The sequence below is a fragment of the Ptychodera flava genome, chromosome 8 (genome assembly GCF_041260155.1).
Source record: "Ptychodera flava strain L36383 chromosome 8, AS_Pfla_20210202, whole genome shotgun sequence".
In the NCBI taxonomy this organism is placed as follows: domain Eukaryota; kingdom Metazoa; phylum Hemichordata; class Enteropneusta; family Ptychoderidae; genus Ptychodera; species Ptychodera flava.
Window position 1 is genome coordinate 12774072 of NC_091935.1, and position 279791 is coordinate 13053862.

General features: G+C 37.3%; 13 protein-coding genes across 19 annotated transcripts in view; 7 read left to right on the top strand and 6 right to left on the bottom strand.

The window, feature by feature from the left end:
* The first annotated feature begins 2689 nt into the window (after positions 1 to 2689).
* LOC139138518 (methylcrotonoyl-CoA carboxylase beta chain, mitochondrial-like) lies at positions 2690 to 13250 on the top strand. Its single transcript, XM_070706923.1, has 10 exons — positions 2690 to 3304; positions 4145 to 4323; positions 5749 to 5829; positions 6153 to 6331; positions 7228 to 7423; positions 8770 to 8861; positions 9523 to 9802; positions 10360 to 10422; positions 10807 to 10884; positions 11107 to 13250. Exons 1-10 carry the CDS (start codon positions 2860 to 2862, stop codon positions 11182 to 11184), a joined length of 1671 nt encoding a protein of 556 aa, XP_070563024.1. The 5' UTR covers positions 2690 to 2859; the 3' UTR covers positions 11185 to 13250.
* A 1719-nt stretch (positions 13251 to 14969) lies between these two features.
* On the top strand, positions 14970 to 32638 carry LOC139138519 (DNA methyltransferase 1-associated protein 1-like). 2 transcript variants are annotated; one of them, XM_070706924.1, is made up of 13 exons: positions 14970 to 15041; positions 17096 to 17213; positions 17503 to 17591; positions 18292 to 18412; positions 18838 to 18912; positions 19446 to 19604; positions 27727 to 27897; positions 28209 to 28409; positions 28992 to 29060; positions 29760 to 29884; positions 30671 to 30983; positions 31562 to 31612; positions 31781 to 32638. In XM_070706924.1, the coding sequence occupies exons 2-13, from the start codon at positions 17112 to 17114 to the stop codon at positions 31847 to 31849; spliced, it is 1545 nt and encodes a 514-aa protein (XP_070563025.1). In that variant the 5' UTR covers positions 14970 to 15041; positions 17096 to 17111; the 3' UTR covers positions 31850 to 32638. The 2 variants fall into 2 exon arrangements, with proteins under 2 accessions (XP_070563025.1, XP_070563026.1); XM_070706925.1 differs by lacking the exon at positions 14970 to 15041 and adding an exon at positions 16480 to 16564.
* On the bottom strand, positions 32486 to 44535 carry LOC139138521 (ciliary microtubule-associated protein 2-like). Its single transcript, XM_070706926.1, has 10 exons — positions 44317 to 44535; positions 43080 to 43167; positions 42375 to 42545; positions 39092 to 39214; positions 37618 to 37755; positions 37085 to 37228; positions 36382 to 36549; positions 35617 to 35745; positions 34994 to 35118; positions 32486 to 34407 (listed from the first exon to the last, which is right to left on the bottom strand). Exons 1-10 carry the CDS (start codon positions 44364 to 44366, stop codon positions 34299 to 34301), a joined length of 1245 nt encoding a protein of 414 aa, XP_070563027.1. The 5' UTR covers positions 44367 to 44535; the 3' UTR covers positions 32486 to 34298.
* Positions 44536 to 59567: 15032 nt separating this feature from the next.
* On the top strand, positions 59568 to 94170 carry LOC139138522 (dihydropyrimidine dehydrogenase [NADP(+)]-like). The gene is given in 17 exon segments (XM_070706927.1): positions 59568 to 59726; positions 69791 to 69895; positions 70476 to 70649; positions 75729 to 75890; positions 78680 to 78958; positions 80977 to 81172; positions 82561 to 82662; positions 82665 to 82711; positions 83234 to 83444; positions 84158 to 84342; positions 85504 to 85719; positions 85892 to 86125; positions 86620 to 86824; positions 87607 to 87869; positions 90315 to 90494; positions 91098 to 91244; positions 92201 to 94170. Coding segments are annotated over 17 exon segments (3051 nt in total). The 5' UTR covers positions 59568 to 59693; the 3' UTR covers positions 92513 to 94170.
* A 2036-nt stretch (positions 94171 to 96206) lies between these two features.
* Positions 96207 to 107334, top strand: LOC139138529 (CMP-N-acetylneuraminate-beta-1,4-galactoside alpha-2,3-sialyltransferase-like). Its single transcript, XM_070706938.1, has 10 exons — positions 96207 to 96632; positions 97472 to 97724; positions 98333 to 98437; positions 99468 to 99562; positions 100170 to 100233; positions 100656 to 100751; positions 101119 to 101314; positions 101962 to 102105; positions 105359 to 105905; positions 107255 to 107334. The coding sequence occupies exons 1-9, from the start codon at positions 96539 to 96541 to the stop codon at positions 105602 to 105604; spliced, it is 1293 nt and encodes a 430-aa protein (XP_070563039.1). The 5' UTR covers positions 96207 to 96538; the 3' UTR covers positions 105605 to 105905; positions 107255 to 107334.
* A 4053-nt stretch (positions 107335 to 111387) lies between these two features.
* LOC139138535 (sodium-coupled neutral amino acid transporter 9 homolog) lies at positions 111388 to 121530 on the top strand. Its single transcript, XM_070706948.1, has 11 exons — positions 111388 to 111428; positions 113178 to 113257; positions 113745 to 113902; positions 114796 to 114966; positions 116076 to 116225; positions 116591 to 116695; positions 117172 to 117278; positions 117749 to 117853; positions 118235 to 118383; positions 118631 to 118720; positions 120037 to 121530. Exons 3-11 carry the CDS (start codon positions 113764 to 113766, stop codon positions 120209 to 120211), a joined length of 1191 nt encoding a protein of 396 aa, XP_070563049.1. The 5' UTR covers positions 111388 to 111428; positions 113178 to 113257; positions 113745 to 113763; the 3' UTR covers positions 120212 to 121530.
* Positions 121531 to 122627: 1097 nt separating this feature from the next.
* On the bottom strand, positions 122628 to 149746 carry LOC139138530 (neutral amino acid transporter 9-like). 3 transcript variants are annotated; one of them, XM_070706940.1, is made up of 14 exons: positions 149506 to 149746; positions 146854 to 147030; positions 145603 to 145735; positions 142823 to 142911; positions 135567 to 135724; positions 134723 to 134890; positions 133944 to 134114; positions 133115 to 133264; positions 132331 to 132432; positions 129250 to 129356; positions 127298 to 127402; positions 126259 to 126407; positions 125783 to 125872; positions 122628 to 125289 (listed from the first exon to the last, which is right to left on the bottom strand). In XM_070706940.1, exons 1-14 carry the CDS (start codon positions 149586 to 149588, stop codon positions 125112 to 125114), a joined length of 1860 nt encoding a protein of 619 aa, XP_070563041.1. In that variant the 5' UTR covers positions 149589 to 149746; the 3' UTR covers positions 122628 to 125111. The 3 variants fall into 3 exon arrangements, with proteins under 3 accessions (XP_070563041.1, XP_070563040.1, XP_070563042.1); XM_070706939.1 differs by lacking the exon at positions 129250 to 129356 and adding an exon at positions 128584 to 128690 and having other exon boundaries at positions 149506 to 149740; XM_070706941.1 differs by lacking the exons at positions 129250 to 129356; positions 149506 to 149746 and adding exons at positions 128584 to 128690; positions 147168 to 147204.
* A 414-nt stretch (positions 149747 to 150160) lies between these two features.
* Positions 150161 to 173080, top strand: LOC139138531 (phosphoglucomutase-1-like). The gene is made up of 9 exons (XM_070706944.1): positions 150161 to 150628; positions 157970 to 158132; positions 158851 to 159111; positions 160045 to 160235; positions 160629 to 160783; positions 161489 to 161740; positions 163805 to 163988; positions 164527 to 164661; positions 165340 to 173080. Exons 1-9 carry the CDS (start codon positions 150386 to 150388, stop codon positions 165427 to 165429), a joined length of 1674 nt encoding a protein of 557 aa, XP_070563045.1. The 5' UTR covers positions 150161 to 150385; the 3' UTR covers positions 165430 to 173080.
* Positions 173081 to 173324: 244 nt separating this feature from the next.
* Positions 173325 to 178157, bottom strand: LOC139138534 (cyanocobalamin reductase / alkylcobalamin dealkylase-like). The gene is made up of 4 exons (XM_070706947.1): positions 178028 to 178157; positions 176856 to 177050; positions 175795 to 175950; positions 173325 to 175301 (listed from the first exon to the last, which is right to left on the bottom strand). Exons 1-4 carry the CDS (start codon positions 178112 to 178114, stop codon positions 174999 to 175001), a joined length of 741 nt encoding a protein of 246 aa, XP_070563048.1. The 5' UTR covers positions 178115 to 178157; the 3' UTR covers positions 173325 to 174998.
* A 14-nt stretch (positions 178158 to 178171) lies between these two features.
* On the top strand, positions 178172 to 183927 carry LOC139138533 (gamma-interferon-inducible lysosomal thiol reductase-like). Its single transcript, XM_070706946.1, has 5 exons — positions 178172 to 178378; positions 179104 to 179295; positions 180593 to 180766; positions 181239 to 181385; positions 182981 to 183927. The coding sequence occupies exons 1-5, from the start codon at positions 178265 to 178267 to the stop codon at positions 183101 to 183103; spliced, it is 750 nt and encodes a 249-aa protein (XP_070563047.1). The 5' UTR covers positions 178172 to 178264; the 3' UTR covers positions 183104 to 183927.
* On the bottom strand, positions 183646 to 193314 carry LOC139138532 (cystinosin-like). The gene is made up of 7 exons (XM_070706945.1): positions 192971 to 193314; positions 192236 to 192345; positions 191238 to 191378; positions 189954 to 190053; positions 189272 to 189391; positions 187296 to 187475; positions 183646 to 187017 (listed from the first exon to the last, which is right to left on the bottom strand). The coding sequence occupies exons 1-7, from the start codon at positions 193172 to 193174 to the stop codon at positions 186715 to 186717; spliced, it is 1158 nt and encodes a 385-aa protein (XP_070563046.1). The 5' UTR covers positions 193175 to 193314; the 3' UTR covers positions 183646 to 186714.
* Positions 193315 to 205749: 12435 nt separating this feature from the next.
* LOC139138523 (cystinosin homolog) lies at positions 205750 to 219314 on the bottom strand. Of its 3 annotated transcripts, XM_070706928.1 has the most exons (9): positions 219172 to 219314; positions 215686 to 215950; positions 215175 to 215278; positions 214579 to 214719; positions 212669 to 212768; positions 212040 to 212159; positions 208099 to 208269; positions 207382 to 207499; positions 205750 to 206633 (listed from the first exon to the last, which is right to left on the bottom strand). In XM_070706928.1, the coding sequence occupies exons 2-9, from the start codon at positions 215905 to 215907 to the stop codon at positions 206413 to 206415; spliced, it is 1197 nt and encodes a 398-aa protein (XP_070563029.1). In that variant the 5' UTR covers positions 215908 to 215950; positions 219172 to 219314; the 3' UTR covers positions 205750 to 206412. The 3 variants fall into 3 exon arrangements, with proteins under 3 accessions (XP_070563029.1, XP_070563030.1, XP_070563032.1); XM_070706929.1 differs by lacking the exon at positions 214579 to 214719; XM_070706931.1 differs by lacking the exon at positions 208099 to 208269.
* Positions 219315 to 221829: 2515 nt separating this feature from the next.
* LOC139138524 (neuronal acetylcholine receptor subunit alpha-9-like) overlaps positions 221830 to 279791 on the bottom strand; it is an 87470-nt gene continuing 29508 nt past the window's right edge. Inside the window, exons 2-7 of one of the 2 annotated variants that reach the window (XM_070706933.1) lie at positions 269302 to 269365; positions 253755 to 253900; positions 251438 to 251482; positions 245651 to 245760; positions 226433 to 226965; positions 221830 to 225843 (exon numbers count right to left, since the gene is read on the bottom strand). In XM_070706933.1, the coding sequence (XP_070563034.1) occupies positions 225311 to 225843; positions 226433 to 226965; positions 245651 to 245760; positions 251438 to 251482; positions 253755 to 253900; positions 269302 to 269365 (1431 nt within the window). In that variant the 3' untranslated portion in view covers positions 221830 to 225310. Of the gene's footprint in view, positions 225844 to 226432; positions 226981 to 245650; positions 245761 to 251437; positions 251483 to 253754; positions 253901 to 269301; positions 269366 to 279791 lie in introns of both variants that reach the window. The other variant, XM_070706932.1, reaches the window with a different exon arrangement.

Sequence of the window (279791 nt, forward strand, 5' to 3'; positions counted from 1 at the left end):
GTACTCAGTGTACTTAAGTCAGAATGTCACCTGGTGAAAAAAAAACCAGCAGTATGACAGACCTCTCAAAATTTCTTCTGGTTGTACCCGCTGAATAAAACATTTCACAGTCAGCCTTTTTGCTGTTTTTAGAAGGGAATGCTTGACTCAGAGAAAATGATAAGATGCTTTTTTCAGCATTTTACATTGATCACGTTGATTTATGATGAACTAGTGAAAGGAGTTAGTGCAGGGTTTTTGTTAGGGCTGGGTACCCTGGGAAATTTCACCAGGGTTACCCACTCATATTACTATGGTTTCCTGGGAATATCAATGCAATCCCACTGGGATCAATAGAAATGGTACAGGGGTTCCCAAATCACTTACTTTTGTATCCCAAACCTCTGCAAAAATATTGTTTTTGGTATTTTAATCACTAATCGTTCAAATCTTGTCACTCAGTAATCAGTGTTCTATTTGGTAAATGGATCTTGTTATTTTACAGCACATTTGACAAACTCTTAGTGTGACAAGAGGCTGAGTAGACGAGGCTTGAAATAATGTGCAATGTGACAGGTTGAAATCTAAAACTGAAATGTACTCCGGATTTGATTTCTGTAAGAATTGTCCACTTGAATACTGCAACAGTATCATTATCATGCATTAAATATCTTTTGTCCAACATTATTCAATTGAAAATGTTATTTTATTGTGTTATTTTTAAGCAATGACCTTATTGCCAGGGGTTACCCTTTGTCACTATGTTTTAAAAACATTTTTCTAGAGATATTTATGCTAAATATGGTGAAGCATCTACAGATAGGATTCAAAAACACTTCTGATTATGAGAGTGAAATTTTACCTTTCATAAAAAAAAGAGTTATGTTTGCCTTGATGCTTGGAATACAGTACAACTTAAATGTTCATCTCACTAAAACTACATTACGTTTTCTCTTTTATTCATATAGTTCTTTGTTGTTGCTTTCTCTATGCCAATAAAAACAGAGAAAAAAAAAGACCAACTTTGATCTCCTGTCCAGTCATTGAAATATCATCTCAGAGCAGTATCTGTAATTCTTGGTACCTTAAATATGATTTTGCCAACGATTAAAGTGAGTCATACAAATCTCAGGCAGTCAACCATATTTTCAAATGGCGGATTTGTCCATGTGAAACACGTAAGATTACAGAAATCAAAGTAAAGTTTTAGGAATTTCATACAGAAATGCCTCAAAAGATGAAAAGATGCATAAGTTTAGCTAGTCTCATGAACATAGAATTTTCTGTCATGAAAATGACTATACTTGCATTAAAATTTTGTTTTCAGTCGATCACTATCTCAAACTCGTGCTGTGGTGAGAAGTTGGCCCTTTTACCCACAATGCATTTCAATATCCTGTAGTTAGCCCCTCAGCACAAGACAAAAAGCTGTTTGCAGTAAATCCTGTCAGATGCAAAAACTTGGCAGGCAGCACTGTCAGAGTCAATTGCATGTGTATCACTTTAAGTTCATATGGAGAATATTTCTCTTATGTTAATGAGTAGTTAAGATTTAGAAACGAGTTTGTTAATACAGCTTTTGTTGTAATTGATTTGGAAGGAAAGGGCTTCTCCTGAGAACTTTAAGGATCCTCAAAATATCGTTGCGACCATGTAGTATCTACTTCTATATCAGATAAGCTTTCCTAGTTAACTTTCAAGATACAGCTTCTCAATTGTCTTATCTTGATTCAGAGAGAACGAAAGAGGAGAGAGATACAAGCAAACTTTTTCATAGGATTTTTAAATGATACCTTTGAAGGTGTGGTTTCAATCATACACTAGTCTCAATAGAAATGAATTAAAGATAAAAAGTCATCCCATCATATATATATATATCAACATAGCTCTTTCGGTGATCAATTTACACTGAAGTTTCTTTAGTGATGGTATTGTCATGTTCACAATTACGGAAGTATCTTAGAACAATAGCTTATGATATGCATGCAGTTAGCAGTTCATGAAGTTTTTTATGAAAACACAACTGGTGTCTCTGTTTATTCTGAGTCAATTTAGTGCAGTATATGCATGGCTACAGTACACTCCTGGAATGTCCTTGAATTTTAAAGCCTCTTTGAAGGTACTGGAAAAGACCATGAATAGTGAATTTGAGTCCTGGAAAATCGATAATCCCATCCACAATTTTCAAAAATGACAAGATTAGTCTTGATAACATAAAAATTATATAAAGGGGATATTTGCAAAAATGATATCAGGAAAACTGTATTTTAGAAATCAAGAAGTCCTTGAAAAATGCTGAAAAAATCTTAAAGTAACTTTCAGTGTGTGGTGGACGTGTGCACATATGCAAAATGTAAATTAATTTGTTACCACCCCAGCAATAGGTATAGCACAAGATTTTGACCAGTTCACAACATAAATGCACTGTCATATAGCTATTAAACTGGGTGGTATATGCATTGCTACGGGGGTTTGCCATTAAATTATGACAGCTATTAAAATTCTAGTGTGAAAGGCCTTGACCTATTGGGTTGCTGTATTTTCACCATCATTATATACTGGTTCAGTGCAATTCATAGCAGTTGATATTCCAAGAGTTGGTGTCAATGACTTGTGGTGTGAAATAGAGGATGCAGGACAAGATATCGATTGGAACGCCCTCTATTGATAGAGTTTGGGGTCCACTCTTAAAGTTCAAAGGTCAACTAACAAGAACCCGTAAGGTGTTGTACACTGAGCATCGCGTCGCCGGCTGCAACGAAGCAAAATCAGTGTACAATGACCGTTTTATGATGAACAGTCAGGTAATTTTAGGCTAGTTTCAGTGGAGTCATATGCTCAGACTTTCGCGTTATGAAATATACTGATTCATAGCCAAAAATGCATGCTTTGCGGTCCCTGAATTTTCTTCGAAGTCGGGTTGCCGCGGGATTCAATTGCAAAGTTGTGCTTGCTCAGCACCCTCTTGTCGTTGATCGGCAAGTGCAAACCAGAAGTGAACGATCGAAACACACTACCGAACATGTTCGTGGCCGTAGAGGCAGGATTTTGGACGGGACGATCGATCTGACTTCCGAAGTGTACGCCAAACGCCTTGAATACAGCAAGCAACTTGAAGCCAAATATGAACAGTTGATGGCCGTCATCAGGAGAGGGGGAGGGGACAAAGCACGAGAGAGGCATACTCAGAAGAACAAGAAGGTTCTTCCAAGGGAACGACTGAAAATGCTGGTAGATAATGACGGCGAAGACTTCATTGAGTTTTCGCCTTTTGCGGGGTTAGGATTGCAGTATGGGGATGTTCCTGCTGCTGGCGTGATCACAGGTAATGCAGATATGTCAGTTCTGTACAGTGACTATAAACCTTGCATGCAATGATGCATGCAGTGGAGCGGACTTGAGCTCTCCAATGTCTGCACATGACATCTGGTCGGATTCTTTGGTTGTTATGTAATTAGTTGTATTATAAACTGCAAGTTTAACTCTCTGCACTGCATTCTTTCCAGCAACGTCATTGCATTAGCAGAAATCAAATCTCCGCCTTCTTTGACATATCACCTCATAAACAAAACTTTAAAAAACCGGGGAAGTGTTATTTCGAATTTTTCAAATAGAACCATGCATCCTTATTATTATTCAGTTAATGAAGGAGTAATCTGAAAATAGGTTGTTCACAATGAGAATTGACAGGCATTCACCAGATAATTCAGAAAGTGGCAGTTGAAGCTCATGGGTCATGTGAAGATGTAAACCTATTCAAAGCCAAGGTATCAAGAGCATGAAGCATAAATCTTGCTGGATATATACACTTCATCCTGTATTAATCAAAGTAATTGAATATCAAGGAGCTGCTACTTTCTCACCAACTATTAAGATCAGACTTTGACATTGAATTTAACCTCTAAAGTTATACATGATGATTTCTGATATAACAGCAAATCTAAAATTGGCTAATCCATGTAATATTGGTTGAATGTTGTTGTAAATAGTAACCTCAATACAAAGACACTTGGATTTAGATGAAATGTCTCTTTCTAAATTTCATGAACATCAGACATTTCATTTATTCAACAAAGAACAATTATTTACCTTTTTAATGGAATTGATGTTGTAAATAACTTCTTTCTGTTGTCAACACTCATTTTCCCTGTCTTACATACTATAGGCGTAGGCTGGATAAATGGCGTGCCTTGCATGATAACAGCAAATGATGCAACAATCAAAGGTGGCACTCTCTATCCCATTGGAGTGAAGAAACAACTGCGTGCCCAAGAGATCGCCACGCTGAACAGACTGCCATGTGTCTATATTGTCGATAGTGGGGGTGCTTTTCTCCCATTACAGGTAGGAACAATATGTTTATGAACTAACCTCATAATGCAAGCACTGCGGACACAACCATATTAGAAGACTGTTAAATGTTCAATGTAGTGTAAGATTTTGCAAATAAGAGCGAGACAACCGGGTAGTTTGGAAATGAGTTCATTACATCAGAGTTCCATGCTTCACATTCTTCTTTGAACTTTGACCATTTGGTTGTTGATGTCATTTTGCCTAGCATACGTAGTAAGGTAGTTTATGTCTCAAAAGTGAAAGGCAAACTTTTGTTCAAATTTTTTTCAACAACACTTTTAACCTTTCTCTTAACAATGCAAGAATAAAAATCAGGATGACCATGCAAATTACTTAAAACATTTACTGATATTTGAAATTCAAAAATGGCAACCGTCGTTCTCTTTGTCAACTGTATGCAGAAAATTAAGTTTTTGTTTTTTAAGAGTGTGAAAACTTTACTTACTCTAAGAGCTTCTAAATGAACTCCCACAAGCAGTAGACTAGAAAAGAATTTGTGAAAATTTGAGAGGCAGAATAACTGTGCATGAGGCACATTCAAGAATAATACAGAATGGAAGACTCTTAGCCAGAGAAGAGAGCCAAACTTCAACCACCATATTTCAGCTAAACTTGGTCAGTGGACATGGAATCTGTAAAGAGTTACTGAAAAACCTGTCCTCTATTTGATACAACAGTAAATGAACTCCCCCCCCCCCCAAGCCCTGCAGGGTTACATCGGAGATTTGGAAATCAGGCTCATGAAATTTGCTATTGAAATGGCCCAACCCCATTGGCAAGACTATCAAGAAAATACTAATCAGACTCTCCCAGATATATCACATTTTTTCGGTGGAAAGAAAAAAATATTGATCCATGAAACAGACAGAATACACTAAACGAAGTACCTCACCCCTTTAGGTTCAGTTTCATGGCAAATCCTGTCTAATATATTAAAGCTCCATAAGCTGTATCTTTTGGCTATTTTTTCAGAACTTTTGTTTTGTGGTTTTCCTACACTTTCTGCATTGAATCCCTAAACTGTAATTTAATGCCAAGTATTTAGCATATCAACACAACCTATATGAATATAATCTCCATTGTTATTGTTAAAAATTGTATTCAAGTCCGGACTAGAATTCACTTGTAAACAATAAACAATGATGACTACACACATACAAGCTGTGTTGACAAAAAGAATACTTGAAATTTCAACATGACAAATGGATTAGGGTCAGACACGGTAGTTGATATACAGAAGCAGAATACTGGAAAACTTGCCACAAGTTACAGCTTATGTCCCTTTAATAATTCCAAAGGTAAACCCCCTCCAGGATAACATTGCTGCATTGCCTTTGTGTACGGATCTAGGCCTACGTTTGCAAGAGAATTGAATGCTCAATGATGTTTTCATATATTATTCACCTTTTCCAACAGGCTGACATTTTCCCAGGTGAAGACCATGGTGGTCGTACGTTTTATAACGAGGCAGTTATGTCTTCAATGAAGATTCCTCAGGTAAGAAAATAATGATGTTGTCTGTTGAATTCACTGAAATTGCATGTGTCATTTTGCTACAAATTTTAAAAAAAAGGATCTATATAATTCAAAGGATTAAACTTGAAAATGCGTCTCACTTCAGGAAATATCAGTCATGAGGCTCATTACCAAACACTGAACAAATTGAACAGTTATTTGTTAGTTACAACCGCATCAAAGTTTTTCCCATCTATGAAGATGCTATAACCTCCCTTCTCTAAATGCATTTTAATAACAATTTGTTGCCTTTAAAAAAAAATGTGTGTAACACCATACTTATTGTTACAATCATTGGATGACAGGTAGCTATTGTCTGTGGGTCCTGCACTGCAGGAGGGGCGTACGTTCCTACCATGGCAGATGAAGCTGTGATTGTCAAGGGTATAGGGACTATATTCCTTGGTGGTCCACCTCTAGTCTATGCTGCAATCGGTGAAGTGGTTTCAGCTGAAAAGCTTGGGGGTGCAGATTTACATTGCCGGTAAATATTCTGTGTGATACCTTTCTTTTGACATTATCATTGCACAGCAAGAGAAATCTTCGGTTGCATTGACTTGTATATTATAGTTTTTGTAATGAGTGATACCTAAGTAAATTTACCGGAGTTCCTGTATCATGTTACAGGGATTCCCAATGGTGTATATCAATGCAATCATATTGGTGAATATTGTATATTATTGCCCCTAGGTACATGACAATTTGCCTGATGTAAGGAGAGCAAGTTGTCTCCTGCCTCGAGGGTACATAGTCCCTTGTTCGGGCTGTTTTTGTTATATGCCTCTTTTACGTAGTTCTCACTCCAAACGTTTTTCTTCATTTGCAAATGACAATTGTAAGCTTAATTACCATGTTAGATGAAAATCAGTTTAAAAATAGAATGATTTTCATCATCAAATGGCTCATCGATACATGTAAGTCACTGCTATGTGGTTTATCGATTTTTCATGCAAAATTTTGTAAAACCGGATTTCTCATGTAAAACATTTAATTTGAATGTTCTCAAATCCCAAAGTTTTCAAGTTGCAAATAGTTCCAGTTCACTGTCAGTCAAATGATGACTATTAAAGCGGCCCATGACAGCATCAGTAAGTTACCGTTGAATCCTATGGAGCGTGTGACATTCAATATATGAAGCATGTAATAATAAAAATGGTACCAGGGTTCCCCAACCATATACATGTACCTATGTGTTACACGTGTGTGCCACAATAGACTGTGAAATCACATATTGCGATGCAAACTTTCTCAGAACCAAGAATTGCTTCTCACATGTTTCTATAAAGGATGATAGAAAGCCTTTCAAAACTCTTAAAGCTTTTTTATTTCCCCAAGTCAACTTGCCAGGATGTAAAACTTGTGTCTGTGTGGTATTTGCAGAGTCAGTGGTTGCACTGATCATTATGCTGAGAATGAAGAAGAAGCTTTCACCATCGGTAGGGACATAGTGAACACCCTCAATGTACCATCCATCTATGACACGCCCTCACCACAGTATGAAGATCCACTCTTCCCAGCTGAGAACCTGGCAGCATTTGCAACTACAGGGCCAAATCAAGACATCGACATGCACAAAGTGAGCTTTGTCACGATCAGTCTCATTGAGGCATATCAAAAACAATGACCGCCAGAGAGCACAAATTGCCATAATTTTACCTTTATTCTACTGTAGAAACTTGTTGAAACTTGGTTTATTCATGAACTGTGTTTTTATACTGTCCAAGGTTGTTCTGTTCATGGTTTAGTGTGGTTGTTTCTTATTACAAAAAAACAAAACCTTTAATTATAACTTTTTTGAATGTAAATGCAGATCAGTGTGATTAGCTGTGCCACAAATCCAATGATCAATTCTATGTACATTATTGTCGTGACATGATTCTTGATTACAATAAACAGCAAAATTAGAATTACATTTTTGAAGTTCCCCATTTTAAAAAATCTTTAATTTGAGGATTACATTTAGTGCTTTTGTATGAACAAGCAGCAGGCTTCATTTCAACTATTCAAAAAAAGTATTTCTGATGTTTTCACTGTGTAGCTAACCTAACGTAAAGACCAAATTTGAGTTTTCTTTGGATAAAGTTTTAAATGCAGACACTCTTGCAAAACCACTCGCTCCGTGAGCTTTGCAGGCAGTGCAGAGACGTGTGACAATGTCAGAAAATGCTGTATAGTATTAACCCTTTGAGCGCCAAAGTCAATTTTTGTCGCCTTTATAAAATTTGCCCTATTCAATTTTTATCAGATTTTTGCCAAAACTTTGATAAAAAACTGTGGTCAATGAAATGTTGTGTTCATTTGGTCTCTCTTTCAAACTGTTAAATCACCAGATTTTTGAAGGTTATAACTTGCAAGGGCGCAAGATCTTGTCTCTACATTCAAACGCTTTTTTGGCAGGTATCGCAAGCTGGTTGATAAATACTATATCTCTCTTCGACAAATGATCACTGATGGCATCGGTGACATGGGGCCTTAGTTAGTGACCACTACCTATCTGACTTACAGATTGATATATGGCGGGTGCCATATGTGGGGCAGGATGCGCTTACTATTTTCAAAACACCTGACATCACTTCTTGGTCTTTTTGCCAGAGGTCCATATATCTTTCTTTCATGAATTTGACTTTGTTTGTGTACCGTCTATTTACTGTCTGTTCTGTGCTGTTTGTCTATGTTTACAACTATTGTCTTACAAATTTTGACCTAGTGTTATTGGATTATGGATTGGTATGATTGCGATTATTATCAGAAAAATTACATAAAAGTTCATAAAAATTGGTAAAATGTTGCACTAAAATTTTGGTGGGAAAAAATACAGCACTCAAAGGGTTAAACAGACCTATTTTACCATCACCTGTGGTCAAACATTTTGAGACGGTGGTGTTCATCATTGACTCATTCTCAATGATTGTTTCTTTGCAGGTGTTGGCACATATCATCGATGGCAGTTACTTTCATGAATTCAAATCCCTGTACGGACCAACACTGATCACAGGGTTTGCACACATCTGTGGGTAAGGATCATACTTCCATCGTGTATTCCCATCCCTACCTACTTTTTTCATGTCATTATTTTAAAGAACTTCATCCTTGATGATACTGAAAAATCTTATGTTGCCAATGGTATTTTGCAATATGAAATGTGTGCATTTAGACAGTGTTGAAGCAGAGACTTTGACCTTGATAAAGTCAAAGTAATTTGTTTCCTCAACATGACTTTACCATTGCTAGCAAAATCTCAGCAATTGAACTGAGAATACACAATGCAACCCTGTCAACTTTGGCCAGAGAAGATGCCAAACTATGCCACCTCCATGCAAGTTACCTTTGAATGTGAACAAGAGAGTGAGAGGAAATAGTGAAGCAAAAATTATTCATATTTTCTGATACTGTATACCGTATGGCAGAGATATCCAGCATATTTCAGATTTTGTTGAACAATATGGACAAGTTTTTGTTTTTCAAACATGTAGAGATCTTGCGCCCTTGCAAGTTATAACCTTCAGTACAATATATGTTCTGTGCATTTTTTTGTTTGATGTTTTAAGTTGCCTTCATCCTTTCACTCAGGGGTTGTTCGCCATTTCTTCTGTTAAACATTTTCTTTGACTACCCATTCCAGAAATCAGGTACTTGCATTCTGAAGTTTGACTCCTTTTCTCTTTACATTCCAAGGCATCTTGTTGGAATCGTTGCCAACCAGGGTTCCGTATCCCACAATGCAGCGCTCAAGGGGGCTCACTTTGTGGAGATATGCTGCCAGCGAGACATTCCAATCATCTTTTTACAAAATACAACATCAAGTGATTCCCCTGAACCAGCTGACCAGCAGAGAGGGTCTGAAGGCAACGCATTGAGAGCCAAAGCAAAATTGATGGCTACCATCGCATGTGCAGAAGTTCCAAAAATCACTGTGGTTGTTGGGGGAAGTTACCATACCGAAAACTTACTAATGGTAAAGCCCTGTGTTTGCATAAGGTCTTTCCTGTCATGTTTTCCAGCTTTATAATGACAACCGCTGTGCTTTTCTTTAGTCTGGTTTAAACTACCCGGTAAATCTAATGTTACAAATGGATGTTTAAGATTGAAACAAGATTTTTGAACTTCACATGTTAACAAGTCTTCACATCAGTTTGTCACATAGTGTAGCAAATAAGCAGTGTTGCCATAAATCTCAATTTGAACTTGTAAGATTATTTTCATAAAAATTCTATGCTTACTCTAATAAAAAAGTCACATGCTGCCAGGTATTTTTCAGTGTTCTGTCAGTGTCTGCATTTGAGCAGTCACTTAATGTTGTAATTGTATAAGCAAATTCTACGTGCAGGATAGTTGTGTGTGTTATGGTGCCAGCAACTGATCCTGATTTTAAGTATGAAAAATGTGGCATAGACCAATAGCACAGTCCATCTCTGTACCATTTATATAATATTGAATAATTCTCTCACTGTACTGTTGAGGAGTCTAATTATCACTGAAAACATGTACTTTTTGTTTCTTTCTCCCAAACAGTGTGGGAGATCCTTTGATCCAAAGTTGTTATGGATATGGCCCAATGCCACGCTGGGAGTTCAGGTAGTGACCTTTCACCTTTATCACCAACCATTCAGAGTAAACAAACTGTCATTTTCAAGCATGTATAGTCTTTTTACTTGCGCACTCTAATATGTTTAAATTGATGTATATTTTCTAATAAAACATCAAGGTGCTACCCTTACTTTTACACCAGACCAGCCTGTACATATTTTGCCAGCGGTTTGCTTCTTAGACCAAGGGTTGTATGATCTTGCAAGTTACACTTATTATAACTTGTAACAGAATAATTAAAAATCTGTTCTTGTAATTTTTTTAGAAAAACACAAACAGCAAAGATAAAATCAACAGATAAGTGGAATTGATGTTCATGGACTTTTTTATTTCCTTGGTTTTATAATTTGCTGTTCTGTGTTCAAATTTCAGGATGATCCCAGAGATGCGTTCTACTCAACAGCAAGGCTGTGGGACGATGGCATTATACTGCCTCAAAACACCAGACAGGTAAATGTGTTTGTGTTTATGTTTGGTTTGGTTCACAAATTTGTTTGTGTTTGTATTTCATCAAGGTACTGTTTCTTTTCATTAGGTCACATTCTGTTCATACTGTTATACAAAGGAAAACAATTTGGTAAATTACTTTCATAATTATAAAAGTATTGTCGATCATCAAACCAGTCACCATACATGCATATCATCTGTGCGTTCTGTTTGTTTTGTTTTCAGGTATTGAGAAAATCCTTGTCCGTAGTGAAGCACTTTTCAGAATCTACAACCACCAAATATGGTGTCTTGCGAATGTAGCCGAAAATGATATTCTTATCAGAACACAGCAGGAACCAACGACTTTGGTTTCACTTTTAGATGCTAGGATCTAGAATCAGCTGAAAGGGGAGAAGCCAATGAACTAACAGAACAGAGTACCCATGACATTTGACCGTTTCACCCCCATTTTATATTGTAAAGGTCCAATTTATTCAATAGGGATGTACCAAAATTGGTGCTAGATGGCAGATTGATAAATATTACTTCTCACGTAAAATCAATTTGTCAAGGGATACAGTGCATTTCACCTAGGTACCACAACTCAGTGTATGAGACTGACACAATCCACGTACAAAACACACGATTAGCTTGGGTATCACAGACACATTTCAAAGCCACCGACTCGTCGATTAATTACAGTAAACCAGCATGGGGCAGCCGATGTCTGGACTGAGAGATAAAAAATTGACTTGAATTGATCTACAATGTAACTGTTTCTTTTACAATTTCAGCTAAGAGTTCAAGAGGTGATGGTATTCTCAACAGAAACTAACTAAAAAGCCACACGTTGTAGATCAAGTGTATCTCTCAGTCTAGACAGAGCGACTACCCCATGCTGGTTTACTGTAATTAATCAATGAGTCGGTGACTTTCAAATGTGTCGTGATACCCAAGCTAATTGTTTGTGTTGTATGTGGATTGTGTCCGTCTCATACGCTGCGCTGAGTTGCGGTACCTAGGTGAAACGCACTGTAATTGCAAGCCAAATTGTTAACCATGAAGAATGGTCACATTCTATCCAGCAGGGTTATATGGTATCCAGGCAAATTAACTAGCATGCCTGCAAATTTATAACACTTTCGCATGCACCAGTATTTTATCAGACCACCAAAAGAAAAAGACAAAGTTTGGGATTATAGTTTTGGCACAATTTTAGATGTTGAAGGTTTATAGTTGCACTTTTTGCCAAATGTATGATATCACAAGTGGGCAGCAACCTAGCATTCAAGTATTCTTTAGTGATTTCTAATAACGTCAAGATACTGGAAGGACTGCTGCCATCATTCTGCTAATTGGTCGATAAAAAAGATAATTTTTCTTCAAGTAGGATATTCAGGGATATTACAAAATTTATAGGTGGATACTTCATGTTTAATGACTAACATGAAACTACCATTGTATAAGGTTTTGCTATCCCTGAGTAGCCTTATTTAAAGTTGCAAATGTTTCTTCATAAAAGGGATATCAAGAAGTTAGTTTCTCTCTGGATGAGGAATTTTTCATTATCACTTCCTTTGAATCAATTTGAATATTGTAAATAAAATTACCTCCCTCTCCCCCCTCAAAAAAATGGTGAAACCAAACCCAAGTACCATAACTTTGATGGGTGATGTAAAGGATATTGGTGGAAACGGTTACCCAGTTGCACCTCAAATTTTAAATATTGGTACTCTAATGATTATTGCCCTGATTGTCGAAAAAATCAAGTCAAGAGACGGGTTACCAACACTTTGTATCATCAGACACTCCAATAGACACACAAACTTGACCCTGTTTGCACAATGTCAGAAAGATGGAATTAATCTCACAAGCTGTTAGAATCAGACAATTTGTGTGAACACAGTGAGTCTACTGCTTACGTTCAGGGAATATTGTGCACCTCCAAGATTTCTCTGAAATATTTCACATGTGGAATGACAAATGAGCATACTCATGTTCATGTGCATCAAAATACACAGTACATGTAACTTTTACCAAACTATTGCAAAAAATACAAATTTCAACAAGTTAATAATCTCGAATGATGGTTTCTACAATTGCAGTGTATTCTCCACCGAGGTTACTTTTAATGTGTATATATAGCAATGTTGTAAGCTTTTGAGCATAAATAGACCAGTTCTGAAAGGGATGTTATTGGTGGTGCCATATAAATAATAAAGATAAATTAGAATCCTCTTTTTTCTACCTCCACACTGGTATGACACAACCTCCTGTCTTTTGACAAAAATTATCAATGCAAAAGTAAAAAGATTGGAGAGTTTTATGCATGTATTTCAGTCTTTATTTTTCAATGACAAAATAAAAGAGTACAATACAAGCATTTAGCATGTGTAAATGTTGCCTTACAACAATGAGCCCATTTGCATCATTAGTAATTTATTAAGCACCCACTGTTGAGCTGAATATCCTACGATGTGCCCTGCACTATGCACACTGTACGATTAAAAATAAAATGGCATTTATTGTGAGCCAAACCTGGTTGTGCTATTGAAGTCAATATGCTTTTTGTAATTTGGATTTCCAAAATTTTCATATTGTTAACATTTGCTGAAAATCAAGTTGTAATAAATTTACTGATGACATGAATTAAGCTTCACAAAAATGCAGAAGCTGATACACATGAATATACCTGTGGCCTAGGTGCCATTGAACTTTGAAGAACAGGTGGTTAGGGGTGGACCATTTGATATCCAAAGAGGGGGGTCTGGCAGATTGATGATGTGCATTTTTTTTTACCTGATCCATTTTACATTGTTTACCTCACACCTTTTCTTTTTGTCAAGCCTTCTCTGGCAGATTTTTTTTTCATCGACATTTGCTGGGAAACTTTTTTTGAAAATCTTCCAGACCCCCTCCAGGATATCAAATGGTCCACCCCTTAACATGCATACAGTAGACCCAAGCACAGCCCCATGGCCATGGCCCATTGGATGCAAAAGGAGAAACTGGCAGTGGTTGATGGGAAGGATTACTGACGACAGCCTGTATTGTTGATGAACTATAATAATACAGTCACAGTGCACTTATGGGGGAAGGTGCATTGTACATGTTGATGTAATTAATGAAAAACTGCAGTAAAGAAGTCTTAGTCCCCAGGTAGGGTATCAGTGCTATTATCAGGTTCAGTCATAATGCATGCATATTGTATGAGATGTTCGCATATGTGGAGAAAATGAAAATTGTTTAATTCAAAAAATGTTCATGTGTTTTTGTAACAAAATTTCATACATAGGTTGGCGTGGGTGAGGCTATTTCGGGTATACAGATTCTCTATGGAGACTGCACTGTGCTGTTGGGGTGATACATCATATGACAATAAAGGGGTTACAGCATCAGTAATACATATACTGTGGATTACATAGTGTGGAAGACCTAATGCTGACATTGCGATCGATGGCTATCTCTGTTGTGTTTGTTGGTCCTCATGAAACAATTGACTGCAGGGAAAGGTGCCGAAACAGGGTGTTGAAACTCACCATGACCTGCAGCTAGAAATGCACATATTTTATACATGGTCAGAAACACCATGAAAATATGAATTATACAGGTGTAAAATGTTGTGTTGAATACGTTTTCAAATTTTAAAACAGTAAAGTGACATTTGGTACAATGACAACAAAGAGAATTCCATCAGAACTGTTTTGTTTGTTGATCACAAATTTCACTGACATTGAAAATTAAACCATAAAGTCAGTAATTTTTTTTCATTCTACACCCAAAGTAATGCATTCATCCGAGAAAGTAAGTTTAGTACCAAGTTACCCTGTACTTGTATCTCTCATCTAAGCATGCTATCCATTCTGAGTTCAGCACCCGCCCTCAATGAATATTGGCAAGACCCTGACTCCTAACATGACCTCTCAAGTAAACGGCGATTCTGTAGGCTTCCATTTGAAAGCAAGGAAACGTACATTATTGTGGTTCCAGAAGTGACATATGAAGACAGCAGGCTAACTTTCGAGTTGACGTTGATATTGGAGGCTTGGAATTCTGTGTATTCTGTTTTCTTTAATCATAAAATGTTTAACAAGTTAGGTGGTCTCTGTAAGGCGCCATATTGGATTTCAGAGCTCGTTGAAGCAGAGTGCATACTTCTCGTTTAGCCTAAGAAAATCGTAAGTAAATGGTAGTTTCACTATATTTTGAAGCAGGTGAAAGGTTTCTGATTTATACGAGTGTACAAATCGTCATGGATCACAAGAAAAGATCCCAGATAGCCATTGCAACAACGGGTTATTCAATTTGTAGTGCCATGCCATCGAGTGTGTTTTTGTTGTCATTCTCAGTTCCGGGCATGGCTCGTCAGAATTTATCACCACTGGTGATGGAGCGGTGTCAATGGAGGCAAACTTTACTTACTGTGGATATTTTGGCTCATGATTTATAGACAACGTCCAAGCACACAATTGCATATGCCTGCAAATTTTGTAGAGCCGTTGCCTCAACACCACAGACATTCACTACATTGACCTGTGCAATAGTAGGGTGACCGGACGAGAGGCCCTCCTATTCCCTACAATGGGGCTGACACAAGTTTTCTGAGAGTGAATGCTCGAAATCGAAGGCATAAAGGGGGACCCAGGTAGTGATAAATTGTACAAATTCACCTTAAGTATGCAACAGTTGTGCACATTTATGTCTATGAACAAGGTAATGACGTGAAAATCTTGAAGTTTATGAACACATTTTGTCAACAAACGTCAGACGGGACGCCATCTTGGAAGTCGTCTACTCGCACGCGAATGGTCACTATGAGAGATCGCGTGAACGGAAACACTTGCATTTCACAGTGAATGTTGTGAAGACTAGGAAGTCAAGATGAGTGCAAAAATTTCCTAAAAAGGTCTTTTTTCTTCCGAGAAACTGCTGACGAAATTTTTACTTTGAAACGGCTATGACTTTTGGCATCATTTTCCAGGAGGGAAGGAATGGCCATGCAGGCAAATTGTACCTTAGATATTTTTCTACTTGTTTTGTGCTCTAAAATAGCTCAGCTATGCAGCGCAAATTAGCGCCCACGGTTTTTCCAAAGCAGGAAGTAAAGTTCGCAATAGTGCCGTACTTGAACAACGTGCTTTTTCACCGGTGCGCACCTGTCTCTGACCAGAAACAATGGCTTGTATCCATGATACTGGAAACACAAAGGTCAGCGTGAGGACAATCTTCCATTTTCTTTCACTGGGACTCATCAACCCATACAATATTCTCACAGAAATAATTTGGAAACTATCAATGCACCTTTCACCAGACTCAATATTGTACAGTTAGTCATCTTTGAGCCATTTTAACAATATTTGATCCGATTTTTGGTCATATTGTCTCATTATTCCTCATTACAATATTCTCAGGGAAAGAATTTGGAAACTTTGATTTTCCAGAGGCTGCCAAATTGTGATCATGCTAATTAGCCAAATTATTTTTTCAGATTTGGACTTTGTACCAACACTTTCAACAGGTGCCATCAAGATTTTGGCAAAAAATTTCAGTTTTAAAAATCGTCCGGTCACCCTAGCAATAGAGGTGGAAGTGACGTCCACCTTCATAAAATAGTATTTGTTGAGAGGTCGTGTGGTCAACAATATCTGGATTTAATATTGTGTGGTTTTCCCAAGACCACCACATTCAAGGTCAATTACTAGTAAGTGGTTATCGGTCTGTTTGATGAATTCACTGTAAGAATGCTCCAGTCCCAGTGTTTGTTCCTAGGTATATGTACGACTTTTGACATAATCATCTGTGAAATAGTACCTCCAGTATTGTAGCTCGAGGTCTTGCCTGGGTATTTGGGTCGTCTGGTTTTGCCGTCCGACCCACATACCCAGGCAAAACCTCATGCTACAGCATGACAGCTATGAAATATGTTGAGTCCCAGTCTTTATCTGCACATGATTTGAACTTTCAAACTGAAAACATCAAAAAGTGCAGTGAAACTGGAACTGTACTGCTGCTTCATAGTTCAGTATCTCATAACTTACGTATCATAAAGCTAACAGTTGCTCGAATGGGTCACCCTCAGACTTAAAACAGTTGTTTAGTTTAATGTGGCAATGAAAGGACAATTATCAGTCAAAATGACTAGTGCAAAGAATTCAGTGGTGGAATGTTCTTTTGATAAGAAACATCCCAGATTTATATCACATAACAGCATAGTTGTTCTCACTCACTCCAGCACAGAATACGCCACAATGAGTGATGTACGGGACATCTTGGACCTTGATGGGACGGGTTCTATGCAGAGAGAATCTGTCACCAAAGCACCAACAAAAGAAGATATCCTTGGTAGTCAGGTAAATACATACTACTGATACGACATAAGTAATTTCTAACTAACATGTTGATGAACCATTAGTAAGCCCTAACGCTTTCCAAAGATATCAAGGTTTTTTATGCACTCTTTCCCTTCATGAAGTTGAACTACATATCCATTTATAGATTAATTCAATACAATCCAGAAGTCAAGGTATATTACACATTCATGATAAGTTCATATTGTACAATTTCCTGACATACTGTAACCTTCAAAGTTTTGGCGTTATCATGAAAGACAGTTGAAAAATACCATCTGTTTTGCTATAGCCCAAACCAAAGAAACTGATAGAAAACACATTCAAGAGACCGGAAGGAATGCACAGAGAAGTCTATGCTCTTCTCTATTCAGATAACAAGTAAGTTGTGCTGTCTCTGTTGCTGTAGTCCAGTGTACCTTGTGCATACAACGTACATATGGCTTGAGAATTTTTCCCTTTGTTAATGCAAAACACAATAACTTCTCTAAGTCGAGATCATTTCACTTTATACATGCTGTTTCAACCGAGAAGGGTCCTTAGCTGTGACCAACTTTAGTGTACCAATTTTACTGTGTACAAGAAGAAGCATTATGAAGATGATCTGATTTGTTGACATGTGTCTTTGAGAACACTGCAGATAATCATGCGTAAATCTTATGTATGGGGGGAGTACATGGAAATATGTTTTATGAATGTGTATCCTACCATACTACATGTATTTTCAACAAGTAGTTAGCACTGAAAAATTTTGTGTTGTGAGGTAAGAAACACTTGGGTCAGTAACACTATGCACTGGTTCACCTTTGGCATGGAGCAATACTAGGAACAGCTGAAGATGAGTGGGTCAAATCTTCATTGTTGTGGTTGTTGTTTCAACTAGGGATACCTTTCATTTCAATAATGCTGAATTGTAATGCAGCTTGCATAGAACCATAAAACAAGTCTCTGTGAATGGGTGGGAAATGAAACAACTATTGCCATAGGTAAATCCATAGAAATTGATGGAAAGTGATGTGTTTGTAACATCTGTCTCTCAAAAGTTATGGAAATTCTGTGCTTTGTGATCATTACGTTGCAGAGATGGTCCACCGCTCATTCCAAGCGACTCGTGTCAAGGTTATAAACAAATGAAAGCAAAGCTTGGACGAAGTAAAGTACGTCCATGGAAATGGATGCCATTCACAAACCCAGCCAGAAAGGTAAGTCCATCAAGTGAATTTCCTTGTATGTTGCAAAATAGTAAGAAATGACATCAACATGTAAGAGTTCACCATTATATTTGATTTTGATATAGACAATCTTACAATGAAGTCTAGTATTCGTGTGTTTAACAAAAATTCTACTTTGCATTTCCATGGGGAGGAAAAGACAAGAATGTAAAGTCACCATCAATAACCTTTTCATCCCCCACCCCTCCTTCTCTCTCTTCAAGAGGTTCATTGTTGCCACCTGTGCTATACTTGCGAAAGGTTGAACATTTTCAGCTAATGGCTCAACAATATTGCAAATTTCCAACAAAAGCTGAAGTGTGCTGAAACTCCCCATGTCACCTAAGTTTCAGTGTCACATACACCATAAGTGCAAACTGTGATATGATGACTGTTTTGTATGTTGCCCTCTTCAGGACGGTGCAATATTCTACCATTGGAGGAGAGCAGCTGACGAAGGCAAAGATTATCCATTTGCAAGATTCAATAAGGTAATGTGATTTCCTTTGAAGCAGATAGTGCAACCCAGAGGTCAGTGGGTTAAAAGTCACAAGATGTTGCAGGGGTTACTCGTCATAAGATGTGGGGAGCACAAACCCATATCCCACTTCAGACTGTTTTCAATCCATAAGCAGGCCCCATTTCAGATCAATTTGTGCAAACAGGGAAGTGAAGTATGTGGTTTTGTAACCTGCAAGGCTAAGGTTGTAAGCCTAGCAATGATGGAATGAAATTTTGAAGGAATGCCTAATATATTAAGTGCAATTTTAATGGAATGGATAATAAGCCCATTATGTCGATATAACGAATTTACATGTGTATGAATGATATGAGTTTAGTAACAGGAGATCCCATTTTAGACTGCAGCCTGGAAAGATTTGAATTGGCTGAAGGAAAAATTACCAAACTGATCAAATACATTTTAAGTAAACTTGCTACTCGGCACATCTTGGATAATGTGACACTTTGGTTAAAGCCTCCATCTTGATACAAATGTAATAATATTTTCTGTCTCATCGCACAGACAATACAGGTACCAGTTTATTCTGACCAAGAATATCAAATGCACATTCACGATGACAGTTGGACACGTCAAGAAACAGACCATCTCTTTGATCTCTGTAGGAGATTTGACCTGAGATGGTTTGTAGTACATGACAGGTTTGACCACTCACAGTATCAGGTAAGTTTACGGTGAACATCCATATCAAAATTCTAATGACCAGCTTACAGTAACATCAAGAGTTCAAAGGCAAATTTAAAAGTGCCAGAGTAAATAGGTGAAGTTCAAATATTGAGAGCGGGCCTTCAGGGAAATATATGTCACAGTGTTTTTGCTAAGGTTTAGGAACATTGAGAAATTCTGAACGCTTCTGCTGTCCTTCAGTTGGATTGTACTGATATACCAATAGGCGAGCGGCAGACTCACCTATTTTTCACACTTAATGTACCCACCTTACATACGGCCACATCATACGTCATTTGAAAGCTTATTATCTCAAATTCAAGAAAATTGACGATGTGGAGCTGCCAAGTAGGGCCATACCCCCCTAATTTGCATAATTCACACGGGTATTCAATTTGCATAAATGTGATATAAAATTAGAAATGTCATTGTTAACTATTCTAAACATACTTTTAAACTATCGAGTGATATATCAAATGAAAGGTATTTGCATGTAGAATACAACATGGATATCCAAAGAGATATTTAAATTGATTTCACTGAAATATTTCCATATTTATTGTGAAAAAATTATTTTCCCCTTTTGAATAACAATATTTTAAAAATTTTAACACATGCAGCCACATCATACAGCCACATCATACGTCATTTGAAAGCTTATTATCTCTACTTTATGAAAATGGACAATGTTGAGCTGTCAAGTAGGGCCATAGCCCCTAATTTGCATAATTTACATGGGTACCCAATTTGCATAAATGCGATGTAAAATCAGAAATTTACTGTTAACTACTCTAAACATACTTTTAAACTATCGAGTTATATTAGGTATACCACACGAACATGCTACGGCTTCTGAAAGCGCTCAGTGTGTAAGCATGTGGGAATTTTCGAAGCATTTTTTCTCGTTTAATTTGGCAAATTATCAGCAAATACCTCAATACTTCAAGGTACCCCTTTCTTCTCAATCGTTTCCTGGAGTTTCAAAGTCATACGAACGAAATGAGCGAAAATTTCGATGCAAAAATCGTGCATCAGCGAGAGCGGCGGCCATGTTTTCAACTCGCTATTTTTAGCCCACTGAGCCTATGCATACACAGCGTTCTATCGCAGTTGAGCCTGAGCGTAAAGACACTGAAAGTATTCATAGATAGATAGCCCATGATTCGACCTTTATTTTCGTGTTTTTCGTTTGAATTTTGGCCAATAGTCGCTTTTTTAGCGGGTTTTGAATTTTTCTAAAGCATCTAAAAACATTATAATGACTTTTAATTATCAAACGAAAGAAAAAAATAAGAAATTTAATTAATTATTTACAAAATAAAAATAGTTTTGACAAGGTGAATCATGCAGCTCAAAAGCGAACGATCAATGTTTTGGACGAGTGTGAGCGATTTTCGCGGGGATTCCCCAGACCTATCGTTCATAGCTACGGCGCTTGAAAACACGGTCAGTTTCTGTGAAACGGGATGAAATTTTCTTTCAGGCGAGGCGTTTGAAGTCACTCTTGAGAAAAATTACTGATTTATCAGTGGTTGTTTTACCGTTTCATGAACCATTTTTTCGATTCAATCACTTGTTGACCTGAAAACAACGATATTTAGTACTCTTTTTCAACAGACTTTAGTAAGTAGCTGCCGATACGGCTGTCAAAATACTATCGTTTTCAAAGTACATTTTGAGCGAACTTTATAAATTAACATTCTGAACCACAGTGTAATGTTATGCTTGGAATTTTGTTGCTTTTGAGGTTCATTCGTAGTTTTTTATAATGATTCTGTTCCTTTCCATCATCAAACATCGACAAGACTAATTAGCCCTAATCACTTAAATGAGAATTATGTGTTTCCTTTCGGTTTTGTAATATGTAACGAAATAAATAAGTTGATTTGTTTTGATCCTTTCCACGTATTGGTATTTTTTCCTGGTTGAAAGTTACTAATATCCTTTAATAGTCCTTAGTCTCTACAATCTCAGAAAAGAATGAAACGATTGATTTATAAAAGAAACTTTATTGCGACACACTTCAGTCATTTTCATAACTCTGAAGTTCAAAATTCAGTGTGCTGTACTCATCTTGGCAGTGTTGAACTCTTCTGTTGTAGTATCTGCAATCGAAACTGGTACTTCACATAGAATAATTAAAAGCATTTCATCACAGTTTTCAAATTCCACTTACTTTCAATTTGAATGTTTCCAACGACCAAAAATATTGTTGATCATGGTAAGATTAAAACCTCACATATTCTAAAGGTACAGTAAATCAAATTACATAATTGGAGGCATTAATAAAAAACAAGAAATGTTTAGGAAATTATGAAATGTAAATCAGAGCTGTTGAAAATTATTTAATTTTCAGGGTGTTGCCAAATCATGTGTGTATATAAGTATGTCTGGTTCTGAGACGAGCTGTATTGGCATACCGAAGGAATTTGTTGATAACTAAAAATTTAATTAAAAGAATGGTTGCCATGGAAACACTTGGTATAGGTTATTTTCAATAAAGTAGATATTCCTTCATCAAAATTTTGCTATGAACTTTATGAACATTCAAAAATTTCCTAAATTTTCGTAGCCGGTGGTTAACCAACAATTGTACATTCATGCAGGCTCTCGATCTCAGGGCCAGTGGCGACTCATTCAAAGCGAGAATTTGCATAAATGGGTTTTTCTGTCACTCATTTTTTAACATTTAGAGTAGTTTTGTTGCTGAATGTTCATTGGTGCTCATAACAAAGGGTTTTCTAGAGATAAAAACCCAGAAAAGATGGTTTGACACTATAAAATACTTGCTCAGACATTGCGTATACATTTGTACATGGTAACTTTTCATATTTCATCATCCGATGTGAATGTCATTTTTTGTACAAAAGTGACATTTTTGGTCAAAATTACAGTGATCTGGGAAGTAAGTTTACCATATTTATATTTGAAACTTGTTGAAAAATTGTTTTTCTTTGCTGATATGCTTAGGTTGTACTTTTTAAACATCAATGCTCTTGGGTAGACTTTACCAAACATAGCTAATTTTCATATTTTACCCTGTTTTGGTGGCCCGCAAAGGCACAATTTTGCAGTAAAGTCAAACTTAACACTGCATTTCTGACTATCTGATTACCTTTCCTGCATGAACTTTCCCTTTTTTTAATTACACTTCAGTAGCACTGCATATAGATTAAGAATGCTTTGTAAGTTCACCAATTATTTTGCATCAGAATGACTGTAAATCTGCCAAAATTTGTATTTTTCAGTCATTTTGTAAATTTTCCGCGATGCAGAATTGGACAAACTGCCATATTTGGATATGTTTACATCAAAAGTAAATTTCCTTTGGTCAAAGATTAAATTATTTTGTAAAAAGAATTTACTTTTAAATACTTTTAGCATCATATTTGTTACAGAGTCATGTATTTCAGGAAAACAAGCCTATTAAAATCTATGATTTCATCATTTTAACTTTTTTCCAATACTATGACCTTCGGCCGCGAGGTTTTACATACACAAAAATCTTCATAACTTTTGAATGACTGAACCGATTTTGACCAAATAAAAAGTATTTTTCATCATTTCCAAAGCACTCTTTGGAAAATGCATCAAAAAAGCAATTAGTGATTTTAAAATTTTCACTTGGAATACCTAGTTATATATCAAATGAAAGGTATTTGCATGTAGAATACAACTTTGATATCAAAAGAGATATTTAAATTGATTTTAATGAATATTTTCATATTTATATTGAAAAAATATTTTCCCTTCTGAATAACAATATTTTAAAAATTTTAACACATACAGCTACAACATACAGTCACATCATACGTAATTTGAAAGCTTTCTGTCTCTCATTCAAGAAAATTGACAATATTGATCTGTCAAGTACGGCCGTAGCTTCTAATTTGCATAATTCACAGTGGTACGTAAATTACAGAAATGTGATATAAAATTTGGAATTTATTACTACTCTAAGCATACTTTAAACTATCGAGTGATATATCAAATGAAAGGTATTTGCATGTAGAATACAAATTAGATACCAAAAGAGATATTAAAATGATTTTATTGAAATTTTTTCATAATTATATCGAAAAATATATTTTCCACTTTTGAATAACGATATTTTAATAACTTTAACATATACAACTACATCATAAAGCCACATTATACGTCACTTGAAAGCCTATTACCTCTGCTTCACGAAAATTGACTATACGCAGCTTAAAAATAGAGCCGTAAGTCTTTAATTTGCATAATGCACACGCTTACCTAATTTGCATGAGTCTGATATAAAATTATAAAAATGCATTGTTATGTATTCTACACTTGCTTTTAAACTATCGAGTGATATATCAAATGAAAGGGATTGGTATGTAGAATAGAACTATGAATTCCAAACACGTATCTAAAATATTCTTATTGAATATTTTTATTTAAATCGCGAATATCATGACTTATTTTTAATATTCATAAAATTTTGCAGTAAATACTAATAATGCCCACATTACGAAAAATAAGAATAAAAGATATACAAAATAAGAATAATTCAGTAACAAACAGAACAAATATCGCTCTGACTGAGATTCAGAGACAATGATTTTCATTGGAACCCAACACGAGCTTAATAAATTAATATCAAACATAAAAAAAATGCATCCTACTCTGTAATTTTCGAAAGCTCTTCTCAAAAAATCACATCTTTAGACCTCATTATCTGTGAAGGTCATCGATGCAACAAATTAACACTCTCGACTTACGAACACACACACAAAACCAACAGATACCAGATTCCAGTTCATGCAATCAAACGGCAACATTACGATACATTAGAACAATTATGCCACAACAATACGGTACAAAATACAAGATTTTTTCGAGATAAAGGTAATGAAGTAAAAATAAAAAGTAGGAGTAATTTTAGATCTTGTTTGATTATTACTAACTTTAGAACAATCGGATGACATTTAATTGTTATTCGATTTTCATTGAATTGCCTTCGAAACCTTGGAATCGCAAAAAGTAAAAGGGAACCAAAATATTTTCAGGTCCCCTATAGGCAGATCAAAACTTTCAAGTGCTCCTCTACTATCCCTCAAAATTTCGATTCCACCCCGAATTCCTCCGCCCCTCACCACCATTATTTGTGAACGCAGCCTAATCACATACATATGAAACAGAAATATAAGCGTTACACCTATGCCAAACAAAACCTACAACAGCTCGATCTCCGATTCACATGAGCATACACAAACACAACCAGACCGAAACGGTAGACATTCTAGCTTCCTTACTTGAACAAACTTAACTTCAGTGAAACAACGTGGCCAAGTAGTGCACACGTTTCACCGACCGAAATGAATTTTAAGCGACTGATGAAGACAACTCTATTCTCGAAAGGTAGCATCAAAGGATCGCAGTGCAGTGTCACAGTCTCTCCACCCCAGTGCGGATTCAGGGCAGGATACGTAGATTAGGGGTACGTCTCGCCAAGGCAAATCAACACTTTACACAAAACAGCCAAACATAACATACACAAAATTCAAACAACTATAAGATATGAACGATGTGTGGAGTTTGCTTTCTTTTATTACATGTCACCAGTTGTGTCTGCTGTCAAATTAATCTTCCATGCACAAGGCAGCTATAACTGTGGCAACCCTTTTACTCATGACAAAACTGTTTAAGAAGAGGATGATGAATTTGTAGAATTACTAGATGTACTGGAAATGCATGACACCATATCGCCATGAATGACTTGGATCATGAATCATGCCATAACTTTGACTACAGCTTACTCTCACACATTGTTTCGGCTACATAGTTACTTTTCAACAACTACAATAGTGTCGTTCATGGGGATCTTTCTTTATGTTTAGACTTAATAGTAATTGGTGATATTTTCCCAACACATCTTTACGAAAAAATGTCGGCGTTCAAATCATTAACCATATATGTAAAAATTATATATATATATATATATATATATATATAATATATATATATATATATATATATATATATATATATATATAATATATATATATATATATATATAACTTTGTGCCAAGTTCAGAGGTTGCCATAAAGCCATATATATATATATATATATACATATATATATATATATATATATATATATATATATATATATATATATATATATATATATATATATATATATATATATATATATATATATATATATTAGTGCTGTTGCCTTGGTTACAACATTACAAGAAAATGTTGCTGTGAATGGGTATATAATACTCCATATAAAGGGCATGTTTGGAGAAACACTCTCTGACCTATAAAAACAGACATCAGTATCGGATAATATGCAGACAAGAAGAGCTATTTATATGTTTTGAAATATACATTAAACAAATGGGATATTCATTTCCAGACCTCATTTCAGCTGTTTGTTCTCCGTGTTCTATGCACTTTTTTGCACATCATAATGCATGTGGTTGCATTGATACTGCTGTTAAAATTTTAAAATACCGTTATTCAAAAGGGGAAAATTACTTTCACTACAAATATGAAAATATTTCAGTAAAATCACTTTGTATATCTCTTTGGATGTCAATTTTTTTTACATGCAAATACTTTTCATTTGATACATCACTCGATAGTTTAGAAGTATGTTTAGAATAGTTAATGAATTTTCTAATTTTATATTGCATTTATGCATATTGCTTACCTGTGTAAATTATGCAAATTTAGGGATACGGCCTTACTTGATAGTTCAACATTGTCAATTTTCTTGAATTAGAGATAATAAGCTTTAAAATGACGTATGATATGGCTGTATGATGTGGCTGTGTATGATAAAATATTTATAATATTTTTATTGCAAAGGGGCAAATATTTTTTTCAATATAAATATCAAAATATTTCAGTGACATCAATTTAAATATCTCTTTCGATATCCATTTCGTATTCTACATGCAAATACCTTTCATTTGATATATCATTTGATTGTTTAAAAGTATGTTTAGAGTAGTGAACAATGAATTTGTAATTTTATATCACATTTATGCAAATTGGTTACCCTTGTAAATTATGCAAATTAGGGGCTATGGCCGCACTTGACAGTTCAATATTGTCAATTTTCTTGTAGTAGAGTATTAAGCTTTCAAATGATGTATGATGTACTGTATGTTGTAGCTGTATGTGTTAAAATTTTTAAAATATTGTTATTAAGAGAGAAAAATATTATTTTCAATATAAATATGAAAATATTTCAGTGAAATCAATTTAAATATGTCTTTGGATATCAAAGTTGTATTCTACATGCAAATACCTTTTATTTGATATATCACTCGATAGTTTAAAAGTATGTTTACAATAGTTAACAGTGAATTTTATTATTTTATATTGCACTTATGGAAATTGGATACCCGTGTGAATTATGCAAATTAGGGGGGTATGGCCCTACTTGGCAGCTCCACATCGTCAATATTCTTAAAGTAGAGATAATAAGCTTTCAAATGACGTATGATGTGGCCGTATGTAAGGTGGGTACATTAAACTCCTAAAATAAGGCCCTTTTTGTGGATTCGCCGCTCGCCTACAAGGGGAACCTGATGAAATGACTGGAGAACCCTGGTAACATTTACCTGTTTAACCCTTTGAGCGCTGTAATTTTTCCTACCAAAAGTATAGTGTGCAACATTTTAGCAATTTTGTGAATTTTTCTGTAATTTTTTTGACAATTTTGGAGCAAATGAACATCACATTTTATTGGCTTCAGATTTTTATCAAAATTTTGGCAAAAATAAGAAAAAAATTGACTGGTGTATATTTTGATATAGGTGACAAAAATTGACTTTGGCGCTCAAGGGGTTAATGCCATTAACAAAAACACTGTATCGTGTGTCCACACTAGGCCATGACATGTCTGGTGCTGTAAAGAATTTCCATCATTTATGCACATTTGGCCATGTGATATAGGAAATATGGGAAATATCTGTTGTTCATTCACATTAGGCCATACATGTATCTGTGCTGTCAGTCTTTGCAAGAAATATTTGTCATGCGAGTTTTTCTGTACTATCAACCTTTGTTAGAAATATCTGTTGGTTATGCACATAAGTACATGAGGTTGTATCTGTACTCATCTTCTTCACAGGAACGCAGTGTTGAAGACTTAAAAGAGCGGTACTACACAATCATCAGCAAGTTGTCCAAGATCAGAGCTGATCCAAACCTCAGCCAGAGGACGCCACCAGTGTTTGATGCAGACCATGAACGGAAGAGGAAAGAGCAACTTCAGAGGCTCTTCAGCAGAACAAATGAACAGGTACGTTGTGATTAATAGAAGACAAACCTGCCGTTTCAAAGGGGAATTGATGGCAGAAAGTTTACTTCACCGAACACAAGGTATGAGTTTGGAGCAAAGAAGTTTGTCCTAGTATCCAATGAATTTCAGACTGTTTCTGACCTGTGTATACCAAAACCATGTGTGCAACTTCAGTGAATATGTGAAGGTTACATGTGCATGTATGTCAACAGCACATGCAGAAAATTTGTATCAGATTCGGAAAAGCAGATTTGCCTCAAATTTGTGCATTCTTGACGCCAAGTTTCACATTTTTTGAACTTGCAACTTAGGTTGAAGAGGAGCAGTATCTGATCCAGGAACTGAAGAAGATCGAACTCCGAAAGAAAGAGCGGGAGAAGAAAGCACAGGACTTGCAGAAACTCATCACAGCGGCCGACAACAACACAGAGGTCAGACGAACGGAGAGGAAGACCACGAAAAAGAAAACTTTACCACTACAGAAGAGAAAGGAAACAGACGGCAGAATCAAGGTAAACAAAATGTTACTGTATGTCTGAAGGTTGCATTTCCAAAGTTTAGAAGTCAAAATATCAGCCATACAACAGAACTGTATTCAATAAAACCAGCCTGGAATGCACAGATACAAGTTTCAGACAGAAAAAATCTTATTCATCAGTGGAGTCGAATCTCTATTCAAAGTACAAAATGTAGATAATCAATAACAATTATGTTATTGTATAAGCACAGTTTGGATTATTGTGACATGTTGGACTTTTTAAGTTCAAAAATAAAGTCCTATTAACTGTATTTCAGTATATCATAACATTTCTTTTGTTGTTGCTGTCATTACTACACCGACCATATATTTTCGAACACCATCTCATTCAGACACAGCTGGGTATTAATGCCTTGTGGCACTGTACACCGATTGCAGTACAGTAAAAAAGTCTTGCAATGTCTTCAACATGACATTTGATGCACTCTCATTTTCCATGTGTGATTTTAGTTTTGACATTCTCAAAAAAATCTGACACATTTTTCAATTGTTTCTCCATTTGTCCGTTATTTTCATGTCTTTTTCCCCCCTGATTTCCTATATTTGCTACTTTTAGATTCCAGAGACAGCTGGAATCAAATTCCCAGATTTCAAACAGTCGGGAGTTTCACTACGGAGTCAGAGGGTAAGCTATGCTTCCAACTTTTTCTGTTGTAGTGATGACTTGTTCAAAGCTGGTATTGTAGAAGCAGTTCCACCAGGACAGACAGAAAAACATACTCCTTCCAGTCAAATTCCTCTCTGATAAAACAAATTCTTCATCAAAAAGTGAGAAGAAATCACTTAATCTCCACTGTGATGTTTGACGTATTTTTCATTAATTTTGTTTTGTCTGTAAAAATTTGGTTTCTTCTTTTGTTTTTAACTCCAAAAATCATTAGGAAATGCCTGGGGCTCAACATGACATTACAGCCTGAATGTGTCACAATGTCTCATGTTATTTTTGACATCTGAATTTCAGTCAAGATTGTAAATTTTTTGTCAGCAAGAATTGTATATTGTACACTTTCAATTGGCAAAAGCAGTATCTTGTATTTCAACGTAGTGTGGGAATGAAGAATGAAAAGGTATATGTTTGTTTTACGGAGAAAAAATAGTGAAAATGTCATCAAAACTCATTACTATTGTCGCAATAATTGAATCGATGTGAACTGGTTGTGGAATTTTCCACAAATGTGAAAAATTGAATTTGTTTTATGATGAAAATAACGGATCGGAATAGCAGTCTGTACAGGTAGTGTGACTGCAATATGAATCATCAGGTCAGTATGTTTAAAGCATTAATAATCTCAGTGTGGTTACTATTGAACCTTTACTTTCACAGATGAAATTACCATCATCAGTCGGACAGAAGAGAACCAAAGCGATAGAGCAACTTCTAGATGAGCTGGGCATACCACTGACACCAATGCCAACTGAAGAAATATGCTTCCAGTTCAACGAACTCAGGTCAGTTTGTGTAAATATCTCAAATGCGATGATTATGATGTGTTTATTGACTGTAAGCATTTGTTTAGGATGCATTGATCAGACATTCATCAGTTTTAATAATGTAGCAGATTAAAAGGAGGATTTAGTGAGAGGATATACAGGAAATTTGAAGAACGTTAAACTTGATTGAAGTTTCTGGTATCCACACACGTAGCTGTTGACATGCGGGGTTTTCTGTTCAAATTTTTCTTGCAAATTGCGCATTTTGAACCACTTTCTGCCCTTTAAAAGTTACTTACATCGCGAAAATCGCGCACAAACACAGCAAGCAAATATGCCCATATGATGGCGACCCTAGCGCATAGTGTAGTGACCTGTGAATTTGCTGTTCTTTCTGCCCCCTAAAATGTCAAGTCTGCCCCCTAGTTTTGATGAATGGGGCAGAAATTGCCCCCTTCAGTGAACATGCAGAGAAAACACTGGACATGTGCATTATTCCATTCTAGAAATAAAAGTATGATTAATTTTGCCGTATGAATTGTGGCGTGCTACATATTAGCAGAGAATTACGTAACAGCCACTGACATGATGTTCATAGTCCATTCCAAGGGATGATTTCAGGGATGCATGGATGAGACAGTTGTAGACACACATGTAACACATTTTCCAATCAGGAATACTTTGCAAAACAGTACCGGTATAAATAATGAGTTGACATAAATGTTGTACACCACAGTCTAGAAAAGTAGCATACAATAATTACATAATGTGCTTGCACTGACAACAAACTATATTCTCTTTCAGGTCTGATATGGTGTTACTCTATGAACTCAAATTAGCATATGCAAATTGTGAATTTGAATTGCAAACCATGAGGCACCAGTTTGACACCCTAGCACCTGGTAGACTCTTCACTCCGACCACCAGCAAGACCACTGCCGGTGGGAGTAACAGTGCAGCAAGTAACAGCAATGGACAGAATGCCATGAATGATATTGCCAGCAGTATCACAGCGGGAGTTACTGCGGAAGAGTCAATGACGCCGGATCCTGCTGGTGTGGATGATGACACTGAAAGCCTTGATCACCAGCCACAGTCTCCCTCCAGAACTAGAAAGGTACATAGATTTTCTTTTTTCCTGTAAGAAAGCGCTGCATGACCAAATTGAAATATTACAACCTCCAAACAGATAAGAAAAACTGTGTATTGCAAGCATGTTACATCCACCGTTGAAATTTTGGTGTCCAGTGAACTCACACTTGTTGTTACAAAACTGAAAAGTCACAAACTATACTTACAAAGAGATGTCCCATCTTTAATGGTAGTTTTCCTGTCGCCAAGACATTTGAGTCAAGATATCTGTGTTGATATCTAGCTGAATACTTGAAGTCATTTGATACTATGCTGTTCTACACCTGTGTATGCAGCAGATTCCTGGCCTTACAAGGCACCTTAGCATTTTACTGTAATATGCCATAGTATAGGTCTAAATGATACATAGGCTAGTGCCGTGCTTGTGTGTCAATCACATAAGATAAATCAAAACGAGCTTGAGAATTCATTCAGTTTCTGGTATGCACAAGTAAAGCACGGCTAAAAGAAAGATTAATGAAAGACACTTCTAAGCAGTGAGTTTTCCTCTAGATATCTTAGATGCAATCTCATCATTTCTCCAATTATCTTTTTTTTTTTCAGATCTCAGAAATTATAGATGTTGTATCAACAACACCCAGTACACCAACTGCTGTAAGTATGAATGTATTTTGACAGACACTGTATACCTAATTCTTCTGTGTTTAAATGTTGTCAACATACTGGATATTTTACTTGAGTGTTTGAACTCTCTACTGTCTGTCTTGCAATAAAAAATTTGCATGTGTAAAACATGAGTTTGTGTTTTGTTCACTTTTGCAGCAGAGGAAACGACGCATTGAACCAGCAACTGCAGTGGCAGTGAAGAAAATTAAGAGCTCCAGGACCTGATAGTGGTTAACAGAAGGTAGATAACAACTACATATTCTTCGCATGAATCTGACATGGCTGCATCATCAAAGAGTCCAGCCACGATGAAAAAACAACGAACTCTGCCGAATATGTGTCTATATAGACAACTACATATACTATTGTTACCAGTGAAGGTTACATGACTGCATCGTTGGAATGTTGTACTGCATTCTCACGTAAATTTCAATTTTTTATAACATTTTGCATGGCTTATGATTGACTACTGCCAAAACGCCCAACTGACAGAATTTGTGTCGTCCAGACCTTAACTTTTGACAGGAGTGTTGAATACTGGGACCAAGCCCAGCCATATTGCAATTTAACATTATGCTAAGGGGTATGTTTCTGTTGACTTAGTGGGGAAACCCTTAGCGAAGTACAGGATGATTTGCCCCACCATTGTACAGGTGTGTCCGAGATTGAATGACAAGACAGTAGAAGCTGGCGTTCTTTAAAAAGGGTCGTTTACAAGGACAAGAAGGTTGGAAGTTTCTTGTTGAAATTTATTTATCCGTTGTTTCTTATGTCAGGTGCAGTGAGCGTTCAGAATATCTGTGATATAGTCGAATGATAGGCATTTAAAGACGAGAAAAAACTTCAATATCCATTTCCAAGTTTTGTACAAAATATTTTATTTCAACACATCACTCCATTAATGTACAAAACATTGCAGATAATGTCATTTTGAGATGAAAATTCTCATCTGTTGAAAATTGTCTGCGGTGCATTCCTTTATAGAAAATAAACCAACACAATGTTATATCATAATACATGTAGTCGTGTGTGTTTTACAATGATCCATAATTGTAAAGGAGTATTCAACAGGTTAGTCCCCATATAAAATTCCAACACAGTCAACCGGCCACCTTGAATACAGCAACTTTCAACTTTGACCCATTGACCCTTGAACTTTGGCTTTAGGTCATCACCAGCATCCGATATATTCAGCTCTTGGCATAGGAATTTGGCAACATGTGTTTCAAAAGTCCTCAGAAAAAGATACAAAAATCCTTATCAAACTTTGTAAGCATTTCTAGCCTGTGGGTCAGCAGTAAATACTGTTGTTAGTTTGCTGTAAATTTCTTCCTTATCGCTCAAGCTGTGCATTCGTATCAAAGTAATAACTCAATCAGTCTTTAGTATATTCTCCATGCACTGCTCCCTGTTAAAACTCTAAATAGCCAAGCACCATTTTGTCCTTGTTGAATTGTAAATGGATCAACAGTGACAACTTTTCATTGAGCGCAATGCTAAGACCTATGGCAGCATCCTAGTTATTGCATTATTCATGACAATTATGAAATGAACCAACATTACCGCTTGCATTTTCATCAAAATTACATCACAGTGTATGCAGTAAATCCCCCTGAAAACCATCTGCAATTGACCATGCTCAACATGCAACGCCATTCCTTTCTCAAGCCCCAATAACTTTTAAAGCTCTGCCACAGAGGGCGCTATTCTCAACATATTGGTGGCTTCAAAAAGTGCCACAGTAGTGAACACATGCTGAACATGGCAGATGATGTTCGGACAATGTAAGAGATTGCATCATTATTATAGACTTTCTACTGAGCTGATCAACTTGAAATATGGATACATACATAGTTTAGAAAAAAGTGGGAAACTTGCACAGGTCAGTGTCAATTTCACAGAAATACTGCAGTGGTAAAGAGTAGACTGTGACAATGCGATATAATATACAATATCAAAGGTCATAAGTCTGAGTATGTTTTGCAATTGAATGACACTGCAGATTAACATGTAAACAACTATTCTGTGAAAAATGAGCCATGGAACCACTAGATTAGAAAACGTTCTTTTTTATGATCATGTGTTTGTATCAGGATTATTCTTCCAGTAATTTCCCAGAGCAATAAAAGAAAAATTTAGTGAATATCACATTTCATTCAAATGTTAATTATGGCAAAGTTCAGTATTTCGAACTTTGTGATTACAGGTAAAACTGCGATACCTGAAATTGATTTCTGGACAGCCATAATGGACGGAATCGAATTACATTTTGGCCTGCCTGACAATAATTTCAGCAAACCATAAAGTAAATGTCCACTGATCAAGTGAAATGGAAACATCAGATTATTGTGGTCAAAGAGATTTCCTCAAATTTTCCTTATCAGCTCCACTGTATAAAGTCTACAGTAAATACATGTAATTTCTTGGACCCTCCAAAAGAGTCCTGAATCGTAAACAACCGTACCAGGTCCTTCTCATTATGAGTAAATACCGCTGTATTGCCTTGAACTTCATTGCAAGGTCCTTGATATAGACGGAGATGTACAATTCAGGAGAATTTTCCCCCAAAATTTGTTTCATTTCAGCAATATCCAATATGTACAAACATTATCAAACTTTATAAAAAAAATGGACAGAAATACTATAAAAAGGCAGTAGTTTCAGCAGAAAGTGTTCATTGTGCATAGACAACCCGTCTGGCTCTGATATAGTCCTCCTGGTTCTGAGGTGTGGGTACAAATACCTTCTCCATTGGTCTTACATTTTTAGGGTTGATACGTTCCCTGTAAGATGGAAAAAAGCAGAAAAATATTCTTTCAGAATGTGAATGAAGACATCCTGATATTTGATAATCTCTATCATGTGACAACACTGGACCAATAAGATATGTATGCATAAATGGTACATGCCTCCCAATTGTCAATAAATGATTATATTTATTGATGTACCAACTATTTCTACCATGATACATGACGCAAATGTAGTAACCATCCATGTTGATGAAAGTTTTGGAAGCTTTACAGTTCATACAGCTGACATTTTTCAGGTTCTACAGGGTATACCAGTATATTGTAAGTTAAACCAAGTTACAGATGCTGTTTGATAAGCTGCTTAAGATCTAAATCTTTACCACTGGAGAAATAAGAAAAAACTATGTTGTGCTACTTTTTAAGACTACGTAAATTATATTACATTGGAATATGATCGACTGTCAACTATTGTTTATACCATAAACTCAAACATGCCATCAAATTGCTTTTATAAGCTTCCTGTGGTTTATTCCCAGCGTCTCCATTCTGTTTTACAGCACTGACCATTTTCTGACAGCAAGTTTACAGTATCGATAGATCGAATGAGAGCAATACTCACTGTAGCATGTTGTCCCGGACAGTAGGTACTCTCATGACCTTGGAATTGAATACACTGCTGTGTCCATTCTTATGCTGGGCCTCTTCCCAGGAGTTAATGTCATATCTACCAGCTCCAACAGGATTCTGTTCGGAAAGATCAGAAATGTAGGAAAATTGAAACCTTTAATAGAAGGAAAAGAAGAAGTTTGGATGCTCCATGTAAATAATAGTCTTGAAGAGCCTAGCTGTATGTTTCCTAGCACCCAAAAACTAACTGGGTTCACAAGTAAGGATACAGACTATACAGATACCAAAATCCTTAGGGTAGTATGCACCTCTAAAGAAAAAGATTTAAAATTTTGCTCAACTTTCCTAAATGAAACATTTGACCATTATCTTTTTTTTGATATTTGAAATTGAAAATGGCTGCCATCCCTGTGTTAACTGTATGGGGAAAAAAAAATTTTGGATTTTCAAAAAACTAGGACAACGAAAGTTTTCCTTTCTTCAAGAGCTTTAAAAAGAGCCCCCTCAAGTGGTAGATCAGAAAAGAATTGTAGAAATTTGAGAGTCTGAATATCTGTCCCCGAGGTAAGTTCTACATTAAAGAGAGCAGCATCTGATAGATTCAGTGACACTTACTGAACTTCCTGTGAAGAACTTCCTGGCTCTCTTGTCAAATCTGTCGGCTGATGAAATGAACGGCGGTGGATTGTGAGCTTCAATTCTAGAGATGTCCTTGGCATTGTAGCTACCGGGACCTGGTTCACTCTATAAGGGGAAAAAATCCATGTGAAAAGGTCAGGACAAAAGTTAAAGAATTAAAAAGAATGAAGAAGTCCATTATTTTCGAACACAATGGGTGTAGTTTTCTTTGCCTGAATTTGCTGAAGTATTGCTGAAAGAAGACTAGGTCACGTTCACAATGCATGTCAGTGAAATCATAGAGAGTGGAGCAGAAGGTTTAACTCCACTGTCTGTGGTTGAATGCACTTTTGTATACTTGTTTTATAGTGCGATGGGTTGCTGGCATTTTGATAAACAAAAGTGTGAAAAATTCACAGAATCGGTTAAGAAAAGTCACTGAGGGTGTAATTGCATAGTGCACGATATATTGATTAGACCAGTGATCAGGACATGACCTTGGTTCTCTTGGACTACTGACACGATTCAGCACAGGGCAAATCTGGGTATACATCAACATAAAGTCATTTCTACTCAGGTACTATATCTTCTTGTTAACAGATTACTTACAGGTTGATAAAGAGACTGTTCCAAACCATTTTTCACCAGTAATTTATGGCATTTAACATCAATATACTGCTTATGTAACTATGATTGCAAATATCATGTGACCATCATGTGACAACTCTGCACCAATGAAAAGCCCCGATTCAAGATACTGACCTGCTTTTTAGGCCACTGTGACAGCGTACTGCAGTACATTCTCTCTGATGGTCTGGTCGGGTACTGTTCAACTTTTCCAAGCTCTCCGTGCTTCAGCCAATGTTCATCTTGCCATTTGTCCAGGAAAGTGTCCAGGTTGTACTGCCCTGGTCCGAGATTTGGTAAATTCTGGCAAAAAGGTACGACAAGCGTAGCAAGTTTAAACATGAGAACTGGTTGTGTCCAACTTGTAATGTTACCTGGGATACTACTGTGCTGATGCAAAAAGTATCTCCCGAACAGATCGCTTTCTTTAATACCACATCTATTCACACATATACTTTAGCCATTCAGATAACCGTGTGTGCATTACGTAGATGGCAAACATCATAACATATTATTACCATACGCACTCAGTTTTACTCTGTGTACATAGAGGACCAGTTTTGGCAAAGAAAACCATAGGGTACATTGTGATAGGTTTTAAGCCATTAACTAATAAGCCACAATTGTAAGTAGTAAATACTTAATTAACTTAATTACTTAAATATAACCTTTCTATACAATCTTTTGACTCATGTTTCCCATTACAGAAGCCCTACTTTCGGGAGTACAATTGAGGCAATACACCATAATGTGGTGATGAGGTGAAATCAGTCACTCACAAAATGATGCAAGAAATGAACTTGAAGTCGCAGAATTATCGTTAATTTATTCAACTCACAGGTACTGCAAGATGTCCTGTTTTGATAGGTGCATTCCTGTCACCGGTGAAGAGATCGTACGGACCCCTGACACTGGTTACTTTACTCGTCACTTCATCGGTGAAACTCTTCTTTTGGTATGTTCCCGGTCCAAGCTCGCAACCCTGGGAGACAAAACAAAATACACAATGTCTTAATACAGTGTATTTGATGAAATGCTTGCAGCATTCAATGAGATGTATGAAAGATTTTGTGACAAGTTTAAAATTTCAAGCGGTGTACGACTCTGGAAAATAGTGTCAGACATTATAGTTAAAGACCTTTCACTTCAGAGCATGTGATATGAAACAATTTGTTTACTCTCTTCAGTGCATGAACTTGAAGATGTTCCACTATTGACATCCTTAATTATTTTTTTTAAAATTAAAATCATTCAGTTTGGGTTCATCCTTCAATATCAGCCAAGTTTGTCTGTCTCCAATTATTTTACCATCATGTAAAATATAAAGATTAAGTATTTCAGTCTGTATCTCGAACACATTCTCTGACTCACCACAGTGGGTAGATTCCTTGGTGTTGAAGATCCAGCGTCCAACATTCCCACATTGCTCATGGATTTTGTTGCCTTCTCTTCTATTGCTGAATGTGGAATACCACCTTTTCCATATGTACCGGGACCAGGAACTCCACTCTAGTCAAAGAAAATGATATTTCCCACATTAATTCTTCTTCAATTTTTGTAACCTTTAGCCTCAAATTTAGTGAGTTAATTCTCTTCACAAAGCATGGTTGACCAAAAACCTCTTCATCATTATCTTGAAGATCAAATGATGGCCCCAACTTTGTAACGTTCGAAATTTTCCTATCACCAACATTTTTGTAGTGAATTACTTTGATCCTCATTGCAGTAGACATGAACTTCATACTCTTTGAAAGTAGCAACTGGCATTGGAATATGAAAATGTTATGAAAATAAATGTATTTCCAGACTGCAGAACCAAGTAGTGTACACCTTGAACCAAAATTCAACCTGGCGTTTCATTGAGTGTGCATCAAAAGTATGACAAGTTCAAGATCAAAAGAAGCAGATACAACATCAAAAGTCGATAGAAATATTGTACAAGGTAAATTCCACAACAGAAAACACTTTTTATCATAATTTCAAATTTGTCTTTTGTCTTTTTATGTTAACTTTATACCATATGATATTTATCGATATGCATGACTCTAAACATGAAGTTTAAAAAATACAGAGTTTTGTAAATCACAGTTGGGACGTGATAATCTGGCCTGCCGTGTTTCATAGAATTGTTTAAATGTGCATCATGCCATGTTGACTTTATAAGGAATTAAAAGACACTTGTCTTGAGTTGGACTGTCAAGGTAATCCTGGTTAAATAAGTACAGTTGGCAATTACTTTCCTTGGAGAACCAGGTCGTAATTCCCCGATTGTGTCACACCATTGTGTAATTAATGTCATGTGTGTGTCAACATTCTTGGAGTCACATTTATGCACTGGGTCTTTTCATGCTGATGCATAGGGCTTCATTCAATTAGCATTGAGGGATAAGCCATGCTGCTGAATACATGTACAAAGAAAATTAAGCTCCCTTGTTATTGATTCAGTGTTCGCCGCTCTGAAATAATTGTAGTTTTTCTTCTCATTTTACGTCCCAACCCCACTTGTGGAAGGACTGTGCTTTGGCCATTACTTTGAACTCAAATGGTAGCCTGACTTGGTCAGCAAGACCAAACAAATGAGCAAAAGAGGACCATTATCGATATTGCTGATGTTTTGAAACATTTTTCTTTTCAGGCTGTGGGTAATTCCCCATGTCAACTTTTGTTTACGAGATTACTGTTATCTCCGAGGCAATGACCTTTGACACACATCACCCAAGACTGTGATTTGTGATAAAATTTCATTGAACATTCAAAACAAACCATGTTGACCTTTGACACCATTGTATTGATTTATCTCCTGATGACAGGTGTTCAATTAAAGTCAAACTTTGATAATACTCACCACTGCAACACTGCGGAATCTTCGGTCCCTTGTCTCACAAATTCCTCTGGTGCTGCGAGGCTTCTCGTCCGCGCTTTGCATGAAGTCTTTTATGTTGTAGCTTCCAGGCCCCAAATTCCGTTGCTGTTAAAACAATAAAATGGCTTGTCAAAAATAAGTATAATGCAAATCACATAACTTGATATGAAAGGACAACACTATATTGAAAAATAATTTAGTTACAACTCAAATTACCATTTCCATGTCATAATGTTCCATGTTCTAATTTCTCCCATGAATGACATTGTCATAACTGTGCCTCATTTAATCACTGATACATTGTGACAACTTTAACAAATGCCATTTACTTGCTCCGGGCCCAGTCTCTGGGCATATAAATATCAAAACAGAATAAATTGAAGAAATAAATAAATTGAAATAAATTGAAGAAATAAACTTGAACGCGCTTGGCCAGCCAATACCTGCTGCCGAGAAAAGCCAAGCGACTACTACAAAAATGTCACTCTGATTATTACAAAGCTTTCTTTCCATTTGCTGTCCAATTACATGGCAAAGTCATCCCACTTTACAGTCTTTGTCTGTGCTACACATGAAACCACTGAGATCATGGGGGTGATATACAGAAGCAGGATGATTTTGTCTGCCTCCTGTAGATGTGACATATATTGGGAACATCTACCCATTACTTTCCCATAGACCCTCCAACAGGGTCTATGACTTGTTCCTTACTCGTCTTTTTCAAAAGTTTTATGCTCATTATAAATTATGCCTGTGATGTCATAAATTTACTTCAGAACATAAAACGAAATTGATTTTGGGAACAGTACCAAAAATTATTATAGCAGGTTTTGCCTATTATCTTGCACATTGTCAGAGAGACCTCCAAGCGAATGCACAACTTTGAATTTTCTCCAAAAGTTTCAGGATTTAGATTTGCTCTTGACCTTCCTTGTTTGTGGAAAAACATTGACTGGTCTGTTGATTATTTTCTTATGTTTACTGTACTGGTGACTTCGATGGCCGCCACTGTTAGATCTCCCCAGTGTGCACGTCATGTTCACAAGATGTGTTTTCATTGAGAAAAAGCTTTACAATAGTCGCTTCAAATCATGTTCAAAGAGTCTATTGTAAAAGTCATTGAAGCATCCTGGCTTGAGACTTGAATAGAGCGCTATTGCTAGTCCATTGCTTGGAGTGCACGCCCTCTTTTGAGTTAATTACAATGGTGGATCTTGAAAAGATCTCTGAAGTTTATGATCTTGCCAATTAAATGACCCTACTTTCATGTGACAGAAGTACACTGATGCCATCAAGTGCTCTGTAATTTTATAGTCTCTGTCATTATGTTTCAGAAATTCCAATGTCAGTCACTTTGCTGCCTACCAACAAAATTAACATCAAAATGCCCATGGTTTGATTTTCCTAATAATATATTATTTATCTAATTTCTACCAGAAACACGGTAAATGTCAACTTTTGATGATTGTTCTTATGTTCCTTATGACATTACCTGTACAATTAATTATATAGATCACTACCACTTTGCTTTTGAATTTATACCTGTATATACCCAATGTTGGACGCTATCAGTTTGTAAAGTTCAAAAAAGTAACAGTCTTGGAATGTGTTGATAGAGAAATAAAACTCCAAATTCAGATGTCTGAAGTCATCAGTTGATATCAATTATAACTTTTATTCAAGTTTTGCGATTTCTAACAGCAGTAAAAAATACTCATGCTACAATTTTTCATCAGTCTAACATCATCATCATTATAAACCATTTCCATGATGATAATTGTTCTTATCACAGAGCAATTTCCATTAAGTTTATTTGTTAATCACAAACTACAGGGGTTATATTTTGTTTTTACGTACAACCTACCAGCTATAACCTTTTGCAATTATGGGTAATTCATAATTTATTTAACAATGAATGCATGTGTAATTTACTAAGCCAGAGCTTTGATGACCTGACGATATTATGGACAATACTTTGAAAAGATAATAATACTTCTTGTTAAATGCTCAGTAGCATGGCTAATATATTCTCTGTTTCAGAGATATCAATTTTTCAATGCAATTCAAGGCACTTTCACTGAGTCAGGTAGCTTGGCTGTAATCTAGGATATCATTGATTTTATTAAACATTAAAAATATTAATTATGTTATTTTTTTGTTAATTTATTTACTTTTTTGAAAAGGCACGGTAGAATATAAATGCAAAAGCAGACCTTGACATGATTCACAGGGTAATGAAAAGAACGTGACACAGTGCGGTATAAGTCACACATAGTATTTCACAAAATTGCAACTTCTCCCAGTAGTGCCCAGTGAGACGTGGTATTTGCTCAACCATAACGCTGTCACGGAATACACTTGTGGAATATAATTTTCCAGCGAATTCTATTTGGGTTTAAATAACTAAACACCATCAGAACCAGCCAGTAATCATTCTTCAAAATTACAAATTGTAAATTATACCAGAGGAAAAAAATTATTGGTGGAAAAGTTATTGGTAATATGACATTGTATATATCTACAAAATGCTGTTTTTCTACTCCCAGATATGTAAGTTGTTCATGTGGGTAGTAATTTGAGGACACACATTTGAAACCCAAACAGCCATTAATGCTTAGCAACAGTGTTATTAATTTTGTTTGAAACACACACTTCTTTTGTCAAACGCCAAAAATATAATGAACACGAAGCAGATTAATGCAAACAAGGGCATGTGTCACAGTTGAGTGATGGGATCTGTGTCTTGGCAATACAAAACCGTGACAATACTGGCTATCTTTAAGACTTGTTACTATTCAATGATGGCATTCTTGCCATGCTGACAACTGAACACACAACGCAACTGTGCGACTCGTATGGCTGAGTCCCCAGTATGTCAAAGGGTCTGCAATGCTTACAATATGGAGCAATAGGCTAGCAAATTTGAAACTCGCGTATTTTAAAAAAAAGCATTTACCAACATGTACTGGTAAATTAACACTCCAGTTTACCGTGGCAATGCTGTAATTTCTCATTCAAAATCCTACAACCTCCCATATTTTATCGACATTAGATTCAAAAGTCTGTATTTTCTCTGTTAACCTCCATCTGAACTCAAAGAGCTGTAAAAATTTGTACATGCAGAGATGGGAATAGATAATTGGTTTTTGATTAGTTTTTCTGCTGGCCTATTTAATTTTAAATTCTCCTTATTAGATTTATTGTTACCCGTAAGTGAATTGTGAAAAAGGACTTTTTGCAATGGTATTGAGTTAGGCAATTGTACCTGTGCTCGTTTCTTTTCCCATTGGTCTTTGTAGAGTAGATGAGGTAACGCTGCCATTCTTGCTACTTCATACGCCCTGGCCCAACCCGGACCTGATGATCTTTCCAGCACGGCACTCTTGCTGAAACCGCCAACCAGGACATCGTACATGCCGGGGCCTCTACGCCGATTCTGTTGATGAATAAAACACAGTGTAGCATTACTTTAAGTGAAATGTGTGTATGTGAACAAAACAATTAAAGTGAACAAATTAAATAATGTAAAATTTGTGCAAATTTTGTTATCTAATGATAGAGGGATCGCATTGCCAGAGCTGAATGAAGAAGATGCCTACAAACAAGCAGATATGTGAAGAAACAACACTTTGTTTTCAACCTAAGAGGTAAGGTTACAATAAACCATGTTATGTATGATTGATCCAACAAACACAAACAAAATAAATGAGTATGTGAACATATTTCTGTTGGTTGTACCCATGATGCAACACTGCCTTATCATCAGATTCACTATATTCATGGTAATCACACTTACGATATAGAGTCAGGATTTACTACATTAATGTCACATCAGTGGAAATGATTATTTCAGAATATTATTTCAGATGTCTGACTGGTTTGTAACAAGATCTACCCCTTTCAACCCTTTTAAGCTGAGTAAACCTTGACTGTTGCAACAGGAAATATACACAGCAAAACATCAACCTACCAATTCATCCATTGATTTAGTGCAGTAAGGCACTTCTGTAAATGTACCCGGCATTTTACTTGCTGGATGCACACCAGAAGTATCAAATCTGTGAGGTAAAAAAATACATATTGTTAGAAACAGTAGCCGATACCTGTAGTTGCTGTCACATATCTATATTTGTCACTGGTGATAATTGTGTTTAATTTATTACACTGCAACCAGCAGATTAATTCAAACTATCGAATGATGATGTATTAAATATAATTTGAGACATATCATCAACAAGAAAAACTGTTTAATATTGTGGTCCAACAATGAGGAAAGAAAGGTCAAACGGTTTTTTTTATGCAAAATTCAATTTTTATTTCTTTTGCTATCACTCACAGCTATGTGCAAATAAATGGTTTTTTGCAAACAAAGACGTATGTCTTCTATTAAAATACGTGCGAGTTCTGAAACTTGACCTTTAAACTTTACGTAATAAACTTTGATGGGAGGTTATTGCAAACAAAACACTTATCGCCCCAACATGGGAGGCAGACAAGAGCACTACACGAGGCTTCTTTTGTAATGACCCATGACACTAATTGCCAACGATACACGATGTTTAGTACAACTACCTAGGTTCGGCATGAACCTTGTGATATCTGCAGTTTCAGTGGCATTAAAGATAACTATATATGACTTAAACATGTTTATCTTACATTGCAGAATTTGAATTTTATTTTTTTGGTGAACAACGGGACGATCATTTCGTTCAGGAATCTCTCCAACAGATAGTTTTCGAGACTTTGCTAAGAAATATCCACATTAACAAACAGTGTTTCTTTACCACGACAGTACATTTCAAACGATAATCTGAAGTGTGACGGTCACAGCGACGGCCACACGAGACGCATTTCAGACAGTGTTTGCTGTCACCATGCTAATTATGCCTGAGCCAACCTGTCGAATAAACCCCGCGGTATCAGAATTACAATGAGAATTTACACAGTGCACATAATAGAAAATGACCAGACGAAAGAATAATATCGCATGCGCCAAGAGTGTTAGAAACAAATTATGTGCTGACTATGGCACTAACTCGCCTGAGCGTTTGAGACTGACACAGGATAAGCGTGTTTTACGACTCTTACGGGGCGTCAATAACAAATTGTCGGAGCCATTTTGTCGGCCGACACAATGACCCACACGCTAAGTCAGAACACGAAACTTGAACAGGTGGTTGGTTGTGTCGATCGCGCGCAGAACTCACCTCGATTTCTGAGTGCCGAACGGCGCACCCGAAAACTTCTTTGCCGACATTGTAAGAGAGTCGCTTATGAAAAATTTCAAAAGTTCCAAGTTATTTCACCATTCGAGTCGATCGGGGGCTCATTCTAATGCAGGAAATCTGTATCTAAGTGTTCAATAAATTGACTTAGTAAACACACTGCGTCTCGACAATGGCGGATCGCGTTGATGGTCGTTATAGAAACCATAATTTGCATATTGACAAGCGAACATCGCAAGATAACTTTAGCAGGCATGCCTTGCGCCGACGCTCTGCCCCACGACTGCGTCCGAAAGGTACACTACTGTCGTTTGCACTTGACCGTTCGTATTTTATGTACTGTGGCTTTTTATTCAACTGCACCAAAGATGTTAGTAGACTTGTCGAACTATCAATGTAAAAGTTATTCTTACACTAAATAAATGGCAAGGGTAAACATGAGATCGATAGTTTTGGATAATTGGTTTGCGGTAATCTATTTCCTTGAAGTCTATCACAAGAAATCTCTCCGAGAGTCTCTCTCTCTCTCTCTCTCTCTCTCTCTCTCTCTCTCTCTCTCTCAACTACACGGATATAACCATTATTTACAAACAACTCAGACTGTATCTCGCATAACCTCTTTGAAGTGTAGTTGTATTTATTCTTTATTCTGAACACTGGAATTTCTCATACTTCTGTCATAGTTCGAACGGACTCGACAACGAAATAACAATAAAATCGTATAGATGGGCAAATTTAACTGCGATACACACCAAATATCATACTGATGACCAAATTGTAAATATCAACTGACGGTTTACATAAGCAAATCCCAAATGAAAATTTTGCAGTAATTCATAATGACGTCGACTATATGTAATATGTTACATGGTTTTCAAACACGCTTTCCAAACACCTTCATTTTCGCAGAACAGTGCGTGTCTGCGTCGAGACAACTTCGCTGGTCGAGGATTTTTTTTATCGCGAGCTGTGACCCTCCTATACTACTCAGACCTAAGGCCAAAGGAAAAAGATTGTCCTGTTCCGATAACCCTACCTACCCAAATTTTTGCCTGCCGACCCTAAACTTTTTAGAACTACGTATAGTCCGTAGGCTGGAGGGGCCCACCGTGCACCCCCCCCCCCCACATCCCTACTTCTTGGGTATTTTTTTGTTCTTTAGGACCTGCTGAACAAGAAAAAAGATGTTAACATTGGATATTTTGGGATGCACTACCTATCTGGCTGGTGTTTGATTTGCATGTACCGCAAAAAATGGCGAAAAATGGATAGGGGTAGGGGGTACTATATCCTCCCATACATTGAGTAAACTAGCATGAAATAGCACAAACCATACATTTTTGGAAAGCTGAGATTCTGCTCTTTATGAGAAACACCAACTTTAGCAAAATTAATTTGTGTACATAGAATAGGACGACTTTAAAATGAATTTTTTTGACAATTTTGAAATTTTTTACCCAAAATACCATGTAACAATTGTGATTTACTTGTTATTAAGCAAAATTTTGACAGCTTTTTGTGTTTGAATTATTTATTCCCACATATTAAACAAGAAAAAAAGTGTTAACATTAGATATTTAACTATACACTACTTCTCTTGAGTCAATTTTGAATTGCGTGTATCTGTATGGGGTGTGCAAAAGCTAGGGGTAGGGGTACAACATTCTTTCCTTGATGAAGTAAACTGGCTTGAAATGCCATATACCTTATAGTTTTAGAAAGCTTAGATACTGGTCTTTCTAAAATGCATAAAGTTTTTGTGAAAAAATATGACGTCATAGAATTGGATAACTTTAAATCGATTTTTTCTGGTAATTCAGTATTTTTAACCGGAAGAAAATACGATAACTATTGTTTCCTCCTTATGAAGCAAATCAAACAGATTTATGGATGTTATTTACTAATTGCAATGTGCTGAAGAAGAAAATAAATGTCAAAATTGGGTATTTACCATGCATTATTGTCTCTAGTCACTAAAATAGCAAGTTTTGTTACATTGGTATATCGTGAATGGGCATTTTATTGTTATGCAATGAACTAATGCACAGCCTTAAAAAGAAGACTCGAAAACGTGCACACATAGTCATATTGCCATTTTCTCCTTCAAGTAAATAGATTATTGACGACTGTCTATTGTTATCATTTAATTTTTAAATATTTTTCTATTAAATAATTTTGTTAAGGCGTATTTGGAAAATTGTCTATGCCTCCTTGTCTTACTTAAGTTTATATACAGCAAGCATTACTAACAATCTATTAGGCCGAGGCTAGAGGGGCGTCTACGTGCACCTCCCCCTCACCCCACAGGATAACAAACCTGTAATTTTCAGAAGCCTTGGGATCCCTAAAATAAGAAATGGGATTTTAACAAACAAAATATAGGGACTCAATAGCTGTTACGGTCATGTTTTGAAGGGTACCACAAAATCACGATTTTGTGACCCTCGTGGATTTTTGTCAAACCTGTCTTCTTGTACGTGATCTGCTGAGCTTACTGTTTAACATGACCTAGGTTATGGGGTATCATTAGAAAGGTGATTTATTCTTCTTGTAAATGGTATATAGCAATATGCAATATCTTCTATAGTTTTCATGAAATAGGGCCATAATTTACCCCATACCCCAAAGTTTTATGTCACAAATTACTGTCAAAACTAATCTAAATTCCACCAATTATTTACCTATACATAATACAAAAGGCAATACTGTGTATTAACTTTGCGTTATTTGCTACAGGTACATGTTAGAAACTTGGAATAAACTTTTAACAGAAAAAATATTGGGATCCTGTAGCTGTAACAGTCATATTTTGAAGGGTACCGAAAAATCACAGTATTAATGACTCGCATTCGTTTTTGTTAAACCTGTCTTCTTGTAAGTCTTCTGCTGAGCTTATTTTGAATATAACGAGGCCAATGGGGTACCATTAGAAAGTTAATTTACTCTTCTTTAAAATGACATGTTGCAATATGCAATATCTTCTATAGTTTTCATGAAAGAAGATCAAAACTTACCCCATACTCCAACGTTTTATGTCGCAAATTACCATCAAAACTAATCTCAAATTCTACCAATTATTATCCTGGACACATTACAAAAGGCAATTCTTTGTATAAAATATTTTTATTTGGTACAAGGACATGTCAAAAATAGAGTTAGACTTTTAAGAGACAAAATATTGGTATTGAATGACTGTTACTGGCATGTTTTGAAGGGTACCGTGAAGTCATAACCTAGGTCATGTTAAACAGTAAGCTCAGCAAATCACGTACAAGAAGACAGGTTTGACAAAAATCCACGTGGGTCACAAAATCGTGATTTGTGGTACCCTTCAAAACATGACCGTAACAGCTATTGAGTCCCCATATTTTGTTTGTTAAAATCCCATTTCTTATTCTAGGGATCCCAAGGCTTCTGAAAATTACAGGTTTGTTATCCTGTGGGGTGAGGGGGAGGTGCACGTAGACGCCCCTCTAGCCTCGGCCTAATAGATTGTTAGTAATGCTTGCTGTATATAAAGTAAGACAAGGAGGCATAGACAATTTTCCAAATACGCCTTAAACAAAATTATTTTATAGAAAAATTTTTAAAAATTAAATGATAACAATAGACAGTCGTCAATAATCTATTTACTTGAAGGAGAAAATGGCAATATGACTATGTGTGCACGTTTTCGAGTCTTCTTTTTAAGGCTGTGCATTAGTTCATTGCATAACAATAAAATGCCCATTCACGATATACCAATGTAGCAAAACTTGCTATTTTAGTGACTAGAGACAATAATGCATGGTAAATACCCAATTTTGACATTTATTTTCTTCTTCAGCACATTGCAATTAGTAAATAACATCCATAAATCTGTTTGATTTGCTTCATAGGAGGAAACAATAGTTATCGTATTTTCTTCCGGTTAAAAATACTGAATTACCAGAAAAAATCGATTTAAAGTTATCCAATTCTATGACGTCATATTTTTTCACAAAAACTTATGCATTTTAGAAAGACCAGTGTCTGAGCTTTCTAAAACTATAAGGTATATGGCATTTCAAGCCAGTTTACTTCTTCAAGGAAAGAATGTTGTACCCCTACCCCTAGCTTTTGCACACCCCATACAGATACACGCAATTCAAAATTGACCCAAGAGAAGTAGTGTATAGTTAAATATCTAATGTTACACTTTTTTCTTGTTTAATATGTGGGAATAAATAATTCAAACACAAAAAGCTGTCAAAATTTTGCTTAATAACAAGTAAATCACAATTGTTACATGGTATTTTGGGTAAAAAATTTCAAAATTGTCAAAAAAATTCATTTTAAAGTCGTCCTATTCTATGTACACAAATTAATTTTGCTAAAGTTGGTGTTTCTCATAAAGAGCAGAATCTCAGCTTTCCAAAAATGTATGGTTTGTGCTATTTCATGCTAGTTTACTCAATATAGGGGAGGATATAGTACCCCCTACCCCTACCCATTTTTCGCCATTTTTTGCGGTACATGCAAATCAAAAACCAGCCCAGATAGGTAGTGCATCCCAAAATATCCAATGTTAACATCTTTTTTCTTGTTCAGCAGGTCCTAAAGAACAAAAAATACCCAAGTAGTAGGGATGTGGGGGGGGGGGTGCACGGTGGGCCCCTCCAGCCCACGGACTAGTAAACACGGAAGTAAAAAATGAAAGAAAAAAACCGTAAAATCACGTGTTCGTTACCTGGCATTTGATTTTTGCTTGAACGAGGACGTCTTATATGTTTTTATTCCTTTTATATGTATGATACGTTTTTCTGGAAATGTTGTGGCCAGTGTTTGACCGCCCTGAATCCCTGAAAAGTGCATATTTAAAAATAAAAATATCTTGGGAAAAAATCCCTGCCGACCTACCTACCCTATTTTTGAAAACCATGTTATCGGAACAGTACAATTTATTTTTAGCCTAATCAGACTGACCTGACGATGGTGTCAAGGTTGCAGACCTGTTCTCATCCGCCAACTTGCTAATAGCTAGCCAGTACTGCGCACTAGGCCAGGATCAAGTTTAAAACAATGTGATTTTGTTTATACAGGTCTGTTCCATTGGTCAAAAAAAGGAGGGGCGGGCACTTCAAAAACAATAGACGGAGGAAATGCGACTTTTATGTCTCTTTCCCCCTTTTTATTAGGGATAGTGGATATGTTTTTTTTCAAATCTGGATATGCTTGCGAACTTGTAATTATCTCATTTCTTTCCGTTTTCGCTCACGAACAACACTGACTTTGACGCTATTTCCCTAAATGTTCGTGGTTTAAATGAACAGAAAAAGAGGCGTTCCATCTCAATTGGCTTAGGAAGCAATCTGCAAATGTTATCTATTTGAAGAAAACACACAGTTCATATTCTGTCGAAAATATTTGGCGAAATGAGTGGGGTGGTAAAATAATGTATTGTTATGGAACCAGTAACAGCCCAGGTGTTTCGATACTTGTTAAAGATCATTTTGATGGCGAGTTTTAAATTCTCCAAACAGATATACAGACGGCAGGTTAATTGTGGTCAAAATAATGACGCCAGCCTTTCTCATCTTCAATATTTATCTTCAAACTACGAGAATACACATGATACAATCTTATAGCATTGTGAATAGTTTGCGTATTGACTTTAGTAGTAATCACATTTTGATTGGAGAGGATTTCAATGCAGCGTTGGACAGACATCTTGACAGAAAAGATAGGGCATGAAAAAGAGAAAGTTGTAACAATTAAAGGGAAACCTAAGTCCAGCGACATTGACCGTTTATCCCTTCCAAAATCACCCTTGAATAAAATGCAGCTCAAATTTTCAACATAATTGCACGCGCCGACGACTACGGAGCGACGAAAAGAGACTTTGAAGTAGACGACATTTATGGAAATGAGCTCGGAATCCCATGGGCGCGAAAGGGCTCATGGGAGGAGCGTGCGTGACGTCATCGGCGATACACGAACGTGTGTGACAGCCTACCAAGCATTGGAGTCTATAACTGCAGGAGTGCAGTTCTGCACGTTACGACTCTTTGATGCTCAGTAGCATAAAAGATAATTAACTGTTGTTCAGCTGAGTGCAAAAATCACTCAAGGAAGAACAAACGGAGTCAGCTTTTACCGTCTTCCCACATAACAGCTTTTTCGAAGAAAGTGGCTAAAGAAAGTCGGGCGAGTTTAAAAATCTGTAAAAGATACGACGTTATGTTCTAATTCTTTCAGGAGGATTGTTTTATAAGGGATTTTGGGACTCTGATACCGATACAAGACGATACCACACAATGCGGTTCGTATCTTGACATGCTGAGTCAGCCTACTATCGCCGGTTTTAACCAGATAAATATTAATATTGGCGATTTCGGGACTCTAAAATCCGAAGACGAAACTACACAAAGCGTCTCTTATCTTGACATCCCGGGTCTGCCAAATCTCCGATATATAACCAATAAATATAGGCAATTTCTGGACTATACCTGGTAATATTGATATTACAAGATACTGGAATGACTTTTTGCCTACTGTGTCTCGGCACGCCGGGTCTGAGAAATCGCCGATATTATATTTACCCGATAAATATCAATTGCGCCGGAACTCCTAGGCTAATATCGATACCAGACGATCCTAGATTTACTTGCACTGTGTGGTGTTGGCATGCCGGGTCTACGAAATCACGGATATTTATCCGATAAATATCGGCGACTTAGGACTTTAACTCTGATACTAGACGATACTTTGTCAAATCGTGGGTAAATATCCGATGTATATCAGATGATTTCACCACCTAACAGATCTGACCACCCGAATACCTCTGTCCGACTCTTAGTTCAAAAATAGCATCCATGGCCGGAAGTCAAGAATACTGTATGTTTTACATTATTAGATTTATTAATGCAGGAAATACATTTTTTACATGTAAAGCATTTTTTAAATGTCCACACGGGACTTCGTCGTGAGGGCCGATCGGATATCATCGGGACTCGGGAGGCCCTTGCACAAATTACATTCTTTACATGTAAACATTTTTACTTGGCGATCGGGACTTGAACAGAGGACATATCGGAAATCATCGGGACTTTGGGCTGGTCTTGTATGAAACACATTCCTTACAACAAGCTTTAAGACGATACTATTTTTTTAAATAGCGGGCAAATATTCATTATATCGGCGATTTCATCACTTTGTAGATCTGAGTAAGCCCGACTTCTAAGTTCGACACCAGGTTCGAAAAATAGACGGCACTATAATTAGATTTTTCAAATCGCGTATAAATATTTTCCGATACATATCGGAGATTTCGCAACGTTAAAGATCTGGCCAAGCTCGACTTACACGGCAACACATACAATCAGTCAATCATTCCGTATCATTCACGAACCAAAAATTAATTTTAAGCGACTGATACAGAAAACTCTGTTTTAGAAACGTAGCATTGAAGGATCGCAGAGTCACTCAGTGTCTCCAATCCAGTTCGGGGTCTGTACAAGCACAGTGACTCCCTCAAACGCAAGCAAACAAGATATGAACGATGTTTTGAGATGCTTTCTAATTATTACATATCTTGGTTCAAATTAGTATGGTTTGATTTCAGTCAGGGAAAAGTAATACTCGATGTCAGAAATATCGCTGTCCGAACTCTCCATAGTCGTCTTACGTACGCGCTGAACTGTACACAGTACTCCTCCAGCTGCAAGCTACAATCGTCTGTATCGCCAATGACGTCACGCAAGCTTCTCCCATGAGCCCTTTCGCGCCCATGGAATTCCGAGCTCATTTCCATAAATGTCGTCTACTTCAAAGTCTCTTTTCGTCGCGCCGTAGTCGTCAGCGCGTGCAATTATGTTGCAAATTTGAGCTGCATTTTACTCAAGGGTGATTTTGGAAGGGATAAACTGTCAATGTCGCTGGACTTAGGTTTCCCTTTAACAGATAATATGATTGACAGATTCAGTATCAGTCACTGTCAGTGATATTTGCAGGACTTGGGGAGAGGATCAATTCGGGTACAAGATCCTCACTGCCTTGTCATTTGCATTCATACATACTATCCTCAATGAGTTGCCTGGCTACCAGTATAACTCTGATTACTAGTAACGATCACGTAAATTATCCTATATGAGTCTTTCCACAGTAAAGCGCAACATTGACATTCCCAATTTTGGAGCTCTAGCTTTTTCAATGAAATACAGCATTCACACAGAATGATATTATTTTTAGTAAGTACTACATATGAACATATATAAAAAATAATATTAAAGCTGTATGTCCAGCTCAACAAAAATTATAGATTTTTATCTTTGTAAATATGGCCTCTATTTGCTCACCATTTTGTGACATTTTGTACCCTGTAACATTAGAAAGGGATATTTACAATATTTATACCATTTGAATTGATTTCAAATGCAAAGTAGTAATGTATTATAAGCAATTACGAACTAAATTTATTCTTAGGGATGGACCATTAGACCTTGGGAGGGGGGGTGGTCACAATGAAATTGTGAAAATTTTTTTTTTACTATTGTAAATTTCTGAATTTTTTTTTTCCAATTGAGATTAGCTGTGCAAATTTTTTTTTTCAGAGTAAATTTTCAGATTTATAATTTTTTTTAGTTCATCGCTGTCTGAAGATAAAGAGGGCAAAGATGTGGTGCCAAGCACCACAAGCGGCCACGCAAGCGGTCACGGAGGTCAGGAGAGGGGTGTCCCCCTGCTGCTGTTGGAGCTTTGAAAAATAGAGATTACGATGGTGTTATTTGGTGGCACTTGGGGAGTATTTTTGCGGGGGGAGGTCAGGAGGGGTGTCCCCCTCCTGCGTTGGAGCTTTTGAAAAATAGAGATTAAAATGGTGTTATTTGGTGGCACTTGGGGAGTATTTTTGCGGGGGGTGGTCAGGAGGGGGTGTCCCCCTCCTGCGGTGGAGCTTTTGAAAAATAGAGATTAAAATGGTGTTATTTGGTGGCACTTGGGGAGTATTTTTGCGGGGGAGGTCAGGAGGGGGTGTCCCCCTCCTGCCGTTGGAGCTTTAGAAAAATAGAGATTAAAATGGTGTTATTTGGTGGCACTTGGGGAGTATTTTTGCGGGGGTGGTCAGGAGGGGGTGTCCCCCTCCTGCGTTGGAGCTTTTGAAAAATAGAGATTAAATGGTGTTATTTGGTGGCACTTGGGGAGTATTTTTGCAGGGGATGGTCAGGAGGGGTGTCCCCTCCTGCCGTTGGAGCTTTTGAAAAATAGAGGTTAAAATGGTGTTGGTGGCACTTGGGGAGTATTTTTGCGGGGGGAGGTCAGGAAGGGGTGTCCCCCTGCTGCTGTTGGAGCTTTTGAAAAATAGAGATTAAAATGGTGTTATTTGGTGGCACTTGGGGAGTATTTTTGCGGGGGGAGGTCAGGAGGGGGTGTCCCCCTCCTGCGGTTGGAGCTTTTGAAAAATAGAGATTAAAATGGTGTTATTTGGTGGCACTTGGGGAGTATTTTTGCGGGGGGTGGTCAGGAGGGGTGTCCCCCTCCTGCCGTTGGAGCTTTGAAAAATAGAGGTTAAAATGGTGTTGGTGGCACTTGGGGAGTATTTTTGCGGGGGAGGTCAGGAGGGGGGTGTCCCCCCTCCTGCTGTTGGAGCTTTTGAAAAATAGAGATAAAATGGTGTTATTTGGTGGCACTTTGGGAGCATTTTTTTCGGATTACACATCTTCCTCTGGAACATGGTCTTCTTGCTCCTCATCAGCTTCCTATAGTTTTGAAAATTGACTATTTTGGTTTCCTGGCTTCCCTTTCTACTGCGTGGTGAAATGGCTACATGCACCCCACCAAACATCATGCATATCTCATGATTTACAATTGATTTTGACAAGCTGAGAAGCTAAAATAAGCTAAATAATATAGTTAAATTTGAATATTTGTGTTTTTAGAGCAATTGTTGCCCTTTTTTGATCAAAACATCTATTTCTCTGTAGCAGCATGTCCAAATTGATAGGATGTGTATAGATGTGTTGAAATTTCAATATTTGTCTTTTTAGGGAAATTTATGCCATTCATGGTTCAAAAAATCTGTATTCTCTGAAAGGCTCGTCCAATTTCTTTGAAATTTGCTACACAAAAACGATTATTCATGCAGATTTATTCAGTATTTGCTATCGAGAAACTTTCAAAATTCAACCCCTTTTGTGTGTTTTTGTGTTGGGATTTGTTGGATAGATGGCATTCTACGTAGTGTATTGTTGAATGTTAAAACATGTGTTGCTGTTGTTTTTTGAGGCTGTTTTTTGAGAAAAAAGAATTGAAAATGCCTTTTTAAAAGCAAAATAATACATAATGACTTGATATGTTGTTTTATCATTATTGACGTGTTTCTACTTGTTCACCCATTCTCGCATTCATCATTGCAATAAAATGCTGTGAAAAAAATGAAACTGATGTGGCCTGCATCTGTTTACCTTGATCTTAAAAGGCAAACAACTTTCTGTCTTGATAACCATACCATAGTTTCAATGTTTTACCTGGTGTACCTGCTTGGTTTGTACGCAGGAAACAAGTAGAAAACAGGTTCTATAATTTCATATTTTCAAGTGATCAGAATACAAAAGTCCTGAAAAGATAAGATAATCACAACTTCCAGTATAAGGGATACAGTCACTCTAAATGTATAAATTAAAATTAAAAATGTGCCGGGAGGATGTACTAAAAAATACAGAAAGTTGCTTTCTGTCGGTAAAATCTAAAAAAAATTCAAAATTTTAAAGACTTTTGCAGATTTTTTTTTTACACCTTTGTCTTCTTATTTATTTTTTTTTTATTTTGCAAACTAGTTTGAAGATTTTTTTTTTCCTAACTTTCTGCTCTGAAAATTTTTTTTTTTCTGTTTTTGACCACCCCCCTCCCAAGATCTAATGGTCCGTCCCTTTAAAAAAAGCACTAGGGAAAGGGCCAAATATTATGCCCAAAAATATTGCTAACGCGTGTAACAATGTCTGTCCAACTCTATGCGAATTGATAATATGAGAACAATAAATATAGTGAAGGCTGTAAGCTGCAACAAACCACTCATACATTTGACTAACAATGAAATCTTCCACTATGTAACATTCTTTATTCTGTCTTTATTGAAGCTTGGGTTCTCTTGCAGTTAAAATATTTCTGGAAGGCGTGTGTCCACATGTTACACGTGTTAACTCATTTCCAAAATCAAGATTTAAAAAAAATTCTTTTGGTATACATTGCTGAAATTTTGTCATTTGAGGGTGCCCTAAAGTTCATGTTTTATGGCGCAATTGAATATAAACCGATGGCCACCATTACAGAGAGCACCTGAATGGCAGGATGTCTGTCCTCTTTGTTACACGCGTTACCGGTGTTACACGCGTGGAAGTAATTGTAGTTTAATTAAATACTGGATAGAATAATGTTAATTTGTTTTTTTAGTGTGACAATTCTATCTGTATCAGAAAGTTACTGAAAGCTTTCTTTACAACTATTGATGCACCTTAGATGCCCATATCGTTTATGAACGAATTGGACAGAACTGATGTGTCTGTCCAATGTTACATACGTTATCCCATAGACAATACAGGGGTCTTCCCTCTGTTGTCTATATGGTTATCCACAGAGCCAATTTATAACAATTCACATCATAATTCTGAGGTATTTAACTTCGTCATGACATATACATATATAAATCAATCAAGTACATTTATTCAGAATGGAACACACACAATTTGTGTATAAAGCCAATCCAGTGTCTGTATATGTTACATACGTTGCCAGTTGCCATAACGTTGCATCAGATATCCTCCTCTTCTGATAATATTAAGATTAAAACATCTTCTGAAGTGTGTTTCTAGTTCTTGTAGACTAATGGGTTTCTTTCAAACTTGGCACAGGGATGATAATGGGATACATGTGATGAAATACAATACAATGTCATGTCTGTCCATGTTACACGCGTTACTGTTGCCGCGACAATTTGCCCTCCTTCTTAAACAAAGAAATTATTTATCTTAAAAAAAATATTTTAGATGACACACCTGTAGTACTGTCCACCCACTCAACTTTTAGATTCAGATTAATAAATTTAATTTTTGACCTTATTGTCACAAAAGTGGTTGCACTTTACTGTGGAATGACTCATATATTGCTTATCGCCGTGACGGCAGTCTATTATTGTTGAGTTTTTCTCATCGAGATGTCTTTCTTCTGCAGGTCAGGTGCCTCTGGTTTGTCGCCAAAAAACTCGATGATGATGTTCTGGATTTCGCCACGAAGCGCTTAAAAGAAAAGACATTGTCAAACGCCAAAAGACGGATTAATATCAAAGCCATTAGGCCCGCAGCCGAAGACCAGATCATCTAAAAGTATGGTCAGATATACAACAGACTTGCAAGTTCTCAATCCAAGTAAAACTAGACCTCTGACAAGTGTACATGTTTCATTACTTTTTTTTCATTGCATATCAACAATCATTCCAGCTCCATGCAACAGTTTGAAACATCAAGTATTAGGTTTGTCAAAAAGAGAGTACTATGAACTGTGTCACTATCTATCGATATTTGATATCGATTGATATTTGGCACAGTTGGCAAAGGCTTTTGCCACATGGTACTGCTGGCATTATTCGTCTAGAAGTTATGAATATGATCAATAAATGATGTTGTGCATTATACTTTTTTTTTCATTATACACGCACTACCTGTGTCGCGTGTGTGCCTATTACTTTGCCCTCGCTATCTCAGTATAGCATTTCAAAGAAAACAGTTTATATATGACTCTTAATTACCCTTCCTAATCCCCTTAATTAAATTTGATCTGCTGATCACCAACGCGGGGGGGGGGGGAGGCTTATCGCCTGACCAAATAACTCGTCAGCAGCTCATTAGGTAACCGTGGTTTTATGAGCTGCTAACGAGTTATTTGGATATGCAGGGCGATAAGGGCCCCCCCCCCCGGGTCGGTGATAGGTTGAACAAATTAATGAAGGGGATTAGGGAGGGCAATTGACAGATATGCACTGTTTTCTTTGAAATACTATACAGAGATATATAGCGAGGGTAAATAGATACACACTTAGTAGTTTGTGCCTAAAGAGATGACTCGCGCGCAAGCATCTGAGTAAAAATGAGCTCACACACGATCGAAGTTTTTTCTTGGCTGACAGATTCGAATCCAAAGTTTCTACCTGCCGATTACGGAAAAAATAAACATAACCTGTAAAATTGGTATGCGAGATTAGTGTTATAGGGAATGTAATTGCGAGTTCGTACTAATGATTACAACCGGTCTGGCCATTACCAGATTCATAAAGACTGAAACGTTTGCGATTTCGCCAATAGTTGGCGCTGTCCACACTCTCTTCTAGGCGTCTTTCAAAGCAAAGTGCTCACAATTCTCCCGGAGATCCTGTGCAATTTCTTACTGTTCAAAAAAGACTGAGCTCTACACATACATCATACTTTTTATCCATACCACAAAATGTTACAGACGATGCACTCTATACGTTTTCATCAGTGTTTCATTCTCAAATAAGTCACACGTCTGTTGTGTCAGCTTGCAAATAAATTACATTCAGTCGTGAGAGAGAGAGACTCACGTCACGACAAGAAAACTCCGAATCATCTGAATCATCGCAACCTATCTTAGTCGGGTCACATCAACCTTTATCTTCAATCGTCGCATATGCTAAACTTAAGCGGGGTTGACTATAGTTAGGCGACTATCGTCAATCGGGAACAGCATGCAGCAAAGGAAAAAGAAAATATTGAAACGTCGCCATCTCTATATCTGACTTTAATCAGATTACGAGAGACCAAAGTGAATGACTTGAGTACGTCAATACAGGTGCGTCTAAATTTTAATATGGACATCCAAGAGATTGTTTTAACCCCTTTTACAATTATGCCTGCATGGTGGAAGTTCATTTTTGAAATAAGTCATTTCTTATTGCGTTAATTTTTAAGTCCCTGATAAGAGATCGAGCGTTGGCTAAATCGTTGTGGGTATTTTTTTGAGTCTGGAGGTTTTGAGGGCGGTTAGGAATTTTCTCACACCAGTGTATTTCTCCCTCCTTCCTGTTTTGACGTCAAAGAGGTGAGGTTCCTCGACAGGCGTCATCATTTTGGGCTGGAGAAGACACTTACCCAGCCAAACGAAACCATTGACCAGTATCAATTACCAACTCCTATGATTACAGAAACTATGAGATATATTGACACACGAACATATTTAAAAAACAGTGTCATCATTCGCCTGTTTTAGAAAATGTTTCTCTCAGAACAGTGTAGATGACAAATATATATGCAGATTTACATCATAAGCTTACACGGGTCATATACTCCCTCATATGAATTATATAATCATGGGAGTCGGCAGTTGATACTTGTCGATGGTTTCGTTGGCTGGGTGAGTGTCTTCTCCAGCTCAAAATGATGACGCCTGTCGAGGAACCTCACCTCTCTGACGTCAAAACAGGAAGGAGGAAAAATACGCAAGTGTGAGACAATACCTTACCGCCCTCTCAAACCTCCATACTCTCGAAAATACCCACAAACGATTAAGCATAGGCGCTAGGCTCCCTCCCCACCCACTCGGCATTTGTTGGAGCCTCGGAGCTCTTCTAGCCGAGAAATAAGTAAAATTTTACTGCTACGAGGAAATATTTGAATAATTAGTCTCATTTTGAATAATTAGTTTCGTTCATCACAGATTTGCTATTGATGGCGTCACAGTACTAACGGATCGACGCAATGCACAAGTTCGATCTGAAAAAACAATATGATCATGTTATTATTATTTCACATGTTTAATTGATCCTTTGTGTCACAAGAAAATGGTGATATGATATAGTTAAAATAATTTGTGTAGATTTTCTTAATCTTTATCTTTATCCGATTTCCCGGCACCTTCCTCATCGACTTTGTAACTATTAAAAAGATTAAACTCATCTCTGGCATGGTCAAATTTTGATTGTTCTTTTTTTGAAGTTTTTTTATTTCATCAAGTTAGCATTTTTTTATCCTGACGCTGCAAAGGCCACGCTTTCCAATGTGTAGATAGGTTTGATGTGTTTAGTGACCTGATAAATTACTTTCAAATGTAACACTTACATAATTTAATTGATAAATGTTATGTACAGAGAAATGAACAGGCTAAAATAATATACCTAGATGATAATAACAAACGCTTTCGTCCTGCTGTCGAATGGCGGCGCGGTAACGACAAAAGTTGTTTACCATGTGTGAGCGCGCTCATCATATTGATTGGTTGGTACTGATCGCGGTTCGCGGGTCCATCAGTCGACGTAGAACGATAATAACATATCACAGGCCACGTGGACGTATGTGTGATTGCAGTGTCACAGTCAGTGCACAGTACACTGTTCCAGTGCCATGGCTCTTAGCAAGGATTCAGTTGATATCGAGGTAACTAACATCTTTATTCCTTAGCCAAAGTTGTAAGTCGGGAGAGCTGACCACAAGTTTCGTCGCTTTTGGAGCATGAGCGCGATGAAACCATCTACGAAGTATGTGCTTTACGCCAAAGTGCAGTCCCTCCGTCACTATCCCACTGTTAATACCAAAGTCGTAGTCATGAATATTACACACACACTGTTACCTAACCGTAAGTATGGAGGTAGAAAGAAAGACTTTCTACCTCTATGCCGTGAGCGACTGTGGTGGAGGGACTGTGGTTTGATGTACACTAGCTACGTGACGCTTGTGCTTGTGAACGAGTACAGCAGTAGCGATTTTTGGGTAGTTGGGGAGATGCATATGGGAGGATCGAGGATGCCAGTTGCGTACCGTCCGACCCCAAAACCCAGCCCAAATGACATCGAGCCTAGGATACTGCAGTTTCTGAACAAAATGATAGCTATATCTCGGACGTGGAATTTAGTTCTCCATGCAGAACTGCAAATCACTATTTGTACTGAAATGTTGCCAGCTAGTGGCTACACGCTTCAGATCATACACCGTTACACGGCAAAACTTCGTGGTATATGGCATCCTGATAAGTTTCACCATGTACGCACGGGTGTCAAATGTGGTCACCCCATCTTTAAGATCTGAATTCTGTCCTGTTTCTCAATTTTTCAATGCCCTAACTTCTCCTCACCATTCACAAACAACAGCAAATAACTTTCTGTATCACTGGCAATCGATTACAGTGAGGTTATATCACAGTCCCCGGGTGGAGGGACTAGGTGTTGTTCCCTCCGATTGAAATTCCAAACTTCACACTGACATGAAGCCTTGAAGGGGCTGAATGTGGAAATGTTTTAGATACTCCATCTAGTACACATTATTAAACTAACAACAATAAACAACAACAAATGCTGCCCTTTAGGCGATTTGCTAACATTGGCACAATAATACAGGCTCACACTTACATTCAAATTCAAGCTTAAAATTCAAAACAAATCCAAGGACAGTTACCTTGTCAATCAATGATTCACAGCCAACCCCCTCTCCCTAGGTTTTGTAAGACTGTACCACTGTTCACCTTTATTCTAGCAAGACACCCACTTTAATACTGTAAGGCTTTTCATGTTTGCTAGATCCCAATGGACAAGCACTGTCATTGCTTGGTTCTATTACTTGCCGCAGAGCATAGGGTGAGTTATTTCAGGTAGGGTTACTACTGTATCCACTGTATATTGGAGATGTAAAGAGAATGATACCTTTGTCATTTAAATGAGTTTCCTGCTGGCAGCATGCCAGACATGACATAATAATACCTTTGTTGTGCAAAAACAAAAAGCAAAACAAAAAAAACATGATACTTTTGTGATGTTTTTGAACTCTCAAGAATTCATTTCCCTATTCAAGCCAAGCAGTAAATTTCAGTGTCTCCCTCATCACTTCCTGTAGCTATGTTTCTCAGATAAACCATGGCCGTTTGAGGTGGAAAGTGAAACCATACAGATAGACCACTGTCCAAAGTGAAATAATGTTTATCAGATAAAGCACTGTCATTTGAGGTAGTAATAGAAGCATAGATAGATCACTGTCTATAGTGGGACGCTTACAAACCACCATGGATAAACAGAAGCCTCTGTAAACTACAGGGAGTCTAATTAGCTAATTGTTACATGTTGATAGCACATTCTTTTCACAAAAATTGATACTATAATATTGATATGGCAGCCATAATTTATGCATACGATTGCAATTGATTCAATCAATCAGTCAATCAATCAATCAATCAATCAATCAATCTTTTATCAAAACACAATGAGAGAGTGTGGTATGGTACATTTAAGATGAGATGATTGACCATTTGTCTGAACTGCTTTTCATGGACAGCCAGTTTTGATGTTTTTGAAGAGAAACTGTACATTTGTATTGTTCATCAATACTTATTAACATTGCACTGAGTAGAATTTTTTACCATTAATGGCCTGTGAGTAAAATATCATATATGTGTAAACAGAAAAATTGTGACATGTGCATCCAACAGCATAACGGTATGCTGTCTAAAACTGCTATAGCCGTAACTTTTGATAAATTTTTCAGTATTTTTGTACTGTCATTGAAACTCACTTTCTAAAGTTATCTTCAATGTCACACTTACTAAACTAAATCAGTACAGCCTGTATATGTTTTGTGTCCATTGTTATTGTTGAAGACTAAATGAAAACTTTTTATAACTCGTTCAAAAAGTTTAATGCATCAGGGGACAGATATTGATCTACCACTTTTGGGAGCTCATTTTAAGCTCTTGGAGTAAGAAGATGTTTACCGTCTTAGTCTTTCAATAAATCAAAAATTTAATTTTTTAGTCCCCACCGTCCGGGGGGACTTATAGTTTGGTCTGTCCGTGCGTGCGTCCGTGCGTGCGTGCGTGCGTGCGTGCGTGCGTGGTGCGTGTGTGCGTGCGTGCGTCCGTTCACGCAGATATCTCAGAGATGCAAGGAGCGATTTCATTCAAACTTGGTACAAGGATTACTTCTATGTCATACAGATGCACGTCGATTTGTTTTGTGATACGATCCAATATGGCCGCCAGGCGGCCATTTTATTACGATTTTTTTCATGTACAAAGCCATAACTCAGACATGTTTCAACCGATTTATTCAAAGTTGGTACAAGGACATTGACCAATGTCATAGATATGCATGTCAATTTGTTTTGTGATACGATCCAATATGGCTGCGGGCGGCCGTTTTATTACGATTTTTTCATGTACAAAGCCATAACTCAGACATGTTTCTACTGAATTTATTCAAAGTTGGTACAAGGACATTGACCAATGTCATAGATATGCACGTCACTTTGTTTTGTGATACGATCCAATATGGCCGCCAGGCGGCCATTTTATTACGATTTTTTCATGTACAGAGCCATAAGTCAGACATGTTTCAATCGATTTTTTCAAAGTTGGTACAAGGATATTGACCACTGTAATAGATATGCATGTCACTTTGTTTTGTGATACGATCCAATATGGCTGCCGTGTGGCCATTTTGTTACAATTTTTTCATGTACAGAGCCATAACTCAAACATATCTCAACCGATTTTATTCAAAGTTGGTACAAGGACATTGACCTATGTGATACATATGCACGTCAATTTGTTTTGTGATACGATCCAATATGGCCGCTAGGCAGCCATTTTATTATGATTTTGTCATGTACAGAGCCATAACTCAGACATGTTTGAACCGATTTTTTTCAAAGTTGGTACAAGGATATTGACCAATGTCATAGATATGCATGTCAATTTGTTTTGTGATATGATCCAATATGGCTGCCGTGTGGCCATTTTGTTACGATTTTTTCATGTACAGAGCCACAATACTCAGGCATATCTCAACCGATTTTATTCAAAGTTTGTACAAGGACATTGACCTATGTCATACATTTGTACGTCAATTTGTTTCATGATATGATCCAACATGGCTGCATGGTAGCCATTTTGTTACAATTTGTTCACGTCCTTTGGACACGTACGATTTTATTCACCAATTTTATTCAAACTTTGTGCAAGGACATTGACCTATGTCATACATATGCACATTGATTGTTTTGTGATACAATCCAATATGGCTGCCGTGTGGCCATTTTTTTCCCGATTTTTTCATGTCCGGAACCATAACTCAGACATGTATCTTAGCGAATTTATTCAAAGTTGGTACAAGGACATTGACTTATTTATACATATGTATGTCGATTGGTTTCACAAGGTGGTCAAATATGGCCACATGATGGCAATTTTGTTATGGTTGTTTCATGTCGAGAGCCATAACTCTGGCAAGTCTCAACTGATCCTATTCAAAGTTGGTACATGGACATTGACTTATGTAATACATATACGGTACGTGTTGATTTTTTAAACAGTAAGATCAAATATCGCTGCATGGCGGTGATTTTGTTACAATTTTCTAATGTACAGAGCCATAACTCAGACATATTTCCACCAGTATCATTCAAAGTTGGTACAAGGACATTGACCTATTTCATACATATGCTCGTCAATTTGTTTCACGTCATGTAGCAGTAACATGTCAATTATTGAAGTTTTGTAAGTAGGCTGATATGTCAAGAAATACTGCACCAAATTTCATGAAACTTTGCACAGATGTTAAGCTCACATTGCTTTAACATTGAAAAAGACATTTATCAGTGTCATTTTAATTAATTTGTAATTGCATATGTAATGAACTTTCCTAATTAGAGTGATATAGCCACAAATTAATACGTCAAATTTGATGAAACTTGATACAGATGTTGATCTCATAGTTTGTTGTAAATACTGCATCAAACTTCATGAAATATGGTACCAGTGATAATCTATTAAGTATTAGGATTGTATGCAAAAATTTTTTGCAACACCCTGTTGATTAATTCCTAGTTGACTCATTTTATGAACTTTAGGATGGTGGCCTACATTGGTTTTATGTTTTCATCACCATGGAACTCATTCTTGGCCATTGAGTGCCATCTGTATCAAAGTGTTTTTATCACAGACCTAATTAATGAAGAGGACTCTATCCTCTCTGAGGACTTGTAATCAAAGTACCCATTAACAAGTGGGGACTGTGTCATCAACGATGACTTGTTCCCCATAGAGTTAACATAGGGATGGCGACCATTTTGAATTTCAAAAATATCAATAAATTACTAGAATATCAGGTAGAACAGTGACCATTGATTTTTATTCTTGATTTGGAGAGAGAATGTTTGAAAGTTTCATTGAGAAAAGTTTATAGAAAAGTTTGAAGAAGTCTTTCACTTTCAAGTTGCATACTACCTTAATCTGACCAGGTAGTTTATGAACAATGGTACGATATTAAAAATCTCAATTATGATACCCTCAATATGAAGATTCAAATTAAATCTTCCTAGGATAATGGATGAATTTCCTTGTAACAGATGCAAGTGTTATCAGAAATCACCATTCTGAAGTTCCTTCTGCTTCGGGGTTGCTGTCATCATTTGTAATGCTTTTGTTAAGGTTGTCGTCTTCATCGTGTGCTTGTAAGCCACAGCGATAGCATGAATTTTTGCACTAGTCTGTCTGGCCATACACCTCAGAGGAACAGTCTATAGTCTGGTCAAGTGCCTTGTTAAAGTGTTGATTGCATAAGTTTCATAGACAAAATTACAGCTTCGTAAGTCATCGGTTGTACACATTCATTTGTAAAAGTTGCACCTAGACTCAAAAACGGTGTCATCAGTCGGGTTCGAACTCACAACCTACAGTATCCAGTCACCTAGCGGAGAAATCATATCCAAATGTTGAGCTGATAAGTCTTCAATTTTGGTTGAGTCTGTTCTGTAGGTCATAGTTCATGAACTGAGATGAGATATAGGTTGGAATCAGAGCGACATTTTGTATCAGAAACCAGGCCATGTCATTTAGCACAGTTTTGAATTGACATCTGTGAAGATGGATGTCTCCGCAAATTGGGTAGAATTCACCAGACTTTGATATTAAAGTCAACGCACATTCACTGAAAGTCAAATATGTTCTGAGCAAAACGAACGGGTAGACTTGGATCAGAGTCCCAGCAAAATTATCTCTGATGTTAAAACAATCCTCAGCACTGGAGTGAACTCTATGGTAGGAGTGACCCAGAGACGAACAGATCAGGCCATTTTGAACTGTTGAATGATTGGATAAACACATGATCTGCTGCTGTGGATGTGTTTACATGGCCAGGGTTCAGAGAGTTGTAATTTTCAATGATTTACAATTGGCCATGATTGTGACCGTGATAATGACAGCTCAGTGTTGGAAAAATGTAGTCAGATAGTTTACACATGAGAGCATGCATGGTTTATCAGCTATGCTTGTTGCCATGCCGTAGTTTAGCATCAATAAAAACGTAAAATGGTGTATAAAATGATATAAAGCTTTAAAATGATACCTTAGAAATTGTATTATTTTTATTAAGGGATGGTCTCAGATCATCGCATAAGAAACAAAATTTCTGTGTTTTGATCATAAGCCATCCCAAAGTGAAAAATGTTGATGTCTGCCTGAGAGTACAATCTAGCATTTTGCTATGTTAATACATGCTACTGAAGAATCTCCCGGCCACATTATATCGTCAAGTAATCGGTGAAATTTAGGTACTAACTGTTCGTAAATTGTGTTTGGGGTTGAACACAGTAGCAATTTTAAGTTACATGAATGAGTCGGAAACAGTGACTGTAAAATTTGTTGGTACAAATATGCAGGTTTTTTTTAGAAACAATGTAAAGAGAACTTGTGATCACAAAATAAAAGTACGACAGTGAAGTTCACTAACTGAATGGGGGTTTAACCCCTCCCCCTGTATATGAACAGTCCCTGTAAGGTTCATAGTGGTAAACATTGCTTTTGTAGTGAGCTGTGAAAATTGTTCATGTCATGACTTCAGATAGGTCATCCCATTGTGGTAAACATGGAAAACTAATTCTTTTCTTTGTATGTCTTAATGTTTGCTTTGAAAATTATTTTCTATAACCCATCAAATTGTCAAAGGTTGGTCAACATAGACAGCGGAACGAGAAACCAAATAGAGTCGAGTACCAGATTAGCGTCAACACTGACATCAATACAATTTGAATGCTGATATATTTACTGGCAGTCTTCCAATTATACAAACAATTTGTAGATAATGATTTGCAAATTTCAAGATTTTAAATTTGATGAATTGCATGATGTACAGGGCAAAATCTGTTATCGGCAAGTGTGGCACAGCCATGGGAAGTACAGGTTCCACAGACTGTCACAGTTACTATATCATGGGTCACAGTAATCCTATTGTGTCACAGCCATGGGCCCAAGCTGTCACAGTCCAAGTGTGTCACATCCATGGGCCATAGCTGTCATAGTCCTACTACATGTATGTCACAGCCATTGGCCAGAGCTGTCACAGTCCTAGTGCATCACAGTCATTGGTCAGTGCTGTCACAGTCCCAGTGTGTCACAACCATTGGCAATAGCTGTCAGAGTTTCAGTGTGACATTGCCATGGGCCATAGCTGCCACATGCAGTTCCATTGTATAACAGGTATGGCCAATAGCTGTCACAGTCCTATTGTGTCACAGCCACTGGCAGTAGCTAGTCCCATTGTTAACAGGCATGGGCCAAAGCTGTTACAGGTCTATTGTGTCACAGCCAAGGGCCATAGCGGTAGTCTTATTGTAGAAAAGCCATGGGCCATAGCTGTGACAGTTGTAGTATGTCACTGCCATGAAAAAAAAAAGATGAATTTGTTCTTGCAGCATAACTAATATTTTGTTCATTGCAGAATGATTTTTTGAAACTATTTTTAGCCATTCATGTACCATAGCATTTATAATATCCAATCGCTAGTTCTAGATTTTTACTGCATGAATGGTTATAAATTTTCACAATACTAACTGTTACTCATGTAATTCCTATCTAAAATGATGAACAAAAATTCGGAACAGTTCATGTTCAATTAAAAAGCTAATGTCAAACAGCAGAGTAAATCAAAATGTTACTCAACCCTACCCCATCCCTACTGGCAGTCTAACAGTGGAGATTCTTTTTGCACATGTTGTCATTTTTCATGGCCACTGGGGACAAATCTCTGATTGATTTGTTCCTATTTTGAATGGAAGTGGAACATGTGTGCAAAACGTGGCAGCCTTTGCCAAATTTAAACAGCCACAAACTCAAGTATCAGCTTGGCAGAAGATTAATCATGACAGATTGTAATTTATAGTGCAGATTATATCACAGGGAATTCTGGGAAAGGGATTCTGTAAAATATAGCTTGTACAGCATTGACAAAGCGACTATGCATAGCTCTCTCACATGGTGCAGATTTATTTTTCGTGTAAATATGTACACCAGTGCATTAAGATTTTGTGAGCCCAGAAGTGCCACATCCAGAGCAGAAGAAATGCAATTTCTTTTCTACACAATTTCTGGTAGAAATTGCTATAAACACATAAAAATGTACAATCAAAATATAAAAGTTGAAGAAAAACATAGTCTGATATATGCATCAGGTTTGTTAGATAGACACCTGGAAACAGAGAGATTTAAACAGAGAGAATAAAAGTTAGGGGTTGTAATGGAGAGTGTAGAATTAAAAAACAACTTGCCTAAAATATGCAGGTACCATGATACCAGTATTTTAAACAAATTCAAAATGGCTGCCATAGCCTAGGTTAACCTAATTGAAAAAAATGACATTTTCTGTCGTAACAAAAATAAGAGTATGAAAACTTCATTCACTTGACAGGTTTTACAATTGGTCCGCCCAAACAACAGTCAAGAAAAGTATTTTAATATATTATATGGGCCAACTTGAGATAAATTACGGTAATTCAGATTTAAAATAATGTATGCATATATGATGTTTGGTAGTGATTTAGGTATGTTTGTGCAGATGTTTAGTACTGAACAGACTCAAGTTTAGTACTGAACAGACTCAAATTTAGTCTTCAGTCAAGCTTGTGACCTGGTCTTTGTGTCCTGTACAGTTTTGGTTTGGGTTATGTACATTAACTGTAAAGGCGGTGTTTTGCTTTACTTTAAGATGAACCTACTGTATGGTTCATGTTATCTGACACTCTTTGAATTTCTTACATCTAATAATTATGTTTTTGCAAGGAGACATGAGTCAAACCTGTGAATAAGCTCAAAGAGGCATGTACCTGCTCAAATCTATATGCTCAGACAGGTACAAGCCAATGTGACGCATGACTGTATTGTATTGTCTTGTATTGTCTTGTATTGTATGGTATTGGATTTTGTGTGGTTGACAATTTGAATACAATACAGTCTGAACTTTTCTGAGCTTTAGAGTAAAGCCCTGTTATCTGTTTTGTTGAAATTTTCACACCATTTGCAGTATTGTCAATTTTATGTCCCATGATATCAATAATGCAAGCCAATTTTAAGTCTAACAGTGACATTAGCAGAAGGATTGCAGAGGAGGAAAGTGACTCCTCTCCCTCTTCCTTTAATACTCTTGATTTTCTAAATGTAAAATTACACCTTTTAAGTTACATTGTTTGGCAGGGAATACAAGAGGGAAACCTTTGCTTAACCAGAATTGAGTTCTTTGAATAGATTAAGTCATGGGATTCCTGCACGTAATATATTCAACAAAACGACACTTGGAAACGGCCAAACGTTTGAAAGCTGATATCTGCAGCCACTTTCCCATTATTTTACTCTGACTAAAGACACATGAACTATGTGACTGATTCTGATGACCTAAATATTCCATCATGTCATGCAAAATAAATATTTGCAAAGTTTGATAAAAACGTTCTGACATATTTTGCCTACAGGAATGATCACCCGGTTTATTGTGACGATCCATGTTGTTTGTGAAATGGTTTAGTGAAAAATGGAAATCAATTCTCACATGATCCAACCACTAACTGCAACAGTGAACACCGGTTAAAATACAAAGTTTGTGCAATTGTCCTGTCATGAGTAGCCAATGTGGCGGGCATGTCACTATATTTTATGTACAATCCCAGTCAGTGCAGACACCACTGCACATTTACATTTTAATATTTAACTTTAAGGTAGAATGCGCCTCTGATACAGATTTTTAGACTCTCCGTATTTTACATTTCTATTGTGGTGTACGGTGTATAGGGGTTTGGAGTAATTAAAGTTTTCATCAGCTTAGTTTAGTGAAAATCAGGAATTTTAGTTCTCCCCATAGAGATAGCACAGGGATGGCGGCCATTTTGAATTTCAAATATCGGTAAACAATGGGTACTTGGTTTCTCCAGTGCCAAAATTTGGATGATGACCCCTGATTTGTATTCTTGATACTAAAAGAGTGAGTACTTGAAAGTTTGCTCGAAGAGAAATTGAGCAAAAGTTCAAGTCTGTTGTTTTCATTAGTTCAGAGAAAGTATTATAATTTTGTCTTACACACTTCACATCATCCTGTTCTCACATAGATAGAGATTTAAACATTTTTTTTATAGGTAATAATCATACTTGTTTTCATGCACTCCTGAAAGATTCCACTTTTTCTCTTTGCATTCAGAATATTTTAGCTTTAAACCCCAAAACTCCAAGTCACGCCAACTTAGTTCCCACGGCAACCACCAAGAAAAACAAAAAACACTGGAAAAGGAACCAAGGATGTTCAGTAAGTAACTTTTTACTCTTACAGTATTACTGTTTGCATTTATTCCAACTGGCTGGCTGCCAGTAAATTGTGTGGTAAAGTTACATGAATAGAGGTTGTAGGGTCTATATTCACTTGATTTGTTGTGGACCACATTTTACCCACTCTTTTCTATTTTTGCCACAACATAAAAGTAAAAATTACCTGCCTAAGCAAAAAGAGGACAAAGTTTACACTAACAGCACACAAACTCATAATTATTATATTACTTTTTACGGGAGGACGTTAATACTGTGGTCTCACATTAAAAACCATGGATATTTGTTCATTACAAGAGAGTATTTTCTGCAACCTACAGCCTATTAGAAGATACAGCTGTATGGTTGCAATATTTATGCATCTCTTCAGTATGTATTCACAGCTTGGTCTGACAAAGAAGTGAAAATTTAAAATGATCTCTCATCCTCTGCATGTCAACCTAACAATTTGATTGAACCACCATCACCACTTGAAATTAATTAAAATGCTGTAAACTACACTTGATCTTGTCCCTCTCTTGTGTTTGTTGTTGTGTACACCTGACTTTTTACCGTCTTCACAGACATGTGAAGGGAGTTTGGCCAAGAATTTTGATGACATCAAACACACCACACTGAGCGAACGAGGTGCCTTAAGGGAAGCCAATAGATGCCTGAAATGCGCCGATGCTCCGTGCCAAAAGAGTTGCCCTACCCAGCTAGACATCAAGGCTTTCATCAGCAGCATTGCTACAAAGGTAAGCGGTGTGTAGTTTGAGGCTCCTCAGGTCAAAGTTCATAAGTTACATAACTTTGTGATATGATACAGGTGCCATCTAATACACTACAATAAGGCAGTACGGTATAAGATTTGCTTTTTTGGTATACTGCATATACACAGGGCCTCTGGGCTCAAAAGTTCTTCTTTGGACCCCGTGTCAAATTTTAAGACAAATGTGCTTCTCTGTAAACCCATACAAGGGTCAAATGGTTCAGACACGTGAACTGTGCTGTTATATTTGGATAAATGGTACACAGGTTCAGTGTTTCCCCTAGGTTTCAAAATCTTGTAGCAAATTTGCCTAGAAGCCCTAAAAAACTATTCGCCAAACCAGATATTCAATTAGCCAAACCGATACCACTGATTTCAAATGACGTCATTTCTTTCTCATTAATATGCGAAAATAAATATTTGTCTGCACATCCGTAAGAATGATGGAAATAAACCCTGTTAGTGCTACTATGGATACTAAAAGTAACACCATTTTATGGTTCAGATTACAAAGTGCCAACATCAGCCGCGTATACAACATGAAATTTGTCCGAATTTCAAGTGACACTTAATTGTCCAAAGTTAGGCGTATGCAACTATATTTTGTAACAAACCTGAAATCGCTATCGTGCGAGACTGTACATATCACTACAGACACCGGCACGAAACCTAGTTCAGCATACTAGTTTTTTCAAACGAATCAGATATCCATTCTCGTAGCAGTTCAAAAGTAAAATACTCTCAGACTTGAGAAATATGTGCATTTTAGACAACAATACATTTGCTTTACGCTTGAAGTTTAGCAAGCGAAGTTCGGACAGTGCACAGCGTATCAATGGCGCTTGGGTCAGGGGTCATCATCAAAAACGTCAGTGTGTAGTCACAGCCAGCTTGAATCATGCCATGGATCGCGGAAATCACGGATCATAAATCCAAATGTTTACGTCTATTATGTAAACAGAACCGTAAAATATCAAATACATACCCTGTTGATATGGAGAAACATCTTTTTGTTTCACTGACGATCAAGTTAAATGCTCAAATATCGCGACAGGACTTTGCGTATTTATTTGCACGATATGAATGCGGAACAAGGCCGACTCGGCGGACGAGCGAGCGCCTTCTCTGAAAGTCTGTATACGATGTCACGTCACAAAACACCACAGTCCGTGATACACTGAAATTTGTCGCGAATTTGTCTTTAAGGAAGCCAATTCACACAAGTTTGTAACGCCAGTAAAGGTATTTTCTTGTTGGCAGCAATACACCCGAACATTTTCGCTATTCAGGAGTGCCTTACTCGCTCTACGTTCTAAAAAAATGTCATGCGTATGCTTTTGACCGCGCATGCACGCCGCAACCTTCCTTTCCAAATTAATGATTGACTTTCCTACACTGATCATGATCTTTCTTTCCATTTCATAGCTTTACTTGCGCTTAGAATGTGTGTTGTTGGGGTGCCCCCCATCCCATATTGGTGGAGCAGCCAAAGTCAAAAAGGAAAGTTTGCCGTTTTTGCTTAGTTTCACCGTCACTACGATCCTTCAGTGTTGACGACGACATGGCTGTCACTGTACGGAGTAATCTGTAGGCACACATTGCATGTAGTCCAACCCAAAACTTAGCAACATTTTAGTCAAATAGTCATGGTAAACATATGGGTACTTTTGGTTTGTGAGCTATTTCGTTACAATTTTATTCTGATATATAATCATTACTGTATGTGTTACAAATACGATCTCCTGACGCATAAGGTCAGGGATGCACAGAGATAAAGCATTACGTCTCAAGTTGAATGCAGGACAGCGCGTGGACAGACAAAGTGATGACGTCATAGTGCAATTTCGATTCGCAAGTGTGGCTAATTTTTGCCAAAATCTTCTCGCCAAACGCTACTTTTTTCTCGCATTTGCGATTTGGCGAGCGGGCAGCGGAAACACTGCAGGTTACCTCTTGCTTAATTTATTAACAAATTCTAATCCCATAGTATATCCCCATGGCTAGCAATAGGAAAGGCCCAATAGGAAACCAATTACCAGCCTGACCAAGAATTAAATATGCACATAACAAAAAAGGTACATAAAACTAAAGAAATTGTACTGTCTCGTTGGCACAATTGTAAATCTGACCTTCTGCTGGACATTTTACCTTTCCACCCTTCCGCCTCACATGTTTATCTTTTATCTATCACACTGAATATCAAATTTTGGACATAAAACAGATATTATATCATAGCTTTGTCAATACCAGTGAATTTTAATGTCATCCCCCAGATTATAACTGATAATGTATCTGATTATCCAGCACTGTGGCCCCAGATGTTTTCTACATCTACTAAGTCCCTGGCATTGCCAAAACTATAAAACAATAATGTACCTCCTTCAAGTTCTTAGAGGAGTGAAGTAAACTTTGCCCTCTATAACGTACTCAGGTTCACCTCATATATGTCATGCAAAGTTTGCTTTTGTACATCATGGGCCAGGAGGGGCTAGATTTTTGCTTAAATAGTGAAAGACTGGTATCGCCTCAAAATGAACAATTCCTACTCTACTTTCAACGTGTCAAGTTGAATGTGGAGTCAGAATTGTTATCAGAATTGAAATGCCGAACATCATAGCCATCAAATGAGTGATTTTTAGGCAAGTTTAAAATATAAATTTTGACTAAAATCCTTAACAAGTTACTTTAAAATGATTCGATAAAAAAGTTAGAAAAATCAGTCTGAAAAATCAGCCTGGGCAGCATTTGCCCATTACAAGTAATCAGTTACACAATGTTTGAAAAGAAGTTGCTGAACTGTTTTTGAGATATCTTTGTTTATGGCATAGGGCATATGAAAAGTCATGGCATTAGCCCGTTGGACCTTTGGTCCAAAGGACTAATATACCACTAATTTTGACCCCCTTTTTTCATTCTTCACATGTAGACCCATGATCCTCAAAATATTGATAAAATTTGGATTTTTGACCCCTGTTTTTTGACTCCAGAACAACTGTTGACCCAAAATAAGCACTTTTGACCTAAGATTTTCAGAAACGTAGAGTTTTGTCTTAAGTATATGGCTGCAAGTGTAGAAATTTGAAGCCCCGTGTAATGAAAAATTGCAGAGTTTATGCTTTGTAGTTTAAACTGTCTAAGGTACACATTTACACGTACTGTACCCATGTACCTAATTTATGGAATTTATGGATGTATGCCCACGCTAACATTAGTTATTATTTCTTCAGTGTGACCTTCAAAATACAGAATGATGTAGAGAACGCTAATGCCATCACTACTAGTACTGAAAGGGTAAACTGATATGATTTTTATTTCTGCTTGAGTTGAATTCCTACTAATTGTAGGGAACACAGACTGCAAAAAAAAAGTCAGCATGACAGTAACTATGTCGAGACTACATCCTTATCTAACAAGCATGAAGTATGAGCATCCCTGTATAATAGTATACAACTCCATGTAATTATTATACATCCAGCCATACAAGTTCAGGTTAAATATGGTGAGACATCATTACACGGAAAGTTTTATTGCACACAACACATTCAAGTTTTAAAGTGAAAATTTTACGTGTGATGGTTTTTAAGCTTTTGTCATTCACATTCCTTTGACAAAGTATGGCTGTGTGCATTCTACACGTTGTTCTCACCTTGTTTCTTGTAGATTTGTCCAGCAGTGGAACAGTGTATAAATCAAACAATATCACCGGGTTTCACAAATATGCACAGTTCCAGTAATATTCACAAGCTATAGTACAGTTTGCCCGAAGATCATGCATGCAAATGGCAAAATGAAGAAAATAGTTGATAGTACCTTTCTTTTCATAAAAAGGAAATTTGAAACTCCATTTATAGTGTAGTAACGGTAAAAATTTCTGTCAAGGAACTGATTCAAAGCCAGGAGGATTAAAACCGCAGCTCTAATCACGGTCACTCCACTGTGCTCTAATGTAAAAAAACGGATGCCCACCAAAAGATTTAGTTAATATTTAAGTGAGTGTAAAAAGAAAGTCCCAACTGTACTTATACTTTCAAGAATTTTATGAGTAACATGGAGAAAGTAGATTTTATTGCCATCTGTAAAAACAAACAGGGTAAAAATTAATGAAATGAGATTTCTCATAAACGTTTACTGGCGAAATTTAAAATTTGATGTATCACAGTATTTTAAGGCACACTGTATCAGCTTTTCTCACTTTTGTGAACTTTGTTTTTACTGCAATAAAATACTAATATAAAAAAAGATGGGAGAAAAAAGAGAAAAGAAATAGATGTGCCCAAGTGAAATTTACTGTATGGCCAAAACAGCTGATGATGTCAATACTGGCCATCAGAGACAGAGCACGGAGGCCCTGTAATGGCAGTAGTACTTGCTCATGGCTTTCATGAGAAATCACTAACATTTGAGCATTACTACCAGTACTGCTGGAAAGTTTGTGGGAAAAGTACTGTAGTAAAACGGCAGATCGTCCATGTAGCCGACACGAACACGAAGTGTCTGTTACCGGCTACCGAAAACTATGAAAAATGGTAAGAATGAGCTACAAAATCACTATCAGTTTTAAGTGCAGGTAGAATAAGTCTGTGTCTTTGTATAAAATACTATAAAAATAGTAGAAAGTGTACAACCAGCTGAAAGTTAGTTGAGGAGACCTTAACTGCATATTATTTGCATCTAATTGTCGGCTACATGGACTGTGTGCCAGAAAAACTTGCTGTCTTGGCCTGTGAAATGATAATATGTGGTGTAGTTTTGAACACTTGAATGTAATTTCAACAACTTGTCACAATTGAATACAAGTTGGACTCTCAAGAGTCATTTTGAGTTTGAAATTGTTTGTCTAACCCAGAAAAAAAATCCAGAATGCTGGCCTTCTAGCTTGTGTTTATGGTGATGTGAAAATCTCATGGCTACGGGAAAATCTACGCACTGTTTGCAGTGCTGAGATTGTGTGCAGAGCAGTACGTGACCTGCACCAAAGCACAGCCTACCAGTATTCACACTTCAGTAGCATTAAACAGGAGACATTTTGACAGTCAAACAAGTGAATCTGTATTTCTTTTGTCAGAATTACTATGGAGCGGCCAAAGCGATCCTGTCGGACAACCCACTCGGCCTGACCTGTGGTATGGTATGCCCTACGAGTGACCTCTGTGTCGGAGGTTGTAACCTCTATGCATCTGAAGAGGGACCAATCAACATTGGTGGACTTCAACAATTTGCTACAGAGGTGAGGAAATAGCCTATAGTCAAGAGGTTAGTCAAGGGTTACCCTTGATTATGCCTTGAGTGATTTTTCAATTTGCATGTTTTCATCACACTTTGTTTGGTAGTTGAGATTTATCAGACAAAGCGATAAATGATGTTATTTTGTACTTAAGGTTTTGTAATCTTGATTTATTTTTGTCAGTTTACGACATGTGACTAGTATTCTCCATAACTTGAAAAAACCCCAGAAACGGCTAATTTAGATAACGATGCATAATTTGCATATTCTTTTGTTATGAAAATGTGTTATTTTGAATGGTTACTAACAAAGAGATAATTTGCTAAAAAAGCTGGAGATTGTTCAATGCTCAAAATCCTCTTGTGGAGAACTCTTGTGATGATATTGTCATGATCCAAATTCATCCTTTGTCTTGTATGTATTGCGTATTGTCAAGTAAAATGTTGAAAGACAAAGGTTTCATCAAGCTTTGGTCGCCACAGGTGACTTGTAATGTGAGTGCATGAATTAAGATTTATAAATATCATATACCAGGTTGCTCCATTGATAATGGGTCATTATCATGATATTTGCTTAATAAGCCATCATCATAAAAATTTGTATAAACAATACAATATAGTCATACTTCATTCATTCAATGTCTCTGGCACTCCACAGACAGTGATCTACCGCTTCACTGTCTCTGGGTACACTCAGGCAACCTTATTTTCTTGTTTTCAACCAAGAACTGTTCACTTATTAGTTTCAAGTATTTACATAGTGATAAAATTAAGGATAAGGTCAATTGTGTTCTGTTTGTTTTTCATAATCTAAACAATCTGAAGCCATTTCAATTGTTGACCAGGGGTCAAGGGTCAGTTCATCAGCCTTGTAATTGTACTCAGTTATCAGTCATCTGGCATTGGAGTGATGACGAGAAGAAACATATTCATATTCATGTGATTGTTACCCATTCTTATGTTGTTGCCCGCCTTCTCCAGACACTTTGATGTAAATCTTTGAATTGCATGAAAGTCCACTGAATTTAATGACAAACCTTTGTCCAAGGGGTCAAAGTTGGCATTTCAGTAGGGGTAATGAAACTTTAGAAATGAAATTGTTTACGATTATGCACAGTATCAAATGCTGCGCAACATAGAGAAACCGTAAATTCTATAGATTCAAAGAAAGGACAAAGTTTCATGGGTGGTTTCAATTTGTGTTTGTCCTCAGTTGTGTATCTGTCAATAGTCATGCCTGTTGTGTTGTGTTGTGTGAGTCTGGTGCCAGGAGTGTATGTCATGCAGAGGTCACGATTGATCTTTGAAGCAGGCATTTGTATTAAATAAAATTGAACGATTGGTTGGAATCAAAAAAAGAGTGCACATAACAAGCAATGGAAATAATAACCTCTGAATGAGTTCACGGCTTTTGACAAAGATTGTAGATTTTGTGCATGGTTATTGGTCCAACTCTCTTCCAGCATATTAATTCAGTTTAAAAGCAGTGTTTCAAACCTAGTGTCCAACTTATACACTGTTGATTGCTGTTCTATACTGTTGTACTCTAAAACAAAAGACAAATCAAATCTAAGTTTTCTGGAAGCAAGAATGCACTCTAATGTTAACATCAGATTCACATTGATGTCAGATAACTTTAAATCACTTTGAGGTGGCTACAAAAGTATAAATCACCACCATCTTTGAAAGTGCCCTTAGTAATAGCCAGCAAATTCAATGGCATGAGGGACCGATTCTGCTCAGAGGCACTGCAGTGTTTGTGTATAATGTTGTTCCTTAACAGCGTAACCATATAGCTTCATTTGGTCAGTCAAGTAAGAACGATGAGTAGTCAATAGAACCACTTGTTCCAAGAAAGACAATATTTACAGAACTGTAGAGATATTTAGTACTGTCATTTACCAAATCTGATTGCATATTGGCATTCTGACTGTAGGCAAATCTAGTTTTACTGGCGCTGTACTGCCAGAGTTCCACCTTTGAAAATTCACTGAGAACCAATATAATTGCAGCTATCTCCATGTCAACTTTGTAAAGAAAATTTGAACATTGGATTTTTGCTAAAATTAGATGGAGAGAGAGACTGCATTTACTCCATAACCTTCAAAACGAACCAATGCAAGCAGCATACCAACAAATTATCGTAAAAAGATTTAAAAGTCTGAATATCTGTCCTCAAGGAGCACTCTACTATATAGTGCCTTCGGGATTCTACAGCTTATGTATAAGTTTGTCCAATTCTCTCTAACACGTTGACTTACAATTCTGCAAGATAACCTGTTGATTGTTGCATGTTTTTCTGTCACATGTCTCAACCATTTCTTGTCAGCAATGGCGACGATGCTAGTTTATAAATCTCTTTGTAAAGTTGTGGCAACGTTGTGAAAGACATTAAACCTCAGATTTCTGCATGAAATATTGTTTTCACACTTTGTTTCTTTCCAAAGGTAGTGTTAAACAGATAGACAATCATGATAAATAGTAGACAATCTTAATAAATAGTGACACTGTGTGACTATTTGACTGTATTCTGTGAACTTTCTGGTACAGCTGTATCAAAATGTCAAAGATCAAGAACAATCAGCCCATTATCAAATTTTTATTCATCAGTATTGAGGTTAAATGTGCCTGAAAATATAAATTGAGTACTTGATAGACTTGTTCCCAAAACACTTTCCAAAAGTTACAATGATTTTGGCCTTAAAATAATAGCAACTCAGTAAGATTTATAAAATGTTGTTGCATTTTCTCATGTATGTATCCACATAATTTCCTTAAATCTCTTCCTTGCAGATGTACAAGAAGATGAAGATTCCACAAGTTAGGGACCCAAATCTTCCACCCGTGGAGGATTTACCGGAAAGCTTTCATTCCAAAGTTGCCCTGATTGGATGTGGTCCAGCATCCATCAGCTGTGCCACTTTCCTTGCCAGGTTGGGCTACACGGATCTCACCGTCTTTGAGAAGGAAGAGTATATAGGGGGATTGAGCTCCTCGGAGATTCCTCAGTTCCGACTGCCCTATGATGTTGTCTCCTTTGAGGTGGATTTGATGCGCGATCTTGGTGTCAAGGTATGTCGTGTAACTGTGGCAGCTGCGGAAATCCGTCAGGGACTGAGAGAAAAATGTGGAGTTTATTTGCAAAAGATTTGGAAACCACAATCGTTAGAGGTCAAAGTTTGGTTTCTTCTTTTCTAGGTCAAGTAGGCACTGTCATTGTGTGAGATTCTGTCAATGATAGTTTTCCGACCTGTTTTGTATTCCAACTCAAACTGAAGCAAAGAGCTCCGCTAGTGTCGATTCTTCTCTCTTCATTTATCGATCTTTTACTTAACTCATTCCAAAGTAAATATAGAAAATTTGATAAAACGCAAAAATCTGTTCACTTGTGAAATTATTCTGCTGAAAACATAGAAATAAGAATGTCATAAAATCAGCAATTTGCTGACATTTGCGATAGTTTCAAGGACCCCTGCTGCAAGCTCATTATCTCTTTCAGAGCTGTAAATGATCCCACCAAAACTTTAGTGTAACATTTTACCATTTTTTATGAAATTTTCTGTATTTTTTTTTGATAATTTTAGACCAAATAGATGCAAGTTTTTATTGGCTACACTTTGAGATCAAAATTTTGAGGAATATCTGGAAAAAATTGTCTGGATCTGAAAAAAATTGTATATGTTATATTTTCAGTAGGTGACAAAAATTGACTTAGGCATTCAAAATGTTAAGTGTCTAAATGCAAGGAGCAAATTCACTTTTTGCATATTTTAACGGTTCCTTTTTATTGATGTTAGCCAATACAGAGTTTAAAGGGTAAAGGTGATACTGACAGACAAAAATACAGATTAAAATAAATCATTTGTAGTATTAATAAAAAAGGAAAACAGACTTTCCTGTAAAAAAAGCAATATTATGCAACATTTAACATTTGTGACATTAGCTGTGCAACAGATTGTATAGTTGTGTTTGGCAGGCATTTCAGTGTATTTACTTTTGGATGAATGCCAAATTTTGTCTCATGATGCAAAGGCTGCTCAACATGACAATTTTAAATGTGTAGCTGTAGGCAAACGACAATGGAAATTGCTAGAAAAAGTAGCTTTTTCTTTTTTTATAAATGTCTCATGTTAGTCATCATTGATTATAATTGCATCTTTGATTGCATTAAAGAACACATAGAAAATTTTACAAAACATGTTTTTCAGTTTAGAAAAGGTAAAAAAGGCCTGAAGTGCTTGTGGGCTGATAATTTGCAGATATTTACCCAATTTTGTAACATATCTAAGCAGTTTTCCATTTTAAGTCTAATGAAAGATTCGATGTTATGTGCATTCTGTACAAATGCTCTGAACTTGGTGAAGATGCAAATTTATTTTACACTTCTGACAGCATGGAGTGATGCTTTCCAGGTCAAGTATTAGAATATTCACCAGAATGAGCAAGTCTGAAATGCTCAGCGAGACCTTTGCCGTGAAAAGTGGATGTGGTACGCATGAAAACTGTGACAAAATATATACAGATGTATACCAAATGTATACAATGATAAGCATGTTGCTAAACTACAGGGAAATGCTTCTATTAAGGACATGCGTAGGTAGGCTTCAGTACCCTTGAAGGTATACTGTCACCTGTTCCAATTTTGCCACAGTTACCATGGAAAGAGAAAATCTAACCAATCATAGATTTTAAGCGGGTGGCCGCTTTTTAAAAACAGCGCCCTCACATGGGCATTTTGAATACCAAGCAACGCCCCTTTGACCATATATGGGCATATTTAGATTACAGGTGACAGTATACCTTTAAGGTAGAATTGGCCACAGGGACAGATATTCTGACATAAGTATGTGGCACTATTGGTATCACGAATACATTATGCTACTTTCATAATATATCACAATTATTTTGTTCTTCTGGATTCTGGGTGTATATACAGTTCACTAGTAAATTTTTGTCACATTCATCTTTCTCCAATGCAATATTCCTGTATTTCTCTGCATAACTATTTCTTTTGTTCATTTTTCATGTTATGGAGATCTCATAATATAATATGCTTCTCTACACCATTTCTTGATTGTTGTTATATTCAGCTTGAACTTGGCAAAGGCATCGGTATCAACGGGATGACATTGGAGTCTCTTCGCCAAGACGGATACGAGTGTGTCTTCATTGGCATCGGTTTGCCGCAAGCAAAACGGATCCCCATCTTTTCAAATTTGACCACGAAGCAAGGATTTTATACATCAAAGGATTTCCTACCGGCAGTTACCATGGCTAGCAAAGCAGGTAATTTGTGACTTGCAGTCTCCAAACACCCCATACTTTGTTAACAAAGGAACTGTAATTCTTACTAATACTTCTGATGGTTTTCCCCCTGTTTTTGTTTTTAATGTCAAATACAGTTTCCTGTCCTACTCCCCAGTGTATGTTGAGATACACAGTGTTCAACTTGTCAATTTAGCCTGTACATGTACAGACCGGTATTGTTATTGTCGACTAACGAATTTTCATCTGGACTAGAATTCAACTGTAAACATTAACAGTACACTTTCCACATACAGTCACTATGTTAACAAGCTAAAAAGTTGGTGTTTCAACATTCTTTTGGAAGTAGAACAAGAACTTGCAAATGAGATACAAAAAAAATGTGAAAAAAAATCCTTGAAAGTTAGAACTACTGTCCCTAACATCTGTCATAAATCTAACTTTTCACAAAAGGAAAAGCAAGAACCCTCCAGTAACTTTTGCATGACAAGCGTTGACTTGGGAGCGCACCCATATCTCTGGTTACGCGTTAATGGTCTCATGGTTATAAAGCATCGTAAATTTTCTGTTCACCTTCAACCCATGCTTGTTGGAGCTGTGTCAGAGATAAATGATACTTGTACGAGGAGTCTGTATCATATGCACATTCCCCAATGTTAGAAATGCCATTTTTGTGAATCTTCTCGTTGAAAAATATGCTGGGCATTTGTTCTTCTCCCCATCCAAGTTTAAGGTTTGCAAGTTCTCTGGCAAATTGTGTTGAAGTCGACTTATTGCTTCTCTGACAACTGACAAGATGTTACTTTCTGATGAGAAGAAAATCTAAAATAATGCAGCATCTATAAATGTCGGAGAATCCGTCACTGACATTTCACATTGACATGCACCAGTGCACCCAACTCATAAAGTATGTTAACTTTTAACCTTTCTTGGCAACTACAGCTGGTAAGAGCATGAGATCAGCAACATAAGTAGGTCGGGGGTCGAGAAAGTAGGTCATAAAACATGAAATGTGTGTCACTGTGGGATCTAAACAAAAAACAAGAGAATTTTCCGTTTGCCAGTGAGGGTGCTATAACGCTTCATTACAAAACCTGAGGAACTTTTTTGTCGTCTGCCCCATAAGTCCTCATATTCATGTATCAGTGAGTATGTCACATACAAATTCTTGTTTTTAAAGGATACTAGAGTGCAGAAGGTGATTGTTTGATGTCTGTACGTTCTGTTCACTGAGGATGTCTTACAATATGTCTCTACGGTAGGAAAGATAAAGTATATCCAAAATAAATGCAAGTTACACTACTGCTGTACAACAGCAATATTAAAGCAACTTAACAGCAGTCTCTTCAAAGTGACTCTAGTGGATACTTTTGAAAACAGAAAATGTTGATATTTTTGATTACCCGTAGGAATGTGTTCCTCTTGTAAGCCCTCGCTGCCTCAGCTCAGTGGGAATGTCATCGTCCTTGGTGCTGGAGATACTGCATTTGACTGTGCTACTTCAGCTTTGAGTCGTCTTTCAGGAAAGGTTTTACAACCATCAGAGCTGTGCCAGAAGAGGTCAGATATTTTTTCTTGTGAAACCCAGTTTTATGTTCGTAGATTGTGTACTCTCTGTTTTGACAGCAATATCTCTCAAATGTTTGCTGTCAAATGTTGACCTTGTTTTGATATGTTGATTTATACATAATCAGTGACCTCATACCTTACACTGGCAGATATTAATATTCAGTAATACTTCTTGTACCTTTCAACGTAAACAACAGGTGCGTATGCCAAAAGCTAGTGAAATATATCATCTGTTATTGTAGTGAACATGTATCTATTAACTCATGGTGACTGTTAATTTTTGCGAAAATAAGCCCATTATAAATTTAGTTACACAATGAGCTTCAAAATGAGCTGCCACAAGTGTTGTACCAAAAATGTAAATGTAAAAGTTTGAGAGTTTGGTGCATTCTGCCGTAGTTGTTTTACATACAGACAGACAACCTCATTGAGCAGTTTCAATATTGTGCAAGTCTTATACTTTCAGGCTGTTGTGTTAAACTTATATCAGTATCTTTTTCTGGCACAATTTAGATGGAGCTTGCCAAAGAAGAAAAGTGTGAATTCATGCCGTTTCTTGCTCCGAGGAAAGTCATCGTCAAGGGTGACAAGATCACAGGTTTGGAACTGTGTCGTACTGAACAGCTGGATGATGGGACTTGGTTTGAAGACGAGGAGCAGACCGTCAAACTGAGAGCAGACTTCATCATTTCAGCATTTGGATCAACACTTGCAGATGAGCAAGGTATTCATAAGTAATATAATTTTGGTGTATTCATTTAATATAATGTGAAGTATACATAGACTTTATTTCATAGGGAAGCGGATGGTGGCTAGGCAAGATGGACTATAGTTCTAATGTGCAATCCAACTAGGTCTACTTATGCAAGATTTGTCTGTGAGTGGGTAGCAAGTGTTGGGTTCAGTTTAGGATCAGGTTACATTTACCCTTGACCCTCTGAGTGCAGATGTCAATTTTTTGTCACCTGTTAAAAGAATTTATGACTCAGGTAATTTTTTTCATATTTTTCCCAAAATTTTGAGCAAGAACTGTAGCTAATGAAAAGCAGTGTCCATTTGGTCTAAAATTATAAAAATATCACAGAAAAAAAAATCATAAAAATTAGTAAAATGTTGCACTAAAATTTTGCTACTTTAGAGTATTCCTACAGTAGTGTTTGGCTTAGAAGTGGATACAGATTCAGGTATAGAGTGTACAAACCGCTGCCTGAACTTTATTCAAGTACGCAAAAGAAGTACCATCCACTGTGTTACTCACATTATTCTGTCATTACATTCTATATTCTTTATTTTAATGAAGGATGATAGTATGTTGGCCTTGTTTTGTCAGGGACTCTATGTGCAAAACTCAGCTGACAAGTGCAGTGGAAGTCTGTGTCATTTACCGAAATACAACTCTCAACATAGCGCATTTTCTCTCGCCTTCTTTCTTCCCAGTGAAAACAGCATTGTCTCCAATCAAGTTCAACAAATGGGGTCTGCCTGAAGTGGACACTATAACCATGCAGAGCAGTGAGGAATGGGTATACTGTGGTGGTGATGTGGCTGGTGTGGCCCAGACAACAGTAGAATCTGTCAATGATGGCAAACAAGCAGCATGGCATATACACAAATACCTACAGGTGGGATTAAGACGTTTTCTTCATATGTATTTTTTGGCAACGAGACTCTTATTAGCTCATATTTGGTTTTATATATAAATACCAAAAAGAGCTTATATGATGAGTCTGAGTGGCGTCTGAATGTCTGTATATTTGTGGGTGTTTGCGGATGTATGTCCGTCACACACAAAGGCTCCCATACCGCCAAAGCTACCATCTCAGTATTTGGTGTACAGGTAGATGTAGGGGTTGAGATGTGAATTTGTTCAAATGAACAAATCAGTGTCAAAAATGTGCAAATGAGGTAAGAAAAAGGGAAATTCTGCAAATGTAGGAGTGGTACACGTGGCATGCTACTCCACTGAGCTTGAGTCATTTCCTGTCATTGTTTATGAATTGTTACATATTAACAGACCTGCTCAAACTAAGGGACGGACCATTAGATCTTGGGAGGGGGTGGTCACAATGAAATTGTGAACATTTTTTTACAATTGTAAATTTCTAAATAAATTTTTTTTCCAAATGAGAAAAGCTGTGCTAATTTTTTTTTCTGAGTAAATTTTCAGATTAAATTATAATTTATTTTAGTTCGATGCTGTCTGAGGATACAATGTACATCCATAACACTAGCGCAAATAAGATTGCGTGCTGTAACTACAACATACATATGGCCCAGTGATTTATATTGCTGATAGATTTCGCGAAATGTTGCAGATCATCTTTTGACAAGCTGAGAAGCTGTTTGCAAAAAATGTGGTGAAATTTCAATATTATTTGTGTTTTTAGGACAATTTTTGCCCTTATTTGATCAAAACATCTATTTCTCTGTAGCAGCGTGTCCAACTTTTGTCAACTTGTTTTTCTGGTTTAAATATTTCTTGTTGTTTTTCTGGTTGTACTGTGCAGAATCCATTGTCATAACATTGAACATAGAATTTTCCTGCACTGAACAGATAGAAACACATTTATTGTTGATCTTTGGTACCCATTCTGGTATGTACCAATTCTGATCAAATGTGAGCGACACCGTATAATTGCGGTATTTTATTAATTTGATGTGTCTGTCTATTTCCATGTCGAAATGTTCAAAATTCTTTGCCTGTATGTTTTCACTAGAAAATTGTATCACAGATTTCTTCATTTCTTGCTTGTTAGACTGTTGTAATCTTGTTTTTTTTTCAGTCCTTGCATGGTATACCGATCCCTGCAGAGCCACACCTGCCTAAATTTTACACACCAATCGATTCTGTGGACCTCAGTGTTGAAGTGTGTGGTCTGAAGTTTGAAAATCCTTTTGGACTGGCAAGTGCGCCCCCAACGACAACATCCGCCATGATCCGACGTAGCTTTCAAGCTGGCTGGTCATTTGCACTGACCAAGACATTTGCTCTAGACAAGGTAAGTTCAAGTTGTCAGGTCAATAATATTTTAAAGGAATGTGCATCTGATATGTAAACAGAAGAGCTATAGGCTAAGTACATATCGTACAGCAATGAAGATTTATATTAATAATTTTTTATCAAATTGCTCAGCATATTGAAGGATTTCTTTTGTTTTCTTGTTTTCACAGGACATCATCACCAATGTGTCTCCACGTATAGTACGTGGCACCACATCTGGACACACTTACGGACCTGGTCAGGGTGCATTCCTCAACATTGAGCTGATCAGCGAGAAGTCTGCTGCGTACTGGTGTCGCAGCGTCAAAGAACTCAAGGCCGACTTCCCAAATAAGATCGTAATTGCGAGCATCATGTGTAGTTACAGCAAGGATGACTGGACAGAGTTGGCCAAAATGGCCGAGGTCAGCGTTCTCACTTATTACGATGTATTTTTATCAGATGTCATGTGCCAGTTGGCTTCTTTGAATGTCTACCATAACTTTGTAGATCATGAACTTTAACCCCTTACCCCAATGTGTATGAATCCAACATTAACAAGAAAAAATTTGGATGAGTAGTTAGGGTTTGAAGGACATGTTGTACGGTAGATGGGAGTTAGCATATCCATATGTTCAAGGCCCAACTGATGTTTTAGTCTGCGAGGACCACGGATTTTGACATTCAGTAGTTCAGTTGTCTGAAGTTGCTGGTACAGCACAGTAGCAGGGTTACAAAACTAGATTTCAGGACGCTGGATTTGCTATGATACAAGTCATAGAGACCACCACCAAATTCAGAGCGACCTTCCTCACTTATTTGTGTCACTAAACGTGTCAAACACCTTCATTCTTTTCCTAACACCTGTGAGGTTTAAGGATAAACTGTATCATTGATAGTTTTGTTCTTCTTCATCCAGGACTCTGGTGCCGACGCTTTGGAATTGAATCTTTCCTGTCCGCACGGCATGGGAGAGCGCGGCATGGGTTTGGCCTGTGGCCAAGACACAGAACTGGTGCGAAATATTTGCCGCTGGGTACGTGATGCTGTCAAGGTGCCTTTCTTTGCCAAGCTGACACCAAACGTAACCAACATAGTGGATATTGCTAGGGCTGCTTATGAAGGTAAAGTGTATGGAAACAAATAAAAAGCAAGAAAAAGGACAACATGAACGAAATCTTTTCTGTCTAATTTGTTGGTCTCTCTGAGGATGAACTGATGTCTTTTACACCTTGTCCACATGTACAAAGTGGAAGAGGACATAACAAGATCTTGTGTTAATTCTATAAACTTCCAGTTCCACGTCGATTAGTCATGAAATGTGTTCAAAAAGTGTGCTTTTTCAAAAGTTGATGTTAAATACAATAATTTCAGTCAACTGCCAATATTAGCTCTGTTCTTCAAAAGCCATACTCCTGTCTTGTAGATTGTCCTGATATGAAATGTGTTTTTGTGGATGTAACGTTAATGTGCCTGATACAAATGCATTGTTGTTCAGAAAGTGTACAATATTCAACCCATTTTCGTGTATACTAATCGTAACTATCCAATTAAAAGCTGCTGACTTAATCCCAGGGACCAAGTTTGTTCTTTTCTGTAAGAGGATTATGGAGATGTAATAGCCTGTTGTTTTCAATTGAAAGTGTTATCTAGTCAGTAGATTTCATTGCAAGACAATCTGACGCCTCACACTGGGCTTTAAAGCAGTAAAGGTTTCATTGAAATGTTGATGTTAAACGAGTGAAGAATTACAAAGATACCCTCTGCTCAATGATAGATCTCAAATTTTTAATAATGAGAGTATTTCAGATGAATTTCGACTATTCTATCAAAGTAATTCTACTATTTGTCTGTCAGTGTCAGATGTTTGCGAAGCTGCTTACCTTGGTCCATTTGATTCTTTCAGGCAATGCATCTGGAGTGACAGCCACCAACACTGTATCTGGCCTGATGGGTCTGAAAGCCAATGCCACAGCCTGGCCTGCGGTGGGCAAACAGAAGCGCACTACATATGGCGGAGTGTCCGGCAATGCCATCCGACCCATAGCGTTGAGGGCAGTGTCGGCCATTGCTAATGCACTGCCAGGATACCCGATACTGGCTACCGGTGGTATTGATTCAGCCGAGTCTGGCGTACAGTTCCTTCATGCAGGAGCGTCACTGCTTCAGGTGATTGCCAATCTTGATCAACTTCCCTGTGTTTGATTTGATGTTGTCTTTTAGAGGCAGAATCGGATACATTTAATTGTGTGTGTGTTAAAGGCAAGTGTGTATCTATGTTCATCAACATACATCATTCTTTTACCCATTCTACTGCGCAGTGCACAAAGTCTGTACACTCAGAGGCAGGAAAAGATTGCAAACAGAAAACTCTGTAATGTGATTTGTTTCTGTACAATGACAACCTTGAAGGGATGGCACATGGCTCATTTTATACTTAATGAAGTCTTGCTCTATATACTAAGTTTACACCACAGTCCCCGTGTTGGAATCTTTTCAACAAAAATCTGCGGACACACTGAGTGTGTCCGCAGATTTTTGTTAAAAAGATGAACATTCAGAAAATGAAACTTTGATAACAGATTTGTCCTGCATAATCATGAAGTGTCTTGTTTACAAAGAAGTAAATAAGTAAAACACAATACACTGAGGAATGATCCGAGTCAAAGCATTTGGTAAAGTGACTGTGTATAGCGCCATCAGTGTTTGGTTTTTCAGGGGCGTTTGTTTTTTAGCTCCGCTGTCAGCGACGCGGAGCTTATCAAATAGGTTGATTTTCCGTCGTCGTCCGTCGTCCGTCGTCCGTCGTCCGTCGTCGTCGTCGTCCGTCAACAATTGCCTTCTCCTCTGAAACTGCAAGTCCAATTGCTTTGAAATTTTATAAGCAGTTCACTTGGGGTGACCACACTTAAGTTTGTTCAAATCGAGGTGAAATTTGCATATTTGTATTTTTGGGGCAATTTTTGGTGTTTTTGGTAAAAAAATCTTCTTCTCTGAAACCGCTTGTCCGATTGCTTTGAAATTTGATATGCAGTTTACTTAGGGTGACTTCAGTCAGATTTCTTCAATCGAGGTGAAATTTGCATATTTGTATTTTTGGGCAACTTTTGGTGTTTTTTGGTAAAAAAATCTTCTTCTCTGAAACCGCTTGTCCGATTGCTTTGAATTTGATATGCAGTTTACTTAGGGTGACTTCAGTCAGATTTGTTCAAATCGTGGTGAAATTTGCATATTTGTATTTTTAAGGCAATTTTTGTCATTTTTGGTAAAAAATCTTTAAAATCATCTTCTTCAAAACTACCAGTCAGATAGCTTTGATATTTGGTACATATGTCCCTAGGGATGATCTATTTCAGATTTGTTCAAATTGTGCAGAAATATGCAAATTTGCATTTTTAAGGCAATTTTTGCCATTTTTGGTCAAAAAATGTATTTCTCAAAAAGTACTGGTCTAATAGTTTTGAAATTTGGTATACACGTTTCTATAGATAAACTGAGTAATATATATTGAATTTCTGATGAAATCTGAAATTTTGTATTTTTGGGGCAATTTTCGCCATTTTTGGTCAAAAAATGTGTATTTCCAAAACTATTTATCTGATAGCTTTGAAATTTGATATACAGGTTCCTACAGATAAACTACATGATATTTATTGAAATTGTGATGAAATCTGCAATTTTGTATTTTTGGGGCAATTTTTGCCATTTTTCGTCAAAAAATGTGTATTTCCAAAAGTACTCATCTGATAGCTTTGCAATTTGGTATACAGGTTTTTACAGATCACCTTAATGACATTTGTTAAAATTATGATGAAATCTGCAATTTTGTAATTTTGGGGCAATTTTTGCCATTTTTGGTCAAAACGTGTATTTCCAAAACTACTCATCCAATAGCTTTGAAATTTGGTATACAGGTTTCTAAAGATGAACTAAATGATATTTATTAAAAAATAATGATGAAATCTGCAATTTTGAATTTTTGGGGCAATTTTTCCCATTTTTGGTCAAAAAATGTGTTTCTCAAAAAAAGTACTGGTCTAACAGCTTTGAAATTTGGTATACAGGTTTCTATAGATGAAGTTATGAACTAAATTTGATCTCTTGAAATTATGATGAAATCTGCAATTTCATTTTTTGGGGCAATTGTTGCCATCTTTGGTCAGAAAATTTTATTCTCAAAAAACTACTCATCAGATAGCTTTGGTTGACATGTTCTTAGGGATGATCCGATGTGATATATTCAAAGTATGATGAAATCTTCAATTGTGTATTTTTGCAGCTTATTTTAGCCACTTTTTTCTGGCCTCTGCATTGAGCTATCAAAGATTTCCACCTTCCTAATCAACATGTGTAAAAATATTATTCTCTACATAAACACAGCGGAGCTATATCGGCCGCTAGGTCGCTTGTTTAAGAACACTTGCCTACCTGCACATTTCAATGACCATGAGTCTAAGAGCAAAAGTGCACTGCCTACTCCCTTTGCCCACAATAGAAGTAAACTTTAGCATATAAAACAATATGTGTGTACTAAAAATGTGGAAGTAATAAGAATTACATTTTTCTATGAGGAACACATTCATGAAGACTAAATATCATTTATTTCCTGATCAGGTTGGCAGTGCAGTACAAAACCAGGACTTCACTGTCATTGAAGACTACACAACAGGGTTGCAAGCACTGATGTATCTGCAGAGCATTGATGAACTTCGCGACTGGGACGGCCAGTCTCCTCCAACGGAACGTCATCAACTTGGAAAGCCAGTACCTCAACTGAGCTCCATTATCGGAAAGGTATGTTATATGCTGCTTACATGTACGGTAGTACATGCCACGAAAGTGAAAGACTTAAGCTTTTATGCAAGCTTCCCTCAATGAAACTTTCTACCATTCTCTTACCAAGTCAAGAATAAAAATCAAGTGTCACTATGCAAAATTTGGTACTAGAGAGACAAATTACCTAACATTTACAGCTATTTGAAATTCAAAATGGCTGCCATCCCTGTGTTAACTCTAAGGGGAAAAACAAAATTTTCTATTTTCGAAAAAACTGAGACTATGAAAATTTTTCTACAAATTTTCTAATCTACACTTTCACAAGTGTAGATTAGAAATTTTTTTTATAAATTTGATAGTTAGGATATCTGTCCCCAAGGGGCATTCTACCTTAAATTCACATCACTTGGAGTTGACAATAAAAATCCTTTAAAAAGTGTTGTGAAAGAACAAACTGCTTCTTTAGAAGAGTTGTGATCATGATATGATTCATGGATTTAGATTGAATCGCACCGCGTTAGTCTTCTGCCTAAACTCTTTCCAATGACGAAATTATCATCAACTTGGTTGTTCTTACAATTTTTGTAACAGTGTGGCAACTGTTTAATCTCTCATCGACAGCACATTTCAAATTTTGGACCTTTCCAAGAGAAACGCAGAAAGATAGTGATTGCCCACAAGAAAGACATCGATCTTCTGAGTGATGAAAACAAACCAGAGCCTCAGAGACCCTCCAACCAACCAAAGAAACCTATACCTTCTATTCAGGTAAGTCTTTAAACAAACAATATTGTCCCCCGCCGACTGTTTTGAGTCAATTATTGATAATCTTGAAATTCCCTGATATATATATATATTATATATAAATACATGAAACATGAAATTTTTTGTCAAAGTCCAAATTAACACTTTTAGGTTAGTGGCGTGTCAAGTTGGTCAAGAGTATAAACTTTCTACAGTTCATTTTAACCTGTTAACCCCCGATTCCTTGTTAAGGGCTCCATGCTCACCACTGATAACAATAGGTTTGGACCAAACCATGGTGGTGAAAGGGTAAAATAGACAGAAATGGGATTAATTGAATACAAGTGACCTAGACCAAACAGACTTTCAAGTCAATTGTTTCAGGATTGTCTTGGTTTCAAAATTACAACTGACCATGCCTAACATGGCAAGACGTCATGGATACTCACGGCCATGGAAATCTCCTCGAGTGTCTTCCTGTACAAACTATCTAATTCCGTAGCGGTGGTCTCGTACAAGTATGACGCAAAGACTGGAGAACAACCAGTATTATGAATGTACTTTACAGACAACAATTTTAGTGAGCAATGAAAAAGAGAATCTAATAATCTAAATAATCTGACATTGAAATCATTTAAAGTATACTATTAGAGTCTTATAATAGAAATAAACAATGAAATGGTACTTAAATTGTTTCAGCTATAATGCATAAATTTTGTTATAGTCTGTGAGCCGTAAAACAGATAAGCGGTCCTGTTATTTTAAACTCTCAGTACAAAGTGAAAGTTCAGAAGAAACATTTTACAATACTGTGTTAGAAATGTCTATCCAATTTTGTTTATGAAAGTACTCCGTAATTTGGTATGTTGCATGAATGTATAAATAATGAGGAGCGTTTATATTCATGTTGGTGCCTCTTTAGATGTACGGTAACAGGAGGTCTATAAAATTGTGAATTTCTTCTGCTGTCTGGTTTCCAGGACATGATAGGAAGAGCGTTGCCACTGATTGGCTCGTATGGTGACCTTGACAACAAACAACAGGCCGTGGCCATTATTGACGAGGAAATGTGCATCAATTGTGGAAAGTGCTACATGACATGCAACGACAGCGGCTACCAAGCCATCACCTTTGACCCCGAGACTCACCTGCCGCACATCACCGATCAGTGCACCGGCTGTACGCTGTGCGTCTCCGTCTGTCCAATCATCGACTGCATCCAAATGGTGCCCCGCACCATTCCGTACGTACCCAATCGAGGTGTGCCATTGGCCGTGTCATCAGTTGCCTAGGCAACTGCTTGCGTCATAGCGAGAGATAAATATAATTGCTCAGCAACTGCCGTAGAAATTGTGGAAAAAGATTCAAGATTACTTTGCTGTGAAGCCTTCAAATGATGTGAACACTGTTACCATATGCTATTAGTGTTTTTTTTGCGAGGAGCTTCTTGAAAACTTACAAATATCGGTTGAAGTGTTATGCTCATTTCCAATTCTTAAAGTTCAGCAAATATGCCAGACAATCAGTAGACGCCCAAGTTGACATTTTTCCATCGTATTTCCCTCAAAAAACATGAAACAGAGACCAGGAGATTCTCATTGGCAGTGTTAATTTCTGTACCCGATACTCGTTATTTCATCATTGCTGGTACTCAGCAATATTTATATGTATGTAATTGATTGATTGATTGATTGATTGATTGATTATTAAATTAAAGGTAATTTACTGTGTCAACTTTTTAAAAACTGAATTTTGTAATTCATAACAGGTAATTCACCAGTTGTATCAGCTTTACAATATAGGAGACATATATGAAAAGATAGTGTTTGTATTTTACAAAATGTGCATGCTTGAGTGGCATAAAAGCTGTAATCTATGCTCATGTTCAAATAAATAGTTTGTTACATATGATAGAGGGCGCCCTGTATCAGCGGGCGATATTTGCAACGGTAACTAAATCTTAAGGTTTTTCCCATAAGTCAAAATTAACAATCTTATCAACAAAAATATTCAAATCTTAGTCCTGTAATGTAATAAATGTTTTTTTTGTGTAGAGAGCCTCACAGCTTAGCTCCAGTGAAAGTTCAACAGTTAACTCAAAAATAATTTTGTGACTGCCATTTTGTGACTGCTTTGCTTTAATTTTCCATAAAATACATTCTGATTATTGCAGATTTGCATATCCATATCAAACTTGCCGACCTGTTTCCTAGGTAACTTGAGCAACCTAGAGATAGATTGATACTGCTAAGGGAAATACATGGGGACTTGTCAACTTTGGCATTCTGGCATTTTTGTTGTGCTCAGAAAAATATTAACAGGGTAATATATGAATTCTGTATGGTCAAAGATATCGGTTACATTGAAGATTTTCTAGCATGGGGGCTGTGAGTTAGATAAGGAGATTGACATGGCTGTAATTATGTATTGCCAGTACAAAGAGTTACTGTCAGTGGACCGATACAACTACTGTCAAGAATTTAGTGTTTTTGCTGTGTCCACTTTAACTTCTTGACTCTTTGTTAAATCGGTTAAACCTGAAATGTGGGTTTATTTGTGCCGCTGTCAGGTCATCTTTTGGGCGTACTGAGTCTGGAGAAAACCATACATCCATTAATTCCTCTGTGTACGGATAGTACTGTATCATTTAGAAATTGTTTTATTATAATATAGGGTCATCTATTTGTAATGTGATATGAAAAAAAGAAATATAGAAAAACTTGATTGAAAATATACTTTGCTTTAAGTGATAGCTCGATGGCTTTGATACAAAAATTATTCTTTGTAAGGCCAAATAAAGAAATGTGTTTTTCCTGTAAGGCTGTAACCCTACCAACCCTACTTGAAACCTTCCAACCCTATTTTGTTTGACATTTTCATAAAGCACATTTGATTTTGTTGTTTTTTGGATGGACCACACTTAAATAGAAATAAAAAAGTTCCAAACTGACTTTCACTATTTTCTGTGGGCATATTAACAGAAACACACTATGTTTTCTTATACCCCAATTTTGCACATATGAACTTTCCTGCTTATTCCTGTCGTTGTAGTTTAGGCTGACCTGACAGGCCTTACTGCTGTGTGAGGGCGCTGTGCAGACATGATCTGACTGATGAAGCAATTCTCAGTAAAGCATTGATTGCTATGTGCTTGAGAGAAATTAATGCATGGATTGTAAACTTATAACAGTCGTGCTTCTAGTGTGCTGTAGTTGTAATTAACTCTGTAAATTTTGATCAGCTGCATTTCACTTGTATCAAAGCCTAGCTCAGTAGATGTTTTGAATGTGATATCAATATTCTAACATATCATCCATAGTCTCAAGAACGTTTTGATTACTTTAATTGAAATCACAGATAGAATCAAATGCTTCCATCCTAAGGTTATCAATCTACATGTTTCAAGATCTGCAATTTTTTAACTCTGTACTAATGTGGTAGTTCATTGCTTATGGAACTTGACTTGCATGATATATATATATATATATATATATATATATATATAATATATATATATAATATATATATATATATATATATATATATATATATATATATATATATATATATATATATATATATATATATATATATATATATATATATATATCCAGTGAGATTGAATTCAATTTTTGAAAAATCTGGTCAAAATGTGGAGAATTTCGTATAAAAGAAATTATATTTAAAAAACCCAAATCGTACATATTGAAGGGTGAATACTTGTATAAGCCCTCCATGTGTACATCTGCATGTATTGTTAATTGTGCAGGGTTTATAATTTCCTTGTTCTTCATCTGTGGGTGTTACCATGCATATGCATATCAGAGTGAAATAAAATGACGATCACTATGATGTTGTATGTATAATTTTTCCTTCCAAGACAAAGTGGCAGTGTTTTGAAACTCCCTCCCCCATTTGTGTTTGATCATGATGGTTTTGCTGCAAGGATAGTCGATTTTGTGAGTTGTGTGTCAGCATATGATTGCGATGAGAACTAACTTTGCATAGTGATTTTGGAACATCATGTGTTTGATGTATGAGTGGCCCGTGTTTGTAACTTTGCCCACAGGGGACCCAGTTATCTCCTTGTTGTTGTTGTTGTTTTTGTTTACACTAGTTTTGTTGTTTTAATTGACCAATAAAATTCAATGAATATACTTCTACATATGCAGAGAGTATGTTGCGAGAAAGTTGCATTGGGTCAAGTAATGATAGTGTCCCTGTAGTGTTGCTTAGGACATCTATGTTCTGAAACTGCAACAATAGTCATGTTCATAGAATTTTATTGGTCAACAACAACAACAACAACAACACGATTAATATAAACCTATACAACAACACAACAACAACCTGATAACTGGGTCCCCTTTGCTTTGCCATGATTGAGCAGTGGCACAGAATGCTAGGCAGGTTCTTCAGATCTGTGAAACTAACACCTTTCCTGAAGCTGAAGGTGAAATTATGATAGATATTGTGACCAGCGTTCTATACATTGGCCAATCTTTGAAATGTTTTCAAACTGTCGGCCAATCTTTGAAATGTTTTCAAACTATTGTACCCCGGTACATCACTGCCTCCCAAAATATACTGAGCCAGTGAAAACGGAATCATTGTCACTTTTGTCTCAAAGACAAGAGTTCAGAATGGGTCAGAGTGTAGATATTGTTCACCGTGTGATCATTTGTTTATATATCTGCACAGAAAATGGCCCAAGTCTTACAGTAATACCAAATTTTGCTCACATTGTTGGAGTATAAATGAAAACACTAGTAGTAAACATATACAAGCAGGATTTAAATTTAAGGTTTGGTTTTCTCAAGCTCATGGTTCGAAAAATATTGGGGACGGGGATTTTAACATCGATCTCCGAATCGTCACCAGTCTTACTTGTTCTAATGAAGAGGGCGCCCTTCTTCTATTAGTTAATGATTGACAGAGTTGACCAACACGTCTTCTTCACCTTTTCGTGGACAGTTAGAGCTGTGTCGATGTAGACATACATTTCAGTTGCAACGCATTTTATCTCACATTGTTGACAGTATATACTCAAAATTGTATTTATTGTTTCAAAGCAAGTCCAGTACAAGGACAGGTATCTTCAACCAGGTCGAAACCCGGGTATCTGACGCAACGGACCTGCACCTGCACCTGGGGCTTCGAAAAATGAATACTCGCCAAAGGTGTATCATAACGTCGCATGGATTGTTTTGATATTAACTGGTGTTTTTGATCCGAGCCAACGGCGATCAAGTCGAACAAAATAGGGTATTCGTCGCATCGTACTCTCAAAGTTCGAAGCCCACACACACTGGTGTGTGATGCCTCGCCTCCGGAACAGTTCAATATTGGTAGTACTAGCAGGCTTGTCTACATTGTTTGTTTTCATCTATGTCAAATTACTGCCAGACCTAGGTAAGTTCAAGCATGGATGGTTCAAGTGATATGCATGGTAGATAAGCTTCCAACATTATCTAGTGTAGATGATTAAACGTTGTTTTATACTAAATTTCTTATTACAATAACACCTCGAAAAGACGTTTAATTTGAGACCATCATAGAACATCTATGCCAGACCGTGAGGAGTATTAGGATTTTAAGGCCCCAAATGTACGATCAGATACATTTTACAGGAAAGGTATTAGTGAATTTAATTTCAATGGAGAATAAAAGAATCAGGGATTGTGCCTTTTACACTAAACGGCGCCCTTCTCAATTTCTGCTTCTTGCATCAGTGGATGTGTGAAGGGCTCCTTAATCCATAGAATGTAGCTGGATCTATATGATTAATCTTTTTTCTTGTTGGAAATTTTTATCAACTAAAATAGATATCCTCTTCGATAAATTTTTCAATAAATTTGGACCGTTAATGCAATACCTCAACAGGGCTCTAACAACCATCATCCTCTAATACTCAGCCTTATTTGTATGTACATATTTTTACATTGATATTTTCTGTCTTCTCCTAAGTCTGCAATTTCTCAAAATGTTTTTGAGTAGCATTGTGTCAAACGGTTACAATAACAATGATGACTGACTTGTTAGTTTACATCTTAAATTCATATCAGTAATTCTGCCGTCAGAAAAATCATCTTAGAATTTCCTCATGAATGAATATGTGTCACCCTCTCACAAAGTTTGACAAAATACCACTCTAAAGAGTGAAAACTCTCTCTCTCTCTCTCTCTCTCTCTCTCTCTCTCTCTCTCTCTCTCTCTCTCTCTCTCTCATACACTCGCCTCCCACTTTCACAGGAAGCTTTTCTGATGACCTGACAGGTGGTTTACAGCACCATAATGAGCGAGTTAGGGTGCCACCAGGGGAATCAGCAATAAACAATCCTGCTGTAGAGAACAGGATACACAATCAAGGAAATCTACAAGTTGAAGCAGGTGTCAGACAAAATATCGACACAAATCAGATAAAGCAAGACTTCAAACCACAGAAGAAAGTTGAAGAAGAGGATGATGATGATAATGTTGGTTTGAAAGGATGGAATTTTCTTTGGTAGCGTATATCACTTTCCTTCCTAAATACTGTGCTTATCCTAAGTATTAGGCCCGCCCTTTGGTGACAAGAAAAATTAAAATGGAAATTGTTACATTATGGTATAAACTAATAAGAAAAGTCAAACAACTACAATCAATGTTTCATCTAGACGGGGGATTGGAGATTCCCCCTCTCTGTTGACATGTTGGCACCCCTAGTAATTTTTCAAGGGGGGACCATCCTCCATGAAATGGTGTGAGTCACACCTCAGACATACAAGTAGAACACATGAACTGGGGAAGCCACCCTTTAAATTTTCTGGTAAAGGGGGGAATCCCACCTGTTGATGCCATTCTGAATGAAACACTGTACAATTGATCATCTCTACACTTAATATTTGGGGGCTTGAAATATGACCCATATACGATTGAACCATTTCCCCTGAATTCAGTTTGGATGTTCTCCAAGGAAAGCACAAGTCAGCCAACGTAGCCGTTATCACAGTTGTCAGAGCATCCGGAATGAATCAGGGAAGTCCTAGACATAGATAACAAACAAATGTGAAAGCATACAGGATTACAAGGGTCTGCGTAATTACTTGTACATGTTCTCCTCATCTTGTCCAGGAATAAAGGAAATTCTGGAAAAGATGGAAATGAAGAAAATGATGTCTGCAAAAAGAGGCGAGCAATCAAGAGGTTTAAATCTATGGCAACATCATTTGGCAAAAAGTAAGTGTGCTATTTGTATTGTTTGATATAGTTGTGTTTTCCACAGCTACAGTATTTTACCTGTTAACCTTTGACACTTATTAATTATTTGGCCTGTAGATGTAAATATACTAACCTGACCTGACCTGACCTTTAGATGTAAATACACTGACCTGACCTGACCTGACATAGATTTAAATGCACTGACCTGACCTGTAGATGTAAATACTCTGGCCTGGCCTGTAGATTTTAATACACTGACCTAACCTGACCTGTAAATTTAAATTCACTGACCTGACCTGTAGATGTAAATACACTGATCTAGCCTGTAAATGTAAATACACTGACCTGAGCCGACCTGGCCTGTAGATTTAAACACACTGACCTGACCTGGCCTATAGATTTAAATGCACTGACCTGTCCTGTAGATTTAAACACACTGACCTGACCTGACCTGACTTGTAGATTTAAATGCACTCACGTGACCTGTAGATTTAAAAACACTGACCTGACCTGTAGATGTGCATATTATGAATGATGTAAGATACTAGTCTTTGATAGGAATGAACACATCCTTCCTACATCACATGTATCATCATATATATGACAATCTATGTCAGTATGGAAACAGTCACATTTCATTTACTAGTATCGTTAACAGCATCTGATACATCTTGTCTTGATGTATATAATACGCCCGCTGAGTAGAAATTGCTCTCACTTTACTCTGGGTTAAAAAATGTGTGATTATGGTATATAATGTCAAAACTGGACATTAGAAGCTGATTCTTTTTTTTGAAACTTTTGTGTTTAATATCAGTAATTTTGCTTTGCATAAAAATGCAAATTTTGTTTTGTCAATATGTCACTCCTCAGGATCTATTCTGTCCCACAAATTGGAAATCCTCATGAACCGGTATTTTCATCTATACCTTTAAACATTTCATGTTATATCTGTCATCTTTTGCCTGATGTACAGACCCTAATCTTAAAGAGAAATAGACGTGCGTATGTTTTGAATGATTCTGTATATTCCTTTATGACATCACAGATTTTATGAGAATGTACCGATCTTTGTCAATTCATCAAATCTGCATTTTCCTGAAAGTCAAGAGTTTCAGCTGCCATTTGGGATCGATGGTTCAGGTGAGCTGTCAGCACAGATATTTTGCCTGTTTGAAAAGACATCACAAGTTTTATTGTATTTGTAGGCAGTGACCATAGAGGTCAAATAGTAATTTCATTGTTGATGTATGTTTTCTTATTTTGTATTTCTGTATGTTTGTCATATCCATCAAAAGTTTGTAAATGGAAATATCCATTCGTTAGGCTTGACAAATGGAAGAAAGAATATACAATCAAGAGACCAAAGAAAAAAAAATTGATGTGTGTCAAATTTCCATAGCCAGTGCTCCTGATAACTTTGTGATATTTTAATGCTTTATATAAGCAGCTATAAATATTGTAGAAAAAAATAAATATTAAATATATTTTCCAACAAATTTATTCACTATATAATGAGACAAGAACATGAATGTGAAATAGTACTATGAAAAGTTGCATGATTAGAGAGTTTGCAACATGTTCAGCAGAAGTAGAGACGGCAATTCAAAGGAACAATTCTGCAACCTGTACACCCCCGATTCCCAGTCAACAGGTCCACAATCCCCATTGATAACAATGGGATTGGGCCAAACCATTGGCGTGGAAGAGTGAAGTCTTTGTGACTGAACACTTAACTTTTCTTTTACAGAGGACAAGTTTTTAGATGCCTTGAAGGTGCTCACAAAAACTGACTTACCAACTGAAATTACAAAGTAAGTACTCAATAATATTATGCGTTCACCTGTTCACCCTCCAGCTGCCTGTAGACAGGTCCGTACTCGTCATGTGTAACAATGGGTTTGGGGCCAAACCATTGTGGTGAAAGGGTTAATGAGTATCTCTCATGATTGTGCAAATCACAGAAAGCTGGATAAGTTGCGGATGATCCTGTTCAACAGTGAGTGTTGTCGTGTTGATGGCAAAATAACAGTGTTTGAATGTGTCGTATGAATGATTTGCAAAATAACTGTCATTTGAGCAAACAAGAACAAAGTATATGTACAACAGATCAAGTAAATTATTCATAATGGTAACCATTACTAAAGAGTGACCAAATGTGAACTTTACTTGACGATTTTAACAGATAATGTAAGGCTTTCTCAACTCAAATATTTTTTCTTGCAACAAAACCCAGTGCTTCATGCAGCAGATGTATCATTGTTGGCAGTGGAGGAATTATAAAAGATAAAAAACTTGGATCAACCATTGACAAGTATGATATTGTCATGAGGTGAGTGTACTTCTATATTTTCCTTGGACACAGTAACACTGGCTCTATGAGATTTATTGCCAGTATGTTGATAATTGAACATTATTTTTGTTGTTAAGACATCCATATATAGTTCAAAATGACTGAAGGGTTGTTTCAACCTATGGCATAGAGCAGTATCTCAAAATAATTTTTGTGAGTTGTTATTCAGATGATTAAAATTGAATTTTTTTATTGCATTATTCTGCAGTTACATATCAACAGTCTTTTACATTTCAACCACTAACTCCTGCCATTTATGACCTTCCAATGGCCGGTCCTTGAACAGCTTTGTGTATGATAATTAGAGTTAACTGAAACTTTAAAAAGCAGTTTCTGTGTTTTCCAGGGTGAATGGTGGTCTAGTGTATGGCTATGAGTCCGATGTCGGTAGCCGGACCACACTCCGGGTCTCACATCCGGAAGGGGCACCAATAAGACTGGATGATTACGATCCAGATGCTATGTTTGTATTGGTTGTGTTCAAAGCACCGGACATCGAGTGGGCCAAGAGGGTTGCCGCCAGTGAGAAGGCAGATTTCAGTGTGAGTACCCCTTATCTTGGACCCAGATTGTACGTGAAATCAATTATACTAAAAATTGACAAAATTTTCAGCGGAGGACAATACGCTGATTTTGGGGTCATGAGCAGCGTACACCCTTTGGCCTGCAAGGACCCAGCTACAAGTCTTTAGAGGCCACAACCCCGTGTTTAGAATGTTATGTTGTAAGGCCAATTTGCTCTGGTATATGTTCTTGTAGGATTGATACCAGTGGGTGCAAATTTAATGGAAAATGATACATTGATGCAAATGTTTTATTAGAAATTGATGTATGTATATATCCACTATAAGCCAGGAATGGAATCCCGTGTATCATCAGACAATCTGTATTGGAATTCGACAGACCCAAATGGAAAAAAAATCCATGTATCTGTAGTGTTACCTCGAAATTGCTATTTCAACAATTTTTTTACCCTTTACCACCATGGTTTTGCCTAAACCCATTGTTATCAATGGTGATTTTGGACCTGTTTACAGCAAATTGGGGATGAACAGGTCAATGCAGTTGTTCCAGTAGGGTACATACTTGCAACCTGACATAGTATTTTGTGAGTAAATCTTCTCATGAACAGGGTTTCACTCCGGACTAGACTGACAAATTAAATACTATATTGATGAAATTTTCTCAGGACATTAAAGGAGGGTTCTGGAAGGGAGTTGCAAGATCTGTTCCTAAGCAACCAGAGAAGTTTCGAATCTTGAGCCCCGCCATAGTGAAAGAGACAGCGTTTGAACATGTGAAATTTCCATCATTTGAAGGCAAGATGTTCAAGGTAAAGTTGGAGTAATTTGTAAACATCTATGTAGAATGAATGTTACCCTGTCATTTATATGCAACTTTATTTCTAAACAGTGTTGTAATGCTCCTGGATAAATTTATAGTCAGATTTTAGAAACTGGAAAATTATTGAGTCATACCACTGGTATTGGTGACAATTTGCATAATAAGGCCAAAAAAATTACATGTTTGTTTCTCATCCTAGTTCTCATACAAAATAGTATGGCATGGTGGATTTTAATTTATTATATTTTTTTGGAAGATCATAAGATCCACATGCAAACATAAAAAAACCTAATCAATAATGTATACATGCAGTGGTATTCCTTACATCTAGCATAATTTGACAACTGATCAGAACTGAATAATTGTGGATGTGGTCATAAAGATAATAAAGTCTACATTTTCAGTCGTATGCAACACACTCATTTTTTGACAATAAGTTTTTTGAGTGAGCACAAAAAAAAAGGTTCACAGGGTTACTCGAGATCAGTGTGCACAATGATGAGAAATAAAACCTTCCTTTCTTTGCCCAATCCCTTGCATTTTTGTATTTCATAAATGAATTATTCCTGGCGCAATAAAACTTGGAACACCGAAGTCCCTATATACATAGGAAAACCGCTGGCGATATCCCTATATCGCCAAGTGATTAGCCAAAGCGGTATCGCTAGTGAATTAGATCATCTTACAGTTTGTTTATCAAAAACACTGCGGGGTGCCCATACTGTGTCTCATAGACAAAAACCATAGCAGAGGCCGTTCATTTTGCGTGAACGATGGTACAAGAAAGGATTGACGTTTTGAGTAAAGTTACTTGGGTAAATTTCGATGAGCAGGGAACCTGTTGAAGCAACCGTTTTGACAGACTTTCCCTCAAAATGAAGAAAGAGTGCAGGTGAGAAAACGGTAGGTGTTGTCATGGAGCTCGCTATCGTTTGGCTTTGTTTCGTTGTGCAGGCGTGTCATCATAAATGCCGTCATTTCCACTATCTCACAAAAATTGTAAATTACGCCCGGCATTGTGGTTAAATCTGTATTTTTAACTTTCATTTTTATAAAGTGATCATCTTACGTTGAGGTTTAAAATGTGCGTCTCTTTCTTATATGTTGTACATGGACCTTTATTCACGTTTTACACCCATCGAGCGATGTAATATCTCGAGCATGTACTTCGACAATTTCCATTCAAAGCGACAGTGTTTCCTCGAGTGAAATTCAAAGTCGCTAAATTTCTAATTTCGTTTCGAAGAAACCGGTTTGTCCATAGACCCTCGTTTCTCGAGGATCTATGGTTTGTCGACCGGTGTAAAGTAGATGCGTATTCTAAGTGAGGAATAGACGGTTGTGAAAATAACCAATGGTACCGGTACGTTACCGGTACGTTATCGGCCGTGCACCGATGTAAGTTGCTAGGTAAAACTTCCTGGCTTTGACGTTTTTTTATCCGACATGTCGTAGCGAAATTCTGTGAGAACTAATACTGGCAAGGTTTCGGTTTTCGGAGAATTTCAGTGTATCAGCTGATTATCAAGTTGAAATAAAGCGCGAGCGTGGATGGTCCGACTTGTTGCTGCTGGCGCACGGCGTGGCGTGGCGGGGAATCTATGTTACAAGCATCCAACTGTCGGCCATAACCTCTACGGTCGCCATCGACGGCTTTCGTGATTTTGAAGAATAAAGTAAACCGTAGATAAAGCTAGACCTTTTCTCGGCTTTGTTTCTGAAAACCTCTCCTCAGAGGCAAAGGCGACGTAAACCGTGTCCGAGTCTCGGCCTTGACATGACACAAGAAAGTCATAGTTCAATCACATTTATTTGCGTGCGTCATACAGATGATATCATTATTCATAGGGGTATCCGATTGAAGTGGGTACATACTATTCTCAAGAAACGTACGATGAAAAGGAAAGGCTAAATAAAATGTTTCAATCATATCATCAATTGCGAAGAACGCTGAAATGCTGCAGATTGTAATCGCTATGGCAAAGTTTGTTTTTGACCTCAACGTTATCCGATCGAGAAAGTAAACTTGGTTTGACCCAAAGTTTGAAAATGTGTTTTCTGATCTCCCGCGGCATGGCCCGCAGCCAGTGACGTCGACGTTTCGTACTTCGAATTCTGAGAGCTACATCAAATCGCCACGATCAGCGGACAAGAAATTACTATTTTCAAATCGCCATCACCAAAAAATTACAGAGAAATGAGACAACACGGTGAGAAAAAAGGCATATCATCAATGGTGTTGATAACCTACATTTTGCTTCTAATCTACCCAGTGCAAAACGGGTACCTTTTCAAACCACCCAGAACCATCTGGCCCGATTTCAGCTCGCCCGATACCAACTCGCCCGAATTCAATTTGTTGGGCGAGCCAACGATATATTTTTCCTGCAAACGTAAACAGACTTGCACTGTGCACTGAAAGGAATAGTTGGCGATATCTTTACCGAAACTGAAAAAAATAGCTAAAGAAGTAGCCATCTCTCAGGCAGTACACGGCCAAGGTAAACCTGAGCGTTCATATTCGACTAATGCCAAATGGAGCATTTTCAACGAAAACGGCGATGTCCAGGTGATGACTTATTTTTAAAGTTGAAGAAAAATGCTTAAAATTTTGGTTGTGTTAGTCAATCTATCGAAATATTTTTGTTCCCATTGATAAAATCATAGACAGTCTCGATTATACCATCCATAATTAATATTTACAGACTAAATCGACAGGGGGGATGTGAATTTTAACACAAGGAACGCGGTACGAACGAACGTGTAATCTCAAACAACGGGCGAGTTGGTTTCGGGCCAATATGACTAAAATCAGATGTAGGTTCCCTGGTCATTGAAATTTACCAACGTAACTTTACTCAAAACGTCAATTCTTTATTGTACCATCGTTCACGCAAAATGAACGGCCTCTGCTAAGGCGTTTTGTCTATGAGACACAGCATGGGCACCCCGCAGTGTTTTCGATAAACAAAGTGTAAGATGATCCAATGCACTAGCGATACCGCTGTTGGCTGATTACTTGGCGATATAGGGATATTCCCAGCGGTTTCCCTATGTATATAGGGACTTCGGTGTTCCAAGTTTATTTGCGCCAGCAATAAATAATGTTGCCAGAATGTTGAACACTGAGGGCAGTGTTTGCTCCATGCTGGGTATACATATAAAGGATGTAAAGGCGTTTGAAAGTTACAAGTGTCCATACATAGAAGCTTATGGCTGTCGTTTAATTTTATCTCACACAGAATGTACCCACAACAGGAACTGTTGCCATAGTGATGGCAATCAGATTGTGTGACACCGTAGACGTCGCTGGATTTGGTTTCGACTTCAGGAATCCACACTCACCTCTGCACTACTATGAGAACACACCCATGTCTGTAGTCAGACATTTAAAAACCCATGACTTAACTCTGGAAAAAGAATTCCTACGTGACTTGGTGGAACATCGAGTCATTAATGATCTCACAGGTGGCCTGTCCTGGATTTAGTGGCAAATTTGATTGATTTTAAAAATATTTTTAAAAAGGAAAAAATGTATTTTAACCATTTTCTAGTGTAGTTACATTTTATTTAAAAATCATAATGTCATAATATGACATTTAACCAATGAGAAAGGCTTTCCTCTTAATTCTTATCTCTTTATATTTGCTGTTGGCAAAATACAATGTTCCTCTATTTCTCATCGTAGTGACTGTTCCAAACCGTTGCAATCATAGGGATTGCTGTTTCAAGTCCCTTTTCTACAGTGATTATATCTGCTAATGCTTCAAAATATCATGTTCTGTTTAGGCTGAGACCCTCGAGGAAAACGGGACAGGCAACTGCGATAGAGAACAAAGGGTCTATGGGATTAGCAGCTTGCGATCTATCTTGGAATAATTAAGAGGTGTTAATGGGTCGGGGACTGCACAACGTCCGTTTCATAGACACGTGCATGCGGGTATACGGTAATAATGTTTTCGGATTACAAGTTATTTCGGATTACCCGCAAGTCCATTTTTAGAAATAAAAGTGTTACAACTATTTTGAGAGAATTCGTCAAAATGGTTTTAAAGTACTTTTTACATATTGGTAGTGAGATTTGACGCAACTAGAAGTCTGCAGGGAGTCAGTATGTTGCTGTAAAGTGACAAAGTTTCGAATAGAAATCCGAAACACATACCGCTGCAGTTCCAGACTTGACAGCAGTTGACATCACAGAGTTGTTTACATTCCGCAATCGTCCGTGTATCTCCGAATTTTCCCTCGTTTTTGCAGTTTTTTAACCGTCGGAATATTTTCTGTGCGAGGAGTAAAGTATGTATGTATTCGGTAAAGTATGTATGTTAACTACTGAAATGTTGTTGTTTGAAAACTGTGAACGGCCAAATTTACGAGGACAGCGTTCAGCTTTGTGTAAATGCATGTCTACCTTACCGCTTTGAATCCATCAACCGATGGATAGTCCCGATTTATCGCGAAGTTTCTCCTGACAGCGAAAGTCAGTGTTACAAATGTATTTTCTAGTACGTTGCGGATGTAAACATGTGTAGCTTATCCGAACTTTGGTGTTTCTTTAGGCTAAAACAGTACCAAATGTTAGAGGTCGTGTATTTGAGCTCCGATGTATGTCATTTTTTGTGTTCCCTGATTTTCGTCAAATGTTGCGTGACAGATGAATAAAGGTCAGATTTTCGTTTCGCAGGACTGGGGAAGTGTAAACCTGTCTAACTTGTAAATGTTTGTTGTTATCGGTGATTTTTATGGTAGGGAATTAAACTTATATTGTAGATATCTATCAAGAGTTTTCTGTAGCGTCTATGGCTAAATGTACACTGTTTTTATCGTCTAGTTTTTTCCCGTTGGCTTTGGCTTGAATCCAAATTGTGATCTTCATCGTTACCAGAACATTCACCATGACTAGTATCAAAAAACCCTCAAAATTCTCTGTGTCATTACTCGGAACGTGCCATGCAAGAGCAAAGTGTACATATTCAGAACGTCAGTTTGATCGTTAATGAGATTCAGTGTTAAGTACGAAGTATTGTTGTCGGGGACCGCTTGGCAAATAAACTTTAATGTATTCTAAGATAGATCGCACAAAGAAACCTCAGCAGTTGCCTGTCCTGTTTTGTTCGAGAGTCTATGGTTCTGTTTAGGCTGAAAGCCTAGTACAATTTTTACATCCCTTTTGTTTTCTGTAATAACCACAGGTCGATTAGGCATAATTTGTGATGATTTTTCTATTGTTATCATAAAAAATGATTATGAATATTAATAAATTATTAATGTAAATAGTACAGAACATTAAAACCTTTTTTTACAAACAATGTCGCCTACTTTGTGTAAATACCGTCTAGAAACCCAATTGTGGTGATAATTATTATTATTAATAAATTATGACTATGTCCGGAAACCTCATTGTTGTGATAATTATGATTACTAATAAATTATGATTACGAATAATAAAGTCACATTTTTCACATTGTAATCTCTACTTACATAAACAAACCCTCTGGAAATCCATATTTAGTTCATGATATATGCAAAAGCATACAAGTGACACCATTGCTCAGGTTCAGTCTACAGCGAGAGTTACTACACAGTGTACATACTCTGTGTGGTAACTCTTGCCATACACTGAACCTAGGCAATGGTGTCACTTGTATATTTTGGCATAGATTGTGACACTATGTAAGGGTTTCCAGAGGATTGTTCACATAAGCAGATTACAATGTGTAAAATATGATTTTATTAATCATAATCATAATCTATTAATAAATCATAATTATCACAACAATGGGGTTTCCAGACGGTTTTACCCAAAGTAATGACATTGTTTGTAAAAAAAGTTTTAATATTCTATAACATTCATATTAATAATTTATTAATATTCATAATCATTTTTTATGATAATAATAGAAAAAAAATCACAAATAATGCCTAATCGACCTGTGTAATAACAAAGGAGACCATTGTGATGGTTAATAGAAGTGAGAGAGGGACACCTTGACTCTTTCACCACCATTGGCCAAAACGCACTCTTATCTATAGTGACTGTGGACCTGTTTACAGGGCATTTGGGATGCACAGGTTAACTTTAAGATTTTGAGTCTGGTAGTTGAAACATTTCAATGTTTAGATAGAACAATTATTCTCATTATGTTAAATAAAAAAATGCCTTTCTGAACATTTTAGTCTCAGTATTGCAGATTTTGATACAATTTGGTATTAATGTTCATCAAATCAGCTTTCAGGGGCACAGGGAATTTGACAGGCATCATATCTTGTCTTCAGAATTTTATAAGCGAAATAAAATCGACGTATGAAAGAAAATTTGTTTGTTATTAATTTCTTATTTGTTCCTGTTTATTAACGCAACATATAATCCAAAAAAGGAGTGGCTCAATAATATGCATTGCCTGTTGGTTAATGCGATTTCGGGCCAACGCAGTTTTCATATGAAAACAAAAGTCTCTCGGAATAGTCCGCATAGAGGGCGCTCTTGCCCAAAGTTGAACGAAGTTTGTAGCAAACGATACCGTACTGGTACTCCCTTGATAATAAGTCAAGAATGATAGCACTATGCACTATACATTTTTGTAAATTAACGAAAACTAATTGCCAGCGATACATGAAATCTGGTGGGCCGTCAGAATTCACGGGCAAAAATATTTGGATTAAATGAAACAAAAAGGTGCTGTTAAATTTATCGAACTGTTTAAAAAAACGTACAGTTCGATATCCCTGTAACCATACAGTTATCTCTTTTGGTAGCCCATGCTGTAACGAAATCCCTATAACAACAACGAAACTCACGATCGCAATTTTGCCGTCAACTAATGAAAACGGCACTTCCCCGCGTTCAATCGTGACAGAAACGTGCATTAAAATAACTGGAATTTTTTTTATGGACACATGTCTGAAGTTAGGTGTAATTCGGCCTTGGCGCCCTAACCTACAGGTCCAGAGTGAAGTTCCCTGATTAGTTGAACTCGGAAATAAACTGCGGAGAGACTGGGACAAAGTCACGCAGTATTAACGACCTTTTTTCCGGAGAAGAGATCTGTAGGTGTCAGAGAGCGCAAACTCACAACTGAGTACTTGCAATATTACTTGTAAATTACCACACCGGACACATTGAAATATTGTCTTTATATTAGCAGTCATTGACGGAAAGGCATAACTTCCAAGATAGTTCGCAGATTAGCATCTGCACTCTTTATGTTTTTAACCTTGATTACAATTGTAAATGTCACGGACAATACCATCGACTGTTTACATTCCTACTCCATCGAGCTGGTCGCGTCTGGCGCGCTTCGCGGAAAAATCAACAGTGCCCTCGCCGTTTTCTTCGGGAAAAGTCAGCGTGTTTTATTCAGCGGCGCCAGGGCCAGGTTGAGCGGTTGCGATCGATCGACCGCTACAAAACTTTTTTCTGTACTTCAAGACAAAGGCCTACAATAAGCTCCAAAACCATAGCACTGACGTAACGTCACGATGTCTGACGAGAGAGAACCTTTGCTGTCCGTTGAATTGCAATGTGGAAGGAGCGGACGACTTTCGCACGAGGAGTTTGCGGACGGGTGAGTGCATGTTCACATACAGTCGCTTCACATGGGGAAAGCCGCTGTAAAGACTCTTTAAAAGAGAAAGATTTCTTGTGCATACAGCGGCCTTCGCCGTTTATCGAATCACAAGCGACTGAATTCACCTTGGACTTGGAACTGGACGTAACTTTCAAAAGTGATTTACGCGGCGCAATTTATGCCTGTACTTCGCCAAGGTATATTGAGGTATTTACCATAGATCCTGGAGCGCGACTCCAACAATGCCCTTTTCCAGTTTGCGGTTTCCGTCCGATCCCAACATCGGGCTGAGCATGAAAGCGCAAGGAAGCAAGATGTTCATGGATGTATCAGATAAACTTGACATTCATGGTCTATTGAGTTTGTTCATCATATTGATTTAGTAATGTTGACTTTTTTAATAGTTGATAAATGATCTACATTAATTCCAGAAGCAATTGAATCAAGGTCTGACGTTCGCATGTCAGTAACCAAAAAGGTCTTTGGTACGTCCATGCCAAAAGCTACCCGGTGTGTCGATTGACGCCCCCGGCCCCTATCTGTTTCAATGATTTTTTTAGGGTCGGTCCTTTTCTTCTAGAAGTTCTGAAACTTTACCAGTCATTTTTAGAAACTAAGAATGATGTGATTAAATCATAAATGTATACATCATTACGAAGAAGGGATTCCTGGTTGTTCAAAATTACCGCCGTGATCAGTTAGTTTTGACTTCGCATTTAATTTTGCCCTGCTGCAGTTCCATAGCTCACAACTTTCCTCAGCTGATTGTGTGTGGTGACCTTTCTCTACCACTCAAAAATCGCCATGGCAGAGTTGTAGGCTACCGAACTGCACTGCAGCAAGATTTTGCCATCATGTGAATGAGGAGGGCAACTTGCAAGAAGCCCGTGAAAAAAGGTCCAAATGATGTTTTTTATTTATTATTTCCCCTGTAGGTATTCAAGTATACAGAGTTGTCCAAATCTTTCTGCACAGAATTGGTGAGTTTATCACGCGCATGAATATGATTATATATGTACATGGAGATTATATATGTACATGATATGTACATATTCACAAATTTTTCTCGAGAGCTATTAAAAGCAAGAAGTGAAAAACATTCATTGTCATTCCAAGAACTGGAAGGGGTGCAGGGGATGGGGACTGTCCCCAACTCATGAACCCACCACAAAATTTATGTTCAAATTCACAGGAAATGGAAGGTATAAAATGCAGTATAATTAGTATAATTCTTGTTATCTTCCCCACCACGATTTGAAATTGAAAAAGACTGTACACTGCGAGAGCCTTGTCGTAGAGCCTTGTTGGAGTGTCTAATAGGCTGTCTAAACAAACAAAAGCAAGTTTGCCATTCACAGGCCCGCATATCAACTCTCAGCTATTGACACACCTTGTGTCAACCGTTGACAGTGTCAACAGACACTCCTAGTACAAAAAGAACATGGTGCACACATTGGCTGTGACTTTGATGAACATGTCAATGCACTAGATACTCATCATGCTCATTCTGTTGAAATGTCTATTTCCTGAAGTAAATTTTAACATGGAGCTACCAAACGATGAAACTGAGGAATACTCAGAGACCATTCTGAAACAATTGTTTTATAAAAAGATTTTGGGCTAATTTTCTTCCGCTTGGCAAAAAACAAACACATAAAGTCAAAACATACAATATATCTTTGAATCATATATTTACAGTTCTGTTAATAGCGGAGCTTACCAATGCGACATTGGATACACTCATGTAAGTATACTGCAAATGTATTTTTGCTTTGAGAATGTATAAATGTTGGTACGGATAAAATTTACCAGACAGCTTTATCTGTAGTGATGTCCACAATATCTTATTTCATGCACTGATCGTTAGCACAATTAGTCTGAACACAACTACCTTCTCAGAGTTTGTTTCCATGGTAACTGGATCAGAGGAGGAGCAGAACAAGATGTTAATCTAAATATTTTTATACTTTTGATTTACAAAAGACATGATATAGGGGTACAGAGAGATAGATAAATGAAATGCAGAGACTGTGGTATGTTGATTCATTGTTATTTGGTTGTACCATAGTCCGTGGAAGTGTGGAGGTCGTAGGGAAGATTTTTAAGAATATTTTACCTCCATGCGTAGACCCTGGAGAAAAACTCAGGGTCTATGGTTGTACCTTCTTTCATTACACCAGACTTTACACCTGGTAATCAAGTGCTAAGTACTTCCTAATACTGTGTCATTATAGGATTAGTTCAAAGCTCTCAGATAACAGTTTGCTAATACTTTATATCAATACATCTGCAAAAGTTCACACCTTCTGCAATGTACTTCAATTATGGGGTTCACATCTAGGCCCAGGGCCGGCCAGAACTAATCCGGCAGAATGTGAGAAGATAAGCTAATCTTTTGTCCGCGTTCACATTGCGTTCAACGCTGTCCTAGCCTAGATCATTTGGTAGCGTCTGCAACTGTCCACAACCGAGCCTGCAGCCGGATTTACTGCAGGTCTGCTGCCCATAATCTGGCTAAGTTCTTCGTAAAACATACAGGTCTTTCTTCCCCGACCGCTTGTCCTATTATTATCAGAAACTTTTTTGAATTCGGACTTCAAATGTTTCATCTTACGTTTGCATTGATCTGGGCTACGATCAAACCCATGCTCTGACAAACGCTGTGAGATGATATTGTAGGCGATTCGATCCCTTGACGTGCCGTCCATCAGATTTTTCACCATATCTTCGTTCCAAATGCCTAAAAGACACTTGATTTCTTCCGTAGCCCAGTTGACTCCTCGGACTCGCCATGTCTAAAATGATACTGAATCGTCGAATAGGTCAAAGACTACACTGCATGTCAACTACAGAGGGCATCAACTGGGACCTGAGTCGGACAAAACGCGTTCACATACACTGTTTACTGCTCGGCCGGAGACCTGGGTCGGCCACAAACCACCCCTCTCGACTAGGACAGAAATTGTCCGGACAGTGGCGGCCAGAACCGTTGCGCCTGTTTTTTTGGTCGGCCACGAACCTGGCTAGGACAAGGGCCGAGTCTTTTTGGCTAATGTGAACGGCCCTAATGCCTCCACACATCCACAGTGGGGAACGGTCTTTTACCAAAGGATATTCACATACTTTTTTCATCCTGTGCATGGTAACTTACTTGATTCATGCATAGAGGTGAAAAAAAACACACATTACTACCTCCATGGTTGATTTGCAATTCCTCGACGACAATTGAAGCACTGTGAATGACGCCTTCGCTTTCAGAGATAGGAATGGATCTTCTATCTCCTTGCTTCTCTGCAATGAATTTGTTCCACAAGTATTTTATCTGACAGCCTTATTTTATCATGAAGAGGAAGTATAGCATTTTTACCAACAAAAATCTGTGAGCACAAAATGTTTATCTGATTGATTATGGCAGTTAACGCATTTTAATAATCTCTCCTGCATTGAGGTGTTTCATTGTCTAGTATTACTGTTCTTGATTTTCTGCTGATAGAATGAAGACATCAGTGAAGATCCATCATGTCTGACCAATGCCAAAATATCTGACAAGAAGCAGAGTAGTATCGTCACAATGTGGGTGAAACCAGCTTTGAACTAATACATTGATATTCTGTCGAATATGCAGAAAGAAAATGAAAGAAACATGTCCTTTCCTAGGATATGAAAATTATGTACAATTCACAATGAGCAACATTAGAATCTGTGATAAGATGATGGTCTAACAGTGTTACTAGTTTTTCATAAACGTGAGTTGCTTATGGAAAAAAAAATATGGCTGATTTGAGAAAATGAAAATGCTGTAAAATCCTACCTAAATCCATACTTGAGAAATGCAGTGATTTGTATTCATGTCTTGAGAAAGTCCTTGAAACTTCACAATGTCCACTTTATTTTAAAAATGAATGATTTCAAAATAAACGGCAAAGTCTAAATCATATGCGTGTAGGACTACCATCAAAGCTGTGATGACATGACGTATAAAAAAACATTGAACTACAGCATGTACATAAACAGCAAGGCACAACTCATTTTCTCTCATTTGAATTCACTCCATGTACAGCTTTTCTGTTTGGAACACTATGATGGGCAGTTCCTTGCTCTGCATTCCGTGGGCTCTCGGAGAAGCTGGCTTTGTCCTGGGTATAGCTTTGCTTGTCGTCATGGCCTTCATCTGCTGCTACACGGCATACAGAATAGTCAGATCAGTGGATGGTGTTGGTGAGTGAATTTTAAGGTCATAGGTCAACATAGTGTACGGGTATAGCTGACCAAATCTAATTCTTTGCATTTGCTTTAACAGGAGTTACATGACCTTGGGCGCATAATGGGCATTGCTGATGACGTAGCCATTTGCATACATAGGGCGGGAGTTTTTGAATTCTTATAGCATTGCTTTAACCATATGATAAATTTGAATAATCATGATGGGCACTTTTGTGACATATGCAAAGAGGGGTCAAATGATGGTACAGGGAAAACATTTTGAAATACTAGTACATGCATTCTCTGACAAAAAATGGAACATTTTTTCAGTTTATTTTTGACTCAAGTTTAGTCACTACATATTCACAGACATCATATGCAAGATTCAATGATGAACGCCTGAAACATTGCAAAATATTGGGATTCTGGGACCAAACACGGCATGTCTGATCAGTAGCGTGGCTTTTTTACATTTGCATAGATTTATGGTAACTCGGCTTTTATAGGGGAAGTTCCTGTTTGAAATTGTTCAGTAACAGCAATCTGTACTTGTCAAACTATTTATCATGCAATCATCTCAAAACCAAAGAACAAAGCGGCGAATGAGAACATCATTAAAATCGTAAAGTAATCAATAATTTTCATGTATAATTTTGAATACGTGTTTATCAAATCTTTTGCAATGTATAAAGGTTATATTCTTCCAATAATATTTTTCATTGTCATTTACTATGAACTACTTCAATACATGCATTAAATTACCTAAATATAATACCTAAAACCTAAATATGTAATTTATGAACATCATTTCACATTAACTGCACAAATCACTTTAGGTTTAATACTATCTTCAGAGAAAGAACTCCAAGTCATTGTTTGCTTTCTTGTTATGTTTTTTTCCTTTTCAGTCAAGACAAGTGATGCAGTATGGGAGTTTTCAGACGTCTGTCACTACTACTTTGGAAGATTAGGATTGTATGTCAGTATTATATTCTCAGTCTCAGCTTTGCTGGGGGCAGCCATGGCTTACTGGGTCCTAATGTCAAATTTCCTGTATCACACTGTCAAATTTGCATATGGTGAGTATAAGTTGGTAAAATACATGGTCCATTATTTGAATGTGGCACTAAAACAATAAAGCTATCAGTAATGTGTAATTAGACTAGTGTTTTGAAACATACTGATATCGCAGTCCTACATTTGAAATACTATTTCAAAGGATTATAAGTGGAAATCTACGGTCAGACCCATGACATATGATTGTTTCGCACACAAGAAAACAACATGAGTTGCAGTATATTTCATTATCAGGAATTTTTGAAGACAAGTGTTCCACTGAAAACTGACACTCTTTGTGTACACTACCTCATACAAGGTCAACAGTCTACCATTCATTTGTAAGATATTGACAAAAAGAATTTCAGTTTTAGAATTAGGAAATGAGCTTGTTGTGATGTAATCAAATTTTTGTTTTGTAGAAAAAGAAAATCATTTGAGTGTGTCACCTGTTGTGAATGTAACAGATGGTGTTGAATGTCCAAGCCTGTCCAATCAAAATTCTGGGAGTATACCAATGTCATATGTCAACCAATCATTGTATAGGGTTTCAGCATACTCAGGTATGTATGAGATGAATTGCAGAAAATAAAAATTATGTCAGAGTCAGTTTATGATGTGACTGTGCCAATAAATCTGTGTTGACAATATCTGAGCATTTCCTAGATTGGAACGATAGATAACCATAGTGTTTATAATAAATAAAGATATATTGATTTATCTGGGAATATGCCTATTGATGGGTAGAGATTTGCTTTTTAACAATATCGACATACTGGCAACCAGTGATTTGGATTGTGGAGTGTTTCATTTTGTCTAAGATAACTTTTAAAGCCATTGGCATCTTAACTACTTCTCATTCTGATCAAATGCCAGATGTAAATGCAGTACTGAAGATGTGAAATTTAATGATTTTGAATTCTTTTTGATGTGCCCCACTGTCTGTGTTTCATCATGGGTTCATATCCCGCGATCTATCCCAACTTTTTCAGGCTGCTTAAGAGTGCCCTCATCAGTGTTAATGTTTTTTTCTGCAGCACTTGTTTTTGCATTTCTTTTGAAACAGCGCCCTCCTAAAATGATATTCACTTTACACCACGTCTTTTGTTTTTTACATATTTTTACTCTCCAGATCCAGCTGAAAGCAACTCAACAGGTTATCACAGCATTTTCCTTGAAGTATGGCAGCAAAACTTTACAGTTCCACTATCTCTAGCAGTCCTCTTGTTTCCACTCATCAACTTTAAATCACCAACATTCTTCACAAAATTTAATTCCCTCGGTAAGATGTCTTGTCCTACTGAAATCACTGATGTATGATTTTCTTTATTTGCGCATTACACAGTGAAAATGCACAAAAACATGGAATTGGTGTTTTAACATTTCTTCAAAGAAAGTTTTATTGTGAATATTCTACATGTTTTAAATATTGATTATTTTAGGTCTCAAATAAATTATATAAAGAAAGTCTTCTTATTTTATTTTTTGACATTCTTTTTGATTAAAAGTTCAGTCACACACATTATTTACAGGTTTCCTGTTGGCGCATGAGTCTGTAGCCAAGCTTGTCTAAGAAATTCCAGAAGACTGTACTTGACAATGCTAGCAAACTTGGTAGATTTTTTTAATTCTTACATTTCTCCATAGGAACGATATCAGTCATGTATATCCTGGTGTTTGTAACGGTCAAGGCGATTGGCTGGGGCCTGCACATTGACTTTGACTCAGCTAGCCCACTCACATCAGTTCCACGTAAGTCCTCAGACAAATCTGCAATCTTGCAAATCCCAAAGTTTACATGAAGCAGTGTTATACTCATGTCCATTATCATTGAGCACAAGCTATGGTATTATACCATACATGTAACAACATTCTTTCCATTCTGCCACGAAGACTTGAATAAGACAGCCATTGGTGTTTTTTTTCATTCTGTGATTTCCTTCAGAGTCAAATACCCTGTCATCTTTGTTTGGGATTTCAAAAAAAAATTGTTTTAGACAGGCACTTGCAAGAGTATTTTGCATGCTAGAGATACGGAACCACCTGTCACACATCAGTTATCTAGTAATAATTTGCTTATCATATGTGTACCCTTCATTCAGACATTTGAATGAAATGCTTCCAAGCCACTCTATACATGTACATCTCGTGTCTGTTTTGGGGGATAAAGGATATTTCAGAACTGATCTTGTAATCTTGATAATAACAATCCTTTCTGTCGTCCGCAGTGACAAATCTGACATTTCCAGCGCTGACCGGTCTACTGTCTCTGAGTTATTTCTTGCACAATGGTATTCTGTCAATCATGCACAACCAAAAACATCCAGAAAATAATGTAAGTACTCCATTATTAAAATTTGTCTCTTTCATTTGTTTGACTGGGATTTTCTGATGTGTAACTTACAGAGTAAAAGTACAGTAAAGTTTTGACAGTGGTAAATATTGGAGAGATCACACACAAACCTGTTGTTTATGAGGCACAGTCGTGTATTTGAAATTGTCAAAAACAATAGATATTCATTTTTGGTAAAATGCAGATGACTTACATTTTGCAATACCATAGTACCCTGATATGTGGAAAAAGTAAAATGTAAAGATATTTGTTATAAAAATACTGTATTCACTACCAGAATGTTTGATGACATATTAGCCGACTTTCACGGAAAGGTGCTGTCATATGAATTGATTGTCTTCTCTTTAAAAATTTTAAGATGGTCATTTTATGACTACGAGGGAGAGCATTGAAACAAAAACATTACGCAGAATTTTGTTAAGTGTTTGTAAATGTTTTCTTGTATTTTCCAGGGACGTGATTTGTGTATATCCTATGGTCTGGTTGCTTTGACATACATGTGGATTGGTGTTGCATTTTACAGTACTTTTCCACTTCAAAAGGACTGCATTGAGTCAGTAAGTGGTACATCTCGACATACACATGTCTTTGAACAAATATGGCAACCCATTTTTCCACAAGTTTATGTATTTTCTTTGGGATAATTTCAGCTGTTGCTTTTTCGGATATATAAAATTATGTTAAAGGCAACATGTGATGATTTAATGAGCACAGGCTTTCAAAAATATTGATAAAGATTTCAACAGTGGTCTGTATAATTTGCATGATCATTGTTACAGCATCAGAAAATACTTTGCTGTATTTTGAATTTCTGTCAGCAAATGCTAATGAGAAATTTGACTCTGACAATGTCATCATATCTTCCCTAGACTTTTCAAAAATCACATTTTTTAAAATTCCATACTTTACTGAATTTGAATTCTATTTCTGCTTTCCAGAATCTGTTGGACAACTTTCCCAGTGCTGACATCATGGCCATCATAGCCAGGCTTCTGTTGCTGTTCCAGTTAGTGACCATCTACCCACTGCTGTTGTACATCATGAGAGTGCAGCTAATGAATGCTATGTTTGGCAAGTCATGGCCAGGGTATGTTGAAGACAATTTCTGATGGATATCTGTTTTCCCTAGTATTTATTATTATGACCTCTCTATATAACTGCCAATGTTTATCGTCATATATTTACATCTAGAGTAATGGATAAAAACCTAGTTTCAATCTTTGATACAGCATATCAAACAGCCCAACCGAATACTTCACTTTCCATCATTCAAAGATGTCTGTATGCTCAAAGTCCAAATCTGAATCTTGACTTTTAATTTTTTATGTTGACAGGTTAAAGTACATCATAGTATTGAATCTCGCAATCGTCTGTTTGTGTGTACTGTGCGCCGTATTCTTTCCTCAAATTGGAACCATCATCAGGTAAGTGTATGAATAAATATGCATTTCTTTCATCTCTTAGGCTAATCAAATTTCAATCATTTAGGATAATTAATCTTTGTTTTACAATCTGAATGTTTTGAATGTGTTGGTTGTGCTCATTACATCTCCAAAGTATGAGAAATTCACATAAACTCATTGCAACTGCCAAGTGGTAAGTGCAAGTTTAATTTTGATTTTTCAAATTAAACACCCATGCTCAGAAAATAGGTTGAACCTAGGATTTGAGTAGACCATGTTACAAACAAAACCATGTGCACATGCACATAGAAATACTGTATTTCCATATGCGTTTGAACATAGGGGTTGTTTGTATATGTGATATTTTGGACATACTGAATCTGTAGAACACGTACTGTGCATCATTTGTATTCCAGAGTAGAACCTTTCATGGACATTAAACAATTGACATAAAATAAAATGGAATTGATGAAAGATACTTTGTTCTGCATGTCTATTAATATTTGACATACTTCAAATGAATATAGTCTTCCCCAGGACCTCTTTAGCATCCAAATAACTTGAGTAAAAATACACAAATTGGTAAAAAGAATTTAAGGGCAAGCAACTATTACCAAAAAGTGGAATCAACAAAAGCGTATACTGAAGTAGACTGAAAGATCTGGCACGTGAGGACACTCCCTCGCTCCGCGGGAAGGTAGAGCGCCCTCTAGCGACGACCTTTCAGTCTAATTCTACAGTGAACTGTCATGACAGTAAGGATGAAAGTACAAATGAGTAAGCCACACACCACAGGACTTTACTTTCTCCCTGATGTAGATGCTTTGAAAACATTCAATTTAGGAGAAGGTCAAACACTCTCTGACAAAGCATTAAAGGTGACTGAATTATCGAATTTAAAACATTTGGAAGATGTATCAAGCTTTGCTTCGGAAAGATATAAAGTGTTTGTTTACCAAGTGTGGTATTGTGGATCATTGTCAGTGTTGGTACAGTAATATCTGAACTTGTAAACTGAAACTTTCAAGGGGAACAAGGATGAAAAATGCATGCCTACCATGTGCTATTCTCTAAACAAACACACACACAGTACATATGGCTTGGTACATATTGTGTACAGTACCAGTAATATAATAATATGGATCCATTGATGTCCATCATCTGGCTGTCTGTATGTCTCTGTACTGTAGGGAAGTAACAACTGACTGGCTCCTAAGGTTGGAATTTTGTCCCTCTTTCAGTTTCACATACTGGGCATATTTATCATATGGAGTGACATAGTGTGTATCTCAACATTTAAAGTTTATTTTTGTCGTATTTTTTTTGTTTTCCTGTAGATTTTCTGGCGCATTCTCAGGGTTAGCCTACATTTTCACTTTGCCGTGTCTGGTTTACATGGTTTACTCTTGGAGATCAGGAACCCTAACCTGGAAAATTGTTTTTATCCACACATTCATCATTGCCTTTGGTGTGGCGAATTTTATCGGACAGTTTGTCATTTTAAAACTTTGATTGAGTGAAATGCATGCCGACATTTTCAGGAAGAGATAGGAAGTCACTGCAGTTTTTTGCAAACTTTTTAATCCCATATGTTGGGCCACTGTAATAGAGGTCACTGCCAAAACATGTTAGCTTTAGAGGATGTGTGTCTATCTTGAAATAATGGTAGCATGGTATCAAAAAAGCCATAATTTTGTGAACTTTTCTGTTTCTTATGAGGCGCTGTCAGTGTCTCTGTCATGACAAGACAGAATTGCTAAAAAATTCGTTTTGCCTTCTATGGTGGCATGCTGTTCGCAGTGCTCCATTATTGGCCTAAAAAAATTCAAATGAAGTGCCCTCTCTCTTCATTGGCTGTTGTTAATCCTTATACACATTTGATATTGCTGGCAGTACAACAGTGATAATTCCTGTGACAAGTATTCAGGTGATGTGCTCAGATCTGAAAAAAAGATCCGTGTAACTTTTATCCAAGATATGGACTACTTTACCTCTTGGCCCAGTTTTATTATCATGTATATTTAAATGTCATAATAATATTTCTATAGCTGAAGTTGTTCACTTCAAATTACAAATATCACAAAATCAATTTCAAAGTGCCAACTTCTTTCACTGATTGCCTCTCTTGAAAATATCCAATTAATTTTAAATCATGGATTCAAATTTTATCGTTAAATCAGCAAGTCTTTGTGGTGAGAGTTGACAATTCAGTGTAGGGTTTATCTTTTTAAGATTTACAAGTTAAGATTTTTTTAAAGTTTTTGAAAATGGGATGAGAATTAACTAAGGAGTGTAAGAAGTAGGGGTAGTTTGGGAAAACAGTATTGTGTGAAAAAAGTGCTTGAGAATTTACTTAAATATTTTGATTTTACTTAGAGTTTAATGGAAGAATGGAAGTCTTTTGAAACTTTTAGCTGTCAATTATTGTACTACCCTGTACCTCTTGTTTTAATTGTGGCAGTTGAATTATGAGAATTGGGACCCTGTTCCCGTCTGTCAGATGGTATGAAGACTCTAGATTTCATGCCTTCACTGAAATAGCACTTTTATGCTTGCAATAGCTTATCAGAGTTAACTGGAATCAAATTCCAGAACAGAATATCCGATCAACTAACATTTACAATTTTTTAAAGTCAACTTCATTCTGTAATCACAAAATTTCAGGTAACAGGGATTTTGATGATGAAAATTGTGTAAGGTTCTTTCAAGCACATGTGATTTAATATCTTCGAGATTTTTTTATTCTTCAGTCTGTTGACTTAGGTTTATGTTGAAATGACACCAATGCGGTAAATTCTTTCCAAGAATGTCTTTCAACAAAATTTTTATCACTGATTATCTTGAATAATTTTTAGCTTTAATAACGTGTAGATTTTAGAAAGAATATAGAAATCAGGTGTGATATCAATCGTCTGTCTTTTTTTTCTGTACGGTGAACAGTAGTTTTAACATTAGTGTATAGTAATTATCTTGAATAAAGTGGTTAATGAACTTATAGGTATGTCTCATCTTGTTGTAGTTTTCACAACAGATTCTCTGGAATTAGTAACTTTTGTACACTTAGTTCTTTCCATAGAGGTTGTCTTTAACCTTGTCTTTGATACTTTTCTTCCATATTGGTAAAGTGACACCATAGTATGATAAACATTCTTACATCGTATTCTGCTGGCCCATATGACTGCCCAGTAGATTGGACTTCACGAAGTTCACACACCTTGGCAAGATCATCATTGCACTGTGACACACAGATTGATGTCAATTTGTTCTGTGATGTGTGTCAGTATGGCTGCATGGAAGCCTTGCATTCATTCATAGTAGGCTTGGAAAACTAAACAAAATGGTTGTCAGGCGGCCATATTGAATTGTGTATTTCAAGAAATATTTGCATGCACATCCACATTTGTGAAGCCATTCTGTTTTATCCATGTACAAATAGAAGTTGATAGATAATGGATTTATTTTTATATATTTTTGGAAGTGACAAAAGTCAGAGTAGTGTGGATGTGAAAACAAATTATGATTCTTGAAAGTTTATTGGATTGTATGGAAGACAAATCATGCATGTACATTTCAATTACAAAGACACCGGGAAACTTATTTGTATTAACGTAAATATTTTGAAATGGATTCTAGACTCCTCTTAAAGGGCTGACAGTGTAGATAACATATACATGTACTGTTAAACCTGTTCAGCCCCAATTTCAGTTTAATTATGTCTTGCTTTCTATGAAGTAGTTCAATTTTCGATCAAAATGCTGCTGCTGAAAAGCTGTGGAATGTTGAAGCATACTGGGATATAGATTACATTGAATTGGCTCAGTACAGGTTTTGATGCTACTAAAAGGTAACTGCTGGATAAGTAGTGCACGGTAAACTTTGCAAAACTAACAACAGCGGACGACGCTAAGAAATCAAGACTGGAGCCACATCAAAGACAATTTGTTTATTTTCTGGTAGGAATTCATCCTTGGTGCAATTCTTTAAAATCTTTACAGTCTTCATTACACAATGAGATTAACCAATTTCACACAGAATTTATTCGTTTGACACTTGAATCATGGCAAGTATTGAACTGGCCCATTTTTCTTATCCGATACTACCAGTATGTTTACTTGATTTGAGGTAGTGGAAAAAATGACGTCTGCATTCTAGGGACACAATTGACATCTTTAAACATCATTTTTCACCAATTAGGTATAATTGAGGCGTAGATAATATCGTTCGGCATTTTCAAACTTGTTGAAATAATCTTGACCATATGATAATGTCAGTCCTGCTAATGGCTGAAAAAGAAGAGGTGACCGCAACACTTTGTACATCCCAGAAAGACACTCTAGTTAGTAGATGGTAATTGTTACACACTTTAAGCCCTGATGTGTGAGGCAAAATGAGATTATGTATGGCTCACACCATACCACCGAAAAAAAATGAGAGTTCACAGTTGATTTGACGGAAGAATACCATTTCTTCTGAACACGAAAATGCTTGAAAATAAGTCAACTTATCACTCACTGATAATGAATCGGTTTGTCCAAGAGACCATGCAATGACACCAACAGTACAATTTGAAGCTAAAATACTTTGCTGTCCTTCAATCTATGTCAAGGTTCATAAGTTTTAAGTTTCTGAGGGTACACAAGTCATGCATGAAAGAACAACCAAAACTTTATGAAAAGTATTTTAGAATAATGCATAATTACAATATAAGTTAAATTCTTCCTTTGATAAAAGATCACAAAATTTCAGATTTCTCATAAAACCACTGATTATGGATATCATGTACCTAAACATTCGGCAGATCACTAAAATTCACCATTGACATACATTTCATAAAAACGAGACTATGCTCCACAGTAAAAATCAGTGTCCGAGACAAGTCACAACTCACATGTACATACAAAACATGCTAAGAAGTACAAACAAAGATTACATCTGTGTCTTCAATCAAGCAAATGAGGTTGTTAAATGTTTTACATGAAAACATTGCGTGAAACAGCTGCCACACAGAACATTTCACAATTTGTGAGTATTTCAGTCACGAGGACAATCAAAACCAATCTGCAAGCACACTTTCATCAACTAAACAATGATCACAGGTCAGCGAATCTCGGAGGTTGAGGTCTGCGATCACAGATTTCCCCCTCTTCTTACTTTCGTGTGGACCTTTAAATTTGTCATCCCTGTAGTCTGGCTGGACAGTGAATACAGTGAAGCATAATGATAAAGAATGTGTATCAGACCACTGAACGGACTGCGTAACCAGTGGATGGATCTTGAAAGTTGGTCCTGAGCTCTTTTACGCATAAAAAACATTTTTTACATCTGATTGTGATGACAAACAGAAAATGGCATTTGTAAACCTTCTGCCATGGCAAACATTAAGTCTAGCCATCAATTGAAATTTCATTTTATGTCAATCTTTAGTTACATACATACAGTGCGTACTGCAGAGACAAATCTGTTTTTTGAAATAAACTAAAATACCCCTTTGTACTGTTAGCAGAGTTTAAAAAGTCTGACAAGCCCCCAAGATGACCTATACAGCAACATTAAACATGCTTCATAAAACTCCTACACCAATCAGAACGTTTATTCCATAAATTTGTTAAAACAATCAAATAGCATTACTTGTTTAGTAAATAGGGTAAACTATATGTACATTCTATAGCAAATGTCTAAAACTTGTAAATTCATTTTTAAAAGTTCTAAAAAATTGCAAAAAAAACCTAATATGGAAAGAACCTGCTTTTTTTGACAGCATCTTGCAAGTTTGCAAAACTTGTTTATGTAAGTCACAACTTAATGAGAGGGAAGACTAAATTATCTTACACAAAGTAAATTTTACTTTCTGGCACAATAATTCTGAACTAAAAAGTACATTTTACAGAGCATTTAGACAGCATGAGTTCACCTGTTCTTCTCATTGCTGTGAATTGTGGTCAAGCACTGTAAATAACACATTGCTGGGCATTCTGAAAGGCATGTGAAAGTAAACAGAAACAATGATTTCTGACACTGAGGGCGCACTAATAGCCCTGCCTAGGCGAGCTTATGATTTTGAATGCTGCCGCGCCTATTTCTGTCGCGACAAAACAGTCAACGTTAGGTGAAATTGGTCTACTACGTTTATCATATTGCATTTCTACTTCTGTGCCACTAACTTTTTGTGAAGCTTTTTGGTTTTTAAATGGTGTACTTGGTTCTGTGTACACAGAAAGACTGGGATAGAAAGTAACTCCTCTGTACAGACATGCATAAAATCAAAATGACACACCTTTCAACATTAATAAAGTTACAGCAACTTTGAAAAATGGGTGGTACTGGGACCAAAACTCAACAATGACCACTTTCAACATGCATTATCTCTCATGAATTCCTTTCATGCAACTATTTACACAAAACAACGCTGTTTTCATTCACTGTTAATGATTGCAAACTGTCCAAAGAAGTTGGCACATCCTAAAACTATGATGGTAGAGTGAAGAACCAATGTCGGCCAACGAAGTCGTCCCTGTTGTCGTAGATACAGCAGGTAGACCAAGCATGGTAAGGTGAAGATGTATGCTAGTCCACAAAACGCTCCTGAAAACCTACAACCATGAGGAGAAAGCAATGACCTTGCTTAGATTTACTCAAACTACTCCCATTGTAAAACAAATTCAGTATTTGCGACATAACACATGCATGAGAAATGTGCTGTGGAAATTAATTCAACTGCAGGGTTTTCCACTGCTCAGGCAGACAGCGTACAAAGTGACCTCTATAAATATTCATGATTGATAATGAGTCATTGTCATTTGACTTGCATACTGAATTGATACACTATAAGTATACTGATACATTTTATGTGAAGCATTTGATATCATGGTCCTAAATCCCTGGTTCTGGCATTGGTTCTTGTTCAGTTGACAATGACTATTTAAATAGTTATTCCTTGTGGTTTTCCTTTGAAAGTCTTGTCAATCTTTCTGATCATAAGAAAAACTTGTAATAAATTTTGTTTGAATAGACTTTGTTTTTTAGACTTCGTCAAAAACTGAAATCTCGTCGAAAGGATTAACACTACATAAGTACGTCACTCACCTGATAATTGTTCCAATTTTTGGCAAGAAAATGGCAAATATAACACAAAGGGCTAAGACAAGCAAATTAAGTACCAGGACATGAAGTAACCTGTGAGAAAGAAAAACATGAAGTCAGAAAAATATGCCACATGTTGCTAGATTTTAAAGCCCCTGTGCCCATCACTTTTGTTTCAGATCTCTGATTGGGATTTTGAAAAAAAATTTCATTTTGCTTTTTTATATTACATGTCTCTTGATGAGAATGTCACGTACAAAGTTATTCAACAATCAAGTTCAGGTTTTTTGCTATCACTGCAATAGCATGAGCACATTCCCGCAAATATTTTTGTCTGTGTATTTCAAAGAGCTGTCATACTATTCGAGACAGTAAAATATCTTTGATTGCAAGGAAGGTACCGGATAAATTTCAACCACAATCCTTTTTCAAAACATCAACATTACAAAAACTACTATAAAATATCTACCGGTACTCACCCAGGGTAGACAGCTCCGAATAGCGTGTGCATGAGTTGAAGTCGGAATATGTAAATGAGCAGTGGGAACACTGTGATCATCTGGAAAAGCAGGCAGATCCTGGCAACAAATGCTAGAATATCACCACTTGGAAAATTATCCAACAGGTTCTGTTGGAATAAAAGAACACAGATGTATTTATATGCTGTGGCCTACTCCTATTTCTGATGAGCTTTTTTAGGGATGCCTATAAACAGTTTCAATAAAATCAGAATTTGCACATTCAAATTTTTGATATTTTTTAACATCTGTGCTAAACGTTTTTCAAAACCCTTCTCTGAAAGCCTCTCTCCAACAACAATCAAATGTAGTTGTAAGTTTTCAGGGATGGCCTCATTCAGTTTTGTTCAAATGATGATGAAATTTTCTCAAGCAAAGTTTTGATGCAGAGTTTTCTTAATTTTGGTCAAAACATTATTTTCTCTGACCCCACTGGTCTTACAACTTTAAAATTCAATATTTAGCTTCATAGCCATATCAAGTTATGTTTGAAATTTACATATTTAAAGTTGATAATTTTTTTCTCATGACTATATCACTTACATTGCCATGGAATCAAGTGATTTATAAAATTTTTATGACCAACTTTGTGTATGGAGTTCTCATGATATCTTCAATTGTGAATGTTTGTCAAATATTGCTTTTAAGATTATTTTTGTCAAAAAATCAACATGATAGCCCTTTCAGATGCCCTTATCATTTGATTTTCAGGTGCTATACAGCGACTCTGTTTATTTTTGTTTTCAGCAAACACAGTGTGGCTATGTTAGCAACAGGGTCACTTATTATACACAATGCATACATAAACTCAGCATTTACACTTCCAAATAGGGTACAGAACACCTATCCTGTCATTGGGTTTGAGTTCAACATCATTTTGATATAGCAAGCAACGGCAAACTAGATCAACTTTTAGATTTTTCCATGAGAATTGACGAAGAATCCCAGCATGCATTTGGCAACTACATGGCTGCAGTGTGTGTGTATGACATGTACTTACTGATTCAATACAATCTTTGGTGAGTGGGAAGGATATGTAGAAAACCACTCCCACAAATGTGTATGTCAGTGCGACCAATACGTAAGCAATGCTGAGGTCACGACCCTGTGCAGATAGAAATTGGTTAGGCATGAATTGGTAAAATGAGATAAAATGTAATATATGTCCTGGTATAACAACTTTTAAATGGACAAAACTGATAACAATTCATTAGAATTTTGTATTTCTTTTTAAAGTCATTCATAATATGTAAATTGCAGAGCAAGTTCAACTTCTGTTTTCATCTCCTGAATAGTAGTGAAACATTCACGAATGAACTCCCAAAAAATTAAGTAAAGTACAATAGTTAGTTTGCTAGAAAGAATTATACAAAATATATGTATGGTGAAGTCATAATGCAAAAATTGCCAATTTGTGGTACTATTTTTTTATTCTTAATTTAGGTAGTAATGCCTCCATAAGGAATAATCTTGAGATAGAAAATAAATAACATATTCAGATAACACAGTCACATTGCCTTGTATACAACGAAACTACACTATTGGCTGATTCTCTGTGTGACGACTTTGAGAAGAGATGGTTGTGTGACCTCTTTAGATCAACTGTAGAAATATGAATGGATTAAGAAGTAATATCCAATGACAAAATAATCTGTGCTTTTAAATGACCTGAAATTTGTGAAGTGGTGAAAAATTTTATTTCCATGATAAATTATCTATAATGAAATGGCTATGAAAAAACATGCAAATTCTAGATAGTCTTTTTCCGTTTTCCTTTTCTCTATGCATTGACAAATTTTATTCATTTATCATTCTAATAAGATAATGTTCCCCTCTTACTCATACATGCTCATAACACAATTAGATTATGGAGCAAATAAAACATACAATTTAAAGAGTTGTTTCTAGAGGTCAAAGGGTAACAAAATGGCCGACAGACTACAGACAATACTAGTACACCATCATAAAACAGAGACAAATTTATTTTAGAGGCCAATATAATTACTTTGACAGAAATAAAGTCATGAGTAGCTGGTGTGTCTTCACTTTAAAGTAAGTTTTATGTGAGAATTTAATATTTAATTTAACATTTACATTGAGAGTTTTCGATTTTATAAGAGTATAAGTGTGTTTTACTTAGGTGAATTTTGAACTATTGAAATTAAAAAATCCTTATTTGGTACTGAATGCAAGACTCATAATTTATATTTAACAATTCAACATCCTTCCAATTTTTGTTCTGTTACTTTATTCACAATGTTTTTGGGAATCTCTGCAGAGACTTACATTGTTTTCAGGTTTCTTCTGGTTTCTGATTATTGATAATACACAGTTATGAATGAAGTAGGCCAAGGCTAATGTTCCAGTCAAAGCCGGAAAATATTCACGAGCCTCTACAGTTGGAATGAAGAAAAAGAGAGTGATGGTGCAATGAAAGAACACATCAATGCATGCGCAAAGACACACATGCCGGGGGGTTACGACTTCTCAGCTTGGTGACTGGAGGTTCAACTAAAATATACTTCACCATAACAAATAGGATTTTGGGCTTCATTACTCAAGAAGCTCAATTAATATGAGAAACATGTTGATAGAATTGTATGATAAAATACCAAAACAGAATTCTTCACATCCCAAGTCTCGCTACATGCCCATGGCAAGAACCTTTTGAGAAGCTGACCTTACTTTGTACCAAAACTACAATTTTGCAAGGATATGTAGCTTTAGACAGCACATAAGGCATCGAAATCAACATTTCCTATTTTAACCAAGTGATATTGCTTGAAAATTGCACTTGGATTGCAAACTCATTTTCTTTGTGGGGACATTTTCTCGACCTGAATCTTGGTCTGCAAATTTGAATCACTTTAGTTGACAACTTCAGTCACCATGCTATTCAAACACGTATACTCAAGATCACATTTTGCTCATTTCAATTGTTCATCTTCTTACATTATTTTCTGGATGTTTCTGTCCTCGGAGAATTGAAACAACGCCATTGTGAATGAAATAGGCCAGGGCTAACATTCCAGTGAAAGCAGGGAAATATTCACGGGCAACTATAAGAAATAACAGTAAATGAAGAAAAAAATTGTGTAAATGATTTTTTGGGGTCAGAACTAAGGAATGCATTTACACCGGTACATGCATATCAAGTATATGTGATCAAATGGTCACACTCCAATTATTTTGTGATCCAACAATACATAAAGTGACAAAAAGTTCAATAGCAAACAATTGACAATAATAAATCAAAGAGAAAAACTACAAATGTTTACTTGAGGTACCTACAAAATATCAGTGCCACCATTCTGGTAACAATTTCATCTTTAATTTTTGATTATTATACACCTACTGCTGTAACCTATGGGAGTTTGACCGTCCAATAACTTTCCGTATTTTGTATAGTACGCGAGTCCTAAATACGGGAGACGCGCGGCGCATCTCCCGCAGGGTTTGTAGCAATTTTATTTCAACAATCGCGTGCATTCCACTCATATCGTGCGTGCCGCATCCCTCAAAATTTACCATAGAATTAGTTTATACGGACGATTAATGGAGGGAGGTGTATAATAATAGGGTTATACATAAAATACGGCCCTGTATGGTCCATACAGGGCTGTATTTTGTGAATAACCCTATATTATTTATGTAATTTGTCGGAACAAAACTGAATACTTTTGGGTCTGGTATGTCCTCTTGAACAAATACCTCATCTTCAACCCACCATGCATCTGCACAATAGCTACAGTGGTGATACATTATGCTATTCTCAAGCTTTTAGTGTGGTTTGGATATGTATACCAACATATGCATTTACATACATACATACCAGTGTTCTCCCCAGAAATTTCTGAAACAGGGCCGGCTAATTTGCATAACAATAATTATGTAAATTTTATGTTAATTATGCAATACACATGTCACTCCATAGCATCAGAAAAAATCCCACAATAAAAGGATAAAGTAAAATCTTTTGTGCACTTTAAGCACTTCATATATTACATCCATATTTTCATTCAAAGTCTTCCAGTTCTCTCTAGAATAACATTCAAAATCAGACGTTTTATGTGATCCTCTGTTACGACCGGTACGTGTTTGTCTGTAGCCAGATTGCTAAAACCATGGACGTCTGTTTTAAACGTCCATGGCAAAACAGTTAGTTACACGGACAAGTTCATACGGGACTGAATATTAGTCAGAGGAGCATGCCTGCAGGGAAATATGTTGACTTTAAAACTCAATTCATAATAAAGAGAAGCCCGAAAATATTGATACCGGGTATTTTCAAGAACAAGATTTGAAATTGCATCGACTTCTACTTCGACAAACGTACGAAACTTCGACAACTGCGCGGCGTCGGCCGTAGCCATGCATTGTGTGTGTGGAGCACGCTTGAACACACGCGACCTTTGAACCTGTACTGTATATCCTAACCGTACATACATAGCTGCTGTATTCAGATGATCACACGAATGATTATTTTAACTCATGTAGTTCCTTTTATTTCATTTCATGGTGCCCTGAATATTGTAAAACGGGTCGTGGGTTTTGAAACTGGATCAAGTGAAATTGTTTCTCAAAGTCAATCGAACGAATCCATGCAAGTTACGAATGCGTCACACGAGGTGACACACATGGCTTCAACGTCATGTGGACGTACACAGATCTGGAAATGGCTAACTCGGACACGCAACGATATGAACACGCGGCAGTACCATACATTTTTGCATCTGAATTTTGTCTCAACCAATCGTACGATTTCAGCCACTTCTGATCGAAATCACTTTTCCTGACCTTCGGATTCTTACCAGAGCGAGACATTGCCTAGATGCTTTGACCATGGAGGTGACTGAGTGCCGCTGGCAAAGATGCAACACCGAGCCTTTCGTTGAGTCATGGATGTAATTTTTAATTTTTACATCCATGGTTGAGTATACCGGTACTCCATGTCCGTTATGTTATATAAAATGGCCGTTGTCTGTACGATCGGCAGCGTAACACATTTCATGCTTTTTGAATTTAAGTTTCATCCGTCTTAGCCGATGTTCATTTGCACTACGGCCGCCCCGTTTATTCTCCTCACAGACAAGCGCGACTTTGGGTGCTTTGCACCCGATAACCCTGCCTCATTGTGTGTAAACACCTAAAGCATCGACATGAAAGGAGAACAGGCTAACCATTTCACACATTTTGGCGATGGAATAAACCTTTTAATCATTTGGCACGTCGTGTTATCGCCACATTAGAACCGTTTCACACTTGAACTCGTTTCACACAAAATCGCCGCCAAGAAACAATAGGTCTTCAGCCACATTGAAAGAGAATCGGCGGACACGAAACAGGATCGGCTTGAAAAAATAAAGGATCGGGCGAAAAAATAAAGGATCGGGCGAAAAAAATAAAGGATCGGGGCCGATCTTGTTAACGGCCTGGGGAGAACACTGCATACATACATACATACATACACAGACAGACATGCATACATACATACATACATACATACATACATACATATATGCATACATACACAGACAGACATAAAAATCAGAGATAGTGCCCAGCGATTCCAACAGCTCTCTATTTAACTTGAGGACTAATGTGAATTAAGCTTATGGAAGGCTATAGAAGAAAACCACTTCATAATGCAATGTATTGTCAACGTTGCAAACAACTGTAAAAAAGATAACTGAATTAGTTAGCATCCGACCGTCCAAACATGTACATGCCATTTTGTTCATACTGTCTTTTTGAATAATGTGTATTTATTTCAATAAAATGGCTTGCCGTCCTTGGAATGCAGAGTTAAATCAGGTCCCACTCAATTTCATAAATTGCAGACACCAAACAAAGTTAAATTCATACTCTTATCACGGTAGCTTCTTTTGCTAACATAAATGTGTGGCTTCCGTTTTTTTGTAATAAAAAAAAATAATATGTCCAGATTATAGTTCATATCCAGCCAAGCACTGGCAAAGCCAATGACATCGCAACAATACTTAAACACACAGGGAGGCATTTTGAACTACTTACTTGGTACGTAAAGCCTAGTATTGGGTGTAAAATCAACATTGATTCCCCACTGGCTGGCTTTTATGGATACAAATGCAATAATATATGCTACACATACAGTTCCTGCAAGATAAATGAGAGAACTCAAACGTCTTCAGAATATATAATTACCAGAAGGCTGCATTTAGAAGTGTATGTACTCGGTATACAGTCTGATGGAAAATTAAACTCCTTTTTCATCCATGCATTCTTTTGAAAACTTACAGAAAATTTACTACAAGACTATGATAAAAACATGCCGTGCCATACACAGTATGTACGAGATTTGATATCTGGGTGTTACTTCAGCTTTACGGTATTGCACGCCTCAAAATTGGAAGACTTAAACTTTTGCTCAAACTTTCTCAAGAAAACTTGAAACAGTTCCCTTTTGAAATTAAGAATGAAAATCTGGGGTCACCTTGCAAAATTTAGAGTGCAAACTGTGCAAAACTAGAGAAATAAATTCAATTGCATAAAATTACCGATATTTAAAATTCAAAATGGCCACCATCCCATTGTTAACTCTATGGAGGAAAATTAAAACTGTCGAATTTCAAAAAAGTAAGACGGTGAAAACTTGACTCAAAGAGCTTCAAAATAAGCCCGAATAAGAAAGAGGTAGATCAAAACAGCATATAATTGTAAAAAATTTGAGAGTTCTAATAGCTGTCCCTGTGGTGCATTCTACCTGAAAACAGTGCAACCAATAGACCTGACCACACTCTACATTAACATTTACTGAAAGACTTCACAGCTTACTTACCTAGTGCATTGAATTTTGTAAAGAAAGTTGGTGATTTGAAATTGAGGAGTGGTCCCAGTATGAGCACTAGAAAGAATGGCACGGTCAGTGTCTGTTGCCACACTTTGTTGAATAGAGCCTCATTCCCATCGGTAGTGTTGTGAATAGTACCTGAACAGAAAGAAAGGAAGAGACATAAACAAACATCAATAATTTCACACTTGTGTCATTCAACCCTGATCATTGGACAAAATTAGGAAATCTACAAAAGGCATCCATCATTCATCCAACCAGATGCTTTGTTATTGATTACACTTTACACATGTGATATGCATTTCTGATATGTGCCCTTTGCACGTTATTTTGTCTTGGAAACTCTGATAAGGGCATCATGATGATAAATTTTATGCGGCTCAGAAAAATGCAATCAAACATGGCACAATATTGAATCTTGTAAAGTGATCTCCACTCTAGCATATAGTTATTTTTGCCAACAATTTTTCTTCACTCCAACCACTGAGAAGAAGACTGACTGCTATTACACTGTGTTCATTTAAATATGAGGCAATAACCATGGCAATCAAAGGGAGGGAAGTTGGAACTGCACCTGTGCGACTTTCTTGTTTACAAACAACGTACATTGTATATTGTGCACTGTATCTGGATGCATCAAGTCAACATAGCTGCAACATTTAAATTTCATGATGTATTATGACATTATGACAAAAACGTTTTAACTTTCATCAACTACCCACAAAACTTGCTTGCATTGGTCGTATTGGTCCCATAGGCCCTTTGAGCACAGTTCCGACAACCCCTTCCCTTGAAAACTATCCAATACTACACTTACCATTACTATTATTAACCATTACAACCAATGACTGGGACATGAAGCTGGTTATCACTGGTAGTGAGTTGTTAGTGTGTACAGTTGGATCTATAGGTGGGTGGCGTGGATGGGGACATATCGCACCCTTGGTCACATTTATTGCAGCTGACATGTTGATGTGATTTACATCCTCTGAAATCAACAGAAATGAAAATTTCAGTTAGTACAAGCACAAAATAGTGCATTCTTTCTTTACTTATCTTAAACACATTTTGCCCAATGGCAGCATGTTGCTTTTCATAAACAAATCTCTGATAACACTAATTTGTAGCTGTTTGTCAGTAGTTTGTGCAAGAAAATATGAAATCAACACTCAAGAACTACTCAGAGATTTAACAGTCATTCTTTGGTTCTTTTCATAAGAGGATTTATACACTGCTTTTATATACAGTGTCTGCACTGTTTGATTGGTGGTTATTTGGCGAATTGATTTCCAACAGAAATAAACCACAAGCAGTAAATCCATCCTTTGTATTAAAAATAAAGCATGCAAAGGACTTTCAAAATCATGTTTTCTCAATCTGCACAGAAGATGACATTTTAGATGTAAAATCGTAATTGTATTTTTGTTTTACAGAATTATTTGAGTAAGAACATCATGATGTCAGTATACCTTCAGGGATATGCGGTATTTCAATGATAACAGCGAAATCACAATTTCTCAAAATTTTCCACAACATCAGTTATTCAATGAACAACGTAAAACATTATCCTAGCGTAATACATATCTGCTAACTCACCGTAAATATATTTGACAGTGTGGAATAGAAAGTTTGATAGCAGGACCCAGTAGACTATCATAGCACCGAGCAGCGCAGACAGAGAGAAAAATACGCTGCAATATTCACCCCATTTTCCAAGGTAGTGACGACAGACGTCAGAGAATTCCAGAATTTCACCTGGCTTATCTGTCAACAAAGAAAGTGAAAATATTCAGAATCTCATATTTGTTTTGTCGTTCATATTGTATTTTGTGTCACTGAATATTTATTAAAGTTATGGCTTGAAGCGAACTGATTCATTTTGTGATCCAAATTTTACACTGTTGTGTAAGTTTTCCTCCAGTCGGATCAGGTTTATTCATACAATATTTCGTACTCAGTGCGGGATTTTTGAGTTTTGTCCCAAAACAGCTTTGTTTGTGTGTGCATCCCTCCCTACCGTCGTTTGTTGTTCTGATATGTCAGCCTTTGGCCTATTCCATCCTATGCTATGTAGTATGATGCTATATCATCCTGTACAATGCTGTGCTGTATCAAGCTAAATCTTACAACTCACAAGTCAAAGAGTTCGCCATAACAAGTGGAAAATATCATTTTGATAAACCATAATTTGAGTGAACTTCTGTAGATTTGTGTGTTTACAGTATATTGAGAAAATGATCAGAAATTGAAATAGAGCTTTGCATAAGACCATCTTGCCTGTTCATTACAAAAAAACATTACCACAATGAAAGATCCTATGAAAACAGTCAGAACCTTGTCTTACATTGAATACGTATGTAAACAACTTGAATGTAGTACTAAGAATTTTTCTCAAGTGATACAGGATACATAAAAATCTATTAAATGAAAGGAAACTTACGAAAATTGTCTACAGATTTGACTACTCTATAGCAAGTATAGAGAGTCAGCCCAGCCATTGTGATGAGTATTATAATACCAAGTACAAGACCAGCTTCACCCACGGCCCATGGCATACTTAGTAGAGATGTCCCCATCATTGTGTTCCATATCGAAAATCTTCATCACGGAAAAAGACAAGGAGACAGAATAATTTTTTTTTAAAATCAAAAATTAGTGGTTTACTAAAATGTAAAAGATGTATTACAGGCATAAGGATTATTTTCTTCATAACTTCTATCATTTTGCACTCACTTACTTTCAGATGAGAATGCTATCCCATCATGCTGTGTGATGCCACATCTTGTCGATAATGACACCAATAGAACTTGGCTATGTACAATCAGATGAAAACTTTTGATGTGTGTCATTTGCTTTTCAAATAATTAAGTCCATTCCCCGCTTAGGAGTATTTTCAGTTTCTGGATGTCTCACATGACAGGATCAAAATAAGATTTCACAATTTGTTGAGGTCTTTTTGTCAAAATTACAGAGCAAAAAAAAGGCACTTGATGTTGATGAATCCATGGATGGTTTGTTGTTTTATATAATTCTTGCTCACTTCTACCATAGATTTTTTAATTGCCTGAGAATACATTGCATTCTGGGTATAAGACAGACCAATTTCATTTGATGCGACATACTATGCATACCACCTGGTTTATTAATGAGATTTGCTTGATTTCTTTCAATTTCATCCTTTGATAACACCATTGCTTTGGCAATGTTTTGCTATCTTGTTGTTAAGGCCAGGAAGAAAAAATAAATTGTTCATCGGAATCGCCGCTTCTACTTTGGCATATTTGGAATTTTTTTTTTTTGATCGCGGCAAATTCTTACTTCCGCATTACAAATATTTTTAGTACTGCCGCTGGTGGCGCCCTACACTTTGTCGGGTTTTCGCGGGCACGGGATTTTGAATGAGACTTCCGACGTGTTTGGACTTAGTTGACCGCCAACACGTTGTTGTGACGTCTGAATTTGGCGAATCACGACGCAAAGTGGGTCGATTTGGCCAGAAATTTCCTCGTTTTGTAAAGGTTAGTACATGTCACATCATGAGTATTAATTTGATCGCCAACATTCGACGTGATGGCCAACAGTTAGTTCCAAAGACGCTATTCAGTGTTTGTCCTGATATTACGTTCGGCGATTTGTTCAACAAGATCGTGACACAGGATTCGCGCTAACGTTCGCCACAGTCGCAAATTGCAAATAAATGTCCGTTGTGGCAAAAAAAATTGCTACGCCTTCGCCACGCGTGGCGAAAGCTCGTGAACGGGTGCCGTGTTGGGATCATTGACCCCAGACGTTGTCTTCGAAAGTCACGTCAGTCCGCGATCCCAGACCGACTGTTTTCCCGAAGGACCGAGAATTTCGACGTGCGGGTGTTTATGGTGATCGATCCAAAATATGTACTGGATTATTTATGTAGCCTACTATACTAACAACTAGTCGTTTTTACATATACGTGTACATTATTTTCCGCTATCCAAATTTTTAACATAAACGCTGCAAGCATCGTACGAACATTGAACCACGTACATCACGTACTTGTACGTCGCGTCAGGGTGCAAGCGTGAAGGGTAATTTGAGTTCATACCGCATAGCAGCACAACGTGTATTCAAAACAGCGTGCATCATCGTTAATCACGCTGGTTCTGTCACTTTTAACGAATCAAAATAACCCTTAGATCAGTCAAATTATCGAAATATTCAGTCATTTAAATATCTAGCCTTGAACAAAATAATTTGTTGCTCTGTTGTACGTCGACGACCGATGATCGACGGCAGAGTTCTTGAGCATGAGACTGAAGTGATGGCGTTGGACTTTGCCCAGGGCGAAAATGAGCATGCGCGAAAAAGTTTCAAGATATACAGTTTGTATACCCTGGGTCCATGTACGGTTTGGGTAGTTTCGAGACACCCAAACAATGCAAATGTGTTACGAATGCACGGTACGATGCGATGCGGCTTGCGGGCAGCTACGGTTGCAAACTACAAAGAGTTTATTGATTGTTCTCAGCTGGGAAAGTAACTAGGTTTAAAAAAGCTTCTAATTTACAAAAAATAAGGAAATAAGAAAACCACCATGAAAAGAACAAAGACAGACGAACCACGGTCCTAGACCATGGTCGAACAAATTACAGCAAGGTTTTTGTCTGTGCATGGAAGTATAAATGTGAGACTACAGATGAGTCGGTTGATCATAGATTTGTCGTACTGTCGAACTGCTCTTTTGATTTTTCACTGACTTTGCGAATTTCATTTATTTTCAAAACCTTAAGTCTTAAAACCTAAGCAATTTTTTAATACCAATAGTTTTCTTTGATACTTTTTGGAAAATGCTTTGCATAGTCAGGCAATCACTGTAATTTTGTGAAGATCACCAGATAACGGTATATACAGCAGTTTTTACATTATGTAAGAAATAAAAAAGAGGAACAATTATGGCCAATTACAATTATGACTTCGATGATTTTTTCATGACATGTTGTGCAAGTTTTGTTCCAAGAACTCTAGTAGACCTATTTGTTGTTTGTGTCATAATAAAAGTTAACAAAAGTTTGTTTGTCCCTGTCTATAAAGAGAGGGGTCAATTTATTCACCAGCATTCATAAAATATAGATCTGAAAGGAAGTTACGACCAATTTTTGTTTAATACATATTTTTTTAATTGAAGGACAGACAACTTTCACAAAGGACCTGGAGTTTTACTGTGCTCCTGGTCACTATTATCTGCAACTATAAAATTGGCAGAAAATGTGCTCAGCAGTTTATCTGTCGAGAAATTAAAGTGTATGTACAACAGCCCCGGCCCAACATTTCAATAATAAAGTACAAACGTTATTGTAAATAGGGTTTGTGCAATTTGTATGTGAAATTGATTTGTTGGGTGTGGCTAATAAAAATTGCTTGTGGCTAAAAAAAATTTGATCATTTTAGCCACACTAACAGACTGTGGCTACAATGAAAAAATTCCTAGCGCCAACACTGTGACAGCAGATGGACGGTGCATCCGATTGAATAAAAATTGCATCGAAAGTATAAAAATTTACGGCAATGATAAACACATGGTTGCGTCGATGTTAAAGTACGATCTGAATGATGACTATATAACTTCACTCCGATCACAGTACAGTGTTGTTAGACCATTGTGTAAAATGTGTAGAGACAGTGGTAAAGAGGCCAAAACATGGGGCCAAAGTAAAATGAAAAAACTCAGATGCTAGGTCCCACCAGGACAATATTAAAGGACAATACTGAATTGTTGGATTTCAGTGATTTGCTGTACATTTCAGTTTTATTCTGAGAAAATGTTGAAATACTCAGAATATGTTGTGCAAACACTAACTGTGAATGTAATGGCCTATGTTATTGTTGGGAAATATAGTATTGAATTCAGTTACCAGTATCAGTGTTTCTTGTCTGAGATATTTCTGGTAAAAAGGGAAACAATTATCTTGCCTTGTCTGCATCTGTGCAAAAATGCCAGAGAACCGCATTTACCTTCGGCCTAAAAAAAAATAAAAAAAAATTTTCGCTCGCCACTCCTGGATTTTGGTCTAAAAAATCCGATGAACAAGATTTTTTTTCTCTGGCCTAAGTAACATTTTTTTTGCTTCTATGTTTGATTTGTTTCTTTTGTCTTCCTGTGGTTGTTTTGTCAATCTGCTTTCATAAAATTCTGTAATTCCATGAAATCTGACATTTTGTCATGCTATCAGATGGTCCTTTGTCAAGCAATCATTCCGGAAAATCACAAGACTAGACTTAGTTTTTGTTAGCCCACTTTAAGCTACCATGGTACAACTGAATACAGAGAGTTCAGAAGTCTGTTGGGCTAGCTGAAGCAAAGACTTACTAGCTCACCAAAAAACTTCTATCTCACGGGCTTGGGTCTGTGAATTAAATTTGTTCATTGCTAGATACTGTCAGTGATCACATGAAAGCATTCTGTTGTAATATATACTTATATCATTTGAATCATACAAACATATGCTCTCTCCACGCAGCATGACGGAAAAGCACAATGCGAAGATTCATATTTGTGTTTTATCCATTTTAAAGTTGCTTCCTTTTGAATCCTGTAAATGCTATCTCTGCCTGAGTAGCGAACAGGTTTCTGTGCGTCATCAGTTTTTGTTTGTGTCAGGTTTCCGTCGTCATCCTTAATGTGCAACACTACAAAAGGCATGACACAAGGTGATTTAACAAGTCATTAATGGCATGAAGCAATAGACAATGGTGTGTTTTTGAAATGCTTATATGATCATATGATTATCAGGACCAGAACAGTGCCAAGAAACTGAAGTACGGCGGACACGAAAAACTGGGTACGCTATGACTGAGCATGAACAATATTCCTGTGAACATTCCTCGGAGGCGTCGACTTTGACGCCTGAGCAGCGAAACACTTTCATCGTCTGCTTGCTAGTCCTTGTGTTTATCATCACCGTGGGTTTGCTGGGCAACCTAGCTGTGTGCTGGCTGGTGATGTATAGAAAGAACCTCCGCACCTACGCCAACTTCCAGCTTCTTTTCCTCTGCATTTTGGACGTACTCGTCTGCACCATCAGCTGTTCTCTCTACGTGTACGGCACGCTGACCACGCTGAGCCAGGGCGTGTTCTGCCTAAACAACTTCCTCCTTCTGCGCTACTTCAACTCCTTTGTCATGGGGTTCAACTGTATCACCATCTCCTTATCCCTAACAACGATGAGCATCATGATCGTGGTCAAAGCGACCTGCAGTGTAGCGATGGGGAAAATGCGCAGCGGCATCATCTTCTCCCTGACTTTCAGTTTTTCGGTGGGTGCAATATGGGGTGCCTTCCAAGCCGTACTCAGCGGAAAACTTCTACCCAGTATGACCCAGGGAGAGCCATACCTCCCCATGATGAAAATATCTGATATAGCGGGATGGGTTATCATAATGCTAGATGTCTTTGTCATTTTGGCTTCGTACCTTTACATGTACATCAAAAAGAAGCTGAGTTTGACGATAGTCCAGTCCTTTGAAGGACAACCCCAGGATGGAGACGCTGAGACTTCCGACATCCTGTCGCTGAAAACACACATCCTGATGGTCTCCACTTTTCTGGTCACCCACATCCCAGCGATGATTTTCTGCTTCTATCACTTCAGCACCGAGACTGAGATGAACATAGCCTATTTCATGCCCTTGGTGTGCATGTACTACTGTGGCAGCGCTGTCAATCCATGCATCTATCTGGGCACCTCCCCCACATATCGCCGGTGGATACTGGCTGCCCTACCCAAGAGTGTGTGCGTCATGAACTAGCATCGAGCAAAGGCTACTTCAGCGCTGCAACTGTATTATGACCGAGAGAGGTACTGCACAGCTTTCAGGCAAGGAACTTTAAAGCCCCAACCAAGAGGAAACACTGTTACATATGCAAGCTGGTATTTCTGACTGCTCTTGAGAATTTTTTGATCAGTGCGAACAAGAGAAAGACACTTCATCACTTCTGTAGAAAGCTGTGTATTACATATTCATAATTTTAACTTCACATTGTACAGTCAAACCTGTCCTAGCGGTCACCCTATAACCATGTAGGGACCGTGCCCTAACAGAGCATGCACCTTTTCATAGTGGTCACCTTGTGACAGTCCCAAAATATTTTACATGTTAAATGCCCTCTGTAGAACATCCACTTTTCCTTTGTGGTCAGTGGCAACATGGAATTGCTCCAATACAAAACCAGTGTATAATGGTCAGTATAAGTCTGATTCTGAACGAACTCTGTCCAGAAAATACTTCGACTGGAAGGCAAGAAATGAGTCTTTTTTGACTGATTTCATATTATTCTTCATTACAAGTCTTTCAGAAATCAAATGCATTCATCATGATTTTTAAGACCCGTGACAGTAAATTTTCTTCTTAGAGATCTTTTCTGTAAATCACCATTCAGTAGCAGACCACCTACACTGAAAGTAATGTCACACCAACCCTCTACAGAAAGGCCAAAATGTATTTTTGGCCGTACAAGGTATTTTAGATAACCCTTGGTAGAGTGATAGTCAGTATAGTAGTTTAAATTTACTTGTACTTCATTGCCAGATATTTTTAGGTATCAGAAGCCATCTTAGATTGTGTCTGTCTTTCAAAACTCAGACTGCTCATTATTGAGGAATTCAATTTGTTTCAGAAGGTTTTGTATCCAAGGCAACAGCTGTTACAAAACACTGTTAATTGTGTTTCACAGTCATTGGCTGGAAGGGATGCATAGGAGTTTGGTTGCTGGGCAACCATTTGCATAAAGATTCTTCAAGATGATGTATAACAGCTGAACGTCCAATATTTCTTGCCACATCGTTATTTGTCATTGTCAAACATTGATCAAAGTATGCAGCATGACGTTATTTCTCTTCAACTCTGTGTGTCATAATAGCTAAACTAAACAGATAACTAATCTACACTAATGTTGGCTTCTGTCTTTGCAAGTTATTGTGATCACCAAGGTACTGACTAATGAAGCAAATCTCAACCATTTGGAGGGAACTTGCTTGTTATCTCAAAAAAAAGAATGCATATCAAGTACATCTTATGTTATCTTAAAAAGAATGCAAATTCAGTCAATTCTTGATGAGATTCAAACTCATAATGTACGGCACAAGCCACATGACAAAGATATCACAGTCAAAACCGCTTGGCAAAAATCCCCACCTTAAAAAATGTGGTTGATTAACCAAGCTAAGTTTAAATTATTTTGACTGCAACCCTTCCACACACTGTAGAGTCCTCATTATCTATATACGACCCAATACAGTACGTCCAAATAAAGACTGGAGTGACAGGGTCAACCTTGTTTTAAAGTCTCATCTCCTAATGTAATGATTAACGAAGGGTAGGGATGTTCAAAAACTCAACTAATTTGGCACACTAAACTCAATTCATGCTGAGATAGCAATTTCTTACATTCATTTTCTGTGTGTAAGCATTGTTAATGAAGCTTTTTCAAAATTGAATTTTGGTGATCATAAAATTTTGTGAGGCCATTGAATTTGAATTCTTTTGACAAAGTGTAACTTGTAAAGTTTAATGAGAATGCTAATAGCACAAGGGAGTATTGTATCTTTGTAATTTTTGGTGCAGGTCTACAGGAAGAGACTAGTTTGAAAGTATTCTCATAGCACAAACATATCAATCAAATATATTATCTGTGATAATTTGTCCTCATAAGTGTGAACTTACATGGTAATAATACTTGACTGTTTGCCTTCTGTCTTGCGGATGGGCAGCAACAGGAAGAAAGACGTTGGAATCATATGATCCGGTATCCGCTGCAAGGAAAATGGAATCAATCAGCTTTTAACCTCTCATCCCTAATATTCCCTGTAAACAGGTCCACGGTCACCAATGATAAAAATTGGTTTGGGCCAAAAGGTGAAAGGGTTAATTTAGTCCTACTTTGTGTGTGATTTTAATTCGTTGGAAAAAATTATTTCTCTTCCCTTCTAGATAGTACATGTCAGTGTATCATTGGTGTAGTTGATCAGAAACTAATTCTTATATAGCATAATTTTAGGCACAAAAGTTTTAAGGGGACATAAAACTTTTAATGATATTTTCATTATTTTTGTTGCATAAAATATATTTGTGTTGTTATCTGTCTCACCAAAATATCTGGTAACAATTGGTATTGTAACAAATTGACGCTTTGATGGATTCTATGAGCAAAATTGAAGACAAAGTCAGAGGTATTTTTGTGTTAAAGCAGTACATGCCTTAGAATTGTAAAACTCTAAACTGTTACTCAAACTTTCCCTGAGAAAAACTTTCCAGCATTCTCATTCAAAATCAAGACTTAAAATCGCGGATCACCATGCAAATTTTGGTAATTTGGAAACAAATTACCTTTGAATTTCTTGATATTTTAAATTCAAAATGGTCATCATCCCTGTGTTACTAAATGGCAAAGATAAGATGGTGAAAATCAACCTTATTCCAAGAGCTGCAAAATAGCCCACACAAGTGGTAGTTCAGAAAAGCATTGTGAAAATTTGACTGAAAAGTCAAAAATCTGTTCCAGAGGTGCATTCTACCAGCCTATTTGAATTAAATTAATCATACTGATTGCTTTCATAAAGTAAGAAATTACTGTTTACAAGGTATTGTACAAGCAACTGTGTGTTTCAATTCCTTTCTCAAAGACTAGAAAGGGTAGAACGCACCTTGGACACAGATATTAAGACTCACATTTTTACAGTGTTTTCGATAACTGCTTGTGGGAGTTAATGTTGAAGTTCTTGGAGCAAGTAAATTTTTCAACACATGATTTTTGTGAATATCAAAACTTTCATTTTTCACCATAGATTTAATGCAGGGATGGCGGCCATTTTGAATTTCATATATCAGTAAATTTACGGTAATTTGCTTTCATAGTACAAAGATTTGCGTGGCAGCTTCAATTTTAATTTTGATTTCAAAAGAAACTAGTTGAAGGTTTCCTTGAAGAAAGTTTGAGCAAAAGTTTAAGTATTTAAATTTCGAGGTGCATACTACCTTAACAGATTTTCAATTTACACTCTCCTTGGTAGATCATAAGCATAGCATTGTGAACGTGTATTACTATTTGATATGTGCAATAAATATATAGTTGGTGTAGTCATACACTTGGTACTGTTTCCATTCATATTAAATTTGTTGCCAACCCACTGTGAGACCAAACTGCTGACACTATTAAACGTCTAAATGGTTGTGTAAAAATTTCTTGATCACAAGATGCATTTAAAAAGAAACCATGTTGTACCAAGTCACTGAAACTCTGTAGTTGTAATAATTTACAAATAAATTTATGGCATATACATATATGCATCAACACATAAAAGTTTTGTAGGGTGACATTAAGATAGGCTTGGATTGAACTGTTTGAACTTTCAATTATGACGTGAACAAAAGGACCTACTAAACCTAGTGTTTACTAAAAGTCTAAAAGATTGTGGGGATGCTACGTGTACCATCAGATTTACCTACGGTATTATCATCTAGACACTTGATGGAATAAATTTTAGTATGCTATACCAGTGTGTAAAGAACGCCAATGCGTCATTCTTATTTGATGAGAGCCCACAGTAGCTATGGTATAGTTGTAATATACCAGTGCTAAAATTGGCCACTCGACTGCATAAAGGATGAATGCCAAAACACTGGGTGTTCAGGTAACTGGAAAACATGAGATGTTGATACAGTTCGCCGTATATAGTACCTGCCCAGCAGCTTGTGCTGTATGTCACAGATCCAATCCCCACAAGCAATATACACTTCTACTCATACAAAATGCAGCAAAAGTTTGGTCTTGAAACTTTTTCACCATGTGCAGTACCTCTTAAATTCCACTGAAATCAATGCTGGCCATATAAAATTTCACCAAAGCTTTACTTGGCAAGAATAAACATTAATGAACACAAACCTTGGGATACAAACTAGATGGGTTTTTCTAAGTGTCCTCTAGCTATATTTGATATCCCTACAACTCCCTAAATGACAATTGCAAAAAGCTATGTCTGCTCACTGATATACACTCATGTAATTTTCCTGCAGCGAAAAAACTCAAGGTACTCATGGAAAAATCCAATATCAAACCAAGTACTGAATCAAAATTGAAGAGAAGTTGATCTCAGTCAAAAGATACCGTAACCACCATTGGATATCACTGCATATTCGGCAAATAGGCACATGCATTCAGGTACAGTATACAGTACTTTGAATTGCAACTTTCAAAAGCATCAAAACAACACTAAATTTACTCTCCTTGGGATTGTTTACTACTTTGCCCCTTCACAACTAAGATTTCAGGGGACACCCCCCACTCAACTGATCTCAATTGTGTGGTTTCACCCGCATACTAGAAAGAGGGGGTTAAAATATGTCCACCCAGAATTTCTGGTACACAGGTCTACGCTCACATTGGTCACACAGGATTTTGGCCAAGCCAGGGTTGTGAAAGGGATACAATGCATTTTGAAACTCACCAAGGTGGTATCATCGGGTGGTGTTAATTTGCTGTAATATCTGTGTCTGTTGTAGGTGGCGGCTGCATTCTGGTCCTCTATTGTTTGTGCTCTGTTCAATGATGTGACACTCGGTGAATAGTGGAACGGCTTCCTGTGAGGTGATAACAAATTGGGAGCATTTCTGTCGGCGTTCATTGTACCGCGTACCTTTTGCTTAAGTGGAAGACAGTTGACTGAAACTTATCGCTCGTCTTTTGATAATTATTTTGCTTTTTTTTGTTTCCTGTCTGAAATGATTTATGGTCTACTTTATTTGGTAGTCGACTCATTGACTGTCAGTATTCAACTTTCTTCCTGCTTTAAGATTTGGCTTTAATGACACAATGTCTTTTTTTAAATCAGGAATTTTCTTTGAAGCTAGTATTCAAATTTTATGCCTGTCAACAAACAAAGAAATGACCAGATGTTTGACAACCAACCATTGGCCATATTTCCATCACCAGATTCTAGGCAAATAATTTTTTTTACTTGAAATAAAAATAACCAAAACAATATATGATGATCTCTCTGTTGCCATAAAGTAGCATTTTTCCAAGAACTTTGCATGTGATGGAACCTGTTTGGTGACAAGGAACTGTATGGCAGATTTTTGCATTCTGTACATTAATGGATACATTCAGTACATACTTGATTATTTACGTGTTGGGGTAATTATGTAGAATATTTTTTTATTCAATCCATCATCCAACAGGCAAATGCCCGATCACAGGATGAAGTACCCACAACCCACTACCCAATGGAGCAATCTATGAGGCGTAAAGTGCCTTGCTCAAGGGCACTACCCCGTGCCGGAGTCTCGACCTCACCATCCTCCGATAATGAGACCAGTGCCCTTACCACTGCCCCATGGTGACTCCTACATACATATGTATGTACGAGTATGTACGTATCAGTATGTATGTATGTATGTATGTCACTGCCTGTCTATCTATATGTAAATATCTATGTGTCTATATGTATGCATGTATGCACAAACATGACTTGTTTACCCACGGTGTAGTCCATGTACTTATATGGTGTATTTGAGTTTGAGAATTATTTTCAAGGATCGGAAATTCAGCTCACTTTATCTCAATTTATATCTATTCACAACAATCTACAACAGACCATGTTCAAGATTCACCCTTTGCTTGTGTTTGGGTAATCAGTAAATCACCTGATTGATTGATTATTGATTGATTCACAGATTACTGATGAACAAAACTCTACCTTGTCTTCTGTGGTACATCATTAATGGACGCTTTTGACAGTTTCCTTGGCGATGGTGACTGACCCGGTGAAGACCCTTCGCCATAACTGGCATTTCGTGGCAGGGACGATAGGCTGGATCCACTCCTTGAGTTCAAGATGCCATTTTGCGATGAACTTTTTGGTATGCTTGAATACCTTAAAAGACAAATGAAAGCAGAGTCTTTCAAGTCTGGCAGAGAAATGGTTATGTACATATACATATAAAAAATCTAAGGCATTTTTGCAAGTATTTTCTATATGCTGTGGAAACGACGTGTGGGTAGCTTACATACCTTGTGTCAGCCACTAAGTGGGACTGAGCCCCAATGGACTCACTGTAGGCCAAAACAAATAACTGTATCAACACAAATATAGCACAGTGAGAACATTCAGGTATTGATACAAATGATTTCTTTTTTTTTTCAATTAAATCACAACAATAAAAATTTACACCTATTAATGGCAGTTTAATACATAGTTTTGAAACTGCAAGCTGAGTGTGTGGCAGTTATGGCAAATTCACAGTGCAATAGAACAACAATTGGAAGTGAGAATGATTAAAGTATAGCCACTATAAAGAAAAAATGACTCATTTTAGTTGTTGACATTTATATTTATACTGAGTATAAGATAGAACATCAAGTTAGAAAAAACCTGTCATCTTCTTATATCACTGTTCAAGAACAGATGTGAAATAGTTGGCGTTGACTTTGTTGTATGTAACTACAAATCTGCACACTGACAGAGATATGGTTTGACAAGAAGCACATTTGAATTATGGAATCTGAATGTATTTACAATCACATGATTAACATGTAAATATATTCCTTAGTGAATTTTTCATGCGAGAATATCATCTGCCAAAGAGATGTTGATGATTTTGCAGGTTGGAACGAGTGGGAAGGTAACTTATTACCCAGTTTGTGGGTCATTTGTTATTCAATATACCAGCTAGGTCATTGACTCTCCTGGCAAAGTGAAGTCAGTTTTGCTCAATGGCCTTTTACTGTAAAGGATACTGTTATTCGTGTTGGGTGGTCACATGACCACAAGGTCAGTGTTTGACCTCTATTGTTCTGAATGCTATTTAAAAGAAAGAATGCAAACTCATAAAAATCAGATGATTGGATGATTGACATTGTTGATAAAACTTGCTGTAAATTTAATACAAGCTGCAGGAAGCAGCTTGGTGTCTCACGACTTTGTGAGCACATATCAGATAACATAGTAATTCTCAAAGATTGCATTGCAGTGTGCACTATCTTTTCCTACATGCACCCAACGGTGATTTGACCTTTGCATCACTTCCAGCTATTCAATCTTGGAGCTCTGTAACCAACTATAAAGCAAAATGATATATTAAAATAGCAGACAACATTCTGCATGATTGTACAAAACTTCTATGTTTACTTGATAGGATTGGAGTGAAGTAATACAAGGTTTCTATGTCCTATTTCTTCATCGCTGACATCCAATGGCACAATAATTTTCTCCTAAGAAGAACGCAAACACCCTGCATATAAACATCCTGTGCAGCAATTCTTGAATTATCCATATCATCAAATGATTTTTAATCTTGAATTACTGTTTGTATTACGCAAATTGTTCCTTCTCAAATCCATATTATGGGAACCAAGAGTGTTTTTAGTGCACAACTGTCAGTGTAATTTTGAGTTGACAGGGAAAAACAACCGTCTGTCAGCTAAAATTTGCCAGCTGTGAAAACTTAGTGTTAATAAAAATCGGGACATTTTGCACAAACTTTATGTGCCAGATATACCACTAGTAACCGCCTGTACTTTAATTTTTGCCACCTGTAACCCAAATTTTCTACATTCCTGAGTTGAAGTAACAAAATTGACTGAAATCTAGTTGCATATGGGTATTCATCATGTGGACACCCATATACAACTGATTATTTCTGACTAGTATCTACTTGAATATGAACAATACATTTCTCTTATGTGCATATATAAAGATGTGCAAAACACAATGCGTCTCCATACCCACGAAATTCCAGTACGTACACGAATCATTTTAATACAATAGGCATCATCATTATCACCTGTTTCGTACACCAGGTCCAGTGCGTGGGCTGTGTTACAATCTTTCGAGGTAAATGTCAATCCACAGTCCATGGCGGGGCAGTAGTCAATTGCTATTAAATTTGCACGGTACTGTTGTACCTGTAGGGCTTCTATTTGAAGTTGCCCTGCCTAGACAATGCTCGGCAACGACACCAGTTACACGTCATCAACATCTGTTTTGTTATAGTTGAAAGAAGTATGTATCCGCATTTGACCGAGATCTCGGGACGCATTGTCCACACCGACTCATGAATGAATAAACACTTTTACAGCGTGAATACCAGAATGCCGACGAGTTCAGACTGTCTGAGTCTGACCACAGCACTGTCGGTTAATTAAAACTGGCAGCAGCTGTAATACCATGGCAGGGTTTACGAACATGCGCAAAACAGACTCGTTTGATATTAGATACCTTCGTAAAAAAGGTTTTTCTATTGGATCCTATGCGGGATATTGTGTGGCTTATATTAAAACTAAAGGTGCACAGAAAATCTGCGATGACTTTGATCTGTTGATGTGAACTGAACTTGAGTTGAACACTCACCCAGATGAAATTGTTGGGAGTTCTTCCCGATCATCTCCATCACTTTGGATCGACAAAAGCGGCTTCCTCTCATCTTCGGACATGGTGCTAAACAATCAAGCTGCCTGTGATCGAAGACTTTGTAAACACTCGGTACGCCATGCGTCAAAATAACATGACTCCATTGACTCTCTCTATCGTATCGCAATCGAGCTTCTCGCCATGATGATAGTGCACGTGACTGTCAACAATAAGGCCATTTAACTTAGTAAATAAAACTCTAATTCAACTTTTGTATTCAGCAGGTGGAAAATAACATGTGACTCAAGACCATTGGTTTCTTGATGATTTCTTCGACGTTGATATATAGCTCGAAAATAATAGGAATTTTATGAAAATAAAGTATTACCGATAGTTTACAAGAGAGCCGAAAACAGAGTTTTCAGAAATGGGTCATCGTTTGCAACTTGATAATCGAGTTGCGCGTTCCAGATTATACTAAATAGTGTCTAATCTACAGGTAATAACAGCATTTTGATAGCACGGAAGATGTTTCTTTAATGATGTTTTACCCCTAGATGAATAAATAAAATTCGTCGGTCACAGTTTGGTTAAGCTTGCTTTGTAACAGTTTTACAATACATGCCTACTTCATCGTTATAACGTAGACAACCCGTGCGTTCACAACGCCTACAACCCTACACACAGTCGCTCCTTCCATGGAGGCATGCCCGTCAGGTCAAAAGGTCGGGTCGTGGCACGCTAGCCTTCGGTGAACTGGCTGGCATCGCCGTTGCTGCTTGGTGTGTTGTTGGTGATAGGTGCACGTCAGCTGGTTTCAGGAGAGATTTGGCGGTATTGACAGGTATTACTGGACCTCCTTCCGTTCCCTACATTCAAGATGCCGCTTCGATGCATTGCCGTTCAAACGAAGCCCTTCGAAGGGCAGAAACCTGGAACCAGCGGGCTCCGCAAACCCGTGACCGTGTTCAAACAGCCTCAGTACACCGAAAATTTTGTGCAAGCTACTTTGTCAGCTATGGACGGTGAACAGGAAGGGGCCACACTTATCGTCGGCGGGGATGGACGATTCCTGATGAAAGATGTTAGTCTGAAGATCGTACAGATGGCAGCTGCCAATAAGGTAAAGAAATTCCTGCAAAAAATGACAAACCCGGCGCGGCGGCGACATTACAAAATTCATGACACGTCAAATGTCTGCTCGCGTATCGTGCCGTGTGTTCCTAAGTTTGCTTTACAAGCTGCAGCGTGTGTGACAGCTTGTTCGTTTCACGGCCGTCGACATGACAGTGGCGGTGAATGAGGTTGAGCTTGATAAATCTTTAAAAACGTACCCTACATACTCGTGTTTCAGCAGTAATTAATCTAGATCTGCTTCGCACTCTCTTTCGGCACTCTCGTCTGAGAACATATTTCTCACTCAGACATGAAAAGGTTACTTTGACATTGCCAGTCTTCGGCAGCAAGGTACACAGATACACCCCCTCGGTATTCCTCTTCAAATTTATTCATATCACTTGTTTCCCACATCATATTGCTGAGAACATGGGCAAGCCGCAGAGTGTACACCCACCTTCTTAGCTTAGTGCCACACCCCTCAACTAAGATCATAAGATGTTCACATTGAGCAGTTATTTTAATTATTTTAATATCTGTTTAATCTGTTTTTAATGCTGTGATGCTAAATGTTACTCAGTGACTTCTAATTTAATAGATTATCATCGTCTCTCTCTTTCCTTAATATTTCCATCAGTAGCTATACAGTAATATTGCAGTTTCCACATCGCTTTAGATCAACATCATCAACCAAAACACATCAAGATGTCTGTCAAACTCAAAATACATACATATACATACAGGTATATACTGCCTGGTATGTGTACGTGTGTACATACATACACAGACACATGCATACACCTGCACACACAAACACCAGTATACACACACATGCATACATACATACATACATACATACATACATACATATATGCATGCATGCATGCATGCATATACAAGTATGTGTATGGGTACATACACACATATATACATTCATACACACATACCTACATACATACACACATACATACATTCATACATTGTCATACATAAATACATATGGTAAATTACAAAGTTGTCAATGGAATCAAGAGTAATGTCAATATTTATATTTTAAATAGTAGTGTAAATATTCAATGGAATTTCATCTTTTCATTCTATTTCAATATTATTACAAAATATATTATTTTAACAGCAATCTATGCATTCATTTCACACAATCAGAGATGTCACATAAGAAAGATATAAATATCCTGCACTATCCCATGAGCTCACAAGCCACAGATATTATTGAAGTCTGAGTTTTAAACACAAGCCTAAGTGACCTTAGAGGAATTGTCCATTTATATTGAATAATGAGATTGGCAAGAATACAGTAACTGGAAGTGTAAGCAAAGTGTACATTCCAGTTTGAACAATTTGTGCTTGTACAACCTGTCTATGATATGCTTTTTTTCTTTTTAACTCTGAGTTTGAATAAGTACAATAAATAAATGGCAAAAATAAAATATACAACATGAAACTAAAATTATGAATTTAATTGTTGTTGTCTGAAGAGGTTACAGTGAACTGTTCATGATCGCCACATTTCATTCAGATTAACTGCAAGTCAAAAGTACATGTATTAAACTTCCACAAGTTCCGTCTATTTGATGTCATTCATTCAGTGCCTGTCAAAAGTCTGAATGCAGATGTCTGACTTTGAAATATCAAAATGGTTCTTTCCATAAGATGTTTTGATCTCAAATGTTTATGTTTTGTAGATGCAACAGAAACAAAACAGACATGAGAATTATTTTTCCTTCAAATGAGAGTGGTGCTTGGACAGATATTCTTCCCTTCTATGCCTGCAGTAAAGCATTATGTGGATGTGTACATTTGGCAATGTGAACTATTAATTTTACCTTTTGTCAGGGTTTATTTAGAACACACACAATAAATCAACGGCAAATCTTTAATCCTCCAAGCAGTCTGTTGCTTCTCTTTCATGTAAACCACCAACCATATGTCAGAAATCTGTCACTGACTGACAAAAGACCAGAGGTCAAAGTTGACACAAGCTGTTGTAGTCAAAGTGTTGACTATACATTGACTTTTGGTCATTCTGTGAAAAGTGTATTTTAAAATTTAAAACTTGTGATGTGTCCATAATTGAATAGCATCAACGCAGCACAGTAATCTGTCGGTAAAACTTGAAAAACTATTAATTTTCACAACTTTTATCTCTCCATAGTGTTCACACCCCTTTATACCCTATCAAGGAAGCAAAAATTTCAAATGCATTAACCCTTTGAGTGCCAAAATCAATTTTTATCGCCTATATCAAAATATACAACAGTCAACTTTTTTCTAAATTTTACTAAAATTTTGCTAAAAATCTGAAGCCAATAAAATGTGATGTTCATTTGCTCCAAAATTGTCAAAAAAATTACAGAAAAATTCACAAAATTGGTAAAATGTTGCACACAATAATTTTGCTGGGAAAAATTTGCAGTGCTCAAAGGGTTAAAATTTAAATGTTATGAACATATACCATGTCGGTCTTGAATATGTAAAACAATTTCTACCACTTACGTGAAATTTTTCATCCGTTATGTCTGTACAAAGCTGAGACCTATATAACAATTCCTGTCATAGCACATAATCGAGCCAGTAAATCTGTAATCTACTCAGCTTGTTCTTGCAATTTACAGCATTTTAAAATGTTACATATGTCACCACCCTTCCTCCCTGGCAGTTCTAAAGAACACAAATGGCCTGGGTCCATAGTGCAGATTTTAAACAAACATCTGCAGCATTGTAAATCTCATTTTAGTACCTTAGATACTTGTTCCAAGTCTGTGAAATCATTGCTCAGCGACCCAAAACTATTTACGTCAGATATCAGTTCATTTCTGGCATCAAAGAGTCCCTGTACATCTGTTACAGCACTTGGATGAATGTCATTGTCATATCAGTGTTTTGCATATGTAAATCAGTTTATACAGAAGTACAGACATAATTTTTTTGTAGTCTGGTCAACCTACTGGCATATTGCTTATTCATTGAATACACTGCCCATGACATTGCAGTGATATGTCTGTCATTTCCAGGCATGTTTCAGGCTTCTCAAAAAACACAAATAGGATTTTAATTTCAAAAATAAACGTCTGTCATTTTCAAAGAATAGGTATACATTCATGTATACTCCTAAGCCCTGTTACATCATGTGACGGTTAGCCAGCAAAAGGTTAACCACGTGAAACATGTCACACACAGGAGTGTATAGACTGAGTATGACATCGTCAAAGGCTATAGGTTTCATACGCTGTGCAGGACATATTCAAGGACACATAGACGTACCATCAGCAGAGGAATAAAAATTCCTTGAATTTCATAACATATGATAAACTTGCGTTAGCGAGAACCCCAAGCAGCAAATATAGTTGCTTTCAAGTTGAGTTACAATATTAATTAAGTTCTTATATTTTTATAAGTTGTGAAATATTGCTACCATGCGTGATTGTTAGTCCTTTTATCTGTATATAATTCTGAAAGTATTGTCTGTATGAGAAATGGATATTAGCTTGGATTTGAAACAAAATTACTTGTGAGTGAAACTCCAAATCAACTGACCATTGTTTTGAAGGTGCCATTGTACTTTGTAGAACATGTATTTAAAAGACATTTTTGAAAAAAATTGTGATCACGAAAAATTGTGTGGAATGGTCATACATCTGTGTTTGATTTTCCTGATTATGACCCACATCATTTTAAGAGATCAAATACAGATTTCTTTTGGAAACATTTTCAAGATACGTTACTTTATTATTTATTATTATTTATTTAATTTGTTTATTAATTTGATTATTTAGTTGTTTCTGCTATTTGTGCCGTTAACAAATCGGTCCCATGGCCATTGCTATGAATGGGAGTTACAAGCTCAGTAAAGCATGTAGATGGGACTTAATGTCAAAGCCAGTCCAGATTTACTTCCTGAAAGTCCTCACATATCCTAAATTTGTAATATTGCACCTTTGAAACTATCTCTGTCATGAACAAGTGACAATGATCTAAAACATGAATCATCAAATCAAAAAATATTGCACTAATAACTAATTTTGTTTTTTTGGTATGTATATACTTTTTCTGATATAAAAAGCACAGAAATTTTTCCAATGCAGTCACCAGATGTCTGCCTTTGTTTCCTTGACTGAAAATTATACAGAGTAAGAATAGCGGACCCTGAGGGTGGGACTTGTCAGTTCTTCTTAACTTACTGGGTCTTACAGCAAATGCATTAAAGCCCTTTGACCCTAACCCTGACCTGATCCTGATATGGACTTGATACAATGATGACATTTGACAGTTACATGCTACTGCATCCACTGTTGTTGATGTCTTAAGTACAATTTGGTTTATGGATGCCAAAAACTGATGCAGAAATTTTAGCTCATCGGACAGATTTGATTATGATTGGATAAGTCAACCATGCCCACTCATTGTTTGTTAATAAAACTGATGACATGGGAAATTATACTCAGAATTGATTCCTGTGATGTATCTGAGCATCAACCTTGATTATCGCTATGTATAATTGAAGTATCAGTTCATTGATGATGGTTTCCTAACTGTCACTGACTGTCTGTCCTAGCAATGGGTATGGAGCCACAGTGACTTGCTTTTCCTAGTTGATATTTAATTTGAAATGGCCAGTGATAGTGTTGTTCAAACTTTTGAAGAGCAACATTGGTGAAAATCAAACTAGCCATTATCTTGTAGAGTACTTGTGTCAATAGTTACCTGTTTGTGTGACTGATGTTCATATTCTGATTGTTTACAAGTAATTATAGCACTCTACATTTGTACTTCTCATTACAAAGGTTTGCAATGAATGTTGCTGTGAATAGGATGAGAGAGAGGAACTAAATAAACTAGAAATCCTTGCTATGCATTTAATAATAGGAAAAAGAATACAATTGTTGTGTTTTTCATCTTTCTGTGCAGTTTGGCTGTCATCTATATGCCAAGGGTAATTTAAGTGATAATACTTCACTATCAAACTCCATTTGTAAATTTATGATTTCCATGGAAACAAGTGCAGAGTTTGTATAAGTGTGATTCTCGGTCCAATCTCACAAGACGGAACCCAATATCCTCATAGTGTCAGACAAATTTCATGCTATACCTTGTCGGTGAAATTCTAGAAAGCATGATAAGATGACTGTTGGTTTTGTTGTGTACTGTGTTAAAGTACACATGTTTCGTCTGGCCTCTGGCCAATGTTTACATATCTGTGGGTTTGCTCAGATATCCATGGTGATGTGCATATCAATCAAAACTTTTCAAGATATTACAATTAATCTTGGACACCCTAATATTCCCTTTGCAGAACTATTTTTTTTTGCCCTCAGGGAAACTTTAGATTTGTGCCAATGTTTGATTGGAAACATACAACATAAATTAACGTTTCTTGGTACAAGTTTTGTCATTTTGGAATCAGAGGAAAGGACAGGTTACATATTTTTTTCCCTTTAGGAAATGGTTGGCAAAACACAGATGTCAGCAAGCAAGAGTTTGTGGACCGTAAATCTCACTTTGCAAAATATGTCTACTTAATCAATTCTACTTAGATACAGGATTACATGTACTCGTTATTAATATCAAATGCCTACAAGCACATTTAAAGCATTGCTTTGGAAACAGTGATAGCATATGATCAAAATGGTATAGATTTACATGTATTTGAAAATGAATGACTTCCCTTAAACAATTCTGACATAACATGTACTGTCATACTGTATGTAAGGTTACTTGTTCAGTGATTGTGAACACTATAGGTAACACATGGCAATTTATTAACAAACTGTAACCATGGTCTGAGGAGAATGTTACCAGGTAATGAAACGATGTGATTTCTATAAATGTTTGATGTTTCATTCTACTAATCCCATTTTCAGATATTTTGATCCGTTAAACATTTCAAAGAAAATAATTTATGTGACATAACTATTTTAGAAATGATAAATTCACTAAGTATCAGTGTCACTCCATACAATACTTGGCAAACTGGACCATGAACACTTATCCAGTTTAAATCATAATGTGCATGAGAGATTTGATTTGAATTCCGTACTGAGCTGTAACACCTGCACTGTTTGTATAACCTTTGGTACTCAGTACTGGCAGCTAACGCTGTATATCTTTTTCTCATACTTGTTTTATTTGAGACGGAGGAAGCTTAAGTTTGTCATGTAAATAATTCATCTGGTTTGGCACGATTTCCTGGTAATGCGGAATCTGTTTCGTTTCTGACGTTTCATAGAAAACATCAGTAATGAAACTGATATTGTAATCCCAAGCAGTTTCACAGAAATCATTAGAAATGAAACTGAGAATAAAATCACCCAGGATTTCTCTCACGATACAAAATACAAATGGATAATCCAACACAGGCAAGTTTCAATATCAAATTTACAGGTGTGTCCCTTGTAAATAAACTGACTCATCACTAAATAAATGTTTTCAGGGTCTGTTTGCCCCCATTTTATGGGGACTGGCATTTTGCATTGTCAAAATGCACAGGCAGACTGTATACTGTATACTGGTGTATACCCTAAAACTTACGGTAGTATGCGCCTCCAAAATGAAAGACTTAAACTCTTGCTCAAACTTTCCTCAGTGAAACTTTCAACCATTCTCTCAACAAATAAAGAATAAAATCAGCGGTCAACGTGCAAATTACCTGACATTTACTGATATTTTGAAATTCAAAATGGCTGCCATCTTTGCGTTAACTTTAAAAATAAAAATTTCAAGTTTTTTTGAAAACTGAGTGACAGTGAAAATTTTTCTTACTCCAAGAGTTTAAAATGAGCCCCCCCACAAGTGGTATATCAGAAAAGAATTGGAAGAGTTCGTGAGTCAAAATATCTGTCCCCGAGGCACATTCTAGCACAACTACTCAGTCAGACTATGACATGTGCATTTCAAAACTCAACTGAAAATTTACAAGGAAAGGTAACTTTTGAATAAGAATGAGTCTTTGGGGAAAAAAATGTCAGACTCAAATTTTAGTACAATCTACCTTGGCCTGTTACTTGTGCAGACTCATTTTGGAGGTTGCAGAATGAATTTAAGTTTTTGCAGTCTTGTTTTTGTGAAACCGAATGGATAATTTTACCCCAAAGAGTAAACATAAGATTTAATGGCCACTTTGAAATTCAACTATTAGTAAATTTTAGTTACACGCCATGTTTCTTTAATTCCAAACTTTGCGCAGTGACCCCCTTCTTTTTATTCTTGATTTTGAGAAAGATTGGTTTAATTATTCCTTTCGGAAGGATAAAAAAGTTTGAAACGTTCTGTTTCAAGGTATGTGTTACCTCAAGATTGAGGCATCTGATATATTTGTTGTTGTTTTATGCAGGTCCAAAAAGTGATCATTGGTCAAAATGGTTTGCTTTCAACACCAGCTGTGTCCTGCATCATCCGTAAATACCAAGCTGCCGGTGGTATCATCATGACGGCCAGTCATAATCCAGGTGGTCCAAGCGGCGACTTCGGAATAAAGTTCAACACTTCCAATGGAGGTAATGCAAAAAAAAAAATGTGACTATGGTATTTCCTGTTGAAATTTTGTCGTTACATTCCAACAACTTCAGAAATCTGCAATATTATGATAACATTGCGGTGTAACTGTGTGTCATTTAGAATGATCTTCTTGTACTGTTTTGAATTTATAAAGTATCAGGTAATAAATATTGTGAAAAAATTCCCTTTCCCAACATCATGTATGTTCCTTTTTGCCAGACAGTATTCCCCATCTGCCAACTCAGTGAAAATCGGTATTGAGCCAAAACCATACGTACATATATTTTCACCCATTGGCTTGGTCTGTTCCAACAGCTTTAGTCCATAAGAATCATGTTTATACTATCTGTGATTTCAGGGGCCTTCAAATATTCAATTTTTTGTTAAAATGCACCAAATGGGACATACATGTATTGCGCTTCACTAGTTTATTAAACTTGACCCGATGGTGAAATACGACTTTGGGAGTGTACATCCAGGGTTACGAGATTTGTCAACTTTTTAAGTAATATCTAGAAATCTGTATATATCAGCCAGAAACTGTCACCATTATATGAAACATTTTTGTTGAACCAAAATAAGTTGTGTGTATCTTTCTTGTCTAAGGGTGACACTGATTTGCCAGATCCTTTCGTATGCATGCAAAGGTTGAAAATTTCCACTTCTAGCAAAACAGATGGGTTTGAATGTTAATTTGTTTGTAAATTCACCGCACAGGTCCAGCCCCAGAGTCTATCACCAACAAAATATTCCAGCTAACAACCAAGATTGCCGAGTACTACACATGCCCTGACCTGAAACCAGATCTGAAAACTGTCGGAGTGCAAGAATTTGATGTCGATAACAGAAATTTCACAGTCCAGGTTGTGGATTCTGTGGAAGATTATCTGCAGATGGTGAATGAAATCTTTGATTTTGGCTCCATCAGACAGTTGCTGAGCGATGGACTGAAGATAGTAATCAACGCTATGCATGGTGGTGAGTGATCACTTTGATAAAGATTTCCAGTCCTCTTGGATGATGTCCAAGCCATAGGGACTTGCAGATTGAGAACTGCCTCTATGCATTCAGAGTCATTTCCTCGACATCACTTGACCTCATATCTCTCAAAATCAGCACAAGGATACACAAGTATACTGCATGGCTGACATCAGATTTGCACGTAAATTTAATTTGCAGTGTGGTCATTTACTAGTATACCCTTTCATACACAAAATGTTTTAGTTCATGATTTATGGCAGAAGCTTTTTTGATGGTTGAACAGTCAGTCAGTCTGTCAGGCAAATCAGCTAGCAGAACAGCTACATCAAGGCAACTATATCAGTATAATTCCAATATAATGAATTCACATATCATGGAAATATACAGGTACATTAGTTCATGTGTGACTGCAGCACTTGTACAAAATGACATCATGCTTGGATATTTGTGATCTCATCCATTTCTGATGCAGCACTCTGTTCAAAGTATTCTGTTAGCTAATCTCATACCGGTACATTAGTTTTCCCATGTGTCTACAAGAGAAAATAGAATAGCCAAGCGCATCACGCATAGCGAGCAAGTTATCCCACGGATGCACTACCAGCAATTTTTACCTGCATACAAATTTAATATGTTAATGTTAGCTACAAAAAAGTTACAAACCTTACTTTCAAGGGCAAGTCTTGCAGTCATTAAACCAGTGTAGGAAATATATGAGGGTATAAATTGCCATGAAAGTACAATATAGATCACGTATGTTTGATGCATTGGGAAACAAAATTGTTTGATTTTCTAGGGCAAATATTTCCTCTTTCACTTTACACTGAAATGATATCCTGCCAATTTGAGGTACTGTTAGTGCCACATGACATGCCAGTGTTGACTATAAACTAACATGGTGGTGTTTTTGTGTGAACTTGATCATGCCAGTTATGGGTCCATACGCCAAGCGTATTTTCTGTGAAGAGCTGGGTGCCCCTGAAGATTCCTGCATCAACTGTGAGCCGAAGGAGGACTTCGGTGGCCATCACCCTGATCCAAATCTCACCTATGCTTCGGATTTAGTGGATCTAATGAAGCAAGGAATTCATGGATTTGGCGCTGCCTTTGATGGCGATGGTGTAAGTTGTGTGATTTCTGTCTCAATCTCTGCTCCCCCTCACTATCACAGTTGGACTGTTTCCGTGCCTGGTTCAATATAGCTACAACATCAAAATGGCAACAAAAGAGTATCATGACTTTGTACCAGCACGCTGTCCAATGATTCAAGTGGAACTTCTGCAAGTCATAAACATGAAGCTTTCATTACAGTATTTAGAGTGACAAATCTACCACTATCTTGGTATAGACCAATTTCCATGGCAACATACTCTGAGTGTTCCTGCCCAGTTTGTTTCCATGTCATGATAAGTAATGATTTCTGACATACAATCAAATTTCACAAGCCCTTCACATTTACATAACCTAAAAGTGAATTTTGCTCCCATTTTCTTTTTTTTCTGTCTTTTTTTCAGGATCGTAACATGATTCTTGGTAAGAATGGATTCTTCGTAACACCCAGTGACTCAGTAGCTGTGATCGGTGCTAATGCTAAATGCATACCATATTTTCAGAAGACTGGTGTCAAGGGTCTGGCTCGTAGTATGCCCACTGCTGGAGCACTAGACAGGTACAATCCTGTGTACATAAATGATAGAACCAAAGGGAACTAGCTTTTGCCTGAAAATTATTAAGAGCGGTGAAAATATGCATGAAGATGATAAATGTGCACCAAAAATATTGAAATGTTACACTATTAAAAATGTATTTCCTATGTAATGTTGCATATTATTACTATTTACATATCTGTTGGCATGGTGTTATATTTGCAAAGCTATCATATTTCCCACTTGAATAGTCATTTTATATGGCATATTTGTACAGTTATCATTATGTGTATGATTGCCTGCACACCATATTTGCCTGTTATTTTCACCCCATCATGGCAACCCAATTTTTTGGAACACAATCTTTTTACATGAAATATAATTATACCATTCTTTGACATAATCTTGCAAAATTTTCAAGACAGAATATGTTAAATTTTGGATGCAAGGAAATGTAATTTGCATGTAACTGTATTGTTTGTGTCGTTTATATCATATGCTAAAATGTTAAATTTTGATAGCTTTGTATTTTCATTCTTTAAAATTACAAGATTATGTCTCTATGTCTGTTCATCAGTATTTCCTATCAACAAGTCTACAGTTACTATTGATAGCGATCTAGGTCTGGGCTAAACTATGGTGGTGAAAGGGTAAAAATGCTGAATGTGTAAAAGAATATTCACAGCAACTATGCAATGAGTGTGTTCCATCATTTTTGTTTTACAAAGGGTGGCCAACATTGAGGGCTTTGAACTCTTTGAGGTCCCCACTGGCTGGAAGTTCTTTGGGAACTTGATGGATGCTGATCGTTTGTCTCTGTGTGGAGAAGAGAGCTTCGGCACAGGCAGTGACCACATCAGAGAAAAAGACGGACTCTGGGCTGTCCTCGCATGGCTGTCAATACTTGCTGCTAGGAAACAGAGTGTCAAAGAAATTCTCAACGACTTCTGGACAAAATACGGCAGAAATTTCTTTACAAGGTCTGTTTCACAGATATATCACAAGATCTCATTTTTGACGTCCATAATTCTTTGACAGTACTGTGACCATACTATTATATTCATAGCATAACATGGGGAAGATTTTTCAATTTGTTCTGGGTATGATAATAATTGTAAGTTACTGGATCACAGCAGTATGTATGAATCAAAGTTGATTGGTGAAAGGCTGCATAGTTACTTGCTACATTAACCCCTTGACTACCTATGGCGCCGGATATTTCCGGCGCCATATTGAATTACCATATACCTTGAGTGCCGGAAATATCCGGCACAGTTAAATAGGCGTATTTCCTTCGTTTTTGTCGCTAAAAATCCCGTAATTTCGGCGCCTGCACGCAGCGCAACTAAGATTGATGTATTCCGATCTGGCCTGAGTGTGATTGCGCCCCCGTACGTCCGAATATGGCCAAAATCCGGAAGCAAATGTCGTGACCCATGACCTCGACCCTGAAAGGTCAGGCTGATCACTGAAGCGTCGCGCTGATTGTTTACAGTTTTTCAGAAGTACGGACAATCGCGAAGATGTTTATGGGTTTTTTTTTAATGAAATGAAATGTTTATTTATTGAAAACAAATGATTTATATGTAAATATGTTCTATTAACAGCAATATTCGTGAATGAAACTAGAGGAAATACATTGTTTTACTGTAAGCCAGTGAAATTTTATAGCAGCCATATTATCAATATGACTGGTCACATGACTGGTCATGTGTTTGGTCATGTGATATGTTGTTCCCTAAAATGTATTTTTAAATATTGTGAAATATTTTTTGATAAATCATAACCATTTTAGATGCATGTTTCTGCAAGGAAGACTTAAAGCAGGTGTTTACAAATGTATAATGTGTTGATTTTCAAATACAGAATCATGTCAGATGCTGATGTTTATGGTTCATTTACTCTGCCTTTTGTGAGAAAAATCTTAAATAGGTACATCTATAAATAAAGTAAAGGGTAGTAATTATTACATATATGTAAAGACAATGCCATGAAAATTGCAACTGTATTCAAATTTGCATCATTTTATGGATTCAAAACACGTCCTGATGCTTCGAATATTCATATTCTTTGCCAACTCTGGTCACATGACGTGTCATGTGATCAGTCACGTGACCTGGAAAAACAAAATTTATGTATGAAAAAGTGGGAAATTTCATGCTGATTCAGAAAATATATGGTTTATTGGTACTTACTTTATTTTTACTCTAAGCAGTGTTCATGCAATGACCAAATCCCAGATTTTATGAATATTTACATAAGGGGCCTGGTATATAGGAATACATTGGCCTTGGTAGTCAAGGGGTTAAAGGGACAAAATTTCCGTTGCTTCAGATTATTTTTGTCAATTTTGTTTGTGTGTAACAAAACACATATATATATCTTAGAGTCTGATGCAACAGTGGTTGACAAAGCACATCTTTAGCCACACTGATTGGTGTAAAAAAAGCAACATCATAATTTCTGTAGTCCACCAGAAATGTATGCTAATTAGGGAATTGCTGTGGCACATAAGTACAAAGCTCGGGGTACAGTAAAGTGCAACCATACTGCACACTTATACTTTACTCTTATCATATCATGCATGATTGATTTTAGGATGATGTTAGGTCTTGAGCGCCAAAGTCAATTTTGTAGCCTATATCAAAAATTTACATCAGTCGACTTTTTTCTAAATTTTGTTAAATTTTGATAAAAATCTGAAGCCAATAAAATGTGAAGTTCATTTGGTCCAAAATTTTCAAAAAATTACAGAAAAATTCACAAAATTGGTAAAATTGTGTAGACTATTATTTTGGTGGGAAAAATTTTACATAGTATGAAATTATTGCCACAAACGGCAACTTTGTCGGTTTAATCTCTGCCCCGTTTGCAAGCAGGTACATGTAGGTCAAGCCATCACTACATAACTACAGGAATTGACTGAAGTCTGCTGCAAAATTATCAGTAGTTTTTTAACATCACCATTAGCTTTGCTCCACCACTATTTGGTTCATCAGCAGCATCCAATGATAGACATACCAAAACTTGTCTGTTACTTTCAGATATGACTATGAAAACGTAGAAGCAGAACCAGCCAATCAGATGATGTCAAACTTACGCCAGATGGTTGCCGACAGTGGCTACATCGGCAAAGAGTACAGCCATGGCGACAAGACGTACAAGGTTGCCAAAGCTGACGACTTCTGTTACACTGACCCCATTGATAGCAGTGTGTCTCAAAAACAGGTCAGAAAAATTCCTGCATCATTGGAAAGTAGTGATGTTCAGTAACGTGATGCCATAAAACCAATAGAACTGCAGAGAGAGAGAATTTACTGGTAAAGAAAATATGCTCACAATTATACAGACCTTATCAAAAGTTTCAGCCATTGAATCAGTGAAGTGTTGGGACTGCTAGCTACACACCTGCTTGATATTAAAATTAATCATTCCGTGTGAGTGTTTCTTATAAAAATTATCATATTTTTTAAAAGTAAAACGCCACTTGCCCTTAATTACAATTGTGTTCCATTTTCTCCTGAGATCAATATTCCGCCACTATTGGGAAAAGTTGTTGCGTTTCACTAATCCCAGGCCCTTCATTTTAAAACTGAATATACAAGTTGGCATAAATAGTCGTGTTACCAAGAAGATTTACATTTCAAAACGAAAAACATTTTTGCACCCTATAAAGTTATCATGTCAAAGAAACTCCTTGAAATTGGTATTAACACCATATTTTTGTTATTGACTGATTTACAAGCTTATTTTATTTTTTCCAAAGGGCGTTCGAATCATATTTGAGGATGGCTCTCGTGTGATATTCCGGCTGAGTGGTACGGGTAGTGTTGGTGCTACCGTGCGTATGTACATAGACAGCTTTGAATCAGACACGGCCAAACTTCAGCTTGATGCTCAGGTGAGTGTCTTGGTCCAAAGACTCACCCATGGTCAGTGACCTGGCCACCCACCCCTGTTTCTTTGTAAAAAGCACCACCCTTACTGTTGAAAACAGCTTGACTAGACCATAATGTGGGTGTGAAGGCTTTTAGGTCTCTAGAGAACTTTGCAAGTTATACCCAGTGGTGGGTCGTAATCGGTATTGTAAGATTCAATAGACACTAACCAGAGTAAACAACCTAAAACTTTACTCCCAAAGGGCCACACCTCACAAACTGGCACATAAAATTGAATGAAAAGAATTCCCAATATTTAAAGATCAAAGAATTTTCTTTTTGACTCAAGTGCAGGATATATGGAATTTATTTTAGTTGTCTGTCTATTCATGTCTCTTTTTTGTCATTTCTTATGAAAAAATTCTTAGCATTACAATTGTTGAGCTCAAATTGTTGGACATCCTGTATGGTGGACTATTGGTAGATACAAGATCACCTTTGCCAAAAGGGTATTCATTTATGAATTCCACGTTAACACCAGAAACATGATGTCATCACCAGCTTTGAAGGAAAGTAGAACAGATATGTAAACACACAACATTCCTCTCACAGTATCACCATCAATGTAGGCTTAATCACTGCATGTTGCCGTGGAGAAGCCGGAATGACTCACTTCCATGCCATTTTCCTTGACTTTCCAGGTTGTCCTGAAGCCTTTGGTTGAGACTGCGCTGCAACTATCCCAACTCAGGGAGCTGACAGGACGCCAAGAACCAACAGTTATCACATAAATAAACCCAGGTCCAATAAACTTGTAGGTAGCGGATAGTGGCTGTGCTTGAAATGTTTAACTGATAGACAAGTAGCAGTGCAGCAACTGGTGGGAACACTGAAGACTCTGGGCAACACTGTCTGGGAATTCTCCAAGAAAATCATGCATCTTTCAATGCTTGCCTTGATCTTCTTGCAGTTGAAAGATTGCTGGATTTCCTCAAGACCACGACTGGCTCAAGCAAGAATTATTGTCTCTCAGCAACAAGTTACAAAAGTGGAATTACATACTATCGGTCAATGCTGTCAGAAAAAAAATACTTTTCAATATTTCAACTGCTTCCTTCCATAGTTACCCGGATTGATATTTTGTTATTAAGTACAAACCAGATGGTACCATCAGAACTGTAGCTTTAATATTTTTATTAGGGCATAGCTGGCTTTTTGAAACAAAATATCCAGCATTTTGAAGCAAAATATTTTACAAAACTATGTTGATGGTACCATCAGAACCATAGCCTCATTATTTTTATAGGCATATCTAGCTTTTCTAGAGCAAAATATTTTGCAAATTTTTTTTTGTTTCATATTTATCCTACAGATATTTATTTACTCCATCTGGAAACCACTGTAGGGGTGAAAAATATACTCTACACGGTGTGTACTGAGATACTTTTCTGGCATAGAATTCATGTAGGCAGACTCACTATTGGTCTGATGTAATATATAGTTTTGCTTCAATGTAATTTTCTGGCCATAGGAAGCCTGGACAAGTACTTTTGGAATCTTGCTTGCTAGTACAGTTAAGTATATAATGCCCATCTGAGTCTATACTCGCATAAAGTGATGGGTTTTACGGTCTCTCCAGTAGGTGTTGTACACAGTCTTCTGTGAACTGCAGCTCAGATTTTCAAAACGGGGAAATGGCATTCCTGTAAGCTAAAACAGGAAAACAAAAGTGAGTTTAAGTGTTTTCAAAAACTGCATCGCCAAGTGTATAGTGGAAATGTAGAACTTACACAATAGAAAGATATAGACTACACTGTAGTGATACATTACAAAGTTTAAAATGACAAAAATCTGCTTTCAAAGATTTGAAACACACAGCACTGAAATATATTTTTCTTTGATAGGCCCTGTATGGTTAGTTAGTTACTGCCCTGTTTGTGAAATTTCAGTCTTAGAATAGAACAACTTATCCAAGTATAAGAGTAACAAATAGTTGTGTCCAAAAGCTTTACGCAGGGCAGAATCATAAACTGAAATCAAATACTTGCGTAGTCTTATAAAACAAAGTAGAAGAACAGTTGTATTCTGTGTATCAGTCATTAGGACTGGGTACAAACCTTGCAGGGCAGGAACGGTCTTGGCCATTGGTCCGTTAGTGAGGCCATATATCCCTGAAAGGAAAGTTATTGACGATGTTCCGTGCAGTGACAAAAATTGATCACGATTGTATTGACAATGAAAGTCACTGTGCTGTGCCAGAAAGGTTGACTTGGTTCAAGTCTGTGACTTTGGGATAGATGCTGTGTACATGTGATTGTTCAGGGGACAGTATATAAGTGGTGTGAATGCTTATGTAGGGGAACAGCTAGTCAGATCGCATACAGCAGACTCCACTCTAATGTATTCTCAATCATTTGATGATGAATACTAACTTACACTAACTAAAATTAAATAGCTTTGGATGAAATGACGATGATACACAATAGACTGTCTCAGACAACTTCTTGTTTATTCACCGGCTTGAACCAAGTCTAGCTGAAAGGCACTGTGAGTTTTACATCACAGAAATATATGTGATGTTTTTGACTCTTATCAATGTAAAATAAGACATTGATAGTATCAAATGTGTCCATGATTTGATTAGATATCAAATCTTGTCTTGCCAGATTTGAGGATGACTGATTGCTGATGTTAATTACAGTGGGAGAGAAATCACTGTACTCTATGAGGCAAGGCTGATGGAAGACTGGGTGCTTTACAAATCAACATGCTCCTAGGGGACCCAGTTGCTTCAAGAAGCTATTGGAGTTCCCCTAAGAAAACCCCATTATGTACAAGATTAGGATATCGCCCAGGATTCCTCAGATTGACCGTGTGTAACGAAACCATTCTTTGTTTACAAATTTTGGATTGTTTTGAGAAGTAGCTGTTTTGAAAAAAAAAGAATGGAAGTTACATTTAATAATGGTGTTAACCCTGACATCCCCTATTTCTATGTGTATAGGTCCAGCCATTACATGAAAATTACAAAGGTTGAACCATTGTGTCATCAGTGTAAGGGGTTGACACCTTTCATTAGTTCTCCAAATAACACATCATTTAACAACATTAATGAATTCAAAAGGATCATTTTTGTTATGAATTCAAAAGGAAAGTTTTTGTTATGAATTCAAAAGGAAAGTTTTTGTTATTTTGTTCAAAGCGAACAGAAAGCTACAGTAATGATTATTAATGAAGGCGAAGTTCTGACAAAATGTGTATATATTATAGTTTATAAATTATAAATTATTTATAATGAAGACTGTGCAGTCGGGGTCACAAAATTCATCTGGGATTATTTCTCATTTATGAGTGGCCATGCAGTAGTTTAGTATCATTGAAGAAACACAGGAAAAAATCTCTAAAAAAGGAGAGGGAGATTTTTTTAACCTTTGACCTCAGTTGCCCTACTTCACCATGATGACCTTTCGACCATTTTGAAGCAAAGAGTTACAAAGACTACACTGTGTAACCTTTAACTGTGTTTCAGATACATTTTACTTTAAGGATATCCAGGAGGATATTATAAATGTTGAGTTTTTGCTGGCATAGCTGTTGTCATGGTGACATGAAGAAGGTACCACTGTAAGCCTCCATATAAGGCTCATGATTTTTTTAAGTGATTAAGAAAAAAATTAACCACAAAATTTCTTGATTTCTACAAAAGTTTTTTTGTTCAAAGGTCTTCAAGTGAAACTTTAGCTTTCAGAGAGTTTGAAAATTTAAAAAAAAAGAACAAAATCAAAATTTGATTCCCAAAGAAAACAGACCTGAATGTACCATGTGTGTAGCAAATACTATAAAATTGCAACACTGGCATTATTGTGTAGAATTAAAATGTTTCTTTTCTGCTGTTTGCAAGAAATTGTCTAAAAGTTAAATGGTATAGATGACCTCGGTATGTGGCATAATGCTCCTTTAGATGTAAGAAGATTCAGTAGTTTTTAAAAAAAATATAATTTTCTGATATTCAAGTTGGTCAAGTTCATGGTCTTTCTAGTTCGGCTGGTTGAATCAAAGCCAGACATGAAAACATTGTAGGATGATTTTATTTCTTCATCCAAAGAATGTATTGTTGATTATTGCAATTTCATTTTTTTCAACTATTTATTTTGCGATGTCTCTAATGAAAAGACAAAGCATTTTCTTGTAAATTATTCATGAAAAGCATCAAAATGTTCATCGCGTAACAGTTAATCACCAGCATTATTGTATATGATCTTTTTACTATTCTCCATAAGGTAGCAAGATTTCTAAATCAGCATTTAACTGACAACTGCACATGTAGTATGAAGATTTCTTGTAATAGTGACAGGTGCTGTGATCGCCTTTATACCCACCCAACTTTATAAAACCAGTCCGTACTTTCATATCAAATCTTCTACATTGTGACATTGTTCAACATTGCCAAGCAGACCAGCGAAAATGATGAGATAATATTGTACACTGCAACCAGGAGCAAACAGATAGCCACAACGTGTAAAATGTCAAGTTACTTAACACATCATGTTTCTCCATAAACCTGTACTCACCCACGGTTCCAAATGGAATGTTCCACCTTACCACACAGCAGATGGAATAATGTATTACGGTATGTAGGTTTCCTAGAGGGTAGATAAAATTTAGGTTTCACTTCTATGTAACTCCAACTACCATTTATTGTGTGGTTTGTTCAGGGTCTCCATTGTAGTAAGTACAGAGTTTTGTATCCAGCATGCATCTATGAAATTTACTCCTTGAACTTGATCTTGCTATGTTCTAAGATGTAGGAAGTACCTGTTTTTTACCACAGTATATCTTGTTGTAACGAACTGAAATATAAGATTTCTTTTTTAATTTTCTCAGCTTTTCAAAGACATTCTGCTTGATCTTCATCTAGTTTATTCTTGTTTTTGTGTTTGTCAGTGTAGTTTCTGATATCAGTGTTTTTGAAGCATTCTTTAAAGAAGTTGTAATATGCATCATAAAATCTAAAGATGTGACTTCAATGAAAGTGACCAAGTTGAAGATAGCTTTGATAGCTCTGTAACCCCCAAAAAACAGTTTTGCAAGTTTCAGTAAATAGTTGTTCATTTTTTCTTCACCAGAGTTTGTGACAGATCGACAGATATTGCACATAATCACTGGATGTTTCAAAATATCAGTCAGCCAAACTGCTCCCTCATAGCTGTACTTGTGCAAAAGTATGGTGGCTAAAAAGCAGTCTAACTGAGGCTAAACCAAGACAATCGCAACTGGTTTCTATTTTCAGTCGATACGTTACCACTACATTACTACAGATCATGGTGAAGTGTAAGCATTGTCCTATACTGACAAAACACACAACTATTATGTAAATATTCACTTTCATAGAAGTCACTGAAAAAACTGATATTCTTGAAAGATCCTCAAGTCAATGTAATGAATTAGACAGATCTGTAACAGGCCTCTGTCATAGTTCATTACTAGTTAGATTAGTGGATCAATATTATAAAGAGTGTAAAAAACTTTATAAAACTTACAATCTTTTCATTAATTGTCATCAATGAGAAGAATACCCCGTCAAAACAGCGAAGGTATTTCAGTATTTTGAACATCGGATGAAAAGATTTCAAAAAAAATTCTGTACCAGCAGGTGAAAATATAGTGTAAAACATTTCTCTTAATATCTAATAATTTCTTGCATATCTAAACATGATAATTTAGGGTTTTTAGGTTTATTCTGACCTTTGATCATTTCATTTGTTTGGTGCATACTAGAATCTGCCATAGTAAATTGCTTCTAGCGCCCTCACAGGTCAGGTGTTGAAGTTCTTAACCACCTAGAGGTGATACCCAGAGTAGAAGCTGTGCCAATATCTTAACAAGTATGCAAGTACGAGATAGATGGAAGCTTACAAATCTGATGGTTAAAATGTCGCTGGAAATATATTGCCAGAGTATGAGTTAAAACACTTAAGTAGAAGAATTTTTGAAAGAAAATGTATGCATAATTTCATGGTAGAGGCTACAGTTATCTTGTTCACGGTAAAGTCTATTTTGCTAAATGCTTTTTTGCAATTTTCATCTTTAAAGTGTAGCAATTTTCCCCTGCCAATTAATGAAATCAACATTTAATTTAGATGAATTGCAGCATGCATGATAAACAGTAGGTATTTGTGTTCTACATGGCTGTTGAAATCTTTTTTTTTTGTTGTTGTGTAAATTCAAGTGTCAAGGTCACTTTAGATGGATGTAAGTTTACAATAGCATGTTTGAGAGAGATCCAGTGCTGAGTGTGATGTATTATTGTGTGTTAGTTTTCCCAAATAAAATCTGATTGTATTTACGTTACTATTTCAAAAACATTTCCTCCAATATGATAGCAAACCCTGTTTTGTTTATGTTTTGTGACACATTTGTCATAACAGGGAGCAAAAGATGAGACATCGTTGTTGTGAAACTTGCTTCATCTCTCTCCACCAAGAATTCATGGAGGTCGAGCAAAAGTTGAATTTTTGATGGTAACAGTCTTATATGTATAGAAATGTGTCCATACAACTCACTGTCTTGACTTCATTCATCAGTCAACCATAAATGTTACCCATGGAGTTTCATTTTGGTTCATGTCAAATCTTTCCCGAGGTATATCATTTTGGTCGTTGTACACATGATCTTATAAAAAAGATGGTGTTAAACATAGAATTTTTGTCTTGTGCTTTATTTGAAACTTTACTACATGAAATGTCTTTTGTTCTCAGAATGTTTCTTCCCTTTGTCGTGTGCTTTTTTATACTAAATTTGCCATGCTGTAGGTACATGTAGTTGTTGTACAACAAATTTACAAACTTCAGTATGAAGATGAACTTGTTATCAATTTCAGATTCCAACCCTAAAACTAAAATATTCAACTTTTCCCAAATGTTGGAATGAAAGTGGTTACTGTTTATTGCTGTTTAGGAAACTAGGTAGCAGGTGTTGCTGATCATAGTTTCTTTGATTATAACTCTATCATCTGAGAGAAAATCTCGGTGAAAATGTGTTTTCCTATTGTGTTAGATTACTAGCTTTTGTGTTTTTCACACAGTTCTCAAACATACCTCTCCTTAGGTGACAAGAAGTTTTGGTAACGAATATTAGTCTTTCCAGCTTTAACAAACCATGACACAGAAATGTAAAATGTTCATGACATACTTACCATATCAGATGGACAGTAGCGATACCATTCTTTCCAACTTCACCACAGACAACACTATATTGTTCAACAGAAAATTTTTTTCCAAATATGGTTGTAGGGACACCCATAGTTGAAATTTTTTTTTGCCAAATATGGTGTTGAAATTATACTGAATCGAATATTTTACCAAATATGGAAATTATCTATTTGTTAGGACTTGCATAGTAAATTATTTTGTTGACAAATTGCTCACAAGTTGTTCAGTGTTTGGCCAAAGTTATTTTGAAGGTTGAAGTTGTAGTTTTATATAATATTATATAAACAGGATTTTCATTGTGATTTGTTTAATATTTTAAAGTACAAGCTGTTTTAAGTTAACTTCTTTTATTGATGTACAATCAAACATATTTATGACGGAAAAATAGTTGGGAAACGTTTTTCAGATGTGGTACTTTCATTTTTTCAGATCCGTTTTGTCTTTTGCAACTCATTTTTGGTTAAAGCAGTGAAGCAAGTATAGCACGATCAGTCTCTTCTTTTTGTATATTTTTAGAAAACCCTGATTTTATCACTTACCATTGAAGAAAACCACATTACCCAGTTTTACCGTCGTGAACAATAGCTTCTAATCCTACCACTGAGAAAGCAAAGTAATAATGATGCTACTGGTAGGGAAAATTTGAATGCACTTGCAGTCGAACACAATTATAGCGAAAGGCACCAAAGAACTTCTTGCATGCATATAGTGATTTGTATTATTTCAGTGCTTGGCTGGTCGGGTCATAAAACACACCAGCACAATGTTTGTAAATGCTGCATACTTGATGAAAAAAATGTACCTTTGCATGTTACTGTAGCCTTTTTTTCTACAGCACATGTATATTATGTCCTGCAAAGACCCTTGGAAAGTCAATATTCATACCTCGTGTCCGAATATTGACCTGCTTTGCTTTCTGGGAGTCCATGACATCAATACTGACCCATATGACTGCAGATGAAGATCAATAGAGGCAGGTCACATGACCTCAGAATGAATAATCAAAATGCTAATCACTATACAAAAATCATGAAAATCACTGTGATACTTTGAAAGTTATTGCAGTGGCTCACATTGACTTCAGGTCGATATTCATTTGATCTGCAGTGTATGGGTTAGTAAGATGCTGTATTGAACTCTTGATGTAGTTTCCATGGCTGGCAGTAACATACCGCAGTGTACATTTGGATTGTTCAAATAATGTAATAAAGAAAAAAGTAGAGAAAGACAACTTCTTGTGTCGGAGAAATTCTTGTTTTTAAGCCTTTGCTTAAAAAAACAGCAGAAATGGGATGTAAATAATGTTTTTGATTCATTATTTCTCAGGTAAGTGCATACAAACTCTAAATCTATGCACAGACAACAAGGGTACTTTGGTAATCAGTCAGTATCTGTCAACTATAATTTAAAAAAAATTACATCTGATGAAACATACCTGGGGGAAACAGTTTAAAAATGAACATGAAACATACAGCTTTAAATTTTTTTTTTTTTATTTGCAGTGTTTATATAAATACAGAATATTAACTCTGCTGGCAAGGCAAGGCAAAGCAAAGTAAACCAATTTCACATACTGCTATCAAATGCATGCGCCAAATTTTGAAGAGTTTTATTGTAAGATAGTCTTAAATTCACACAACAGCTCTCATCCTCAATACCAAAATTTCACATTGTCAAAATGTAAGTTGTCAGCTCTTGTGTAAAAATTGACTCCATGTACCATACTTCCAACAAAAATGTCATTATTATTACCATAATCACCTGGAATTTAACCAATAAACGCTTCACCTAGAATATTGTCCATGGTTTGGTAATGTTCGGTATGCAGCAACAAATAATTCTGGCATTTCACAAAAAATGCTCAGTCCTTGAATGCTTCTTATATTTCACAAAATATATAAAACTTGATTTCCTGAATAAATAAATATTTCTATGTAAAGTGTACCACTCAACCTTGAGTGTGGAAATCAACTGATTATTAATCGCAGTCAATGGACAATATTCTCTGACCTAAAAGTTTGCACTATCTTTAGAAGATAGTGACTTAACAATATGGCTATCATGTGCATATATTGTTATGAAACAGATGTGTATTCAGTCTCAAAAATTCCCAAAACTAAAATGCCACAAATGCTTGTTATAAATAAGGAGTATTGTAATGCCCCTATAGTAGAGTGAATCATCAGAAATGTTTTTTTTTTTAATATTCTATCCTTGTCAGCTCTTTTAAACAAGTGTACCATGTACACATAAACAACATAAATACAACAAGAACTCTTGAATCAAGTAGATTTGATGACGTACATGTTATCAGTTGTCAATGAGATGCAGCTTTTCCAAACTGGATTTGAAAGAAGACACGATCACAAAAGTGGACAAAATGGACTCAAACTCACATTTTGCGCATATCTTGTGACAGATACTCTCAGAAAGGCAATCTGAATAACACTAGACGCCACCGATAGCAAGGTCATCTATCAGCCTCTCGGAAGTTTAACGTCATTGTGCACAAAACCTACATACAGAGAACTGGGGATGCAAAGGGTTTCAAAGTCAAATGTGCGTTTGGTGACAATAGGGGGTTACATTAGAATGGGCAATAACTGAGAGCTCTGCCCACTTCAGACAAGTAATGGTTTGGTAAGGCAGGTAAAACAAAAATGTTTTTGGTTCCTACGTTAATAATATGCCCTTGAAATGACCTCTCATTTTCCATTTCCCTCCAAGGATCTTTTTCAACATTTGCTGTTGAAAATAGCAAGGCTGTAGCACAATGTGGTAATGGAAAGGTTATGAAAGTTTCTGTCAGAATTCAGATTTGAGGTATCATGCAGCGATAACCCATAAAGTTGGGTACGAGAAGCCCTTAATTGTGTCTTTGCTTAGGCTATGAAGGTTGGGCAGTTTTGATTGTTCCCATACAATATACAGTATGGTGTTTTATATCACGATACACATACATTCCTGTTTTGTATTCCGAACTCTATGCTTCTATGCATCTCCAATTGCTTCTTATCATTCTTGAAGAGCTGGTCATGTGAAAGCCAAGTAAAACAAAATACACCCTGTTTGTCAAAGTTGGTATATTTAACATCTAGTAGGTTGTGAAAAAGCACCAATGTTTGTTAATGCAAGTTGAAAAAGACCATTTATGCATCGTGAGACTTTGTCATAGATTCCAGAAGTTGTTTTCTATCTTTGGGAGCTGTTCCAAAATACAGCTTCTGTTGTTCTGAGTACTTCCCTTCCACTGGGATGATATCCCGATAACTCCAATCCTGCCATCGGTCATTGAACCTCTCTAGGAGTTCCTGCTTCAGTTCGTCAGTCGGGAGAACATCCGGCGGATCCTTCTGTTCTAGATCAGGTACTTGTATGTCTTTGAAGATGACAACTCCTCGGAAAGCAAACCAACCACCATACTTGGGATGGATGCTCACACCAAATATGTTCTGAAAATAAGCCAGACAACATCATCATATAAAATGTATGATTTGATTTGTAGTCACGGTTCAGAACCACCATGTATGGCAATATTATTGGTAAATCAGCCAGTTCTTCAAAGAGTGCCAATATGGTAATTATATAGCTTTTTATCAGGTTTTTGTCTGGTTGAATATTACTATAGTTCGGGCATACAGTGCTTCACCTTTTGAAATTTACAATGTGTTTACTGTTGTCAACCATATGAGGATCTCTGTTAAAAAAATGGAAGAAACCAATGTAACAGTCAAATCTGATGTCATGACGCAGTTTCAATTGCTGTGAATAAAGTTGCCAGTCCAATACAAAGTCAGACATTAAACTGACATTTTTCAATCATATTGATCAAAATTATTATTTCTGACTGAAAAACACAAGTTCATTTTTTCCATTATTGTATCGTTTCAGATTACTCTCATGATTGCCATACTTTGCAAATCACTCTTGAACTTGTCATCTCACCTTGTCCTTATCCCATGGATCTTTCTGCATGTGTTTACGTTGGTAGTAGAAGGCGGATCCGGCCACATGACCAGCGGTTTGCACCAGCACTTTGGGTCTTCTATTTGGATGCAAGTCATAGTCGTGTATGATTTCTATCTCCTGATCTGGAAGAGCCTGAATAAGGTCAAACAGTTTATTTCAATCTGCATATACTCTTTAAAATTGTACAGACTACAAAATTATTTAAGAACACCAACACAAGATAGAGAACATTCTTGATATTCTAAAATCTGGCTTTGCTAGTTTCAAGATTTTATACAGATCATACTCCAAATTTTTGATCTTACATTTAATAATAATTGGACCACAGATGTAATAATCATATACTGATGTGCAGATAAAATCTTGAATCATTACTATATCCTCAGTGTTGGGACAAAAATTTTGGACCTTCGACCACCCAAAGTACTACTTCAGTCATGTCATCCCTTCTAGACAAAGACAATAAAATCATCATGAGGTACATTGAGCCTGTGTAAATCTTACAATCTATTTCACTGGTAACGATCAAAATTTTCTGTGGTTGTCCTAAAACTAACAGTGAATGTACATACAGTACATTGTACCAAGACAATCCAGGCCTGATCAACAATTTAATTCTGTATGATATAAAAAAATTATAAAAATGTACATTCATTCAAACAACAGCTATATTGACCAGCTGAATACTGAGCATTTAAACATATTTTAGAGATTAAAATAAGTATTTAAAATTGAAAAATAATTCCAGAAAAGCCCTCCCCCCCCCCCCAAAAAAAAAAATTAGTACTTTTGTGGAAGACATCATTTTTCTCACATTGAAATCACAGGTCTCCGGGCAATGATATTGCTTAATTATCGACGGCTTTTAGCTTTTATTCACAGGAGTATTAATACCAAGTTAATTTGTTGAAGTTCTCTCTGTTGTACGGAGGTTGCATGAGTGATATCACCTCAATTTCACACATATGTTGAAAATTTAGTTCAAACTGCAGATTCCTTCAAAATAGGACTGCAGTTGTGGATCAAATAGTACTGACCTCCTTCACTTTCTGAAGTTCTGTGTCTACACACTGATCAATGGGATCCCGTGCATCCAAGCAGTCGACCCTTGTGATGTAAGGCAAGAAAGACTTCTCAAACATATTCGGCGTACTTATCGTCAAATAAGCAAGGGTGTCAGATGGACAGTCCAACTTGAAGGGAGTGTCCACACAGTCATTGTACCATCCAATCTGAAGGAATAAGAACACAAACAATCTAATAATATGTAACTTACATCAATGGTAGAAACTCATTTTGCAGATACTAAGATGAATTACTTTCACAAACAAGGACTTAATATTTTTATTTCCTTCTCAGTTATCCTTCTTCAAATTGAAGAATTCCACTTCAATCCACAAATTTATCACGTTTTTTTTTCATTGAAAACAAATTTAATAATAGTACATGTACCTGTCTATGGTTTGATTAGTAAACATCTTACTATTTACGGTCATCTTGATTCATTGTTGTACAGTCAGTGGATTTAACAATGGTTGTTATCTTTTTCCGACCTATAATTTGAATTTTAGATTTTCACTTTTCAATAACTTCAAATTTACAGTATAGTAGTCCAATTTTACGGCAAACTGACTGAAAGCTAATCGATTTCAATACTGTGATAAAGAGAAAGTTATCGTAAAAGGTGTGAAAGTGAAACTTATTTTGAATAAGAAAATGAAAACATTGATATTAAAGTTAAAAATGGTTTACGGGAGTCATTTTTCGGCTCTATTAGCTCATTCGACAACTGTTGATTCACTCTGTCCATGTTTGAGTTTTGCAGAACTAAAACGTTTTCACTAGTATCACTGAATCAAATCGCGCAAATATGTCCCAACCAAGGGACGTGAGAAAGTTCATGTTGTATAACAAATGCACAGTCCCCTGTGATCTATTCCGCTCTTGGACTATGCGCCCCATAGGCGTGTGTACATATGCCTCTGAAAAATACTTTCTTTTTCTCAGGCATATGCACACACGTCTATGGGGCGCATGGTCCACGAGTGGAATAGATAGCAAGTGACTGTGGAACCACGGTCCCTCCACAGGGACCGTGTGTGAACAAATGCGTATCTCATGTTCGACGGTAAAACTGGAGTGCAGTCTGCTATAAAACATTTTAACATGACCAAAGCAGGCCATAAACATTTGTTTTTAAATAACTCACCTTAAATTTATGAAATTCAAAACCTGTAGTGGTAAAAATATTATCAAATGCCTCATCGATCTTCCTCACGTTGTCGGACGAAGCCATTTTACTTGTGCCCTTTGACCTTACTAACTGACCAATTACGAAACCGTGAATAAGTACCTCACATGACTCGTCACCTGACCGGGCAAACAACACAAGTAACTCGCGCCGGTGAAAAACATACATTGTGTTCGTTTCCTACTGCCGGACAAGATGATGCGGGTAACTTTTCTCGCACTTTTGGGACTGACTGCTGTTTTATGTGACAGTTGTAATCTACCCCCGAGGTTGTGGTGCTCCAGCGAAGAAACGGCAAGAAACTGCGGGGTAAGTTATTTGACTTGATCCGGTCTTTGAACTTGAGCTTGAGAGGGAGGGATCGTGACTCGACCAAGACATTGAACAGTAGTTCCAGTTTGAAATTTGAGAGTACATAACTTACCTTGGCCGCCAAGGACAATTTTAATCCCAGTCCATCGCGTTTCCTCCACATTTCTGTACGTTACATCGCAGGAAGTGAAAAAAAAAACCAAAACAAAAAACCTTGGCTTTTTAGGGGGATTATGTCTGAGTAAAATCGTAGTAGATGATTGATCTCTGCATCATGGAGGTAGTTGTTTTCTACCTCTAAGATTCCACCATAGAGGCCCTGGACCCTAGTTAGGGATGAATTTATGCTAATCACCCGCAGTTGTGGCGCAGACGAATGGAAATTATCAAATGTGTGGCCGTCTTCGCGACACTCAAGGTCGTTTGATCGACTTGGACTTGACGCCCTATGAAAGTGTCGTGTTACATTTGATAGCACCTTTGCAGGCAGAGTAGAGCTTTTCAAGGACCTAGCAATGCGGGGAGTGAGAGGACGAGTAGGTAGTCTTAATGGGCTAAAATATCTTGCGATCAGTTTAAAAGTGACGTGCAGCCTTCCGAATTCTTCTATCTCCATGGAATTGTGAAGTTGGAGAATTGTATATTATACCATCTATTGACAAACCAGAAGAAAGTAGTCAGACGGGCATTTTGTATGACTCATCATTTCCTTGCATTCACAGGTTGAGTATCAGTGTGCACGGTACAATGCCATTGAAAATTCAGTGAAAGCCACACCCCCAGTTCAAGTCACTTTATATTTTGAGTCGCTATGTCCAGGATGTCGGTCTTTCATCAAGTCGCAATTGTATCCAACATGGCAAACTATACCCAGTATCATTAATGTGACATTGGTACCTTACGGCAATGCTCATGTAAGTTATTGTTGTTTTATATGTTTTAACCTTTGACCTTGCGATGTTTACTCTCACTGCTTTTCTTGGGTTGTAACATGATAGTAAATTACATAACTGTAACTGGGGACACACCATTTTTTAAGGTCTATGGACACACCAACAGTAGCATACTTTCGGGTGATTTCTGTAATTTTTTTCCCTGGCAGCAAATCCGTTATCATCAGTGCATGTCTATCTCTTTGTAACCAACAATAAGTCTGGCTGCAATGTCAGGTGAAAATCACCTGATCATGTGACTGTCAATTCAAAGATGCCATAGCTTGTTTTGTCAATTCCAGTAATAATGGCGCAAAGCTGTTTTGAGGTAATGTCACAAATCAAGCCATAAAGCTACAGAATAAGGTTAAACTGCAATGCCACTGCACAACATTCCTTGTGTTCCCAAGTGTTATATTGGTTTGACATACCAAGGAGATTTCAAATACAGTCACTGCAAAACATCATGAAGATTTACTAAGTAGCACTTTATGAGAATTAAGAGTTCTGAATGCAAATAGGCCTTTTCTGTCATCACGTGAAAGTCATGCGGGCGAAAAGAAGTAGGGGGTGTTTCCTTTGAAAATGCTCATGGATAACTATAGCTCAAGAGTTAAAACAAACATTTCGCTGACAAAAGATACATACATGCATAGGAGGGACAATACATACACCCATGTTATAGAAAGCTTGGCATTCCTAAATGATAAATCAATCACGTAATGTGAGAAGTGATCAATACTTGTACAAGTTCCTCTATTTGTTCAAGTGTAGATAAATTCAGTGTTCTGTCATGAATTACTAAATTTTTCATATTACAATTTTTTTGAATCAAAAGTTGTATTCAAATGTGTAAGTTTCTGGAAAGCCTGCAAATTTCCAAGTTAATTAACCAGAAAAATCTTTTCATGCATTTTCAAGTAGCAAAAATATTTCAGGCAAAAGTTATATTTGCAAGATATATACGGTCTATAATTTTGTTTATTGTTTTACCCAAATTATTAAATACTATTAGGTGATTTACCAACTGAAATTTTCATTTGTTTTGATAGATTTCTCTCTAATATCTTGTAAAGTAGTATTATTTACAAATTAATGGATAAATTATCTCCTTTACTTTAAGGAATATAGAATTTTTTAGCCACTTTGGAAACCCACTCCTCAGAACAATTTTTTATTTTGTCTTTCCTGCTATGAGTTCAGAAAAAATAGTTCAAAGATAGGAAATGATTCACTAATGGAATGATTTTAACGTACTCACTTCTTGTGTACTCTCCAGGAGCAAAAAGTAGGAGACCATTGGGAATACCAGTGTCAACACGGAGAGAATGAATGCATTGGTAACTTTATTGAAACATGTCTTTTGCACTACAATGATATGAAAGTGGCTTTCCCTGTCCTGGCTTGTATGGAAGCCTCTGGACAACCTTACGACCCAGCAACTGGACAACAGGTGTGATTTATAATGCTTTTTTCTTGCAACTTTTGAAACTAAATCTTGAGTACAGAGTACTCTGATCAAATGATAGTTACGGACTTACTCAATGTTCTGCATTTGAAAAAAAATAAATGAATGTTCTCTATACATTTGCTCATCTTTTTTCTCCAGAAACATTATTCAGTGCAAATGTGATGGAAAAAATTTGTTAAGTTTAATATGTTGAGATGCATTTGTTTAATGAATTGTAAAATCACAGCTATCTGTGATTGCTAAAGTTGGATACAAGATTGATAATGAATACCTGTCTCTTACAAAAGGGGTTTATGTTCTTCTGCATTGTAGAACCTGCACATGATACATTAATTCCCTTCCCACATTACATTGCACTGAGATATTTTATAAAATATTTTTACATTTTATTTATGTGAAGGGGGAACCACTTTTTTGAATGGATTTATAATGTGACTGTGTAATTTTTTAACAGTGTGCCAGCCAGTATGGAGTCGACTTTTCTCAAGTTCTGAAGTGTAGCAATAGTACACTTGGCAATACACTGGAGCACCAGATGGCACTGAAGACTGAAGCCCTAGACCCACCTCATACCTATGTACCATGGGTAACAGTCAATGGGGTAAGTTAAGGAACAGGGTGACAATGAATTGGGTAATGGAATACGGGTAGCTGTCAATGGGATATGAAAGAAGAATTACAAAACCAGTGATATCACAGTTACGACAGTATTCTTTGTGTCATACAATGTGGTCAACCAGTACCCTCATACTATCATTGCCATCTACTGTGCTATGAAAAGCACACAGGGAATAGCACTTAAGCAGTGAAAGTTTATTGAACTTTGTCACCAAAGTTTTTTGGTATGATGGTTTTCATTCATGTACCCTCTATGAATACTGATTATTTGATAAGCCAAAATTAGAAGAAAAAACAACAGAATTTCAATGAGTATGAATTTCAGGAAACCTGGTTTTCCTATGTTGTCTTTGCTGTATGGCTCTTGTATTATTCAACAATTGTCTGGAAGTTGATAAATGCCATTAGTTTTTGATATAATGCATAGAGAAAGACAGAGTATTTTGCCCCTGTGTAAATTTAAATATGACAAGTATGGTTGAAATCAAGATGACTCTGAAAGGATCTTTGCTCAGACTTTCCTCAATGCAATTTTCTACCATACCCTTACCAAATGAAGTATAAAAATCAGGGACCACCATGCAAAGTGTGGTACTGGGGAAACATGTTAGCCAACATTTACTGATATTTGAAATTCAAAATGGCCACTATATCCCAGTGTTAACTCTATGGAGAAAAAGAAAATTTCAATTTTTGAAAAACTATGACAGTAAATTTTTTCTCATACCAGGAGCTTTAAAATGAGCCCCCACAAGTGGTAGATCAGAAAAGAATTGTACAAATCTCAGGGGCAGTGTTCCCTCTGAGGTTTCAAGAGGGTGCGCAACTTGAGATCACGGTCCCTCCGGGACTGTGTTGAGATACGTCGGATTATTGTCTCACAGCTGGGTCCGTTCATGTATATGCTAATTTACTGAGGTACGTCACAACGTACAATGAACGTTGGTGGCAACTGCGCCACCAACGGGCGCTAAACCCGAAACGCGGAAGTAAAATCTACGCCGAGATCGCACATTTCACCCGAGTTATCGTTTTCAAAACTACCGATCGAAATGACTGAGACTAAAGTTGCGCAAAACATGAAATTTCACTGCGAGAGCAGTCGGAGACACTGCGCAATTGGCGCGCAAATAAGCCTTAGCGGGAACACTGCTCAGGGGTTGAATATCTGTCCAAATGGCGAATTCTACTCAAGATACCTTCTCTCTGCAGACCTTCTCTTGCTTTGGGTAGAAAATACTACATTCAGAGTTAATGCTCGTCCTTAAAAAAACAAATCCTAACCCTATATTCTAAACCACTTTGAGGTTGGCATTGATTTGCTTTCTCTGAGGAAAGTTCTAATGTTAAACTGATATGATATTTCAGGTATGAAGTCTTGCCAATGATTGCAGTAAAAATTATATGAATCCCATTTTAATACCAGGTTAAATTTTTCATGTTGATATCTATAGAAGTGTCTCAAAATTTGTGTTAAGACTGCAGCAGTGATACCTCTGTACTTTGCTGTCTTTGGCTTGCCTTCAGAGTCTCAAGGTTTAATTTTGTTAAGACTGATTTGTCTATCTTCATATGCAGGTCCACACTGAGCAAATACAACAGGAGGCTACAAGTGACCTGTTGAAACTGGTCTGTGACACCTACACTGGTCCAAAACCACCAGCCTGTACGTCACTCCTCGATGTCTGCTACAAGCTGTAAAATTCAAGATTTCAGGAATAAACACTATCTATGCAAAATAAAAATGAACTATCAGAAACTTCCATCCGGATTTGATGAAATTTTAATCAATTATTAAAATTTTTGAAATTGCCAGTTCAGTTTCCTTTTATTAATAGAGGGAGAAACGATGAATTTGAAGCCTTTACTCCATATTCTACACAGTACACAATATTAGACACCATTTATAATTAGCTTTTAAAAAATGAATTTCCTTGTTTGCTATTCCAGAAGGGTTTGTACTTTTTATGACGAGGGAAAGTGCAATCGTTCAAAAGTATAGAGACATCTTTCCTATTGTCTGAGTAACAAGTTCAATGGTAATTAGTTTGACCCAGAGTCATAATGAAGGAGAATGTTTACTTGAACTTGGTCTCAGTGTTGTTCTGTAGCATCTTGTACAGGGTATGTACAGACATCTTTTACTTGCTTCCTGTTTTTCTCTTCTTTCATCTGATATACTTCAGATTTTGTGAATCATATCGTAACATCTCTGGTAAAAAGGGCACCTTCTGTCATGTCCATGATTCAGATTTTATGCTACATATTTGAAAATTTTTAATGTCTTTTCAAAATGGTACTCAAAACAACAGTTCACACCTCTGTATCTTTATCCGATATTGTCCAGGAACATTTCACCGTGAGATTTGTCAAAAACCAATCTGTTCGTTATCAGGGAAGTGATGTCATTTTTTATCTGATCATTCATTTACAATGTGTACATTTACACAAGACAAGAATACATCAACTTCACTTGTAACTTCTTTGACATGATTTCATTTGAATAAAATGAGCAATGAACTTCACACATGTATTTTCTCTTTAAACATGATTTTATTTTAATATTTTACATATTTATGTATGCCTACTCATGAAAGAAGTTTACACTGCATACATAACTATGTAATAATTCGATAAAAAGTGGTAAAACATTCGATAAAATGTGAACTTTGTAAAAGTATGTTATATCTGGTGATATAAAGAAGGTATACAAAGGTGACGTGACCCTTCACCTGGTATCAAAAATGAAAATGCTCAATAATAGAATTACACATGTATCGCATTATACATTTAGACGATCACTCACATGGTACAGAGGTTAATATTAATATCAAGGTAATATTTTCTTTTTGACGTTGAATTATTTTCATAAGGATGTTCAAAAATGTTTTGGATAGGTTTCTTGTGACATTGATGAATATATTCGCATCATGTCCCATCATGAAATTATCCATACCCTAAATCATTTGAGAGCATTTCATGTAAAGACATGATGGTGTGTTATGTGGACAGAACATCTCAAGGTAAATGTAAAATGAAATAGTAATGTATTTCAAAATCTGGACCTTTCACCCCTATCTCCATGGGAATAGGTCTAGTCTGAGTTTTAAATTACATAGGACTAGTCCAAAATGCAGTGATGAAAGTGCTAGGCCATGTTTCAAAACACTGCTATTGCTGCACTAAATGCACTCAAATTCATCTCACTGCCCTAGTTCAGCATAATGACCATTTCCTGTCTGAGGTACGGTACTCTCTTCACATACCACGTCTTCTTTGGATCATTCCTACGGCTGTTCTCCAGATTTATTGCAGGGAATATATGCAATCATCATGGGTGAAAACAATGGTCTGTCTTACTTTACATGATCAACTGGATGGCCAACCTAAATCAAGTCTTGACAGCTAACACAAATCACAGCCAAAAGCACCTGCTCTTTTAATACTTAGTCTCTGCCTCGCTGTTGAAAGGCTATAGCACACATACGATAAATTACATTGTGTATCATGTCAAAGAGAATGACTTTCTAGCCAACTCCTAAATTTAGTAATGGGTATTGAAGCAAATATGACAGATGCATGAAAGTAAAATACAATCTCTCCTGTGCAATATTAGCAAATACAGAAATTATACACTAATTGCTGAAGCAAGGAAGATCAACTTTATAACACAAAATCTGAATAACTTTACATTTTTGACTCTGATGCTGGTCTCTGTCTTGATCACTTGCATCTTGAGTCATGATTTGACACTTAAACTTGCCTCGTTCAGATTTGAGGAACTTGACAAAGACTGAATGGATTCACGCTGTGCCCTTTCTACCACAGGAAACTTGGCTATTGATTAACAAGCAAAGTTACCCAACAACAAGACAATTATGCTTTCAAGAAGACTAATGGAAATAGTCTTTAAGTCTGTCAGGAACTTCTTTACAGGGAGGAATTTCACCTACCAAACTTACAATAGACTCTGTACTTTAACTACAGAGCAGTTTTCTTGATTCCTGTTTCTGACATTTTCCACAGCAATGCCTGTACATGTATCCCTCATCAAACACACTGGTCACAGCAAGTTTTGCAAAGCATGAATTTTCATGAAGATCTTGTTTTGGCACAAACTTCTCATCGACCACTGACATTACAGAGAATATAGAACATGATGCTTTCGCATGAACAGATGAACAGTGAATACCTTGACAACTCAGGGCAAGTTACTTTTAATCTGAGTTGCAGTGGTTTACAGAGAATTGAAATCAATCAGATGGTCTCCATTATGAAGACAACTGTATTAATTTCATTCGATCTTAATCAGATACAAATGACTCATACATGTATCAATGAAAGATCATTGATAAATCTAAGTTTGGCAGAAGGTACAAGTTTACTCCTATTGTTTAAACACTTCCCTGAACCAAGCAATATTTTTCTGGATATACCACAAAAAATGAATATTTCTGAATTTCAGATTTCCAAGAGATTGATTTCCATGATCTTGGCTGCTCTGATACAGCCTTGCTTGATGTTCTGTAAGATCAATCTCAGTTAATGCTTCAATTCAATGAATCCATAAGACCAAGTAAGTGCACCGCTAATTGTCACAAAATCTCTCATGAAGACAAGAGCTTGCATCTAACAGAGAGAGAGAGAGAGAGCCACACTGAATTATAGGCAGTAGTTTGTCCACCTATTTTTGCATTGAAAATTTCTATGAGCTTTGAAAAGTAGGTTTGCAAAGTGGCATCTGATAAATATATATATATAAACTGCGTTATGGCACTGCTATGTAGAAAAGTGTAAAGAATAGGTTAAAAGTTTCATACACAAATTCGTGCATGTACGTTAATACATGGAAATTTACTTGTGCACTACACAAGAATCGAAATGTCATACTGACACCCGAATGATAAGTAAAATATTGGCACGGAGCTAAAATAAAAATACAGTACATGCACAAGGCAGAACATTTGACATTCAGATTGCTGAGCTACAACTTTTTACTGTTCTGTTTTTAGTCGTTACCCTATCACTGTACATTCAGCATTGTAGTATGAAATAATCTACACTGTTACAGCAAAACCATGCATTGCAAAAGCATAGAAGTGAAGGGAAAGTATAGGTTACATCAGAGCCATGAGAAAAATCCAAAGTCTAAATACTCAGCCTTTTGCTGTCAATGTTGACAATGGTGCACTTTTAGCAAAGTCTTATGATTGCAAAAACTGAAGGTTGTGCGAGATTCTGTTTAGAATCAAGTTGTCTATGAGCATCTTGATTTATATAAGTGTGACTTGCCACTTTCAGTTTCTTTTCTGTCACAGGCTGGCATACCTCCTTGTCCCCTTCTTCAACAGTTTGTCGGTCTCTTCAGAGTTGATGTCTTTGGGCGCATTACCTCTGTACAGCACGTAGTGTTGGACGATGAACAGGATGTCAAAGCAGATGGAGAACACGCCGAGGCCGAATTTGGTCGGGTCGCCGAAAATCGACTTCCAGTCATTGTAATTGTAAGAAATGAGGAACATCTGTAGAAGGCTTAGACTTCCACCGGTGAAGTCGAGTAAAACGTTTCCGATGCTCCAACCTTCGGTGCTCTTACGTCGGAAATTCATGTAAGCCTTAACGGAAAACCAGAAATAATAGAGAGCCTTTGTCATTTATGTGTCTCGATTCAGAAATGGTAATTCTTTATTACAACATTACAATTGATGAAATATTCAAAAATCACCACTTTCTCTAAAAATAGAACACATATCCTGACAAGGCAGTAGTGGTATAAACAAAGCGCACAATTATGTAAGAAACTGTGCATCAATCATGAATAATGTTTTTTAGGGTAAGTTGAACCATGTCTTGATATATGGGGATGATGCAATACTAAACAGTACTGACTTACCTGAGGTATATATTTTATGAGTGTGACTCCGAGTTTGATGTATGACAAATACAGTAGATAATTCAGCCAGGATATAATATTGCCGGAGCTGGCTGCTGCAATGATCAGGGTGGTGATTGCAAAGGCCCAAGCCAGGGACAGCAAAACCATACAAACTTTTGAAACTTTTTGACCAGCACGCTGAAGCGAATGAAAACAAAATGTGATTTGAATCTGGTCTCACAGAGAAATTTATAAGTGTCTGATGTGCAACAGTTACAGCTTAGCACAATTAAACAAGATACTGACCAAAATGATCACAAGATTGTAATTTTTATTGGTACAAACTTTTGCATGGGATAAATGGAGAGATTTATGATCCAAAAGTTTTTGACAAGAACAGCTGACATCTGAAGACATCTTGCTCACTGAAAGGTATGCTTCACTGTACACCCTATAGATACTGGAAAAATCAATTTTATCAAATCTTTTTTTTTTGACAGCTACACTCATCAATAGTGTTTTAAACATCACCTGTTTACAGCAACATGCTGGTTTTCAAATGACCTGAAAAATTGTGACCTGTCCGAAAACCAATATTTATGTAAAACTGGTGACAAAGCTCAGATTTCATGGCCTCAAACACAATGCAACACTGTCCTTTGCAGCATTGAATCATAATGGGTGATCGTCTACCTTTCAAATTAACTACACTCAGTGTGACAGTTTCCGGACGACCTCAGTTTTCGGACATTTTGTGACCTGCTGTTAGTTACACTCACTTCGCTCCGTATCGATAGCGTTTTACAGGTCATGTGACCTCATATTAGGTCAGGTGACACTGTTGTCCTATTTTCGATAGTTTTTTGGTAGAAGCTATTGAGTTCGCTACGAGCGGCGGTCACAAATTGTCGTTTGACACCACGTCAGTGATACTGTCAACCTACTGCCGTCAGATCAAAGTAACTGAAATTTTGACTAAAGTCCTGATTTAGCATTGAATTTTGAATGTGGGGGAGAATAATGATTTTGAAAATACTCTTTCCATTGTTCGCTACGATTACACGTAGTTTTAACGAAAACTGCGCAGTTGTTTCGAGAAAAAAGTACATTTAATGAACGTAAGAAGTGTACAAGTTTTCGGACAGACAATATTTAGCATAATTGTGTAAGCGTAGTAAGTGACTTACTGTGTAAAAACTTGACAGGTAAATAATTCCATACGATGAAATATACTCGCTATTTTTATTAAATAATGCCTGTGCGATTCTAATACAAACAAAATATGCAATGGAAACAATTATAAGTAATACTCACTGAACAAACTTAGCGAAGTTAGCCACACCGTACGATACAAGGTGCCGAAAGCAACACATACAGAGACAGCCCGTGTCCGATATCTAAGCGCTATACACGTCGAAATATAGTTGAGTCGTCCATGGATTAAACATAACTAATTATCATGAAATATTCTTCTATACTGTTTTCTAAACACATCGAAATTAAAAATCGGTGGGTTGAAGTTTCAAATTATCAATACTTAGCTCCTAATCACATTCCAAACACGACGTCCGATTTCTGGGATTGCAGTCCGATTACTACGCCCTTGACATAGGGTCAAAACTTTGGCAACTTTGACCCCGAAATACCACTCCTGTCGTGTCAACTGAGTTTGAGGATAACCACGATAAAGTTTCGAAAGGTATGGTAATAAGATTTCGTATTGCTGGCATTTACGAAACGACTTTGGGCGAAATCCACTACCCTGTCCGAAAACTGTCACACTGAGTGTACAAATAGACTTATAATCGGTATTCAAGAAAGACAGTGTTTGAAAAAGTCAGAATGTACACAAAAATGTGAATTGTGTGCCCTTTTTCTCACTGCTTTCTTCAAAACACATCTTAAAACCAGTCCTTTTAAATCCCCCCTCACAATTTCTCGTTCCTTTACATGACTCAACCACCACTAACTGTGGTCTGTATACCAATTCTTACCTCATATATACAGCACTGGAATATTGTAAATGCAGTGACCACTATAGCATGTAATGTAAATACTACATCGTTCAACTGGACTGGGTTAACACCACGTGGATGGGACTCTTTGTATTCAGCCTGAAATGAGATGTCATATAGAGTCTCTGTATGGATGACAGATTACAAGTTTCAAACACAGAGATAAGGAGGTTGAGAGGAGGAAGTGAAACTTTTTGCACGCTCAGTTCTGACAGCATGGCTGTGATATTCACATACAACACTTTCATTATTTTTCTTCGATAAAACAAGTACTTTTATTTGTTCTTCTCACAAAGGATGTTGAAATGCAAAGTGTCAGCCTTGTAAATACAACACATGGTGTATGATGTACAGCATTATTGTTGACAAGTGAATTTTAGTCTAAGATTAAAATTCAGTTATTGTCAATAATAAAATTGGAAGTCACACACATATAGGCTATATCTACAATACAAGGCCTTTCACCATGGTCAGGGTAGAAGAACGAAAAAGTACATTGTACACACACATCAAATATACTACATTACATCAGAAGTAACTGTTAATGAAACTTCAAATGAGTTCCTTGTATTTGTCTTCAGTTGATTGATATATTGCAGTGTACTGTCTCACAAACGGTCAGTGTGATTGTGTACAAAAACTGAATATTTAAATTACTTACCCATACTTCAGGAATCCAGTACATTCCAACGTTGTACATGCCGTACGCAATGAAGCCTGTCAAGTTGTACGACAGGAAATCAAAATTTAATCCGACGACACTAGAAAAAGAGAAAGAAGAGTTATGGCAGACCTATTTCACCCATTTATCACAGAGACTCTAGTGAAAGAGGGATCAAAGTTTATCATGTTCTGTTTGTATACAGGTTAGCCTTTGTAATAAACAGGCTTGGGACAAACCATAATGGTGGAAGAGTCTGTGTATCTTAGAAATGGAACTGTATATTGATTTGTTAATAACAGACTCCTGGTAAACATATACAAGAACCTTTCAACAAAAAACAATATCTCAAATGAAACTGTAGTCTGCACTTTCAAAATGCCGTTCATGTCCTTACTACTGCCGCACACTTCATGGAATAATTCTGTCAGGTAATTTACATATGCAACCGTAAATTTAAGGCATGTACTGTCACATAGTTTACACAAATGCATTCAAGTGTTTCTTCGGAAAGTCTAGTTTGTATAGTTGACTTCAACAACAGATGAAATCATGAATATGCAAATCATAAATTAATTAAACGTAAAAAGATGGTATTGACTGAAGTATCAATGTCAAATATCACTATTATTTTCAATCATCTTCGATAAGTGCTTGGCAGACCCGTTTCTCCATGAGTTCTTTTCCATGATATATGTGACTCTAAAATTGTCTATGTATATCTTTAAGGTGATGACCTTCTGCTCAGTGTCCTATATATAATGACAGCAACCTCCAACATGAGAAATGCATATACCGTACTTGACAGGTAAACAATAGGCAAAAGGAGTTCCCATTTACCGTGTATAAAGAACAAACCATTTGTCATCATGACACAGCAGCTTTCTTCTCAAAGTACATCTAAAACTTAACCTTAAATTACCATTTTCCTGCTTTGAAGTACAGTTTTGCAATAGGAAAAATGGTTTTGGGAGAAACCTCCGTTAGAATAATGCTGGTCACTAGTGAAAAATATTTCACTTTAATGTACAAGATAAACTGTGCATTTTTGTCTTGCTATGCCATCTGCCTACAAATAGACAGATATATGTTCATAACAACTTGTTGGGTCTACAGTCCTCTATAGAGAGACTGTGTTGGATCCAATGTCACACTTAACAATAGGCACTGGACACTTGGTTTCATCAGCTATAGTTACTTGGCTCAATGATGTAAACGATCCATCTCAACTCATACATCACCAACATGAATATCACCACTTTACAAAATATTTTAACTGCTTACCTTTTTCTCCTGAAGTTGAGTACAATTTGAGGGTAGAATGAGACTGACCAGGCCACAAAGTACATCCATCCAATGATTGCTATCACAATGTCCAACCATTCCAAACGCATGACAGATATTCTGACAAAAGTTTCAGACACACTGGGAAGACACACAGACATATGACATGTCAGTAATTAGAATTTCTAGCCTTCTGCTCTGAACTCCAAGGTAACATCACATGTATAACACTACTGTTCCAGAAATTGAACAAATACGAATGTGTATCAACAGTGTTTATATTTTTATGAAGTGCCATTTAATTTCAGAAACTGTACTTCCTCCTTTGATACTAAATATTTAGTTTTATAAGACACTCCTGTTACTGATCTTAATCTATGACATTCCCTTACTGAACATATCATTAATTTGTGCATAGAACTGCTGAAAGACCCAATTTTTCCACAAGTTCAGTTTATTTTGAAGTAACTATAGCCGTTAGACACCTACTTGTGAAATTCATCTGACAATATTTCATTGATTAAATGATGATAAATGCCATGAAATACATGTAGATAATTGACAATTCGCTGAGATCAGGTAAAGCAATGAATCAGCATCTATTAGCATTCAGAAATCGGTGCAAATCAGGGATGAGAAAATCATTTCTTGTTTGTTGGTCTCTGGCACTAATAGTGAAATATACTGAGGAAATTCGAGTGACCAAACACCACAGGTTCACTGGCCTTTTGGACCAGAGCAGTGGCAAAGCCTCTGGTCCAGACAGAGTGACTGTGATTCAAGCAAACAAACTGGTGGTCCTGAACTCAAATCCTCTGATACTTTACACCAATGCATGGAGGTACCACAATTTACGATGATAGCTTGATAGCTTTACATCTTGCTATCGTCAGAGAAAAAAAAACACTATTTTTTCTGACAATAGCAAGATGTTTTGAAATCAACAGGGAAACGACAAAAACCACAAACTCTAGTAAATAAAAGTGTTTGCCCCTTACTCTATCTCTGATGACGATGTGTTGAATTCTATATAACACTCTCCAGCATGATAGGTCATAACATGGAGTTCTGCCGAGGCATTGCTCTGGCTGGATGGCAGGGTTACAGACTGAAATCAGTGAAAGACCAACACATTGATAAGACATACAATAGCCTGGATAGCGTATCACATTGCAACCAGTAACATGACAGAATAACATATTAATACTTACTGTCGCAAGGTATATGCACCAAATATAACTTGATAAAATAATAACAATATAAACATGTCTAATTTGTAAGTGATATGCATTGTCTATCATGAACTTATGTATCTGACATAGTTTGCTTTATTCATACTTTCAGTATTGCCGCTGTACAGAAGGATGTCTGAAAACATATTGCGCTTCTTCCTTTTATTATCATTATTATTATCATTATTATTATTATTATCATTATTATTATTGCAGTTGTTATCGTCATCGTGCTGAAGGCCTTTGTTTCACATCTTTCGTGTTTTATGGAAGCGCTCCCGCCACCTGGCCCGTCATCTCTACATTGTTGCATGATGGTGTTGTGATGGCTAGTATCATTGCCATCAGATGGTTACGCCTCCCTTACCGTTAGTTGCAAATGCGGTCACGCGCCCTCGTCATCAAGCAGTGAATCAAACGAAAGTCGAAAGAGGTAGTACTACCTCATGAATCAAACGAAAGTCTTGATAGTAATTAATGCGAAATAATAGTTACTGTTACCTCTTCGGAGACATTGGCTACCCATGGCAAATTACTCGAAGGGTAGATTTCTGCAGGTTGCTGTAGCTTCTGGTTGACGGTGACCTTGAAGCTGGCTGAACGACCCAACTCGATGCTGAGATCTTGCTCAGATACTTCCAACACCGTCTGTTGTTGATATGTTGATATAAAAAACTGAAGTATGATTACCGTTCTAAGGAACATTATGACAATTCTGCCGATATCAAATCTGTGGATTCATAACACGTTTTTGTCGCCTGATCCTATCTTTTCGGCAAGTACGCCTATGCAGCAGACAACGTGAATAAGAATCAGGTGACTAACATACATAAAGCCTGCGCAACATACATGATTGCAACCTCGTACGGCATTATTATTTTACAATACACTACTTGAATTTTAATTTCACCATATTCCAATATATTTTCAATTATTATTCCATGCCAGCGAGTTTTTTATTACACATAATAGAGTCAGTCAAAACTGAATGAGATTCTTGAAAGAAACCATACTCGCAACACCATCCAGATTTTATGTCCGAATGTTTAGACCCCAGCTCACGTGACTCATGTTTAGCTGGATGAGGGTACGTAAAAGGGTATGCACTGTCGTAAATGTGAATTGTGAAGGAAGGGTCACGTTGTGGTACAAGTAGTAGGTATATTTTCAGATATTTATTGATGTATGCGGAAATTGCAGAGGTAGAGACGTGTACTTCCACGCTGCAGTCTTCATGGCATAGCACTCATCAATTCTCTTTCTTGTCTTAGTTCTATTATTTTGTGGAATTTAAACCCAAGACTGGTATCTGAGCTGTAGTCTGCTTGATAATGATAGCTCTGCGTGCACGCGTGGCAGGGCTGTGTGTTACCGGCGTTACACGGCCTCCCACCACAGTGGGAGGCCTTGTACCAGCGTTACACGGCCTCCCACCACAGTGGGAGGCCTTGTAACGCCGTAACACACAGCCCTGCCATGCAGAGCTTTCTGCTTGACTGCACTGTATGTAGTACACTTGGTCTTAGCTGCAAAATTGTAACTCTACGGTGAGTTTTTGTTTTGCGACCTCGCTCACCAGTAGAGCTACAATGCCGAAGGCCCTGTAGCATACAAAATAAGCGCGCCACACATGGTGCGGCATTTTCATGTAAAATCCCACATATTACTACAATTGGTCGTACCGATTTATCACTACTGTCAGTACTGAAGACTAAACACTATACTACACTAACCTTGTCGTTTATGGGGTTTGGTATTAGCACAGACACGTCGATCGCGTTCCATAAACATTGAGCGTGTTTCTGGGAGCCACCATTACCGGAAGTTGGTAATGGCGGCTCCAAGAAATGTTTTTGGAACGCGATCGACGTATTTGAACAAATACCAAACCCCATACACGACAAGGTTAGTGTAGTACAGTGTTTAATCTTCAGTAGTGATAAATCAGTATGACCAAATGCAGTAAATATATGGGATTTTACATCAAAATGCCGCGCCATGTGCAGCGTGCTTATTAGTCCCCACGGACACCGTCCGGGGGGACTTATAGGTTTGGTCATGTCCGTGCGTGCGTGCGTGCGTCCGTCCGTCCGTCCGTCCGTCCGTTCACGCAGATATCTCAGAGATGCAAGGAGCGATTTCATTCAAACTTGGTACAAGGATTACTTCATATGTCATACAGATGCACGTCGATTTGTTTTGTGATATGATCCAATATGGCCGCCAGGCGGCCATTTTATTACGATATTTTCATGTACAGAGCCATAACTCAGACATGTTTCAACCGATTTTATTCAAAGTTGGTACAAGGACATTGACCAGTGTCATAGATATGCATGTCGATTTGTTTTGTGATACGATCCAATATGGCCGCCAGGCGGCCATTTTATTACAATTTTTTCATGTACAGAGCCATAACTCAGACATGTTTCAACCAATTTATTCAACGTTGGTACAAGGACATTGACCAATGTCATAGATATGCAAGTCTATTTGTTTTGTGATACGATCCAATATGGCCGCCTGGCGGCCATTTTATTACAATTTTTTCATGTACAGAGCCATAACTCAGACATGTTTCAACCAATTTTATTCAAAGTTGGTACAAGGACATTGACCAATGTCATAGATATGCAAGTCTATTTGTTTTGTGATACGATCCAATATGGCCGCCTGGCGGCCATTTTATTATGATTTTTTCATGTACAGAGCCATAACTCTGACATGTTTCAACCGATTTTATTCAAAGTTGGTACAAGGACATTGACCAATGTCATAGATATGCAAGTCTATTTGTTTTGTGATACGATCCAATATGGCCGCTGGCGGCCATTTTATTACGATTTTTTCATGTACAGAGCCATACCTCTGACATGTTTCAACCGATTTTATTCAAAGTTGGTACAAGGACATTGACCAATGTCATAGATATGCATGTCGATTTGTTTTGTGATACGATCCAATATGGCCGCCAGGCGGCCATTTTATTACAATTTTTTCATGTACAGAGCCATAACTCAGACATGTTTCAACCAATTTTATTCAAAGTTGGTACAAGGACATTGACCAATGTCATAGATATGCAAGTCTATTTGTTTTGTGATACGATCCAATATGGCCGCCTGGCGGCCATTTTATTACAATTTTTTCATGTACAGAGCCATAACTCAGACATGTTTCAACCAATTTTATTCAAAGTTGGTACAAGGACATTGACCAATGTCATAGATATGCAAGTCTATTTGTTTTGTGATACGATCCAATATGGCCGCCTGGCGGCCATTTTATTATGATTTTTTCATGTACAGAGCCATAACTCTGACATGTTTCAACGATTTTATTCAAAGTTGGTACAAGGACATTGACCAATGTCATAGATATGCAAGTCTATTTGTTTTGTGATACGATCCAATATGGCCGCCTGGCGGCCATTTTATTACGATTTTTTCATGTACAGAGCCATACCTCTGACATGTTTCAACCGATTTTATTCAAAGTTGGTACAAGGACATTGACCAATGTCATACTCATAGATATGCATGTCAATTGTTTTGTGATACGATCCAATATGGCCGCCAGGCGGCCATTTTATTACAATTTTTTCATGTACAGAGCCATAACTCAGACATGTTTCAACCAATTTTATTCAAAGTTGGTACAAGGACATTGACCAATGTCATAGATATGCAAGTGTATTTGTTTTGTGATACGATCCAATATGGCCGCCTGGCGGCCATTTTATTACAATTTTTTCATGTATAGAGCCAAAACTCAGGCATATCTCAACCGATTTTATTCCAAGTTGGTACAAGGACATTGACCTATGTCATACATATGTACGTCTATTTGGTTTGTGATACGATCCAATATGGCCGCTAGGCAGCCATTTTATTACGATGTTTTCATGTACAGAGCCGTAATACTCAGACATGTATCAGCGAATTTATTCAAAGTTGGTACAAGGAGATTGACTACTGTCATACATATGCATGTCAATTTGTTATGTGATACGATCCAATATGGCTGCCGTGCGGCCATTTTGTTACGATTTTTTCATGTACAGAGCCATAATACTCAGGCATATCTCAAACGATTTTATTCAAAGTTGGTACAAGGACATTAACCTATGTCATACATATGTAGGTCTTTTTGTATGTAGGTCATTCTTGGCCATTGAGCGCTATCTGTATCAAAGTATTTTTATCACAGACCTAATGAAGAGGACTCTTTCCTCTCTGAGGACCTGTAATCAAAGCACCCATTAACAAGTGGGGACTGTGTCATCAACGATGACTTGTTTTGTATGCTTCAGGGCCTTCGGCATTGTAGCTCTACTGGTGAGCGAGGTCGCAAAAACCAAAACTCACCGACCGCCTCACCGTAGAGCTACAATTTTGCAGCTAACTTGGTCTGCTTGGCCACAGCAGTCCCTCTAGGCTCTAGCATGGACGTAAAATTGTTCTAGTTTCGAGAAACTAATGTTTCTACCAAAATCTGATGGGGGACCATGGCTTTAGCGAATCAGGTGCTCGGCTCACCAATGGTTCTCCCCTTCTTTGCCTCCATTTCCATTTCTGCCCCAACGCACGGCCCTGTGAGCACACAGGACACAGGGAATTTTGTAATCATGTTGTTTATGCTGTTAACAACAAGAACAATTTAAGAACAATTTGTTGTAGCTGTTGTTTAAATCATATTTGATGTCGTCGCAAATACATCATTTCATGTAAAGGAAAACCTTAATAATCAAATAGTTTCCATAGCTGCAAGTACCACTACCAGGGAGGTCGTGAGTTCTGTCACAATCATAGGGAGGAATGTAATGGTCTACCCTGTACACAGTACAGTACTTCCCCAATTGTCAACCATAGAATCCCTTCGATAATGATGGTCTTCCTCTGCATGTATTTGCAACGACATCCTTGCAATAGAATTGAAACAACAATTGTATAGTATTACTATTATTATTAACAGGAGAGTCAGTCCAACTACAACTATTGAAGCCTTTCGGTGGAAAATGGGAGCGCACAATCATAACATGAATTTGGTAGAAGAAAAAAGTGTGCTCGACCAGTGTTTCCGTCTTCAAGGAAGATTTCTTTATATAAACCAACGTTTCAGCTGTACACAAACTACCTCCGTCAGGGTTACACTTGTTGACACTGTTGTGTGTCAACGTCCACTGGTGTTCTATAGTAAACAGCAGCTACAAAAACTTAGTGTTCTATAATTTTATTAGCAAATAACAACATAAACTCAGTTCCCTGTGGTGAGCCTGGTGCCTGTGGCACAGCACTTGGAAGTGTTTTACATACCTCTGTAGTTGCATAAGAACAGAATTGTTTTGCTATAAATATGTGTATTTCTGATACAAGAGCTAAAATTGAGTCAATACATCCATTTGCAGGTCAGCCAATATGCTGCAAAACCTTTGCAAGTGTTGCCGATTGCTGCAGGGCACAAACATGCTGACAACAACCATGAGAAGCAGCAGTGTTGTCATTCCTGCCAGATATGGTTCAAATAGGTCAACAGTTGCCATGACCAACCGCAGAGTGTATCCACGTCTGTATCCATGCCTACTTGTCAATGCGGATGGTTCAACGATCAGAATTAAATATCCTGAACCCAGAAAAATATTGAAGGTGAGAGAAGCATCATCCAGCAAGGGGTTTCATAGCTGATGCAACCCTTTTCTCCTTGGATACGGTCAAACTTTGGCATTGAGCGCAAAAGAGTTGAACCAAATTTAATAATGATAGCAAAAAAGAAACAATTCAGCAATGTCATTTATATGTTTAATGATTTTCACTGATGGGGGTAGGTTTTTTATTAATCTTATCCCGAAACAAGCTGACTATTCCTGTCTCGGTTAGTATTTCATTTGGAAAATTGATTTTCTTGACAAAGTTATGCCTTTGGACTTCACATTTCAGGCACACAAAGAACAAAGAGTGCATTTCATTTTCCTAACTGTTAGTGTCATGTTGGTTACAGCACTGTCCCTCCACAAAATGGAGGGACCATGGTTACAGTAGCTTCCAGTAAATGGGGATTTTTATTCCTTGATTCCTGTTTCACATCAAGTCCTACAAGTGAAGAAAAAAAAAAGGAGAATTGCCCAAAATCAAGGATTGTTGAAAAATTACTGTATGAGATTTGATTTTGCTACATTTATTTTTAAATTCAAATATATAAGAAACCAGAATATGACTGAATAGAGTGTTTATTTGATACTATAAGTCTTTACAGCAAACAAATGGCAGGTCAAAATCATACTTTTCTATTTTGCAATTTACTATGGTAACGTGCATCATCAATATGCAAATTTTTCATTCTTGTTACATAACTGAGCAACGTTGTTCTTAAAATTCTACAATTCTACCTGTAGAGATATCTTTAATGTACTTATTCTCAAACACTTTACTTGTCCTTTTCACACTTGTGATTGAAGTTCCACTCTTTTTTCATCTTTCAGTTTCCGATAGACTTGAATGCACTCACTGCAGAAGAGAAAAAATCTAGACTTGTCAAATTTCAACCAAAGAAGAAACTAATCTCAGAGGATGACATTGATGATGACTTTGATGTACAGGACTACAGCCATCTATGGAAAAAGAAGTAGTCTACAGCGGGTTTGGGAAAGACACATCTAAGACTTACACATTTATGGAAGCTGTAGACTACTTTGCGTGTGTGTATTCTTCAATGCCTGGACCTCATCCATGAACTTTGACCTTGACATCAGCTGCAGCTCCTCGTGTATTGATATGTACATACTGCAAAGTTGACAACATAGCACACATCATGAAGAGTGACAATATGAGTGATGCCCTTGTGGTCTGATGTGTAGTAACTGTATAGAAATTTAGAATTGTGATAAAAAAGGTTTTGTAATATTTCCTTCATTCATTGAATTAAAATTGCATTACACTGTGAAACAACGTAACGTGTAGCTAATTAAATTGTGGTCAGTTGTAATGTCAAATTTATTTACTTCTAAGTCCCAATCCTAGACAGTCTTTGAACATTGTACACGAAGCTATTTCCGAAGATGAGAGTAACTCGTGCCCGTTACACTAATACATGACAATGTGATTTCCCAGGACAATGATTAAGACTTTTCACTCTGACTGAGATAGGAAAATGGTCGGTGGTTTGAAGTGTTCGTTCCCAACATGCGGTATGATTTCAATGTGTTGAAATAGAACCATGCTCTCTGGTATTCCTGCATGGTCTGACATTTTATTTTCTCACGTTATTAGACTGTCAGCAGTCCCTTGTGTATTCTTAGCCTAAGTTACTGATGTACCTCGTTGTGGGTGTCCCACGAAAGTACTGTGGAATAGGTACCAAGTATATGCTGTTTGCTGAGAGCTGATGGCACAAGGGTGACTGCTGAATTCAAGAGTGCCCAGCACATGCCCCAAATGTTGTGCCACATACTGCAAATTGAAATGAACAGGACAAGTGGTTACATGTATGTGTTATTGATGGTGTAGCCTTGAAAGTCTGGAATGTGTGAGACAAAATTGTGAAAGAATCTTTTTAGGTGTATGAAGTTGGTATTGTAAACCATGTAATAGGCCAATGAAATATATTTCCTAATTTTTCACTTAAGTGTACAATTTTGTTTTTACGGTGACTTTCTTGAGAAGTTAAAGTTTCAAAATTGCTTTCCTTGTGATGTGGACATTGCGAAAATATTGTTTATCGTGAAGGTGTCACGTGTGCATCTTTATTTTGGTTTCCACTTCTTTATGCTGTAATCAATGGGTTCATAAGCCCATACTTAATTCCAGTCGCATCATTAACACTTTTTAGGTCACCTTCACTGCGTATAGCCAGTAACACACAGCCCTGCCATGCAGAGCTATGTGAGATATCAGCCAGCATATAGTGTAAGTGCAGTGTTGCAAGGGGGTGGGGGGTGGGTCAATGTGACATCTTGGGGAGAGGCATGGAAAATTAAGGGGGAAAAGAGGTTCCGATAAGTTTGTTGTCTTTGGAATAAAACTCAAACCCCAGATGGCAGAAAAAATATAAAAATAGATTCTAAGTAGAGACTTAAAGTAAAAAATAATGCATAGACTGTTACCTTCTGTCATTTCTATTCATTTTAGTATTCCCCATTTTCATAATACATCAATGTCATTGCTTTTTTTTCAGTAGACCTTGAGGCTCTGTTATGATGATGATTGTAACTCGTACTTTTCTGAATGTTTAACATGCACGGAGTTTTTCAATTTGACATTTTTACTAGTTTGCTCACGTGTGAACACGTGAGCATATGTCGCAGCGATGTCTGTCTGTCTGTCTGTCTGTGTGTCTGTCTGTTGGTCCATTTTCTCAAAAACGGCTGAACGTATTTCAGTCAAATTTGGTAGACATCTTCAGAATTCAAATGGCTAGAACTGAAAAGGTTTTGGTGGGCGTGGCTTGGATATTAATGAAGTTATGAAAGTTTTAATTTTTCTGTTACGCCGCGTATGACAAGTGAAAACAATCGACTGTTTGAGGGCGCTGTGAAATGTGCTTGTCCAGGTTGGCTACAGCTGGATAGCTCTGGTTTCAACCACGGTCCCTCCGTGTTTCAACCTCGTATTGAACATTAAAAATATGATATTTTATTACTCATTCAACTCACTATTCAAGATAAAATATCGTTTAGCAAATTAGCTTTATCCTTGGTAATTGATTGTTTCCCTCGCTGCTCGATCGCCAGAAATGAGTACATACGTTCTCTACCTAGCCTCATGGCATGGAAGTGCTGATGAATAATAACTTTGGGTCAAAGGTATTGAAGTGTCCAATCAGGTTCGTGCACAGAGTCCAAGGCCATGACCTACTTCATGTACTTCTGCACTGTTTTGATTTTGCTTCGCCAAGAAACGTGTTCGTCATTGTCCATAGAAGTATGTTTGCTCTCCTTTGAGGTTGTTTGTGAAACAAATTCCGGGATAGGCCTTGGAATGCATACGATCGGCATCGCGGCAGTGCATGTAGCTAGCCCTACGAGTATGACGAGAGTGTCCGGCTTTGGCTACGCCGCCTCCCACCTCCGGTAGGCGGCGTAGCCAAAGCCGGACACTGTCGCCATACTCGTAGGGCTATGCATGTAGCGTACCATGCTTGTGTAACTGCCGAGCTCAACGTGCATTCACGGTTGATACTCGTGTACAATCATGATGTGTTCAATTCTGATGAAGATTCATAAGTCTTACTTTTGCAGTCTTTTTTCGTACGATAATCCCGACAATACGTGTTACTGTTAGACGAGGTGGCCATTTTATGATAAGTTTCAATACTGCACAGCTACATAGCGTCACTATCGTGTGATCGAGGTACAGCGTTGTTGAACGGGATACAGAAACTCTGCAGAGGAGGAAACGATCGTTGACATGAACAGTCAATGTACTTCAGCACGTAGTCCGCAGATAGCGGATCGAGAAAATAAACGTGTCCCAGTAAATAACGGAATATTTATGTACATTAACTCGATATTAATCAAATTTCCAGCTCATCGCAAAAAAATGTATTGCAAAGATTAATTTGTCACTGACAAATACTGCACTGTATGGAAAAAACAGTCTGTAGAATACTTCAACTTCAAGTGGTATTACCCGAGACAAACACTTGTGTTGTCAATTTTGATTTCATTTCATAAACTTCATACTTCATCGAGTATCGTGTATTTCAGCCTTTGTGAAGCCATTTTATTGATATTTTCAATTTTTGTCTTGGCTTTGTTGTGGAACATGTTGAATCGTCTCCGTGGACATGTAGGCAAAAGTGTGACGGGGTCGAAGTGACTTGGGTACCTGGGGCCGACCAAAACCAGTGTGAATTACTGGGGTCAAAGCGGACAGCGGCCGGGATGACGTGTTCCCCAAGCGAGCTACCTTCAGAAGTCTGTTTCATCGCAAAAAACGTCAACTTTTAAAACCCGTCATTTATTTACTGATGTTATTCTCAGCATCACAAACATATACGCCTCTGCTATGTATCACAGCAAATAGTTATATTTGAGCGCCCCGTAAATGGGATCCTCGTTTTTTTGCGAACCCGGGAAGTGTGTCTTGCTCAATGCATTTCCTACCCATAGCGAGGGAAACTGCCCGCGTTCCCATGCTCCCATGCACCCTTTTTCAATGCCAGTGCAACGCCATCTGTGCAAAATTTGTGGTGGTATGCTCCCGTGTGATGGAAAACCTCTCTTATTCTAACAATGACGTAGTTGACTTTGGACTTCGATTTCGTAAATGTGATGTCCATGCAGTGAGTTTGGGTTGGCGCGCTTATAATGCAATCTTCGCCCGCCTGCGGTCCGATATCCCGCATTTATTAGCGATATTTATCTGTTTTGACTTGACCAAAGTTGGCAAAACTTGCTATGTACATTAAAGATACTATGATACAAGATTATTGAAAGTCATTTGACATTTTTTTCAGCCAATTCCCAATATGCATATTTAATGAACCTTCCAAATTAGGGATATATACTGGCATTTACTTGATAAAATTTGGCGAAACATGCTGTGTACATTGATCATTATACCAGGTTATAACAGTATTGAAAGTCATTTTGCATTTTCATGTCAGCTAATTCATAATTTGCATAAATAGCTAACAAGCTTTCACGGTTTGGCATATAGAGCTTGAAGGACTTGACCAAAGGTAATTACACATGTTATATTGTGATACAATGACAGTACTCAAAGAAATTAATTATTTTTATTTCAGCTAATTACATATTTGAATACTTAATGACCTTTAGAATTGATCTGTGGTGAAATTCATTGTGTTGATCATAACACTTTAAATGTAGCAAAGCAATGTAGCAAAGGTTCAAACTTGCACATAAATGCAATATGTAATGAAACACGTGAGCATTTTCAGTTCATATCTGGTTTTATTTAATGCTCTTCTGCCACAGTTTCGCTTCTCAACCCCCAAAGCATGCTGGAATATTCATTATTCAGCTTGTCCACATAGTTTGCCCTGGATATCTGATGTCCACTGTTGTTCTTGATAATTACAGACTGGCTCATCATGACGTGTAAACAAAAGTTTCTGTTACAGAAATAGGTTCCCGCACCCACTTCCATGATGCCTCTTTCAATTCAAAGGAACTTTGATAAATAGACCAGCATTAAACATTCTCCCAAAATGTCTTTAAGCAATTCCTCTGTTTACCCAGACGCATGGCCAATTTGCTGTGGCACTATCCAAGGAAAACGACAGAATTTATGCAATAGCGCCCTCACGGGCAATCATTACTACACTTTTCGTCTACTGGTCTTTCTCCAGCCCAAGGTAGGTAGGTATTAGCACGCCAATTGAATACGTTACTCTATTTTACCCGTCTAACTGAAACAGTAAAATCACGAAATATATTTTTTCTCTCAGTGGCTTGGTATTAAACAAAAACTCGCGTTCGCCAAGGATATCACAAGCGGCCCATGTCATATGAGACTTCACAAAGCAAGTATCCAAGGTTGTCGAAAGCTTGCCAGTAAATTTCGTTCTCAATATAAGCTGTCTTGTGTGTTAATTTTCGATTTTATAAACAGGAACTGTGCGTTTAGCATATAAACCTACTTTACTGACTGTTACGTTTGTATGAATGCCCGACATCAATTGCTCATATGAGCATTGTATATTCCGCCCAGTAATAAAAATGGAAAGCGCCGGTATTATCGCTGGTATTGCAAAAAATTGATTTGTTAAACTAGACGACGCTTAGTGCCACTACCTGATCCCTCTTCCATGTATGTGAAATGTAATGCTTGCGGTGTGCAGGACACTATCAAATGTCATAGATTGGTGACGAGTGACAGAAATATAGTAACCCTGTCATAAAATCATCACGATTCCAACAGTACTAATAAAAATAATCACATATACGAGTAAAGACTTTTTACCAGTTATTAAACATATCCTTGGCCCAATTCTGTAATGAAAACAATGTACTGCCCTTCGCCCCAATCTCTAGTGAAAATAATGTCCTTCACTTATAAACCCATGGCATTATAGTGACATAACCTGTTTGGTTGAGAAAATAGTGTCCTGCACTATACTCTGTAGTGAAAAGACTGCCCTTCGCACTATTTTCTTGTGAAAATACTGTCCTTCACCTGGACCCAATATGATAATGTAACCCTATTCTATGGTGAAAATGGTTTCCTCTGCCCTATTCTGTTGAGAAAATGCTGTCCTTTAATAAGTTGTGACATTGCTGTCCCTCCCTAAACATATTCTGAGTGAAAATACTGTCCACCACCCTGCTGTGTGGTGAACATTGTTCACTTCATTTCCGGATTTTGTTCTTTGTCACTATGATAACGATGTCCAAAGGGAAGCTTCTTTAGCTCTTGGGAGGGGATCTGACATTTGTTTGCAAAAATTACATTTTTGCACTCTCCAGCTACGCGACTTTTTTTGTAAATCAGCAACTTGTATGTTGATCGTTGCAGAAGAAAGTAAGACCAAGCATTTGCCATCCAACGTAATTATCAACGTTTCATACGAGTTCCCCGTTCTTCTTGCTACTGGTCATGCGCAGAGGTAACTGCAAATTCAGGAAATGGTATGAGCCTGATCGTTACAAACTGATGTCTTCCCCGCCAAAGACAAAGCACAATATCCCCATAATGGCAGATAGCCAGCACATGCGTGATATCACGGTTAAAATTATTTAAAATAAAATTATATAAACAAGAAACCCATGCTGACAGTGACACACGCCGCCTTTGGGACGGACCTGTTCAGGTCGTACTCAGGCTGTTCCCTGTGCCCCAACCCTTAATCTGTCACTGTGACACCCATATGGCAGCCTTGCTCATGTGACAGGTTTAAGACACGCGTCTTTCAACATCTGATGTGTCACGTAATGTCGAATGTTCAATATGCCAGACCTACAACGACAACCAAATAAGGAAATTCTGCCATATTTCAGTCTTATTTCTTCAATTTTTATATAAAAATTTGGTTGGCTTACAAATGCCACAGATTAATCCATATAACAAGAAATATGGTATTATTATGTAGAACTTTCCTTTAACCTTACATAATATATGGTCTGGAAGTCTTGGTGAGTACTTTTTCATCGTACTTAGCCTCAATCCTTTCATATTGCTCAAAAAATGTGTGCAGGAGCGATTACATTTTCTAGATTTCAGGAGCCCTCCTCACCTTTATGTCTAAATTAAGGAGAACTAGATACAATAAACTTTACAAATTACGTGCATGTGTATTTATTTTCGATTTACAGCATTAGAGTATTCCTATCTCTTTCTGAATGCTTATTTTGAGATGGTAGATCACTATTACAATACCGTAACTAGATTCAAACTTGGTATGAATCTACCTTCGCCGCCCCAAAAGCGCAGTACCGATACCGCGGTACATGTAGGTCGGTTTGCGATTTCTTACACTGGTGCAAAGTTATGGCACAATATACTGCACGCACTGTTAAGATGATCACATCAAGTGATCACATCAGGATATCAGTTTATGAATGCAATGGCTGTTACAAGACAACAGATTGTGGAAAAGTCTGTTTCTATTATATCTGTCACTGAGCGCTACAGTGGGGCCAGGCTCCATTAGCTGACAGCTATTTTTCTGGCTCCAAAATTGTCATTTGCTGTGCACTTTTTTATTTGTGTAATTGACGTTGTAAACTTATAAATGGCAATAAAGAATGCATAAGGGAAACAAATAGTTAATTACAATTATATATTTTCATTCAAAATGAAAACGGTGTAAATGAATGAGAAACTTGTAGCACCTGAGGGATAAGTTAGAGAGCAATAATTTGCATTGTGCTTGAGAAAAACTGCTGTTATCAGGGATCTCTTAGCCCATTTTGTGTTTGTTTTGATTCGAAGGAACAGGCTAATCAGACAGTTGAATCATTTCCAGGCGGTTCAGTCGTTTCGTCAAAATGCGGTAACCTTCGTTTCAACGAGTTCACACTCTGTACAAGTATCTGTCCCTTTTGCGACTTTCTCGTACCGATCCTTATCTTTGATGTTGCTGACCCCTCCAGTGCTGCCGCCAAAGAGTAAATAGTGTTGAACGATAAATACGACATCAAAAACAATAGTTAACAATCCCAGTCCGAACTTGGTAGGGTCTCCAACTATCGATCCCCAATCATCTGTGAATGAGAGCAAAGAAAACCACATATGGGAAGGTTAGCGTACAGTATGGGAATTCCATTTCTCGCCTGGCAAATACAGATACTCTAACACTCAATCCATACTAATGTACAGCATGTAGCCAGGTGAATACTCATTTTGCAGTAAGATTTCTTTGAAACAATTTCTTGGGTTACTTGAAATATTAACTTTTCAAGTGTACTGCGGTGTTCACCTTCAACTGGGAGCAACGATAGTCCAGTTTCCCGTCATGGTCGACTCAGTCATCAGTCCATAGTATGATATCATGCATTTTCGCCTTACAGTAATTTTCGTGAGTACCCCCTTTCTATTACAGAGAAACTTTTCAAAAGTCTTGGTGATGAGTCAAAATTACCAATTTCAACAACACTTGACACCCTCCCTTGAAATGATAATAACATACAACATTCAAGTGTGCTTATTTTTATGAATTGATTGTGAGAAAATAATGAGCGATATTTGAAAGGTCGCTATATCTTTTCTCTCACTAGACACATGCATTCCATCGTTGGAGGGACTGTGGGCTATGAAAGACGACTGACACCTTCAATGCTCTAACTTATCCTATTCTATATCGATCACCGAGTTTGTCGGTGTGTTTGTTTGCACTTCTTTCCTCGTCATCTGTAGGTCCCTGTCTTTGCCCTCCTCCGCTAGCTGCGTCTCCCCACTCTTGGTTCTCCGTCAAAACTGCAACCGCTTCTTTTTTTCACAGGTAGGACTCACCGTAATTATATGCTATGAGAAGCATCTGTAAAAGGCTCAGAATTCCTCCAGCAAGATCATACAACACAGAACCTACACTCCAACCAGCAGTACTTTTCAGCTTGCAATTCAGGTACATCTGCAAGTCAATCCAAAAATGATTTTACAGCCGTTACGATGGTCTCTACGTAGCCTGAATGTACAATAGTTATTACTGGTAATTGTTAAAGTTTTCTCGGATTTTTGCTCAACAAGAAATGCGGAAATTCATTCTGTTACTCACAGTAATACCTGTACGGACATAACGGGCGGTGAATGTTATTGACGAATAAATTTATGGTAAAGAACTAAATTGACTTTGACAGCTTGCTGTATGTATTTATATATTTCACTATCAATCTGGAACAATGCAATCATTTCCTCAAAATTTAATAAAGCATTTTCAACCATTGTAGCTTAAAATGATATTTTTTGTTATATAATAACATTAAGGTAGAATGCGCCTCGGGGACAGACATTCGGACTCTCAAATTTTTACAGTGCTTTTGGCGCTATCACTTTTTGGGCTCATTTTAAAGCTCTTGGAATACGGAAAAGAAAGCTTAGTTAGTGGACGATTATGGCAGCCCTGCCCACAACTAGAGTAAACAAATTGCATATCGACACTCTAACAACCTTTTTTCAATGATATTTCACCCTTGAACTACACTACCGTCGTGTATACTTGCCATGACGTACCTGTGGTATGTATCTGAGAGTTACCCCAAGTTTGATATACGAGATGTAGAGGAGATAATTCAAGATAGAGATATAGTCAGTTGAGAGAGTAATTACTAACCCAACCAAGGATAGAATTGTCGAGGCTACTGTCAGAACGATGCAGACTTTTGAAAGCTTCTGCCCACCACGCTGTGCAATGAAATTAGAGTGTAATAAATATTACTGTAGAATGAACTTTGCAAACATGTTAAGCTCCTCAGCCTACAGCAATTATGAACGCCATGCCAAACCCAGGAGTAATAGTAAATGAGGTGATATTACACGACACTGAGTCAACGTTCCGAATAGACTAGAAAGCCTGTATAACCAAACAACCAGTGTGCGAAATTAACGTCGGTCCGACAGTCCGAGACCGACAGATTTCTCGTCGGGCTGAAAGTAATTAGCAACATGTCGGTCCATATGACCGACTGGAATTTGGAATAAATGATAAAAATTTCTCCATCAAGACCAGTAACAGATGCAGATGATGACTGACTTTGAATCATGTGATTCAGACTTGAATGTCATGCACCTATCAATGTTTTCCACCGTGGGAGTGCGGGGCAACAGGGGATATTGATCGCACTATGTGTCCTGGTAGTGGGGAATTCCGATCTATGGTGCGCCAGACAGACTGGGGGTAACAATGTCGCAACATAGTAATTTTTGTCTTACGACGATTTACATTTACGAAGAGTCTAATCCCTACTATCGACGCGCATAGCACGGTGCAGCTAATTACATTCAGATCAGTATGAATTACGTCCGTGCACGCAGATTCTATCAATGGAATGGATTGATTTTGGTGCAACAATGCGATACAATATTATAATATTTATACTCGACTAGTGAGTGTAACCCTGGTAATGTTAGCATATCTTGTCATATGACAACAACACCCAGAATCACTTCACTAGTTCCACACTTTAAGTGTTCGGAATTTACATGTACACAAATGTACATAATACAGCCCTTCATTTTATCAAACTGACTCCGTTTTCTTTGCATTGATTTTCAATGGAAGCGTTCAAAACATAAACGGTTCATAGAAGAGTTTAAGACAAAAACCTACTACGAATATAGCGCTGTTAACTAAACATATTTGGTTTTGAACATCGAGGTATTTTTTTACGTCCATGGTTTTGAACTACGCCCGATACAAGGATTAGATGTTACACGACAGCCCAATTGTGCTACCTGCAGTCAACAGTCAAGTTCACGTTTCGCTACGTTTGTTTGTGGACCGCTAGAACATTTTGCTTGCTTGTTGGTCTTCAACCAAAGTTCACAGGGCCGACTGTTACCACGATATATCGTGATAACAAGTGTACATTTTATAAAACAGAGCAGCCTTATCATAACAGTTTGGTAACGGTTTTGTCGAGTTGCAGGATTCGTCGCGTATACTTTCAGAGCCAGAGTGTAGGGCTTCAAATTTTTTCGATGTATACCGTTTTACGACAGGCATGCAAAACTCACCATCATCCTGGGCTGTAGGCCTAAATGTCGCAAAAAATTACGTCTTTTAAGATTTTACGGTCACATTAACCGATCGTGTGGCGATCGTTTTCAGCAGTATAGCGTGTCTGTCAAACTTTTTCAGAGTCATTTTAATAACTTTAAGCTTTCAAAGGGCGATTAGACCCAGCAATCGCTCAGGCAAAACTTTTCGATCAGAAAATATCATTCATTTCCGCGAGTGGCGACGTGTGCCATTTGTGTTGTGTGCAATGTCTATAGGCTAATCGAGAAAACAATTACGATACTTGTCCTTTTAATTAAAAGTATAACTTCATCTGTTTCTTCATGAATGCAACAGAGGACACATTTAAGCATATTTATTTTTTTGGAAAATTTTGAAACTAATCCATATGTCATATCAAAATACATACCAAGTATTTTCTCCCTTCCGTTTTACATTACAATAAAAAAGACGCAGTGATCAATGTTTACATAAAAAATTATTCGATACACTCCCCTTACTCATGACTGTTTTCAGGGTACTAAGCTATTCACTCACTCTTCTACCACTCGCGTCGGCTATTAAATTTCAGAAGTGATTTTCAGCTCGCCAACCATTTTAAAATCACAATATCACATGCCCTGGTGTAGTGTACAATTGTACACAGCCATGTAGAGAACATCATCCCCCATAGAAAGTCATGAGAGACAAACTCTCTCGCTTTCATCATCCGCATGTTGTCGTTTTATGGTCCGGGAGTTGGGGATAAGACATGGCTAGAAAAAAAGTCAAATTCTCCTGTTAGTCCCATAGTCCCCCAATGGTGGAAAACATTGATAAATGTGTGCGCATGACAGTGAGGAAGATGAGGGCTGTGATCTTTTTCAGATTCAAGATAATGTAGATCAATGATTCATGATCATTCACTTACACTATTCTGTAATCTATGTGAACAATAGTCCTTTTGAGTGAATACTTACTGACTCTATTGATACATGAAAAATTAAATATTACAACATTCATGAGCATAGTATTAGAGGAGAGAGTGTTGACTTTAATTGTCGTTAAGAGAGTGTAACGTCCTCCCCGTAGGGATTTTATCTCGAAGCGTCCCTCACGTGGCCATGGCGTCAGAAGGTCATTGACTCAAATCTTACGGGAGGAGATAAGAGATAGTGTGACATTTTATGGTTAAGATTTCAATGAGAACAATCGAGTACGGGATATTCAATGGTGTGATATTGTTTAATCTTAAGAAACGATCAAAGACTGGCGGAAAAATGACCACGTGATAACCATAGTAATGTAAGTTTACAGACGTATTTAACTGTGTTGCGAATTTACACTAGAGACGATTAATTTCGTACTGATAAAAGTATATAAGTATCGACTATTCTTTTTTGAGTTTTGAAAATAGACTTTTTAGTGCAAATGAGTGTATGCGTGGCGTGATCTTGCTGTCTTGTACGTTAAATCGTCTGGATCTGGTACATTTTTGAGCTTCCTTTAATCACTTCCTTTTATGACTCTACTATATGTAATGTTTATTATTATTTTTTTTTGTTTTTGATGGTACATTTATTGTCCAGCGAGGACGCTGCTTTTGAAAAGTGTGGGAGAGTGTCACAGTCTTAAATTTCTCACATCGAACGTATATTTTCTACCTAGTACCGAGTGACACAAACAGGGTTTTATGATATTGATTTATGCTGTAATATCTCCCACGTCAGCATTTTACACGTCAGCATCTTTCATATCATGAAGAGTCAGCATTTCGTTGTATCACGAGATGGTGTGTCAACAGAATACAATGTGTATTACCGTTTGAGTAAAGGTAGATTACGTATCGTAGTCAACGATATGTTGACTCTGCAAACTTACAGTCATTGTAGGCACTTTTATTGCCACCTGGATTGTCACCTTGAAACATCACGCGTTGTACATATGTACAATACGTACAAAGATGCTAACGTGTAAAATGCTGACGTGGGAGATATTACGTCAATATCATAAAACCATGTTTGTGTCACTCGGTACTGGGTAGAAAATATACGTTCGATGTGAGAAATTTAAGACTGTGACACTTAACAACTGCATTTATTGAGGACCGGCAGTTTTCTGTAAGGACCTGAAGCTTGTGGCTTGGTGCAGGCCCTTATGACCTGAAGCTATTTTCTCTTAATTTCGCACACTGCAAACAACCATGATAAAGTCACAGCAAAACTGAACAAAGAACCACGATGCACTAGCCTCGATGTCTGTGGTGATAATAATTAGTAAGTGAATACTGATATTGATATAAAGATGATAATTATACATATCATTATTTTGTAATTGCGGTAATGATAACATTATCATGCTTCTCAAAATAACCATAAACATGTGAAGCCCTGGTGGTTCATAGCCTGTATCACAGGGGCATGGATTTAAAACAAAAAAGAGTGAGGATGCTTACTTCGTACAGAGCAATTTGTATCAATACGACCACTGACAAGACCAACCCATGTAAGGTGAACATGACGTCATTAAGCTGCACTGGGTTGACTCCGTGGGGATGTGACTCCTGGTACTCGTCCTTCAATACAGAGGGAAGAAAACGTTGGTTTATATCTAAAAAACACACTTGAATACAGGCGAGCGCACACTGAAACCTACATAACGATGAACGTATAGACTAGGCTTCTCATAGGAGAGAGTCAATCTATAATCATGTTGCGGTCGCTATATTAAAGCAGCACTATAGAGACAACGGGCCATGTTCTCGTACACCGAGAATCGCTCTTGAAGTGACGGCGTATCATATCGACACAGCCTGCTATCATCCGATATCCGTTGAAGTGTATTACTTTTAGTTTGAGTATGAATAATTAGCTTGATTGGTATATTCTAAGAGATAAGTACCGGTAGATTATGAATTTGCAAACTTTCAGATAGTATTCGTCAACTTTAAACAGAGCGACAGAAAGTGATAGTGAGAAACATGAAAGGGTTCAAAGGAAGACAGAAACAGAATGAGACGGAAAAACGAATAGAGAGACGAACGTGAGACAGACAGACAGACAGATAGAGTTAGATCACACTCACCAAAACCGCAGGTATCCAGTACATCCCAACATTGTAAGCACCATATGTGACATATCCTAGAGTCGTATACGCGAATAAGTCGAAACTCATTCCGACAACACTGCAAAATTTTGAAAACAAGTGGAAATGAGAATTGAGCACTATTGGTCAAATTTCTGTTACCGTATATCGCAACTAGGACCACTACACCTGCCAGGATATTTTTCAAATTATGTTGTGACGTTTTCTATAATTTTAGTTCATTGTTTTGTGTGTGTTTTTCTATAAATGAAAGTCATGCACTAGCAATATTTAAGCAATAATGCACCCCCTCCCGGCCCATAATGGACGAAAGCAAACTTTGCACGACATAATGTACGAGGCGAAGCCGAGTACATTATGGAGTGCAAAGTTTGCTTGAGTCCATTATGGGCCGGGAGGGGGTGCATTATTGCTATTATTTTATAGTTTTGGCAATGCCAGTGAATTTGTAGTTGTAGAAAACGAATAAAAAAGGAAATTTAAACTGAGTTTGAAGCCAGTGAGCGTCGTCCAGCATGATCGGCCCTGACTCTGTGCATATTACATGCACTCCACACTGCACAGTGCACTGCACTGAACACGCACGTTCAGCACAAAAAATGACTACACTTTCACGGTTCATTTTGAATTGAAAAACGATGTGTTTTCGAAGGAAATGAAACGTAACTGCATCCCTACCGTCTATATCGAACTTGAAACAATACCTTTAAATATCATGCCATTCAAAAAGCCGACACGGTGAAATGCGAGAGATAAAGAAAACGGAATGTTCATCAGTATGATCAGCGCGCTGCATCAGCTGGTCAATACGATCATTATTATGTCGCTAGTAGTACAGCATTCATTGCAAACGATATCAACAGAGTTTAACATTGTTATTCAAGTGTTTATATTTCAATAATAATTGTGTCTATAAATTTAATTTTCGATGACTTCTTGAGAAGAGCTATTTTATTTCGGCGAACAACAGAACTTGACGTAAACGGGAGCTTGAAAGGTACAGTTGACAAACATACTGGAGGGTTTCGGTACCGTCGCGATATCGAGAACAAGGCAAGGTAAAATCACAGACATTGAGAAAAAAACGATGAATGAAAGTTGTCTCCGATTACAGTCAGTGCATCAGAATTAGGTGGCCGAGATGTTAGATCAGTCAACGGTCGTCATGATTGTTGGTAGTAGCTGACCTTGGACCGAGACTTTGAATGGCTCTGTTTTATATCCGTAGACACTTCCGGTCAAGGTTGATGACAGCAAGCTGCCGTTGTTGGCTGGTTCGAGTGGCCCTTTCATGCCTGCATCGTTTACAATGCCACTGACATACATAATATGCCATGTGTCAAACCCAGTATCGTCTAGGAGTTTGCAAACGTACTGAGTTCTGTTTCACCTATACGGCAACGAAGCGAACACTATGTTGTCAACAAACGTGGTAGTACAACCAGCTTATCGGACGGGGACTGCATGCTGAGCGCCAGCCTGACAGACGGACAAATGCGTGCGTGAGGACTCAAAAAATGTGATAAATCGTTCAGTAAAACATTATTATCAATATTGTGCACCATTATCAAGATTTATGGTTTTGTGTATTACATGGTTTATCCGATACTTTCCCTCCTTTTAAATGCGCAGTCCTTTTTTCGTTTTCCAAAACAAAACTTGCTCGCTGTGGGGCCGCAATGCTGAATAATGGAATACATTATCAGTAATAATGTATGGTATGACGTCACAAATTCACTGGTATTGACAAAGCTATAATATATTTCTACTTTAGCTTAAGGAGAAGTTCGCATAAGGCTATGATGATCGATGTTTTATAAGCGATAAGAAACTGTCATGTATGGAGAGCTTTTCCCTGTGAGAAGAGTTGCCTTCCCACAATACTTCACCTCTTCCTGCGGTAGTTGAGAATGGCTTGTGGATAAAATGAAATTGACCAGGCAGCGAAGTACGCCCACCCTACGACAGCGCTTATCACATTTAACCAGCCATGTTTGACAACTTCCACTGGAACGAATGCCTGGGTTAACCTGAAAAAAAGATTAAATTTGCTCTTTATTAAAACCCTTGCTGCGATCTGTTTGTCTTTTCAATTCTTTTGCTCTTTTTAGCTGAAGTTTTTGTAATTTCCACGGGAAAAAAACGTTTCTTTATTATTTATGATAGATAGGCATACGGCATCCAACTTTCGTCAACGCGGGGAAGACTTACACAATTGCCCTGCCGTGCAGCCAATGACGAACTAGTCAAGTGAATGCATTGCTGGAGCCTATAGATATGTTCATATGTTCACTATTACTTATGCATGGAAGTGCTTCACGTAATTACACAAGGTTATAAGATGCAAGCGTCGTATATTTCACTTTGTCTCTATTCAGCGCAACTCTTAGGCACTCTTCAGTCCCCTAAAACTCCCATCTCGGAGGCCATGTGAGTTTCCATCGTGTGCATCTTTCACGGACTAAATATAGTGCAATGCACCTACCCTTCTAATTCACGCGAGGTGTCATTGAAGTATACAACACAAGAACCAGGATTGTTCGGTGTGACGTCTATTCTCAATGTAGTTTTGTTTGCAGGCCATATCACCTGTAAAAAAACAACGATAAAACAGCAATCGACCTCGCTGTAATTTGTAGGGAAGTAGCTCCCTCCCTCCCTACCTCCCTGCCTGCCTGCCTCCCTCTCTCGTGTCAATGATAGACACAATATTGCTTTCCGTACATATAGTTCGAAGTTAGAGTTTCAGATGTTTCTCACACGACTTCAACGATAGCTTTACCTCGTGACTCTGTAGACTGCAAGATTGAAAGCTTCAGTCGTGTATGGGTAGCCCGCCACCTCCAACCCTTACCGGTCGGGCATCGATGGCGGAGCAGGCTAGCTACTCATACACCATTGCATATACGTATGTTTTTTCGACGTAAATCGAACATGATTGTGTAACTTATGGAACTATACATTTGGCGAGGTATCAAATGATTACATGGACTTACGAGTCCGGGGATGCTTGCTATTCGGGGACTGGTGCTCACTGGAAGCAAAATAACCGGTTCCTCGACCGCAAAAGTAGTTGTTATGTTGAAACCGGCGGAGCCATTGACCTCGATAACAATGGAGGTCGGTGATAGGGTGATACTGCTTTCTTGCGACTCAGAAACAAGAGCCTGGTTTATCGTCCACATTGAGCAGGCCAAAAGGAAAAACTTCAGTAACATATTTCCTTCCGTATCCTGGGAGATAACACCCTGATTCCACTGCCTGAGATTCAACATATGAAGAGACTGTGTGAATGTCGAGAGTGACTCAAGTAGGGAGTAAAACTGACACACAAACGCAAGCGATGGTCAAGATTGGGACTTGTGGCATGGCAAAATGTTATGTCCACGGTTTAGGAGAACATATAATATTTCACGTTCCGAGAAAGGGGTGTTATATTTTTGGAAAAAAAATTCAAACATGGCTTATTTTAAAGCATAATAATGTCGTACTTTGCATGAAGAAAAGAAAAACACACCACGGAGATAAAAAATAATAATGCATTACCAATATACCTATAATGCCATTTCATTTGGACGTTCCGGAATATGGTATAATGACATCATTCATTTTCAGTTTGAGTTCTTGTCGGTCAATTTTTATTCTCTGCCAAGGAACTACATTTATTGATGGCAAATGTGTACAGAAATCTGAAGGTCATTTAAAAATTACACTCTGTGCAGACGCTAGGTAAAAAAATACTCCATATATATATATATATATATATATATATATATATATATATATATATATATATATATATATATATATATATATATATATATATATATATATATATATATCGAAGTATACATATATCGAAGTATACAGATGTCCTCGTGGGAATCTGTTTATATATATATATATATATATATATATATATATATATATATATATATATATATATATATATATATATATATATATATATATATATATATAAGTCTTCCAGTCCCTTACCGCCAGATATCAAACGATTTAACATTGTATTGATTCTGCCCTTCATTCACCTCATAGTATTTAATCGCAGAGTTCAGCTTATGTTCTTTACCATGCATATGTCGACCATGGACGCACCAAAGAAGGCCCTACAAAGACCGTGAAAGCTCGTTGTATTTTGTCTCTTTGGGGTGCTTTGAAGAAAGGTGACGGGTACGACATGTAGTAAGTCCATGGTCACACCTTGTGCTTATGCATGTTGAAGATTTGATGGAGTTTGATCGAACACCCTATTGCTACCGAATGCCCAGTCTGTATATGTAACATTAATATTGGTACTCTTTTACTCAAGATCCTTAACTTGCGCATCCACTCGGAGTGCGGCTGACGAAGGAAAGAGGTATTGGTTAATTTTCTGTCCTTAGCGTCCGCAGCTGTTACGAAAAAATTTGTGTTGCTCACAAGGTCAAACTTCTGACACGAAAACAACAAATATTATGAAGGAGTGAAGCGGTAACTTTTACACGCGGCATGATGACAGTGATAAGAATTCACTCATAAGAACTGTAATTAAGAGATACCACTGGTACTTAGTTGTTTTTGATTGAAGATGAATTCGTCGGTATGGAATGGAGGTTTACGGCTACGCTTACGAACTTTGTTCGGTATATAAACATCAGTTCGGATCTCGTCCGTACTCAAGGATGAAATATTGTTCCCATTCACAAGAATTCCCGTTTAGTCTCTATACTTTCGCACGTGCTGTATATTTTCTGTAAAGATTTGACGTGTGTTGTATTCTATTATATCATACCATTATATTGATGGCGCAAATAGTACTGCGATCTGATTGGTCGAGACGTGAAAATAAGCGTGCTATATTCGCAATACAGTATGGTCGGGGCGGGGACGAGCACTGAGCAGGAGAAAGGTCCCCTTTTTGACGTTTCAAGTCAGAATTTTGATTTAATATTATGACATAATAGCAATGAACCACCTCAGCAACGGGTATACCACTCGATTTTGACCATTCACTCCATATACTGTATGCACTCGCTATCGCTCGTGTACATATGTCGTGACCTGATGGTCAAAATCTTTGCACCGGCGAAGTAGGAGTGAATAGTCTAAAAATATGATATTATTTATGTAATTATTAAAAAAATCGCTGTACGTGTATGAGTTATGCTGACATAGGCGGCCGGCCGGGGCGTCCAATGTACTAGAAGTATACTTTGTATACACATATAGCGATTTTATCGAGTGCTGCTCCGGAGAAAGGCCCGGATGAAACACTAACTTGGTTTAGTGATATCAATATTTCATGATTACGATTTATTATTTTTAATAAGTACATAAATAATATCATATTGTTACTAAATTCACTCCCAATAAGCCTGTGAATCTTGTGGTACACCGTCGCTTGGTGTGGTATATTGCTTAAGTAGCACATCGTGACGTGATAATCTTCGATGGCGATATACAGGAACGCGGCTAGAGGTACCTAGGTATATACCATTTTATAAATAAAAGCGTACGCTGTCGATTAGGTTTACCTATATTTACTGAGTTTTGTTTGGCCACCACCGAGGGTCATCAACATCAAATTTAGACCAGTAATCGTGATTTGCACACAGCAACCATTATCAGCCATGAAACAATAGTACAATAAATTACCCACAATGCTGTTTCATTTATACCAACGACATTAGTTTTCTTTTAACTTTTTCAGTTGTGCATAAAAGCAATAATGTGAAGTCTCAAGATAATTGATTAATTATATTTATTAAAAGTACGTTGAAATATTGTAGTATAAATTTCAAAGAAACCATTAAATAACCATAAAAGTCACATTCTGCAGGTACTACAAATGTCACAGTTTTGGGAAGTAAGTTATGACCAACTCAAGGGGTCATTCTCTGAAAAACGTTAGCATGTAAATTTCTTTCGTCTCTTCTAGTTGGAAAAAATCAATATCCTTTTGTTTCATAAAACAGGTGCAACTAGTCTCCCTACTTTTCATCTCTTTAATTTTTGTATGGCTGAGGACACAATCAGTGGAAAATTTACAAAAATGCTATCTCCTCTCTCAATCAAGCACAATTTTCTTAATCCTTTAAAATGGGAATTGAGAAGAAAGGTGACGTCCTTAAAAGTACGTTTTCAGAATTTTTACAGCTTATCCAGGAATTTGTCTACACATGGGAGACATGGTAGATTTCACAGCGGAATCTAAGTTGGTACAAATCATGATGCATTATGGGAAATCTCTAGTACTGTGTGACGTTCAGTACAGTGACAGAACGTCGGGAAGAGGCAGGTTGGTCGTCAGTAATGATGGAATTCTAAATACTAAGATTTTTTGCACAATTATCTGGACTGTCACGACTGTTCCGTATTCGATTCTTAACGATATAATTCATGGTATATAAAAGAATTTGATAAAAAATGTCTATTAGTCAAATGAAACTTTATAATGCAAGCTACGTCTACCAGAGACTTACCGGCTCCTCCTGTTACCACAAAAAATACTCGCTGAAAATTCACTGAAAACCGACGGGTCGTTCTTCTACAGATATGGACAGGCAGGCAGACAGACAGACAGCTGTACGACCTTGTACTGTTGTATGTAAACAAAGGACTTGAAAGCAGCTCTTGATATCCAATTGTTAAAAAAATGAAAGGATAATTGGTGGTTTTAGAAGATAATATATTCATCTTTTGCTTGTGATCACTCTTGATCGATACAAGAGCTAAGTATCCGTTTTTTAATTCTTGTTATATCCGCATCTTTGACCGCTACGACATAACGACAGAATTCCTGACTTTGACTACTACGACAGTTCAATAATTTCGCTGGACAACATTTGGTTTTGACACCTTTTGGTCAATTTTTATAGCTGGGAATGCAAGCAAATTATACTAACCAATTTGGATACCTAGTACCTCAACCACGCACCATACACACGGTTTCAGTGCGGCCCCTGCATTCTTTCCTTTGTGGATGAATTTTCGTCTGTGGACCTTTTATATGTAAACTTGAGTACCTTATCTGATTCGACTGTTCTGTTTGATTTCACGTCATTTTGGATAGGTGTGAGAACCACGCATATGGTTGTACGACCGTTTGATGTCAACTCCATTATCAAATGGTTATATCTCATACTGGTGGGATAAGGCCTGACACGATAATAAAGCTCTAGGGCATGACATGATTAAAATCTCCTCAAACTAATATGACATGTAAAGTGAGGTGAGGAGTTAGCGTTAGAAAATGTTATCCATCTCAAGAAAGAAGAGGCGAATACTCGGCCGCGTGAGGGCGTTTTGGTCCACCCGAACAAAAAAAGGTGCTCACACAAAAAGTTTCGAAAATGGTCGAATTTTCCCGTTTTTTCTCTCAAAATTCAAATAAATAAACTTGCGTTGCAGATTTAGCTTCAAGCATACAGTTGCCCTTTTTTCGACATACAGCTACCTAGCAGGTCAATTTTTGGATGAAAATCCTCCACAGGTAGGTAAGCCGATAAAAAAACTAAGAGTGTATTGACATTACATTCTTTGTAGAAATTTAGCTACGAAATAATCGGACATCTTCCCAAAACTAATCGGCACAAAGGCAGCAAAGCCTTGCACACCAAAAACTCTTTTACTCCGATGTACTTGTAAAGTCAACGACCCTGAGTGATCAGGTGTCAATCCACAGTGCAGAAAATGGTTTGTTGTTCATAGACTCTCGAGAGTCTATGGTTTGTTGCCTTGTGTTTGTGCCCTGTCTGAACTTTTTCCAATATCGATAGATCCTTTGGGGAGATGACTTAGTTCACTGTCATGCGGAGTCGAAGATAGACCGCTAAGAAAGTAGTACCTAAGTTTGAGTTTTATAACCTGAGCTTTGCTTGCCTAATTAACTTGAGCTACAGATTTAAAAGGTTCTTGAGAAATCAGTTTCAGCTCACAATATAATTCAATGTTAGTGGAAACTGTGGAGTTTAGTTAATTCACTGTCATGCGGAGTACTTTGGTTATCCATAGTCCGCAAGGAAAGTAGCACCTGAGTTTGAGTTTTCCGATATGCAGAAATTCTTGTTTAACTGAATTGAGATTAACATGTGAAAGAGACGTGATAAATACCGTTTTATACTCCTAGGAATGTGTAAAGTGAGGTGAGGAGTTGGCGTCAGAAAATGTTGTCCCTGTCAACGAAGAAGGGCAAATACTCGGCCGAGTGAGGGCGTTTTGGGCACCCCAAACAAAATAGGTCCGCCGGAGCGCACAAAAAGTTTCCAACATGGCCGAATTTTCCCGTTTTTCTCTCGAAATTCAAATAAATAGACTAGTTTTGCAGATTTAGCTCACATTCAACCATATCATTGAGCTTTTTTTGACAAACAGCTTTCAAGCAGGTCAATTTTTGGATGAAAAGCCTCCACAGGTAAATAAGCTTTAATCCAGCAAAAAAACTAAGAGTGTGACATTCTTTCTAGAAGAGATTTAACTACGAAATAATCGGGCAACCTCCCCAAATTAATCGGGACCAAAAACAGCAAAGCCTTGCATGCCTAAAACTCTTTTATTCTGGTGTACTTGTGTAAGGTCAATGACCCTGAGTGAAACCATGGTAATTCAAAGTGCAGAAAATTGTTTATTTTGTTGCTTTGTTTTTGTGCCCTGTTTGAACTTTTTCAAATATATCGGTAGATCCTTTGTTCATTCACCGTCATGCGGAGTCGAAGATAGTCCGTAAAGAAAGTAGTACCTTAGTTTGAGTTTTGTGACCTGAGCTATTCTTGCCTAAGTTGAGCTTCAGATTTGTAAGGTTCGTGAGAAATCAGTTTTAGCTCCCAATATGTTATTCAATGTCAGTGGAAAGTTTGTGGAGATTAGTTAATCAACTGTCTAAGAGTTGTTTTTTTTTCCTGTTCACCATGAGAATTTTTCGGGGATTTGGTTTTGCAATTAATTAAAATCAAGAGTGGTCGCCGCATATTTTCCTCTTTGCTTCAGAAAGGCGTAGTGTAAATTTCTCGGAGAAAATATATGAAACTTATAAACTTTCAGGCGTGTCTCATCATGATATTGATTCACCATTAAAGGCGTATATATGTAGATCATTGTCAAAATAATCAATAAATGACACAAAGGCAGAATTTCTTTTCTTTGAATTTTATTTCGAAAACTATACCATAAGTGCAAGTTTATCCAATCAAGGACGCGTGTAGCCGTTGTCATCTGACGATTCAACCGTTTTTTATAGCTAGGCAATGTCAAAAGGCGACAGCAAAATTGATGACGTTTTACACAAATTGCTGCTTGGTCTTCACCAGTGAATATCAGTCTTCCTCTCTACTAAGCTTATGTATACGATCAGTCCAGCCAATCGTGCACGGCTACACGGGTCTCGATAGGCCCTCGCTTGCCTATAATCATCAAGGTACCATGCGATGTAAATACATGTACATGTTACACACACAATTGACGTCACAAGGGGGAGCGCAATTCCCGCCAAAATTACTGCTTTCTTTAATAATAACGTCGGCTCCATCGAAGAGACAATTAAAATGGATTAAAATGGTTCAAGATTTTCATGGATGAATTGAAGGGGACAAAGCTGCCATCTTTTCTGTCCCTCCCCCCCGGCCTGAGTACTTTTTTCCCCTACTATTGAGTCATGTGAATGAAATTCGTTCACTCAACAGCCGTCTGGAACTTTGCCCTAACCCGGACTGCAGATGAAAATCGTTTAGTCATTGGTTGCCACTGCCCTGCTCTCACCTTCTTAAAGATATAGATTTCATGTTGACTCAGAAATCCCAATCCAAGACTACATTTCGCCTGATGCCGATGCGAAAGCCGAAGGTCAACTAGGGACCATTCACCAAATTACATTATTTTCTTAGTAAAACGAAATAACATAAAATAACATTAAAAAAGATGGCAACTCTGTCGATGAAAAATATCAAATATAATATACAAAAAAGAGACAATCTCAGATTTCATAATTTTAGAAAGCAATATCATATACGAATATGTTCGACTGCGTTGATGCGAAAACTATAAATGCGCTAACCGCTGCTAAAATAGCATTAAGTGTCTTTTTGAATTGACTATAAGCTTTCTTTTGACAATGCTTTCTGGCATACCGTAAAACCGGTATTAATGTACACTATATATACCTGGAATTGGTTGGAACTGCGCATCTCTGCGCTTGTGTAAGGTAACTTTTTGGAACTTTGAGTGAAGACGATATCATTAGGTTTCTGTGACTTCTCAGAACCGAGCTCTGTATCTAACCCTTTATCTCTTAACCCTTCAAAACTTGGATTTCATGTGCTTCCTCCTAGGTAATTCCCCCTTTTAAACAAATTTCAGAAACGGGGGCCTTAAGGAAATGTAGCAATGTTTCAGTTTACTGTAGAGAAGGTTTATAAACCAGAGTATCTCAGTGACCCATGCATAACTTAAAATAACCACGGGCTGATGCAAGAACGAAAAACGGTAGGTATACATAGCCGCTTTGAACACAAAGACCCAAGTAAAACTCTTCAAGATCAGCTGTACACGTAACATTTGTCCCGTTGTAACCACACTTCTCCTCAAAAATACTATATTGTTGGTTTTCATAAAATAAACGAGTACGGTACCCACTATTCGCTGAAGCAGAAACGATCAACATTTTCTTCTCACGGTGTTATAATTTTCTCTCTTTTATACATGTGTCTAGGTAAACTACATAGATTGAAATATTCTGTACATGCATGTTTTAAAATTGAACATACTCCAGCGAACAGGGTTCAGATATATTTATCACATTTTTTAAAGAGAACGACCTTCATAAAAAGACTGACAGTTCCACACTCAAGATGGCGACATTGCGAACGGAAATTACAACCGTAACACTGGCACTAGTTTAATCCGTTTTTCGACTGGTTTAGTTTTTGTTAGTTTTTTGTCATTTTTCTCGACCTATTTATTTGTGCGTTCTACATTACTCAACTACGTTCGTCCCTGTGAGAATTGCTGCCAACACTGAATTCGAAAAAAATCACTGCCTCGTTCGGCAATCACAAATTCACATATCAAAGCATTTTTCTTCGAATCTTATAAATGAGTTTGGAGTGATAAAGATGCATCAAGCTTTTCGATTACCCATGTCTATCTAAAAGTCGTCATCTTTACATTTTAAATTGACGAAAATTCCAAAAATAGAAGCAACTTTAGGTGAAACACTACTTTTATGTTAAAGTCTACGCACAGAAAGAGAAAATTACTAAAGGCAATGTCTGTGGGAAAACTTCTGACACTGCTACAAAAATACTAATACTTCAATGCTGAAACAATTGACAGATATTGAATACATAAAGTGATTACCATATCACGTGTCCATCCATTACTCCACTTACTATAGTTGACCTGGAACGCATTGAGAGAACTTACTCAATACAATGGCGACGTCTCAGTGACGTTTTCAACAAAATCCCCTTCTTTGGAATTTTTGGCGATTCCAACTTTGATAAACATTTCCGGGTGTCGTCGGTAGTCTTTACTCGATACCGCCTGCGCCTCCTACGATTCAAAGTTCGCTCTCTACGGAGCTCTATTCCACGAGGTACACATAGAAGGAAGTGTTTAATCATTGCAAAGCAAGTGCGTGATCACGCACGTTGCTGTTCTCAGCGATGATAAAGCTGCGTGAGTGGCCGATTACAGAAGTAAATTCATGATGACACAAGAACGAAAATAACAACCCATACGGCCCCGCCTGAATTCCCGTGTACTGCCATACGGCAGTTCAGGCGGTGTGGGTCATGACATACGCCCTCGCGCGATCGCTAAAATGACCAATCAGAGCGCAGTAAAATCCACCATGGCGGAATACATGGACTCGGAAATTCATCGTTTTGATAGTTTATGAAATTCAGTACTTAGCAGAGTAAACTGTTCACAGAAAGTCAACTGATCCGTGAAGGCAAACCACTTGACGCTGGTCTGCGACATTCAATAAAGTCGGAAGTATACCTGTTGGAAGTCATTTGCATGATTCCCCATCGCCATTTTGATTTAATTTTACCTTCTGTTTAATATTCAGGATAGTACCATGAAGACCTGTTGAGAAATTTGCTGATGCAAATACTGGTAAGTTCCCATTTATACGCTTTTGTAGAGCAATTAGTCTTTTTTTTTAACTTTTTAATGCTATTCTATGAACTACACTTAGTCTACAAGTACAAAATCATAGCCTTTACAAACAGAGGCATAAACTTAAGGACTAATAAATCATGGAGTGGCTATATTTGCTTTTACTCAAGCATTCGGACACAAAACATTGGTTGTAAAACACTAATATGTCCTATACATATTTATCCGATTGCCACTGTCAAATTCAAATTATGACAATTTACAGCACTAGGAACTACGTCATCATCGTCCACTGAACGCACTTTGCCATTTTCGACCAAAACATTGAAGCCTCGTGTCCCTGCAAACAGATTTTAAACCATCTAGGTACGTGTTACGGGTATCATGACGCGTTGTTTACGGAGCTCACGTTTAATACAGACGTTTTGTAATTAATGTTTCAAAGTCGGCTTATTGCGGAAAAAGCGTATAGTCGTTGTCCCAGACGGTTTCCATGGATTAGTGTCAGTGATCTTCGTCTTCCTGATGAAATCCTTCTCCCGTCTTAGCGATGTAGGCGAGGAATCCTATAACGAGGAAAATCTGCATTAATGTGTACAGGACAAAATACGACCTGTCGATTATTCGCGCCACTTCGCGCCACTCTCTCAGGCGACGCTGTTGAATTTCGGGATCGGTGTCCGGGTCTCGCACCAGCAGGGCGCCGTCTTCCTGTTCGCTTCCCGCGCGATTTTTGTCTAGGTCGTTGCTTCTAATCTGATTTTCGCAATTCACTCCCCTGTGGTTGGTTTTGTTCTGACTGTTGTACAGGGTCATAGGTATGTCATCGCAAGCCAAAACTCTCTCGCTTCTGAGAATTTTATATTTTTTCACACGGACCCGCGTACAGGCAAACCGCGCCAAAACTTCAAAGCACAAACACTTGATCCATTGCGGTACTTCGTGGCATATGGCGCCCTGGAAGTGCATGTTTAATGTCCAAGCGGTCACAAATGCAGAAACAACGGCTAATCCTATTGTCGTGAAGAAATATCTCTCTGAAATGAAAACAAAATGTCAACGCAGTAAGATTCTGAGCCGCTCGTCACCACCTTACATACTACACAAACATCGACAATCACAATACCGAGAGGAACACCATGAAATTCAGTTCTTGTAGGGAAGAGCATATTGATATCGGAGAACAGGCTGCAAAATATTGTGATATGCAACAAAGGTGGCATCATAGAGCTTGGAAAAGTACAATAGTCAAATAGATATTGTTTTTGTGGACTTTCATGGTTACTTGCACGTCGTGAAAAGGTGAAGCAATAAGATACGAGTGTACTTTAGCGACATACTTAAAGTATGATCAAGTGCGCCATTAGAAATCCGTTAAACATAGGAGCCTCAGTTGTTTGCTTATTGAGTTTTTTGTTTTCTCTCCCTCAACGGCGACTCTTACAATGTCTAGCCTGACTGGTCTTATATAGTGAAAATTATCCTTGCACAAAACGCTGAAGAATAATGAACTTTTGAAACTTTTAAATGTTAAAGTTTCATTTCAAACAGAATTGGTCCAATAGCGTGATCTTGCTTATTTGATTGGAGGAACTTATTAAAAAGTGAAAAAAAAATCCTTCTTACGCAAATAAGGAACGAATTCCGCAGTCGGTGGCATGAAATCCGCAACCACTGTCAGGAAAACAAACTGAGATAGTATGCTGATCACGCATAGGCTCATCCTCTCGCCAGAATCCGACGGCATGTAGAAACCCACGGAGATCAGAATATACGCCAGGAAGGATGGGAACACAATGTTGACAACATAGAAGGTAGAGCGCCGCTTCAGGTGGAGAGTGTAATTTACTCCGGGGAAGGGCTCCTTGCAGCACACGTGCTCCTCCTTTCCGCGGTGGACGGGCATTTCTAAGAGCTCCCACTCGCCGTTGCTGATGAAATGCTCCACGTCGCTTTTCGGGTCGGGAACGAAGTTGACCAAGCCGCCGTGGTAGCTCCAGGAGGCGAATTTGAAATCACAGCGCTGCTCGTCGAACGGGAAGAGTGTGGCGTCGATGGCACAGGTTGCTTTGATGATGTAGAATTGTATGGAGAGAACAGTTCCGTCGTATGTCACTATGGCCTCCGAATTCGTCTGCCGTAATGACTCTTGTCGTACACTGGAAAGAAGCAGACTGAAGCTGGAATGCATGCTGAAATGGACCGACATCAAGTCAAAGAGCGGAAAAATATTCAAACATCTTTTTATGAATCAACCGCTCATTTACTAGTATTTTTGTGCAAAGATTATATAGATCAACTACTTGCAAAATTGCAGAATGTATCCCGTCGGTGACTACGATTTATCGATTTGCCGTGTTGGAAAGCGCGAATGTCGATGAAAATAGAAAAAAGATATTCAAAAGTCGTGTTCTCATAAACCAATTTGCCTTATCGCTTATCATACAGTAAATATCATTCGAACGAGTCAAGCATTAGTAGTGTATAGGATCTATATAGTCCACTTGAATATTAATACACGTCCTGATGAATATTAATGAATATGAATATTAATGGAGAAATGGAAATGAATGAATACATTAGAAAAAATTATATGAATATTAATTTATAATTAAAATGAATAATGAGTGAGTGAATACATTATTATTATGAAGTGATATTAAATTCATAAAGTTGACCCAAATGTGTTGATGAGGTATTTTACATGTGAAAGATATTATGAGATTCAATAGATAGCGGTGGCTACTTGGTGGCCTTGTTATTGAAGCGTATAAACGTGAGCGAGTGTCCATATATATGGCTAATTGGGACCTTGTTTATGATGCGTCTGTCAATGCTAATAAGCTTTACTAAAATAGCGGTGTCCAGTTGGGGTCCTTGTTAATGAAGTTTGTTGTTGTTTTTTGTTGAAGTGAAGATCATTTTGAATGGCGTGGATACCTGGCACCTTGTCTACATGGCGTTGTTATTAGGTCAGTCATGATGAAAAGAGGATTTGCATAAAAAAAGCGATGGCCACTTGACGATAGTCTGAACAATAAGTCGTTGAGGGCGTAGTTCACCCATCATTCATTTTAATCATAAATTCATGTACATCGATATAATATATTAAATTTTTTTTCTTATGATCTTAAATTTAATTTTTTTATTTAATTTCTTTCTGAATCGTTTTTAATTTGAGTGTTACACTTTTATTTTACTATTTTAATTTATATTTTTAATTTTTACTGTACTGTACAGACCGCTGAGACAGTTTTGTGTAGTGGTCTTTAAGCAATAAATTATTATATTATTATTATTATTATATATTAAATCATTACCATATATCACCATTAATATTTATATTCATTGATATTCATCAGGTCGCTCATTAATATTCATGTGGACTATATAGACCCCCATACAAGACTAGCATTATTATTGGTTGGCCGACTAGCATTATTATTGGTTGGCTGTTCTGGTGGCCAATTATGTATGAAATCGCGAAATACATGCAAGAGTAAAATAATTCAATCAAATTCTCAGAAATCACATGATCATTTGACTTTGTAATTTTGAACAAAGTATTAATGTTCAAGAAACTCGTACAACTCTCAAAAACTCGAACAACTTTCAAATTCAATGAATGGTATGGTGAAAAACGTGTGAAATGAGAGAACATTCCTCGCTGTTCTTTTTAATAAACTTATATAAATTTGGTGTTTTGTGCAAATTAAGGACGAAAGTTACTGTTAGAGCTTGCAACGACCTTTCACCGTATCCCCTTTCAACATGAATTTGATCCTCAGATATTTCATTTATTGTACTAAGTATGTTTGTTGGTTATTGGTCTGTAAATGTCCCAATTTGTTCTTAGATTTTCGGTTGACCTTTGACCTTCCCCGGTTCACCTTAGTGACAAGGTGATCGCACCAGTACGATACATCAATTGCATATCGAGGATAGCGTCAAAAAGTCTTTTTCATTTTACGGCTAATGTCCATCATGTACACTTTTCATTGTGCCAAGAACCTGAACCAACAAGGGTTTGTCGGAATTTATTGTTTCCCGAACATATGACAGTGCTCTGGTGCTTTTATTTCTTAGAAAATAACGTAGGAGTATATGCAGTTTCAGAATTAATATTAAAAGTTGGATCTCAATCAATACAACTATTACAGCCAGTGTAATTAGCTATCCAATCATGAAATAGGCTCCTGCTAAAACAAGACAATTTGTGGCTGCCAAAGTATTCATGCGACCATGAGAGAGAGAGAGAGAGAGAGAGAGAGAGAGAGAGAGATAGATTTAAAACTAGTAAGCTTAAACTACAGCTACATGCAGTACTGTTCAATGGTCGTGTCTTGTGTATTGACAATACCAAAATCTATATCAACACTTGGTTAGGATATGACTTCGGGATTGGCCACAGATTCTAAAATTGCTGCCTCACTGGATGACTGTGATATCTCTGGATTTTTTATGCATGCAGTCGATTATTCGTTAAAATTACAGTCTTACGTTGACGTAAACCTCCAGTCTATCCCAGCTACAAAGAAAAGAGATGAACTGGTGTTTTCTGTCCATGAATGGTTATGCAGTAAAGCCATTGGAAGGCCACAGAAGGCAATTGGCAGATATATGAAAATACTTGTCCATATTATTTTAATCACTATGAAAGCAATGCCAACCATGCAGGATATAAGTATCCATTTCGAGTCAGGATATTTGACGACAGCCATGTTTTATTAGCTCTGGGCATTTCCAAATCTTCATTATGTGTTATTGATGAGTTCGACATAATTACCTAAACTGTATGAATAATGTTTATTGATGCAGTCATGAGAACCAAATGCAATGTTTCAAGATTTGTTTAAAGAAACAACTTCGACCATAAAGCTGTACACTATGGTTTAAATCGGCAAGCGATGGTTGCCAAGGGAGACGTGTTAAATATCCACCAAAAAGTGTGGAACATGTTTTCATTCGTAAGCGAATACTCAGTATCGCACCCATTGCAGTATAAACACGCTGTCATTGGCCATAGAATATGCGATATTGTAGAAGTCATATGAGTTTACCAAGTTTTCAATACGACTAGATGGATTTTATTAAAAACGCATATAGCGCAGACATTTGCACCATGACATTGATCATGGATCAATAGACAGCTGTCAAATTAAACACCTGATTTCAAATAATAAATTGTGCTTTGTGTAATTTCATTCCATGTAAACAGATTTCGTGTCAAACAAATGAACTTTGAAGGTACACTGAAGATACATTTTCGGCATGATATGTCGATTATATTATAACTTATTAACATATTGACTTATTATTCAAATTATTGCAATTAGGCTATCTGTCAGAACTTACTGAATTGAATATTGATCAAAATGCAAAAATCCATTAGTAGCCATCAGAAGAAGTTCTAAATTCCGAAGTTCTTGTATAGTCATGAATTGGTGTTGGAAAGTGCTGATATTCAGCTGGCCATTGTTATCTAGTCATATTCAAATTTACTGCACCGAATCTTATCAAATCACTTGCATATTTGACAGACCATTGAATAAGGCCGTATTAACACTTATAGCACACAATTTTATCGCGCGTCCACTACATAATATTGATTCAATTCAACTTTCTAAACTGTAGTACACACATCTATACTCTCACAGTTGCGTTGAACACATATGTAAAACAGGCATCAAAACAGGCTCGTTAATCGGTATCATTGAAGGTAAATAAATAATTTACCTGGTCTAAGGAACTCAATTAATAGAAAATGACAATAACAATTGAATCAGCTGGAACCTCTGCCAAGTGATGGAATGGGTAAACGTACCCTGCTAGCATGCTACACCCGCCAAGATTGACCAAAAGTGACAAATTTAATGTAATCTGGTAAAACCCACCAAATTACTCTTGTGAGTCACAGCCAGACATCCTGTCTCTCATCATTTGAGAAACAGATAATTTTGTTAATATTTCGTTTCATCCTCTGTAAATGAAAACTCAACCATACGTTATAAGTTTCACTGATAAAAGGAATGACTCTGTCAGATACAACTCCGTTGCGATACACACACTTAAAAACCCAGATTCAATCAGACATTAAACGACTCGCAGCAAAGGACTATATCAGGACCATATGAAATTACGAGAGTCGGTAATTTCATAAAAAAATTACATAACAGAATCACCTTGCAGAGAATCAAATATTAAAACACATGGAACAGCCATGATGATTTTTTACAGCAAAGTTATTTCAATCTCTTGGTTCGATAGTTTCAAAAACACCCGTACTCTCGTAACCCACCAACCGCGCCGTTGACAGCGGAACTCGAACAAAAAAAAGACACAACGTTCACACTTTGCGCCCGTGAATAGCATCGTAAATCTGGCTGACGCATAAAACGATTAATTTTGATAATTATGTTCCGAAAAGTTTCCTTTCAGTCAGGGATATTGAACTCCTACTGCATAATAGCAATGACGAAATATTAAACCATCTATTTCACTCATGTAAATTATCTGACACCTTCTGGAACGAGTTTTATAATATCTGCATAAAGTCTGTTATTATTGTTGTGAGGGCTGGCCTTCATGTGCTAATTGGGGTGACAAGTGCTCCAGTTATTTATAATCAGGTCATGCTTAAAGCAAAACGATTTGTTTATGCAATGAAAATGAGTGATAGAAAACTACCATTTGCTCTGCATTTGCTAATAGTTAAGCCCAACTACCACTTAGAGTACGAAATTGCTCCGCGAAAAGACAAATTAGGGAAACATTTTTGTAAATGGATTAAAATACAATAAACGATAAACGATAACTGGGAACTGTACGGTTACACCTTTCTGACAAGCATTGCAAGCATTCTTTACAGTGACCGCAAAAAATCTTCAAATACATGTGTTGACGTGCAAGGTTATGGAAGCAATTAGTTATACGGTCTGTCACGGGCTGTGAGCTAAAAAGCTCAAACATCAAGGTGTTTTTCTGACATCCTGTAACACGTGTATTTCAATGGATTCTTTGTATTTTCCAACTAATCACGCGATCAATGCATTTGTTTGCGACAAAAAGGAAAGTTTGTTGCCGTGGTGACCGATTCCACAAAAGGTGCCCTTGTTAGCTTCGCCACAGAAAGAGGACATTAATAAGCTGCGGCTAAAACCCACCTGCTCGTACGATGTTCATTGTACATGCACACTGCGAGCACTACTATAGTTCTATCAAAGCTAAAACAACATTTCTAGGGAAAAGTGCATTAAAAAGCCCTTTAGGGTGCATGGATATCTGCGGGATAACCGGGAAGCATTGAAACTGATGCGGCGGTTCTGCATGGCTCGCGGAGATACATGCTCATGTTAGGCCGTATCACCTGCTGCTCAGCCGGAACTATAATCCTTCAATGACTGATGAGTTGAGGTAGACCACGTGACACGATGTAAAGGAGTGTAATGAACAAGGGGTGAACTTCGACAGAACAGCGCTTATTTCTCTTGTTTAACACTTGCACGCCTCCTAGACTACAATGACGAAATAGTGGGACAATAAGACCCTGACGTGCCACGATTGACGTCATTTCACAGGTGTTCCATAATCATTAAATCTTCATCCGCTGAGCTTAGGCACTGTACACATGTAGACGGTAGAGATAAAATGAAGCCTTTGACGTCACTGGCGCCACAGATCCGTTCAAAGGAACGGTCACAACACAACCAAGCTTGACTTTCGCACAAAAAGTTTTTACAAAGGAAGAACAATCAGCCTTGTTGTAACACTTTGTTTCATCAAGCAGCATAAAAAAATATTTCACCCGCGGAAGTTGCGTAAAATCTGTCCGGTATATGCGAGAATGTGGCGTAAAACAAGTCGAAGGTTACGTGACGGGAAACGTTGAACGCAACCGCCTGTGCTGAGTGTATTGGAAAATATGGTCCGCCTTCATAACTGTAAAGTAGTTATTTATTCACGATGTGTTTTTTTTGTCTTGGTTTCTTTTTTTTTGGCATTTTTTGTGGATTATGAATTCTGAGGAAATTCAAGTCCGATGCCGATCAAATAAGGTCCCGCCAGTGCAAAAATTGCATGTGCAGAAAGTCTATTTTTCAAAGTCCTGGGAATCCTTGGAACTTGCGGTATTCCTGGAACGAAAACCCACTGAGTGCTCTCACTGGCTGACGATTTACATGTTTCAGTACAAAGCTGTCCCACATTAGTATTTTAACAAAAAATTGCTTCCTGTCTTAAAATTGATTAAACCTCACTTCTTCTCTCATATCAAGTGCTTCATAAAAATAAATCATATCACTGACAATATTAGGTGTAATAATATTTCCGACAACTATGATAGCTCTATTAAAATACCTTGCCAGTTTCTACAAATTATTAATTCAAAGAACCCTGAAAACAAACCAATGTAAAAATTGACACTGGACTTGTTGACAGATATTCATTGCTTCCAAAACGACAAGAAGATGAAGACCTGGCTAAACAAGGGGAGACGTCTTGAAAATTAAAATTTAATAATAAATGACTTTTGCAGACAAGAAATTTTATGTTGCGCACACATGTAGACTACAAATCGCGAGGACATCAGGTTATCCCTTACATGAACTTTGATTTTGTACGACTCATCGTCAGCGACTTTACCTTTTGGCCTCTCATCAAAAGTATCCATGACAATCTCTGAAAACAGATAAAAGGCAGAGAGCGAGAAAAAAGAAACCCTTCCCTCTTTTTTTTAAATGCTGAGGTCACATTAAAGGGGACGCTCAATTTTAAACGCAGCGAGTCGTTATCTCTCTTCACAGATATGATATTTTTATCGCTTAATACTGCTAGATCACACCAACCCCAACATTTATTTATTTATTTATTTATTTATTTATTTATTTATTTATTTATTTATTTATTTATTTACGATATCAAAATGATACAGAATTATTCATAAGATTATTTATGGACAGACTGCGATCGTGAACTTAAAAAAACTTCTGCTCAAAATTATGACCCGTGAAGCTTTAAATGTGTTCATTATTTCCTAGGAATGCTTGTTGTGAAGTAAAGTACTAGAAGCGGACAAGAAGACAGCTGGAAGGGTGCAATATTGGTTGTTAAATTGGTACAGGTAGAAGTGTGGATGGACAGACAAACAGACGATAGATAGATCAATTATATAGCTGAATAAATAGATTGATGGATAGGTAGGTAGATAGATAGACAGATACATGTTGTATGGAGAGAGACAGACAGATAGACACAGAGACAGAGACAGGCGGACAGACAGAAAGACAAAGGGACAGAGAGACACAAACAGAGACAGAGAAATAGCTATACGGCCAAATAGATTAGTGGGTAGATCGATGAGTGTTAGTAAAAGCAAATAGCAACATGGTCCAAGATCGGACCCAGTGTTCAGCAATATGTTTGTTCAACGCCGCCTTTTATCTTTCTGTCCGCTCTATCAGGCCGTGTTGCCGAATGACTGAATTAATTTCAAAAATACTAATTCAGAAACGAGAGAGAGAGAGAGAGAGAGAGAGAGAGAGAGAGAGAGAGAGAGAGAGATTTATACCGTTACACCTATGAAAAATCATGACGGCGGCAAAATGTGTTTAATTTATACAGAGAAAAATAATGTGATCTAAAGAAAATGGTTTTCGTATGAAAACGAGTCAAAGTACTCCTCCCTTTTACTTTGATACAGTTATTGCCATTAATTTGCTTTGACGAACCAACAAGACAACATGCACCTATGCGTTTTGTTACAATTGATAGTAATATGTGATGGTAAATCTTAGGTGACCAATAAAATTAACCAGGGTTCTTTCACATCACGTATCCGGAAGACGAGGAGCGAACTTCGCTCAGATGAATAGATAAAATAAAGTAGCAAGTAACAGCTGATGAATTTTTCAAATATTAAAAACGTAAACAGCAGATGATGGCGGCCAAAGCAAACGCCGCCGGGACCGAGCAACACGTGACTGGCAATCCTCCAATGGCATGCCTACTCTCTGTCAAATGTGTATATGACGTTACTGATATGAACGTTGTTTGAAACGGACATCCGCTCTGGCACAAGAAGTATTATTAATATGGAGATTGAATGTTTATATTTATTTTTGGCAATGCTCACAACATTCGTTTCTCAAAATTAATCGACCGTGACTGTGCTTCGTCAGACTGCAATGGTTAATTCTGACGTCCAGCACCGCATAAAATTTCAGAGAACTCCAAACCATCCCTGCATAATTTCAACATCGGAAGATGCCTTTGAAAGACAGAATGTCATATATTTTTCCCGGACGACCCCATTTGTCATACTGCCATTTTATGAATCATTCAGCAGGAAATTAAAATGTCGTAGAAATCCAAAGCCTGGATTTCCTTGTGAGCTAATCAACGTCAACCTCCGTCCCTTTTGTATGTTATCCATGTACATGTTATACATGTACATATATATTACATATAAATATAATATATATATATATATATATATAACCATATATATATATATATATATATATATATATTATATATATATATATATACATACATACATACATACATAATACATACATGCATATATACATATATACAAATATTACCTGTTTATAAAATATTTTATATGTATGTATGTATGTATGTATGTATGTATGTATGTATGTGTGGTCACAAGATCGTATAGAAACACTATCTGCTGATGGAAAAATGCTCGTCAGATTTTATATAATGCTAAAGTATGGTCGACGGATCATGTCTGAAGTTAATGAATTTCTGTCAGTGTTCGTCGGATAATTCCTTTCTGCAAGATCACGGGAATTGTTGTCGATTGAAGGGTATTGGAACGCAGTAAGTACACGATTACGTGATGTTGTTGTCAATGTTATCATCAAAGGGGGATTTGGAAAGAAATTGAATTGGATGTTTTTGTGTACACGTCTAAGGGAGATATAAAAACGTACAATGGTTTCTTTGAAGGTTACGACGACTGGCTTTCCTTCCATCGTGTCTCTTTTGATCAGAACGAAATATTGCCGCTGTCTATATCGATGTCTATTACAAAGCTGAAATGTTAGAGTTTGGCTTCCTTCGTCAATTTAATCGTTTAATCGCCAACATGTCCATCAAACACGATATGCTTAATCAAGCTCGGCTGATGGGAGATTTTTGACAGAGCAGCTTCTCTGCGCTGGGTTCCGTCTTTATTGCGACCAAACACCGTACAAAACTAAAATGAAAGTCAAATAACCGTAAGAGCAAGTAAGTTCCTCCCTGAAATCTGAAAATTCGTTTCATGAAGTCAACATAATTAGACATGCTTACAGGCGATGTAAACAAAAACATGGCTGTTAAGTAGGAGATAGTAGTTGTAATTGGCTGTACTGTCACCTACGTGTTACATGTCGTGCATTCTGTTTCACGAAACCTTGAACTGGACTCCTAGACAGATTTTACGCGACCCGAGGGATGGTTTTGTCTATTACATCTGGTTTTTTTTGTTGTTGATGTAGCTGGGATGGCATTAGGGATAAGCCAAATCATCCATCTATTGCCAAAGGTTCAAAACCATGTTTCATTTATTTACATGCACTGATCTTCAAGATAGTGATGAGAGACTTCAAACGACCCTAAGGAGAAAACTTCATCGTGAAAGGATATTGAAATGGTTAATGATGCATGTAAAAAGACATAAAGTGTATTGTCAGTGCGTTTATCTGTCATTTGGTCATCACTTTCAGCTGATAGAGGATTAAAAATTGACAACAATTTGGATTATTTGTAGCATCACATGGAAACGTACACGTGTTAATGGCTGTGCCTGGCCGAGCATAGGTCCTCGATAGGTAGCATTTGAGTTTTACTCGGACGTGAAGTCGAAGAAAAATATTCATTATAGGTAGATCTAGAGTTTTGGCAAATCTTCGAGGTGATTCTGAATAGCTGACATTCGCTTAACTTTTAGGAAGCTGTATGTGCAAAGAAATAATAATGTATTATCATAATATACTGTTACATATTTTTCGCATTTTTTTTAGATTTTTCTTTTGCTGAGAACGATGTTTTATACTTACTGGCCGTTTTAACTCGCACTGCTCAACTTTGCGTCGCAAGTGCTGCGAGGCACTGTTTGTCCACGTGTAAATAGATAGATTAATATATTAATTTGTCCACATGTAAATAGATAAACTAATATATTAATATATTAATTAACGGATTAATATTCGATATTACCACGTGACGTCAGGCAACTGCAACCATTGTCATTTGTCTGAGATGTGATAAACGTACAAACAGAATGCAAGTAATACTCTTCATAAGTCCATGGTCTGTAGGCCTACATGCATTGGAATATCCATTAAATACTTGAAATATACATTAAATACTTGAAACAGACATTATATACTTGAAATATACATCATACATGAAAATTTTATTTAAGTTGTGCTTTCTGCTTCTTGAGTTTTTTTTCATGCCCTGTCTCTCGTGCATCGTAGCGTACAGACCTCAAGTGTGCGAAAGTGGCCGCAGGGCGTTCTGGAAGTGATGCTCGTCGATGTAGTTTTGCCAATATGGACTCATCCATCCGGAAGAGAGAAACTCACTTCTCCTCATGCTTGCCTTTCTTTTCTCAACCCTTTGAACAACGCTGGAGTGCAAAACGCCTCTAACCTAACATCCGACTAGTCCTGTCAAACTTTGGCGTTCCCTTTTCGAGCAAATATCACGATTTTTACTTCTTGAGTGAACAAAAAGTGTATGCTTGATCACGCGAAAAGATGTTTCCAGGACCGGGGAAGGTTTCATTGTTGTTTAGAGATAACCTGGTGAAACGAGCTATCGTATAATAATTCACAGAATAACCTGAATGTCAGACTCAGTCTGACGAAATAGAGATCACAGACAATTACTCGTCTTTTGATAAAATCATTAAAATTTCAGACAGCAGAAAACTGAACCCCATGGTAATCGCACTGGCTTCATGTAATTGCTTAATATTATTTTGTTCAATCGAAGGCTATTATAAGGATGAACATTAAAATCTTTCGAACATCAGCAATGATTCTGCCCTTATAGCACGCACATTTATGTGATTGGTTGGCTGGGAAATAGCTCCCTGGGACATCTTAACCTATAATGAAATTACTGCTGATGATAGTGATGGGTCGACGAAGGGCTTGTACGGTCATAACCTCAGCATGGAGATTAAGTCGTTAATCGCAGGCGAGCATTTAAAGCTGCATGCAGTCGTTGCGAGGAACTGAACAAAGTGGGCTATCGTTGGGTTTTGGGAAGAGGAACAGTTCTTTTATTTTAATTGAAGAAGCCCCTGCAAGAATTTTGCAATTAACCCTGTACTTTCAAGTTTTCGAGGGACTTGCTTATACCGTGATGTCCCGGCTAAAAGCAGGATTGGGTGACAGGCATGTTACTTTTTGCTGTAGTCAGTCTTTGCAAATTATACTTTTTTACACTCCTAAGTTTGTGCTGGAAGAAAGACTCTCGTTTAATTTCGTTTCCAGGAATGTCTGTGTTATGATATTTAGGCGCGTTTACATTAACATACGGAACATTTTATATCAAAGCAACTTATTACTATTTACAATATGTGCGTGAGGGGCGGGAGAGAGAGAGAGAGAGAGAGAGAGAGAGAGAGAGAGAGAGAGAGAGAGAGAGAGAGAGAGAGAGAGAGAGAGAGAGAGAGAGAGAGAGAGAGAGAGAGATTTGAACGATGCATGTTTCATGAATGTTTGTTGTAAATCTATCGTGTTTAATACACCTCGAACAACATTTCATTCAAGTCTCGTCTATTTCTTGTCTCTTCATCACCTTTAGGTACCCTTTCTACGCTACGTTAGCTAATCGACAGAGATTGGCATGATATGTTGTTGCCTTTTGGTCATAAACTCCTCCAGACATGCACCTGTCGATTCCCGGATGCAACTTTGCATTCTCACGAATAAGATGTCCGCTTAAAGAAGCTGATCCAAAGACCGGTACATTTAACCTAAAGACATTCTAAATACTTGAAGCAAAACATTATGCTATTCATCCGTGCAAAAATATGTTAATGAAGTTTGTTTACGCAATGATCATTATCAATGGAAAATGTCCATGTACTTCAGATCGTACAATATGTGGATTTTTATGTATTTTCGATCATAAAGGTATTTTAATTTGCATATGCATAATATGCCTTTTCGTTAATGGCGAAAGATATAAAATATCTGCATAAAAATTTTCAATACCAAGAACAATTTTGTAACTGTACGATATACAGCACATTGGCCATTAGAACCAACGCAGTAAACAAACATATTTATCTTTTTATTTATACTGATCAGCTCCCTCAGTCAAAAGGTTGATTTCTAGGAGACACAGGGCGATATTACCAAACATTATATAAGCAACAACAGGTACACTGGGTGGTTCGCTCAGATCTCAATGGCTGTAAGTCATCACAACAAATATGATTCATCGTGCACTGATATGTTTTCCATAAGTTACTCATTGATAATTTTATTAACTTGGATTTGGATTATTCCAATTCCAATGGAACATGTTTTGTTATTACATTGGGTTGATATTACATATTTGACCCATTATTACATGTTGAGGTAACATACGTAACTTCCTTTTGTGGAAAGCATGAAACCTGACGTGAAAGACTGTTTAGCGAACAACTTGAAGCTAATGCTGTGAGAAAACACTCAATCTCGTAAGAGGTTTATCTCAAAGAATTTTTGTTGTAAAGGAAAGACAATCAGCTACATGAATGTTGACGTGGAATTTCTCAGAACTTTCTTTCAACACGACAAAGTTAGGCCTACCCACATGCAACACCATAAACCCGACAGATTACGGTAACCTATGGATGCGCGCAAAATGTAATCTGATTATCGCTATTTTGATATTTTTCAGCAGTTGGACGGCTGTAAAGCATTGAGAATTAACTTTCCGTGCCCGTGACGACGACTCAAACACCGATTTGTCAGTCCACTATACAGATCCGTAAAAAGCGGCTTATAGCCGTCGACGCACCTCGTTTATTATTGATGGTGAGATGGTTTTAAAAATTCATCGCGGGTTTTATTGAGGCATACTTGCAAAAAGGGGCGATTGAGGAGAGGCAATTAAAAATTCATGAGCTTATTAAGTCCCCCTTATTTTCGATACACTGATTCAGTTTCGATCTTTTCTCGTGTTTATCTCAGTCTGGTGGGAAAACAACTATTGTCTACTTGGAGCGCAATCCTGAAACATTTATGGAGAGCAAGACCTTACATTATTTTTCCGTTAGATCAATCAAATGTTTTGATTTTTTTGAGGTAATGTAACATTTCTTCGAAAACCCACATGTCAAAATATCAAACAGTCAAAACGTTTAGAATTAGGCGAGGAAGAATGCATAAGTTGTTCCTCGAAATCGCCTCTTCTACTTCAGCCAATTCGGATATTTTTTAAACTGCGGCAAATGTACTTCCTTGCTAAAACATGATGTCAAAGTAAAATAAAAAGCGCAAATGTTAGACCCGATCTTGAGGATGTTGACAAGAATAATAAATGTAATTGTTTTACTTGAAGGGCATTTTTGTTGTGCATAACGGGTTTTTTGTGTGTTTCAGGAGCATGTGGAAATACCATTTACCCTCGAGACGCTATGGAAATACTCAGAATTTTTTTCTATCAACACTGTGTGTGTATGCAATGCTTCTATAATTGTGGACAACGTAAAATCTACACCCTGATGCATCAGTATAATATAACCATTGGGAGACTTTGCTGATTCGTCCAAAAAAAATCGCTCGCTGCCTCAGTAGCTTTGCAAAAGAACCGAGGAAATTTTTTCATCTGGCCTTGATACCATCAGTAAATTGTCAGGAAGCGTGTACAGCAAAGGGGCCTTTGCTCTAAAACAGTGAATTGTCACTCGTATGCGTCAAAACTACGCTTATCCGTGTTTGACAATAGAACGGAATTAGATTCTCTTAATGTTATTGATGGAGGAATTACTGTACATCTAATGTTTCCTGGTACCTTCAACACCTGTTGCTATAGAAACGACTGTTGGTTTCCTGAAGTTGGACTTGGCACTGCGGAAAGTGTTTCCAGGCATGTCAGATCTTGAGAGGAAACAAATCGAAATTTCCTTCTAAAGGCAAGTGGTGGTAGCGTGTTGATATTACAGCACTGTAAACTCAAGCAGACACCGAACAAAAAAACCAAAACACTTGCTAACAAAAGAACCTCCATTCGGAAGTTTTGGAACAGATTTAAGACACCAGTTGAATTGACAACTAAATTGAACATTACGAATTCGGAAGGAGTCCGGCCATCTGCTGTACACTGTATGCGTTCACATAGCCGTTCAGTTTCCTGTCAAAATCCGATCCACATGTCTGTTGTCAACTTTGCGTGCCATTTCATCCCTTGTACAGTGTCGGACTACAAACACTGAGTTTCCGTCTCGTCTACGAAGTGACGTCGTGTTTCCGTAACAACAAGAACACCGGAAAATTGAAGTCACACCTCGTGTTTAACATAAGCTAGAGTTTTATTTGAGCACATTTTAGACCCTGGAGTGAGATTTATGAGCCAATCGACCTCTCGTTGTCAGCTCTTTAGAAATCAAGTACCAAGCTGCATCTAATCAAAATAGTTTCGGTGACGGGACATGGATCCAATTTTAGTCTACAATACAAATGAATGTATCAGAGAGAGAACACTACATCACAGAAGCTCAGTTGCTTCGCCATCCTTTCTCTATCAACAGATCACCATCCATCGAACACTGTACCAATACGTATTTTAAGGTCGAATTCGCCTCGGAGACAGCTGATTTTCGATACTTTTCTGACCCACATCTTGTGTGGGATCATTTTGAAGCTCTTGTTGTAAATAAAGTTTTCACTGTCGTATTTTTGTGAAAATGTCAATTATCATTTTTTCTTATAGAGTTAATATAGGGATGGCGGCCATTTTGAATTTCAGTAGTATGGGTAAATTTTAATGAGGTAATTTGTTTCTGTTGTACCAAAATTTGCCATGTGACGCCCGATTTTCAGACTTGTTTTTGAAAAGGATGGTTGAAAGTTCCCCTGAGGAAAGACTGAGTAAAAGTTTTAGTCTTTCAATTTCAAGCCACGAACTACCTGAAATGAATTCTTGGTTATGAAAAGAGAGACGTTGATTACGGATGTTGTTAGAATTCATGCAATGGGACAGCCGTTGGGATTAGTTTACAGTTGTTGTCTACGCCGCATTTTTCGATTTAAAAAAAAAACATGACAATTTAATCCCAACTCATTTTCCGTATAACTTTTCGCTTCGTTTCTCAAATGAAACAACGACACCTTGTTACGGAAAATGAATTTTCAGTCGGTGGTTCTCCGAGATTTATCATGTATGGCAGGCGACATCGATGGAATATTACACATTGCCTGCTTGGCGCGCTTTCTTCTAAATAGGCAGGCCTTGATGAATTGTTATCTATACCTTGAATACAAAACCATGTACTCTTATATATGTCACGTGGTTTGTATTATTTAAATATGGAATCACGTGGATATTTTGTCGATATCGGTTCTGTATCACACGCTATCGATCATATCGTACGAATCTTGACAAAAACAACTCGTTTTGTTTCAGGGTATCCCCAATGTTATTGTGTTGGCCGTGGCCCTGCCATCGATCATACTACGATATGAACACAAGGAAAACGTGAGCCGTCTATTTAAACCCAGCGGCGCTCCCACCGGGCGCGATAAATCAAAATGCGCGGGTAAACTACAGGAAATAAGCAATTGTTTTACAAGTCGTGCAAGTGAGAATATTCCCCAAACGGGACACTTCGAAGATTGTGACATGATCACAAAAACACCGTGAGATAGCAATAGATTCGCCGGAGAGAAAACCCACGTATTCTTTTGCTAAAATTTACCGTCCTTATGTATTTTTAATGCCTCCAATCACTTGACAGAGTCGATGATTTATGACGGTCTGAATAGGCAACATTTTGCCAGGATGGCTTCCCGACATGCCTTGCAAGTAAACAAGAACGGCCTCAAATAAACAACAATACGCTTATGATAGAACATTGCGTTGCAATTCTACAGATGGCAACTTTTCCAAACTTTTCATTTTGGATGTATGCCTGGCGAGGAATACATCGTGCTCGCGCATGGGTATTCACGTCATACGTTGAAATAGAGCATATTTTGAAGCTCCATTGGCTGTAAAGTGTTTTGTTCTGACGCCAGAAGACTGTGCCTAGCTTTATTCCCTCAATCATGCAGAAGGACATAATATTAAGCTTGTCAACACAGCCTATATGCGCGAAATGTCCTATGTTATTGTTAATAGCAGAATTTTAAAGGTATACTCTCACCTATTACTCTCACCTATTTACCACAGTTACCATGGAAAGAGAAAATCTAACCAATCACAGGTTTTAAGCGGGTGGCCGCTTTTTAAAAACAGCGCCCTCACATGGATTTTGAATACCAAGGAACGCCCCTTTGACCATATATGGGCACATTTAGACTACAGGTTACTGTATACCTTTAAGTCCGGACCTGAGTTGATTTCACAACAACGACATTGCGTAACATCCAAAATGCATACTGTTGGAGGGCTAAAACTTCAATATTCTCATCGGATAAAAATCAAAAAATGTAATTGTTTGATGGTGAAAAAATGATGAAAATATGATCAAAGTTTCAACCACGGTCCTCTGAGGACCTTGCTCATTAATTCAAAATATCATACAGCATTCTTATAGAATTTCCATGACTATTTTGTGGCCTGTATGTAATTTTCCTGTATTTTCTATGGACTGTACATGCAAATCCATCTTATACCGTACGTCCTGGTTGAAACTCGCTATCTTTAGATCGCAATAATTCACCGTAACCTCCTCTTTCATGTCCTTGCCACTGCTGCTATCTTGACGATCAAAGACATCAGCAGACACGCCTTCATCCCAACACGAGGAATGACTACTGAGCCGATATATTTTAATCCACTCTCATTATCACTCATCGTTGAATCACGATTCACCGGTAAGAAGGCTTTCAATTTTCGCAAAGCCCTTTCCAAAGTATGATTAGGAGTGCGATCTCAAGGAAACCTAATACCTACTAGGCTGTAGCAAGGGAAGGGAATATGTTAATCAGTATGTTCTATTATTGTGGACGTTTTTTGTCGAATATAGAGATAAAATGTAGAAGGACAATACAACCGAAATGATTTATTGTATTCAGATTTTTAGAGTTAATGTGATGGAAAAGTCCCAAGTGTTCTATCTAGGTAGTAAAGATACTAGCTGCATTTTCCCGTCGCGGTGTCGGCGTCGCCGCTTCCGAGTGCTGTAAGCCAAATTAATGTGCTACACAAGAAAATATCGGATGATTGGCTTGGGCAAAAGGTTAGACTTGATTCAGTTACTACATAGTTGTAGGCATTGTCTTTGAGGAAAGGAAATCCTTCTCGTAGTGCTGCGAAAATTATGAGGCAGTCAGGTGTCTAGTCGGCAATGCGACTACAAAGTCAATGCTCCCGGGCCCTTCAGAGCTGCTATGAAGGACGCACGAACGCAACCCTAAGCAATCGAATGAGCATGCGCCAACCATAAACATTATGTGTCATCTGCAGATCATGCGGACAACTAGTTGTGGTAAACAATATGTTTAAGAAAAGGTAGCAAACGGCATTTTTTGCTGTTGTCTCTAACAAAATTAGACCGTCAAATCATACCATTATTAACTTTGCTACGGCTGTACTTCGCTGTCTGTTCAAAATAGAAAAGAAAATTGTGGCCATTTTTTATGTCAATGCTTGCAAATTTTTGCAACTCGGTTCTCTGTTTAAAAACATAAATCAATTTATTCCAAAGCCTGATATTTATTTCAACAATACAGTATCGTGGGTACAGAATCGGGACATCTTTTGCAGCTTCGCACCAAATGACACACCTCGGAGACAATTCCTCGCCCCCACACAATCATGCGACGGGTTTTGTAGAAAGTCACGACAAATCAAAAGAAGAAACGGCATTTTGTTGATGTATAGCTTTGTTGCGGAAACTGGAGGTGGAAGTTTAAAGGGTAGTATATACAAGCATTTCCGTTGCACTTTCAGTATAGCTTACAACTAGAGTCAATTAACAATGAATGTGAACAAAGGAGTCCCGCATGAAATCGACGCCACACTGGAAATGAGACAGAATTTATGAATTGATGTTTATTGCACCAATAATACTTCAAAGAATTCATCTTTACGAAAACTAATCATAATTTCCCATTAGAATTCTTTTCACAAAACACCTATTCAAATCCAGTCAGAACGTTAAGCGAGCGTCGTCTGCATGTGTCTGTGTTCGTTCACGTGACAAGTCATAAGTTTTCCCTACGTCACGTTCGATCGATGGTACCTTAGATCGGAAGAATGTCTCTCAAGTTGACTTCAAGAAAGTCCACTGTTTATGAATACATATTTGTTCCTTTTTATCTCTGTGTCTACCATAGTGGTTGATCACAGGGATCGGTCACGGATGAGCAAGTTTAAACTGAGAAAAATGCTTTATATAGACTGGTAATTCTGTGTCGTGAACTAATCAAAACAGATCATATCTGTGTGTCTGTCTGTGTCTGTCTGTCTGTCCATCTGTCTGTCTGTCTCAGTCTGTCTGCCTCTGCCTCTGTCGTCTCTGTCTCTGTCTCTCTGTCTTCTAGTCTCCCGTCTGTCTGTCTGTCTGTCTGTCTCTTCTGTCCTCTCTCTCTCTCTCTCTCTCTCTCTCTCTCTCTCTCTCTCTCTCTCTCTCTCTCTCTCTCTCTCTCTCTCTCTGCCTACCTGCTGTATATCACTGTGTCCGGTTGCCATATTGATCCTATGGGAATCTGCATCTCAGAGATGCCGCTGAAGTTTGCAGGATCCCACGTCAAATACTCGTCCTTCCATCTCTGTATGGAAAACGAAAAATATTTCTGGTGCATTTTCATTCTTAAACAGTTGGTTTGATAAAAAGCTCTTAGCGTGTATCCGTTTCAAAAGCATTCTCATGTTTCATACTTTATCAAGAACAAACGAGTTCTCCGATAACTCCTTGGTGTTTCCGCGTTGATGATACACAAACATGGCAAGAATTTAATTCATGGTTACAATTATTGATTTTCGTCGTCTTGATGATGTGAGATATGCAGAGGCTGCTTTGTGTGTCTTGTATCGGTGTTTAAAATTTTTTTTAAAACTCAACCTCTGTTTGTTGGATATTGAAATTTGGCAAGTTCTATTACAAGTTCCGATCATTCCTCTACTTGCAGTTAAACATAAAGGCTGGAAATTCTTCAATATTAGACGAGTGGGAACTACCCTGCGTCATAGGGTCCCCTCCCTTGTTATCCAAATTGAGATTGCTTGAAGAAAACACTTTTAAAGAATTATCGCCGCAGAGGCAATGCTTCAAGAAACTGAGATATAGTCTTACACCTGCAGACGCCGAAATACAGTTTCCGTCAAGACGCATACGTTCATTGTAGATGGATATTACACAAACCACAGTTTTTTACACAAACGACAATTTTTCACACAATTTTTATGCAGGGTGCAAAATGTTCGAAGTCTTAGTTGCAGGGCTTTTCCACCAGGTGCCTTAAAAAGATTTCGCTCGGCTATGTACAAAGCGAGCATCTTGGGGATTCTCAAGCACGTATACTTCTGCGTCCCTCTACAGTCAAGGCGGAACCGCCCCTTGTAACAAGCGGCGTATTGCTGCGCCATTAACGCTATCTCGTTTGCAATGGAGGATCCGCCTTGAAGTTTAAAATATTTCCTTTGAAGTGTGGATTAATTCGTTTTACGTGTCCTTGCTACACAAACCGCGGGGCAGAAACTCCGGACTATGATGCTTCGGAAGAGTCCTTTCAGTAAATATCAGATACGTTGCCGCCGGTGATAGAGTACTATGATGCACTTTCTTTCAGGAGAAGAAAACAAAACCAAAACAAAGACAAAGAAGCATGACAAGATTACACTTTTATTCTGAAACGTCAGATTACGTCCAATGCAATTTGAATTAAACAATTTAAGTAAATAAGACATATCAAATATTGTCCAACCACCTCAAAAAGCATAAAAGCGATAAGTGCTAATTAAACTTTTAATCGATTTCCAAGTATAATGCACATCCCCAGTCTCATCCACCTTATGTATGTATGTATGTATGTATGTATGTATGTATGTATGTATGTATGTATGTATGTATGTATGTATGTATGTATGTATGTATGTATGTATGTATGTATGTATGTATGTATGTATGTATGTATGTATGTATGTATGTATGTATGTATGTATGTATGTATGTATGTATGTATGTATGTATGTATGTATGTATGTATCTATGTATCTATCTATCTATCTATCTATCTATCTATCTATCTATCTATCTATCTATTCATGTATCTATGCTGTGATCAGACAAAGGTCAAACTTGCTCCTCAACTTTTACACCTTTCCAAATGTCTCATAATGCAAATGCCCTGTCAAACCGAGGAAAATGTGGAAGAATTAACTAACGCTCATGGTGAGTCCAGTTCGATGTAGAGTTCTGAGGAGAAAAGCTACTGCATGAATAATTGATATACAGATGAAGCTCGCCTATCCTTTTTAAATCCCTACTGCCAGCAGATTTACCGAAATCGTGACTAAAGATAATATCCTACAACAATCATGCTCATTCTTATCTAAAGATGCGTCATCACTAAGGGGCAAATGTCCCCATTCATTTATTGCCTGGAGAGCATTGACTTTTACGCCCCCTGTGTAAACATAGCTCGATATGACTTAAGAAAAGACACGCAACGAAAATAAGCCCTTCAACGGTTGCTGATACCACGGTTCCTCCACTACCGTGCTGATACTTTGAAAGAAACTTTCAACCAATTGCTCGTGAAATTTAGAAGTAATTCACAGAGCATTGTGTGATTTAAGAATCCAAATGAATGACACGTACTATATAAAAAAGGTTGTAGTTTCAGGTGTTCACGAAGTGGGAGAGTTTATGTTGTTTGTTTTAACGAAAACGACACGTAAATCCTTAGGATTTCATGTGAGACCACGTCTGCTGTGTTCCTGGACTGAAAACGACAGGCTGGTCATATACGAACTGTAATTTTCTAGTTTTAGTTTATCTCAGTTGTCGTAAGGCACCGTCCTGTCCATGTGAAACCTGTTAAAGGATCGAGCACTATCAACCCAGTTCAATTCAATATGACTTTATCTAGAAATGAACAAAGTAAATGAAAATTTTCGCCGATTTGACCCGTAGACTGTCATTCCAAAACGTCAAGAAGACGGAAGTAAATAACCAAATTACTCCTTGTATAAAACATGATGCTCTGGGTTTTTTATTCTGTATTTCTTGGTTATAAAATGTCAACAAGTATCTTCATGGCTAGTTGATTATCTTACTTCACATTTTATCACGCTATCTAGTGATTGTCTGTCTTTAACCATAGGGGCCGCCAACATGTCCATCCCCAGGGTTGGGTAGGTTTTTTGTTGTATTGCTAATAAAGGTTTATTCTACCAACCTTTTGTGTTTTTGTCTTAGCTTAGCAATGCTTGAAAATCTTGCGTAAACGTTTTATCACCATGCTGCATCTATTATGAAGAGTTTGATTGCCTTGCGCCAAAGCAAGCAAGGGTATACCTTGCTGGCGCGTTCGTTGTTGACTTTGTCAAAGTTAATCCGATGATAATCTGGTGACAGCGTCCACAGATGAGTAATTTACCCGTGCCTGCTTTGGCGCATCAGGTAATTTTCTTTGTCATGTAATAGTTACTGTCGACCAGAAACACTGATAGAAAATAAAAGATTTACATGTTGTCGAAAGTGTCACAGTAAGGTCAAGAGCATAGGGTAAATAGATGCAGCATGGTGATGAAAAGTTTACACAAGATTGTCAAGGGCAATGCTAAGCTAAGAACAAAACACAATTGGTTGGTAGAATAAACCTTCATTAGCAATACAACAAAAAACCTACCCACCCTGGGGACGGACATCTAGGCGGCCCCCTATGCTTTACGGGTAAGTTCTGCAGCCACCGTAGGAAAAGGTAATTGCACTTTCAACAGAAGAATTGTAAAACAAAGACAGGATCTCGCTATCGGCCCGAAAGGAATTAAATTTTCTTAAAGAAGTACACATGTTGCTGGTCCTTTTTCAGAACGACGTAAGCAGTCAGCGTGACATTTTAGTTTGCCATTTATTACGTACTTTTCGCAGCTGGGTGCATTTCTCCTGAAATAAATGACCATGTCCTTTGCCGGCTTCCAAGTTTCCAGACATTGTTAAAATGTTTACCTGCTAGGAAATGCGGTTGAACTGCGTTGAAAGTGCTGGAGTAACTCAGCGAAGAGGATTCTTGCATGTACATCTGAGTTTTTTTTAGATGCTTATATACTTCGATGAGAGTGAACTTCTTTATCAAACATTATATGGAAGATAAGCAAGCTTTAAAATATCAAGCTTATTCTTAGTAGAAACATCAGTGGATTTCATTATTTTTCTCAAACGCTTTCATGAAGGAATAAGTTAAAGCGATCGGCCGAAATTCATTGGGGTGTCTTGGATTGTTTTTTTTCTTTACAATATGTCGAGAAGAAGGTCCTGCAAGGCGTCGCCGAGCTGATCTGCTCAGATTTTCGAATTGTAGTCGCAGATACTATCTTGACCCGGAGTTTTATAGACATTTAATGATTTTTAGGGTTTTAGCGATCATTCCGTGATTAATATAGATGGAGATTTGGGTGACAAAGACTATTAAAATCAGTCATACACGATGTAAGGTCATTAATCTCAAAACGAGTAAACAACTTGTTCAAATCATTAGGTAATTAATCTGCATGATCAACGCCATCTACTCTCACCTTTGACCTAAAAGGATCGACTTTATCGACTGCCGTTATCTTTTAATTCTTTGTAATGCTGCCTAAAAATTTCAGGATACCTACTTACTTACGGAATTTGTTTTGTTTGCTTTCTGTTTGTTTTTTGGCACATGAATACCTTAAATCAGACTTTATAGAGGAAGCTTCTAGGTAATTATGCCTATTAAGCTGAACTTCCAACACAGATATTTCCTTATTCATAGAGGTGTTGCCTTTTCTTCGCATTATTTTGACCCTACAGATTTATCTTCAAAATAGTGAATGGCTAATTGAAGGCCTTCAGAACTATTTGCTGACATAATTATTCGTGGATGAAACAAAATTCAAACATACAGTACGTAACAACGGTCTCTTCTTTCGACGTCAATTTGATTATTTAAAGGGATACAGTCGTCGGAACTGCGCTCAAAGGTCGTATGAGACCCATGCCACCAATGTAAACACTGTATCCAAGGTAAGATGGTGATTGATGAAAGTTAAAACATGTCTGTCATAATCTACATCGTATAATTCAAATGTTCAAGCTATGATGGGGTGCATCTAGATATTGTGCACGAAGCACATTTTCTGTAAACAAGAAACTCGCACAGGCGCAGTTCCGACGACAGTTCCCCTTTAAGATCATCTTGCTGACTGTTCTGGGAACGTATTGATGACACGTGACCAGGCAACTTCGCTTTCCATTCGTGGAGACGACATATATGTAAAACGTTTTGTAGTTCTAGAATCAAGCATTCAGACCCTGTCATACTGACAGAATGGTTTTTAGGTAGAATGCGCCTCGGGGACAAATACTCAGACTCTCAAACTTTTACAATTCTTATCTAATATACTACTTGTGAGGGTTCATTTTAAAGCTCTTGGTGTAAGAAAACTTTTTACCGTCTTGGTTTTTCGAAAATCGAAAATTTTATTTTTCTCTGTAGAGTTAACACAGGGATGGCCGACATTTTGTATTTCAAATATCGTTAAATCTTAAGTAATTTGTTTCTCTAGTACCAAAATTTGCACGGTGACTCCCATATTTTTATTCTTGATTTTGAAAGACAATGGTTGAAACATTCCTTGAGAAAAATTTGAGCGAATGTTTAAGTCTTTCACTTTCGAGGTGCATACTACCTTAACAACATGTTTTGTGAAACAATGTATAAGTATTACTAAGAGATGACCTTGTCCCTTGCATGGACGCCATCCACGTCACCGGACGGTCACACCACATATCCATTGTACTGATACAGAGGTAGGGGGATACTTGGCGTCTTGAAAGTAGCCGCATGAGACTTTTAGTAAAATGATGCTGACAACTGCCCACGGAAAAGTGGCTGATTTGTCTCCTGCAACCCGAAGACACTTAAGTTTTACCTTGTATACAGGTGGCGAGTCTTTCGCCTAATTCATCTACAGAATGTCGTTCTCTTACAAACGTCATTTCGAATCAACACAAGTATGATGTTGTAGAGCCGCACCGGTAACCCATCGAAATACACAACGGCATGCGGCGATTGCTACAAATTTGACATGATTACGATCAGAAAATGAAATATATCTCAGCTCTTGTCGGTTGCTTGTTTCATCATATGATTAGATCGCAATGTTCGTCTCATAGGAGAGATTAACAATTTGTATAGCTGCTGTCAGAAACTCATTTTTAATGAGAGAGACGTGGCAAGTTAGAAGTGTACCCACCTGAGCAAGCCAGCTCTTCAAGGTGATCACCTGGTTTTTCTCGTCCTAGAAATGCGGAGAGAAAGCATAGAACTGTCAAGACTAAGAAAAATAACGAGGCGATGACGCATTAGATATGATGCAGTGGCGTGTAACGAATTAGCTGCAGAGATGACAGTTGTCAGTAATCTCTCAAGGACACGTAAAGCATGGCTAATGTCTATATTTATCCTAAGAAATAATACTCGTATGTTTTTAGGGAACTTTACACTTAAGGTAGTATGCGCCTTGAAAGTGAAAAACTTAAACTTTTTCTCAAACTTTCCTTAATGAATCTTTCAACAATTCTCTTTCAAATGAAGAATAAATACCGGGGGTCATCGTGCAAATTTTGGCACTAGAGAAACAAATTACCTAACATTTACCGATATTTGGAATTCAAAATGGCCGCCATCCCGGTGTGAACTCTACGGAGTAAAATAAATATTCGATTTTCGAAACAACTAAGACGTTGAAAAGTTTTCTTGCGCCAAGGGCTTTAAAATGAACCCCCACAAGTGGTAGATCAGAAAAGAATTGAAAAAAGTTTGAGAGTGCGAATATCTGTCCCTGAGGTGCATTCCACCTTAAGGAATTCAGTGTGCCTCGGCAAAGGAGTTACAGACGGTTGCTTTTAATAAAAACGGTGCCTATATAGGGATGACATAACAGGTTTGGTGATGATTCCGTGTGAAAAACACGATTGGAACTAATTGGGATAATTGGATTTTCATATTTTTCAAATTTCTCAAAAGTGTTAGGTGCCATATAGCTGAATGTTGCAATATTGCAAATTACTCATAAAAACAAGTGTGTAATAAAAAAGAAAAGCAGATAAGATTACATTTGTAGATTAAATCGACATTATTTCACCATCCAATCATCCCAAATTAGTTCCAATCGTGTTGGAAGTAAAATGTTGTACTTTGTAAGGCGAAATATCTCAGCTTATGTGATTAACGGACATCCAGCAGTCGAAAATACGCTTTCCAGGGGAACGCTTTCAACACCTTCTCAATGGTTTATATAAGATTTTGTCGAAATCTTCTAAACTGATTAGGTATATTTCTGCTCTGAGTTCCAGTCATATGACACTAAATCAAACATTTATAAATTCTACGACTGGAATCTAGCGAGACGCCATGTGTACCAGTGAAACTACAGCCTTATATCCTCAACTGTGTCTCCCAATCTCACCGAAATAAACTTTCTTTCCACTCTTCCCCATCCAAGACCGATAAACTCGTGCAGATGTTTTTTGTTACGAAAAAAGTTAGCCAGGAACGTGATAACAGCAGCATTAATGTTAATATGATTATCTTTTCCAGGGTTTATATGCCTTGAGCTTCAAACGCAATCGCATAATCCTTCCCGCGCATTAAAATTCGATTTGAATCCGTACGCATGTTCTTTAACTCCGAGACTTTACCTACATGATGTCGAGATTCTGTTTACAACGACCTGAAGGAACAGACATGATTTAAATGTACTAGACAACATGGGTAATTGATAACACTAATCGGATTTCATCATTCGACACCAATCGCTCCTCATCCGGGACATTTATACATGTTCGATATGCCCTGAAACACACTTCCTGAGAGATTTCAACACCATCCTGTAAGATTAGTCGTATCAAACTGACCTTTACATCAGAAATTTGCAATGTTTTAAATTTTCATTTTAACGAACTGTCACGCAAAAGAGCATACATCATCTAATAATTGTTATCTAATCCATCACCTCAGTCGAAATTTCTCGCTAAGTACTGCTTTGAGGTCTTAGGTTCCAAGGATAACAAACTTTTACAACGCACCTGGCCAACCTAGTAATGCACATGATATTGAGTGAAATTTTGAAATACAAATTATTTTGAAATTTCAACTTTTACCCGTATCCTTGTCAATGACACGCTATCTGCACTGACATGTAACAGACAGACAGATACAGCGAAGGTGGTTGGCACCTCGAAAACGAAACACTGAATCTTTTGCTCGCACATTCCTCAAGCAAACTTTCAACCGTTCTCTGTCAAAATCAAGAATATAAATCGAGGGTCACCGTGCACACTTTGGCAATAGAGAAACAATCTTTACCGATATTTCCCATTCAAAATGGCCGCTACCCATATCTGTAAGGGGAAAGTGAAATCCCCAATTTTCACAAACTAAGCCACTGAAAATTTCAAAAAAGTGGTAGGTCAAAAGGATGTTATGTCCTGTAAAAGTTTGAGAGTCAGAATATATTTCCCCGTGGTGCATTCTTACTCTATGCGAATGAAATAATGACAGCGTCTTACCATATCGATCAGCTGTATCGGGGTCATCCTGTGCATGACCTCTACGATGTTGGATTGATTTCTGACCGGTCTGACAGGGTGTTGAGGATACCTGGCCAGCAGGTAATCTACCAGGTTGACGCCATCGTCCAATTTGTCGGTTATACCTGCAATGAATTCATTATAATCGTCAGAATCGCTTGCATTGTTTAAGATAATTTGCGCCTCGGAAGTTAAAGACTTAAAATTTTGCTCAAACTTTCCTCAATGGAACTTCGACCATTCTCTTACCCAAGCAAGAATAAAAATCAGGGGTCACGGTGCAAACTTTGGTACTAGAGAAATAAATAACCCAAGATTTGCCGATATTTGAAATGGCCGCCATCCCTGTGTTAACTCTATATGGGGAAAACTGCACTTTCCGGTTTTCAAAAAACTAAGACGGTGAAAACTTTTCTTTCATCAAGAGCTTTAAATGAGCCCCCACAATTGGTAGATCAGAAGAGAATTGATAAAATTTGAAAGCCGAATTTCTGTCCCCGAAGCACGTTCTACCTTAAAATAGACAACAGGAAAACAAATAAACAAACAGATTAAGGCAATTAGCGTTTGGTATCAAATAAACGGTTGAATATTTTTACTGTGCTTTCAGTAGCTTTGGTGTCAAGTTTTATGTGTTGCGGCTACCAGTTAAGAACATATTTTATTGAACTCTCATCTCAATGCTTATCACTCGAGTTCGCCTAGGTGTAGGTATCATTTGTTTAAAAGACATTGAATTCCGTCCTATGGTGAACAAAAGTGACATTTGATCGTTCTAATTTCAATGCGCCCATTTCTCGACGATTTTTTAGGCGATCGAATCGGTCCCCTCTGATGAGCAATCCCTGAGTTCAATCATTCCGTTAGACAATTTCAGACTGGGCGACTCGCGCATGTGCCGAACATTATCGGTGAAACTGTCGCGTGGTTTGATTAAAACCTTCTTAAAGGGATTGACTAGCGTCAGCGAGTAGCTTCCGTGTTATTCACGTCTTTGAAATAGGGTTTGGGATCTATCGTAAATGAAAGAAAAACAAGAAGTGTTTCAGAAACACAGCGCTCATCACGGTGAATAAACAAAGTTGATTCATTACCTGTCCACTGAAACGATGGAATTATCCTTCTGAAGTTGTTCAGAAGGGAAAGTCGTAAATTTTAGATACTGCTGGAGTTATTCCTCATGCTTTACAGTTTTCTCTGTAACAAGGGGACGAAATTGCCGCCTCCTAGGAAACTTCTTTTTTTATCGTGCCTCACATCATAGGCCTAATCGGTTATTCCTCGAGCCCCTCGATCCTTCCGTTAAGGTAGTATGCACCTCGAAAGTGAAAGACTTAAACTTTGCTCTAACTTTCCTCAAGGAATCTTTGAGTCATTCTCTTTCAAAATCAAGAATAAAAATAGGGGGGTCACCGTGCAAATTTTTGTACTAGAGAAACAAATTACCCAAAATTTACCGATATTAGAAATTCAAAATGGCCGCCATCCCTGTGTTAACTCTATGGAGAAAAATAAAAAAGTTTGAATTTCGAAAAACTAAGCCGGTGAAAAGTTTTCTTTCACCAAGAGCTTTAAAATGAACCCCCACATGTGGTATATCAGAAGAGAATTGTAAAAGTTTGAGAGTCCCGATGTCTGTCCCCGAGGTGCGTTCTGCCTTAAGTCGAGACATCGCCGTGATTAAACAAGGTGTTGTATTCGGTGATGCAGTACGGTTAAAATACACCGTACCCTCTGGTAAATAGATTTTAAATTCCCCTTTCAAGACTTTCAAGCTCCAAAATTATGTATTCTTTGACATTTGGCGGGATCGAGTTGCACGATGCGTGGTTCAGGGCAATGTTCTAAAATGCACAGCTGCCGTTTTATTGCACGAAACGGTTCTTTGAAACATGAACATATCTTAAAATTCGTTGGGGAGGAGTAGGCCGATGGGATATAATCACATCGATGATCCCCTGTTGAATGCCACCATCAGCCAAAATTACAATTCAGGGTTATCTTGGAAGAGTAGCTTAGAGGGTCAGGGTGACAAATAAGGTTATGTACCCCGGCAATACATTAGTTCATTGCTTTTGCAAAATGACTCGGCTTAGCTTTTCCCCTGTAGATTATTCATTTATGAAAAAGTCTAGTTATTAAAGATAGAAATACATTCTTTTCATCCATATTGGCTTGATCTAGTGTGTGCGTGTTGCAAATTCACCCTTGCAGGATAAAATTTGTGAGAATTTCCGTCTGGATATTATGTTAGTCTAACTTTCGTATTCTGGGGCATGTCGTGATAACATATTCTCTTGGATACTAGCAAATCGTGAGGGGGAGATGTATGTTCCCTCGTTTGTTAGACATCTTCTAAGCTCCTTTGATGATTCACCGACGGAGAATGTCAGCGTTATGCCTCGACGTAATAACTACTATTTCAGGCAATTGATTTACTGGACTTACTTCAAAAGGCCTGAGATCCATAGGGACCGTAGATAATTAAAACACGCGAGCGGTAAACGCAACTTCTGTGTTTAGGGGGAGGGTTGGCTATATTTCGATCACCATGCGCAAAAAATCGCACTGCATGTTTTCATATCGTAACATCCCGCTACACGTTTTTATTTATCGCAAAATATCGAGTTATATTGTTTGGCGTATACCAGACCAGTGCGACACCACATGTATTTCAAAAAGAATGCTGATGTAGCGCCAGTGCCGTACTGCCCTGGTACACGCCAAACAATATAGCGATGTTTTGAGATATATAAAAACGAGTAGCGATATATTGCGATATGATAACATGTAGAGCGATTTTTGCGCACTGTAATCGAAATACAGCCAAACCCCCTCCCCTCTAAACACAGAAGTTGCGTTTACCGTGCGCGTGTTTTAATTATCCACGGCCCCTTAGACTAGCAAGCGCGAATTTTAATTCTCGTGTCTGTGGGCTTGATAAGGGTTGTGGTTTTTTATCAAAGTTATATAGTGGGCAAGGAAATCCTATTATTTTGCTCTGTGGACGTGAAAAAATGAGGTGGGCTGTATGATTCAATTGCTTTGGAGGGTTTCTGAAGGCTGCGAGAGGGCAGGCGGAGCTTTTTATAGAGATATAGCCAAAGGGGAGTTTTTCTGCTGGAACGTGGATAGTTTGGCGAGGAAATTCAGTAAATTGTCGATCGGATTCGAACTCACAACCACAGACAAATAGAAAGACAGACTAGCAACGCGGCATGCCTTTTGTTCCATGGTCGTCTCTGTAGACTATGGCCTTTTCACATTAAAATGAGCTTCACAGGTGTTAGATTTTTTGGAGACTTTGTTCGTGGTTGATAATTGCACGAGATTATGCGAAAAGTACGAGGGGATGGCATCGTGCTGCCAGTCGCGTGGCAACCATACTTACTTTGTGAGCTCTCAGGGCAGAAACACTGCTTCATGCCAATCAAAACATAACACGCCAGCAGTTTCATAAACACGTCCTTCCATGACCAACTTTTAAAAGACGATATGACCGACCGTAAACCATTGAGTAAAACCGCACAGTATCGATAAAAGACTTTCAAATTTGGTTCAAACACACTCATTATATATTCATTGAAATGTGAGAGGAATTTTTAAAATGGTAAAACTCACTTTCCAGAAGCTCAAAACTTTCCCGTTTTCGTCAGCATGCCAATTCCGCTCAGCACCACACGACGACAACAACACAAACTTTGCCGAACATTCTTTCGCTTGAAAATTGGCGAAAATCCGGAAATTACCGAAGGATGCATGGTCAGCACTCTTCGGAAAAGAGAGGCTAGAGCTACCTGAGGCGAGGCGAACATAGAGGGCTTACTTAAGCGCTTCGCACATTGAACAATATCCGTTGCTAGTCTGTCTTTCTATTTGTCTGTGTCACAACATACGACACCCAGTCAACTAGCGACGACATCACAGCGAAAAGAAAGCGAGTAGATGGGGAATTTTTCTTGATATTGTTATGTCAGCAAATAGACTAGCAGCTATCACTTCTCCTACATGTTTTAATTCCGTGTAAGATACTTTAGAATAGCATACTTATTCACATATAAAAACAACTCTACCATCTCTCAAATGAGGACTGTGTGCTATCTGGTTGCTTCTCACGAGACCGCACAAGTGCTCATCAATGGCTGGCGGTGCGTTGAATTAAACGCAAATAGCTGCGTAGGCCAGAGTCTTTATATACTTTCTTTCAACAACGTATCCTTCGATCGTCGAAATTTCTAGTAGCCATTAATTTCGTCGAAAACGTTTAAGATAACTACTCTTCTTCGTGTTGGTCACTGAATCATCTAAAAGTAAAATGCGAGTAATCTAAAAGAAAAACAATTCTTGTTACAATTGAATTCAGTAAGCTTATGACATTAGAGTGACGCAATACATTTGATGAAAACCAAGGAAAACAAAAACTTTGAAGCGAGCGATTTTCATTGATTAGGTTTTAACCCCAGTAGAGTATTGAGCATTGTGGGTTCTGATAATGTTACATACACAGTCGAATTTATCCATCGCACACCTGGAGATGGTGATTTATATTCATGACAGAAATCTTTTTGAATAGTGATTGAAATCCGCGTCCTTTGAGAACCATGTGGTTTGAACAGACATGGATATAAACCACTGGTTCTTTCGGGAAATCAAAGAATGCGTTTTTATTCTCCGGTTATTTTTATTCAAGTTAACTAAGATGACCGGGAAATCCTCGTATGCCTCATTTAACTTCGCTTGACACCTTCGATAATCTAAGGAAAGGCTTATGTGGATTAAAGATAAAGACATGGTACATTTCTTCGTTGTGTGTTATATCTGTACTCGTTTGCTGTATCAAACATTAATTTAACCTTACTGTAAAGTAACGGTGATCGCAAGCCGCCCTATTTACACAACCTATGGGAGAGATTCCGGCTTTCGTGAAAAGGTGACGAACTGTAAAATTTGCAAGTAATGTCAAGAATAAGGGATTTCTCATAAGAATCAAATACGACAAGTACAGCTTTTCCTCCCAGTTGTCATATCAACTGTGCCAAACTTAGAAATCCGTTCTAACTTTTCGACCATCGTATAGTATACGAATGCTATTAAGATCATGGACATACAAAATAAGATGCACTGTGACAATAAATACAGTCTGGATAAGCCACTTTTTGGGAACAAAATGTTCAAAAAGAATTTCCACTTGCAAGCGTATGCAGATCTGTCACTAGACACAGGCGTCTGATCGCATTGATCTCCAAATCACAGTCCCTCTATAGTGGATAGAGGGACTGTGTCCAAATGCATCAACGAAGGTCGGGAATTCGTTCTACATCTCGAATGCCGCGCTTGTTATCTACACTTACGCTTGAGATAGGAGCCGAGTGTCAACACCAGTCCTTGTTATTCGCAACCAGTCCTGACATAAAATAATCAATACAATCCAGTTTGCCGGAGACTCTCAAATGTGCTTTGGTGGAATTTAAATGACATTTCGATAAGATCGCCCCTATCACCTGAGGCAAGCAAGAAATGCGGCTGCTGAATGTTTGAAGCGTATACGTGGCTAATTATTAACGCTGACAGTTTTATTGTCGATACAGTACTACTAAAGACCCGCGTTGTTTTCAGCTTATGTGCTAAAGTGGGAACGACCTTTCGTGAAAATCCGATGCTTTGGATTTTAACAACTCCCCGCCTATAATTGGAAAGCTACTTCGAGTAACAGGACACTCGTTCGATGGTTATTATCAGAATCGAAAGACGGATGATGTCAGAATCAGTCCCGTGTTACCATGGTTTCAGCTATTTGTGAGAGCGGAATATTCATCTTCAGCATACTGGTTACTAATCTAATAAGATTTTTTTCTACTTGAATAATCGTATTGACGAAACAGCATGCTCCCTCACAAGAAAGCGATTAAAACATGATTTTATAAGGTTTTTCTCTCAGCTGTGGCATATTCCAATGCTGAGATAGAGCGAGACCCTGAACATAAAGCTAAACTTTGAAAGCAAACTCTTTGGAATAAAGAACACACATACTAAAATCGACAAAATCGAATGTCATTCGCAGGCCGTAAAGAAATATGGCAATTGAGACCGAACGAAGTGTTGTAGTTCAGACGTGTAAAGATGTAATTTGTATTTCACAGGAAAGTCAAACTTGGCGTGTGTAGTATCAAAGATACCATGGCGGTCTCATCACAGTTTTATTAATGCGATCACGTTCATCTTGACTCTACACATTCATTGCCAAGCACAAGATAAGAACAACATTACATCCTTGAGCGGAACAACACGACAAGATAACGTCTAATCCTTTTCACACAGATTGACGCTCATAAAGACATAAATCTCACCACTGGACACTTCACCGACTCTGATACCTTAACGCTATGGGGAAAAATAAAAGTGTCGCTTTTCGAAAAACTGAGACGATGATTTTTTGTAAGAGCTTTAAAATGAGCCCCAATAAGTGGCAGATCAGAACAGAATTGTAAAAGTTTGAATATCTGTCTCCGAGGCACATTCTACCTTACCACAGTTCAAGTAAAACTATAGTTTGATTAAATCGATTGTCAAAATCCCGTATGACGTTTAGGTAGAATGTTAAATATTGGTAAATTTCAGGTAATATGTTTCACTAGTACCAAAGTTTGCAAGACGAACCCTGATTATTATTCTTAACTTGTTGAGAGAATGGTTAAAAGTGTCATTGAAGAAAGTTTGAGCAAAAGTTTAAGCCTTCCACTTTCGAGGAGCATACTACCTTAAACTATGTTTACCACGGCCGTTGTATTTTGGTATTCATCTGACTTGTTACACATGCTTGACATCTGTAAGATAAATTTCTCTCGGATATTTACTGTCTAGTGTGTTTCAATACAAGCTGACGTCAACTGCACTGTATTAGAGTGACCTTGACCATCACGGTGTCTGCAGGCTATGATATGTGGCAAAATCATGCACTGAATATTCATGGAATTCAGTTTGTTCTTTGACCATCTGAGAAATATCAATAATTCTTTCGATGATAATTAAGAATTCTCTGAAATATCCGGAAATCAAAATCTTGGGCTTTCCAATCAAGGAAATCATGTCCTCCAAATTTTATTCTCAAAGGTGGATAATATAGATACACACAAAGGGGTTTGTAAGGGCCAGAGACATTTAAACGCAAATAAAATTATTGTAATAACAATAACTGTGAATTGTCTCACATCGATAGAATATATATATATATATATATATTACATTTTAAGGGATCAAACTTACAACCGTGCACTGAAAACAATTATGGAAATGTGATATTACCCTCTTAATTAATTTTGGTTGCAAAGAAACACGAGCATAATCCAACGGAGTAAATGTGTGAAATCAATATACTTTCGTATAATTCAGTTCTAATTTGGTCATGTCTATCCGTGTTTTACTACGTGAAGAATCCAGACACGAGTCTTTTTTTCAAATTGCACTCCGGGGACTAGAGACAGGATAACGTCTAATGCATGCGTAGTGGTGCCGCTGTTTTCGTATTAGTTACAAAGCAATGACTGACACAGAAATGCTGCGCATTGCTAAACCTGGCATCAATATTTCTAATGATTTAAATTATTCCATTGTTTTCTCTGACGTGGCGGCATCTCAGAGTAGCCCCGGTGGACTGACAAACCATGCAATTTCCTGGATTCGCATAATTTGCAAGTCACGGTGGAGACTTGGCGAGGCAAATGCCATTAATCTACAAGAATACTCCTTAATTTCCCGTGAGGGCAATGCAAAAGTTTCGAGAACCCACTGGTCGACTTATCACACGTTCCCAACATTTGTTTGTTGTCGCCAGCTTTCAGAAATAAATGAATACGGTAAACACTCTCGACTGTAAGATCACGAATTTCCTAGCTGGCGAAAACCAATTATTGCAACGGAGCTGGGGGTTTTTCGCCTGTTCATTTCTACCATTGCCTCCATCTCCTTTTCGAATAAACTAAATAATGCTCGCTGAAACCAATTATCTGAGTCTAGCTCACCGAGAGCCTTGGAATTTTGTGGTTTTTCACTCGACAATAGCGGACGTACTTCTTAACAAAACCTACGCAATAGAAGATCATTATATTGAAGTTGTCGGTTTATATTGCCATGTGAACAATGATGACATCGCGATTTGTATAAGGATCACGTTTTTTTTGCAATCCTAAGGAAGTTCGTCACGTCTTTATCAATATGTTACAGACCTCACTATTTTTTCTGTAAAAGGCCTTCGAGCGCTTACGCATTATGAATGATAGCTGAATATGTCTGATAACAATGCTTCGAAGGGCTATTGAAGGCTGTATTAAAATTATCCAAGTCATCATGCGCACCTGCTCTCTCTTGTTATTTCAAATGACATACGACATTTTTGCACTTATGATTGTAGAGCGGATTAAAAACACACGGTAGACATCAACATGAAATATGTTGGAAGGAGATACGAGCCTCGTCAATGAAAGACTAACACTTTTACCTAAGCTTTCCGCCGGAAATTTAAAATTTTCAACCATTCTCTTTCAAAAAAGACAATAAAACTCGGGGGTCACCTTGCAAACTTTGGTACTAGAGAAAAAATCACCCTATTGCTCATCGATATCTAAAATTCAAAATGACCGTTTTCCTGTGTTATCTATATGTGGAAATAATTATGATTTTTACAAAAAAAGGAGGTGAAAACTTTATTTACTCCGAGAACTTCAAAATGAGCTCACACAAGCAGTAAACCAGAAAAGTATAATGAAAATTTGAGAGTCCGAATATCTACCCCCGAGGCGTCTTATACTTAAAAGCATCTTTCTTAAGACGTGCGACAGTAATATTTTGAGGAAAATAATGCACTGACTGAAAACTGCTTGAATATTAACACTGCTCAATGCTTTATGTCTTCCCTGAATTTGACATGATCCAGGGTTGTCCGTTGCCCCGCGAACACGTATGTAAGAACTGCAGACAGCCATTAACTATTCATGATTATGAGAATGTAAGACAAATTGCAAAATTTATGTTGTCCTATGTTTTTAAATATTTAAAATACTTCCGCAATTCTCCAAAATGCAAGTTTGCAATACTTTATTGATTGATTTATTGATTGATTGATTGATTGATTCGAGTGGCTCTTTTAAAGAAACAAAGAATGAATGTGGATGCAAAATTCAAACGATTGTTAACCAAAACGATTGGCATGCTCTGGAAAGTGGTAATAAAAAAAACAGGGACTGTAGTGAGAAAAGTAAATAACATAGATGGATAAAAATTGTCAACGTATCTCAATATCCTAAGAAGAGTTGAGAAACATGTAAGTTAAAATAATAAAATGTACCGTACTTTGTCAATTAGCATCATTTGAGACCTTGGATGTGTTTATGCATAGACACTTGAGGGTCTATGGTTTATGGCATTTTGAAATATTCTTAGAGAAGGGGAAAAGACATGCTAACTTAGCGCAAAGGAACAAACACAAAGTAGCCGATGTCTTGGTTTTTGATTTCTGCCTGGAATATATCCAGTCGACGCAAGCATTAAAACTCTCAAATCTTTTCGAGACGTACTTTTAAAGCCCGACCACATTTTAATACCCGGATTTATAATGAATTGTAATGTATCTGCATTATTGAGTTCATAATTGATCTGATAGGACAACAAATGTGATATTTGATATTTTCATGGTATTATGTTTCATTAATTTTTTTTCACGCAAGATTTGCTGAAATGTAACGTATAAGCACAACAAGTGTATTAGGTTTGAAGAAGAATGTAAATGTTTAAATTTAATAAAACAACAAAAAATACTGAAAAAATACATCTAAAGTTACAGGTTCAATTGAGTTTTTTTTAAAAGGAATGTCGTTCATTTCTAGACATTGGAGTTGCGGCAAATGCGGCTTTTCATTTTTGAGGTTAGAAGTCAAACAAAAGTGACAATTGTCCTCTAGCTGTCGGTACATGAAACGAATCGAGACAGCGTGACATTGTATGATTTAATACTGTAACATTCAATTGTATCAATTTCAACATCTTTCAAAATTAAGATATTTCTGTCCACTTTGATTCGCTGCATACACTAACAACATAATACTTGGAAAGTCATACACAGGTCAAAAGCTACGATTAGCTTGATATGAAAACACTAAATAAAACACCGACGAGCATTAAATTTTTATACATTGGACAGATTGATAAAGAAAATACATCATCTTTTATGGGAAAGTCGTAATAAAAAAGAGGATTGAAAAACTAATTAAATGCGAAAGCCAAGCTTGAAACTCATTAAATATATATATTTGCTCATATCACTACCGATGGATTTAGCTACCTACCGCAATTAACCTGTCGATGAGCCCAGAAATTCCGTGTCCGTTTGCAGCGCATCGCCTCGGTATAAACGCGCCAGTGGTCGATATCAAACACTCCATACAAATATATTCTACCTCGATTTCAATTACCGTGACCGGAGGGACTAAAATGAATACATATCAATACACTAATGCGTTCATTTCGAGTGCAATGAATGAGGTCGACGATGATTTATCTGGATAATGTATTTATCACTTATGACTTCATAGTTTTTAATAGTCTCAACAATTCACGGCTTTATTGCGGAAGAATTACTTTTAAATTAACTTTTTTCGCGCTTTACTCTCTCTAATAAACGAAAAATATGGAGACACTGTCATTATCCCATTTGCGATTCCTTTAGGCAGTCTATGCGATAAGCGATGGTCCTCAGGCAAAGAAAATCGCCTGAGGTAAAAATATTTCAAGAGGAAGGCGACAGGGTTGAGAAAGACTTTTAAACTTTGTGTTTTGTTTACTTCAACCACAAATAAGTGTGCGAGAGGAGGACCAGACAGAACTTCACCAAATATTCACTAGTTTACATAGTAAATATTGCAAATATATCACGATTACTTTAAGTATATTCCTCAACAGCATGCTACGCAAATGTATTTTTGAAACTTTGACAGCATATCATTTGTTAAATTTTGGTATATTTACATCCAAAAATGCATAAATAAATTACAGTACTATCCTTAATTACTTTCGCATTATATTTACGTTAGCTGTATAGAAAATTTTTGTAAGGGGAGATGTAACCGCCAACCATTCGTGACTTTTGACATTAAGCAAGTGGTATGAATATATGGAAACAATTGACAGAATGATATTGCCGATACTGTAACAATTGCACTAGAACGCTCTCAAACATTTTATGAACTTATCCCTGTGATATACCTACACTTTACACTTGTAATCGTCACGCTCCGCTCGACAATGCCAAGATCAAACCTGTTAAAACAGTATGATTTGCATACTGAACACGCTGTCCCGATGATACTGTACCGTGATATGACTTGATTTCCCTGAATTAATCCACAAAAAAACCTTACATAAAGTCAAGCTGTGGTGCATAGTTGACAGTAATTTTAAATTTCGACGACGTTTTTATTATTTTTGTTCTGGAAAACAGTTACATTTTGTCCTCTTCTGTCCAAAGTATCTTGAAACAAAAAGGATTAGCTTTGTACGCACAATTGCATACAATGTATAATGTACAGTGTTATAGCTGACAAAAATTCCAGTGCGCCTACAATTCTCTGGTCAACGGTGACATTGAACATGACACACGTACAGGCTGTGCACACAAGTTAGACACTAGACATTTTGACACGATTTAGAAACATAACAAGGTCCAGTATTTGATAAAGAGACGATACTCGAAAATACATAAGTCATTACAGCCAAATTGGGTTAATGACTTATAATCATCACGATTGATTTGAATCGAATGAATCCACTGTTCCATATGTAACACTTCCCTCACACCATCATCCTTTACACACGCTATACATGCCGTCTAAATCATGTTGTATCTTGGAGCGCACCAGTGTCAAGCCGTCATACCAATATTTTCAGTGCCGGGAGTCTGTACATCTAGCCACCACTTGTGCACATTTTTGGCAGGATGTGCTCACTCTTTTCGAAACACCTGACATCACTTCTTGCTTTAGGGAATACATTTATCTTTCTCTCGCGGTTGGCTATGTCTGTTTCATTGTGCATGTTGGCTTTTACTTGTACAGTACATGTCGTTTATGTTACTTGATAATCTACACATTTTGTTTTGACAGTGCGACTGGAGATCATGCATGACAGTAACTGATAATTTTTTATCGTATGTAGCTTTGTTATCAAGTCAGAAGATTACTTCTTATCGAGAACGTACACGGTACATACACGGAGAGTTAAACCTAGGTTTTATAACTTGACTTGTTTGTTCATCATAGGCTCGCGAACGTGTGATACATTTTGTAATGAGCCCGGGAGATGATCGCTACAGCATATGTTTAAAAGATGCCCTGGCCAATTGCCGTTGATAACCGTAGAGAGACCAGCGAATCAACTCGTCAGGTCACTTGAGAGGTAATTTGAGAGCTATCGTCTGCCATGTGACTTATCGTTCTTATCAGTTCACTTGACAAGCTAATTAAACCGTTAATTAAAATATAAGCTAGGGATTAGACTGGAACGCCGTAACGATGTATGGTAACATTTCATGAATTCTAGAATTGCTGTACGCGTTCTGTTTATGGATCCTGGCAAGTGAAAGACGTTGCATTCTACCACAATGTAATAGTTTCTTATGTCTAGTGCCATTAGTGTACAGAGCCCCCATTCGGAACGAAGACGTACATGTGAAATTTGGAATTCTTGGGTCCAGTTTAGGTGGATAATTACAGAGATATATGTCTTTCTTTCCAGTTGCCCTTACTTATAATATGTATAACTCGTATATTCCTAGCAGTTTATTTGCCAAAGCGTGGGTGATAGAGATAAGGCTTACTTTACTATTGAGTTAATCAGACAAAGTTAGGGAGCGTTAGGTTATTACGGCCGGGGTTGGACCGGCCAAATCCGGGGGGGGGTACCTTAAATTTGAAAACTGCAAAGGGGGGGGGGGGTCATGTATTTTTCAAACAGCTCAGAGGGGGGGGGGGTCACTTAATTTTCATTTGTATCCATCCCGTCAAAAAGCAGTTTCAGTGTTCAGAAATATTCTGGGAGATAAAAATGATACGCTGCATGATTTTATTCTCTGAAGTCATTTACCTATAAATCTGAATAAAAGTATAATTATCTGTCACATGAACATCTTGACTAGGCAACTCTGAGGCTTGTCTTATTGTAAATCGAGCTCACTGAGGGCAATGAACAATTCATATTACTTACATATTAGAGATATAGCAAGTTTTGTCAGGGAAATTATTTAACAGTTACCTGTAGACTACTAGTACCATGAAAAGTGAAATTATACTTTTAGGTGAAATTCCAATATCATAATTGTTGTCAACATCTGAACTTTCAAATACCCTATTTGAATCAAGTACATTTGTATCAATTATCAAACACCTATAAAAGCTCAAATTAATTTAGTCTAGCTTTGTAAAAAAATTATTCATAGCTTTCTCATAGACTCCAATGTATTGTGAATTAACATTTTGGTGAAATTCCAAAATCCAATTTCTTGCACACATATCCATTTGTAACCACCCTAGTCTAATCAAGTACATTAATATTAATAATCGAGAGTACATAAACACACAGATTTACCTATTTTTGTATTTGAAAAAAAATTATTCATAGTTTCCTCATAGACTCCCATGTGTAGTGGATGGACATTTTCAGTGAAATTCAAAAATGCACCTTTAACCATCATATTCTAATCAAGTACAATTATGTTAATTATTCAACGTCTGTATATGCACAAGTATAGCAAGTTTTTCATTGGAAAAAAAATATTCACAATTTTATCATAGACTCCCATGTATAGTTGATGAACATTTTTGGTGAAATTCTAAAGTCAAATTTTTTGTCCACATACCAGTTGTAACAACCCTATTCATTAATTAAGTACATTTATGTCAATTATCAAATATCTATAAATGCATAGATATAGTTTTGTATTGAAAAGTATTACATAGTTTTCTCGTAGACTACCATTTATAGTGACTCAACATTATCAACAGCTGATTATCAATTAAATCCAAATATCAAAATTTTGTACACACACGCTTGTGCAAAAATATTGCGATCCACCTGTAATTTCTGTCCAATCCCTTTGAGGGGTAATTTCAAAATACTAGCAAGTCAGAAGGGGAAATTTGAACATTAACACCTTGTGAGTTTGTAAGGAGGGTCATTTAAAAAAATCTCAGAATCTTGTTTTTGAGAATATACCCCCCTCCAGAGGTGTATGTGAGTGAAACTTTCCTCAAGCAATGGGGGGGGGGGGGTCATCAATTTTTTGGTGCAATGGGTAGGGGGGCTCACTTATTTTAACTGATGCGCAGGAAGAATTTGCCGGCCCACTCCCGGCCATAATAACTGAACGCTCCCTTAATCGCTTTGAATATTATTAATATTACTCCAACATATAGTGAAAAACCTAATATCTGATGCCAAGCCAATACAGCATAACCCAACATGTTATACGAACTTATAGGTAATATTATCCGATCCAAAGTGTAACGTTATGATGCCGTGCTACTGGTGTTAACAGTTTACATTTATTTTCATTGGTCAATTACGGCCACGTGACTGATATTAATATTCGATGTATGGGACTATCCAATCCAGTGACCAATAAAACAGATATTAATCACTAATTTTACAATAAAACACATAATCACCAATATTAAAAGCATAAACTTGCATTCATTTGATCTTGTATACGCAAAATCTCAACTAATTCGGGTCACTTTAAATCGTGTATTTTGTCGTGGATTTTTGATTTACATTTACATTCACAGTTGGCTTGCTTCTCGTCCTTATCAATCAATAAACGCTGGTGGTCAGCGTCTCGTCCTTAATTCCTTCAATAACGCAATATTACCGATATACATTGTATACTATTGGTTGAATGCATGGTTTTACGTGCCCAAGAGCAGGTGACAATTTGCCCGATGCTAGGAGGTCAAACTGTCTCCTGCTGCGAGGGCACATATAAACCCATGTATTCAGGCAATAATATTTTTATCACATGCCTCTTCATAGTAAAAAAATTTTACCATTATCGACAAGTATCAAACATATTAATGAAACTATATAGCAGTGCGCGCATGGATATTTTACATCTGGTGTTAAGCGTCTACTATGACGTCGAAAACGTCGAAGGGCTTCACCGAGGCGAGTAACTATCGGACCGGGTAACTATGGAAACCGGTCCGTACATCGTTCATACGGCCCGCTAACTCCCCGGATGTTCCTATTCAAATCGATGCGCCGATTTGCACTCACATCGAGGCATGCAATAATAGATTTAGGCATGCAATAATAGATTTAGGGGTTGCACATTTCAGGTAGATAATTCTCTATATGGTACTATGTGTACATGCATTGACCCTTCGTAGCGGGATATTCAACATCTGATAAATAACACAAGTAAAGCATATTAATCGAGTATGAGCGTTTATGTTTGATTTTGTTTATTTGGCAACTATTTACTTACCCTGGTAAACAGACGTCTCATTTTCTTCGCCTTCAACTGTACTTTCTTGGTCTGATTCCAAACCCTGAAAGTCAAAATGATAGAGGAAGTACTCTTACAGGTGTGACCGCAGAAACAGAAATATCATATGTGCCATGCAATAAGCAGTAATTTTCCAACTGGAAAATTGATTTTCAAATGTTAAGTGTTGTCGCAAAATACATCGCAATATAGTCCATGACTTCATATAGACTATCAACAAGGACATCGACCACAATATTTACAACGACAGTAGAGAATTTCTTTTATCGTATTTCTTCCAACCAATTCTATTTTGCCCAACAGTCTTTTGAATGCAGGGGCAATGTAATAAAAACGCTGTCAGACATTCAAAAAAATTCAAATTTCAAGCAGTCGGAGACGAAGACGTGTGGCTTGGAGCGCCGACTTCTTTGCCATGTGGGTAGATAACGTAGGTATGGAATTCAAATCCGATGAAATAGTGCTGGAATTAGACAGTAAACGGTAAAATATTGAACCTTTCATTTGTCATAAGTTAAAAGATGTTTATGTACCCTTATGCGCCATGATATTAACAGACGGACGTATATGTTGCAGTCTTATTTCATGCAATCGAAACAAAGGTGCAAAGTCCACTATAGATTATCATTTCTCAGAAGATTGAGACAAATGAATCCCCACTGTACGTTCTAGCTGTGAACGTCAAGGAAAATCGACTGAGCACAGGACTTAAATTCGGATGTGGAGTCTTGACCTTTGCCATGGACTGCATATGGCTTCTTCTCTAACACTACCAATAAATCAACGAGATAAGACTATTTCCGATTGCATTCACCTGCGGTTTGTTTGATAAGAGATAATTACTGGATAGGCTGAGTCCATAATTTATCCGCGAAGACGCTGCGCGGAATAAGGACTGTCATCAAATAACCAAAGAGGTGTTCATTTCTGACCGAACACCCTCTGATACCATGTCGATGTCAAAATTTACAAATCTACGTTAAACGATTACAGCTATTGGGGTTGAAAGAAACCAGGGCTCACTTACGAGGTAACATATGGTCGTAGTCAAATTTAAAAGCTACTGAAAAGAGATATGTGAGTGTAATGCTTACTAATATATTATGTTTTTGTCATTTTCGTTTCGACTATTAAGTTTTCAAATTGGATTGTTAATCCCTGCCCTTATATACATTATTTCACTTAGGAAGCAGTTGATAATGTGCCAAATGTTATACATTCGGTAGATCGAATTTGATGCTGTGTAGCTTAAAAGATATCCCTTGCACTTCAGAGTCTCCGCGTTGTCATGCATGCAGTAACCAAGCTTCGATGTCACGAGGCGGGAGCTAAATCCCCAAAGCAGGCTTAGATATGCAAATGAGCGTTAGCGCGGTCGGAAAGATTTTCCAAACTTTGTAAATGACGCACATTTCGTAAACGTTAGGTAAAACCCTCACTGACTTTTCAGGATTACGATCCTTTCACACACTGAATTTTTTTATTATTTTTTTCATTTACAGATTAAATTTGCAAAAGTCGAATGTTGCTGAATACAAATTTGTCAACGTGGAACATTACATATGATAGATGGAAGGAACAGCAGGAATCTATATAGTGTTCACTGTATATTATGAGAAAAGTATTTCGTTTGTTCCCTAAACACTACTTAGCGAAGAGGAGAAACGCTTATTCCACTACTGGTTCTCTTTCTCATCCTGTGTTCTCTTCTTGAAGACCATCTGTACCGCCCTAACGTAACTGTGACTGCCTTTCAGGGTCTTGGCTATCGTGATATGGTTGGAGCCTTTGGACATTTCCGATCTTGTCGACTCGTTCGGCCTCGCGAAAAAGGGGAAGTCATTTTGCCTAATATCTCTATGACTGTCACGTTTTGCGTCAATAATGTATAGGAGTTATCCCTCAGGGGTAATCTTTTATCGATGTAGTGAAGCACACATCGCGCTGTAAATTTTGATGAGTGGGGGAAGTTTAAATGATGTGGAAAGAGAAAATCGAGAAGAAGGGTTAAGTATATACAAGGGCAGGCTTTGGGTCATTTCGTAATCGTTTGTCACTCAAAGGTAACTATTCATTGGAGTAGTCAATTATTAATGGAAACAGTTGTGTGCCTAAATTTAACCGATGCTCAGTTCTGGTATAACTTCACTCCTGGAATAAAATATGCGAATCCGCTGGCAATAGAAAATGGTAAACTTCAAACGAGTAGAACTCTTTGTAGCTAGCGTACACCTCGTACATCTTCATCGCCGAATGATACTGATCAGACGAAGGGCGACTCCTTTAAAGTTCAATTTGAAGTAGATGAGATATTTTCTGAAACATATTCTTGACGATGTGCTCGCAAACTTGGGTCACAAAATAATCGCGTCGCTTATTGGATAAGACATGTTTCAGAACGTTAACAACGCCATTTGGATTATCAGATGTCACTCATTACAAGTTGGACCGAGAACACAGGGTGAATTTTTATACCAGTTGCTACCCAACAAGAGTAGTCTTGTTTTGCATGTTCTATTATTCATGCAATATATGTAAAAGTAGTGCAACGGTTGTATATGTTAGCCCAATATCTTCCATGATATGTGCATAAATGGAATTACATAATTGAAGCGAATAAAGCCAGTTATGTTGACGACAGTAAACCTTCCGAAAGCGGATCCATTATTTGGTGTAAAAGTTACTCTTACATGAAATGTTATTTTCTGAAAAACAAAATGTCTTGATCCTAAGTGAGGTTTTTATTGTACTACAATGCAAATTTTCAACAACAAATAGCAATGCGTGCATGATGCATAAAATGGTAAAATTGGATTAGCCAGACCACTGTCATTTAGATGAGGACATGTATGAATAATGATAGTCGGAGTTATCTTGTGGCTAATGGCAAATTACATTATATCAGTTATTGATGGCGCCAATACAGCCACCTGACTGATGGAGACATGAAAATGACAGGGGTATGTTCGCGATATAGCACAGGTTCGAACACGCGAGAGCTCCCTGTAAGAGAAAAGTCCTTTTTAACGTTTAACGTCAGAATTACTAAGTACTGTGTTATAACACACAAGCAAACCACCTCGGAGACGGGTATAGCACTCGGTTTTAATCCGTCCACTCCATATACGAACCCGCTATCGCTCGTACATATATGTTGTGCACCCTCGCACCCTCAAAAATGAACATTCAGCGTTCAGACTTCCACACGCTGATCGCGGTGTCGTCCTTTGCTGTTCAACTACGCCTGGTGACAAAACCAATACTCTTATTAAGCATCACGTTGAATCGGACAAAATTGTTATCACTGGTAAAATTGCAGTACGTCTGTTTTGGTTTGATGATCCCTTTGTTTTCCGACCAAAGACACGGAACCGCTGAAATATTCAAGTTACGCAAATGTACCTGGTTTTTAATATATTCATTGCTACCAGCAGATATCAATTTGCTTGAAAATGAAACGAATATCGAATTCATCATTCTAATTCATATCGCTACGGCTATATTAGTTCTTTTGTCTATATGTTAATTCACAGAGAGTAGTTTCTCTTCTGTCCATAGTTAATTACATACATGAGGCGCAGCATGATTTTTATGCCAAGTCAACTTGCTATCGTTTTCAATGGATCACATAACGAAATGAACCGGCTTCTAATTACCCATGAAAGTTGATCCTGAGTGGACAGACGTATGCCCTCCCTTGGAATAAATTCAAAACCCTATTCATAGGCCTTTATGGTCTGTTGATATATGTAGACAACAATTTGCAAAGCAAAGGTGGATCTTAAGGTAGTTCGTGCCTCGAAAGGGAAAGTCTTAAACTTTTGCTCAAACTTTCCCTGAAGAATCTTTCAACCATTTTTTTCAAAATCAAGAATAAAAATCGCTGGTCACCGTGCAAATTTTGGTACCGAGGAAACAAATAACTCAAGATTTACCGATATTTAAAATTCAAAATGGCCGCCATCCCTGTGTTAACTCTATGGAGATAAACAAAATTTTCGAATTTCGAAAAAACTAAGCAATTGAAAAGTTTTCTTACACCAAGAGCTTTACAATGAACCCCCACAAGTGGTATATCAGAAAAGAAATGTAAAAGTATGAGAGTCCAAATTTGTGTCCCCGAGGCGCGTTCTACCTTAAAAGAATAAATGGCCGTGAATTGGGAGCTCTTGTTTCCAATAGTGAAACTGCGAATCATCGGGAAGAGTGAACTACACTTGGTTACCGTTCGGAAGGGTGATATCAGTATCTGCTCATTGGGTTTTTGGGAGTAGCGGGAGTATAGTTACACATTTATTGAAATTTTCAAGCGTGGTACGAAACAAAAGGTCAGACATGGGTTGTGACAATTTTTCCACACAAAAAGAACATAACAGTTGTTTTGACGTGGGTTTCAAGAGCAGGGCTGTTCAAACTTCATGGGGTTAGTCTTAACAGTTTTTTTTTGTATTTGAAGGTCAACGTACATGGAAAATATACCATGTTAAATGGTCATTAAAAACAACGTCGTAAGGAGTCGCGGGTTGTCTTTTAATATGATATTGTGTAAGTTGAAATCATTTCATGTCTGCTGGTTATTTTATTTACAGGAAATGAAAAGACACACACAATTCAAAAGATACTATTGTCAAATCTTTCATTTCCGTCGACGGCAAGTTCATCGACCCTACAACCCAATCACCATGGTATGTCCATCGATTACGCAAGTTCTATCGATACAAGAGATTTTACGTGGTATCATAGGACGAAAATATTGTCAGTACAATTTCACATTGTTACTGGTCCCCTGCCCTCCAACTCGCTTGAACAGGATCACACAAGAAATAGAGACAACACATTTCAGTGACCTTTGCGGAAGGCTTTATATGAAGCATTTACTAAATCTTCGAAAACGTTTTGGTCACAAAGTCGGTACCGTAACCTTTTTCTTTAGTCCTTTAAACGCCCTCCGAAATACTGACTATCCAGTGGAACATCACATTGCTAGTAAATCGGTAAGAAATTTTTGTTAGGCTATTCGCCCCTAAAACTCTGTATGTTTGTCTGTTTTGCTATTTATTTGTCCATCTCTTTTGAAGAACGCGTAACCCTCTGTGATCACACTGTCCTGGGATATCCTGATTAAAATTAACATTCTTCGATAGTGTCTGTACTTTCTCATTTTTGACAGAAGACTGTGCAACAGTTGTTTCTATCTTTGCAGGGGTCACGATGACCTTGCGTCACTCACATGACGCTCGCCAGGGTACCCGCTGAGAATTTTCCCACTAATGTCGTCTGCGGTAATACTCTAGCAATACTAACTTCATTAACTCCACACCGGTGCAAGGCGATATCATGCCGAGAAGAATACAAAGGAACATTAAAACAGGGCCTGTGAGTGACAATGCTTTCAGAGCCTTGTGGGATATTATAAGAGAGTGGATAATTGTGACAGCTACGCAATAAAAACGTTATCTTAATGCAAATAAAACGCACAAATTACATTCAATTTTGAAGTGAATGCCAAATATTAGATTGTGCATGACGTTGCAGCCCATCAAAGGTTGCAACTATTCGTAACCCACTTTTAACGAGGAAGTTATTTTTAAGCCAAATAAAGTTAAAGTAATTGTTTTCATGTCACAATTTTGTATACTTTGGTCGTTATTAGAAGGATATGTAATATAATCTTGACCGAGAACCCTGTAATTTACCGCCATCAAGATGTTATTGAGTCACTTATTGGAAGACCTCCTTTTATGTAATTCCGCTGTGCATAGAATATAAACCCCACTCTATTGTTCTGGTCAGCTCGCGTGTCAGTTCCATCGATTTTAAGGCGAAGAAACCAACAAGGGATCTTAGAACAACAACCGAAATGAAATCCCATAAAAAAACATAATACTGTTCTCTGTGTAAGGAGAGAAAGGGAATATTTTCCGATAATGTGGTTGTTTAGGATAGCGCTTTAGGGAAACCGTTTGGTTTTCAGACAACTTACCGCGCCGCTGTTTGTTGTCTAGATGAATGGCTACTAAATACAAAAGCGTAATTGTTCATCCTTTACGTATCGGGTGTCGAGAGTGATATATTATTCCATTGTCGCGGATTGTCGTTCTGTTTGTCTCAGATAGGTGCTAATATCCGGGACTTTTTGCATGGACAGAAATGGTTAGCAAGTTGATTCAATAGCACCGTTTGGTGGTTATTGTATTTCTCACAATTTTCGGAAGAGATCGTCATTTTAATCTGTTCAAATCAGACTTCTCGATTGATTAGCTTGCGGGAGACATTGCAAAAACGTTGTTATTTTTAAAAAAGTAAATGAGTAATGGGCAAATTGATTAGTCAAAACCGTGTCCATTTTAACCGACTTGATCACGCATGTCTACGTGATGGCTTTTGCGACACGAAGAAATTACCAGGATAACTGGATGGCAGCCATATTGGATCGTATCGGGCAACGAGTTTGTATGCACATAAATTGTAGAGCATAACGTGTATACCTTTTAGTGCATTTGCAAATCATTACTTTCTGAATGATGAATTTGACATGAGACAGCATAGCATTTTCTGTAATTTATTGCCTGTCGAATCGTATCATAAAGCACAAAAGTGTACCCATTAACAAAATTGAAATTTCAGAAAGGTATCTGTTTTGATGGGTTGATGTCTGTTGTGCGTCTGGTTTGAGCCTTGTTACAAGTTTTATTATCTGGGAAGGACTGACGCATCAATATAAGGCCAAATTAAAAAAAATATGTAAGCAAAATGCCTCCGAAAATTAGAGTAGTTAGGTCAGAGGAATTTCATTACTTTTGTTAGCTGAGACCCATAAAATAATGTGAACTTTAAAGAATTTGCTCAACATGTTTAGAAAATGTGGGAAAATTTCTAGGGTCGGCGAGTTTTTCTAGGGTAGGCCGGGTTACGGGAAACACACATGTGTTTTATTTGGCGTAACTTGGATTTGTTACACTTTATGCAGCACACAATGCAAATGCAAACTTCTCCTGTCTCGGGTTAAATCGAAGTTTGGTATTTAGGAATCCGTCTCGCGAAATTCGAAGGCTAAGTCAAGTATCATAGGCAAAACACTTCCGAAATTCTATAAGGTTGCCAATATTGAAACGTTAAAAACATAACTAAATTATTAAATAAATAAATTATTTGAAATAGATTCTACTTCGATAGAAATCCATCATTGATGAAAATTAATTTCACTGAAGACCAACGTGTGTTTTGCTTTATTTGGGCCCAAATGTTTAAGGTGCAGGCTAAGCCATGTCTCATGGTTTAACACTTCTCAATGTTTTATTGGGGGCGGTTGATACTGAAACTTCAAATAAATAATATAGCGCAATAAATTCATAATTCATAAATTCATAATTCTAAAAAAATCCCACTTTGATAGAGATAAGCTTACACCATGGAGCAAAAATAACGCTTGTCAAGAATCGTACGTTTTGCGTGGTATGGGGGCAAAGTATAAGGTGTAGGCTAAGTCATGTAACGTGGCACTTTCCAGAAGGCTGTTGATGTTGAACTTCAATAAATATAGTGCAATACATGTATCATCCTAGATAGATCTTCCTTTGACACCGATCCATCACGGCGTAAAAATAATGTGTTTCAAATATCGTATATTTTGTGTTAATGGGCCCATAACTCACAGCTTGCAATTACGGTTTGCCTAACTTGAGCCAAGCATGCTAGCAACATGCTATTCCCACTCTACAGCTAAAAGCTATACCAAGACGCACTTTTGAAGACTTGTAAAGGCATGACGTCACCTATTTAGACCATAGATTACTGATTATAGAGTATGAAATCACAGAGAGAATCGCCTTCACTGCCTGGAGTACAATTAAATTAAATGTGTTCCAATAACATTTTCGGTACTTATAGTTTGTGTTTCTGTTGTTGCGTTGTCCGTGATTGAGAGGCTTCCGTGGGTTAATAAATGCCAATAAACCAATATTTTTAATAGCTGATCTCTGCACTATAGGTTAACTTTGCTCTTTGATCGGGCCCACCGGCAACAATTATTGCAGAAAAGAGCAGTGATAAATGTCAGTTGTTTGACTCCAAAACTTACAATTTACCGAAAATATTTCCCACGACGCGATTAATCTTTAAATATTTACCAGTAAATGAAAAGTCACGACGCTGGCATTTTACTTTTATGCACAGTACATACAAACTAAATTTGATTGTTATATATGTCGGAAATGAGCGATATGTAAGTCAGGCTTCCCTGGGCCAAGGGTATTTGTCGTCGGTTTATTTCAGTGAAAGTTATTTGGACATTCAGGGCCTCAGACATCGAGGCGCCACAATACAATCAAGGATGGCATCACTTGCTATGCCAATTAGAGATGATATAAATTAAAAGCATTTTCAAAGGTGATTTGACACCTGTTATCGCGTATAAGAGTGACGTTGACAAATTCATGTGCCAAGTTTAACCGGTGTGTTTCGTCCAATTTGGAGGTGGTGTTTTATTTTTTCACTCCACGCCGTGTTGAACATTGCAAGTCACTGGGGAATTCGTCTAATACTGATTTATCGTATGTTTTCGAACCGTGATCACCTTCGTGCGTGCCAGGAACTTCAGTTAAACAGCATTGGCAAATTTTATTCTGCCCATGCCTCGTTTGTGTGATATCTATATATATATTAACTGTCGGTCACTTAAAGTTTTAGGAACGGAAGCATAATATGGAAATGTCGTCAAAGTATGCAAAGTCACCCTGCCTCAACTATTTGAAATGTATAATAGGTGACGATTCTGAACGACTTTATGATTTTTTTGCGTATTCGTTTTCTACTGTCAGTCCTTAAGGTAGTGTGTGTCGAAAGTGAAAGACTTAATATTTTACCCAAACTTTCGCTGAGGAAACTTCAAAAAATTCTTATGCGTAATCAATAATAAACATCAGGGGTCACCCTGCAAATTTTGGTACCAGAGAAAGAAAATACCTTTATTTTACCGATTTTTGAAATTCAAAATGGCCGCCATCTCTATGTTCAACTCAGTGGGAAAACTGAATTTTCGATTTTCACAAATTGGAGACGGTGAAAATTTTATTCATTCTAAGAGCTTCAAAATGAGCCAACATAAGTGATAGATCAGAAAAGTATTGTAAATTTTGAGTCCGAATATCTTTCCCTGAGGCAAATTCTATTAAAAGTACACATGTACTGCTTTCGGTCGTTTCATGCCGAGGGAAATGAAATACCCTTTTTTAATCAATCATGGACTAAAATTATACGGTACGTGATATGGTGGTAGTAAATGTAAATACACAGGGCTGAAAAAGTCAACAATGTGTTATTTTCGTCAGGGTACAGTGTGATCAGGCAGTCGTTGGCTCATTTTTTACATTGTCATTTTTGCTATGAGCGAATTCGAACTTCGAAGTATAATTTGTCGCCCATCTGTTCATCATTTTCAAGATATCATACAATATCTTATCACGGCCAGCTATGTAGTGTTCGGTAGTGTGGAACAGAAACGCAATATAAATCTAGAAAACTGCCCTAATTGCTCTCACAGTTTGACAACCTGAAACGTGTTTTAGATGAAGATGTAAAAAAATTGACCGAAAAAAATGTAAAAAGATAGCGGCTAAGTTTTTAAAGCTTTATCCTATTTCGGTTTCGGAACCGTATACGAAAAATTTCGGATGAAGCATCTTCTAATAACGACAGCCCGCTGTTAGAAATACCGCCACGTTGTGCATGCTTTCCTTCCACGTAAAACTAAAATATTGAATTTTCGCTTGAATCACAAAGACTCATGCGACTGTTTAGCGCAGGTAGGCCACAGACCAAACCCCTTACTTGCATACTTTGAGAAAGTTACCCACGAACGACAATCATTTGTGTGTATAGACTAGATAAACATGCAAGTTGCAATTTTTTACAGTTGACGTTCAATTATAAGCTTATGATTTAGGCACATTTCAAGCTTATCTCACATTACACTCCTCCGGGACAGATATTCGGGCTCTCAAACCTTTACAACTCTTTTCTGATCTACCACTTGTGGGTGCTCATTTTAAAGCTCTTAGTGTAAGAAAACTTTTGACCGGCTTAGTTTTTCGAAATTCGAAAATTGATTTTTTCTTCATAGAGTTAACACAGGGATGGCAGCCATTTTTAATTTTAAATATCGGTAAATCTTTGATTATTTGTTTTTCTAGTACCGGAATTTGCACGAGGACCCCCGATTTTTATTCTTGATTTTGAAAGAGAATGGTTAAAAGATTCCTTTAGGAAAGTTTGAGCAAAAGTTTAAGTCTTTCACTTTAGAGGCGCATACTACCTTAAAACACATTTCTGAAACCATATCTTTGTAATCTGTCTCTTAATGTGAATCAGTTCGACTCAGCATCCGTTCAGTTTTTCTCTGACAAATGAAAGACGAGCACTTCACATCAGATTCGTTCGGGCAACGGCAATTTTAGGCAGGATTCACGCTA

Bases quoted from the DNA above. Each gene is read 5' to 3' on its own strand.
- LOC139138518 (XM_070706923.1), top strand. From the start codon at position 2,860: ATGCATGCTTTGCGGTCCCTGAATTTTCTTCGAAGTCGGGTTGCCGCG. The intron at 5,830-6,152 runs GTAAGAAAATAA...ATTGGATGACAG, and splicing joins CTTCAATGAAGATTCCTCAG to GTAGCTATTGTCTGTGGGTC. The intron at 9,803-10,359 runs GTAAAGCCCTGT...TCTCCCAAACAG, and splicing joins ATACCGAAAACTTACTAATG to TGTGGGAGATCCTTTGATCC.
- LOC139138534 (XM_070706947.1), bottom strand. From the start codon at position 178,114: ATGGCTTCGTCCGACAACGTGAGGAAGATCGATGAGGCATTTGATAAT. The intron at 175,951-176,855 runs GTCAGTACTATT...GACCTTATTCAG, and splicing joins AACTTCAGAAAGTGAAGGAG to GCTCTTCCAGATCAGGAGAT. The intron at 175,302-175,794 runs GTGAGATGACAA...GCTTATTTTCAG, and splicing joins ATCCATGGGATAAGGACAAG to AACATATTTGGTGTGAGCAT.
- LOC139138531 (XM_070706944.1), top strand. From the start codon at position 150,386: ATGCCGCTTCGATGCATTGCCGTTCAAACGAAGCCCTTCGAAGGGCAG. The intron at 160,784-161,488 runs GTACAATCCTGT...TGTTTTACAAAG, and splicing joins ACTGCTGGAGCACTAGACAG to GGTGGCCAACATTGAGGGCT. The intron at 163,989-164,526 runs GTCAGAAAAATT...TTTTTTCCAAAG, and splicing joins GCAGTGTGTCTCAAAAACAG to GGCGTTCGAATCATATTTGA.
- LOC139138521 (XM_070706926.1), bottom strand. From the start codon at position 44,366: ATGTCGGCAAAGAAGTTTTCGGGTGCGCCGTTCGGCACTCAGAAATCG. The intron at 43,168-44,316 runs GTGAGTTCTGCG...TTTACCTCACAG, and splicing joins TTCGGCACTCAGAAATCGAG to ATTTGATACTTCTGGTGTGC. The intron at 35,119-35,616 runs GTAAGTGTCACT...CTTTCCGAACAG, and splicing joins AGTTCTTCACAGGAAGTTCA to AATCCTGTTGGAGCTGGTAG.
- LOC139138523 (XM_070706928.1), bottom strand. From the start codon at position 215,907: ATGTTACTGAAGTTTTTCCTTTTGGCCTGCTCAATGTGGACGATAAAC. The intron at 214,720-215,174 runs GTAGGTGCATTG...TCTTTTTTTCAG, and splicing joins ACCTCGCGTGAATTAGAAGG to GTTAACCCAGGCATTCGTTC. The intron at 212,160-212,668 runs GTGAGTGTGATC...TCTGTATTGAAG, and splicing joins ACTGGATACCTGCGGTTTTG to GACGAGTACCAGGAGTCACA.
- LOC139138529 (XM_070706938.1), top strand. From the start codon at position 96,539: ATGCCTCGCCTCCGGAACAGTTCAATATTGGTAGTACTAGCAGGCTTG. The intron at 97,725-98,332 runs GTAGCGTATATC...CATCTTGTCCAG, and splicing joins AAAGGATGGAATTTTCTTTG to GAATAAAGGAAATTCTGGAA. The intron at 100,752-101,118 runs GTGAGTGTACTT...TGTGTTTTCCAG, and splicing joins AAGTATGATATTGTCATGAG to GGTGAATGGTGGTCTAGTGT.
- LOC139138530 (XM_070706940.1), bottom strand. From the start codon at position 149,588: ATGTCCGAAGATGAGAGGAAGCCGCTTTTGTCGATCCAAAGTGATGGA. The intron at 145,736-146,853 runs GTAGAGTTTTGT...ATCACCTCACAG, and splicing joins GATGTACCACAGAAGACAAG to GAAGCCGTTCCACTATTCAC. The intron at 132,433-133,114 runs GTAAGTAAGCTG...TTTATCTTGCAG, and splicing joins TACAAAATTCAATGCACTAG to GAACTGTATGTGTAGCATAT.
- LOC139138519 (XM_070706924.1), top strand. From the start codon at position 17,112: ATGAGTGATGTACGGGACATCTTGGACCTTGATGGGACGGGTTCTATG. The intron at 18,913-19,445 runs GTAATGTGATTT...CTCATCGCACAG, and splicing joins CATTTGCAAGATTCAATAAG to ACAATACAGGTACCAGTTTA. The intron at 19,605-27,726 runs GTAAGTTTACGG...TCTTCTTCACAG, and splicing joins TTGACCACTCACAGTATCAG to GAACGCAGTGTTGAAGACTT.
- LOC139138532 (XM_070706945.1), bottom strand. From the start codon at position 193,174: ATGTTCCTTAGAACGGTAATCATACTTCAGTTTTTTATATCAACATAT. The intron at 190,054-191,237 runs GTAAGCAGTTAA...CTCTTTTTCTAG, and splicing joins CTCAACTTCAGGAGAAAAAG to TGTCGTCGGATTAAATTTTG. The intron at 187,476-189,271 runs GTAAGAATTGGT...CATTCGCTTCAG, and splicing joins TCCAGTGCTGTATATATGAG to CGTGCTGGTCAAAAAGTTTC.
- LOC139138535 (XM_070706948.1), top strand. From the start codon at position 113,764: ATGATGGGCAGTTCCTTGCTCTGCATTCCGTGGGCTCTCGGAGAAGCT. The intron at 113,903-114,795 runs GTGAGTGAATTT...TTTCCTTTTCAG, and splicing joins CAGATCAGTGGATGGTGTTG to TCAAGACAAGTGATGCAGTA. The intron at 118,721-120,036 runs GTAAGTGTATGA...GTTTTCCTGTAG, and splicing joins CAAATTGGAACCATCATCAG to ATTTTCTGGCGCATTCTCAG.
- LOC139138533 (XM_070706946.1), top strand. From the start codon at position 178,265: ATGATGCGGGTAACTTTTCTCGCACTTTTGGGACTGACTGCTGTTTTA. The intron at 179,296-180,592 runs GTAAGTTATTGT...TGTACTCTCCAG, and splicing joins TACCTTACGGCAATGCTCAT to GAGCAAAAAGTAGGAGACCA. The intron at 180,767-181,238 runs GTGTGATTTATA...ATTTTTTAACAG, and splicing joins ACCCAGCAACTGGACAACAG to TGTGCCAGCCAGTATGGAGT.